The sequence below is a fragment of the Rutidosis leptorrhynchoides genome, chromosome 9 (genome assembly GCF_046630445.1).
Source record: "Rutidosis leptorrhynchoides isolate AG116_Rl617_1_P2 chromosome 9, CSIRO_AGI_Rlap_v1, whole genome shotgun sequence".
In the NCBI taxonomy this organism is placed as follows: Eukaryota; Viridiplantae; Streptophyta; class Magnoliopsida; order Asterales; family Asteraceae; genus Rutidosis; species Rutidosis leptorrhynchoides.
In genome coordinates, this window is record NC_092341.1 from 17,469,346 (window position 1) to 17,738,576 (window position 269,231).

General features: G+C 34.1%; 1 protein-coding gene and 1 pseudogene across 1 annotated transcript; one reads left to right on the forward strand and one right to left on the reverse strand.

Annotated features, from left to right (window-relative positions):
- Positions 1-32,971: 32,971 nt before the first annotated feature.
- LOC139867786 (protein NRT1/ PTR FAMILY 1.2-like) lies at positions 32,972-206,547 on the forward strand (annotated as a pseudogene).
- Positions 206,548-224,770: 18,223 nt separating this feature from the next.
- LOC139867455 (cytochrome c-type biogenesis CcmH-like mitochondrial protein) lies at positions 224,771-226,886 on the reverse strand. Its single transcript, XM_071855824.1, has 4 exons — positions 226,790-226,886; positions 226,323-226,502; positions 225,351-225,482; positions 224,771-225,246 (listed from the first exon to the last, which is right to left on the reverse strand). Exons 2-4 carry the CDS (start codon positions 226,464-226,466, stop codon positions 225,037-225,039), a joined length of 486 nt encoding a protein of 161 aa, XP_071711925.1. The 5' UTR covers positions 226,467-226,502; positions 226,790-226,886; the 3' UTR covers positions 224,771-225,036.
- Positions 226,887-269,231: the final 42,345 nt, after the last annotated feature.

Below are 269,231 nucleotides of genomic sequence, written 5' to 3' on the forward strand. Positions count from 1 at the left end.
TTGAAAACTCTTTATCTAACCATACAAGATGGAACTCGCCATTAGTTTAAGTCCCTTGGATTCTGATATGGAGTTTCACTTAAGCTCCGAAAGCAGTGTCACCAGAATGAATCAGCCATCCCCAATTCATCTGATGGGTTCGTAGTCTACTAAATCATTGGAGACAAGAAGAAGACGATCCCTTCCACCCACCTTATTGCCCTCTTGGCAAAGAACCAGAAGCATTTACCGGCGAACCTGCTCGACATACCATTTTCTCTCTCATTTTCAGAGTATCTTTTCATGATTATATACTATCTCAAATTCTAGATCTTATTCATCCGCTCGTTCCGACCGACAAACATCCCGGAGTAATAACAGAAGCCAACGAGCTTCGCGCCCGAGTTATAGCTTTGGAAAATATGGTGCAAAACGTACCAGCTTCAGCAACGTCACCAGCATTAACAGTACCATTACCACCAACAACAACATCCACACCGCACGTCTCGACATCACAATCTATACCCCGAACATCAACATCATACGCCCCATATATACCAAGAAGTAACAACAACAATGAACGATGAAGTATTGATCCATAACTTCATTGAAGAAATATTCTGCGAAGAATATGTGGTTCCTAATAGTTAACGATGAAGTATTGATCCATAACTTCATTGAAGAAATATTCTGCGAAGAATATGTGGTTCCTAATAATTTTAGAGATTACTTATTCTAGCTCAAACCGAAAATCTTATGAGTTTAATATCATATTAACTCATTAAATCCATGATTAAATCTGAAGAAAATATATATATGTATATATATTTTCATAAAGACTGTAATTAAAAGTTCTTTTGTACAACCTGTTAATGGTGAAAATATTTTAACGGGTAGGTAATACCCGAGGAATATTTAGATTTCACATTAATAAGTTACACTGTACATTCTTCAAATCCGATTCAACAATCATTTACTATCCTACTTACAACCACAGATATACGTATCCGTTCACAAAAGAATAACCATTTTCATTCAAATTTAATTTCATATTCGGATTTTGACCAATCAAAATCCAAGTCAAGATTTAACAGAAGACATCACTAATAGATTCCTACATCTTTCAAAGCCATACTTTGAATCCAAAACTGTGCCAGATCCATTGGCATGTTATTACCGAAAATAACTTTACAATACCTTTCCAAAATTAGCCAATTTTGTCATAGCCCCAACAAATCAACTTCGACTTTCATTCGGATTAACCTTATTATAACTTTGATATATAAGTTTGCCACTTGATTTCATCCTAAACAATCATTCGTATCTTGACGATTACCATCAGCGTTTAATCATCTAAAAACACAATTCTCTTGAAACCACCTCAGATTGATAACCGATGATTCAGATATGGTAGCATTAAATACAGAGGAAACAACAAAAGTGTAGATGGTCTAAATGGCCAAGAGTTTGATGATAAAAAATGGAGTATTAGGAACGCTCGATAGAAAATTTGGTACTGAAAAACGGATTGAGCTAACCATGAAGGAGACCAAGGACTAATACAAGGACCAAACCCTATATTCAAAGAATCTAGGTAATTCTGGATCTGATGAAATCTTTAGAGAATATCTTGCTCCGAAGTCATGTTAAAATCTTGCGAAAAAAATTTCTTCATCAACCTTCGAACTTAGAAATTCCAGAATATCATCATAAATATCTTCGATATTTCTGAGGATATTTTCATAAATATTCTTGTCCGAAATTATCTACCTCTTCGTGTTTTCTGTATTCCATTATATTGGAAACTTCTGTAAAATCTAAGTATAAATTATGAATGAATTATGGAGAAGTGTTGGGAATTGAAGCATGGGTTAGTATAATATAATGACGCCCGGCCAACGTGATTATATTACAGTAAGTCATGCTGAGTTTCTAATGAAACGTGATGATTCACAGATTATAACGTCATCATGTACTATGTTACACGACTCTTACATTCTATCTAATCTATAAACATATCAAGAACATATTTTCTTGATAGTTCTATCTTTTCTCTTGAATTCGGACAATTTAACCAATCAATATCGTGCTATTACAATCTCTCTCTTGAAACATTAGTCATGTTTATTCAAAACTTCGTACCTACGAATTCTGGACCATTATTCGTTTGACTTAAAGTCGGGAAGAGAAAACAAAAGGATGGAACTCCAAAATATAAAGGAAACGAAGGGAGTAGATTTATAGTGAAATATCCGACAAAGCAATCAAAACAGATTATCGCATTTGACCAAAGAAGATCTTAATTTCGTTATTCACCGAAGAATCAAATATTTTAGATTTCGAAGATTTTCTTTTAAATCCCTTGAATTCCGGAAATCAACCTTGTCTACGTTAAAAGATATGACGAAACTTTACCCTTCTCATTTCACTCTTTTGTGATAGCTTCACTCGTACTCTTCGAGTAATCGAATTATCTTATTCATATTACCCTATGGTGATAAAACTCTATTTATCGACTCATATTCGTCACGAAAACATTCTTTTTGTTATCCATGATCATTCCACTCAAATTTCGGGACGAAATTTCTTTAACGGGTAGGTACTGTGACGACCCGGAAAATTTTGACCAATTTTAAATCAAACTTTTGATACGATTTAATATCCTTGACACGATAAGCAAAGTCTGATAGGTTGAGTCTCAAAATTTTTGAACTGTTTATATGGATTCAGTTAACCTTCGACTATTCTCGACGATTCACCAACAATTATTTTTAAATAAACGTGTGTATATATATGAATTCTATACATAAATAGTATTGTAATTAATAGCAATTAAAGATACAATATATTAATTACTAAACAGGATAAAATTAATAAATTGTATTACGAGTTTGAATATAAATGTTATATTAATATTATATTCATTACTTTCATTATTATTATTATTAATATTAATATTAATAGTGTATCATTAATATTATTATATAAAATATATATACATATATATATAAATTTGATATATATACAAATTGTTATAGTATTGTTATTACTAATATTATTATTATCATTAATAATATTAGAATTAGTACAATTAGTATTATTATTAATATTAATATTAGTATTAGTAATATTATTATTCCAATATACAATATATAAATATGAAAATTTGATATGTATGATTTGTTATATTTATTAATTATTATTAAACTTATCCTTTTATTTATAAATCCTTAATAATATTATCTATTATTATTATTAATAATATTATATTATTAACGCTATTATTAACAATTATCAATATACTTGATATTAAGAATTTGTATTATTAATTTTAATATTATTTATAATATTAGAAGTAATTATTATTATTAATTTACTTTTATATTTATTTAATTACATAAAATATATAAAGAAATTAACAGATGGTACGATATTGTTACACATAACTATCATACTATATCTGATTTACAAAAATCGTACAATCAAGGATCCACTCACTGAACGCATCCAAATTCTGTTAGCTATCAACTTCCCCTTTTAATTTTCTAATATATTTCGGTACTGAGTGAATGATTCTTGTCGAGTTTGTTAAGCTACAAAACAAACGGGTCGTATCATCTTTACAGCTTCAAAAATTTGATTACAATACATAATGTTAACCATTACTGAAATTTGAATGGATGAGGAGAAGAATCAAACAAATGAATACAAAATTTATTACCTATCAATATCAGTAAATCGTACGAATCTGTTTCCAATCTCTTTCTACTTTTATTTCTTTGTTTCCTTCTTCATGAATTGATTCCATCTGTCGAACACACTTTCTTTATATAACATACGTTGGCCTCAAATTGTGGAGGAGGTTTTTCGATTTCTCCATCACCACCTTCAATCCATTATTTGTTAATTATTCGATTACAATACCCTAAATACCATAACATCACCTTAAACCATAAACCACAACACACCACTTGTAACCACCTTGCACCACCATTGGATCACCACTATTAGCCACCATCGCCAACCTCTCTCTTGTAACGACCCGACCAAAACCGTTATTGACGGCGCCGTTAACTTAGGTCCCGTTGCGTGGTCGTAGTCCCTATATGAGACTCGTTTGACCAAAATTATGTCGCATTCATTTGAAAGGCACAAGACTTGCAAGTTTAGTTTACAAAACCATTCGACAGCAAGTCTAAGTTTACAAAAGTCATAAAGTATAAATGAAATAACTTGCGACATAATATAAGTTGAAAAACACAGTTGCTATAAATAGCGTAAGTATATAAACAAAAGTTTGAATCCAAAAGTGCTATCCCTAGCGTATGTATGTATGTATGCTTGACCCCAAGCAAGAAATCAGAGTGTATGCATGTATGCTTGACCCCAAGCAAGTATGAATGTACGCGGAAGCATGTATCAAATAGCCATGTATGAACCTGAGAAACATATAGAAAACTGTCAACGAAAAACGTTGGTGAAATCATAGGTGTATTAGTAAACGTTATATTTTGAACCACAAGATTTAGTATTTCCATAAATTGATCATCCAAAAGTTGCATTCCAAAAGTTGGTTCGCGAGCACCCAATTATCAAAGCTTAACATTCCTTCCATTGTATACCCCATCACTTAGTGCTAGAACAAACACTGATTCTCGAAAATATATTTCATCCGTAGACGGTAGCGAACCGTCAAGGATGAGGGTTGTCAACCCATATGGCCATATAACATAAGTTCTCGCTTACACCCGGCAAGTGTAACTAATGATAATCGAATTGAGGATTTTCGTTCTAAACTCGCTGTAGAATGTTTGTTTTCCTTGTTCTTGTGTTCAAAGTATAAAAGTAAGTAGTACAAAATGTAACAAAGTATATGTTTCTCAGCCCACAATTTAAAAGTATAAAAAGTTGTTGAAAAGGTGGGACTATGATCTCACCTCGAGTGCACGAGTATAAAAGTACTTCACAAAGTAACGTATGCATGAAAGTTGCTTAGCCTTGACCTAAACAAGTAAGTTGTGTCAATTAACCGGTTACGACACAAGGTCGGGTGAAATGTGTTCAATTAGTCCTATGGCTCGTTACGACTCGATTAAGTATAGCATGTGAATCACGTTGTCAAGTTTCATACAAGAAACAAGTATAAAAGCATGTTAGAATGATTGTATAAAAGTTTGGTTAAGTTTGACTAAAAGTCAAACTTGGTCAAAGTCAACGAAAAAGTCAACACGTTCGGGTCGGGTCCCAAACTATTTTTCTAAGCTTAGAAGTCATATATGAGCATGTTGGCCAAGTTACATGTTAATCGGAGGTGCGTAGCATAGCAAACATTTTTGGTAAAAAGGGACAAATGGGACAGAAGCTGGACACGTTATACGCCGCGCCGCGGCCAGGCCTGTCGCGCCGCGACAAAAGCCGTGGCCTGGTCCCAGGCCTGTTTCACTTGTTCAAGGCTTGGAAATTTTCAAACAAACGCAAAACTCAAACCGTAAACAATTAGAAAGCGTATCTTATACCGTTGGAAAGCTCTTTTGACAAGGAACACAACTAAACATGTTTCATCAAAAAAAAACAACATTTTCCATAACCGATTTCTCGTCAAGTGATCGTTTAAAAGTCCATTTTCAAAGTTTCAAGTTCATCAATTGCATTTTAAGTTTCGGGAATCCAATTTACACATACGATATGCCGTTTCGAAGGTAATTAAGCATACATTACAACTAATCACTAACAATTAACATTCCATGGCATTCAAGCATCAAAAGTTCATGTCAAGAACTATCAAACCCTAGTCAAACATCACAAAATCAATATTCATGTTTTTGAAGTTTTCTTAATCAACCTACACATCCAAATGTGGCTAATGATACTAGTAACACAATTAAAACACGCACTTTAACAATCTAACAACATTAACTCATCCAAAATCAAGGATTAAGCACACCCATTTCAAGTTCATGCTAGTTACTCCAAAAAACAACAAATCGAGCAAACCAAACATATATTCATGTTAGACTTGAGCCACAGACACTAACTAACACCATTTCAAATCAAAAACACGAATTTAGAGAAATCTAGAGTTTTAGAAATGTTACCCAAACGAGATGAAGTTGGTATCAAATTGTAGAGGATGAAGAGAGGATTCCAAATATGTAATTTGTTTTGAAGTTTGCTTCCCGATCCGAATTTAGATGATGATTTATGTTTGTGTTCTTGAGAGAAAAAAAGAAAGAAAGAAAGAAGAAGAAATGGATGAATGAGGGGTGGAGGTGGTGAGTGGTTGACTAGTCAACTACTAGCCACCTCTTTGGTCAAGTGGCGGAACTAGTCCCTCAAGTTTCAGAGCGGGTGCGGGAATTAACCAAACGAATATTTTTAAAACGCAAGTTAACGAGAGATGTTATAATTAAATGACGGAATTATTATGAACGTTAGTCAACGGAAACTACGAATTTAAATACGAAAGATTATTATTAAAAAAAAAGACGGTGTTAAAAATAAATTTAACGGAAAAACGCGGGATGTTACATTATCCACACCTCAAAAGAAATTTCGTCCCGAAATTTAGTTGGAAGTAGTAGTTGTTGAATCTTACTCGAGATCTTGCGTTGTAAATTCTACGAATAAGTGAAGGTACGTCCTTGAGTATTTCCACGAATTTTGACGGTCGGGATCATATGTTGTTTTAAGGTTTGGCTTCCATGATTCATGGTTTCAACCGGTCCTCCTAGGAAGTGAGGGTTATCGTCGATAGTGAGTTCATCAAAGGAGATAACAAGTTCTTGTTTCGCAAAACACGTCTTTGAGTTGATACATCGAATGTAGGATAAACGGAGACCCAAAATGAGTCGGAAAAGTCTAAACGGCTAGCGACGGGTCCAAAACACCCCAAGAATTTAAAGGATCAAAATATCTCGGATTTAGCTTCCTACGTTTCCCGAAACGGATTGCACCTTTCCAAGGTGCGACTCTTAACGTGACACAGTTTCCCACGTGGAATTTGAAATGTTTACGTCAAAATCGGCGTAGCTCATTTGGCGACAACGAGTCGTGTTGGGTCTTTCTTGGATATGGATAAGTTTTCTCGGTCGCTCATGCATAATCCCGGTCCCGGTGAATTGGTCATCGTTTACTTGGTTCGACAAAAGGAGAATGACGTTTCCGGTCACATGTGGTTTCAAAAGGAGTGACGTTAAAACTCGAATGAAAATCATTGTAGTACGAGGATTCGGTTAAAGGAAAATACTTTTCTCAAGTAAGTTTGAAGTTGGTAATACAAACTTGTATTATGGTTTCCAAGGTTTAAATCGCATGTTTGTTCGGTCCGTCGGGTTGTGGATGGTACGCGGTACTCATGTCTAAACGCGGTCCCGAGGCTTTTTGTAAGTCTAGAAATGAAACGAGGATCTCGATCCGAAACGAGGTACATTTCCTTAAGGCATATCGAACAAGTTTGCTAGGAATGGAAAACGTTAGCTAGGAAAAGTTTCTCAAGAAAATTCGCGTCGCGGAAGATTCATCGGTTTCCAAAAACGTTCGTCGGAACTATTCACCCTCGAGGTGAATACTAGTATTACGTGGAGAGTCCCTCCCTCCATTGAAAGTTTAAAATAAAGATTTCCTGAACCGGAATTACGAGGGTGATGCAAGAGAAGTTTCCGCCCCGATGTGAGCATAACTAGTAAATTGTAGTTAGTCAACAAGACTGCGCGAGGACGAGCTAGTATACCCGTGTGACATACGGTTGAAGTCGAATGGAATCGGTAATTCATTCGGAAGCATAAATATAATTTGACAATAATTGAAGATGTGTCCCCGGTATGGTTGTTATAAATATTCTCGGAGTTTTCGGATGTCCAAACATGAAAAGATGAAGTCATGTACATGGCACATGGTGGTGTTTAGGTTGATCGAGTCTAACCACCATCACGCGTCACTAGAACTTTGGTATGTCTTACCGTAATATAACCACGTTGATCGAGTGTCGTTATATTACGCTAACTCATACCTCCATTCCCACATCACTCTATAGATTCAAGTTCGTGTCATCGCGAAAATCTAAAATAAACAAAATGTAACGACGTCTCAAACGTGACTCGTATTAAATCGAAAGAATTGGTGCAACTCTGAAGATGCGTTCCCCGAGGGAAGTGTATAGTTGATTGTTTACGTCAATGTGGTTCGAGTCAGACAATATGTATTTAGGTATGAAAAGAGTAACGAGTCATGATAACAAGTAGTACGCAACCGTAGCGATAAATAGTGATGACGATACTCATCTAGAGTAGTGACGGTGACTTTACAATACTCATGGATAGTAAGCTAAGACGGGGTGGATAACAACCAAAGAATTTGAGTTCCCGAGCTAGAGTAGCTAACGAAGTCGCGGTCATCCATACGCGTATGAATCTTGAATTCACGTGTTTTACCAAAAATTGGCGGAATACGAGTTCGTATGATGAAGGTTGGGTACCATTAAAAAGTTTGCCTAAGAATGATTCAAGTATAATGCACAAGTAGTCAAGTAAGTGCTATCTATAGCAATGTATGTCAGAATGCAAATGCTAACTATCCGGTTGTAGTCTAGACTCACTAATGCGTCCTAACGACTCTGTTAGACACACTAATGCACGTCCTAGTTCCCTACAACCAACGCTCTGATACCATCTGTAACGACCCGACCAAAACCGTTATTGACGGCGCCGTTAACTTAGGTCCCGTTGCGTGGTCGTAGTCCCTATATGAGACTCGTTTGACCAAAATTATGTCGCATTCATTTGAAAGGCACAAGACTTGCAAGTTTAGTTTACAAAACCATTCGACAGCAAGTCTAAGTTTACAAAAGTCATAAAGTATAAATGAAATAACTTGCGACATAATATAAGTTGAAAAACACAGTTGCTATAAATAGCGTAAGTATATAAACAAAAGTTTGAATCCAAAAGTGCTATCCCTAGCGTATGTATGTATGTATGCTTGACCCCAAGCAAGAAATCAGAGTGTATGCATGTATGCTTGACCCCAAGCAAGTATGAATGTACGCGGAAGCATGTATCAAATAGCCATGTATGAACCTGAGAAACATATAGAAAACCGTCAACGAAAAACGTTGGTGAAATCATAGGTGTATTAGTAAACGTTATATTTTGAACCACAAGATTTAGTATTTCCATAAATTGATCATCCAAAAGTTGCATTCCAAAAGTTGGTTCGCGAGCACCCAATTATCAAAGCTTAACATTCCTTCCATTGTATACCCCATCACTTAGTGCTAGAACAAACACTGATTCTCGAAAATATATTTCATCCGTAGACGGTAGCGAACCGTCAAGGATGAGGGTTGTCAACCCATATGGCCATATAACATAAGTTCTCGCTTACACCCGGCAAGTGTAACTAATGATAATCGAATTGAGGATTTTCGTTCTAAACTCGCTGTAGAATGTTTGTTTTCCTTGTTCTTGTGTTCAAAGTATAAAAGTAAGTAGTACAAAATGTAACAAAGTATATGTTTCTCAGCCCACAATTTAAAAGTATAAAAAGTTGTTGAAAAGGTGGGACTATGATCTCACCTCGAGTGCACGAGTATAAAAGTACTTCACAAAGTAACGTATGCATGAAAGTTGCTTAGCCTTGACCTAAACAAGTAAGTTGTGTCAATTAACCGGTTACGACACAAGGTCGGGTGAAATGTGTTCAATTAGTCCTATGGCTCGTTACGACTCGATTAAGTATAGCATGTGAATCACGTTGTCAAGTTTCATACAAGAAACAAGTATAAAAGCATGTTAGAATGATTGTATAAAAGTTTGGTTAAGTTTGACTAAAAGTCAAACTTGGTCAAAGTCAACGAAAAAGTCAACACGTTCGGGTCGGGTCCCAAACTATTTTTCTAAGCTTAGAAGTCATATATGAGCATGTTGGCCAAGTTACATGTTAATCGGAGGTGCGTAGCATAGCAAACATTTTTGGTAAAAAGGGACAAATGGGACAGAAGCTGGACACGTTATACGCCGCGCCGCGGCCAGGCCTGTCGCGCCGCGACAAAAGCCGTGGCCTGGTCCCAGGCCTGTTTCACTTGTTCAAGGCTTGGAAATTTTCAAACAAACGCAAAACTCAAACCGTAAACAATTAGAAAGCGTATCTTATACCGTTGGAAAGCTCTTTTGACAAGGAACACAACTAAACATGTTTCATCAAAAAAAAACAACATTTTCCATAACCGATTTCTCGTCAAGTGATCGTTTAAAAGTCCATTTTCAAAGTTTCAAGTTCATCAATTGCATTTTAAGTTTCGGGAATCCAATTTACACATACGATATGCCGTTTCGAAGGTAATTAAGCATACATTACAACTAATCACTAACAATTAACATTCCATGGCATTCAAGCATCAAAAGTTCATGTCAAGAACTATCAAACCCTAGTCAAACATCACAAAATCAATATTCATGTTTTTGAAGTTTTCTTAATCAACCTACACATCCAAATGTGGCTAATGATACTAGTAACACAATTAAAACACGCACTTTAACAATCTAACAACATTAACTCATCCAAAATCAAGGATTAAGCACACCCATTTCAAGTTCATGCTAGTTACTCCAAAAAACAACAAATCGAGCAAACCAAACATATATTCATGTTAGACTTGAGCCACAGACACTAACTAACACCATTTCAAATCAAAAACACGAATTTAGAGAAATCTAGAGTTTTAGAAATGTTACCCAAACGAGATGAAGTTGGTATCAAATTGTAGAGGATGAAGAGAGGATTCCAAATATGTAATTTGTTTTGAAGTTTGCTTCCCGATCCGAATTTAGATGATGATTTATGTTTGTGTTCTTGAGAGAAAAAAAGAAAGAAAGAAAGAAGAAGAAATGGATGAATGAGGGGTGGAGGTGGTGAGTGGTTGACTAGTCAACTACTAGCCACCTCTTTGGTCAAGTGGCGGAACTAGTCCCTCAAGTTTCAGAGCGGGTGCGGGAATTAACCAAACGAATATTTTTAAAACGCAAGTTAACGAGAGATGTTATAATTAAATGACGGAATTATTATGAACGTTAGTCAACGGAAACTACGAATTTAAATACGAAAGATTATTATTAAAAAAAAAGACGGTGTTAAAAATAAATTTAACGGAAAAACGCGGGATGTTACATCTCTTTTCTCTCCCTCTTCATTAGTGAACTACTGCTGCTATTGATGACCTTAAAAGAAACCCATTAAACATCCCCTTGTTTCTGCTATAGCACAACCGACCCACATAAAACCTTCATAAACCGCCACCATCATTGAGCTATCACCACCATGTCATCATCTTCAATCTTAAACCCTACACCGCTTTTAACTATCTTGTAACCTTTTTGATGTAACCCTAAATCTACATATATTTTTTTTTCTTCTCTTCAAAGTTATCAACTTGATAAACAAATTTCACCATTTGAACTGGAATGCATCCATGATTGTTGTACACTAGAGTCTTCATCCATATGTTGAAGCATTTGCTTTGAACTCACATATAGAGATGATGATATTGGTCTGTACCTCTCTCTTTACGATACCTGTTATATTTTTCTGACTCCCTAAAACAACAAACCTGATTTTGTATACTTTATACTTCGTGACTTTTAAAAAAAAAAAAAAAAAAAAAAAGAGACGTGACAATAATGAAGTTGATAGTGCTAAGCACAAAGATCCCTTTTATTCTTTTGATAATATTTTCAAAGAAATTCAGTGCAATTCACTTGCACTTTATTGAGTGAATAATTAAAGGCATTATGTCATTAGTGGGATCCAACTTTTAGTTTGGGGAGTTTAGTGGTTATTGGATGTTTGAATATTTAATACATGGCATAATCAATCATGGAGACAACAATTCGCTAGTGCTATTAGACTTAAGTAAGTGGCTGGCCGAAAGACGTTCACTCATATACAACTTTTAGTTTTTGAATATTATATATATTTATTTATCGCAAGTGGAGAATGCGCTTGTGAAGAAAAAAATACGTGGAAATAAATAGTGAATGAGTTGGATACCGACGTGTTTTTATTTATTTGTTGATTAGTACAACGGTTTGATTTATTTTGAATGAAGCCGTATGTCTAAATATTTCAGTTGGGCCATTATGATTAGTGATGTTGGGCCGAAAGAGATATGGAGTATTAACTTGCTATTCGATCCCTGGTTCTAATACATTTATGATATACAACGATGATGAAAGATGATAAATATGAGATAGATGATGTTATCTAGTGATGGGCGAGGATAATATAAGAGTAATGATGTAAATAGCGAGATAAATGGTGATCAAAGTTGCATAATTGATCGAGCAAAAAATGATCTTTATGATTACGATTATGATGATGAAGAATAATGGAAGTTGATAATGAGATTAGATGATTAAGATTATGATGGTGATGATTAGATATTAAGGTAATGATGATGATGATAGGTGAAGATGGTTATGGTTGTATGATGTTGATAATGATACGGTATAAGTGATGAGATAATTATATCACAAAAAACGATCGATGATTAGGAAGCGAGTAAGATGATTAGGATAAGGATATGGTGTTAATGATTAAGATAATATGATCATAATAATAATAGGATAGTGATGATGATCCATGATTATGATAATCGTAATGAGTCACAATGATGATGACGATCGGATAAGATATTGATGATCATTAATAATGATCGTGAGGTGATGATTTATATTGATGAACCGAAGACGTTTAGATTGATATCGGGTTAGCGGGACGTCGCGGGTTCAAACCCGGACTTGGGCATTTTTAAGGACTACTTCTATCAGGTAGTATTACTATTATCATTATTATTATTATTATTATTATTATTATTATTATTATTATTATTATTATTATTATTATTATTATTATTATTATTATTATTATTATTATTATTATTATTCTTTTTCTTAACATTATTCTTATTGGTATTGTTATTATTATTATAATTATTATTATTAGTCTAATTATTATTATCATACAAAAGGTACAACTTCTTATTTATTATTATTAATATTATTTTATCAAATAACTATTAGTTATATAAAACTATACTTAATACACATAATATAACTATATTTTTATTTATTTAAAGTACATAAAATGAATACATTTATGAAACATACAAATTATTAATATAAAACAATATCACTAATATATATATATATATATATATATATATATATATATATATATATATATATATATATATATATATATATATATATATATATATATATATATATATATATAATTTTGTTCGATTACAATCATGCGTGTTAATATATATATAAATGATATAGGTTCGTGAATCCGAGGCCAACTCTTACATTGTTCTATATCGTCGTATGCATATTTTTACTACAAAATATCGTATTGTGAGTTCATTTGATTCCCTTTTACTATTTACATTTTTGGGACTGAGAATACATGCGCTGCTTTTACAACTGCTTTATTAAATGCTTTTGAAATATATTTTGAACTGCGAATGCATGAAATATTTTTATAAATGTTTGACGAGATAGACACAAGCAAAACATTACTCGAATGAATTATTATGCAGACAGAAGTTCTGTGGATTATTATTGAATTAGTTGGACGTTATAATTACCACTAATTATTGGGAATATTTCCCCTGATTATTATTGCTTGGTAACCTAAGAATTAGAAACGGGTATGGCCCTAATTCACGCGAATCTTAAAGGTAGCTACCGGGTTTAACACCCCCAGTCAGAATGTTCACTAGACGGAAGAGCTAGTGGGCGTGGTGTTTAGTACTTTGAAGTTTATATATTTATACAGACGAGAGGTTCTGTTTTGGGGACATTATTTATGCGCATTATATGTTAAGGTCGGTTACCAAGCCAAGCTATCAAAGCAAAGTGAATGTTATGTATCGAGAGAATGATTTTTATACACAGGTTATGTGTATGTGATTTTGTACACGAGATATGTGTACGGTTACTAAGATTTATGAAAAATGATTTCGTACACGAGAAAGGTGTACTGTATTTAAAAGATATCGCATGTACATTACAGGTGGGTATAGGATTCGGGCCCATCTGTACCATGCAGCATTTAAATCTTGTGGTCTATCAAAAGTACTGAATTTTATTGTTTACGATAAACCTATGAGCTCACCAACCTTTTGGTTGACACTTTAAAGCATGTTTATTCTCAGGTATAAAAGAAACCTTCCGCTGTGCATTTGCTCATTTTAAAGATATTACGTGGAGTCGTTCATGGCATATAAAGGTCCGTAAATCGCAATGGTACCAGATGTTATTGTATTCATCCAAGAGAATTTGGACGGGGTATGACAAAAAATTTCGGGGAAAAAAAAAATTTTGAAATTTTTTTTTTTTGAAAAAAAAATTTGAATTTTTTTTCAATCACATGTGATTTTCGCGCCACATGACGCATTCTCATTGGTCCCTTGGATCTCAACTTAATTTATAGATTCAAATGAATATTCCTCCAATCTAGTCTATCTATCTATATCTATAGTTTCTATTATATTGCTAAAATGATAATGTCATAAAAAGGCTATTTTCTTTATAAAAGAAAATCAAAAAGGAAAAGAAAAAAATCTAAGCCTCTAACATGATGTCATTAATGTAATTAATTAATAATTAAAAAAATTTAACAATAAAAGAACGCAATCTCTTTCCCGTGTTTATATTGTATAACCCTAATTTACAATAAAATAAGCAATGCCCGAGGCTTTCTTCTCCCAAATTTCTCTCCTACTGCTTTCTTCTTCCTGTATCTTACAATTAGGTCTACAATTTTTTATTTTCAAATTGTCAATTCACTGTTAAGTTTAAATTATTGATTTTCATTATGTTCATGCCAATTTCATTGTAATGCATGTGCGCCCCTTTCTTTTATAATGTTTGAGAGCTTTTACCCAACTTTAGATGTTGATGGATAGTGGCGACAACCTCTTTGACATTAGAGTACGCTATGTTCTACCCGTAGACTGGAAATATAATAAAAGAAAATTTCAATTTTATTGGTAGATGTCAAGATGTGGGGTTCATGATCATATTTTCTAATTTTGATAATTTTGGTGATATGGATTTTATGCGAATGTGAAGTGTCACAACTAAAAAAATCTAAGGTCAATCAATATCGTAGTCAGTCTTTTGTTAAGTCTTCACTCATGGTTGACTATACATTGTTATTTCGAGCGTAGAGAATAAGAAGAGATTAGAGGTACTTACATATGATAGTGATATAAATGTTGGTAGTAACACATAATTTGATTTATAAGGAAATAGTACAAATGTATGACAATTAGTATTGCTAATTGTAGCTAACTAATATTTGTATTATGTTACTGTACTATTTTATTTTAAAATATTCTAAAAAATGCTCATAGTGCAATTCTTTAATTAGTTTTTTGACAAGTTTTTTTAAAAAAATCCGTGGTTCCACGGGTCATTTCACTAGTAATATAATAAAGGAGTATAATATAATATATGTCATTTCACTAGTAATATAATATGGGGGGTGATTCTCACACACACTTTTTTGATCCTCACACACCTATTTTAACCTTTTACTCTTGTAATAATACTCAATTGGTGTGTGAAGATCAAAAAAGCGTGTGTGAGAATCATCCCCCATATAATATAGGAGTATAATATAATATATGTTGTTTGGTAGTTAACAAGAATTGAGGGTTCGCGCGTTGCTGCTCTAAGGTTTATGCGATTTTAACGCTAGCTATCGATTTACACAGCACATTTTACCTGATGATTTTTGGGGCATGCAAACTACAACGAAAAATAATTATATCCTACGCAACCGGATATCATTTGTTGACATCCATACAACATAAACTATGGTACAAATCTCCATTGTATCTTATAGTTCAGCTTCAATAGGATTCTGACCCGACGATCTCATAACTGTTCCCAACTCTTTAGTAGTGATACAGACTAAACAATAAATATTTGATAAGTACCTAGACATAAATACTGAGATAAACTATATACCTTTATACAAATAACTTAACTGAAGGTGTCAATAGAAAACTATAAGATGGTGCAAACACATAAACACAAAACTCTAAACATGAAACTCTGATAATATAAATGAAAGTTGCAACTATTAGTTATCATACATCGTCGCTACAATTAATAAGCAGTCACACAGCTACATGCAATTGTAATGTACAAAAAATCAATTTAGTTTTCATCACTGCTACTTTTTACATAGCGTTATGTGAACCTAATCTAGAAATGTCCTTTATTTCGTACCTACACAGCCATAATTTAAATATAAAAAAAAACTGCTCCTTAAACATTCGCAAATGATGTACCCAAAAAATAAAATAAAAACGATAGAGAAGCTGGTAAGTAAAAATAAGGTAAAACAACTAAGAAATAGGAAACACTTACTACACAACGATGTAATCAAAATCTAAGGTAACCTGCGATTTCAAAAACAAAAGCATACATGTTAGCCGTCAAATACCAAAGGCAACACTCAATTATGCCACAACCAAAACAGCTTTGAAAAAACTAATAATGTTTCGTATATCGATTGCTACTAATGTTTTGTATATCGCAAACAAATCATGTTTCATATATTGAAATCAGGTTTCATATATCGATTGCTAACACTTTAACCTAATTGTACAACCATTTATAAAAGACACATAAGTCACAGTTTTTTAACACAGTAATTCTAAATTCTATGAGATCTTGACAGCTAAAACAAACAACATAAGTTTTAGAGTTACCTGTAGCAAATACTTTGACCAACCTCACATGTTGACCATCAGCTTGTGATGAACAAACATTTCAAAACTTTAAATGGGCATTCACCCCACAAAGTGCACTTTAACTCCACACAACTACAAAACAAAAGCAAAACAAAGAATTAGTTATAAAAAAATTCATAAAAAATTCATGATCAGAGTTACAATGTTAGAGTTTCGGTTAAGGGTGAAGCCAAACCCATTGAAACCCCATTGCCATAACCTGTCATATCTTCTCTTAATAGAAGACGTACAAATCTTTCCTTAATTTGTTGTTGTTGCATCATAAGACAAAAATAACCTCACATGCTTTAAGAATGCTCAGAATCAGACATGGCTGAACAGCATCTCAACTCTCTTTCTCGACACACACATACACACATAAAATGAAACTATGAATGAATGGACGAATGAGGGTTGTTGAATTGAAGCAAAATCAGAAATCACCGGCTGCGAGAAGGGTAACTACCCTCAGAAACCTCAAATTTCTTTTCGCTAGCCTCCTTCGATCCAAGTTGTTTTGTAAATTGTAACCTTAAAATGGAATGGACTGGTTCAGCTGAAATATGTGATCAAATGTTTAATTTCGTTAAATGGTAACTTGGTGGCTCAAATGAAGAGAATTTGCCTCAGATTCTGTAAATGATAACATGCCCATTTTGACACCTCTAACTATAGCATGAGAACATACCCTTTATTAGCTAGCCAATGAATCAAGGCAGTTGTGACACCTTTAGTCACAGAGAAAACAGGAAATAAACTATCATTTTTTACAGGACGAGGATCATCTTTTCCCAACACTACAGCTGCAGTATCAATTATCACTTTCCCGTCTTTGTACGCACAAACCTAACAAACACATATAACAAAATTTTTTCAATATATTTTCATGGCCTTTCTTTTGAAATTCTGTAAGTGTGCATTCATAGGTCCAAACCACAACCACGAACCACTAAAGCAATAATTAAAAACTGATGATTATATATGAACCTGGATGCCAATGATTAATCAACCAAGAAACGTCTTAATTTTTTCTCAACATCAGAGAGTATTGGACTGTCATACACCCAATTTGGATCAAAGCCTCGCTCATTTTGATGCTGCAAAAACAAAGAGTTAGATAGTAAAGAATATCATGTAGCTTACGTCATCTTCCTGAGCGTCAGTAGTTGAATTTTATAAGTTCCTACCTTAAAATAATCGCATGCCCAAAAAATAATAATAATAATAATAATAATAATAATAATAATAATAATAATAATAAAATAATAGACTTTAAAGAAAATGTCTATCTACATGTTTGTATTCTTATCAGACCACAATCATATGCTATTAATAAAAGGTTGACCCAAAATCTAACGTTGAACTGTATGATTTTTAGCAAATATGAAACAATAATTCACACTACATCCAAGTATGTCACAGGGAAAAAATGGAGATCTCGAAGGTAAGCAATAAAAACGCATTACCTGGCAGAGAATAATCGATGAACACTGAAACAATGATGACAAAATTAGGCAAAATTAAATAGCGATTAAAAAATTAGAGCCCTAATAACAGAAAAAAACACACTCACCAATTCAGTAATGACGGAAAGGGTTGATGCCCTTCGATATGATAGAGAATAACGCAAGAGACCTGAGATGGGAAATACAAACCAGTAAAATTGATAAATTAACAAAGCAAAAAGATAAATCGAATTGTAAACAAACATTCTAAAATGACAGTTAGTGATCACAAAATAGGAAACGTAGGACAACGGCAAATACACAATAACTTAAACGACAAAATGTGGTGATAAATTCTCAAAATACGGTGCAGAGTCAAAAGAATTAGTCCGAGCTTTCAGAATGATGAATATGAAAAGTGTAAGTGCACTAAAAAAATGTGATGATAGAATCTCAAATTACCATGAAACAGTAGAAAGGTCGAAGGGGGTAAAAAGCTTGAATAACAACCTACAAACAATAGCATTAGAATCAAAGTCTTTGTAATATTTTGCTACAAACCAAATTTAATTAACACGAAAACAACATTAATTCATAAAATACAACAACTATAATACTATTAGCACGCAAAAACAATATAAACCAAAATGACAATCGAAAGAGTTAGTTACCAAAAACGCCCTCAAAGCGCGATAATAACCTACAAACAACCAATGCACTGAAAACGATAAAACTTAAACAAAACCGAATTTGTAATTCTCAATTATAATAAGTTGAGACAATGGCCTCATGTCACACAAAATTGCCTCTGTAACAATAATACAAACTAATTATATAATAGAAGCATATATTCATCTCAATTTAATATATATTACTACATAATCGAATTGTAGTTGTTAATGTAATACTAATACTAACCGTTTGAAACAAACACAACCAAAAATAATTGATAGTGACAATACATCTGTACCTAATGTTATGTGACTCGCATCTAAACAACTAATACACATCCATAATTCATTATAGTTGAAGTCATACCTGAAACTAAAAGTTGAACGGAAAGGATCCGGTAGATCCAAAACAGACTTAAGCGAGTATGTATCCATAGTTTTTTGCAATTAAACTGTGGAAGGAACATCAGGTTTCCAATAGAGTGGTAAGTTAAACATTACAGTCAACAATAATTATGAAATATTAGCTTGAAATCAGAATTATATCCGTATTAAAAGCACTTGATAGATAGTCTCAAAGTATAGTAATGAATTTTACGCGGTTATTCAACTAAATAAACATCAAATTAAGTTTACTAAATTAACCTTATAGTTAACTTCCGGAAAAAATTCACAGTTATATTAGTAAGTGCACATTGATATGCACAATTAAGTAATAATGCAGATTATGGAACGATATACTCTGAAATTTAATCAAATAAAAAAAATTATAATAGTAATAATCTCAACTGTATCCAACTGATGATGTGCTAGAAACTTGTATGAAGAATCAGTAACATTAATCTCCTATAATATACTGTATATAATAACTTGATCTAGGATTTATAATTACAATAACGATAGCGATTCTAGGTTTTCGTGTAAACTGTACCGTGTAATTTCATAGTTGATAGATGCGAATATACAATATGGAGTATGATCTGTGCAAAACTGGAAGAGAATTAGAGCATTTGTGAAGAATTTACCTGAACGCGCACTCAAATATGTAGATCCCTAGGTTAACTGGCGTAATTTGAGAGCGACATGATTCGATCATGAAAATGTGTGTCTGAACGCTTATTGTTGTTGAGTGGTTTGGAGGGAACGGTAGCAAACTGTGCAAAGCGATACTGTATGAATCTTTTTATATTGAAATCCCTTAAAACTATATTAAACAAAAAAATGTAAACACAGAAACAGGTTATCACAAAGTAAGATTAAGAAAAGTACCTTTGAAATTGAAACCTGTACAGTGAAGTGGTTGATCATTATCTTCACCGTATGGAAAATCATCTTTATTCTTCTTTCAAGCACACAAACATTACCTATTAATGATAAAAAGACAAAAAGTCACCAAATTTACAAACTAAGATTCAAAATAATTACCCATCACTAATCTCACCGTAATAATAAACAGTAGAAGAGTTAACCTTCTTTTGTCTATTTTCTGAGGATGGAACCATTTTCGTACTGCACGCAATTTAGCCACCAACAATGGTCAGTCGCCTGAAACCCTAAATCCAAATCACCAACAATGGTCAGTCACCTGAAACCCCAAATCCAAATCACCAACAATGGTCAGTCGCCTGAAACCCCAAATCCAAATCGATTATCAAAAATTACCTGTGAATTACTTGTCTTTGCAACTAAAAATTTGAATGAAGGTGTTAGCGTTCAGTAATTCTCTGTCTCACATACATAAGGCTATATAGTAATATAAAATACATATAGCTACATGGATAAAGAAAATAGTATGAGTTCACGAACTGTTGAACAATAACATTTATCCAAATAAATGGAATTTGAAATATTTATATATAGGCAAATTCCATCTAAAACTCTAATAAATTTTCTCACAAAGCTATGAAAATACGCCTATTCAAAATTAATTAACTTCATCCAAAACATTAAAATTAACTCCTTGTTATAAAAGAATCAAGCTTTACAAACATATACCAAATTCGTAATATTAAAACCATGAATTTTGACACGTACGACCTATCTCGTAGAGCACAAATGATAGATCATTAAACTACTTATTCAGACATTTTATCGAACACATAGTAGTCATACAAACATATCGTCAAAATACAACCTTCAAATGGATTTAGATACTAAAATACAAAAAAACACCCACCTAAATCAGTTACTTTCAAAAAAGGAACAATAAATCCAGTTGCTAAATTATTTTTATTATTTAAAGAACAAAAACAAATTCATAAATCAAAACGATAGTAAAATTACTTGAAAAACAGAAGGTGGTAGCGCCGGGCAGGTTTACAGGCGGAGAGGATGACGATTGTATAATGATATTCCACAAATCAATAGCTACTTCACACTTCTTTTAGCCACCAACAATGGTCAGTCGCTTGAAACCCCAAATCCAAAGTATAAAAAATTACCTGTGAAAGTCAAATAGGTTTGGCTGTGGAATAGAAGCAGATGGGTACTAATGGTGGTGGAGGAGTGGAAAAACGTACCTGTAACTTGATGAAGAGTCTGGAACGAACGATTTAGGGTTAGGGTTGTTTACTCGCATCTCATCTTCTTGATTACTCCGTATCAGTTGTGAGAGAAATAGAGGAAGAAACAATTATGAGAGAAAATAAATTAAAAGAAGAAAGTATGAAGGAAAGAATTAGAGCAAGAAGATAAGGGATAAGGTATGGGAGGAGGTGAGGGAGAAGTATGGCTGAACAGGAGGAGATGTTGTTGTAAATCAAAGTGTGTGAAAATAGTGTGTGTAAAGTGTGTGCAAATCATGAGCAGTAAAAAAAAGCTGACGTGGACCAATGGGAGTGCAGGGATTTTGGCTGTTATTAGTATGTGTATAATTAGGTTGCTCCCAATGTTGCCATCCTGACCACCGCCCACCACCGCGCCCTCCTGGACGCCGATGGTAGCGGCCAGCCCAGGGGGCCGCCCTCGATCTCTCCCAGCCCATCGTGCTTCTGTTCGTGTTTTTTGGGAAGATTTGTGGACGAAAAAAGTGACCGTTGCACCCTTCCAACGGTCCATTTTTGGGCCGTTGGGAATTTTTTTTTTTTTTATTTCTCACCTCTATATATACATACATATACATTTCACAAAAATACATCTCAAACACATACACATTTCACTACAGCTTCATACATTCTACTCCAAAAATGAGTTCCAAAAAAAATTCAAATAAAGGAAAATCAAAACAACGCGCTCAAGGTCAAGAACGGGGTTCGGTCGAAAACGATATGTTGCAATCTTTAATAGATTGTACGCAACAAACAACCGGGTTTTATCAATTTGCAAACTCGAATCAATTTACGCCAATGTTTACAAACATTCTCAACCCGAACCTACCACTTAATCAACACTACTCACACTTCCCGAATCAACCTCAATCTCAAGTTTATACACACTTTGCGAACCAACCACAAACTCAAGTCTATACAAACTACCCGAACCAATCACAATCTCAACAACAAACACCTTATTATCCTAGGCTACGTGACGAGTCGGACGAGGAAGAAGTTCCCGAAACTCCTCTACAACCCGAGCCCGAAACCGAGCCCGAACCCGTAGCCGATCCAAAAGGAAAAAAAGTGAAGTGTCCAAAAGTGTCGTGGTCCGACTATGAAACTCGAATTTTAGCCGAGCGTTATGTGTACGTTTCCAAACATCCGGATGCGGGAAACGATCAAAACTTTAATTCAATTTGGGGTGAGGTGCGAAAACAATATAATTCGATCGTTCAGGAGAAAAGACGTGCGGATCAAATTAGTGGAAAGTGGGCTAAAATTCAAAGGGATGTGAAGATATTTATTGCAATTTATTCAAAGCTCGAGAAGATGTGGCAAAGTGGAGCAGCGGGGGAAGACATTATGAACGCGGCCCGAAAACAATTCAAAATTCAAACAAAGGGTCGACAATTCGCTTTTGAGGATGCGTGGCAAGTTTTAAGGAATTGCCCGAAGTTTTTAGAAGGTGAAGGTGTAGCGGCTACGAACAAACGAAAACAAGCCGATGATATACCGATGAATGTTCAAACCGAGGCAAGTTCCCACCCAAACACAAGCTCGAACCCCGACCCAACCCAATTTGAAAATTTACTTAAGGATCACGACCCAATCCGACGTCCCCCAAGTCGAGCTAAAAGTCAAAGGGATTCGTACTCATCCGATGCCGCAAGTCGTATGTCTTCCGATGAAGTACGTATGAAGATAGCTCAATCAACCGAAGCTTCTGTACAAGCGGCTGCTCGAACCATGGAAAAGCTTTGCGAAGAAAGCAAGACTAGAACAATGTTAAAAAGTTTAAAGCTACTTTCCAAACCGGTTTCACGTGACTTGCCTCCCGACGAATATGAAATGATGATGAATTATCGAGCAAGAATTAAGAAGAAATATGCTAAGGAATTGGCACGTCCCGACGATGACGAGTAGTTCGTTTAGTTTTTTAGTGTTTTATTTTAATAATTGTCGCATTTTTATTTATCGTCGTAGTGTTTTTTAGTTTTAATTATTTGTAATGTTTTTTTTATTTATCAATGAAATTTTAGTTTTATTTTATTACATATTTATTATTTATAATATATATATATATATATATAACTAAATTAATATTATTTTGGAAATAATAAAAAAATAAAAAAATAAAAAAAAAGGAAGGAAGAAGTGTCATGGTTGGGAGTGTTTAGTCCTGAGTTTAGTCCTGGGAAGTGTGACGACCCGAAAATTTTCGATCAAATTTAAACTTAATCTTTATATGGTTTCTACAAGATAAGTAAAGTCTATTAATCTGAGTCTCAAAATTTTTGAACTATTTACATGAAAACATTTAACCTTTGACCATCCCTGACGAATCACGAACAATGGTGTGTAAATATGTAAATATATATATAAAATTTGGTGTGTATAAGTTGGTATATTATTATTATTTTCTTTCTTCAAATCATTAATAATATTGTAACTAATATTAATATTAATATCATTTATAAGATTAGTATTATCATTTTTCTATTTAAATTTATTAACAGAAATTATTTAATTTATATATATTATTAGTATTATCAATTATGATTATTAATATTAAAAGTATTATTAAAATAATATTTATAATCATTAATTAATTGAAAAGATGTACGAATAGATGCTGAAACCGTTACATATCCACATCAACATTCTGTAAATTTTGTTGCTTTCTAGTATTATTAGATATCAGAATAAATTTACAAATCTGTTACAGTAATATCAGACTTTTTATATTTTTATTATATTTTTTTCTGTCCTTATGATAATTCCTGTCGATACACCTTCGCCTAATAAAAAAAAAAACAAATGATTTCTCAATGTATTAGGAAATCATTCAACTCGTCAATATCACTATCAACTGAAATCACAATCAACTGCCTTCATAAGAAAAAGAAATCAGAAAAGAAGAAAAACTATGAAATAAAACTCACGACCAAAATCATCCATTTGAACACTAATATCCCTCTTGATCATCTTCACGACACCACAACATCATCTCATTCGGTCTTCTTCAACTGCACCCACGAACACCATTATGTAATCATCAAAAACCTCCTACTCATATTACTAGCCTGCTCTAATGTTTGTTTTCAAACCACACACCATTATAATTAATTTTCTGTTTTCCTTGAACCGACATCATTCACCAACGCTACTAAGCCGCCACCTACTATCCTTGTTTTTATTGATCACCCACACAATCCACCACCTTTAAGTATCATATTTTCTTTATGTATACCATCGACCACAAAGACCTCAATCCGTATGATCACCATCGACAACCACCTTAAATTTTCTATAGCTACAAAACCGAAACCCATATGAGTGCCTCTACTATTCGATCCTCTTCAAATTCTACTACTCGAAACCTTTATATCTTATTCAAAACGCAAACCACCATTCTCTCTTTCTTGTCACCTCAACCATAACCGTATACTACTACCACCTATGCAATTATATTTTTTTTTACGAAAAAGGAAGGGTATTTATAAGAATGTGGGTCAAGCAAGTTAATATAAAGAGAAGGAGAATCATTGAGATAATTAATAGAGCAAATAAGATAGATAAAGAAGAAAGCTTTCGGTGCCCACATACCCACCTACACTAGCGTATGGATTTGATGATTTGAACTACATATTATCTTATTTAGGCCAAACACTTGGAGGTATTAGTGGATGTCCTTTTACATGTGCTGTATTTTTTATTGTGGCCAACCACCAATAACCCCACAAGTCATATTTAAATTGATACTTGTTAGCAAGTCTTTGAAAAACATGAACTTTAGACCAAACCACCAATATACAAACCTTTATACTGCTCGAAGATACTACAGCTGGAGCCTTTTTTTTCTGTTGCAAACCGACAACAAAATTTCTAACCACTAGGTAATTCTGTTTCTGTTTCGAGTAGCAAGAACATACACCCACTTGCAAACTTGATTATGGAATTATTAATACATGCGTTTAATTAAATACTCAAGTGGGACTAGTTGCATAGTGGCCGACTACAATAGTTTAGTGATGTTTAGTTATATTTTTTTTAATGATGGGGATATATCGAGTAGGATGACGAGGTTAAGAACAATGATGATGCTGAAGATGTTATGATAACGATTTCATGGTGATACAGATGGTATTACGATGATGTGATGTGACGATCGGTCCAAATCCATATGGACGAACACGTCATTCATTGATTTCATTGCGAGGTATTTAACCTCTATGATACGTTTTGTAAACATTGCATTCTTTTGAAAAGGCACACCATAAATGAATATTTAAATCAAAGGTTTTCGACATCTAATGATTTCTACATATAGACAATCACCATAAATAATAGTTTACAACAGTACTTCCATTGACAATGCAGTCAAAATAAGATACATGGTGATGATTTGGTGAATGCAACGTTTCCTTGAAAAAATATGTCATGCAAGACTCCATGCACATAGCTTGTCTAACATCTAAGCAAACAGCGGAAGACTTCTAGGAAACCTGAGAATAAACATGCTAACAAGTGTCAACACAAAGGTTGGTGAGTTCATAGTTTTAGTGTTTCGTATAATCTGTATATAAAAGTGGATCACAAGATTTCAGTTGTTTCATCCAGAAACGTTTATCAAAAGATTATATAAAAGTGGATCACAAGATTTCAGTTGTTTCATCCAGAAACGTTTATCAAAATATTCTACGAAATTGAGCACCCTGGTAACTAAACTTTAACGTATATATAATTTGTACCCTTTGTATAATCATCTTAATAATACACGCAAACCAACGTGTACGCTTCTCAAATAGCATACGTCCGTTAAAAGGCTAGCGCTCTAGCTCGGACGGGGATGTCAAGCCCTATGGATCCATATATAACTACTCGCGCCCACCAGTTCTTATAACCAGCAGTTACTAGTTACCAAAGCTAAGGGATTTTCGGTTCAAACTCGGTGTAGAATTTAGTATGTACTTGTATCCATTGCGTTTAAAATAAAGTGCATGTATTCTCAGCCCAAAAATATATATTGCAAAAGCAATTAAAAAGGGAGCAAATGAAACTCACGCATATAAATATTGTATATCAGTTAATAAAGCATTTGCATGTATTCTCAGCCCAAAAATGTAGAGAGTAAAAGGGATCTTATGAAACTCACACAAAATCAGTTTTAGTATTTGTATCCATTTAGTAAAATAGATATAAAATTATTGCATGTATTCTCAGCCCAAAAATGTAGAGAGTAAAAGGGATCTTATGAAACTCACACAAAATCAGTTTTAGTATTTGTATCCATTTAGTAAAACAGTTTATAAAACTGCGCATGTATTCTCAGCCCAAAAATATAATTTGAAAAAGGGATCATATGAAACTCACAGTTTAATATTGATATACAATATTGCTGGAAAGCACGTAGACGCATCGGAGATGATAAACACGAGGTTTAATTCACCAAAAATACCCCCGAACATTACCCATAATTTCCTTGGCAATAACCCATATTTTCCTTAGCTCTAGCTCGCTCGGAAACTCGTTTTGAAAATTACTTGGACAGTACTCCGTCGTAATATTTTATGTACATTATTATTTTTGTATCGCAAAAATAATAATACTAATAATAAGATTAATAAGATTAATAATAATCTTAATAATAATAATAATAATAATAATAATAATAATAATAATAATAAATATTATACGGAGTAATATATATTTGTGTATGTGTGTTTGATTTTTCATTCGAGCAAAACACCTGAATTTATAGTACCTGGCCTGGAATCTGGAGTCATGCGACTCGCATGGAAATGGCCTTCTGGCCATGCGACTCGCATGAGGACCAGAGACAGCTCACATTGTTTTGGCTCCTAGCTTGTCGACATAATATAAAATAAATATAAATATAATATATATAATTTAAATTAATTAATTATATATTATATTAAATTCACGTGCATAGTTGACTTGTAATTTTTGTTCCGATAAGTCGTACGTTGTCACTCGACTTATGTCCCGGTTCCGGTTTTTCGAACGCCCTTTCGTACGCTGAGAAAACTTGTACTTTACGTTTCGTGAATCGTACCTTTGTCAAAATATAGTCTTAAATCATCCATAAAATATACCACTGTAGCAATTCACTGTAGCAAAGTCAATTTCACTGTAGCAAATAGTGATTTTCAAAAACACTGTAGCATTTTGGGTACTGTAGCAATTTGAAAATACTTTATCAAATTAGTGTTTTACTGGTTCATCTTAAACGTTTTAGTTAACTTATCTAAATATCAATCAAATCAATAATCGAATGTTACTATCGTTTACTAAATAACTTGAAATCATATATATTTAATTAAATATATAAACCAATAAGTTTAATGTACGGTATTATGCAATTAAAACTTTGTTACGTTTTCAAGTTATAGTATATATATGTATCTATTTACATATAATTGTTCGCGAATCGTTGAGAAAATCGAAGGGTACTTGTATAGTTCAAAAATTTTGAGATTCAGTTTTACAGACTTTGTTTATCGTGTCGAAATCATTAATCCTTTAAAGATTAAGTTTAAATTTAGTCGCAAATTTTCGGGTCATTACATGTGATGATTAAGATGTTAATCGATGAAGATAGTTATATGATAGTATATTGATCATGATAATTATATGGATTAGGATATGAAGGATGAACCTTAGCTGCTCACGAATTGATATCTAAATCCATTGAAGTTCTGTTACAAATTCAATTAGGATTGGACTAGACTTAAGTAAAATGGGTTATACAAATTGGGCTAGGCTAAATTATCTATTGGGTTTGCTTGTTGGGCTTCTAATTAAGTTATTAGTTGGGCCGAGTATTGTTGTTGGGCCAAAGATGAAGAAGAGGGGAAAGCAGAAATACGTTTTTTTTTTATAAAAGTGGTATTCGATATTAAACAGAAAAGCAAATATGGTGTGACGGTTTGGAAACGTTTTGGGGTAGCGGGTGGTCGTGGGTTCGAGCCCCGTCGTGGGCAATTCTTTTTGGAAAAGCCTTAGAAAGGGTATATACACTATATTTTCATTATTATTATTATTATTATTATTATTATTATTATTATTATTATTATTATTATTATTATTATTATTATTATTATTATTATTATTATTATTATTATTATTATTATTATTATTGCCATGATAAGTGTTACTATTATTAGCATTATTATTATTATGATATTATTGTTAAAATAATTAACTATGATAATTATTATTACTCCTAATATTTAGAAATATCATTGTTTAAATCAAATAAAGAGTATTATCAAATTCGTTAACATTAGTATAAGTATCATAATCATAATTAGGATTATTGTATTATTATTATTATTATTATTATTATTATTATTATTATTATTATTATTATTATTATTGATATTATTAGTATTACAAATATTATTGTTACAAATATTATAATTTTCTTTATAAGTATTAGAAACATAAATTTTCATTAATACTGTTATAAGTAGGATTATTATAAATCTTGTCATTTTAGTGTTATTATTATTAATATGAGCATGATTAATATTAATATGAGTATCACTTTTGTAACTATTAGTATTATTAATCTTATAATTAGATAAAAGTATCATTATTAACAATATCATTACTATTATTAAAATTATCATTTTTAATAAAGTTATTATTAGTATTATTATTATTCTTAGTAAAACATTAATATCAAAACCATCATTTTTAAACAAATAAATATTGTGATTATAGAACATACTTATTACATATACTACAATTATATTAATAAGCCATATAACTATATATAAAGCATATTAACCTTATAAAAACTTATATATAACAAATTAGGTATTTTTCAGATATAAACATATTAATATAACTATATAAATAATAATCATTTTCAAATATATATATAAACAAAATATATAATATATATAAGGTTATAAGATATGAAATTGTTCGATTACAAGTATATATGTTAATGTATATATACGAATGATATAGGTTCGTGAATCCGAGGCCAACCCTGCATTGTTCAGTTGTTCAATATAGTCATATGTATTTTTACTACAAAATACATTAGGTGAGTTTTATTTGCTCCCTTTTTAAATGCTTTTGCAATATATATTTTTGGGACTGAGAATACATGCGCTATTTTTATAACTGTTTTACGAAATAGACACAAGTAATTGAAACTACATTATATGGTTGAATGATCGAAGCCGAATATGCCCCTTTTACTTGGTAACCTAAGAATTAGTAAACCAGTCTACTAATTGACGCGAATCCTAAAGATAGATCTATTGGGTCTAACAAACCCCATCCGTTGTAGCGGATGCTTTAGTACTTCGATGTTGTTTTATCACGTCCGAAGGAGTTCCCGGAATAATAGGGGATATTCTTATATGCATCTTGTTAATGTCGGTTACCAGGTGTTCACTATATGAATGATATTTTTGTCTCTATGCATGTGATGTATATTTATGAGAACTGGAAATGAAATTCTTGTGGTCTATTAAAATAATGAAAATGAATGATTATGATAAACTAAAGAACTCACCAACCTTTTGGTTGACACTTTAAAGCATGTTTATTCTCAGGTATTAAAGAAATCTTCCGCTGTGCATTTTGCTCATTTTAAAGATATTACTTGAAGTCATTCATGGTATATTTCAAAAGACGTTGCATTCAAGTCGTTGAGTTCAATAGAGATTATTATTAAGTAAATGACAGATTAGGTCATTTATAGTTGTATATTATGAAATGGTATGCATGCCTGTCAATTTTCGATGTAAAGATAGTTTATCTTTTAAAAACGAATGCAATATCTGAAAAATGTATCATATAGAGGTCAAATACATCGCTATGTAATCAACTATTGAGAATCGTTTATAATGTATATGAACGGGTCCTTTCAGGAAGGAAGTAGGAAAAAAGTGCTGATGTAGCGCTGATGTAGCGCTGAAGACTAACATGGAGGAGTGTCTCCATTGGGAGCACTCTTATTAGTATGTGTATAATTAGCTGGGGTTTTTTGACAACCAAAATTATGTAACATATTTAGCCCAATGGGCTTCACACCAAAAATACCAGATACGTAAACAAATGTGAAGGGTGTGTGCTCTGTTATTTTAGGGTTTCATCTACACATTTCTATAGGCCATCTATGTCCACACTTCATCACAACATGACCGACAAACCATTCTCAGCCACCTCCGAATCTGGTCACCATTCTTTACAAATCACATCCTCTTCACCGCCACTAGTACCATCGCCATCAACAAACACCACTTCTCTATCATCCACAATGACTGCAACACTACTTCTCTTCTCGCTTTCTCTCACCACCACCAGAATCACTTCCTCCACCGCAGACCGCCGTACAACCAACATACTAACAAATCCCTTAGATTTTTCAACTTGCTTTCAAAACGCATTGATTCTTTATGTTCAAGACTTCTTTCCTAACCTCGTGTCCTCTACAAAAAAATTTGTTTTCAGATCTGTTTTATTCTGGATACGGTAATGACTTGGCGGTAGTTGTGGCGGTCGACGGTGGTTCTGGTGGCGGTAGTCGTGCTGCTGACCCAACAATTGAAGAAGTGGATTAGGTTTGAAGTGTTTAAGTTTTTTAGTGACAAATCTTTTCAGATGCGTTAGTATTTTTTTGTAGATATGGAAAGCTTTTATGAATCCTGCTTTTTTTTCTAAGTGTTTTATTATATATGTTTATTGGGTGGTGGTGACCGGAGGCTCATGGTGGTGACCGGAGGTCGATGGTTGTTGTGGTTATCTATTTTTTCAAACTGACGGCGACCCACATCGGTGGTTGATGGTGGTGAATGGTGTGTGACAGCTGCGGTGACAGGAGGTTGATGGTTGCGTTTAACCTGGTTAACAAGATTAGTCGAGTGGTTAATGCGTTTTGAGTATGTATTTTCTAACCAGAGTTCGATTCTCATTAATACCAACATTTTTTAGTTTTACCATATGCACACTAAAATTATATTCTCTAAAGTCAAAACTACCGCATCATGGTTAACACAATTCAGTCAGATAGAGTTTCAGATTAACATTTTCTGTCTCGACTTACTAACACTTTTTTATTGCGGTGGTATTCAGAACAATACTTAGGAAAAACATCAATCCTATAATCTTCTGTCACTGTAGCTGTCTCAACCATTCTTGTTATTGTACATCATCCAACAAAAAAGCTCCCACAAACCCTAACCCTAACAAAAAAAAAAACACCCATTCCAACCACTCTAGATCTGCCGTTGCCACCACCATCACCAACTTACCACCACTTTGCCGCTGTCGTTGAAAATGACAATCTTTCCGCAGCTGACACCACCACCCTACCACATCGCCGCATCAGACCTGTGGTTACCTCTATTTTTCTGTTGTTTTATTTTGTTGTCTTCGGTTCTGTTGTCTGGCTAAAATAAGCATCAGCATAGCGCCGAATATAAAATCTTTGATGATCGTAATGTTGCACCTTTTTTCCTTTTTTTGCTGATCTTGGTTGCTAACGGCGTTAGTAGACGGTCTTTTTTAGGCGTTATGTTCATGTTAGCATCGTCATGTTAGCGGTAATGTTCCATCAGATTTTTTGGTTAACCATTTCCCAAATCGCCAGCATGTTCAGATAAGTTGGCCGGATCCCATTTTTTTTCTTCATATCTGATAATTGATTACATGGAAGTGATTTTAAATCTGGAATCATTGTTGTTAACCATAGCAAGAACATTCCCTACAAATATAATTTCAAATGTAGTTTGGAATTACTGATAAACCTATCTAATTTCAATCAGCTAAAACCAAATTTGCAAGTTTCTATTTGTATTTGTATTAATATGAATATATTTAAAATTTTGAAATTTTGACCTTTAACTTGAATATTTAAAAAGGTTGAATTGTAATTTGTTGAATTTTTCAAAATGAATTTGGTATTAATATATACACCAAATCAAACTAGATATGTTGGAATAGGTTAAAAAATATAACACATACATATTTTATATTTTTGTCATTTTAGGTTGTTGGATAATTTGCAAAAGGAAATGCAACAAAAAAACTTTAAAAGCGTTCCGAATTATATTTTTTGATATTTTGAAAACTGCTCTTTGCCTAACCCACTTCACGAGCCCTATATATTACGTTATAACGTCTTAAACACGCTTCATTTAAATTCGTGGAGAAGTTGTAAAAATAAAAACATATGGAGACGTTGAGGTGATAAAAGACAAGTGTTATTATGTTATCTACGACGGTGGTTTCTGTCTAAATCATGTACCAAAAAGAGGTAGTGAGTGAATTCAACTGTTATTAGATAATTAAAAGTAATATAAAATTTTACAAATAAATTTTTTTGATTACTTTCAATTATCTAATAACAGTTGAATTTACTAACTACCTTTTTGTTACATGATTTAGACAAAGACCATTGTCGTAGATATCATAATGACACTTATCTTTTATCACCTTGACGTCTCCATATGCTTCTATTTTTACAACTTCTCCACGATAGCCATTTAAATGGAGCGTATTTAAGATGTTACGACGTACTTTATGGGGCTCGTGAAGTGGGTTAGGCAAGGGGCATTTCTCAAAATCTAAGAAAATATAAATCGGGGAGTTTTTAAAGCTTGATTGTTGCATTTCCATTTGCAAATTATTCAGCAACCTAAAATGACAAAAACACATTTCAAATATGTATGTGTTCTATTTTTAACCTATTACATATCTAGTTGATTTGGTATATATCTCAATACCAAATTCATTATGAAAAATTCAACAAATTATAATTCAACCTTTTTAAATATACAATTTAAAGGTTAGAATTTGAAGGTTTTAAATATATTCATATTAATACAAACTTCTAAATTTAGTTTTAGCGAACCCCAATTCAGAGCAATTATATGAAATTGGATCGGTTTATCAATAATTTCAAGCTGCATTTGAAATTATATTTGTTATGGTTAACAACAATGGTTCTAGATTTAAAACCACCTCCATGTAAATTAATTAACTGAAACATGTAAAAAGTAACACATTCTCTGTTTGTTTTCTTGATATTTGCATTCATATTCATCTCAATGGAATTTGGTGGTGTAAGACCATGTTCATTAGCATTTGGTGCTGAACAAATTGACAATAAATAAAATCTCAATAATGAAAGAGCTTTATAAAGTTTTTTAGGGTGGTGTAAGACCATGTTGTTATCAACTGTTTTTATTCTTTGTTGCCTCTTCACTTTTTGTGAAAATGGAAGTTAAAAAAAGCTTGTTTACTAGCTTTTTGCAAGTGATTGTTGTTGCTTATAAGAACCAAAAACTACGGTTGCAATCACCAAATGCTGATGGGTGGCTTTATCATAAGGATTTACTTGATGCACTGCCCACAAATACACTAAGGTACCATTTTTGTTTTGATTGTTATACTTTATTATAAATAGATTGAAACTCTAAAGGTGAGTTGTTAATATAAACATTGTTGTAAAAGTTATTATAACAATCCCCGGCAGTGGCGCCAAAAAGTTGATGTGCTGAATCGTAACCTTTATTTATGAACGGATTTGAGTTATTTTGTTACACGAATTGTTTTATTGTATATATGGTGTTTTAATGAATTCAGGTTGATTTCACACATATATAGGCAACTATTCCTATCCGCGTAGTTTAGTTTTATAGGTAAATCCGGTTCGTTCCACAGGGAGAATGGAGTTCAAGAGATTAAATTACTGATAGTTAATCTAGTAGAAAAGGGGTTTGTTTTGGATTTTAATTAACTAAAACAATAATAATAATAATGGATTAAGAATTTAATATTATAACACATAAATACAATTTAAATAAAATTAACTAAAAATTACCAACTAATAAAAGTTACCAGATTTAAATTAATAAAAGGTGAATTAATGTAGTACTTACTATTATAAATATTATGACTTGAAATAAATTAATAGTAGTGTTAAAGTAATTAATTAAAAATTAAATTTAAATAAAAATCGAAACAGTACTGGTTTAAAGGATACGCGTTCCGCGTACATATATATGCGGTTCGCGTATGTATAAAAAGTAGTGACCAAACAGTACGTGAAACAATTTACTGGTTGTATGCATACGCGTTTCGCGTAATTGTATACGCGATACGCGTAAGGTGTAAAGGCAGTGACAAACAGTACATAAATAAGAACAGTGAAAATTGATTTTTAAAATAATTAAATGATAAAGGTAATAAATAATAATACATAATATGATTAAATGGTTGTCTTCACTTAAATATTTCACCACTAGGTCCACGGATTGTTTTAATTTTACGCTCGATTAAAATGTCTAAATAAATAAATTTTTATTTTTCTTTCGAAAATAAAAAGTTTTAACTAACTAAATCAAATCTAATTTTCATCAAATCTTATTTAGATAGTGTTATTAATCATAAGTATTCAAATTGAGACCTACCTAGTTTTGACTTTTGCCAAAACTCAAATTGCAACGGTTTTCCCTTTTTACAATTTCACTATTATAAAACTAATGATATCACCCGAACCACCGATCCTTATTCCTAAATTAGTGTTAATAACTTATTCATAGGTTCGTCTAAATCACTTTTGGTGTTAAAGCCTAATTTCTATTAATATAAATAACTTTCACTATTTATATCTAATAAATTAGGTGGCAAAGATTAAATATCTAATCCTATAACAATGGTTCTTTCTAGTAGGCCCAATATTAAAAATACTTAAGTTACATTTTAATTTTTATAAATAATAACAATTCATTTCACTAGGGCTCTACATATAAGCGAACACTATGGGAATTTACTAACTAATCATGATAATGGTACGGGAGTAAAAATAATAATACATAAACATAAACATAATAATAAGTAACAATAACAATAATAAAAATGAAAGTAACAAACTTACAAAAGGTCTTCAATTTAATGATTACAAATGGTAGAAAATGGAAATGAAAGCACCCGTACACACGAACAATACCACCCTTACAATGTTTGAATTAATTAAAAAAAATAAACATTACTTCGTATGAATTAAACAGAAAGAGTTGCAGTATGAGATGAGTATGAGATATAGATTTTGAGTAAGAATTCTATCTATCCTACTCCTACTCTATTCCTACTGCGTATCTTTTTTTTTTTTTTTTGTTTCACACTGTTACTTGTGTCCCTCCTTATATTAAATAGATATCAGCCTCCTCTCACATATTGATCTGTAATCCCATTTTTAAATTTAAAAGAGTGCTATTAGTGAGTGTAAAGAACTGATAAAGAATTATTATTATACATAAAGCATCAGCCGTCCCATGTGAATTGGATCTGAATCTGGCATCATACGTACGCGTTTCGTGTGATTTTTACACGTTCCTCGTAATCTTGTAAAACATTACGCGTTTCGCGTAAATGTGTACACGTTTTGCTTAAGCTTTCTTCATGAAATTTGTAGAGCTATGAGTTACGGACGTCTGGGCTTTGGATTCACCTTTTTTTTCGAGTCCGGATGATTAAGTTATGATTTTTTTCTCGTGCAGGCGCGTAGATTTCGTGATTTCAATCGTTTCAACTTGTAGTCTTGAGCACTATGTTGTAGTCTTTTGTTACTCATTAGAAATCTTCATTTTATCTTCATTTTGATCTTTATATCATTGAAAATCCATAATAGCATTTCATTCGAAGCTTTGGACATTTTAACCAATTACACACCGAAAACTACTCGAATACACATAAAAATCATAACATTTTGGATTGATATTGCGACAAAGTATATGTATATTTATAGCAATATCATATTACCCCACACTTGAATGTTGCTTGTCCTCAAGCAATAACATTTTTTAATAGACTCGGGATACTACATAATTTTTCATATCAGTCATTAATCACACACACACCACACGAAATGAAAACACACGCTTTATGAAGTGAATTGGAAACACCACACGATATTTATTGGATCACACACACCACACGGAATGAAAATCCTGGCAACAGAAACAAAGTTGAAATTCGTGATTAAAATCTCACAAAAACTTAAAAATTAGGATCCTTAGGGAAAATTGGACCTTGTGAAAACGTTTTATGATTTTTTAAAAGTCATGCTAGTTTTTACACTAGACACGTTTTCCGGTTTTAACCTCAAATTCCGGTTCAGGGTAACTGAAAACCGTAGTCTCAGTCGACGATTAGCAAGCTATCCGCCCCCATGATTGAAGTATCATGGAACTTGAAATCGAATGTCCTAAAAATGGTTTTACACAATATAGTTCATAAAATAGCATAAGTTTTAGAAGAAACTTATATCGTGTCCAAATATCATCGGTGAACCATGAGTTTGCACACCTCAATTTGTTATGGCATATGTATGTTGACCGCGGCCAAACATAGATGCGGTTGATCTTTACAGAGATCATCCATCTGGGGATTTGATTCATTAGTCTTAAAAGCTAATTTGCAATGTGCCCTCCATTGTATGAGACATATCCATCTCATGGTTAGGATTAGTCTGACCACCAAAAACCCTGTTTGATGCTGAGGTGAGGTGGATTTTCAGCCGATTATATGGATGACTTTTCAAGATTTTTCATCAACCTACAGCTGTTCTGGACTACATCTTCTAACATAAGTTAGCAAGTGTGTCATTTTGGAAGACTTTACTTCCTTGAAGGATGGACTTGATTCATCCTTTATTACTCGCATTAATGGGATATTCAGGTTTATACATTCCAAAGCAATGATATCTGCAATAAACTTCATAGAAACATGTGATAAATGGTTCTAAACATATGGGTTTATAAATTCTGTTATACTTGGTTGTCTTTTATAGGTTTTAATCAAATAAACTTATGTATTTTTAATGTATGGAGACAATAATTTCGGTTTTTGACACCTAATCTTTAATTGCTCATAATTACCTTAAAAATTGACTAGATATATTTGTTTAAAAATTTTCAAAATTTCTCGTAAAAACCACCAAGTTATAAGTTATCGAGAATTTATATATTCCCACCCCACACTTAAGATTATGTAATGCCCTCATTACATAAAATCAGATTAAATGTATAAATTTGAGAGGACAAAAACTGTAAAGTATTTAGAACTTCCTTTGTTAAGTAATTGGACATTGTAAAATGCTTATCGTATGAATATATCCAATCTCTTTATCACAATATAAATGTAGTGTTTCGTTATGTCGAATATCTCATCATCGTAAGTACCTGTCAACAAATATGTTAATCACACACAAGATGGGGTTGTACTTTATGTGACAACCCAGAAATTTCCAACCAAATTTAAACTTTAATTTTTATATGTTTCCGACACCGGAAATTTCCAACCAAATTTAAACTTTAATCTTTATATGTTTCCGACACGATAAGCAATATTTGTTAAGTTAAATTTCAAGAATTTTAAACTATGTTCATAAATTCATTTAACCTTGACCAAGTTCCAACGATTCACGAACCATTAAACGAATATGATTATATATGTATATGTGTATATATATTATAACTTGAAACGTAAACAAAATATTAGATTAAATACTTTATATGATTGTATCTGTTTCAAAATGTTTATCAATGGAATTAGAAGATAAGATCAAATGATTGAATTATCAGATATATTGAATTATGATTACAAGTCTCTGTTGAAAGGCCTACGTTGATTTGAGAAATCTTTCCATTTTAACAATATTCGGAAAATGGTAAAGTAATTTATAAATAAGAACAAATTGTCAATCATTGAGAACTAGACAAAGGATAGTGGAAGATTGAATCTCATAAAGACTCGATTGATCTATTTAGTTTCAAACGTACAAAAACGTTTTCAGTTTAAAAAGAACTTTATTATTAAAACGTATATAACTTTTATAAATATCTAGAACCACTTTTGACAACTCATTACTTAACTAGTATGATAAAGATAACGATATTTATATTTTATTTTATTAAATATATATAACGATTTAAATTAATATTATATATATTTATACGCGTATTATATGTACATAGTTTTATACTTTTACTATAATTAAACTTTACCTTTACTTTATTTTTACTTTACTTTAACTTTAATAATTCACTTTAATAATTCATACTTTAATAATTCACTTTAATAATTCATACTTTAATAATTCACTTTAATAATTCATACTTTAATAATTCATATTTTAATAATTCACTTTAATAATTCATACTTTAATAATTCACTATAATAATTCAAAAATCTATTATAAATAGAATTCAATAGGTTTCATTATTTCATTGAAACTTGAAAATATTTTTCTCTAAACTCTCTCAATCGATTTACATATATATATGTACTCCGTATTATTTCAAGATATTATTAGTATACATAAAATATTACGACGGAGTGCTGTCCGAGTGATTTCGAAATTGTTTTTCGAGTAGGATAGGATTAAGGAAATTATGGGTTATAGCTATGGAGGTGATTGAGTATGGTTCATGGGTATGCTCGTGAGGTCAATATAGTGTTTATCATTTACGTTGCGTCTACGTACCTTTCCTGCAATATTGAATCTCAATATTGATACGTGAGTACTTATAATTTAACTTTTACATACTAATAGTGTATCCCTGACTAGTGCTCGAGTATTTAGGATTATGCATGCTTGTACTTTTGATATTGCCCTTAGACAAGTTAGGTTGAATCTTGAATTAGTTACACTTGGGTTGAGATAAGGTATAAGATATGCATGTCCTTGGAAAGCTATCGAAAAATTAAGAACTTTTCCTTTAGATATCGAATGGTTTCGATGAACGGATTAGAAGTTATAATCAATTGAATTTTCGATATTTTTTTATTAAAAATGATTATTATTATCGTCGTTTTTATCGTCGTTCTAGTTTTATCTTATTATTATCATTATTATTATCTTTATCAATAAAAGGGATTTATCATTAAAAATTGTTATTTTTTTTTATTATTACTATCGTTATTATCGTTAAAGTTATAATTAGTATTATTATTATTATTATCCAATTATTATTATTATTATTATTATTATTATTATTATTATTATTATTATTAGTATTATTATTATTATTATCATTATTAATATATATATCATTATTTAAAAATGGTTATTGTTATTATTATTATTACTATATTATCATTAAGATCATTATTAGTATTATCGTTAATAATGTTATAGTAACTATCATTATTAATATTAGTGTAATTAAAACAAATATTTGTAACACCTAATTATTTTGATTACTATTATTATAATTATTATGAACACGATATAAAATACGATTAAAAGCTATTAAACGAAACGATTAGGAAATAATGAGTAAGAGTATCATGATGAAATTAAAATATTATAAGATATTGATTTAGATAAAATTATCGTTCTTATTATTTTTATCATTACTATTATTATTAAAAGTATCGTTAGTATTAAAACTATCATTTTAACAAAAATTATCATTTTAATAGAAATGTCATTGTTACTATAAAATATCATTATTATTATTATTATTTTAAATAGAATTATTATTTTAAAGATAATATTAAAAATTATCGTAAATATTAAAGTTATCATAATTAGAATTATCGTTTTATCATAATGTCATCTTAGTAATTATAAATATTGATATTTTTATAATAATAATTATTATTACAAAATAATACAACTTTTACTTACTATCATTATAGATATTATTTTATCAAATAAATATGTGATACAAACATATTTTACTACGTGTAATAACTTACTTTAATAATACCTATCATATTATCTTTATGATATTAAATGAACCCTATAAATTTTATTACTTAATATATATAAAAGTATATTTTATTATATAAATTTAATATAAAATTTTATTTATTAATAAATAAATTATATTATTTACTCTAATAAATCTTTTAAAAATATTTAAAAATATAAAAAGACGATATTTAAACTATATATTAATCATGTATAGATTTTTGGAAATTATTTTGAGTCAAATTTACTTTTGTTGACTTTTGCATATTAGTCTCGAGCATTAGGATTGTGGTACACTATGACTTGACCTAATTTGTTAGACAAATATTGACCAACACATAAATATATATAATTAATTTAGGTTCGTGAATCCGAGGCCAACCTTGCACTTGTTCAATGACGTTATATGTATTTTTACTACGAAATACAGTATGGTGAGTTTCATTTACCTTTTTACCCTTTATATTTTTGGGCTGAGAATACATGCGCAATTTTTATAAATATTTTTACGAAATAGACACAAGTAATCAAAACTACATTATATGGTTGAATTATCGAAATCGAATATGCCCCTTTTTTATTAAAGTCTGGTAATCTAAGAATTAGGGAACAGACACCCTAATTGACGCGAATCCTAAAGATAGATCTATTGGGCCTAACAAACCCCATCCAAAGTACCTGATGCTTTAGTACTTCGAAATTTATATCATGTCCGAAGGAGGATCCCGGAATGATAGGGGATATTCTTATATGTATCTAGTTAATTTCGGTTACCAGGTGTTCACCATATGAATGATTATTTTTGTCTCTATGCATGGGACGTATATTTATGAGAACTGGAAATGAAATTCTTGTGGTCTATTAAAATGATGGAAATAAATGATTACGATAAACTAATAAACTCACCAACCTTTTGGTTGACACTTTAAAGCATGTTTATTCTCAGGTGTTAAAGAAATCTTCCGCTGTGCATTTGCTCATTTTAAAGATATTACTTAGAGTCTTTCATAGCATATTTTGAAGAACGTTGCATTCGAGTCATTGAGTTCATCAAAGATTATTATTAAATCAATTTATAGTTGGATAGTGGATATTATGAAATGGTATGCATGCCTGTCAATTTTTGATGTAAAGAAAGTTTGTCTTTTAAAAACGAATGCAATGTTTGTAAAATGTATCATATAGAGGTCAAATACCTCGCAATATAATCAACTATTGTGAATTGTTTATAATGTATATGAACGGGTCCTTTCAGTTGGTATCAGATCGGTGGTCTTAGCGAACCAGGTCTGCATTAGTGTGTCTAACTGATAAGTCGATAGGATGCATTAGTGAGTCTGGACTTCGACCGTGTCTGCATGTCAAAAGTTTTGCTTATCATTTTGTGTCGAAAATTAACTACTTATCATCCTCAGGAAATTACCTGCTTATCATTTTTAGTCTAAGACACGTCTTGCTGCATTGATTGCATGAATAGTGTATAGACAAAAATTCATATCTTAGCATATCTGCTAAATCATATCTTATCGTATCTGTTACTTTAAACTTTGCCTGACATATCCCGCAAAGTCCTCCGTAATCTACGAAATCTTTTGATCTATATATATATATATATATATATATATATATATATATGTATATATATATATATATTCTATATAATTAGAATACCATCCGTTAGCCAAAATCATTTCATATCAAAAAAAAAAAAAATCCTTTATCCAATCGTATGAAATGGAATTCGTCATCAGTTTAAGTCACTCAGATTCCAAAATGGAATCCCATTCCAGCTCCGAAAGCAGTGTGACCGGAATAGATCAACCAATCAGTCATCACCTATTCTGGATGAATTGGGGATGAGTTCGTAGCCTCCTCAATCATTGGAGACAAGAAGAAGGTGATCCCTTCCATCCACCACATTGCCCTCTTGACGAAGAACCTGAAGCACTTACCGGCGAACCTGTCCGAAACACCATTTTCTCGCTCATTTCCAGAGTATCTCGTCACGATTATATATTACATCAAATTTTAGATTTTATTTATCCACTCGTCCGAACCGACAATCACCCCGGTGTAATAGAAGAAGTCAACGAGCTTCGCGCTCGGGTAGTGGCTTTGGAGAATATGGTGCAGAGATTACAAACACCAGCAGCAGCATCAGCAGCATAACCAGTACCACCATAATCAACGCCAACAGTACCATTACCACCTCCAACCACAATCGCGTCGTAAACCTCAACTTCACAATCTGTCCCACGAGCATCAACGTCATACGCACCATAGATACCAAGGAGTACCAACAACAATAACTGACGAAGTATTAATTCATAACTTCATTGGAGAAACATTCCGCGGCGATTATGTAATCTCTAAAGTCTTAGAGATTATCTAATCTAGACCTAACCATAAATCAGTTGAGCGAACCAAAATGATAGAAGGAAGAGTAGAAACCCTGACAAAAATGGTGTGTGATTAACAAGCTAAACTTGCTTTATCAACAGCATTAACAGTACCATCAGCGTTACCAGCATCATCAGTACAGTCAACATACGAATCAACAACACCGATAACATCACAAACTCCGTCAGTTCAAGAATCACTGTGGACATCATTACGAATCAATAACGTGTATATTGTATCAACGAGTTATGAAGAATTAACTCATTCCCTCTGAAGAAATTATATGTATACTATATATATATATATATATATATATATATATATATATATATATATATATATATATATATATATATATATATATATATATTTTGAAATAAATCTTTCCGTGCTAAGCTATTGTGTGTGAATCTTAACTACTCGGTTAATTCATATTACAAATATGCAATAATGTACGTCCTTCGGCCGCAACTTAACCAGCGTTAACTACAATCTCTGTCGCAATTCAACAAATTCCAATTCATAATAAATCAAGTATATATTTGATTTTACACTTTCGTCATCGATGTACCCGAAACTTTTCAGATAACATCATTCGTACTTTGCGAAATTCACAAGAATTCCACGAACCGAACACCATACATCAACAAATAACGAAGTATTGATTCATAATTTCAATGTCATTAAAGAAATACTGCGTAAAAGTTATGTACTTTTTAAAGCCTTTAGGGAATATTCAATTCTAGTTTCAACCGTAAATCAAATGAGTTTAATTTAACATTAACTCATTAAATCTATGTTACATTTGAAGAAAATATACATATATATATATTTTCATAAAGACTGTAATAAAATTCTTTTGTAAAAAATATTAATTGTGAAATTTTTTTTAACGCGTAGGTAATACCCGAGAGATATATAAATTCACAATTAATATGTTACATTCTTCGAATCTGATTAAGCAAATCATCCATTATACTCCCTACTTTCACAACAATATACATTCTTTTATAGAAATCAAAACAACCATACTCATTCAAAATTTAATTACATATTCTGATTTTGAAATCTCAAAATTCAACTTGAGATATGACCAAAATCATCACTCTTAGATCCTTACATCTTTCACAAGCTATATTTTGACTTCAAAACTGTGTTAGAATATCAAAAGTATGTTAACGATTACAATCTGTATTCAAACCCTTCGAAAATTTCTGAAGACACTTCGAATGATGAGCAATCGAGATGATGATCCAACCACATGTTACCCACAGTTATGTACCCGAAAAACTCTTGAAACCAAAGTAAAAGTTTAAACAACGTATCTGCGTCAGATTCTTTGGCATTTATTAGCAAAAATAACTTTGCGACTCCTATTCAAAGTAGCCAGTTTTGTCACAGCTCCAGCAAGTCAACTTTGACTTTTTAGTCAGACTAACCTTATTATAACCTTGAGATATACACCATCGTTACCAGGGAACCTTTTACATTCCACCACATTATTAGCAGATGTACCAACAACTTCATTACCCTTTGACTTTAGCCTCTCCAAAAAGTCATTATAATTATTCATTGAAACCCCATCATTTACTCATTCGCATCTTGTAATGAGAATTGCCATACGAATCATTGGGAATTAGCAATCAGTATTTTGAAATCTCGCAGCATGTCTACGCCAACAGTTATATGTGTATATATAACGTCTATCTTCTGGACTTAATTTGAATGTGAAGTTTCTGAAAAACACTCCGAACTACGAATTGGTTCTCCGAAAATGGAAAAAATGCTGATGAAGCAGCAAAAACTATAAACGACTTTAAACGGTAAAAGCTGGATGATAATGATGAAGTGTGCTGGCAAAGCGCAGAAAAAGAGAAGTTTTGGAACTGGAAAACGGATTGAGCAAAGTAGGAAGGAGGCTGGGGACAAATTACAAAGACTGAACCTGACTTCAAAGGATCCAAATGATTCAGTACCTGCTGAAGTCATTAACGAATACCTTGCTCCTGACTCTAAACCCCTGCGGACAATATTCTTCATCATCCTCTGATATTAGAAATTCTAAAATATCATCATATCTTTCATTATAAATATCCTCCATATTTCTGAAGATATTTTCTTAATTTTTCTTATTTGAACTCATTTACCTCTTCGCGCTATCTGTATTACATCATAAAAGAAACTATTTTAGTTTCTAAATTTTGAAACATTCAAGTTTAAAATAGGAATATTTTGAAGTAGTGTTGGGGAGTGAAGCATGAATTAGTATAATATAATGACACTTGATCAATGTGATTATATTACAGTAAGTCATGCTGAGTTTCTAAATGAAACATGATGATTCACAGATCCTAACATCATCATGTGCCATGTTATACGACTCTTGTATTCTATTTAACCTCTAAAATATCAAGAAAATATTTCTTGATGATTCGGCCTTTTCTAAGGTATTCTAGTAATTTGACAAGTCAAGATCGTGCCATCACAATTTCCTTCCTAGAACATTAACAATGTTCATTCCGAAATTCATATCTGTGAATTCTGGACCATTACAAGCGGTGCTTAATCGCAAGAAGAAGAAACGAAAGGAAAAAAACTCCGAAATAGAAATTGGGGTATAAATTGCAGCAAATAAAAGAGAGCATTAACTGTGAATGATAATGATTATAGAAGACAGAAGCAGAGACTTTGAAATATAAGGGAACATATAAAGCCCAACGACAAACCAGAAATTATAAACCATATATATCGATGCATATAGCAATATAAAGACACGGGAGAACTAGAAACACTATAAACCCAAGAGTATAGTAGAAGTAAATAGGTTCTTCCGGCGGTAGATGAAAAAGAAGAATGATCGATATGAAAGTTAGAAGTATATCGAGAATCAGAACTGGATGGAGCATATTGATGAATACTTTAAAATATGAGTTGAGGGGGAAAGAATAGAAGGTGATGAAACATGACTAGGAACTTAGAAATCAATAGATTTAACTCACACAATGGCGGAATAAGTGAATCAAACCCTCTAGTGAATAGGTTAAGTTTTTTTGATTAATTTAGTCAAACCACAACTAAATCAAGTGTGATTAGATCAACACCTAGAGCTATTATTCACTGCCTGGGTGATTTGGACTGAGAGAGAATTGGAGGAGCTCACTAGATCTGAGTGTGTGTAACAAATGAGAGGCTTAACCTAAAATGAAGAACATAAGACTTTATATACCCCTACTGTTGACTCGCCCATACGATTCATTCATCACACGTACGAGTTGGCTTCATCAGCCGTACGGGTGATCACTCACTCGTGTCTTCTCATTTAGGTTGTAATTGTGACTTAGCTCAGCATCAACCGTGCGTATGAGCCTGTCAGCCGTACTAGTGAGGCTTCACTCGTACGTCTGACTAAGTCTAACATAGTCAAACATCTAAATCTCGTTCCTGCAGTTCCTGTAACCACATATAAACACGGATAGGATAATAACGAGCAATTATGGTGGCCTGTAAACTATTGTACCTGCAATGGACGTGGGTAGATGTCTAGGGACTTGCATAAAATGCATCAACAGAAGGTGTGAGTTGTAAGGAAACGAAGGAGGTGAATTTATAAGAAAATCTCCGACAGAACAATTAAAATGGACGATCGTATTTAAAGCGGATCCTAATTCCCTTGATTACGGGAGAGTCAAATCTTATTAAGAAGATTTTCTTCAAATCCCTTGAAATCTGGGAATCAATCATATCTATGTCAAATGATAAGATGAATCTACACTTACTCATTTCACTCTTCTATTTTAGCTTCATTCGTACTCTTCATATAAATGGATTGTTTATCCAAATTATTCGCTGATGATAAAACTCTAATTTTCAGCCCGTATGCATCATGAAAACATACTTATTATCATTCACGACCCTTCTACTCAAATTTCGGGACGAAATTTCTTTAACGGGTAGGTACTGTGACAACCCGGAAATTTCCAACCAAATTTAAACTTTAATTTTTATATGTTTCCGACACCGGAAATTTCCAACCAAATTTAAACTTTAATCTTTATATGTTTCCGACACGATAAGCAATATTTGTTAAGTTAAATTTCAAGAATTTTAAACTATGTTCATAAATTCATTTAACCTCGACCAAGTTCCAACGATTCACGAACCATTAAACGAATATGATTATATATGTATATGTGTATATATATTATAACTTGAAACGTAAACAAAATATTAGATTAAATACTTTATATGATTGTATCTGTTTTAAAATGTTTATCAATGGAATTAGAAGATAAGATCAAATGATTGAATTATCAGATATATTGAATTATGATTACAAGTCTCTGTTGAAAGGCCCACGTTGATTTGAGAAATCTTTCCATTTTAACAATATTCGGAAAATGGTAAAGTAATTTATAAATAAGAACAAATTGTCAATCATTGAGAACTAGACAAAGGATAGTGGAAGATTGAATCTCATAAAGACTCGATTGATCTATTTAGTTTCAAACGTACAAAAACGTTTTCAGTTTAAAAAGAACTTTATTATTAAAACGTATATAACTTTTATAAATATCTAGAACCACTTTTGACAACTCATTACTTAACTAGTATGATAAAGATAACGATATTTATATTTTATTTTATTAAATATATATAACGATTTAAATTAATATTATATATATTTATACGCGTATTATATGTACATAGTTTTATATACTTTTACTATAATTAAACTTTACCTTTACTTTATTTTTACTTTACTTTAACTTTAATAATTCACTTTAATAATTCATACTTTAATAATTCACTTTAATAATTCATACTTTAATAATTCACTTTAATAATTCATACTTTAATAATTCATACTTTAATAATTCACTTTAATAATTCATACTTTAATAATTCACTATAATAATTCAAAAATCTATTATAAATATAATTCAATAGGTTTCATTATTTCATTGAAACTTGAAAATATTTTTCTCTAAACTCTCTCAATCAATTTACATATATATATGTACTCCGTATTATTTCAAGATATTATTAGTATACATAAAATATTACGACGGAGTGCTGTCCGAGTGATTTCGAAATTGTTTTTCGAGTAGGATAGGATTAAGGAAATTATGGGTTATAGCTATGGAGGTGATTGAGTATGGTTCATGGGTATGCTCGTGAGGTCAATATAGTGTTTATCATTTCCGTTGCGTCTATGTACCTTTCCTGCAATATTGAATCTCAATATTGATACGTGAGTACTCATAATTTAACTTTTACATACTAATAGTGTATCCCTGACTAGTGCTCGAGTATTTAGGATTATGCATGCTTGTACTTTTGATATTGCCCTTAGACAAGTTAGGTTGAATCTTGAATTAGTTACACTTGGGTTGAGATAAGGTATAAGATATGCATGTCCTTGAAAAGCTATCGAAAAATTAAGAACTTTTCCTTTAGATATCGAATGGTTTCGATGAACGGATTAGAAGTTATAATCAATTGAATTTTAGATATTTTTATTAAAAATGATTATTATTATCGTCGAATAAAGAGAGGGATGACTTCCTCTACTTTTCTGGGTGGAGAAATGACTTGTTTTTATTCTCGGATAAAGGAAGGATTGTCTACATCTCACCTCCCCCATACATCACTCAAGTGGTATTGGGTACTGTTGTTGCTGTTGTTGTGTGTTTTATCGTCGTTCTAGTTTTATCTTATTATTATCATTATTATTATCTTTATCAATAAAAGGGATTTATCATTAAAAATTGTTATTTTTTTTATTATTACTATCGTTATTATCATTAAAGTTATAATTAGTATTATTATTATTATTATCCAATTATTATTATTATTATTATTATTATTATTATTATTATTATTATTATTATTATTATTATTATTATTATTATTATTATTATTATTATTATTATTATTATCATTATTATTATATATATCATTATTTAAAAATGGTTATTGTTATTATTATTATTACTATATTATCATTAAGATCATTATTAGTATTATCGTTAATAATGTTATAGTAACTATCATTATTAATATTAGTGTAATTAAAACAAATATTTGTAACACCTAATTATTTTGATTACTATTATTATCATTATTATGAACACGATATAAAAGACGATTAAAAGCTATTAAACAAAACGATTAGGAAATAATGAGTAAGAGTATCATGATGAAATTAAAATATTATAAGATATTGATTTAGATAAAATTATCGTTCTTATTATTTTTATCATTACTATTATTATTAAAAGTATCGTTAGTATTAAAACTATCATTTTAACAAAAATTATCATTTTAATAGAAATATCATTGTTACTATAAAATATCATTATTATTATTATTTTAAATAGAATTATTATTTTAAAGATAATATTAAAAATTATCGTAAATATTAAAGTTATCATAATTAGAATTATCGTTTTATCATAATGTCATCTTAGTAATTATAAATATTGATATTTTTATAATAATAATTATTATTACAAAATAATACAACTTTTACTTACTATCATTATAGATATTATTTTATCAAATAAATATGTGATACAAACATATTTTACTACGTGTAATAACTTACTTTAATAATACCTATCATATTATCTTTATGATATTAAATGAACCCTATAAATTTTATTACTTAATATATATATAAGTATATTTTATTATATAAATTTAATATAAAATTTTATTTATTAATAAATAAATTATATTATTTACTCTAATAAATCTTTTAAAAATATTTAAAAATATAAAAAGACGATATTTAAACTATATATTAATCATGTATAGATTTTTAGAAATTATTTTGAGTCAAATTTACTTTTGTTGACTTTTGCATATTAGTCTCGAGCATTAGGATTGTGGTACACTATGACTTGACCTAATTTGTTAGACAAATATTGACCAACACATAAATATATATAATTAATTTAGGTTCGTGAATCCGAGGCCAACCTTGCACTTGTTCAATGACGTTATATGTATTTTTACTACGAAATACGGTATGGTAAGTTTCATTTACCTTTTTACCCTTTATATTTTTGGGCTGAGAATACATGCGCAATTTTTATAAATATTTTTACGAAATAGACACAAGTAATCAAAACTACATTATATGGTTGAATTATCGAAATCGAATATGCCCCTTTTTTATTAAAGTCTGGTAATCTAAGAATTAGGGAACAGACACCCTAATTGACGCGAATCCTAAAGATAGATCTATTGGGCCTAACAAACCCCATCCAAAGTACCGGATGCTTTAGTACTTCGAAATTTATATCATGTCCGAAGGAGGATCCCGGAATGATAGGGGATATTCTTATATGTATCTAGTTAATGTCGGTTACCAGGTGTTCACCATATGAATGATTATTTTTGTCTCTATGCATGGGACGTATATTTATGAGAACTGGAAATGAAATTCTTGTGGTCGATTAAAATGATGGAAATAAATGATTATGATAAACTAATGAACTCACCAACCTTTTGGTTGACACTTTAAAGCATGTTTATTCTCAGGTGTTAAAGAAATCTTCCGCTGTGCATTTGCTCATTTTAAAGATATTACTTAGAGTCTTTCATAGCATATTTTGAAGAACGTTGCATTCGAGTCATTGAGTTCATCAAAGATTATTATTAAATCAATTTATAGTTGGATAGTGGATATTATGAAATGGTATGCATGCCTGTCAATTTTCGATGTAAAGAAAGTTTGTCTTTTAAAAACGAATGCAATGTTTGTAAAATGTATCATATAGAGGTCAAATACCTCGCAATGAAATCAACTATTGTGAATCGTTTATAATGTATATGAACGGGTCCTTTCACTTTAGCAGTACAAAAATTTTACCCCACACTTAAAAAAAAATAAAGTAAAAGTAAATACTTAACACACACCTTAAAAATCATTTTTTACAAACAAGATAAAAATAAAAAAAAAATTTGTTTTAATACTAAAAACTAGAAAAACGGCCATACTGGGCCTCCTTGATTTTCCTCTTCCTGTTGCTGTTGCAGCCGCTGTTCATTTTGGCATTGGTGTTCATAAAAACGCCGATAAGCATCCTGACTTGCAGCTAGAGCGGCATTGGGGTCATAAGGTGGAGGGAGAGGATCACCGGGTGCTTGCCATGGGGTGTATGAAGGAAAGACTGAGGGTGCATAATCCTGTGGGTTAGCTGCGTATAGATATGCCTGATGATGTGCCCACTCAAGTTGTGCTCCCTGGCCCCTTTGATCATATCGGATGTTTTCTAAAATATTACCCTGAGCTAGTTGGGTATCCCTCATGTCCCCTAATTGCCGAGATAAACTAGTGTACTGGTTTTCTGATCTCTGTCCCCAATTTTCATATGAGTTCCTTACATCTAAACTCAATGAATTAAACGAATTTTGTAACATATCGAAATTAGAAGTACCTACATTAGACGAACTAGCCTGATCTGGCTGTCTTCGTCTTCTCCTAGTATCTCGCTCAGGTTCATCATCTTCCTCCATAGGAGCGGGAGCAACAACTTCTTGTCGTCTTAAACTACGTACCCCACCCCTCACTTGTATTGCTTTTGCCGTCTTATAAACCTCTAATCCTAGAACTCTAACACCTTGATCTACCGGTATGATTGGAGGTACGGATTCACTCGGATCTAGTCCGAACCAGTTTCCTAAACAAGTGATATAGTGACCCCCCGACATGTCACTTGATCCTCTAGCGCCTTTACCTACATGTCCCAAGAAGTAGGCAACTCCATATGGTATACTAACAAAAGTCTCCCTATCTCTGATCACATCTAAATACCAAAGGTCAATATAATTAATTTTATCTGTATTTCCAAATGCCCTTTGGTTTATTGTGTTCGCTATAAATTTATGAATTATTCTAAACCGAACATCAGTAATCTTTTGATATGATTCTTGTCCGGCCTCATATGTATTCCTACGAGTAAAGGATTGCCAAACTGCCCCAACATCAAAATTACCGGTATATCTAGCACCAGTAAAAATATACTCCATAAAACCGGGAGTCATCATCTCATCGAAGGTGTAAATCCCTAATGCGGTAGTCACGTTGCTTAGGGACATTCTTCTATCTACCCCACCCAGCCTAAATTGTAGAAAATTAGTATCATCGATATTTTCTGGGTGTATGTTCATCCTAACAGTAGAATAGAATTCTAAGCACCATTCTTTATATACAGGACTATTTAAACTGAACAACCTCTCAAAATCATTAAAAACCAAAGTTACCCCAAATTCATTTGTGAAACTTTGGTTTAAAATCTCCCTGATTTGTGTATCTAAGTTGACCGACGAACCTAAGGGAGCCCAATCTACAATGTAAACCGGAGAGGTGTTTCTATGGATCAGAGAAAGTAAGTCTTTAACCTTTTATGCCCGTTGAGGTACATCATTAGAGAATCTTAGGTTCGGGTGTTGGGTTTGGAGTTGTTGTTCCATTTGGGGCGTTACTTGTTCTTCTTCTTGTTGTTGGTTTACAGCCCTCACTCTAAATAATCCCTGCATAATATTTTAAAACAAGAAAATCGTCCCAATTCGGTGTGTTAATATTAGCAAAGAATCCATACTCAACATACAAGCTTGTTTTCAAATATCACCATATAATGTTGCAAAGTAGTCTGAAATCCAAACATACCATATAACAATTATAACCATCAAACATATCATATTATGTATATAATCTTAGTTTGATTATGTAAGCTTTTGTATCAACACCACAGGAACCAATAATTCAACAACAGTTAAAGTTTTAGTTCTAGAAATTAAAAAAAAAAAAAAAATCAAAATAGCCAATCAAGTTTCATAAGCAAAGTCTATTTCACAAGCGAAAACATACAATGAGCTAAACATATCTAATTCAATTCAATCACATTGCGTGCATTCTAGCTTCTAAATAATCCTTAGCATCATTACAACTCATACTTGATTCATGGCAATAACAAAAATTATCAAATATAAACTAAAATTAAAATCACAAGATCAAACAATCAAACTCATGTTTAAAGGTTCTAACTACTATCAAAACAGTTAAAAACATGTAATTACAACCAAAATAATACACTTCAACAGCAAATCCTCAATTTTTCCCAATTTGTACAAACCCTAATATTATAATAATCAATTAAACAACAAATTCTCATGGTAATTGAGTTTAATGTCATACTAACAACATACTTATAGCAATAATCAAGTAAAATTTCAACAATAACAAGCACAAAATTCGGATTAAAGCAAAAAAATAAATAATGAAAAACTTGAAGAACAAGTGGTAAAATGGGTTTAGGACCCTTACCAATCTATGCATGTTGAAAGATTGAAGAATTGGAGAAGATTGAGAGTGTTAATTTGATTTTTGAAAGTGATTTTTGTGGTTTTTGGGTACCTCTTTCGTTCACATCAAGCAGAGAAAATAAAAATAAAGTGTGAAGAAGAGGCTGAATTCGATCATATATATGTTCTGGTTTTGCACATTACGCATTCCGCGTAAGTCTACGCGTTTCGTGTAGATTGTGATTATACGCGTTTAGCGTGGAGTACTACACGTTTCGCGTAAGTGTTACGCCCCTTTTTTTTTCAACTTATAAATAAAAATTTTAAAATATCTTTTATAAATTTATATTTGTTGTAACGGAAATTTCGGTTGTTATGCCTAGTCTTTATCCGTTTATAAATTTTTAAATTCAATTTATAAAATTTAATTCATTAAAAGTTAAAGTTTTAATATTTTTCGAAAACAAAATTGAAATAAAACAAAACACTCTATTTATTTATTTATTTTTTCTTCAAAATTTTCAAATTTTTAATAAAATTAAAAGATTAATGCTTTAAAATTTTAAAACAAGTACATGAAAAATAAAAATTACATGAATTTAAAACACTCTATTTAATTTTTATATATATATATATACTTTCAAACCAACTAATTTTCAAACTTAAAACTTTGTTTCCTATCAACTAGGTAGAGATAATCTCGGTTGTTACACCTATCATTACCCACGACAAAGTTTACAAGTTATATATTTTTACGGTTATTGATAAAAAAGTATATTTTTAGTAGAAATAATTTTTCTTTTGTTTGTGTGGTTTACTATTTAAAAGATATCTTATGAATCCAACAAGAAATTTCGTGCAATTTGAAGAACGACAATTCAGTTGTTACACTTAACATTATCGTCTTCAATAAAAACAGGTTGAACTCAAGGTTCGTCAATTTTAAATAGTAGACCTTTTTAATAAAGACAAACAACAAGCAAATACAAACTAAAACACACCAAAACGTAAACACAAAAATGCACAAACACACAATTGGTGAGAAAAAGATTTTAGTTAGTGAAACCGCGTTGACTCACCTCGTAGTAGAGTCGTACCATTTCGCTCCCCATGGCTTCGTAGGGGTACCCTCGTTGGTTTAAGAGGTTTTCCTCTGAACATTTAAAAGGCCCTTCTCGGCACAAGGTTACGTACTCGTAATTAGAGTCCGTTTGGTTCTTTGGGCAATCTCCGTAATGAGTCGGTTTTTCACATTTTACACACTTGCTCAAATGACGCGCTCGACGCTTCTTACCTGATTTTGATTTGCCTTTTGCATAATTTTTCTCATTAAGTTCTTGTCTTATTTCTTTTCTCGCCTGATCGCATCTACTTTTTATATCTAATACCACATCCCTCGGTAAAATATTATCGCACATTAAAAGGAAGTGGTTGTAGACATATTGATTGCGCATCTTGAAAATAAACAATAAATAAAAACAAAAAGAAATTAAAAAGGTAGAATGGAGGGAGAAGACTAGTTCTTTAGGGTCTGCTAGGGAAAGACCGAACAAACCCCACTCTTAAAGATGGAAATAAAGATCGAGAATGGAGTTAAAAACCTTGAAGTTACCCTGAATTTTCTTGTCCTTAGGGTAGAAGGTGATTTCGTCTCTTTCCCTAGTGTTGATTCCGTCAAAGTATAACTTGAGTCGATGACCGTTCACCTTGAAAGTTCCACCGTCTTTGCTATGTAACTCTGCATATCCAGATGGAAAAACCTGTTTTATTATATATGGCCCAGTCCACCGGGATCTAAGTTTTCCAGGTGAAAACTTAAAACGTGATTGGAAAACTAATACTTTATCCCCTTGTTCGAATTCTTTCCTTTCTTTTAATCGTGCATCGTGCCATCTCTTAGTTTTCTCTTTGTATGTTTTAGAGTTTTCATATGCTTGTAGTCTTAATTCATCTAATTCATTAAATTGTAAGAATCGGTTTTCTCCGGCTTCCACAAGGTCGGTGTTACATTCTCTTAGAGCCCAATATGCCCTGTGTTCAACTTCGACAGGTAGATGACAGCCTTACCATAAATTAATCGAAAAGGTGTAGTACCAATGGGCGTTTTGAATGCAGTTCTAAATGCCCAAAGCGCATCATCTAACTTTCGATGCCAGATTTTAGGATTATTTTTAACCGTTCTTTCTAAAATCCGTTTAAGACCTCGATTTGTGTTTTCAACTTGGCCACTCGTTTGTGGGTGGTAAGAAGTTGAGAAACGATGGTTAACTCCGTACTTTTTAAGTACTTTCTCGAGTAATTGATTTGTAAAATGAGTTCCACGATCACTGATTAATGCTTTTGGAATCCCAAAATGTGAAAGTAGGTTTTTTAGGAAGTTCACAACAACACAGGCATCATTTGTGGGTAGAGCTTTTGCTTCGGCCTATTTAAAAATGTAGTCAACTGCCACAAGGATGTATTTGCATTTATTCGATGCGGGAAATGGACCCATGAAGTCAATACCCCAAATGTCAAATATTTCACATACAAGAATGCCTTTTTGTGGCATTTCGTCCCTTTTTGAGATGTTACCGGATCTTTGACATGCATCACATGTTTTAACCATGTGGTGTGCATCTTTGAAAATGGTTGGCCAATAAAAACCTGAGTCAAAAACCTTCTTAGCTATATAGCTAGGTCCGAAATGACCACCCGCTGGGCTTTGATGACAGTGCTCCAATATTTATTGAGCTTCTTTACCATATACGCATCGACGGATAACTTGATCCGCTCCTATTCGAAAAAGATTAGGGTTTTCCCAGAAGTAAAACTTTAAGTCAGCAAAGAATTTCTTCTTTTGCTGGTACGTTTGGTTTTTAATTAATACTCCTGCAGCGAGGTAGTTTGCAAAATCTGAAAACCATGGAACTTCAAATTCAGTTTCTATTCTCATTAGAAACTCATCGGGAAAAGTGTCATGAATAACTGACTCATCTAGTTTTTCTAGGTCGGGATTCTCAAGACGAGACAAGTGATCAGCGGCGAGATTTTCAGCACCCTTTTTATCCTTGATTTCAATATCAAATTCTTGTAAGAGAAGAATCCAACGTATCAATCTAGGTTTTGCATCTTGTTTCTTGAATAAGTACTTTAGGGCTGAATGATCGGTAAAAACAATCGTTTTGGATAACACAAGATATGATCTAAATTTATCAAAAGCAAATACAATTGCAAGGAGTTCTTTTTCGGCAGTTGTATAGTTGAATTGTGCTCCTGTTAGTGTTTTACTTGCATAATATATTGGTTGAAATTTGTTATCTTGGCGTTGTCCTAAACCGGCTCCTAGTGCGAAATCACTAGCATCACACATTAGTTCAAATGGTTTGGACCAATCGGGAGATACTATGATAGGTGCATTCGTAAGTTTATCTTTTAGAATGGAGAAAGCTTGTAAGCATTCGTCATTGAAGTCGAATGTACTGTCTTTCTCAAGAAGTTTAGTCATGGGTCGAGCGATTTTGAAAAAGTCCTTTATGAATCGTCGATAGAATCCCGCATGACCTAAGAAACTACGAATTCCTTTAACGTTAGTTGGAGGAGGAAGCTTTGAGATTACATCGATCTTAGCTTTGTCTACTTCCATTCCATCTCGAGAAATCTTGTGTCCTAAAACAATGCCTTCCTTCACCATGAAGTGACATTTTTCCCAATTTAAAACAAGATTTGATTCCTCACAACGAATTAACATTCGCTCGAGGTTTGAAAGGCATGAATCGAAGGAGTCTCCAAAAATAGAGAAATCGTCCATAAAGACTTCCATACTTCCTTCTATCCGAACGGCATTCGTCGGTATGCGAATGTACCAAATGGACAAGTAAAAGTTGTCTTGTCTTGGTCTTTTGGATCAATGGGAATTTGAAAATAACCGGAGAATCCATCAAGAAAACAGTAGTACTCTTTTCCCGCTAAACGTTCTAGCATTTGATCAATATAAGGAAGTGGGAAATGATCTTTCCTTGTGGCGTCGTTTAAACGACGGTAGTCTATACAGACTCTCCAACCAGTGACTGTTCTTGTAGGAACGAGTTCATTCTTATCATTAAGGATGACAGTTGTACCCCCTTTTTTAGGTACTACTTGAACAGGACTAACCCACGGGCTAACGGATATAGGGTATATTAACCCGGCATCAAGTAACTTGATAACCTCCTTCTTGACAACTTCTTTCATGTTAGGGTTTAACCTTCGTTGTCTTTGTACCACGGGTTTAAAATCTTCTTCCATTAGAATCTTATGAGTACAATAAGCGGGGTTAATACCTGGAATATCGGTTGTTTTCCAAGCAATTGCTTGCTTGTGAGTTTTTAGAACGGACATTAACCTACCCTTTTCGTCATCGGAGAGTTTTGATGAAATTATAACAGGTAATTGTGACGTACCTTGGAGATAAGCATACTCCAAATGTTCTGGGAGTTCTTTAAGTTCCAAGGTGGGTGGTTCTTCCAAGGAAGATTTTATTCGGAACCTGTTACCATCGGTAATTTCTTCAAAGGGTTCATCTTCCTTGGGAATTTCTTCCTCAACGCAATCTTCATCGATGACTACTTTCAACAATTCGTCAAGTTCAAGCTCTACATCAAATTCATTACTTTCACTCATTTGGGTGAAGTTCGAGGTGTCTACATTTAGTAATTCTTGCAATTCTTTTTCAACACAACAATCAACAATGTCTACCTTATAACATTCGTCATCGGAAGAGATAGGTTGTTTCATAGCTTTATCTATGTTTAAGGTAACTCTATCTTCCCCTACATCTAGACTAAGTTTTTATCTTTAACACGCACAATCGCGTCGGCGATATTTAGAAAAGTCAAACCGAAACTAGGGAATTACTAAATCAACAATGCCAACAAAATCAAACATCTATTCAAAATCTAGCATATAAGTAAAACCACTTGAGGAGTCACCTTCTCGTGTTGAATTCCTATATCCTCAAGAGGTTAACACTTGGAATACCTTGAAAAATGATCCATTTGGGCAGGATCCACCTAAGAGAATAAAATTTTTATTGCAAGCCGCACTTAGAGAAGAGTCGTGTGTTGACTCTCTGGTTGGGTATTCCTTTTTCAGAAAACTGAAAAAGGATTTATCTGATATATTATATACCACCCGAGATGTAAATGAGTGGCTCACTCTTCTAATTCGTAGAACTTTCTCCACTGATTTTACATGTCGTCCGATAAAAATAGAGAAATTTGACCTCGCTAGGCAATAAAGTGTGGGGTCGAGTCGAGAAAACGACTTGTTAAAATAAATCATTTTTTGTGTGCCTTCTATTCGTTATGTGCTTTATAAAATAAAAGTAAAAAAATAATATAGAGTGCATTTAATTCTTATTAATTTTGTGTGATTTTTTAAAAAAAAAATATTTAATTTTTTTTATACATTAAATTTTAAAAATGGAATTTAAAAATTTATAAACTGATAAAGATTAGGTATAACAAACCTAAATTTCCGTTACAACAAATATAAATTTATAAAAGATATATTAAAAATTTGATTACCTATAAGTTGAAAAAAAAAAAAGAAAAAAAAAAGAGGGGGCTAAAGCTTACGCGGGACGTGTGAGTTTCCACGCGAAACGCGTAAAATCAAAAACTACGCGATACGCGTAGAGATACGCGGAACGCGTAATTCCAAAAATCAGAACACTTATCTGATTGAGTACAGCATCCTCCTTCACACTTTATATTTATTTTTTATTTTTTCTGTTTGCTGTGAATGAAAGAGGTAACCAAAATCAACCAAAATCACTTCCAAAAACTAATTTAACACTCTCAATCTTCTCCAATTCTTCAATCTTTCAACATGCCTAGATTGGTAAGGGTCCTAAACTCATTTTACCACTTGTTCTTCAAGTTTTTCATTATTTATTTTTTAGCTTTAATCCGAATTTTGTGCTTGTTATTGTTGAAATTTACTTGATTATTGCTATAAGTATGTTGTTAGTATGATATTAAATCCGATTACCATGAGAATTTGTTGTTTAATTGATTATTATAAAATTAAGGTTTGTACAAATTGGGAAAAATTGAGGAATTGCTATTGAAGTGTATTATTTTGGTTGTAATTACATGTTTTTAACTGTTTTGATAGTAATTAGAACCGTTAAACATGAGTTTGATTGTTTGATCTTGTGATTTTAATTTTAGTTTAAATTTGATAATTTTTGTTATTGACATGAATCAAGTAAAATTGTAATGATGCTAAGAATTATTTAGAAGCTGGAATGCACGCAATGTGATTGAATTGAATTAGATATGCTTAGCTCATTGTATGTTTTCACTTGTGAAATAGACTTTGCTTATGGAATTTGATTGGTTATTTTGAATTTTTTGGTTTATTTTTGTTTGTTTTAATTTCTAGAACTAAAACTTTAACTGTTGTTGAACTATTGGTTCTTGTGGTGTTGATACAAGCTTATATAATCCAACTAAGATTATATACATAATATGATATGTTTAATGGTTATAATTGTTATATGGTATGTTTTGATTTCAGACTACTTTGCAACATTATATGGTGATATTTGAAAACAAGCTTGTATGTTGAGTATGGATTCTTTGCTAATATTAACACACCCAATTGGGACGATTTTCTTGTTTTAATGTTATGCAGGGATTATTTAGAATGAGGGCTGTAAATCAACAAGAAGAAGAAGAACAAGTAACGCCCCAAATGGAACAACAACTCCAAACCCAACACCCGAACCTGAGATTCCCTAATGATGTACCACAACGGGTACAAAAGGTTAAAGACTTACTTTCTCCGATCCATATAAACACCTCTCCGGTTTACATTGTAGATTGGGCTCCCTTAGGACCGCCGGTCAACTTAGATACACAAATCAGGGAGATTTTAAACCAAAGTTTCACAAACGAATTTGGGGTAACTTTGGTTTTTAATGATTTTGAGAGGTTGTTCAGTTTAAATAGTCATGTATATAAAGAATGGTGTTTAAAATTCTATTATACTGTTAGGATGAACATACACCCAGAAAATATCGATGATACTAATTTTCTACAATTTAGGCTGGGTGAGGTAGATAGAAGAATGTCCCTAAGCGACTTGACTACCGCATTAGGTATTTACACCGTCTGTGAGATGATGACTCCAGGTTTTAGGGAGTATATTTTTACTGGTGCTAGATATACCAGAAATTTTGATGCTGGGGCAGTTTGGCAATCCTTTACTCGTAGGAATTCATATGAGGCCGGGCAAGAATCATATCAAAAGATTACTGATGTTCGGTTTAGAATAATTCATAAATTTATAGCGAACACAATAAACCAAAGGGCATTTGAAAATACAGATAAAATTAATTATATTGACCTTTGGTATTTAGATGTGATCAGAGATAGGGAGACTTTTGTTAGTATACCCTATGGAGTTGCCTAATTCTTGGGACATGTAGGTAAAGGTGCTAGAGGATCAAGTGACATATCGGGGGGTCACTATATCACTTGTTTAGGAAACTGGTTCGGACTAGATCCGAGTAAATCCGTACCTCCAATCATACCGGTAGATCAAGGTGTTAGAGTTCTAGGATTAGAGGTGTATAAGACGGCAAAAGCAATGCAAGTGAGGGGTGGGGTACGTAGTTTAAGACGACAAGAAGTTGTTGCTCCCGCTCCTATGGAGGAAGATGATGAACCTGAGCGAGATACTAAGAGAAGACGGAGACAGCCAGATCAGGCTAGTTCGTCTAATGTAGGTACTTCTGATTTCGATATGTTACAAAATTCGTTTAATTCATTGAGTTTAGATGTAAGGAACTCATATGAAAATTGGGGACAGAGATCAGAAAACCAGTACACTAGTTTGTCTCGGCAATTAGGGGACATGAGGGATACCCAACTAGCTCAGGGTAATATTTTAGAAAACATCCGATATGATCAAAGGCATATCATCAGGCATATCTATGCACAGCTAACCCACATAATTACGCACCCTCAGTCTTTCCTTCATACACCCCATGGCAAGCACCCGGTGATCCTCTCCCTCCACCTTATGACCCCAATGCCGCTCTAGCTGCAAGTCAGGATGCTTATCGGCGTTTTTATGAACACCAACGCCAAAATGAACAGTGGCAGCAACAGCAACAGGAAGAGGAAAATCAAGGAGGCCCAGTATGGCCGTTTTTCTAGTTTTTAGTTTTAAAACAATTTTTTTATATTTATTTTTATCTTGTTTGTAAAAATGATTTTTAAGGTGTGTGTTAAGTATTTACTTTTACTTTTTTTTAAGTGTGGGGTAAAATTTTCGTACTACTAAAGTACAACCCCATCTTGTGTGTGATTAACATATTTGTTGACAGGTACTTACGATGATGAGATATTCGACATAACGAAACACTACATTTATATTGTGATAAAGGGATTGGATATATTCATACGATAAGCATTTTACAATGTCCAATTACTTAACAAAGGAAGTTCTAAATACTTTACACTTTTTGTCCTCTCAAATTTATACATTTAATCTGATTTTATGTAATGAGGGCATTACATAATCTTAAGTGTGGGGTGGGAATATATAAATTCTCGAGAACTTATAACTTGGTGGTTTTTACGAAAAATTTTGAAAATTTTTAAACAAATATATCTAGTCAATTTTTAAGGTAATTATGAGCAATTAAAGATTAGGTGTCAAAAACCGAAATTATTGTCTCCATACATTAAAAATACATAAGTTTATTTGATTAAAACCTATAAAAGAAAACCAAGTATAACAGAATTTATAAACTCATATGTTTAGAACCATTTATCACATGTTTCTATGAAGTTTATTGCAGATATCATTGCTTTGGAATGTATAAACCTGAATATCACATTAATGCGAGTAATAAAGGATGAATCAAGTCCATCCTTCAAGGAAGTAAAGTCTTCCAAAATGACACACTTGCTAACTTATGTTAGAAGATGTAGTCCAGAACAGCTGTAGATTGATGAAAAATCTTGAAAAGTCATCCCTATAATCGGCTGGAAATCCACCTCACCTCAGCATCAAACAGGGTTTTTGGTGGTCAGACTAATCCTAACCATGAGATGGATATGTCTCGTACAATGGGGGGCACATTGCAAATTAGCTTTTAAGACTAATGAATCTAATCCCCAGATGGATGATCTCTGTAAAGATCAACCGCATCTATGTTTGACCACGGTCAACATACATATGCCATAACAAATTGAGGTGTGCAAACTCATGGTTCACCGATGATATTTGGACACGATATAAGTTTCTTCTAAAACTTATGCTATTTTATGAACTATATTGTGTAAAACCATTTTTAGGACATTCGGTTTCAAGTTTCATGATACTTCAATCATGGGGGCGGATAGCTTGCTAATCGTCGACTGAGACTACGGTTTTCAGTTACCCTCAACCGGAATTTGAGGTTAAAACCGAAAAACGTGTCTAGTGTAAAAACTAGCATGACTTTTAAAAAATCATAAAACGTTTTCACAAGGTCCAATTTTCCCTAACGATCCAAATTTTTAAGTTTTTGTGAAATTTTAATCACGAATTTCAACTTTGTTTCTGTTGCCAGGATTTTCATTCCGTGTGGTGTGTGTGATCCAATAAATATCGTGTGGTGTTTCCAATTTACTTCATAAAGCGTGTGTTTTCATTTCGTGTGGTGTGTGTGTGATTAATGACTGATATGGAAAATTATGTAGTATCTCGAGTCTATTAAAAACTGTTATTGCTTGAGGACAAGCAACGTTCAAGTGTGGGGTAATTTGATATTGCTATAAATATACATATACTTTGTCGCAATATCAATCCAAAATGTTATGATTTTTATGTGTATTCGAGTAGTTTTCGGTGTGTAATTGGTTAAAATGTCCAAAGCTTCGAATGAAATGCTATTATGGATTTTCAATGATATAAAGATCAAAATGAAGATAAAATGAAGATTTCTAATGAATAACAAAAGATTACAACATAGTGCTCAAGACTACAAGTTGAAACGATTGAAATCACGAAATCTGCGCGCCTCCACGAGAAAAAAATCATAACTTAATCATCCGGACTCGAAAAAAAGGTGAATCCAAAGCCCATACGTCCGTAACTCATAGGTCTACAAATTTCATGAAGAAAGCTTACGCGAAACGTGTACACATTTACGCGAAACGCGTAATGTTTTACAAGATTACGAGGAACGTGTAAAAATCACACGAAACGCGTACGTATGATGCCAGATTCAGATCCAATTCACATGGGACGGCTGATGCTTATAATAATAATTCTTTATCAGTTCTTTACACTCAATAATAGCACTCTTTTAAATTTAAAAATGGGATTACAGATCAATATGTGAGAGGAGGCTGATATCTATTTTATATAAGGAGGGACACAAGTTATAGTGTGACACAAAAAAAAAAAAAAAAAGATACGCTGTAGGAATAGAGTAGGAGTAGGATAGATAGAATTCTTACTCAAAATCTATATCTCATACTCATCTCATACTGCAACTCTTTCTGTTTAATTCATACGAAGTAATGTTTATTTTTTTTTAATTAATTCAAACATTGTAAGGGTGGTATTGTTCGTGTAATTCAAACATTGTAAAGGTGATTGTTATACTTTATTTTTTTGGTACAGGTTGTGATGGGTTGGTTTTTGGCCACTTTTTGTCCATTTTTTAAATACATAACTAGCATGTCAAAGGCGATTACAAAATGTTATTTATTATTCTTAATTCATATATAATTAATTTGGAAGGTGTTATAAAAGTTAAATTGGATGTTAATTTTATTATTATTATAGATATTGCATAGTATATTTTTTTGAGTATAAATAGGTGTGTTGAGTTAGAGTTTATTGTATGTATTTTTTTTGGTTAACAAAAACACTCTCTCTCTAGATTCCAAATGCCACCAAACTCTCATTGTACATTTTTCTATAAATAAAAAATCAATTACTCATACCTTTTGTTCAACCTTTGTTTTCTCCGTTTTACAGTATCTCTATCTCTATATACCTTCTACAGTCAAGAACCACTAAAGGTAGTTATAAGCCTACTGAATTATAACACGTTATCAGCACGAAGTGCTCCTTATAATCAAGGTTTATCTAAGCAAGCACACGTCACTAATCAAGTTATATATGGTCGGTTATACCGCCTGAATTATATTTTCTGTAATCTGACTCTTATTAACTTCACTAACATTTATATTTATGTTAATAAGACCTCATGATTGTACGCAACACGTCATTTGACAACACGTTACTTTATGTACGCAACACGTCATTTGACAACACGGTACCATGGGTCGAGATTAATTCCGATCAATACGAATACGATGGGGTCTTTATATGTTATCTAACATTTATGATTACTTATGCAATTAATCATTATTTATTTCATGCATACTAATGTTTATTCTTAAAAGTAAATCTTAAAAGTTAAAATAAGAAAAAATAGTTTGTATTTTTATTAAAAGTAAATCTTAAAAGTTAAAATAAGAAAAAGTAGTTTGTATTTTTATTAAAAGTAAATCTTAAAAGTTAAACTAAGAAAAAGTAGTTTGTATTTTTATTTAAAGTAAATCTTAAAAGTTAAAATAAGAAAAGTAGTTTGTATTTTTATTAAAAGTAAATCTTAAAAGTTAAAATAAGAAAAGTAGTTTGTATTTTTATTAAAAGTAAATCTTAAAAGTTAAAATAAGAAAAAAGTAGTTTGTATTTTTATTAAAAGTAAATCTTAAAAGTTAAAATAAGAAAAAATAGTTTGTATTTTTATTAAAAGTAAATCTTAAAAGTTAAAATAAGAAAAAATAGTTTGTATTTTTATTAAAAGTAAATCTTAAAAGTTAAACTAAGAAAAAGTAGTTTGTATTTTTATTTAAAGTAAATCTTAAAAGTTAAAATAAGAAAAGTAGTTTGTATTTTTATTAAAAGTAAATCTTAAAAGTTAAAATAAGAAAAGTAGTTTGTATTTTTATTAAAAGTAAATCTTAAAAGTTAAAATAAGAAAAAGTAGTTTGTATTTTTATTAAAAGTAAATCTTAAAAGTTAAAATAAGGAGAAAAAAAATCTTGTCCTTTATATTACTCATACGCGTTTTGATATAGTGACTTTATTCGTTAACGTCAACTAACGACGTTACAACGGTCATATATACATAACGGTTGTTAACGTCAACTGACGACGTTACAACAACTATATTTTTCAAATATAAAATAAACATCTCCGTTTTCACATTTTCATAAATCAATCTTCATTTTTCAGATTACTACTCTCAAAAAGTTTTTGTAAAAATGATTCACACAAGGATGATTTTTCCTATTGTATTGGTCATATTTTTTTTTTCGAACAGCCATTTTATAAACAACCTCAACCTAGCAAGTCGCTAGAAGAGGCGCACAAAACAAAGATTTACAAAGGATTATGAAACCAAACGGTCCTAGATAAATTACATTTGCTTCTATATCTAATCCAAGAAAATGAAAAATTACATATAGAATCAAAAAGATCACATTTCTTCAATTTTTGAGTACCGAAAATCATCCCGTTTCTGAACCGCCACATAATCCACATATATGCTGCTCCAATGACGTACGCATGATCCACATATATGTTATTGGTCATATTAACTATCATTATTGTTGCTAATATACCACTGGGTGAACCTATATTCTATCCTGCCCTTGTGGTTTTATTATTTGTAATCATACCATTATTCTGTTGTTTGCTGCTTATGAATTTAAAATGATTCTAATTTCATTTTATTATTTGTCTATGAATAGAAGTTGATTATGATTATGATTTATGTTATTCATCTTTATGATAATAGAAAATGTCGAATTTGAAAAGGCTTAAATTTGCTCATTTAGAACAAGTGGGAACAACTACTTAACATGGGTTATGAATGTAGAAAAACATCTCGAATCAAACTGTAATTTAGAAACCCTGAATGAAAATAACAATTATTCCGAACAAGAGAAAGCAATAGTAAGTATTTTTCTTAGCAAACATATTGACGAGTCCTTAGAATCTACATATTATATGATCGAAAATCCAAGTGTATTATGGAAAATACTCAAAGATAGATACGATATTAATTATCAAAAAAAAAATAAAAAAAAAAAAAAAAAAAAAATAATAACAGTGATCCATGAAAGAATAAAATTAAAGATATTAGTAGACGCTCTTATAAGAATTCCGGAGATTCTTATTAATGATCTGGTAACGTGGATCACCAGTCTAGTATTTCTTGAATACATGAACATCTTGTTTAGCTCTACAAATAAGTCCCAAAAGAAAAGAAAACGAGAGTGAATCTGTTGACAAATCTTGATTAAATTAACCCTGAGCTACCTTGAGACTTGAATGGTTTGAATTTTCTAAGATGCCTAGTTTTTTATGTATCACTCATAAATAAATGGTTTTAGACCATAACGCATATGTTTTATTAAGTGTTATCTTTTATGTACTTCAGATTATAACTTGTTTGCAGGTAATATAATTTGATTATCTTGCTGAAATATAACTCATTATTTGCATATCTTATTTGAAGTTTTAGTATGAATCCTGCAGAAATACAACATCAATTAAATGGTAAAGACCTATGTATTGCAGATAGTAGTAACATACACACTATGATCAAATCTAAGAAATATTTCATTGATTTAAATCAAATGAATGAATTATAAATACTATATCAGCTCTTGCAAACTTGATATAAGAAACGAAAAAGGCAAAATTTCATATTACCAAATGGTACGAATTTTTTTGGTAAACAATGACTTGTTTTCTCCCAAATCAAAGAGAAATTTGTTAAGTTTCTCTGATATATATCATAATGGATATGATTATCAGTCAATGATAATCGAAAATGAGAAATATCTATGTAGCACCGAAAAGCGCATAGGATTAAAAGCGCATATGATAAAAAGCGCATATGATGAAAAGCGCAACGCATATGATTAAAAGCGCATATGATGAAAAGCGCATCGCATATAATTAAAAGCGCATATAATGAAAAGTGCATATGACGAAAAGCGCAGCACATATGATTAAAAGCGCATATGGTGAAAATGATATATGATGAAAAGCACATATGGTGATTAATGAAAATCACATATGGTGATTAATGAAAAGCACAAATAGTGATTAATGAAAAGCACATATAGTGATTAACGAAAAACACATATGGTGATTAATGAAAATCACATATGGCGATTAATGAAAATCACATATGGCGATTAATGAAAAGCACATTGAGAAATAATCACCAATGTTTCTTGAAAGAATTCAAGGGTATATATATGGACCAATTCATCCATCATGTGGACCATTTTTCTAATAGACGCATCTAACGCATGGTCTCATGTTTGTGTGTTATCAAGCCATAATATGGCATTTGCAAAGTTTCTTGCACAAATTATTAAATTAAGAACACATTATTCTGATTACACCATTAAAAGGATGAGACTTGATAATGCTGGTGAGTTAACATCTCAAGCTTTTAATGATTATTATATGTCTACAAGGATTATTGTTGAACATCCAGTTGCTCATGTGCATACACAAAATTGGTTTAGCTGAATCAATAGATAAACGCTTACAGCTAATAACTAGACAATTAGAAATGAGTACAAAACTCTCAATATTTATATGGGGACATGTAAATTTACATGATGTGACATTAATTCGCATTAAATCAAGTGCAAGTTATAAATATTCTCCATTACCAACTTAATTTTGGTGGAGACCAAATATTTTCCATCTTAGAACATTTGATTGTGCAGTGTATTTTTAATTGAACAACCACAACAAATGGTTCCTCAAAGAAGGATTGAAATATATGTTAGATATGAAACATCTTCAATCATAAGATATATTGAACCCATGACGGGTGATGTTTTTACAGCAAGTTTTGTCAATTGTCACTTTAATGAAACATTGTTCCCTATATTAGGGGGAGAAATGAAATATAAATAAAATGATGTTTCATGGTGTGAACATCAATTAAGGAATATTGATCATCGCACAAAAGAATGCGAAAAAAAAGTTCAAATATAATGCATATGCAAGAACTTGCAAATTAATTACTTTATGCATTTAAAGATACAAAAAATAAGTGACTAAATCATATATACCAGCAGTAAATGCTTCAGCTAGAATTGAAATTACAAAAGCTGGCAATAATGTCACTCATGAGTCTTTGCTACGGCAGAAACGTGGGAGACCAATTGGTTCCAAAGATAAAAATCCTCGAAAAAAAAATCAGCTGATAATGAGGTAAAAGAAAGTGTTCAACAAGAACCACAAATCAATACTCCTTCTGCAGAGGATATTGATAAATGTAAATACATAAATTGCAATAAATTATGCAATATTATGAAACTGAAATGAAATGAAAAATCTTGATGAGATATTTTCATATAATGTTACAATGACATCATGAATAAAGATGATGATCTGGAACCAAAATCTGTCATTGAATATCAAAATAGACATGATTGAGCTCAACAGAAAGGAGCAATACGAGCTGAATTAGAATCACTCAATAAAAGAAAAGTTTTCGGATCAATCGTTATCACTTTTAAAGATGTGAAACGTATGGGATATAAATGAATTTTTATCCGAAAAAGAAATGTGCAAATGAAGATACAAGGCAAAACTAGACTTGTAACTCAAAGTTTCCCACAAAGACCAAAAATGAATTATGAGGAAAACTTATTCTTATGTAATGGATACAATTACTTATTAGATACTTAATCAACCTGGTAGTTACTTAAATGCATCTCATGGATGTTGTTACTACTTATCTATATGGATCACTCGATAGTGATATATATGAATATACCTGAAGGGTTTAAGGTATCAGAAACATCTAACGCAAAACCTAAAGAAATGTATTCCATTGAATCACAAAGATTTTTATATGGGTTGATACAATAGTATAACGGATTAAGTGATTACTTGATAAGAAAAGTGTATACATATAAACTTATTTGCACATGTGTTTTAATTATGAAAACAATGACCAGATATATATCGTAGTTATTTATGTCAATGGTCTTAATATCATAGGTACCAAAAAAAAAGGAGATCCATGAAGCCATTCAACTTCTAAAGAAAGAATTTGAAATGAAAGATCTCGGAAAAACCAAGTATTGCCTTGGTTTACAAATTGAACATATTCCTAATGGTTTACTTGTACATCAAACAACATATACTGAAAAGATTTTAAAACGTTTTAATATGGACAAGGCAAAACCATTAAGTACTCCTATGGTTGTTAGATCACTTAATGTTGACACTGATCCATTTCTTCCCTGTGAAGATCATGAAGATATCCTAGGACCAGAAGTACCATATCTTAGTGCAATTGGAGCTCTTATGTATCTTACAAATTGTACAAGATCTGACATTTCTTTTGCAGTTAATTTGTTGGCTAGGTTCAGCTCAGCTCCTACCAAAAGACACTGGAATGGGATCAAACACATATTTCGATACCTTCGAGGAACTACTGATTTAGGATTATTTTATTCTAACGAATCGAAACAAGATTTGGTTGGTTATGCAGATGCAGGTTATTTATCTGATCCACATAAAGCTAAATCTCAAAATGGATATGTATTCCTAAATGGAGGTACCGCAATATCATGGCGTTCTAAAAAACAAACACTTGTTGCAACATCATCAAATCATGCCGAAGTGATTGCATTACATGAAGCTACTCGGGAATGTTTTTGGTTGAGATCAATGACACAACTCATTACTGATTCTTGTGGACTAGAACGCGATAAAAGTCCAACAACTATCTATGAAGATAATGTAGCTTGCATAACACAGATGAAAGAAGGGTATATCAAAAGTGACCGAACAAAACACATACCTCCTAGATTCTTCTCATACACTCAAAATCTCATTAAGGACAACCAGATTGAAATGAGATATGTTCAGTCAAGTAAAAACTCTGCTGGCCTTTTTACCAAAGCACTTCCAACTGCTATTTTCAGAACACACGTTCATAATATTGGCATGAGGCATGTTCAGAAGATGTAACAACTCAGGCGTTGCCTACTTGAGGGGGAGTTAACTCTATGCTGCACTCTTTTTCCCTTAGCTAAAGTTTTATCCCAATGGGTTTTCTTTAGCAAGGTTTTTAACGAGGCAGTACTAGTTATTCTCTAATAAAATTGTCATCCAAGGGGGAGTGTTATAAAAGTTAAATTGGATGGTAATTTTATTATTATTATAGATATTGCATAGTATATTTTTTTGAGTATAAATAGGTGTGTTGAGTTAGAGTTTATTGTATGTATTTTTTTTGGTTAACAAAAACACTCTCTCTCTCTAGATTCCAAATGCCACCAAACTCTCATTGTACATTTTTCTATAAATAAAAAATCAATTACTCATACCTTTTGTTCAACCTTTGTTTTCTCCGTTTTACAGTATCTCTATCTCTATATACCTTCTACAGTCAAGAACCACTAAAGGTAGTTATAAGCCTACTGAATTATAACAGAAGGGTCTATATTGAATACAATTTGGTTACTTTTGACCTGTTTACTGTTGAACTAATCCATCCGTTTGATTTGCTTGGTACATGTCAAAATGGGTTGGGTTGGTTAGCACAGAGCACTGGGCCCAATTTTGTTCATTTTATACAATTTAGATAAATAACTAGGGTGTCAAAATGGGTCGGGTTGGTTTACACCACTTGATTCAATTTGTGCAACTTTTGCTAAAGTTGGATGCTTTTTAATTGTTTATTTGGTTCTTGAACAAAGCCTGCATCATTCAGAACCCAAAAGATTTGACCTCGATAGAATTGCATTAGACCCATGGAGTTTATGTACAGTAGAACAACTCGAAGAACTAAAAGCACTAATCAGAGTTTTACCAATATGGTCAGCAGGAATCATCATGCTGATTAACGTTAGTCAATCTTCGTTAGCGTCAAAATTTAAAGGTAAACTGTTTCATATTGGTGTCATATTAAGAATGGGAATTGGGCTAGTTATTTCTACAATGGCGGTTGTGGTTTCTGCTATTGTTGAAATTGCTAGAAGAAAACAAGCAATTAAAAAAGGATTATTGAACATTCCACAAGGTATTGTTGCCATGTCAGCAATGTGGTTGGTCCCACAATACCGCTTACATGGATTCGCGGAAGTGTTTAGTGCAATTAGTCAAAATGAGTTTTACTATTCGGACGTTGAGGGATTTTCGTTGGCTTCTGATTTGGTGTTCATAGGTATGTGTTTGGTTTTTAGTATAACATTCTTACTTAAGCTTTCTTTTTTCTTCCTTGTTTATTCGTTTCCCCTGATGTGATATTTGTACTTGGTATTTACCACTGTTGTAAACAGTAAAAATCCCCATTCAATCCTATTAAGAAATCAGGCCTATCCGATTTTCCAATGGGTCAAAATTGGATATTGCCGTTCAAAGTGGGGAATTTAGTTAGTAGTCAAAATAGGTCAAAGTCAAAAGTTGGTCAACTTTTAAATATGAATTTGTAAATCAAGAATTAATTCAAGCTTGGTTTATGTTTATGGTTTCCATGTATATATTTTACACACAGCGTTTTGAAATTAATTAACTATTTTTCAATTTTATAAGAAGTCAAATCCATTTAATTTTCGATATGCTCTTTTTAATCCTTACAAGTTTCCGACCGATTAATTCCTAGTTAGCTATTTTTTACAACCTTGGTATTTACAGTTGCAGGATAAAGTTTGTTAATTTAACTGAAAACCATAATCGAATTCGGCTTGGTTTTCACTGGTTTGGTTTGGATTCGATTCGCCCTTTGGGTTGAACGGTGTCAAACCAAATATTATTGAATATCCTTCCCCTTGATACTTCAGGATATAGTTTGTTGATCAAAACTTGACTTATTTTTTGCCGAGCGCGAGGCGTCTATTGCGTGCTCTCTTTTCGAGATCGTGTTGAAAAGAGGGTGGGCCCAATTAGCTGAAAAAGCTTTAAACTTGTGCAAAATTAAGAGAAACGAATGAAGCAATTGCAATTGCAATTGCAATTGTCATGAATAGGATAGACGGAAAATCTAATTCTGGAATCTGGAGAAGGTAATGAATCTCTATACCTTGTATTACATGAATTAAATAAAGTAATTCTAAATTATAATGGACTTTCGTTGGCTTCTGATTTGGTGTTCATAGGTATGTGTTTGATAATATTTTTGGTAATTCAATCCAGGACCCAGGTGTTCTAAAAATAGTCAGCAATTTTTCAGTAATAATATGTTTTGTTGAATAAAATGATTCAGGAACTCTATTGTCAAAATCGGCCAACCTCGGTCAATGTCTGTCAAACTCGGTCAATACTTGGGGTTTCTCTGAAAATGGGTCAAAATTGGTCAAAGTCAAACTTGGTCAACATCGGAGTTCTCCCCGAGTTGCCGAGTTCTACTCTCTATAAATAACTACTCTCATGTACAACAAATTTTTTTTTTTTTTTTTTGTAAAAATTTAAATCTTTTGGATAGCCCTTCGGGCTATTAGTAGAATAATTCAAATATTTCTAAGTAGCAATAATTTGTAACCTTTTATTACTATTACGACATGCAATTTGTTAAATTGTCGGATATTTTTTTTCCATTTTTCTGTTTAAACATGAATTGAAGGGGAATGATTATGTTGGAAAGGACTGATTACCCATTTTCAAATTATTATGGTTTAGTCTAGATTTTTTATTGTTCTAAAGCTATAGGTGGCAAAATGGGTGGGTCAGTCATGATGTTTAATGCCTCAAAATGAATAATATTTATTATGGGTTGACCGTCCCGTACACTAGTAAAATGTGTAAAACACTATACAATTATGAAACAATAAACAAATTTTTTTCCGCACATTGTTAATTAGAATATTAAAATTTGGTAGTAAACCATTTTGGTCCCTAGATAGTCTGTTAAAATTGGTTTATCCTGAAATAATAATTTCAGGCGACGTTTAAGGAATGCATTGGTGGATGAAGCAATAGCAAGAAACCACAACACAACAGGGGAAGCCATTGAAGTTGGTAGCGCTGCAGGTGCATATCGAATCATCCTTACGCCTAAAACGTGCATTGCTTTTGACATGATGAGTATCAACTTTGCAGTTTTACATGTGCTTCCAAGAGTACTTCCATACCTTAAACTGTTGTTTTAAGAATGAAATGATTGTTGAAACACATCGTTACTGAGTACCGATTCTTTTTAAGGCTTTTTTGTTATTTTTTTGGTGAGATTTTGTTATCTGCAGTTGGCCAATCTGTTTACCTTTTGTAGTTTACAATACGATGAATACAAAACTGGGCCATGAAGCTTGTTAGTTATGTGCAGGTTTTTTTTTTTTTTTTGGTTAACGAGGGAACCCGCCCCGCAACACCCACATTGGAGCCCTACGGACCGGTAAACCCTCGGGTACCCGAGCCCCCAGGCTTACCCGGATCCCAGATGAAGCATCCTCAGGTGAGCTCCCTTTTTGAACGAAATGGCTTCGCCAAGATTCGAACCCGGGTGGCTCCCCTCACAGGAAGTCCTGGTGGCCATCCAAGCTATGCCTGGATGGTTAGTTATGTGCAGGGTTCCAATGTTCCGTGTCGTCCAATGGATTTAGGTTGGATAAAATGCCTGTTTCTTGCTAGTTTTTATATCAATAAATAATAATATCTCGTCTTTAAAAAAAAATACATGTAGATGGTGAAATCCACAAGACCTAAGTCAAACTAAGGCTAGCTTTCTGAAAAATTGATTAGACTTTACCATAGGTAATCTAGTCAATTTTTTGAACTGTAAATAACCTACTAATACAATCCAACTATGAAAGATTTTTTTTTTAAATATAAAAATTAACCTACCAGTAATAATGCGATGAGGTGATAGCAAGTAAAATCCCCTTCACAATGAGACACGGGATGATTTCAAACGAAACAAAACCTCCTGTAATAGAAGAATCCTACATTTAATACAATTTTGAAAGTTTCGTTTTGAATGACAAACATATAATTATTTTATTTTATTTTTTCTTGAAAGGCAACAAACATACAATTTAACATGCATACACTACTCACGGCTTGAACCCTAAAACTTATGGTTTAAAGGTTCCTTAAAACTGTTATAGACAAAAAGAGAGCCCTTTAATGCACTGAAAAAAAGAACCTAAGAGAAGAGCGTCTTCTATTAGCATTCTTCCCCCGTGCTTGCCACCGTCCGGCCCGCGTTAGAGGGAAAGAAAAATAGAGAGAGAAAGAGCAGATGGATTCTATCCCCTATATCGAACACTCATTCCTATCTATTAATAGAAAGATATTCATCAAATACTGGCATTTTCCTTTTTTAGAATTCCTCATATCCAAGACAGCTTATTACAAGCACCCCACCTCATGCGACTTATTGGGGGGCTGTTCGCCTTTTGAATCAAACAAAGTAAGAAGTAGGGGCTTCATAGCAACTTTCATTCCAAAGGAAAGCGAAGAACCCACTTTTAGTCAATAAGAGCCCTCGATACCATCACTGAAATTCAAACGCAAACTCATTTCTTAGTCACCGGGTTGAGCGCACCTTTGGTACTTTAGTACGGCGAGCTCTTTGATAGTGACTTCTTTCGGGGCGACGAAAGGCTACTTCAATCTAGAAAACAGCCGGAAACTCGAGAGGGTCACCTTTGGGAGCGTTCACCGGTAACCATCACGACAACATAAAAAGAAAGGAGCGAGGCTGACTGAATCCAATCCATAAATCCGGAAACGAAACTAAGTTCGTTTCCTTTCGTCAAGTAGGTAAAGTAGGCATACGAACCACTTTAGCTTTGACTTAGACTCTATTGGAACAAAGCGAAGAAAGAGGCGGAATGGAGAAAGGAAAGGGACAAGGGCGGTCTTGCTTGACGCGAAGGTTGCTGGTTCGGGGTTAGAGTACGGTACTAAAGGTCATCCGTGGAATAACTGAATAGATCGAGGTCAACGAAGTTAAAGAAAATAGTTTAAAGTTATCTACATTGTTTTGTACAAAGTTCAAGGACCATCGATTTTTTTTTTCTATTATCTTTTCTTAAATATAGCCCTTAGGGCTATCATTAGAAACTCCTTTTATAAAAAACTAATAATACAGTGTAAGTGCTTAAGAATGTTTTATGTTCGACTCCCTGTTTTCGATTCTGTTTAAGGTGATGGTCAAAAAGTCAAAACCTGTTGACAGTAATTAAACGGGATCGTGGACGTGGGTTAAAGATGGACCCCAAGTAACCTATAAAGAAAAATAAAATATTAAAAAATAATTACAGAGCACTTAATTATGTAGTAACGAGTTTTTTGTGCCCGCGCTTCGCTGCTGGTTGTTTTTTACGTTGTTGTTTCTTGCGTGGAATGATAGAGTGCATGCGAAACTATTAACATAGATGTAATGCGTAAGAAGTTATTGACATAGATGTCCAGTAGGTACATTAAAAGTTCGTTAGTTACATGGTTCTTGCATACGAAACTATAAATGACGAACGACCACGAAAAGCTCAAAACACCACGGCAACAAATGTCCGTACTAAAATGAAACAAAAATTAAATTAAATCAGTCATTTAAACAAAGCAAATAGAAAATTGATAATTCAAAAATGAAACCCAAATAATACTAATAGTTAAAGATCTCGCAAAATTATGATTAAGTTGTACCCCAAATGGTTGAAATACATTTGAGATTTTACATGGTTACTCATCTTCTCGGGTTGGTTCAATGGAGGCTAATCTCTCATTTCCATCTCAGTTTATTTTTCTCCTTGTATCGTTCGTGATCCTTTGTTTTGCTTTTATTATTGATTGTTAGTTTGTCACTATTTGTTTTATTATGTCCCGAGCTCAAGTACTGTTAAGTCTTTTTTGTGTAGTTAAGCTTGTAAGTCTTTTGTTTTTTGTTTGACAAAATTTCGTTCCTCGTCCCTTAACTTTACATCAACTTTGACTCCATGTCTTTTTTTTTCTTCTTTTTTGTGCATCCCTCGTTCCTAATGTATCAGAAATCTACATCCCTTGTCCTCCCGTCTATTTTCTGTCTATTTTGCCGTTACCCTCCTATCACATGTAGAGCATGTGGGGGTAAAAAGGTCATTAAACTACAGGGACGAGGAGCGTAATTATATCTTCTTCTTCGATATTCAATTTAGTCCCAAAATCATAAATCATCATCCTTTCATTCACCTCAGCTCAATAATCTCCAACTAAACAATCCCAAAATATACCATTGACCTTTTATCATCCTCATCCCCACCCACTTTCTTTTCTTCTTCTATTCTCCATGAAAACTTCCCAAAAACTGACACATCAATTTCATTATGATTAATACACTAAAGCTCAATAGTCACCCATTTTAAAACCAACCCACTTGACGGAGATGACGGTGGTCGATGAGTTTTGTCGACCAAAAACACAACTTTTTATCTTCTTTTTGCTTTGTTCATTTTTTCAAATGGGGAACCCTCTTTTTCTACTCACATAACACCCACTTCAAGCTTTTAGTACAAAGCTAATTTGGGGTTTAATGTTTTTAATAAGTTTTTTGATTTGCAAAAACAAAACAATTAGACTTATAGTTTTTCAATGGGTGGTGGTGTGGCCGTCTTCATCCACCATCGCCGGCGCCGTCACGAGTGATTTGACTAATAGATCCGGCGATGGTGTGACCGCAGATGCGCTGCCACCATTTTACTCTGTTACGTATTCCGGATCTGGTTCGTTAAACCTTTCCGGCAACAACATATGTTCGACGGTGACCTGAAATATTTCAGTGTTAATGGAGGGATGATAGGTTTCTTCTCCGATGATAATACTTCTCCAACTGTTTTAGATCCAGCCATCTGTTCAACGGACGGTTTCTACTCCGAAGGTTTCTGAATTTATGTTTATTAATTTATTTAGGGTGTTGATTAAAATGAGCACGTTTGTTTGATTTGTACATTTTCATTTACGGGTTTGTAATTTAACTTGTGAATATATGAATTAGCAGACACAACATCAGCTTCATTTTTTGGGTTATGACAAAAAATGAATTAACTTGTGATATTATTGATGTGCGAAACGTGGTATATGAATTGTTGTATAAAATAGTATGGAAAAATACCGATTAAAGATTGCTACACACTAACGGGCAGTGTACCCGATCGTGTAGTAGTATAGTAAATGGTAAAATCCGTGTATCGTTTCAAAGACAATATCTAAGTCAAATTAGGATTATAAACTAAATTGTGATTAACTAATAAAATTACAATTACAAGATATTTTGGTTTGCCCTTTTACAATGGACGAATCAAGTGATGAATAAGATTAAAAGACAATATTTTTGGTATTTTAAGTTTATGAAAATAAAAGATAGTTTTGATATCAAATTAAGGAAATATGTTCATCTAGACTTTTTACCCTTAATGTTGAATGTTATTTAGGATTAAGATCGGATTGATTGGTTATGCACGAGAACTAATTAATTGGTTCACCAAGAGTAGTCTTGCGCAAACACTCAACCGGGATTACACGACGCAAGTGATGTTCTTGTCATCTAAGACCTCCTATTTGTAATCAACTAATTCAACTAGTTTGAAGACTTGAAGAATGATCAAGTCAATGGTGTGTTGTACATGATCCACTCCTATATCAACTAAAGGTTTAACTTAGTTCATTCTGTTGGTCCGGTTAAATGCTCAATTCACCCAACCCAAATAATTAACTAAGTGTTATAATAAGATCCCTATAAACGTCACTAGATAAGGCAAATCACTAACACATGTTGACTAATGGAACTAGGTAGTTGAAAGTGTGTATAACAGAATCTAAGGAATTGGTCATTCTCCTAGATAATTACACATACTAATTAAGCTATTCCAAAGTATCTACAAGAGTCGTTCTTACATTCTTATGTAAATTAACCATTTGAACTCAACTTATCCCTTTTGGTAAAAGACGGATAAACACATGTCACTAGGTGTAAATCAATACATTAAATTAACAAGATGATGTTTCTTAATCAAATGAACATATCAACTAGTTGAATCGAAAGGATTAAACTTAACAAGAATGGTTCTTGTATTCAAACATCAAACTATCGTGCATAATGACAATCAATCAATAGTAAATATTCAACATTTCGGTTATTTATCTAGATGAACATAAAATGGACTAGCCAACAATCATGCTTGAAAACTTAAACAAAACAGTAACAAAGATAGAATTCATTGTAAATACAAGATTGACCTTTTAGGAGTAATCTTGGATGAAGCTCTTGAATGATCCTTGATTCTTCAATGATTTGAGTGCTTATATGCACTTTGATAAGCCCAAGAATTACTATGATTCGTATGTTTTTAGTCTCTGAACAGAAAGGAAACTGGTGCCCTAAGAAATGAAGCTGGAAATGGAATTAAATAAGCTGAACAGTTGTTGAAAAGTACTGTGCGCGGCGCGCACAGTAAGGGTGCGCTGAGCCCACTCTTCACCTACTCCACTTTTTCTTTACAGCTCGACATCGCACGTTCAAATCTGCTTTTCTGGTAAAAGTGCGCGGAGGGGTGCGCTGAGCGTAATACTGTGCGCGGCGCGCACTAGGCTTGGCGCACTTCGGTTTTGGCCAAGAAATCTTCTGATCAAAATTATGCATTGTGCGCTGTGCGCACCCTTCTGTCTTTGGATTTCTGGTCTTGGTTTCGATCTCTGAGTTGTATCATACATAATCTTCCATATTTCTTCAGGTTTACAATGATTCTAGACTATAATACAATAATATGAAATACAAACGGAATTACTATGTTTACATACTAAATAAACAACAATAGGACTGTAAGGCCCAAATATTTATTGTACATAATGTATTTATGGTGTACGATGCGTGTATGAAGTATACGAAACACGTACGTGTTGCTTGCTCGAACGTCGAAGGAAACTGGACGTTGTCTGAAGTGAAAAGGTGTGTACGTATCTTTTCAACCCCAAATAAAGTTTGAGCTGATGTTTCAAAGCCTTACCATTGGAAATAAAATCTTATTACGTTTCCAACGATATTTGATTCATCAAAAACGGAGCTACGGTCAAAAAGTTATGGCCAAAACAAGTTACTGGAAACTGACCTGAAGGTTGGAGCGGCGCTCCACCTTATGGAGCGGCGCTCCGATAGCGTCTGATGCAATTTTCAGCATTTTTAAAGTGTTTAAATAAGGGGTACTTTGTTCTTTTCACTTGAGGTCGGTTTGGGGTCATCAAAACTGATCCATTGATCATTTTGGATCACATTTCACTCATCAAACCCTCTCATCAAACCCTAGAGTGAGAAACCCATTTTAAGTGAGAGAAAGCTCCATTTGGAGAGAAAGAAGTTTGATTCGGGTCAAACCTCTAGTATTAAAGTTTTTCATCTCGTCAACGGCATCATTTTGGAGGTATTGGTAAGTTCAAACTCCGAATTACATTTGTTAGATTTGATATTCAAGTTAGGGTTTGAGTTTGATTTGTAGTGAAACCCTCTTAGATGATGAAATGGGTTTATGGTGACTAGTTATTCTTGTCACTTGGCGGGTTTTGGTTTGATTGACGATTTGGCCTTGATTAGGCTTTAATCTTGAGTTTAATCACTAGGTTTAGTGATTGTGGAAGTGTTGGAACTACTTTAGGTGAATTTGGGTTGACTAATTTTAACTAGAGTCAAAATTAGGGTTTGGTGATGATTATGACCCAATTTTCGATTTAATAAGGTTTATAAACTTGAAATGGATTAAAGTTGAAGCATAGAACCGAGTTAAATATGTTTTGGTGTCAAAACTTGCTAATGGCGTGATATTGACTTCTTATGGGTCAAATTAGGGTTTAAGTGTCATTTTGGGCAAGATAGGTGTTTAACACCTATGTTTGGGTTTGATTGGCATATTAAGACCATTCTCACTTGTGTTAGTGATTATTGGTTAGTTTGGGCGCGGTTTGTGCTTGGAAGTGCATTTGGGTCGAAATTGCACTAGTTGTCAATTTGGGTTGATTTGTATATCAACCCTAATTGTGTTACTTGTTATGTGATAAATGGAATAGGTACATTCCATCGGCGATTGCGGATTATTCGGTGGCATTCCTCAAGGCGACAAGGTGAGTGTTAATATCCTATGTGCATATGTATGTGTAGGATGGGTGCGGGTCGGGTGAAGTGGTTCTCGATTATAGAGCTCACTTCACATATAGGTGAATTTGATGGACTTGTGTATAGGTCTAATTAGCACGGATGTGCGTTTTGGTTGACCACCTTTGGCGAGGTACACGTTTTGTGTGTACATTATCACACGTGATTGTGAATTGGATAACCCCAATGGCGAAGGGTTGATATTGAATTGTGACGTGTTTATTTTTATGAATGGATATGTGTTGTCCAAGTTAGTGATATATGTGTTGTACGCTAACGGTTTTACGAATGGATATGTGTTGTCCAAGTTAGTGATATATGCGTTGTACGCTAACGGTTTCATGAACGGATATGTGTTGTCTAAGGGTTAGTGATATATGTGTTGTACACTAACGGTTGTTACGAACACCGATGGGAAATTCGAGTACCATTCCTTTGTGCGATTGGTTAACCTTGGGCGGTTTTACGCTCTGTTATATATATTAATGTATTGTCGTGATGTAGCTAACCCTCCGGGTGTAGCTTATTGGCGTTGTTCACATCGTCGTTGGTGACTTACTTTATGGTTGTTGTTACTAGCTTGTTGCTTAGTGATTATACGGTATGCTTAGCTTAGCTTGCCTTTATGCTTGGATGCTCCGGTATGCGGTATTTTATTATTTGTGTGGCATGTCCGTTTTATGCATATATATGTAGTATATTCTCACTCACTAAGAGTTAGCTTACCCTCTCGTTGTTTACATTTTTTTATAGATTTGCTTGGATGCGGTGGCTCGGGTAAGCGTGGGAACTAGTGGCTCGCGTAGTTGCTTTAGAAGGCTTGCTTTTGGATTAATTAGGATTGGATAGCGTATCCCCAATCTCCATGTTCGGCTCTTATTTTGTGTTTAAAATTGTGGAGTCGAAACTAGTATTTTGTACTTAAAGGAGTAATTTAGGTCGATGTGGGCCCCGCTTCGTAAAACTTATTTTATGAATGGAATGTGTTAGTTTTCCATATATGAGTACGTTGTGAAAAGCGTTTGGTCTAAATACGTCGGGAATTGGTCAAATATTTTCGTTAAGTTGGATTTTGGACAGGCCCAAATGGAGCGCCGCTCCAGGCCAAAACGGCGCGCCGCGCCATTATGCTGTACAAGATTTTTTTTTTAATTGATATTTCCACGTGATCGTTTGTATATCGGGTTGGGTTGTTACAAGTGGTATCAGAGCATGGTCTAAGGGATTTAGGTGACTTGAGATAGGTGCCTAGACTTAGACTTTTGTGTGTGCTTAATTTTGTTGCGGGACTTGTAGGAGTACGGGTCGGAATAGGTTATAGTTAGTGCCTTGTTTGTAAGTGGACTAACGTTTATATTAGTAATGCGGATATTATTAATATATTATTGTGTTGTGATAATAATTCTCGCGTATGTTGTTGTCGCGTAGAATTTGTTTGTGTTTGTTTATGACATCAAGCGAGGCGGTCGTTGTACTAACAAGTTGATACGGCGTGTATGCGTAATAAGGACTTGCAAACCTTATTAAGGGTGCAAATTATGTCTAACAAGTGATGTACGACGAGTGTTTAGCAAGATGGGACGGTGTTGTGCGTGTGGTCTATACGTTCGTGATCTAATCATTTGCATCCCTTAGAATGAAAACGGAAGATGGATGCGGAACGAGTGAGCCTATTCACGAAGGGAAGGATGAGTTAACTTTAAAGATTGAGGCCGTGTTTGGACAATATGTCTCGGTTTTCACCGGCAAAGTTAGAGAAGTAACCAAGGAGTTGGTCGAAGGACAAATGACGGAAATGGTCCGAGACCAAGTGACTTAAGTTGTAAAGGAAGAGTTTGAAAAGAGGTTTCCCAAACCTCGAGGTAGCGATGATGAAGATGTACTTGCAAGGTTAGGATTACATGGTGCTCATGGTAAGAGGGCACGAAGTACGCCTGAAGGCGTCGGGAATGTGAAGAAGAAGAGTAAGAAGGGTTACAAGCTCAAGTGCTTTAAGTGTGGGGAACGGGGTAATTTGGCACAAGATTATACGGTGGTGCCTTTAGGCTCAATCAGGTGTTTCATTTGCTGGATGGAGGGACACCGGAAATCAGAGTGTTCTGAATCGCATGACGACCGGGTTAGGAGGTTAGAGCACGAATACATGATGGGTAGTGGAGCACGGAAGCCTAACAGCGCTACATCAGGTACCTTTTGTACGAAATTATATGTTGTACGTTTGTAATAACATGCGGTATGTGCGTAAGTCTTAGCCAAACTTTATTCTCCGTTGGAGATAATTCGTAGCAAGCGGGCGGTTTACATTTATGGTTCCGTTTTTCTCTCAGTAGAGTGTATAAGTGGTGTGTTGTGCCTCGATCCTATGGTGCGAATCCTTGGGTGCTTAAGCATTTTGGTTGGTATCGGGTCGTTAAGCTCGTTTGAGTGAGACCCTTAAAGTCTCAATGGTGTTGTGCATGTTACTGATATGGGTGACGTTCCTAATGGAAGTACCCTATGGTGACGTTTGATTGTCGAGCGAAGGGCGTAAGACTTGGTGCAACCAAGCATTCCTTAGTATTTGGGAAATGTTTCTACCAAACCATGGAAATGGATTTTGGTGTTCGGTCGTTAAGCGCGTGTTCACTTTCGTGTTGAAGTTGATGAACCATGAGGTTCGTCGGGTGGATTGAAACTCTTGAAATCGAGTGTTGATCTCGATGCATGTTGGTAAAGGAGTCTACGTGACGCGACATTAGGTGCCTTTTTATACCTACTAGCGTGGTGTTCGACTCCGATTGTGTTACGGTTACATTGTACTTAGGGTACCGAAGTGAAACCCTTAGGTTCATGAGTGATCGGGTGAAATTCGACAAACTAAAGCAATTGGATGATTGCGAGTGTATAGTCGTGTAATTTGTGGTACACTTTTCGTTCGAAGTGTTTAAGGATAGGTTAGGATCCTTGGTATGCTCAAAGTTGGAGCAAGACATGGTGATGGGCCGTGTGAACCCAATTATTAGTAAAGTCTACCTTTGGTAGCATTGTACGAGTGTACGAGATGCGGTTATGGAACGTAATTCCAAGTGGGGGAGTTACACTCCCGCACGAGGAGGTTTTAGTGTGAGATTTCGGACAATGCTTATGGTAGATCCGAAATTTGTGTCGGGACCTAGATTTGGTCGATTTGTGGTAGAGTACAATTTCAGTTAAATTGTACCTATGATTTTGAATTTGAATTGTCACCAAGGTGGTAATGTGGTAAATCTTGTTGAGAGATAATGGACGGGTATGGCGAGCAAGGTGGAATCCCTCGGTTAAGGGATGTGCGTGGTGGATTCTCTTATAGAGAATTATTGTTTTGTGCCTATGTTCGATATAGGTGGTTCTTGCTCGATTGTGTGGATGGTTAGTGGTATCCGTTAGGGTTCACTATAGTGTAGCAGAGCGCGATGTTGCGCTACTCGTTGTTTGAGGCCAAAAGTGCGTATGTGATTGGTGATGCATGACTTTCGGGGTCCGCTGACTTCATCATGAGATCGTTGATTGGTGAAGCATGACTTTCGGGGTCCGCTGACTTCATCATGAGATCGTCGATTGGTGAAGCATGACTTTCGGGGTCCGCTGACTTCATCATGAGATCGTTGATTGGTGAAGCATGACTTTCGAGTTCCGCTGACTTCATCATGAGATCGTTGATTGGTGAAGCATGACTTTCGGGGTCCTCTGACTTCATCATGAGATCGTTGATTGGTGAAGCATGACTTTCGGGGTCCGCTGACTTCATCATGAGATCGTTGATTGGTGAAGCATGACTTTCGGGGTCCGCTGACTTCATCATGAGATCGTTGATTGGTGAAGCATGACTTTCGGGGTCCGCTGACTTCATCATGAGATCGTTGATTGGTGAAGCATGACCTTCGGGGTCCGTTGATTTCATCATGAGATCGTTGATTGGTGAAGCATGACCTTCAGGGTCCGCTGACTTCATCATGGGATCGTTGATTGGTGGAGCATGACCTTCGGGGTCCGCTGACTTTATCATGGGAGTAGTGATATATCGGTGAAGCATGACCGTTGACGGAGTCCGCTGACTTCATCCGGTGTTGAGTGATCTATCGGTTGTTTTATACACCGATGGTGGGGTCGTAAGGACCGTGTGGTGTGATCTATCGGTTGTTTTATACACCGATGGTGGGATCGTGAGGACCATGTTGTGTGATTAGTGATTGCGATAGCCGTGTTTCGCTCACATGTTGTTACGAGTGTGACAATAGTCGATTTTATACACCTTAGGATTAGCGTTGCCATAGTCGTTTTGGGCGCTTTTGGTTGTAGCCGTTGCTTATGATGTTAGGGTAGTGGCGTATTGGTTGTATTGCGCACTACACAGGATGTTTAGTGGTAAGTGTAATCCGTAAGGATTCATGTGGTTCGATCTTCAACGTTCGGATTGTTGACTTTAGGTTGAGACTTGGTCGTTTTTAGCGTTGTCCTTGGTAAAGGTACGCTAAGGAATTGATATCTCGGTACGAGATGGGTTGAGTTTTTCCCGATATGGGGACTTGAGCAGGTTTTAGCGCTAGGATTGTGGTTTTGATAAATTGCGGGTGACGATTTTAGTTGTTAAAGGTGATTCATTGGAAAGAATTGTCTAGGAAGGTTCGGATTGGGACTTATGATTGAGGACCGTTGAGTAGGTCCGGATTGGTTAAGTGGAGAAGATCACGAGGACGTGATTGAGTTTAAGTGGGGGAGAGTTGTAAGACCCAAATATTTATTGTACATAATGTATTTATGGTGTACGATGCGTGTATGAAGTATACGAAGCACGTACGTGTTGCTTGCTCGAACGTCGAAGGAAACTGGACATTGTCTGAAGTGACAAGGTGTGTACGTATCTTTTCAACCCCAAATAAAGTTTGAGCTGATGTTTCAAAGCCTTACCATTGGAAATAAAATCTTATTACGTTTCCAACGATATTTGATTCATCGAAAACGGAGCTACGGTCAAAAAGTTATGGCCAAAACAAGTTACTGGAAACTGACCTGAAGGTTGGAGAGGCGCTCCACCTTATGGAGCGGCGCTCCGATCGCGTCTGATGCAATTTTCAGCATTTTTAAAGTGTTTAAATGAGGGGTACTTTGATCTTTTCACTTGAGGTCGGTTTGGGGTCATCAAAACTGATCCATTGATCATTTTGGATCACATTTCACTCATCAAACCCTCTCATCAAACCCTAGAGAAGAAACCCATTTTAAGTGAGAGAAAACTCCATTTGGAGAAGAAGAAGTTTGATTCGGGTCAAACCTCAAGTATTAAAGTTGTTCATCTCGTCAACGGCATCATTTTGGCGGTATTGATAAGTTCAAAGTCCGAATTACATTTGTTAGATTTGATATTCAAGTTAGGGTTTGAGTTTGATTTGTAGTGAAACCCTCTTAGATGATGAAATGGGTTTATGGTGACTAGTTATTCTTGTCACTTGGCGGGTTTTGGTTTGGTTGACGATTTAGCATTGATTAGGCTTTAATCTTGAGTTTAATCACTAGGTTTAGTGATTGTGGAAGTGTTGGAACCACTTTAGGTGAATTTGGGTTGACTAATTTTGACTAGAGTCAAAATTAGGGTTTGGTGATGATTATGACCCAATTATCGATTTAATAAGGTTTATAAACTTGAAATGGATTAAGTTGAAGCATAGAACCGAGTTAAATATGTTTTGGTGTCAAAACTTGCTAATGGCGTGATATTGACTTCTTATGGGTCAAATTAGAGTTTAAGTGTCATTTTGGGCAAGATAGGTGTTTAACACCTATGTTTGGGTTTGATTGGCATATTAAGACCATTCTCACTTGTGTTAGTGATTATTGGTTAGTTTGGGCGCGGTTTGTGCTTGGAAGTGCATTTGGGTCGAAATTGCACTAGTTGTCAATTTGGGTTGATTTGTATATCCACCCTAATTGTGTTACTTGTTATGTGATAAATGGAATAGGTACATTCCATCGGCGATTGCGGATTATTCGGTGGCATTCCTCAAGGCGACAAGGTGAGTGTTAATATCCTATGTGCATATGTATGTGTAGGATGGGTGCGGGTCGGGTGAAGTGGTTCTCGGTTATAGAGCTCACTTCACATATAGGTGGATTTGATGGACTTGTGTATAGGTCCAATTAGCACGGATGTGCGTTTTGGTTGACCACCTTTGGCGAGGTACACGTTTTGTGTGTACATTATCACACGTGATTGTGAATTGGATAACCCCAATGGTGAAGGGTTGATATTGAATTGTGATGTGTTTATTTTTATGAATGGATATGTGTTATCCAAGTTAGTGATATATGTGTTGTACGTTAACGGTTTTACGAATGGATATGTGTTGTCCAAGTTAGTGATATATGTGTTGTACGCTAACGACTTTATGAATAGGTATGTGTTGTCCAAGTTAGTGATATATGCGTTGTACGCTAACGGTTTCATGAACGGATATGTGTTGTCCAAGGGTTAGTGATATATGTGTTGTACACTAACGGTTGTTACGAACACCGATGGGAAATTCGAGTACCATTCCTTTGTGCGATTGGTTAACCTTGGGCGGTTTTACGCTCTGTTATATATATTAATGTATTGTCGTGATGTAGCTAACCCTCCGGGTGTAGCTTATTGGCGTTGTTCACATCGTCGTTGGTGACTTACTTTATGGTTGTTGTTACTAGCTTATTGCCTAGTGATTATACGGTATGCTTAGCTTAGCTTGCCTTTATGCTTGGATGCTCCGGTATGCGGTATTTGATGATTTGTGTGGCGTGTCTATTTTATGCATATATATGTATGTAGTATATTCTCACTCACTAAGCGTTAGCTTACCCTCTCGTTGTTTACATTTTTTTATAGATTTGCTTGGATGCGGTGGCTCGGGTAAGCTTGGGAACTAGTGGCTCGCGTAGTTGCTTTAGAAGGCTTGATTTTGGATTAATTAGGATTGGGTAGCGTATCCCCAATCGCCATGCTCGGCTCTTATTTTGTGTTTAAAATTGTGGAGTCGAAACTGGTATTTTGTACTTAAAGGGGTAATTTAGGTCAATGTGGGGCCCGCTTCGTAAAACTTATTTTATGAATGGAATGTGTTAGTTTTCCATATATGATTATGTTGTGAAAAGCGTTTGGTCTAAATACGTCGGGAATTGGTCAAACATTTTCGCTAAGTTGGATTTTGGACAGGCCCAAATGGAGCGCCGCTCCAGGCCAAAACGGCGCGCCGCGCCATTATGTTGTACAAGATTTTTTTTTTAATTGATATTTCCACGTGATCGTTTGTATATCGGGTTGGGTTGTTACAAGGACGTGATATTACGACTAAAGATATGACTAATTTGAGTAATATCAAAATCCCCCATACTTAACTCTTGCTTGTCCTCAAGCAAGTCTTGTTCTAATCATTCGTATACAAAACACAAACATAAATGAATCACACGCATTATTTGAAGTACATATTACACGAATCACACGAATTACGCAAAACACACTCAAACTCACGCTATATGAAACCTATAAAACACAAATGGAATACACACTCACACTTTTATGAACACGTATTTATACAATTGGAATACACACTCGTCGAGGTACACACACAATTTATGAAACACACGCACACATTTGGATTATTTGGGAGAGACGAAATTTGGTGAAAGTTCTTTAAAAGTTTGGATCCTTAGGGAAAATTGGATCTTTGAGAAAATATTTTAGGGTTTTGAAAATGTCATTGCTAGTTTTTAAACTAGACACGTTTTTCGGTTTTAACCTCAAATTCTGGTTGAGGGTAACTAAAAACCGAAGTCTCAGTCAGCGATTAGCAAGCTATCCGCCCCCATTATTGTAGTATCAAGGAACTCTTAACCAGGCGCCCCCTGACGCGATATAAATATCGGTCTTGCATGTCAATTTGTACAATTTAGATCAAGGGTTAAAACTGCGAAGACTGAGCTATCGCGCGGGACAGATCCTGCTCCAGCTTATATACCGTAATCGGTTTTACACTGGACAGCTCCTTGGATTTACCCTACCAAGTTTATTTTCGGGTTTGAAAGTTCAAGACTTTCTCTTCCCACTGTACCTTATATCGTGAAATGATATTGGTATGAAATGACATAGTTTAGGAAGTTTGCTATATCAAGTAAGGCGACATTCGGAAGACTTTACTTCCTTCAAGGATGGACTAGATGCATCCTTTCCGTTTAGTGACTTTTATTTCTTTTATTTCCAAGCCAAAAGTACTTTAATCGTTTTAACTTTGCAAAACTTTGTGATAATAATTCGAAAAGATTAGTAACATCCCCCACACTTGGCTTTTTCGCTAATACTTTTAGTTCAAAAATTTAAAAATTTTCATAAAATGCGACAATAAGCCAAGTTGCATTGCATATCCGAGAGAATTACCCCCTCCCCCACACTTAAGATTAAGTAAGGCCCTCATTACTTAAAATCAGAAATAAATTAAAAATTCATGAGGGCATTAGTGTGAAAAGAGTTCGAAAAACCTTGGCATAAAGCCGGAGATCGTGAAATGTAGGTGAGCGATGGCGCTTAACTTAATGCCAGCATAAGAACATCGTTCATTCCTTGATCTCTATCACAAATTCCAAATAGATTGTACTTCGCTGAACTTAATGCCATCATCACTAAACCTTAACAATAAGAAATAAACAAACACACAAAATGAAATAGATAAAAGTGGTGTATGTAACACAACCACCACAAACGTCAATCGTACAACATAAATATTCTAATTATTACACACCATTATTTTAAAAGAAATCATTCTGAAAATTACCAAAATGTTACCAAATGTTACCAAATGTTACCAAATAGGGCACATGAGCCCTCTAATTGTCACCAAAGAAGTTACCAAAAGGCCAGCCGGAGTAGGTGCCCGAACCATCATTCCTAGGTCTTCCCTGCGGGTATTGCTCCTCAAAGCGTCTTTGTGCATCTTGCATGGCCGCTTGTTCCTCATATAACGGAGGACTCAGAATTCGGTTTAGGGTGTGGTAATAGGTCGGATGTTGGTAGGAGGTAGCATAATACACTTGGGGGTTTTGCATATATGAACCAACGTTATGGCGAAGCCAATCGCCCCTGTAATTCCCCCACCTTTGGTCATACCTTACAGCCCTATTATGCTTGCACTGCTCTTCATGATATTGGTTGAATTGTTGCCTTTGTTGCTCATATTGGTCATCCCTGTTTTGATAACCTACCCTCATATCATGAAAACCAGAAATTACTTCCTCCAACTCTTCTTCCCTTGACCTTTGTGTCCGCCTACGCCTTTGCATTTGAGCTTGTGGTAACTCTTCTTCAGTTTCAGGTTCTTCCATGCGAACCTCTTCCTCCACATCATCTCTTCCAACACCGCTACCACCCGCTTCATGATCATGGGCACGTGGTGGTTCGTTTACCCTCGAAACAAATGGAATAAGCCTTTGATGATTATTATAGCTCAAAAATTCTGCATTCAAATAATAAGTCTTGTTTAAAGGCTTCATTGTTGTACTGTTTGGAATCAACCGAGATAAATCAACACCAAAATGCCTAGTAATCTGGGTGATGTATTGCCCACCAACAATCTGATTCAACCCTCTATCTCCCCTTGAATTATCAAGATAACCCGCCAACGTAGATGGAATGTCGACACTGCTTTGGTTGTAGATTTTGTCAACAAGAAAAACATCGAGACGTGTTACCTTATTTGTGCCATGTTTTCTTGCATTAAACGTACATGTAACTAGCCAATGAAGCATTCTTTTATCTCTATCATTTATATCGGTAAAATTGCTTCAGCTAGAGGAGAATTGAGTGTCGCTCATATCGTTCCAAAACGGGCGTGGATCATAAGAATCGTCATAATACTCGGATGACCGCAAATAAGCATTGAGTTGGTCATCATCAAGTTCGATATACAGCCCGAATATTCGAGCAAGATCAATTTGACTAAGTGCCCGATCGATCCCACCTAAACGAAATCTCATGAAGTTTTGATTTGTCGGGTCCATAATGAGATCAAAACGTAAAGATGCTATGAACTCTTTGCATAATTGCGGGTATATGACATCATTGAACCACTTAATTCTTCACCATGCCCTGATTGTTATTAACCTGCCCGTTACAATCTGGTATTTTACCTCCAACATTCTAGACACTCGATCATATTCCCGTGCTTCTACCAATGGAGCCGGGTCAAAATACCACGTGGCATCACATGATTTGTCGGCCACCCAATTATATGCACTTGCGTAATCCGGATGGTTTCGGACATAGGCTAATCAAATCCTTGGATCATTTTGATCCAGTGATTCTTCGGGTGAAGGTTGTCGTTCATTTGGTGGAGAATTTTGTTCATCTGAAGAATCTTGTTCTTCACGGTACCGGTGTGAAGGTTCTTCTTGTCGTTGATTTCCCCTTGATCTAAAGTTGTACTGCACACATAAGACATACACCAAAACAAAAGAGGCACATAGAAAATAGTATGCATTAGTGTGAGTTTATCATAAATCAAGTGTATGTTCAAAAATACATATAGCACATAATTATGTTAATCATTCATGTAAACATTTTCTCAAAAGATCCAAGATTAACATAACTAGTCTAGCGTTTTAGAAACCAAATTTGAACATGAACCTCATATCATTCTCATCCCTTTCACATTAGACACAAAGTAATGAAAACTTAACAATTTTCAAGAATTTATATCAATTAAGAATCAAAACATGTTAGATTTCCAAAACATGAACCATGTCATGCTCAAAATGTGATACATACTTATGAAGTACACAAATTATCTCAAACATTCACAAACACTTAGCTAGGAACCAAATTCAACCAAATTCAAAGCCAAAATTCGGATTTAAATTCTACATAAACCCTAGAATCGTGAATATACCCTAAAAACACAATGTAATATGATCTCAAGGCATACAAGGCAATTATAACAACCTAAAGCATGTTAATGTTTATAACAATTATCAATTCAAGAAAATCCACATAAATTTCTTAAACAATCCGAAAAATTAAGCATGAAATCAAATTATTGGAAAGAAAATTAAGTGGAATCATATGAACATACCCTAGGCATCTTGATTTAGGCTTTGATTTGAGAAGAATTGGTTAAAATTTGAAGAATTGAAATTAGGGTTTGGAGTGTTTTAGTGAAAGAGAGCAAATAGATCTGCAATTTTTGGGTAAGGAATGAATGAAATCGAGTGTGTGGTGTTAAAGAGGAGATAAAATCGTGGACCCCACAAAAATTTGAAACAGATCCGAGCTAAATGGGAGAGTGCGCCGAGCGCACACTTATGGGTGCGCGACGCGCACAAGTGTTCCATGTTGAAAATCCTTCTGACCAAAATTCTACTAAGTGCGCTGAGCGCACATATGAGGGGTGCGCTGCACGCACAGTTGTTTTTTCAGGTATTTTCGCGTTTGGTCAGTACAGGGAGGTTGGTAACAGACAAAAATTAAAATCACTCAAAATCATTAAAAATCACGCAATCCTAATCCTAACATTTGTGAAGGTGTAAAAGCGAGTCGCTTCACCCGACTCTCCCCCAAACTTTAGGTAGCTTTGGGGTTAAAAATGAGTTTTACCTCATCTTCAATGTTCATGGGTCCATCAACATATAGTTTAACCCTGTATCCGTTTACTTTAAACGTATCACCCTTTGCATTCATTAATTCCACCGTTCCATATGGAAAAACCTTGTTAACAACAAATGGTCCCATCCATCGGGACTTGAGTTTTCCAGGGAAAAGTTTAAATCGTGAGTTGAATAACAAAACACGATCACCCTCTTTAAAATCTTTCGGATTCTTAAGACGGTTATCGTGCCAAACTTTGGTCTTTTCCTTGTATATGAGTGAGTTTTCATAGGCGTTATGTCTCAACTCATCCAACTCATTTAGTTAGTTTAAACGAAGGTTTCCCGCGTCTTCAAGATCGAGATTACAAGTCTTAAGAGACCAATGTGATTTGTGCTCTATATCCAAAGAGAGATGGCATGCTTTCCCATAGACTAGGTGTGGTTCCAATAGGAGTTTTGTAGGCGGTTCTAAATGCCCACAAAGCATCGTCAAGCTTCGTTGATCACACCTTAGGATTCAATCTAACTGTTTTCTCAAGGATCCTTTTAAGTGCCCGATTCGTATTTTCAACTTGCCCACTTATTTGTGGGTGATAAGATGTAGAAATTTTATGGGTTATCCCATAGCGTTTCAACACCTTTTCTAATTGGGTGTTGCAAAAATGGGTACCACGATCACTAATTAAAGCCTTCGGGGTACCGAACCGGGCAAAAAGCTCTTTAAGAAAAGTTACAACAACTCGTGCATCGTTTGTGGGGAGAGCCTTAGCCTCCGCCCATTTTGATACGTAGTCAACGGCAACGAGTATGTATTGGTTGGAATGAGATTTTGGGAATGGTCCCATGAAATCAATGCCCCAAATATCGAAAACCTCACAAACTTGGATTATGTTTTGAGGCATTTCGTCTCTTTGACTAATCTTTCCTGCCCTATGGCAAGAATTGCATGATTTACATATTTGGTGGGCATCTTTAAAGATGGTAGGCCAACAAAAACCGGCCTCGTACACTTTTCTCCCCGTGATTTGGGGTCTGAAATGTCCACCAGTGGGACCAAGATGACATTGGAGAAGAATTTGGTTGCATTCTTCCCCGGAGACACATCGACGGATTATCCCATCGGGACACCGTTTAAAGAGATATGGGTTTTTCCAAAAATAGTATTTCAAGTCACTGAAAAATTTCTTTCGTTTTTGATGTGACATACCGGTTTCTACGAATCCACCCGCAAGATAGTTGGCTATATCTACAAACCAAGGATCATCAATTTTCTCAATTCTCATGAGATTTTCATCAGGAAAATTATCTTGAATAACGGTCTCATGGAGAACCTCAAGATTTGGGTTCTCAAGGCGAGAGAGGTGATCGGCTGCTAGGTTTTCGGCCCCCTTTTTGTCTTTAATATCAATGTCGAATTCCTGCAAAAGCAAGACCCAACGTATTAATCGGGGTTTAGCATCTTGCTTAGTAAGCAAGTACTTTAAGGCCGAGTGGTCCGTGTAGACAACCGTCTTTGCTAGTACCAAGTAAGATCAGAATTTGTCAAATGAAAAAACAATTGCCAGGAGTTCCTTCTCGGTGGTAGTGTAATTAAGTTGGGCTCCTTGCAATGTTTTACTAGCATAATAAATGGGCTGAAAATGTTTTTCAATTCTTTGCCCCAAGACGGCACCAATAGCAAAGTCACTCGCATCACACATAAGTTCGAATGGAAGTGACCAATTCGGTGATATGAGAATGGGTGATTGTGTGAGCTTTACTTTAAGAAGATTAAAGGCGTTTAGACACTCGTCCGTAAAGACAAATGGAGCATCTTTCTCTAAAAGTTTGTTCATAGGCGTTGCAATTTTAGAAAAATCTTTAATGAATCGACGGTAAAAACCGGCGTGCCCGAGAAAACTTCTTACACCTTTCACATTCGACGGTGGTGGTAATTTGGCTATGACTTCCACTTTAGCTCTATCCACCTCCAATCCCGCACAAGAAATTTTATGACCTAATACAATGCCCTCTCTTACCATAAAGTGGCATTTTTCCCAGTTAAGTACAAGATTAGATTCTTCACACCTAATCAACATACGCTCAAGATTATTAAGACATGAGTCAAAAGAATCACCGAAGACTGAAAAGTCATCCATGAATACTTCCATAAAGTCTTCAATCATATCATGAAAAATAGCTACCATACACCTTTGAAAGGTAACAGGAGCATTGCATAAGCCAAAGGGCATACGTCGATAAGAGAAAGTACCATAATGGCATGTAAAGGTGGTTTTCTCTTGGTCCTCAGATGCTATAGGGATTTTGAAATATCCCGAGAAACCATCAAGAAAACAATAAAAGTTCTTTCCTACTAACCTTTCCAACATTTGATCAATGTAAGGAATGGGAAAATGGTCTTTTCGGGTAGCATCATTAAATTTTCTATAATCAGTACATACCCTCCAACCCGTGACAGTCCTAGTGGAAATTAATTGGTCGTTTTTGTTGGTGATAACGGTCATGCCACCCTTTTTGGGCACACATTGGACCGGACTCACCCAAGGACTATCCGAAATTGGGTAAATAAGACCCGCATCAAGGAGTTTGACAATCTCCTTTTTAACAACTTCTTGCATATTAGGGTTCAGTCGCCCTTGTCTTTGTACACATGGCTTATAGTTATCTTCCATTAATATCTTATGTGTACAATAAGAGGGACTTATACCCTTGATGTCATGAATTTTCCATGCTAGAGCCGGTTTATAGGCTTTTAACATGGAAACAAGTTTAGACTTCTCACTTACAGAGAGTTCGGATGAAATGATAACAGGGAGAGTATAATCCTCTTGAAGGTAAGCATATTCCAAGTGACTTGGAAGTGGCTTTAGTTCCAAAACGGGAGGTTCTTCAATCAATGTTTTACATCGGTACTCATTTTTTAAATCCAACTTTCTGTATTCTTCATCATTTGGCTCATAACCGTTAGCCATCAAGGTGGTCAACATCTCCACTTCTTCCACCATGTTCTCTTCATCACCTTCTGCCAAGATGCATTCTCCCAAACCTTGCAATTCTGGAAATTCCTGCAACAACTCTGAATATGTGTCTACGGTTTGCAAATAATAACATTTATCATCAGTAGACTCGGGGTATTGCAAGGCATGGTCAACGAAAAAGGTAACCTTAATATCCTCAATGCTAAGGGTCAATTTCTGCCCATGAACATCTATCATAGCTCTAGCAGTATTGAGGAAAGGTCGACCCAATATAAGAGGCACACGTGTATCCTCTTCCATGTCCAAAATTACAAAATCGGCCTGAAATACTAGGGTACCCACTTTTACTAACATATTCTCTAAAATTCCACGAGGGAATTTAACAGAGCGGTCCGCTAGTTGAATTGCCATTCGGGTTTGTTTTAGTACCTCGGGGTCTAGCTTAACATACAATGAATAAGGCATTAAATTTATGCTAGCCCCTAAATCCGCTAATGCTTTAATACATTCCAAATATCCTAGGAGACATGGTATGGTAAAACTCCCAGGATCTGCTAACTTCTTTGGTATTTTGTTCATCAAAATTGAGGAACAATTAGCATTCATGGTGACTGATGAAAGTTCCTCCATTTTCTTCTGATTAGTAAGTAAGTCTTTTAAGAACTTAGCATACTTGGGCATACCTGAAATCACATCAATGAAAGGCATATTTATGTTAATTTGTTTAAACATATCTAAAAATTTTGACCTTTTGGCTTCGAGCCTTTCTTGTTGTTGTTTCCTTGGGTATGGGAGCGGTGGTTGATATGGCTTCACTACGGGTTTCTCACGTTCTTCCTTCTCAACCACTTGTTCCGGCTCCTTAACCAGTTCATCATTTTTGTCCAACGGAACACTGAAATCAGAATCTTCGAGCATTCTTGGAGCTTCGTATGCTAGACCACTCCGTGTGGTGATAACATTGGCGTGCTCATTTCGGGGGTTCTTATTAGTATCGCCCGGTAAACTCCCTGGTTTTCTTTCACTAAGTAAACTAGCTAAACCATTCATTTGCTTCTCCAAATTCTGAATTGAGGCTTGTTGGTTTCTAAACTGATGTTCATTTTTCTCGTTCATTTGGTTTATGTTTGTAACAAGCTGAGTTTGTGATGCAATCAACTTTTCCAACATACTCTCCAAATTTGACTTTTTCTCTTCCTGTTGGGGTTTTTGATAAAAATCCAGAGTTTGTTGTTGGAACCTACTACTTGACCCTTGTTGGTAATTGGAATTTTGACCTTGAGGGTTATATGGGTTGTTGAAGTTTCGGTTAAACTGGGCTTTTCCTTGAAATTGATTATTATTTCTTTGGCTTATGAAAGCCACTTCTTCTTTCTGAGCCATTGTTAAACCGGCATCACAATCTTTTCCTAAATGGAGATCACCACATTATTCACAACTCACCTTCATACTATGAATTTCCTTGGTGATCTTATCCATATTTCGAGCAACACCATCTATTTTCACACTTAGGGAACTAAGGTGATCATAAGCACCGGTGCTTTGGACTTGAGCATTATGAGTAATTGGCCGTTCTTGATGCCACTCATGAGAATAATCGGCTTGCTTCTCGATTATCTCATAAGCCTCTTGCTCGGTTTTGTCCATGAGTGAACCTCCGGCCGTTTGATTAATGGAAATTCGGGTTGCAACATCACAACCTTTGTAAAAGATTTGAACTTGTTGGAAGGTATCCAAACCATGGTTTGGACAACCTCTTAGCATTTTGGAAAATTGATTCCATGCTTCATACAAGGTTTCCATCGGCTTTTGACAGAATTGGGTAATTTCTTGTTGGAGTCTCGCGGACTTAGAAGCTGGAAAATATTTCTTAAGAAATTTTTCCAACATACCATCTCAAGTTTCTATCGTAGCCTCGGCCAATGAATCTAACCAACTTCGTGCTTCCCCGTGGAGTGTCCATGGGAAAAGTCTTAAAAATATGGCCTGATCAGTGTCCGGTTTAAGTTTGAATAGAAGACATATCTCTTGAAAAAGATGAATATATTCGTTTGCATCTTCACTCGGGCCACCACCAAATTGACATCTGTTGTTAATCATTTGGAGAATAGGTCCTTATATTTCAAATTTTTCTTCACCTGTGGGCGGAGTAAATGCTCTTCGTTGTCCGGTTCGGGTTGCCTTCATCTTGGCCGCCATTGATTGTCTTGGTACCACCTGTCTTGCCTCTCCTTCCATTTCAAAATTTGGAGGATGAACAGTTTCAATAAATTTAGAGTATCTTGGCTTAGTTGTACTTGATTCTGAATCAAAAGTTTCTTGCTTTGATGAAGATTCAAAAAGTTCAAGTACTTCTTTTGGGATCCTACCAAGCTTTCTATCAGGTTTCATAAGCGGTGTAAGTAATGGAGAATCTGAACTTCGGGTATGTGGCATATGCAACCTAAAATCTGTCAATCACACAACTAACAAAACTATTAAATGCACCGATTCTACAAAATTAAATCAAAGACTATTAATAATTTAAAAAGAATTAAGAAACTACTTAATCACAAATTAGTTAATAATTCTATTTTGACACAAAACTGTCCCCGGCAGCGGCGCCAAAAACTTGACGTGCAAAACGTGGTATATGAATTGTTGTATGAAATAGTATGGAAAAATACCGATTAAAGATTGCTACACACTAACAGGCAGTGTACCCGATCGTGTAGTAGTATAGTAAATGGTAAAATCCGTGTATCGTTCCAAAGACAATATCTAAGTCAAATTAGGATTATAACTAAATTGTGATTAACTAATAAAATTACAATTACAAGATATTTTGGTTTGCCCTTTTACGATGGGCGAATCAAGTGATGAATAAGATTAAAAGACAATATTTTTGGTATTTTAAGTTTATGAAAATAAAAGATAGTTTTGATATCAAATTAAGAAAATATGATCATCTAGACTTTTTACCCTTAATGTTGAATGTTATTTAGGATTAAGATCGGATTGATTGGTTATGCACGAGAACTAATTAATTGGTTCACCAAGAGTAGTCTTGCGCAAACACTCAAACGGGATTACACGACGCAAGTGATGTTCTTGTCATCTAAGACCTCCAATTTGTAATCAACTAATTCAACTAGTTTGAAGACTTGAAGAATGATCAAGTCAATGGTGTGTTGTACATGATCCACTCCTATATTAACTAAAGGTTTAACTTAGTTCATTCCCTTGGTCCAGTTAAATGCTCAATTCACCCAACCCAAATAATTAACTAAGTGTTATAATAAGATCCCTATAAACGTCACTAGATAAGGCAAATCACTAACACATGTTGACTAATGGAACTAGGTAGTTGAAAGTGTGTATAACAGATTCTAAGGAATTGGTCATTCTCTTAGATAATTACACATACTAATTAAGCTATTCCAAAGTATCTACAAGAGTCGTTCTTACATTCTTATGTAACAAAGATAGAATTCATTGTAAATACAAGATTGACCTTTTAGGAGTAATCTTGGATGAAGCTCTTGAATGATCCTTTATTCTTCAATGATTTGAGTGCTTAGATGCACTTTGATAAGCCCAAGAATTACTATGATTCGTATGTTTTTAGTCTCTGAACAGAAATGAAACTGGTGCCCTAAGAAATGAAGCTGGAAATGGAATTAAATAAGCTGAACAGTTGTTGAAAAGTAATGTGCGCGGCGCGCACAGTAAGGGTGCGCTGAGCCCACTCTTCACCTGCTCCACTTTTTCTTTACAGCTCGACATCACACGTTCAAATCTGCTTTTCTGGTAAAAGTGCGCGGAGGGGTGCGCTGAGCGCACTACTGTGCGCGGCGCGCACTAGGCTTGGCGCACTTCGGTTTTGGCCAAGAAATCTTCTGATCAAAATTATGCATTGTGCGCTGAGCGCACCCTTTGTGGTGCGATGAGCGCACCCTTCTGTCTTTGGATTTCTGGTCTTGGTTTCGAACTCTGAGCTGTATCATACATAATCTTTCATATTTCTTCAAGTTTACAATGATTCTAGACTATATTACAATAATATGAAATACAAACGGAATTACTATGTTTACATACGAAATAAACAACAATAGGACGTGATATTATGACTAAAGATATGACTAATTTGAGTAATATCAATTATCATGTGTTTCTTGTGAATTTAGGGTTTATGATTTATGATTTTGGGACTAAATTGAATATTGAAGAAGAAGACATAATATACTCTTCGTCCCTGTAGTTTAATGACCTTTTTACCCCCATATGCTCTGCACGTGATAGGATGGTAATGGCAAAATAGACAAAAATAGACGGGAGGATGAGGGATGTAGATTTATGATACATTAGGGACGAGGGATGCACAAAAAAAGAAAAAGGACAGGGAGTCAAAGTTGATGTAAAGTTCGAGGACGAGGAATGAAATTTTATCTTTTTGTTTTTTGTTTTTTGTTTGAATGTATGTATGCATTCACTTATAAAAGTTCTTTAGTTTTTATAATAAGTAAAACCATAAGTTAAAAAGTGTAACGGGCAAATCAAAACTAATTAAATGATCCGTCACTTTTTTACAGGCACTTGTCATATGACTTGGACTAATGTATTCACCACCATAGCTAAAGGTTTGAGTTACTTGCTGGAAACATGCAACAATTTAGCAGGCTTTATCAGCAATTCTTTTGCACGCCTTTACCTCACACTCTAAGAGCACTGGGTGTGGTGACGCGTCAGTTCAGTGTTAGTTCAGTGTCTTGCTGATGACTGGACACTGACTTAACTAACACTGAAAACTGACACTGGTGAAAAAACAGGGGAATTGGGAAGAATGTCAGTTCAGTGTCAGTTCAGTGTTTTGAAAAGAGAAAATATTGTATTTTATTATTTTTTAAATTATTTTAATTATTTGATAAAATATAAATGATAAATAAAATAAAACTTGCACAATTATTAAAAGGCCTAGTTTATTGAAATTAAGAACCCTAGTACAACAAATACGATCGTTTAGAGACAAATACAATTATTGAAACATAAATAACAATAATTCAAACACAAATACGATTCTTCATTCTTCATCATCGAAGTCGGAGTATGAGTCTTCCAAAGCCATTTCTCGACGAATCCTCTGCTTCTTTTTCTCGATTGCCCTCCTATCATGTTCATTCAAATTCTCCGTATCAATAGCCAAAATCCTCAACTGCGACTCCATCTTCATTTGAGAGTAGTACGATTTCTTTTCTCGAGACACATCTTCAAAGTGTTCCTTCATGGACGCGTGTAAAGACTCACGGGATGATGCAGCTGAATCACTTGAGGTCTTCCTTGATTTTCTTGAGTCAGTCTTCCTTGGTTTGCCGGGTGGACGTGGCAGTCGATCTCTGCCAAATAGCTCCTCATTTGGGTTTGTTTCAACTTCTTCATCTCGGTTCAAGTCAAAATCAGTTTCTGATAATGCTAAAAATGAACATATATTTAATAGCATTATCCCTCAAGAAAGACAAGCTTTTAGTTGCAATTGTTCTATTTACAAGTGATATTCGTTTAAATAATAAAAGGTGAAGACAAAAGACAGATTCGGCGAATTGAAGACGCAAACGACCAAAAAGCTCAAAAGTACAAAGTACAATCTAAGAGGTTCAAATTATTGATAAGAAACATCTAAAAGTTACAAGAGTACGAGCCGCTAAACGCAAAGTACAAGATATTAAATAGTACGAAAGGACGTTCGAAAATCCGGAACCGAGACATGAACCAACTTTCAGCACGCGACGCAACAGACCTAAAATTACGAGTCAACTATGCACAAGAATATAATATAATATATATAATTATTTAAAATTATATATAATATATTATAATTAATATATTAATCGAGCAGCCCACGTTTTTGGAAGGATATGTGTCCAGTGAAAGGCGGCCATCCGACCGCATGGCCAAGAAGCACAAACTCCATGCGGTCGCATGGAGTACTGTAGCAGCTGAGGTTCTATAAATGAAACGTTTTCGGGCAAAAAATATACACCTTTTATCTATCTCTCACTCTCAATTTATATTTATATTTATATTTTAATTATAATTTTAATTTTAAGTTAATAATAATAAGGTTATAGTGGCGAATGTTTTAAGTTTGTAAGTCAAAATTCTGTCCGTGTAACGCTATGCTATTAATACTCATTGTAAGTTATGTTCAACCTTTTTAAATTAACGTCTCGTAGCTAAGTTATTATTATGCTTATTTAAATCGAAGTAATCGTGATGTTGGGTGTGACAACCCGGAATTTTTTGACCAAATTTAAACTTTATCTTTAAATGATTTAACGTTTCCGACACGATAAGCAAAGTCTGAAAAACCGAATCTCAAAATTTTTGAACTATTCAAGTACCCTTCGGTTGTTCTCAACGATTCGCGAACCATTATATGTAAATAGATACATATATATACTATAACTTGAAAACGTAACAAAGTTTTAATTGCATGATACCGTACATTAAACTTATTGGTTTATATATCTATTTGAATATATATGATTTCAAGTTATTTAGTAAATGATAGTAACATTTGATTATTGATTCGATTGATATTTAGATAAGTTAACTAAAACGTTTAAGATGAACCAGTAAAACACTAATTTACTACAGTATTTTCGAATTACTACAGTACCCGAAAAGCTACAGTATTTTCGAAAATCACTATTTGCTACAGTAACTTTGCTACAATAAAACACTATTTCAAAATGAAAATGTATATATGTATATGTATATACTACGAGACGATGATTTATCGAAGTAAATGACTAAAACACTCGAAAGTTTAAGATATACTTTGAGTGGTGTAGTTTATGGATAATTTAAGGCTATATTTTGACAAATGTATGTGTCACGAAACGTAAAATGAAAGTTTTCTAAGCGTACGAAAATGCGTTCGAGAAACCGGAACCGGGACATGAGTCGAGTGATAACGTACGAGTCATCGGAACAAAAATTACAAGTCAACTATGCACGTGAATTTAATATAATATATAATTAATTATATAAATTAAATATATTATATATATAATAAATTAATATGTCGACGAACTAGATTACAAATCAGATGTGAGCTGGAATCCTAGGCCATGCGATCGCATGGCCATAACACACAGAAACCATGCGATCGCATGGGGTCTGAAATCTGGCCACATCTATAAATTCGAACGTTTTCAGATTTCTGATTCATTCTTCATTCCTCAGTATTATTATTTATATTATTATTATTATTATTATTATTATTATTATTATTATTATTATTATTATTAAGATTAATATTATTATTAATCTTATTATTATTAATATTATTAATTAGTATTATACATAAAATACTACGACGAGGTTATGAGCGTGTCACTTTCAAAATGGTTTTCAAGCGGGATAGAGCTAAGAAAATTATGGGTTATTGCCAAGGAGGTTATGGGTAATGTTCGGGTGTATATTTGTGAATTAAGCCTAGTGTTTATCATCTTCATTGCGTCTACGTACTTTCCTGCAATATTAAATCACAATATTGATACGTTGAGATCTACGGTTATTTGGTAATCCGAGTTTCGATCACATTTTGGTGAACGACTTTATATGCTGCTAATGTGAGTTTCATTTGCTCCCCTTTTAAATGATTTTGCAATATATATTTTTGGGCTGAGAATACATGCACTTTATTTTAAAAACAATTGACACAAGTACATACTAAATTCTATACTGAGTTTGAACCGAAAATCCCTTAGCTTTGGTAACTAGTAACTGCCGGTTATAAGAACTGGTGGGCGCGAGTAGTAGTATATGGATCCATAGGACTTGATATCCCCGTCCGAGCTAGAGCGCTAGCCTTTTATCAGACGTATGCTATTTGAGAAGCGTACACGTTGATTTACGTGTATTATTAAGATGATTATACAAAGGGTACAAATTATATATACGTTAAGTTTAGTTACCAGGGTGCTCAATTTTGTAGAATATTTTGATAAACGTTTCTGGGTGAAACAACTGAAATCTTGTGGTCCACCTTTATGTACAGATTATGCAAAACATTAAAACTATGAACTCACTAACCTTTGTGTTGACACTTGTTAGCATGTTTATTCTCAGGTTCCCTAGAAGTCTTCCGCTGTTTGCTTATATGTTAGACAAGCTATGTGCATGGAGTCTTACATGGCATATTTTTCAAGGAAACGTTGCATTCACCAAATCATCACCATGTATCTTATTTTGACTGCATTGTCAACGGAAGTACTGTTGTAAACTATTATTTATGGAGATTGTCTATATGTAGAAATCATCAGATGTTGAAAACCTTTGATTTAAATATTCATTTATGGTGTGCCTTTTTAAAAGAATGCAATGTTTACAAAACGTATCATATAGAGGTCAAATACCTCGCAATGAAATCAATGAATGACGTGTTCGTCCATATGGATTTGGAGCGATCGTCACAGTTGGTATCAGAGCGTTGGTCCTAGCGAACCAGATCTTGCATGAATGTGTCTAACTGATAGTTGTTAAGATACATTAGTAAGTCTGGACTTCGACCGTGTCTGCATGTCAAAAGTTTTGCTTATCATTTCTTGTTGGAAATTACATGCTTATCATTCCTAGTCTAGACACGTTTTACTGCATTGATTGCATGAATAGTGTATAGACAAAATTCATATCTTAGCGTATCTATTATTGTAAACTTTTCCTGACAGCTTTCGAAAGTTCCTCCATAATTTACGGATCCATTGTATTATATATAGGTATTCTATGTAATTAGAATATCATCCGATATCCAAAAATCATTTCATATCAAAAATCCTTTATCCAAACTGTGTAAGATGAATTCCGCATCTAGTTCGAATTCCTCAGATTCCGACAGCTATTCCGATATGGATTTCCACTCGAGCTCCGAAAGCAGCGTAACCGGAATGAATCAACCAATTAGCCATCATCTATTCTGGATGAATTGGGGATGGGTTCGTAATCTACTTAATCAGTGGAAACGGGAAGAAGGCGATCCCTTCCATCCACCACATTCACCTCTTGGTGAAGAACCTGAAGCACTTACCGGCGAACCCGTTCGTAACACCATTTTCACCCTCATTTCCAGAACAGCTCGCAACGACTACGTAATATCCAATATTCTAAATCTTATTCATCCGCTTGTCCGAACCGCCAATCATCCCAGTATAATAGAAGAAGTCAACGAGCTTCGCGTTCGGGTAGTGGCTTTGGAGAATACGGTGCAAGGATTACAAACACCAGCAGCAGCACCAGCAGCATAGCCAGTACCACCATCATCAACACCAACAGTATCATTACCACCACTAACAACAACATCCCCATCACATGCCTTAACATCACAATCTGTACCTCGGATATCAAAATCATACGCACCATAGATACCAAGTAGTATCAACAACAACAAACGATGAAGTATGGAATCATAACTTCATCGGAGAAACATTCTACAGCGATTATGTAATTTCTAAAGTTTAGAGATTATCTATTCTAGCCTTAACCATAAATCAGATAGAGTAGAAACCCTGATCGGAATGGTGTATGATTTACAAGCTAGAATTGTTATATCACAACATCAACAGTACCGTCAGCATCATCAGCACCGTCAGTACCGTCTACATCATCAGCACCAGCAGCATCTGCTACATCACAAGCTCCGCCAGTTCAAGAAAGTACTGTGGATATCATTACGAGTCAACAACGAGTATATTGTATCAATGAGTTATGAAGTATTAACTCAATTCCTCTAAAGAATTTATATGTATATCTTATATATATAAATTTTAAAACCATCATAAATCTTTTAGCACTAAGCTATTATGTATGAATTGAAAAAGGGGTAAATATTACTCGGTTAATTCATATTACTAATATGCTATAATTTACATCTTTCGTTAACGACTTAACCCTCGTTAACTACAATCTCTGTTTCAACTCAATAAATCCCATTTCATAATAAACCAAGTGTATTATTCAATTACATAATTGATTTTACATTTTCATTTTTGATGTACTCGAAACTTTCCAGAAAACATCATCTGTGCCTTGTAAGGTTCACAAAAATTCCATGAGCGTCAACATCCTTCACCGAGGAATAAGAATAAATAATGAAGTATCGATTACATTAGCGAAATACTCCGCAAAGATTATGTAATCCTTAATGTTTTAGAGATTTATCATTTCTAAGTCAAGCCAAAAAACAAATGAGCTTAATATGATATTAACTCATTAAATCTGTATTACATCTGAAGAAAATATACATACATATATTTTCATAAAGACTGTAATGAAAATTCTTTGGTACAAAATATTACTTATGAAATCTTTAATGGGTAGGTAATACCCGAGAAATATTTAAGTTCACAATTAATATGTTACACAGTACATCATTCGATTATTCAATAATCATTAACTACACTACTTTCACAACGCTATACGTTCGTTCATAGAAATCTGAACAACCATTCTTATTCAAATTCAATTACATATTCTGAGAGAACAGAATCCAGGCCAAGATTTAACAAGTGACATCATTATTAGATCTCTACATCTTTCAAAGCTATACTTTGACTTCAAAACTGTGCAAGATCCTTTAGCGTTGTTTTTACCGAAAATAATCTTGCAATCCCTTTTCAAAGTTTCCAGTTTTTTCACACTTCCAACCAGTCAACTTCGAATTTTCAGATTAACCTTATTGTAACATTGACATATACGTTTTTGTTACCGGGGAACCTTTTATGTTCCACCACATTAGCAGTAAATTTACCAACAACTTCATTGATCCTTGACCTTCCAAAAAAATCATTATACTCACTGAAACCTTATCATGTGCTCATCCATATCTTGTAACAATAATTTCCATACTAACTACCGGGAATTAGCAATCAATATTTTGAATCTCGCAGCAATTCTACGCCAACAGTTATATATATACATATAATATCTATCTTCTAGACTTACATACTTCGAATGTGAAGTTTCTGAAAAACACCCCAAACTACGAAACTAGTTCTCCGAATTTTGGAAAAATGCTGATAAAGCAGCAAAAACTGTAAACGACTTTAACAGTCAAAAATTTGATGATAAAGAGTAATGTGTTGGAAAAGCACAGAAAAAGAGAAAGTTTGGTACTGAAAAACGGATTGAGCAAATCATGAAGGAGACTGTGGATAAATCACAAAGACCGAACTTGCCTTCAAAGAATACAAATGATTCAGTGTCTACTGAAATCCTTAGCAAATACCTTGCTCCTTACTCTAAAACCTTTGCGGACAATATTCTTCATCATCATCTTATCTTAAATATTCTAAGATATCATCGTATCTTCCATTATAAATATCCTCCATATTTCTGAAGATATTTTTTTTCATAACCATTTTTATCTGAAATCATTCATCTCTTCGCAATATCTGTATTACATCATAAAAGAAACTATTTTAGTTTCTAAATTCTGAAACCTTCAAGTTTAAAATATGAATGTTTTGAAGTAGTGTTGGGAACTGAAGCATGAATTAGTATAATATAATGACATTTGATCAACGTGATTATATTACAGTAAGTCATGCTGAGTTTCTAATGGAACGTGATAAGGGTTCACATATTCCACCCTCATCATGAACCATGTTACATAACTATTTCATTCTATATAATCTCTAAATATATCAAGAAAATATATTTCTTGATGATTCGGTCATTTCCGGGTATTCTGGTAATTTAACAAGTCAGATTGTGCCATTACCATTTCTTTCTTAGAACATTAATTATGTTCATTCTGAAATTCATACCTATGAATTCTGGACCATTATTCGCTTGACTTAAAGTCGGGAAGGGAAAACGAAAGCATGAAGCTCCGAAATATAATGGAAAATATAAAGCCCAAAAACAACCCCAAAATTACAAACCGTGTATATCAATGCGTATAGCAATATAAAAACACGGGAGAATGAAAAACAATATAACCCCAAGGTAATAGTAGAAGAAAATAACCTCCTCTGGTGGCAGATGAAAAAGAAGAATGAATGATATGATAGCCAAGAAAATATCAAGAATCAGAACTGGATGAAGCATTTTCACAAATCTTTTGTAAGTATGAAATAAGAAAGAAGATTATAGGAGTGGTGAAAATAAATGAAACGGAAGAGGTCAATTTATAGAAAAATATCAGACATAGCAATCGAGGCAGATTACGCATTTAATCAAAGGAAATCCTAATTTCCTTAAATTCCGAAGAATCAAATCTTATTTAAATTATGAAGATTTTCTATTCCTTAAATTCCAGAAATCAATCGTTACTACATCAAGAGATATGATGTTATGCGAGGTGTATATGAAATAGTTATAATTTTTACAAGAAAATACTATTAAATACGATACAATTTTACACAAGATATTTATTTATTTATAGAATGGATATACCTAAACCTTGCTATAACACTTATAGGCAGTGTACATAATCGTACAGTAGTGTAGTTTTTAGTAAGTCCGGTTCGTTCCACAGAGAGACTTTTAAACAAGCTTAACGCTATATATTTAAAAACTATATTTGTAAAAATACAAAAATATATAAGTAATATTATTATTATAAAAAGGGGGTTTTTTACCGTTTAATGACCGGTTTGTCGATTTTAAAACTTTAGTCGCAGTTAAAACCTAATGTAAAATATAAAAAAAATAAATATAACTTAATTTAAAGCGTAAAGTAAATAACGATAATGAAATTGCGATAAATAAAAGTGCGATAAAATAAAATTGCGATAATTAAAAGTGCAATTAAATACAATGATAATAAATAAAAGTGCGATAATTAGAAGTGCAATTAAATATGAAATAAAAGAATTATGCTTATTTAAACTTCCATAATCATGATGTTTGACGTGTTGATTTTTAATTTATTCCCATGGGTTAATTGTCCTTTGTCCTGGATTATTTAATATGTCCGTCTAGTTTTTGTCCATAACAGTCCATCGGTCATAAATTTAAAGTGCGAGTGTCCTCGTCAAATTATCCTTATATCCGTAGTCAAATATTCCAACTAATTTGGGACTTAAAATGTAACAAGGTTTTAATACTTTGTTTAATAATGACACCAGGATATCGACTGCGTGTAACCCAAGGTTTTAATACTTTGTTAACAATTACGCCAAGTGTCCTTGTACATAATTTCACCCCTGTTTTAATAAGTCTATTAACTATTAATCCATTCCCGTATCCGGTTAAATGAACGATTATTCGTACATATAAATATCCCGCCCATCGTGTCCGATCGAGTGTATATGGTTATTTATAGGTACGTCCAATTGTAAATCTTTATATTAAATTAACAAACTATCATTTAGTTAAACAAATATAAAGCCCATTAATAGCCCATAATCTAATTTCTGCAAGTGTCGTTCTTTTGTCCAAACCCCAATTATGGTACAAAGCCCAATTACCCAATTTTAAATATTTTAGCCCAACATCATGATTACTTCATCTTAAATAAGCATAATAATAAATTAGCTACGAGACATTAAATTAAAAATAACATTAACCATAACTTACAGTGATTAAAAATAGCGTAGCGTTACACGGACAGAATTTCGACTTACACCCTTACAACATTCGCTAACATACCCTTATTATTAGAATTTAAAATTAAAATTAAAATTATAATATAAATATATATATATTTATGTATGATAGATAGAGAGATAGGATGGATTTATGTTTCGTGCAAAGCCTGCTTTTTATAGGCATGTGGCCAGAATTTCAGGGCCATGCGATCGCATGGCAAATATGCCTACAGGCCATGTGATCGCATGGTGGTAGGTATCAGCTCAAAATTCTTTGTTTTCTTGTTTGTTGACGTTTATAATATATAATATAATATATAAATAATTTATATAATTATTTAAATATTATATTATATTCTTGTGCATAGTTGACTCATAATTTTTAGTCCGTTGCGTCGAGCGTTGAGAGTTGACTTTGGTCCCGGTTCTGGTTTTTCGAACGTCCTTGCGTACAATTTAATATCTTGTATTTTGCGTTTCGCATCTTGTACTCTTGTAATTTTGAGATGTTTCTTATCAATAATTTGAACCTCTTTGATTGTACTTTGTACTTTTGAGCTTTTTGGTCATTTGCGTCTTCAATTCGTCGAATCTGTCTTTTGTCTTCACCTTTTATTATTTAAACGAATATCACTTGTAAATAGAACAATTACAACTAAAAGCTTGTCTTTCTTGAGGGATAATGCTATGAAATATATGTTCGTTTTTAGCATTATCAAATATTCCCACACTTGAGCGTTGCTTGTCCTCAAGCAATATAGTCTTTAAATAAAAATACTAGAATCACTTATTTATTCTTCACACTTTGTACATCAGTGATTTCTATACGGCGGTATAAACAATGGTAGTAACGATGTGGTTTACAGTCCCACATGACTATGAAAATTTAGATCCGTTAAGGAAATTGGATCTTTATGAAAACATTTGATCTTTTGAAAATTAAATCTAGCTTTTACCCTAGATAAGTTTTCCGGAATAACCCTTCACCGGTGTTTGCAAATTGTTTTTGTGGGTTTGGTGGGTTTCAGATTTGAAAATTTTAGCTCAAAACTTGTGATTTTGTGTCACCCACTTGCTAACCTTGTATTGGGAAAGCAACACGTCCAGTATACTTGCTCCGTATATTACCTTTCGATAAACTACCGTCCGGTTGTAAAGGAAAGCGTTGAACAAGCAACTGTTAAGGCAATGTCCCCTGACATGCTTTTAATTATGGTCTATAACGTGTCGGATGCAATTACTATCCTTGGTAGGAGCAATAGTAAAGCTCACCCTATAATTTTTCGGTCTGGCGCAAGGTCCTGTGTTTGACCATGCTATGCAACCACCGTTCTTACGGTTGACACCCGATTTGGTTCAGGTGACCTAATGAATTCCAGGTGTATTCCTAGGATTTTACGTTCAATAGTAATGAAAGCATTGAAAATGGGTTTTCAGAAAACAAATCGGTTTGTAATTTTGATCAAAATATTTTCTCGTTCAAGCTCGAGTTTAGATATCATTGAATTCCATGAGTTTGTAATTCTCAATCTTTAAGGTCAATCTCAAGAATTGAGTAATATCAGTCTTAAAAGCTGATTTTTGATCTTTAAGGAGATTATCCTTTCTGGGGATCTGATTCATTAGTCTTATCCAGCTAATTTGCACGGCGTCCTCCCCATTTTACGAGACAGATCCTCTCATGGTTAGGATAAGTCTGACCACTTGGCGACCCTGTTTGATGCTGAGGTCCGTGGATTTCCTGCTGATTTTAGAGATGACTTTTCTAGATTTTTTGTCAACCTACAGCTGGTCTGGACGACAACTTCATGACCTAAATCAAGAAGCGCGTTTCTTTTTCGGAAGACTTTACTTCCTTTTAATGATGGAATTGATTCATCGTGTAGATCCATCTTTCTTTTAAATGTATTACAGTAAATTGGGTAAAACTGATTAGTTTAGTCCAAAGCAAAAGTATTTTCAATTATTTGTTACAAAAAATATGTGATATATGTTCAAAATAACTTGGTAATTTTTCCCACATTTGGCTTTTATTTTCCTTTCTTTGCCTTTTGATTGTCCTCTATTCCATTTTAAATGAATTCTAACATTTTAGGTTGTTTCTCAATTTATGTCCTTTCCGAGGTAACAATAATTTCGGTGTTTAACACCTAGTTTTATTGTTCATAAATATGTATAAACATGATTTTGAGTTCATTTAATTGAAAATTTTAAAAAAATTTACTAGAATTGGGTAGTCAGTATATATGACTAGGGCTGTTCTTTATTATCAAAGAGCACTAGATTCTAATATAACTACTGCTTTACTAGTATTTTTAATGGTAACCAAGTGTATAAGTTAAAAATTTTAAAAATCCGAAAGAATTTAACCCCTTCCCACACTTAAGATCTTGCAATGCCCTCATTTGCAAGAAATCAGTAACAATTTAAATTATTGAGGGTGATTAGCGTAGAAAAATGATTAAATTTTACCAAAGTTTCCAAACATATTGGCGGTTTTTTTTTTTTTGGCATACTTTAATTCAATAAGATTAAAAATAATGATAATAAAAGTTCTCGTCCCTCCCTTGGGTAAAGCAATTTCGATTCAACGACCTAGTCTTCAACTCACGACGAATTTTAAAAATCATATTTTTAACTTATCGAAATAAAGTAAATTTTTGTTTTTAAATTCACACCAAACTTAATTTAAAATGCATAAAATTAAAAATTCATATTATTAAAAATTCACACCAAACTTAAATTATATTTTTGTTTTTATACAACAAACTTATATTAAAAATATTAATTTTTCAAATATTTACAAACTTAGATATATTGATTTTAAAAAATTTACAATAATAATTTAATATTTAAATATTAATTTTAAAAACAGGGTAAAAATAAAATTAAAAATCTTTTTGGTCTTTTATCCCACTTTAATCAATCAAATATTATCAAAAATATACGCCCCTCTTTTCGGTAAAGTAATTTCGGCTATATTACCTAGTTTTACTCCTGACGAATTTTTGAAATATTTTGGGTTGATTGATTAAAGATATTTATACCTTAAGAATAAATTTCGCAGTGATGTAGTAAATTTTTATATGATATCAATAATTTCGGTCGCAAAACCTAATTTTATTGAGTACCAATTTAATACTTTATAGCAAACGATTTAGCGTTTATTATCTAAAGGTTCAAAGCAATCAAAATAAAAATAAAAATTGTACATACTTACCTGTGAAATAGAATTCTTAGTGACCTGCTTTAGCCCACTCATAAGATAGTCGGACTAATTGGTTTTCCATAGCTACATAGGCGTAACCTCGAGCATTCAACATTTTTTCTTCGAAACATATGAACTGTCCATCTCTGCATAAAGTAACGAATTTGGTATTGGAATATGTCTGATTCGTCGAGCATTTTCCTTCGTGTGACCATTTTCCGTATTTGTGACATCTTTCAAGGTGTCGTGCTCTTCTTTTCGCTGCGGATTTTGATTTTCCTTTACCAAAATGTAACTTATTATTTTCGTTCCTGGATTCTTTTCTTACTTCGTCCAATTTACCTCTGATTAATGATACTATTTCACTTGGAAGGGTGTCATTATTAAGTTTAGTGATCAAAGCGTGTAGCATTAGACCATGGTTTAGTTCACAGGAAGTCTTCATCTCGTAAAACCTAAAATAAAAATAAAAATTCAGAATGGGGGGAGAAGACTAGTTCTTTAGGGTCTGCTAGGGAAAGACCATTCGGATTCCATTCTCGAGAACTACACGAAAACAGAATATCTAACTCTAACAGAAATACATATGACCCTAAAAAGATTCGAACCTCCCCACACTTAGTTAGCTGTGGTGTTGAAATTGTGATTAACTTCGTTGTCGACTTCCATTGGACTATCTATGTAATGTTTAACTCTGTGACCATTAACCTTAAATTCAATCCCATTTGAATTTATTAATTCTACTGTTCCGTATGGGAAAACTCTTTTGACTATGAATGGTCCAGACCATCTTGATTTTAATTTTCCAGGAAATAACTTGAATCGTGAATTGAAAAGAAGAACTTTGTCTCCTTCTTTAAATTCTTTTGAACTTCTGATTCTTTTATCATGCCATTTCTTTGTTCTTTCCTTATAGATTAACGAATTTTCGTATGCTTCATGTCTTAATTCTTCTAATTCATTTAGTTGACTTAACCGTAGACGTCCAGCTTCATGTAAATCAAGATTACATGTCTTCAAAGCCCAAAATGCTTTGTGTTCAATTTCTACTGGAAGATGACATGCTTTTCCGTAAACGAGTTTAAAAGGTGTGGTACCAATTGGAGTTTTGTAGGCTGTTCTAAAAGCCCAGAGTGCATCCTCCAATTTCATGGACCATTCCTTCGGATTTGATCCTACGGTTTTCTCTAGAATACGTTTCAAAGCTCGGTTGGTATTTTCAACTTGTCCACTTGTTTGTGGATGATATGCAGTGGAGATTTTATGAGTTACTCCATATCTTTTAAGAACTTTCTCAAGTTGATTATTACAAAAATGAGTACCCCGATCACTTATTAAAGCTTTCGGTGTTCCAAACCTTGCAAAAAGACGTTTTAAAAAGTTGACTACAACTCGTGCATCGTTAGTTGGGAGAGCTTGTGCTTCCGCCCATTTAGATACATAATCAATGGCAACGAGAATGTAGAGATTATTATGAGATTTTGGAAATGGACCCATAAAGTCAATACCCCAAATGTCAAATACTTCACATACTTGAATGACATTTTGTGGCATTTCATCACGTTGACTTATTTTTCCGGCCCTTTGACAAGCATCACAGGATTTGCAAAGAAGGTGTGCGTCTTTGAAAATTGTAGGCCAATAGAATCCAGCATCATAAACTTTTCTTGCCGTGAGTTGTGGCCCATAATGCCCTCCTGTTGGTCCTGTGTGACAATGGTTTAAGATTTGACTAGCTTCATCTCCGAATACACATCGGCGTATTATTCCATCGGGACAACTTTTAAACAGATGTGGATCTTCCCAGAAATAGTGTTTTATATCACTAAAGAATTTCTTTCGTTTTTGGTACGATAATCCTTTTTCAAAGAATCCACATACTAAGTAGTTTGCATAGTCTGCAAACCATGGAATTTCATTATAATATATCTTCAATAGATATTCATCAGAAAAGTTGTCTTGTATGGCCGATTCATTTAGAACTTGTAATTCGGGATTTTCAAGACGAGAAAGATGATCAGCGGTGAGATTTTTTTCTCTCTTTTTATCTCAGATTTCAATATCGAACTCTTGTAAGAGTAAGATCTAACTGATTAATCTTGGTTTAGCATCTTGTTTCGAAAATAGGTATCTAAGAGCAGAATGGTCGGTATAGACCACCGTTTTAGCTAGAACAGAATATGATCGAAATTTGTCAAAAGCAAAGACAATGGCAAGGAGTTCTTTTTCAGTAGTTGTGTAATTCGTTTGTGCTCCTTGTAACATCTTACTAGCATAATAAATAGGTTGAAATCGTTTTTCAATCCTTTGTCCTAAAACGGCTCCCATTGCAAAATCACTTGCATCGCACATTATTTCGAATGGTAGATTCCAATTTGGAGTTATCATGACCGGCGCATTAGTGAGTTTTTCTTTAAGTATATTAAAAGATTTGATACATTCATCTGAAAAGATGAATGGAGCATCCTTTTCTAGGAGTTTATTCATAGGAGTGCCAATTTTAGAAAAATCTTTTATGAAACGTCGGTAAAAACCGGCATGCCCTAGAAAACTCCTAACTCCTCTAACATTGGTGGGATGTGGAAGTTTAGCAATTACATATACTTTAGCTCTATCCACTTCAATTCCTTCCTTTGAAATTTTATGACCAAGAACGATGCCTTCTTTAACCATGAAATGGCATTTCTCCCAATTAAGAACTAGATTTGATTGTTCGCATCTAATAAGCATTCATTCAAGATTAACTAGACATGTTTCAAAAGTATCACCGAAGACTGAAAAGTCATTCATGAAAACTTCCATGCATTATTCTATCATGTCGTGAAAAATCGCCATCATGCACCTTTGAAAGGTCGCAGGGGCGTTGCAAAGTCCAAATGGCATGCGTTTGTAAGCAAAAGTACCATAAGGGCACGTGAATGTGGTTTTCTCTTGGTCCTCGGGTGCTATTGGAATTTGAAAATATCCGGAAAAACCATCAAGAAAACAATAGTAACTATTTCCGGCATATCTTTCCAACATTTGATCAATAAAAGGTAAGGGAAAGTGATCTTTTCTGGTGGTGTCATTTAATTTTCTATAATCAATACAAACACGCCATCCTATTACAGTCCTAGTAGGAATAAGCTCATTTTTCTCATTTGTGATGACAGTCATGCCACCCTTCTTAGGTACGCATTGAACTTGGCTTACCCATGGACTATCAGAGATTGGATAAATTAAACATGCATCAAGCAGTTTAATTATTTCTTTCTTAACAACATCTTGCATATTAAGATTTAGTCTTCGTTGGCGTTGCACATACGTTTTATGACCTTCTTCCATAAGGATTTTATGTGTGCAATACGAAGGACTTATTCCTTTAATATCATGAATTTTCCATGTAATAGCTGGTTTATGAGCTTTTAGCACAGAAATGAGTTGATATTTTTCATTTTCAGTAAGAGAAGACGATATTATTACAGGTAATTCAGACTCACCATGTAAATAAGCGTATTCCAAATGGTTTGGAAGTGGCTTTAACTCTAATGTCGGTGGTTCTTCTATCGATGATTTGTTTCGATATCTGTCTTTTTCTTTTAGCATTTGAATTTCTTCTGTTGTTGGTTCATATCCATTAGCCATAAGTGTAGCTATCATTTCAGTTTCATCAATTGGTTCAGTTCCTTCTCCTAAAGAACATTCTCCTGTTCCTTGTAATTCTGGAAATTCTTCTAACAATTCTGCATCTGATTCTATAGTTTAAATATAATAACATGTATCATCTGCAGATTACGGTTGTTGCATGGCTCTATCAACTGAAAAGGTAACACTCTCGTCCTCTATGCTTAGGGTCAGTTTCTTGCCAAACACGTCTATTATTGCTTTAGCCGTGTTTAAGAATGGTCTTCCTAATATGAGAGGTACTCGAGAATCTTCTTCCATGTCCAGAATAACAAAATCTACTAGAAATACTAAAGTTCCAACTTTAACTAGCATATTCTCCATTATCCCTCTAGGATATTTTACTGGTCTATCGGCTAGTTGTATGCTTATTCGTGTTGGTTTCAATTCTCCAAGGTCTAGTTTAGCGTATAATGAATATGGCATTAAATTTATACTAGCACCTAAGTCTGCCAATGCTTCTATTGAACTAAGACTACCCAGAAAACATGGAATTGTGAAACTTCCTGGATCTGAAAGTTTTTCCGGTATCTTATTCAACAGCACTGCAGAACAATTAGCATTCATAGTAACAGCAGAGAGTTCTTTCATTTTCTTTCTATTTGTGATTAGATCTTTCAGAAATTTAGCATATCTAGGCATTCCTGAAATCACATCAATGAAAGGAAGATTTACATTTATTTGTTTAAACATATCCAAGAATTTGGATTGCTCGGCTTCAAGTCTCTCTTTTCTCATTTTACTCGGGTAAGGAAGTGGTGGTTGGTATGGTTTAACATAAAGTTTAGCCTTAACTGTGTTATCTTCATTAACCTTTTCAACTACCGGTTCTTTTTCCTTATCTTGATCAGATTGTGGTTCTTATGGAGTAGGAATTGCTTCATCAGAAATTACAGGTATTTCAGGTGGTTTAAGTGTAATACCACTTCTTGTGGTAATGGCTTTAGCTGTTTCATTCCGGGGGTTAGCATTTGTATCACTAGGTAGACTTTCCGGTTTTCTTTCCACTATCAACCTTGCTAGGTTACTTACTTCTTGTTCCAAATTTTGAATAGAAGCTTGTTGATTTCTAAATGATTGAGCATTTTATTCATTCATTTGTTTCTGAGATGTGAAAAATTGAGTTTGAGATTCAACTAGCTTCGACATCATATCTTCTAAATTTGGCTTTTTATCATCGGTTTGTGGTGGTTTGTTTTGAAAATTAGGTCTTTGCTGGTTGTAAGTATTATTGGATACTTGTTGATTACTAGGACCTTGTTGGTTGTTGTATGGAACATTTCGGTTATAATTATGGTTTTGATTGTAGTTTGGTCTTGGCGGTTGATAATTATTCTGATAATTATTTCCAGGCCTTTGGTTTATGTATGAAACATTCTCTCTTTGTTCTATTGTTAGTTCAATACTGAGACAATCTTTTGTCAAATGTGGTCCTCCACACTTCTCACAACTAATTCGTATTGAGTGAATATCCTTTGTCATCTTTTCCATTCGTCTCTCGACAGCATCTATCTTTGCGGAAATGGAATCTAAGTCATGGCTAGAATCGGCTCTAGCTGCTTTAGATGATCTAACGATATCTTTTTCTTGGTGCCACTCATGTGAGTGGGAAGCAGTGTTATCAATAATTTTATAAGCGTCAGTTGCTGTTTTCTTCATAATAGAACCACCAGCTGCTATATCTATGTCTTTTCGTGTAGTGATGTCGCATCCTTGGTAGAATATTTGTACTATTTGACAAGTGTCTAAACCATGTTGCGGACATCCTCTCAACAATTTTCCAAATCTGGTCCAAGCCTCATATAAAGTTTCATTTGGCTTTTGTGTGAACGTCACAATTTCTCCTTGAAGTCTCACGGCTTTAGATGCCGAAAAGAATTGTTTAAGAAATTTTTCAACTAAAACGTCCCATGTATCAATCGCCCCTTCAGGTAACGATTCTAACCAATCTTTGGCTTCTCCCTTTAAAGTCCAGGGAAATAACATGAGATATATCTGTTCATCCTCCACTTCTCGGATTTTAAATAGAGTGCAGATCCTATTAAATGTACGAAGATGTTCGTTTGGATCTTCCTTCGGTGCACCACTAAATTGACATTGATTAGTTACCATGTGTAGGATTTGTCCTTTGATTTCATAATCTGGCGCATTAATGTCTGGTTGAGTAATTGCGTGACCTTGGCCAGTGCGTTTAGCTCTCATTCGGTCTTCCATACTTAGAGGTTCCAGATTTTCCATGATTGAATTTGTTGAATCTGAATCACTATAGGATTCTGATTTAATGGTAGGTTCCTCAACAATCTCTGTTTGAATGATTGGTGGTTTCGGAGGAAAGATTAATGGTTCAGGATCTATGAATTGTCCCTGAAGATCCTCCGGATTCTCAATTGTGAGGTCGGGTTCAAAAAATGGATTATCGGAAATTTGAATTAGAGTACTTGGTCGACTGGATGACGATTCTAAAGAAAAATCAACGGCGACAATATTTGCTAGATGTCTTGATCGAGTTACAGGTGGTGAACGTACAAAAGGTGGTGAACGTTTTGCTCGGTGCATTCACTGAATATCCTATTAGTTATAAAAATAAGAAAAATTATATAAGTTATCAAATTAATAGACTTTTCTGATTTTGCCCACGTTTTGAATAGCCAAAAGATGCAGCAGAGGGGCAGGATTCGTTTGGTCTCAATATAATTGAGTACTGTTTGGCTCCAATAACCCGGTCCACGTACAAATCCAACTATTACTACGAACCAGAAAATTTTGATGTCTATCAATTTAACCACTTAAAATAATTTTTCGTAATTTAAAGAAATTTTAGAGAAGAAATAGAAAAAAAAATCTAAGTCCTAAAACTAGAATGTCGAGAAATAAGAAAGAAAAAGAGCGCGTCGAAAAACGTCGAAAAATAAAAAGTCGAAAAATAAAAATAAGAATGTTGCGCGTCGAAACTTAAAAAGGAACTAAAAACTAAAAATTAAAAGTTGCGTCTAAAAATATTAAAGCTTAAAAGAAATTCTATATCCCAAATGACAATAACTTAAAAAGGTACTAAAAACTTAGAACAGCGTCGCAAAATTCTAAAGCACTTAAATCTTAGTCTAAAGAAAAAGCACTTAAGAGATTTTACGGCAAAGCCTAAAAATCTAGAAGTAAAAATAACTATGGCAAAAACTATGACTTAAAACTAAATACGAGCGAAAAATACAAATATTACGCTAAAACAAATTAAAAGTTACAAAATATAAAAATAATCTTAAAGTTGTAAAAAGTACAATTTTTATAAAAATATTATTTTTATATTATTTATTTTATAAAAGTATTAATTTTATAATTTAATTAAACTAATTAAACTTAAAATACAAATTAAATAAAAACTAAATTAACTAATTAAATAATCTAACCCTAATTAGGGTTTAAATTAAATAATAATAATAATAATAATAATAATAATTACTCCGTAATGATTGCAGAGGAAAGTCAATTAGGGCGTGTCAGACATGGCCATGCGATCGCATGGTCCTCGCTTTAAAAATCCATGCGATCGCATGGATAAAGATTTCGGGCCAGGGTTGGGCTGTAACAGTAATCGGGCCGAATGTTTTTTTTCTTTATTTTTTCTGCTTTGCTGATTTATATATTTATAAAAAGTATTTAAATAAAACTTATATTTTTAAAAACTAAAATAAAAATAAAGAAACTTTATAAAACTTATATATATATATATTTAACAAACTATTAAAAATATATAATTTTTGTTTTTCTTTTTATATTTTCGAATATATTATTTATTTATTTTTTTTAAACGTATTTTTACAAAAACGTATTTTTATAAAAGTAAACTAAAAATTAATAAAAATCTTTTTTTTATATATATTAGCGTTGCGCTTCCGGCGTTTATCTGAAATCATTCATCTCTTCGCGCTATCCGTATTACATCATAAAAGAAACTATTTTAGTTTCTAAATTCTGAAACCTTCAAGTTTAAAATATGAATGTTTTGAAGTAGTGTTTGGAACTGAATCATGAATTAGTATAATATAATGACACTTGATCAATGTGATTATATTACAGTAAGTCATGCTGAGTTTCTAATGGAACGTGATAAAGGTTCACAGATCTCACCCTCATTATGAACCATGTTACATAACTATTTCATTCTATATAATCTCTAAATATATCAAGAAAATATATTTCTTGATGATTCGGTCTTTTCCGGGTATTCTGGTAATTTGACAAGTCAGATTGTGCCATTACCATTTCTTTCATAGAACATTAATTATGTTCATTCCGAAATTCATACCTATGAATTCTAGACCATTATTCGCTTGACTTAAAGTCGGGAAGGGAAAACGAAAGCATGAAGCTCCGAAATATAATGGAAAATATAAAGCCCGAAAATAACCCCAACAGTACAAACCGTGTATATCAATGCGTATAGCAATATAAAGACACGGGAGAATGAAAAACAATATAACCCCAAGATAATAGTAGAAGAAAATAACCTCCTCTAGTAGCAGATGAAAAAGAAGAATGAATGATATGATATGATAGCCAAGAAAATATCAAGAATCAGAACTGGATGAAGCATTTTCACAAATCTTTTGTAAGTATGAAATAAGAAAGAAGATTATAGGAGTGGTGAAAATAAATGAAACGGAAGAGGTCAATTTATAGAAAAATATCAGACATAGCAATCGAGGTAGATTACGCATTTAATCAAAGGAAATCCTAATTTCCTTAAATTCCGAAGAATCAAATCTTATTTAAATTATGAAGATTTTCTATTCCTTAAATTCCAGAAATCAATCGTTACTACATCAAGAGATATGATGTTATGCGAGGTGTATATGAAATAGTTATAATTTTTACAAGAAAATACTATTAAATACGATACAATTTTACACAAGATATTTATTTATTTATAGAATGGATATACCTAAACCTTGCTACAACACTTATAGGCATTGTACCTAATCGTACAGTAGTGTAGTTTTTAGTAAGTCCGGTTAGTTCCACAGGGAGACTTTTAAACAAGCTTAACGCTATATATTTAAAAACTATATTTGTAAAAATACAAAAATATATAAGTAATATTATTATAATAAAAAGGGGGTTTTTTACCGTTTAATGACCGGTTTGTCGATTTTAAAACTTTAGTCGCAGTTAAAGCCTAATGTAAAATATAAAAAAAATAAATATAACTTAATTTAAAGCGTAAAGTAAATAACGATAATGAAATTGCGATAAATAAAAGTGCGATAAAATAAAATTTTGATAATTAAAAGTGCAATTAAATACAATGACAATAAATAAAAGTGCGATAATTAGAAGTGCAATTAAATATGAAATAAAAGAATTATGCTTATTTAAACTTCGATAATCATGATGTTTGACGTGTTGATTTTTAGTTTATTCCCATGGGTTAATTGTCCTTTGTCCTGGATTATTTAATATGTCCGTCTGGTTTTTGTCCATAACAGTCCATCGGTCATAAATTTAAAGTGCGAGTGTCCTCGTCAAATTATCCTTATATCCGAAGTCAAATATTCCAACTTATTGGGGACTTAAACTGTAGCAAGGTTTTAATACTTTGTTTAATAATTACACCAGGATATCGACTGCGTGTAACCCAAGGTTTTAATACTTTGTTAACAATTACGCCAAGTGTCCTTGTACATAATTTTACCCCTGTTTTAATAAGTCTATTAACTATTAATCCATTCCCGTGTCCGGTTAAATGAACGATTATTCGTACATATAAATATCTCGTCCATCGTGTCTGATCGAGTGTATATGGTTATTTATAGGTACGTCCAATTGTAAATCTTTATATTAAATTAACAAACTATCATTTAGTTAAACAAATATAAAGCCCATTAATAGCCCTTAATCTAATTTCCACAAGTGTCGTTCTTTTTTCCAAACCCCAATTATGGTACAAAGCCCAATTACCCAATTTTAAATATTTTAGCCCAACATCATGATTACTTCGTCCTAAATAAGCATAATAATAACTTAGCTACGAGACATTAAATTAAAAGTAACATTAACCATAACTTACAGTGATTAAAAATAGCGTAGCGTTACACGGACAGAATTTCGACTTACACCCTTACAACATTCGCTAACATACCCTTATTATTAGAATTTAAAATTAAAATTAAAATTAAAATATAAATAAATATATATTTACGTATGATAGATAGAGAGATAGGATGGATTTATGTTTCGTGCAAAGCCTGCTTTTTATAGGCATGTGGCCAGAATTTCAGGGCCATGCGATCGCATGGCAAATATGCCTACAGGCCATGCGATCGCATGGTGGTAGGTATCATCTCAAAATTCTTTGTTTTCTTGTTTGTCGACGTTTATAATATATAATATAATATATAAATAATTTATATAATTATTTAAATATTATATTATATTCTTGTGCATAGTTGACTCATAATTTTTAGTCCGTTGCGTCGAGCGTTGAGAGTTGACTTTGGTCCCGATTCTGGTTTTTCGAACGTCCTTGCGTACAATTTAATATCTTGTACTTTGCATTTCGCGTCTTGTACTCTTGTAATTTTGAGACGTTTCTTATCAATAATTGGAACCTCTTTGATTGTACTTTTTACTTTTGAGCTTTTTGGTCGTTTGCGTCTTCAATTCATCGAATCTGTCTTTTGTCTTTACCTTTTATTATTTAAACGAATATCACTTGTAAATAGAACAATTGCAACTAAAAGCTTGTCTTTCTTGAGGGATAATGCTATGAAATATATGTTCGTTTTTAGCGTTCTCAAGATAAGACGAATCTCTATTCTCCATTTCACTCTATTACGATAACTTCTCTCATACGCTTCGAGTAAAAAGATTATTTTATCCGTATTATTCAATGGTGATAAAATTCTATTTACCAACTCATATTCGTCATGAAAACATTTTTATTATTAGCCATGACGACCTCACTCAAATTTCGGGACGAAATTTCTTTAACGGGTAGGTACTGTGACAACCCGGAAATTTTTGACCAAATTTAAACTTTATCTTTAAATGATTTAACGTTTCTGACACGATAAGCAAAGTCTGTAAAATCGAATCTCAAAATTTTTGAACTATTCAAGTACCCTTCGGTTGTTCTCAACGATTCGCGAACCATTATATGTAAATAGATACATATACATATACTATAACTTGAAAACGTAACAAAGTTTTAATTGCATGATACCGTACATTAAACTTATTGGTTTATATATCTATTTGAATATATATGATTTCAAGTTATTTAGTAAACGATAGTAACATTTGATTATTGATTCGATTGATATTTAGATGAGTTAACTAAAATGTTTAAGATGAACCAGTAAAACACTAATTTGCTACAGTATTTTCGAATTACTACAGTACCCGAAAAGCTACAGTGTTTTCGAAAATCACTATTTGCTACAGTAAAAAAAACTTTGCTAGAGTAACTTTGCTACAGTAAAACACTATTTCAAAATGAAAATGTATATATGTATATGTATATATTACAAGACGATGATTTATAGAAGTAAATGACCAAAACACTCGAAAGTTTAAGATATACTTTGAGTGGTGTAGTTTATGGATAATTTAAGGCTATATTTTGACAAATGTACGTGTCACGAAACGTAAAATGCAAGTTTTCTAAGCGTACGAAAATGCGTTCGAGAAACCGGAACCGGAACATGAGTCGAGTGATAACGTACGAGTCATCGGAACAAAAATTACAAGTCAACTATGCACGTGAATTTAATATAATATATAATTAATTATATAAATTAAATATATTATATTTATAATAAATTAATATGTCGACGAACTAGATTACAAATCAGATGTGAGCTGGAATCCTAGGCCATGTGATCGCATGGCCATAACACACAGAAACCATGCGATCGCATGGGGTCTGAAATCTGGCCACATCTATAAATTCGAACGTTTTCAGATTTCTGATTCATTCTTCATTCCTCCGTATTATTATTTACATTTATATTATTATTATTATTATTATTATTATTATTATTATTATTATTATTATTATTATTATTATTATTATTATTATTATTATTATTATTATTATTATTATTATTATTATTATTATTAAGATTAATATTATTATTAATCTTATTATTATTAATATTATTAATTAGTATTATACATAAAATACTACGACGAGGTTATGAGCGTGTCACTTTCAAAATGGTTTTCAAGCGGGATAGAGCTAAGGAAATTATGGGTTATTGCCAAGGAGGTTATGGGTAATGTTCGGGTGTATATTTGTGAATTAAACCTAGTGTTTATCATCTTCGTTGCGTGTACGTACTTTCCTGTAATATTAAATCACAATATTGATACGTTGAGATCTACGGTTATTTGGTAATCCGAGTTTCGATCACATTTTGGTGAACGACTTTATATGCTGCTAATGTGAGTTTCATTTGCTCCCTATTTAAATGATTTTGCAATATATATTTTTGGGCTGAGAATACATGCACTTTATTTTAAAAACAATTGACACAAGTACATACTAAATTCTATACTGAGTTTGAACCGAAAATCCCTTAGCTTTGGTAACTAGTAACTACCAGTTATAAGAACTAGTGGGCTGATAATGCTAAAAACGAACATATATTTCATAGCATTATCCCTCAAGAAAGACAAGCTTTTAGTTGCAATTGTTCTATTTACAAGTAATATTCGTTTAAATAATAAAAGGTGAAGACAAAAGACAGATTTGACGAATTGAAGATGCAAATGACCAAAAAGCTCAAAAGTACAAAGTACAATCAAAGTGGTTCAAATTATTGATGAGAAACGTCTCGAAATTACAAGAGTACAAGACGCAAAACGCAAAATACAAGATATTAAATTGTACGCAAGGACGTTCGAAAATCCGGAACCGGGACTAGAGTCAACTCTCAACGCTCGACGCAATGGACTAAAAATTACAAGTCAACTATGCACATGAATATAATATAATATTTAAATAATTCTTAAAATTATTTATATATTATATATTATATTTAAAATCGTCGGCAAAGCTAGGAAACAAATCATGTGAGCTGGAAAAAGTGGCCATGCGATCGCATGGCCTGAAGGCCTAAATCCCATGCGATCGCATGGCAGTAGGTAGCTGGCCACATGCCTATAAATTCGCAGTTTTGGTTGATCATATATCCATCTTTCATCTATCTCTCACTCGTATATATATATATATATATATATATATATATATATATATATATATATATATATATATATATATATATATATATATATATATATATATATATATGATAATGCTAAAAATGAACATATATTTCATAGCATTATTCCTCAAGAAAGACAAGCTTTTAGTTACAATTGTTTTATTTACAAGTGATATTCGTTTAAATAATAAAAGGTGAAGACAAAAGACAGATTCGACGAATTGAAGATGCAAACGACCAAAAAGCTCAAAAGTACAAAAGACAACTAAAGAGGTTCCAATTATTGATAAGAAACGTCTCGAAATTACAAGAGTACAAGATTCAAAACGCAAAGTACAAGATATTAAATTGTACGCAAGGATGTTCGAAAATCCGGAACCGGGACCAGAGTCAACTCTCAACGCTCGACGCAACTGACTAAAAATTACAAGTTAACTATGTATATAAATATAATATAATATAATATATAATTAGTTATATTAATTATATATATATTATATTTATAAAATAAATCGTCGGCAAACAAAGAGCCAAATGTGGGTGAGCTGTAAAAACAAACTCCGCGACTCGCGGAGTTTGAAGAAGGAATGGGCCGCGAGTCGCGGAGCCCCAAAAACTGAAACTCCCTATAAAAGCAAACGAATTCTGATCGCAAAAACATATAATATATATCCATCTCTCTATCTATATACGTAATATTTATATTTATAATTTATATTTTAATTTTAATTTTAATCCTAATAATAAGGGTATGTTAGCGAATGTTGTAAGGGTGTAAGTCGAAATTCTGTCCGTGTAACGCTACGCTATTTTTAATCATTGTAAGTTATGTTCAACCTTTTTAATTTAATGTCTCGTAGCTAAGTTATTATTATGCTTATTTATACCGAAGTAATCATGATGTTGGGCTAATTACTAAAATTGGGTAATTGGGCTTTGTACCATAATTGGGGTTTGGATAAAAGAACGACACTTGTGAAAATTAGACTATGGGCTATTAATGGGTTTTATATTAACTAAACAATACCTTGTTAATTTAATATACAAACTTATAATTCGACGTATTTATATATAACCACATACGCTTGACTGGGTACGGTGGGCGGGATATCTATAAATACCAATAATTATTCATTTTATCGGATACGGAACTGGATTAATAGTTAATAGACTTGTTGAAACAGGGGTGAATTACATTCAAGGATAATTGGTGTAATTGTTAACAAAGTAGTAAAACCTTGGTTTACACGCAGTCGATAACCTGGTGTATTCATTAAACAAAGTATTAAAACCTTGTTACAATTCGAATCCCCAATTAGTTGGAATATTTGACTTCGGGAATAAGAATAATTTGACGAAGGCTTTCGCTCTTTATATTTATGACTGATGGACTATTATGGACAAAATCCGTATGGACATATTAAATAATCCAGGACAAAGGACAATTAACCCATGGGCATAAAACTAAAATCAACACGTCAAACATCATGATTTCGGAAGTTTAAATAAGCATAATTCTTTTATTTCATATTTAATTTCCTTTATTTTATATTTAATTTCACTTCTAATTATAGCACTTTTATTTATTGTTATTATATTTAATTGCACTTTTAATTATCGTACTTTTTAATTATCGTAAGTTTATTTTATCGCACTTTTATTATTCGCAATTTCATTATCGTTATTTACTTTACGCTTTAAATTAAGTCTTGTATTTATTTATTATTTTACATTTAGTTTTAACTGCGACTAAAGTTTTAAAATCGACAAACCGGTCATTAAACGGTAAAAACCCCCTTTATAATAATAATATTACTTATATATATATTTGTATTTTTATAAATTTAAACTAATATAGCGTTAAGCTTTGTGAAAAAGATTCCCTGTGGAACGAACAGGACTTACTAAAAACTACACTACTGTACGATTAGGTACACTGCCTATAAGTGTTGTAGCAAGGTTTAAGTATATCCATTCTATAAATAAATAAATATCTTGTGTAAAATTGTATCGTATTTAATAGTATTTTCTTGTAAAAATTAATAGTATTTTATACCTCCAGCTTTAACAATCAATATATATATATATATATATATATATATATATATATATATATATATATATATATATATATATTATAATTTTAATTTTAATTTTAAATTCTAATAATAAGGGTATGTTAGCGAATGTTGTAAGGGTGTAAGTCGAAATTCTGTCCGTGTAACGCTACGCTATTTTTAATCATTGTAAGTTATGTTCAATCTTTTTAATTTAATGTCTCGTAGCTAAGTTATTATTATGCTTATTTAATGCCGAAGTGATCGTGATGTTGGGCTAAAATATTAAAATTGGGTAATTGGGCTTTGGACCATAATTGGGGTTTGGATAAAAGAACGACACTTGTAGAAATTAGACTATGGGCTATTAATGGGTTTTATATTAACTAAATGATACCTCGTTAGTTTGATATATAGACTTATAATTTGACGTATTTATGTATAATCACATACGCTTGACTGGGCACGGTGGGCGGGATATCTATAAATACCAATAATTGTTCATTTTACCGGATACAGAACTGGATTAATAGTTAATAGACTTGTTGAAACAGGGGTGGATTACATTCAAGGGTAATTGGTGTAATTGTTAACAAAGTAGTAAAACCTTGGACTACACGCAGTCGATAACCTGGTGTATTCATTAAACAAAGTATTAAGACCTTGTTACAATTCGAATCCCCAATTAGTTGAAATATTTGACTTCGGGAATAAGAATAATTTGACGAAGACTTTCGCACTTTATGATTATGACTGATTGACTATTATGGACAAATCCGTATGGACATATCAAATAATCTAGGACAAAGGACAATTAACCCATGGTAATAAAACTAAAATCAACACGTCAAACATCATGATTACGGAAGTTTAAATAAGCATAATTTATATATTTCATATATAATTGCACTTTTAATTATCGCACTTTTATTTATTGTCATTGTATTTAATTGCATTTTTAATTATCGTACTTTTTAATTATCGCAATTTTATTTTATCGTATTTTTATTTATCGCAATTTCATTATCGTTATTTATTTTACGCTTTAATTTAAGTTATTTTTAATATTTTACATTAGGTTTTAACTGCGACTAAAGTTTTAAAAATCAACAAACCGGTCATTAAACGATAAAACCCCCTTTTATAATAATAATACTATTTATATATATTTTTGTATTTTTACAATTATAAGTTAAAAATATAGCGTTAAGCTTTGTAACGACCCGGAAATTTCCGACCAAATTTAAACTCTAATCTCTATATGGTTCCGACACGATAAGCAAAAACCCTAAAGTTGACCCGCACTTTTTCGATCGTTCTATACTTATAAGATTAATATTTACATAAATTAAACCTTACCAACATGATAAGCAATCCAAATTGTTGAGACTTATGTTTTCGAAAAGAGTTTTACACAACGTTTGACCGTCTAGTTTGACCGATGATATCACGAACTATATAACATATGATAATTATACGTTTGTGTATATATATGTATATATACATATTTAACATGGTTTATGGATGTTTTAATATCTCATTTTGTATTAATAACAATAATTTATAAGTATATTTTGAAACTACTAACTTAAGTTTTCAAAACAATAACCATACATAACGTTATTTGATATAAATACTTATGACTTATAATGTTTATACATATAACGCATAAGTAATGTATTTAATCACTTTTAAGGACTTAAATACATAAAACAATATAAGTATATTCACAAAAGATAGCTATATTTGAATCCTCTTTCCGTTTTCTCAAAGATTTCTACACGTATATTTAGGGTATATGTACCCGTATCATACGCAGCTTCTAGATGTATTTACTATTGGTATATACCAATAAAAATCTGCTCCTTAGCAGCCTTAAATGATTAAGAAACATGTGGAACCAACCATTTGTCAAGTAGCATGAATTATTTAGCAAGAAAACAAAGTTAGGTATCATTTTTTTTCTTTATATACTAAAAACGTTTTTATGCATGCACACCATTTCTTCACCCCATTTTCTCATACTTACACTCCCATTTCTCTCTCAAAATACTCTTAACTTCATACTTGATCATCTACAAGCATTTTCCCCATCATTTAGCTTCAAAAACCTTACTTAATCACCATAAGAAAACCATACAAAAACACTTCAAGAAATCCTTCCAAGAACACAAACTTACTTCCAATCTTTCATCCACTTCCATCACCCTTTTGGTTCTAGGTTCTTACTCCTCTTTTACAGCAACCTTGTCCAAGGAACTTGAGGTAGTAACTATTTTCATAACCTTATTCGATTCATATATATATAGCTATCTTATTTTGTGGTATAAAATTTTAACAACAAGAACATAGTTTGAAAGTTTTCAAACTTGTTTGCAAACTAAATAGATCCTTCTAACTTAACTTTTAAAATACTTCAAGACCTGTAATATAACTTAAATATATGCTAATTTAACAAGGTAAAACTTGGTTTTTCAAAGAATACCTTAAAAACTATTTTTACGACGTCGGAGTGCAACCGGGGACTGTTTTGGGTTGGATAATTAAAAACCATCTTAAACTTTGAATTGGAGGTTTATTTTCTGGAAAAATGATTTTTACTATAAATATGTTAACACATAAAAATTTCATGATTTAATTCAAAGTATAGGTATTTTTAGAAAAATGGTCATTAAATGATATTTTTGTAACAAAAATGTTTAACTTCATAAGTTTCACTAAAGTTTCACCTATGCCGTGTGATTTTGAATAAAAACTAAGGTATTTACAGTTCATAGTCTTAAAGAGGGACTCGATCCAAGGAGATGGCAAGTTGAATCAACAAAAACAGAGTTGTAACGAAGAAACTATGACCGAAACAAAATCGGATATCCAAGACTAGTTTAGCCACGAAAATAATTGGGAGAAATTAAATAAATCACATCTTTCTAAGATAACATGATATTTTATATATATGTACTCATAATTCAATTTTATATGGTTCAGGATCACCCGTAAACAATACGAGAAGATTAATCATAAGATCCCATGATTGTACGCAACACGTCATTTGACAACACCGGTACTTTATGTACGCAACACGTCATTTGACAACACCGGTACCGTGGGTCAAGATTAATCTCGACCAATACATATACGATGGGGGTTTTATTCATTTCATTGGGGGTTTATTAAACACCTAAAAATGAACCATTAAAATTGAATTACTAACATCGGACTGCTAACTACGGACTAAGGAATTATTAAAAGTATTAAAAGTATATATATGTGACGATTGTTTAAAAATGAAAATATATTGATATATTTTATATGGATAGGTTCGTGATATCAACCGGAAGACCAAGTCAAAATATTTATATCTTCAAGATAACAGTGAGTATATAGTCCCACTTTTAAACTCTAAATATTTCGGGATGAGAATACATGTATTTTATGTTTTACGATATGGACACAAGTAACTGAAAAATATATTCTACGTTGAGTTGTACCACTGGCATACTTCCCTGTAGCTTGGTAACTAATATTTACAGCGGTATTGTAAACGCGAATCCTGTTGATAGATCTATCGGGCCTGACAACCCCAACCGGACTGGACGACCAGTATTCAACGGTTGCACAGTACTTCGTTTTGTGACTACACTTGGTACGGTGTAGTAAGATTTCATATTAAAGGGAATATGCGACGTGATTGAATGTTAAGTATGGTTACCAAGTGCTCAACCACTTAGAATATTTTTATGAAAATGTTTATATATGAAATCTTGTGGTCTCTATATATATATATATATCGCTGCCGGCATTAAACCTATATCTCACCAACTTTATGTTGACATTTTAAAGCATGTTATTCTCAGGTATGAATTAAGTCTTCCGCTGTGCATTAGCTCGTACTAAGGATACTACTTGAGGCTATTAAGGACTTATATCATAAGGCGTTGCATTCGAGTCATTGAAGTTCATAGAGACTATTATTAAGTAAATGGCGGTTTAGGTCATTTGAATATTATGAAATGTCAGGCGATTATGTCAATTCTGGATGTAACTATAGATTGCCTTTTAAGAATAAATGCAACGTTTGTAAGATGTATCATATAGAGGGCAAGTACCTCGCAATGTTATCAACTATTGTAATTCGTTTGTAATCAATATGGACAACGTCCGGATGATTAGTTTCGGATCCTTTCAGTTGGTATCAGAGCGTTGGTCTTAGCGAACTAGGCCTTGCATTAGTGTGTCTAACTAGTAGTTGTTAGGATACATTAAGTGAGTCTGGACTTTGACCGTGTCTGCCTGTCAAAAGTTTTGCTTATCAATCCTAGTCGGAAATCATCTGCTTATCATCCTTAGGGAACTGCCTGCTTATCATTCTTAAGTCTAGACACGTCTTACTGCATTTAGTGCATCGATAGTGTATAGACAAAATTCATATCCTAGCGTATCTGTTACTATAGACATTGCCTGACGTATTTCAAAGATTCTCCGTAATTCATGGGATTTTGATATTATATATACATATGTAAATTATGTATTGAAGAGTACCAAACCCAACTCCTATAATCTATTCCAAACCAAAAATTCATTTCTCCGACCATACAAGATGGATTCTTCATCCAGCTCAAATTCCTCCGACTTCGATAGCTTCGCCGATATGGATTTCCATTCGAGCTCCGAGAACAGCGTTACCGGAATGGATCAACCAATTTCCCATCATCTATTCTGGATGAATTGGGGATGGGTTCGTAATATACTAAATTTCTGGAGGCAAGAAGAAGGTGATCCATTCCATCCACCAAATTGTCCTCTTAACGATGAACCTGAAGCACTTACCGGCGAACCTATTCGAAACACCATTTTCTCGCTCATTTCTAGAGTATCTCGTCATGACTACATACTATCCCATATTTCAAATCTTGTTCATTCGCTCGTTCAAACTGTCAATCATCCCGGTATAATAGAAGAAGTCAACGAGCTTCGCGCTCGGGTAGTGGCTTTAGAAAATACGGTGCGAAGGTTACAAACACCAGCAGCAGCACCAGCAGCATAATCTGTATCACTATCAACAACGCCGACAGTACTCTTGTCACCCCCAAAATCTCAACATCACAAACTGTATCTCGGATATCAACATCACATACCTCAAAAACCTCATCGGAACTTCGAGTATGATCTTCGTTCTATATATCGTTCTACATCGATTATCTTCGCTTTACGTATCGTTTTACCTCATTTATCTTCGTTCGACCTGGCGATTATGTAATCTCTAATGCTTTAGAAGTTATGTAATCTAGTATTAACGATAAATCAAATGAGTTTAATTACTTCATTGACTCATTGAATCTATGATTACATCTGAAGAAAATATATATGCAAGTATATTTTTATAAAGATTGTAATTAAAAATTCTTTCGTACAAACTGTTAATAATGAAAATATTTTAACGGGTGGGTAGTACCCGAGGAATATTTAGAATTCACATTAATAAGTTACGTTGTACATTCTCTAAATCTGATTCAACGGTCATTTACTATCCTACTTACAACTACCGATATACGTATCCGTTCACCACAGAATAACCATTTCTATTCAAATTTCATATTTGGATTTTGATCTATCAGAATCCAACAAGTGGCATAATGAAGAAAACATTGGACAAAAATAAAAAGTGTTAGAAACAAACGAATTAATTAATTGAAATTGTGATAGGATTTCACGCTAACTGTTCCGGCTAACTGTTCCCAGTTAACTGATTAACATTTAATTTATCGCAATTTACATTCTCGCAATTTTATTTATCATCATTTAATTTCTGTTATTTACTTTTACGCACTTTAAATAACGGGACACGTATGCAAGGTTTCGACTTATCATATCGACCCATCTATATATATATATCGGAACAACCGTAGACACTCTATATGTGAAGGCGGGAGTTGGCTATACAGGGTCGGAGTTGATTTCAAAATATATATATACTTTGAGTTGTGATCGACACCGAGACCGGTATACGGGTCACGATACGTATTATTTAATTCGAATATTATATATTAAATTATATATGAATCATTGAACCATCGGACTATTGGACTGCTAACTTTGGACAATTAAAATGAATTAAATTAAAATATTGATTATAATATATGAAACTAAATAATTCTTCAAGTTTGCCATTTGATTTCATCCTAAACCTCATTTGTACTTCGACAATTATAATCCTCGTTCAAATCTTTCATGATTCTTGAAAACACTTCAATCGAGAAGTTGAACCAGCCGCACCTCGTTTACGGAAGAAAGATTTATGCATACAGTTATACACCTGAAACTTTCAAAACCGAAGTTATCGTTAAAACTTATCCGCGTCAAATTCCTTATCATTCATTGGCAAAAACAACCTTACATTTCTCTTTTCAATATAAGTCAATTTTGTCACAGCTCCACTTTGATTTCTCAGTAGGACCACTCTTATTATAACCTCGATATATATACCTTGTCCTTTCACCATTGTTACCGGAGAACCTTTCATATTCCACGACATCATGTACCAGCAGCTTGTCATCTTTTTGGCAGAATCCGCAATTAGTATTTTAAAAATCTCGCAAAACTTCTCAGTCATACCTATAACGTCTATTCCTAAGGATTTCATACTCCGAAGGTGAAGTTTCTGAAAAACACCCTGAATTATGAAGTAGTTCTTTAAATGCTGATGAAGCAGCGAAAATTGTAAACGATTTTAAACAGTCAAAAGTTTGATGATGAAGCACAGTGTGTCGATAAAACTCAGAGAAAGAGAAGAGTTGGAACCGGAAAACGGTTTGAGCAAAGTATGAAAGAGGTTGTGGATAAATAACAAGAACTGAATCTGCTTTCAAAGGATTCAAACGATTCAGTGTCTGCTGAAACCATTAGTAAAAACCCTACCCCTTATTCTAAACCTCTCCCGATGATATTCTTCATCATCATCTTATCTTAGATATTATAAGATATCTTCATATCTTCCGTTATACATATTCTCCATATTTCTGGAGATATTTTCACAACTATTCTTATCTGAGAATATTTATCTCTCCGTAATATCTGCATTACAACATAAAAGAAACTGTGTCAATTTCTAAATTTTGAAACCTCCAAGTTTAAAATATGAATGTTTTAAAGTAGTGTTGGGAACTGATGCATGAATTAGTATAATATAATGAAACTTGATCAACTTCATTATATTACAGTAAGTCATGTTAAGTTTCTAATGGAATGTGATGATTCACAGTACCGTCATCATGTGCCATGTTACACGGCTCTTACCTTCTATCAAGTCTCCAAACATATTAGAACGTATCACCTTGATAGTTCTATTTTTTCAGAATATTCGAGTAATTTAACGAATCAAGATCATGCCATTACAATTTCATTCTAAAACCAATAGCTAGGTTCATTCCAAATTTCCTACCTACGAATTTCGGACCATTGTTCGCTTGGCTCGAGGACGGGAAGAAGAAATGAAGGGACAAAACCTCAGAATAGAAATAGGAACATAAACTACAGCAAATAAGAGAGAGCATTAACTGTGGATGACAATGATTTTAAGGGACGGGAGTAGGAACATCGAAATATAAGGGAAGGTATAAAACCTAACAACAACCCCGAAACTACAAACCGTGCATATCAATACGTATTGCAACGTAAAGGCACGGGAGAATTAAAAACATTATAATTCCAAGGAAAGGATAAAAGAGAATAGATTCTTCTGGTGATAGATGAAAAAGAAGAATGAAAGATATGAAAGTTAGAAATATAACAAGGGTTAGAATGGGATGGAGCATATTAGCGAATGTCTTAAAGTAGGAACTAAAGAGAAAGAATAGAAGATGTGGGAAGAAAGAAAGGGAAGGAGGTAAATTTATAGTGAAATATTCGACAAAGAAATCAAAACAGATTGCCGCGTTAAATCAAAGAAGATCCTGATCGCCGCAAAACTAAATCTTATTACATAAGATTTTCTTTAAAACCCTTAAATCCCGGAAATCGATCATAATCACGTCATCGGTTACAACAATTCTATATTTACTCAATTCACTCTTTTGTGATAGCTTCGCTCGTGCGTCTCACATAACCAAATCGTTTTATCTAAATCTTTCAATAATGATAAAATTTCATTATTACCTCATATTCGTCATGAAAACATTCCTATTGTTATTTATGACAACCTCTACCAAATTTCGAGGACGAAATTTCTTTAACGGATGGGTACTGTAACGACCCGGAAATTTCCGACCAAATTTAAACTCTAATCTCTATATGGTTCCGACACGATAAGCAAAAACCCTAAAGTTGACCCGCACTTTTTCGATCGTTCTATACTTATAAGATTAATATTTACATAAATTAAACCTTACCAACATGATAAGCAATCCAAATTGTTGAGACTTATGTTTTCGAAAAGAGTTTTACACAACGTTTGACCGTCTAGTTTGACCGATGATATCACGAACTATATAACATATGATAATTATACGTTTGTGTATATATATGTATATATACATATTTAACATGGTTTATGGATGTTTTAATATCTCATTTTGTATTAATAACAATAATTTATAAGTATATTTTGAAACTACTAACTTAAGTTTTCAAAACAATAACCATACATAACGTTATTTGATATAAATACTTATGACTTATAATGTTTATACATATAACGTATAAGTAATGTATTTAATCACTTTTAAGGACTTAAATACATAAAACAATATAAGTATATTCACAAAAGATAGCTATATTTGAATCCTCTTTCCGTTTTCTCAAAGATTTCTACACGTATATTTAGGGTATATGTACCCGTATCATACGCAGCTTCTAGATGTATTTACTATTGGTATATACCAATAAAAATCTGCTCCTTAGCAGCCTTAAATGATTAAGAAACATGTGGAACCAACCATTTGTCAAGTAGCATGAATTATTTAGCAAGAAAACAAAGTTAGGTATCATTTTTTTTCTTTATATACTAAAAACGTTTTTATGCATGCACACCATTTCTTCACCCCATTTTCTCATACTTACACTCCCATTTCTCTCTCAAAATACTCTTAAATTCATACTTGATCATCTACAAGCATTTTCCCCATCATTTAGCTTCAAAAACCTTACTTAATCACCATAAGAAAACCATACAAAAACACTTCAAGAAATCCTTCCAAGAACACAAACTTACTTCCAATCTTTCATCCACTTCCATCACCCTTTTGGTTCTAGGTTCTTACTCCTCTTTTACAGCAACCTTGTCCAAGGAACTTGAGGTAGTAACTATTTTCATAACCTTATTCGATTCATATATATATAGCTATCTTATTTTGTGGTATAAAATTTTAACAACAAGAACATAGTTTGAAAGTTTTCAAACTTGTTTGCAAACTAAATAGATCCTTCTAACTTAACTTTTAAAATACTTCAAGACCTGTAATATAACTTAAATATATGCTAATTTAACAAGGTAAAACTTGGTTTTTCAAAGAATACCTTAAAAACTATTTTTACGACGTCGGAGTGCAACCGGGGACTGTTTTGGGTTGGATAATTAAAAACCATCTTAAACTTTGAATTGGAGGTTTATTTTCTGGAAAAATGATTTTTACTATAAATATGTTAACACATAAAAATTTCATGATTTAATTCAAAGTATAGGTATTTTTAGAAAAATGGTCATTAAATGATATTTTTGTAACAAAAATGTTTAACTTCATAAGTTTCACTAAAGTTTCACCTATGCCGTGTGATTTTGAATACAAACTAAGGTATTTACAGTTCATAGTCTTAAAGAGGGACTCGATCCAAGGAGATGGCAAGTTGAATCAACAAAAACAGAGTTGTAACGAAGAAACTATGACCGAAACAAAATCAGATATCCAAGACTAGTTTAGCCACGAAAATAATTGGGAGAAATTAAATAAATCACATCTTTCTAAGATAACATGATATTTTATATATATGTACTCATAATTCAATTTTATATGGTTCAGGATCACCCGTAAACAATACGAGAAGATTAATCATAAGATCCCATGATTGTACGCAACACGTCATTTGACAACACCGGTACTTTATGTACGCAACACGTCATTTGACAACACCGGTACCGTGGGTCAAGATTAATCTCGACCAATACATATACGATGGGGGTTTTATTCATTTCATTGGGGGTTTATTAAACACCTAAAAATGAACCATTAAAATTGAATTACTAACATCGGACTGCTAACTACGGACTAAGGAATTATTAAAAGTATTAAAAGTATAACAAGTATATATATGTGACGATTGTTTAAAAATGAAAATATATTGATATATTTTATATGGATAGGTTCGTGATATCAACCGGAAGACCAAGTCAAAATATTTATATCTTCAAGACAACAGTGAGTATATAGTCCCACTTTTAAACTCTAAATATTTCGGGATGAGAATACATGTATTTTATGTTTTACGATATGGACACAAGTAACTGAAAAATATATTCTACGTTGAGTTGTACCACTGGCATACTTCCCTGTAGCTTGGTAACTAATATTTACAGCGGTATTGTAAACGCGAATCCTGTTGATAGATCTATCGGGCCTGACAACCCCAACCGGACTGGACGACCAGTATTCAACGGTTGCACAGTACTTCGTTTTGTGACTACACTTGGTACGGTGTAGTAAGATTTCATATTAAAGGGAATATGCGACGTGATTGAATGTTAAGTATGGTTACCAAGTGCTCAACCACTTAGAATATTTTTATGAAAATGTTTATATATGAAATCTTGTGGTCTCTATATATATATATATATCGCTGCCGGCATTAAACCTATATCTCACCAACTTTATGTTGACATTTTAAAGCATGTTATTCTCAGGTATGAATTAAGTCTTCCGCTGTGCATTAGCTCGTACTAAGGATACTACTTGAGGCTATTAAGGACTTATATCATAAGGCGTTGCATTCGAGTCATTGAAGTTCATAGAGACTATTATTAAGTAAATGGCGGTTTAGGTCATTTGAATATTATGAAATGTCAGGCGATTATGTCAATTCTGGATGTAACTATAGATTGCCTTTTAAGAATAAATGCAACGTTTGTAAGATGTATCATATAGAGGGCAAGTACCTCGCAATGTTATCAACTATTGTAATTCGTTTGTAATCAATATGGACAACGTCCGGATGATTAGTTTCGGATCCTTTCAAGCTTGGCTAAAGATCCCTGTGGAATGAACTGGACTTACTAAAAACTACACTACTGTACGATTAGGTACACTGCCTATAAGTGTTGTAGCAAGGTTTAGGTATATCCACTCTATAAATAAATAAATCATTTGTGTAAAATTGTATCGTATTTAATAGTATTTCCTTGTAAAAATTAATAGTATTTTATACCCCTTCGCTTTAACATCATGGGCACGAGTAGTAGTATATGGATACATAGGGCTTGATATCCCCGTCCGAGCTAGAGCGCTAGCCTTTTATCTGACGTATGCTATTTGAGAAGCGTACACGTTGATTTGCGTGTATTATTAAGATGATTATACAAAGGGTACAAATTATATATACGTTAAGTTTAGTTACCAGGGTGCTCAATTTTGTAGAATATTTTGATAAACGTTTCTGGGTGAAACAACTGAAATCTTGTGATCCACCTTTATGTACAGATTATGCAAAACATTAAAACTATGAACTCACCAACCTTTGTGTTGACACTTGTTAGCATGTTTATTCTCAGGTTCCCTAGAAGTCTTCCGCTGTTTGCTTATATATTAGACAAACTATGTGCATGGAGTCTTACATGGCATATTTTTCAAGGAAACGTTGCATTCACCAAATCATCACCATGTATCTTATTTTGACTGCATTATCAACGGAAGTACTGTTGTAAACTATTATTTATGGTGATTGTCTATATGTAGAAATCATCAGATGTCGAAAACCTTTGATTTAAATATTCATTTATGGTGTGCCTTTTCAAAAGAATGCAATGTTTACAAAACGTATCATATAGAGGTCAAATACCTCGCAATGAAATTGATGAATGACGTGTTCGTCCATATGGATTTGGAGCGATCGTCACATTGGGCTAAATATTAAAGACGGGGTAATTGGGTTTTGGACCATAATTGGGGTTTGGACAAAAGAACGACACTTGTAGAAATTGGACTATGGACTATTAATGGACTTTATATTTGTTTAATTGAATGATAGTTCGTTAATTTAATATAGAGATTTACAATTGGACGTACCTATAAATAACCACATACACTCGATCGGACACGATGGGCGGGATATTTATAAATACTAATAATCGTTCATTTGACCGGACACGGGAATGGATTAATAGTTAATGGACTCATTAAAACATGGGTGGATTATGTACAAGGACACTTGGCGTAATTATTAACAAAGTATTAAAACCTTGGGTTACATGCAGTCAATATCCTGGTGTAATTATTAAACAAAGTATTAAGACCTTGTTACAGTTTAAGTCCCCAATTAGTTGGAATATTTGACTTCGGGTATAAGGATAATTTGACAAGGACACTCGCACTTTATATTTATGACTGATGGACGGTTATAGACAAAAACCGTATGGACATATTGAATAATCCATGAAAAAGGACAATTAACCCATGGTAATAAATTAAAATCAACACGTCGAACATCATAATTACGGAAGTTTAAATAAGCATAATTCCTTTATTTTATATCTCATCGCACTTTTATTTACTGTCATTTTATTTATCGCACTTTTAATAATCGCAATTTTATTTATCGTCATTTTATTTATCACACTTTAAATTATCACACTTTTATTTATCGTTATTTACTTTACGCTTTAAATTAAGTTATATTTACTTTTAATATTTTACATTAGGTTTTAATTGCGACTTAAGTTTTTAAAATCGACAAACCGGTCATTAAACGGTAAAAAACCCCTTTTATAAAAATAATACTACTTATATATATATTACAATTATAGGTTAAAATAATTATAGCGTTAAACTTGTTTGCTGTATCCCTGTGGAACGGACCGGACTTACTAAAAACTACACTACTGTACGATTAGGTACACTGCCTATAGTGTTGTAGCAAGGTTTAGGTATATCCACTCTATAAATAAATAAATCACTTGTGTAAAATTGTATCGTATTTAATAGTATTTCGCAATAAAAATATAAATATTTCGTATACGCTGCTGCACACATCAAGTATTTTTGGCGCCGCTGCCGGGGAACGCCGAAGCGAAACGCTATTATAAAAAAAAATTATTAAGCTTTAATTCATTTGTATAAAAATACGTTTTATATAATACAATCAAAAATATAAAAGAAAAAGAAAAATATATATCTATATTTTTAAGTTTAGTTAAATTTAAAAAGTTTATATTTCTATTCATTGTGAAAAGTTATAAAAACTAATAAGTAAATTTTTCTTATTTATAAGTTTTATATAAATAATTTACAAAAATATATAACAGAAAAAATATATATATATATATACGGGCCGAACACTGTAGCAGCCCAACAATCTGGCCTGGTATCCAAAGCCATGCGATCGCATGGAATGGAAACATAAACCTCATGCGATCGCATGAGGTGATTTGACAGCCCTGATCCTGGTACGAACGAAATAGGGTTAAGTTTAATATATAATTAATTATAATTAGGGTTTTAATTTAATATTAGTTAGTTTTAGTTTTAATTAATTTGTATTTTAAGTTTTAATTAGTTTTAAACTTAATACTTTTATAAAATAATAATATAAAAATAAGTAATTTTATTACTTTTTATATCTTTTTATAAATTGTATATTTTAATCCTTTAATTTGTAATTTATATATTTATCGTTCGTAATTAGTTTTAAACTTAGTATTTTGCCGTAGTTATTTTATATTTCTAGATTCTTAGGCTTTGCCGTAAAATTCCTTAAGTGCTTTTTCTTTAGACTAAGATTTAGGTGCTTTAGATTTTTACGACGTCGCTTATCGCCTTAATATATTTTAGTACTTTTTAAGTTATTGCCATTTTGGATATAGAATTCCTTTAAGCTTTAATACCTTTAGACGTAAGTTTTAATTCTTAGTTTTTAAACTTTTAAGTTTCGACGCTGCATTTTATTATTTTTCGACTTTTATTTTTCGACGCTTATTTTTCGACCTTTTATTTTTCGACGTTTTTCGACGCGCTCTTTTTCTTTCTTATTTCTCGACAGCTCTAATTTTTAGTACATAGATTTTATTTTCTCTAAAATTTCAAAACGAAAAATTATTTTAAGCGGTTAAATTGATAGACATCCAAAATTTTCTGGTTTTTAGTAATAGTTGGATTTGTTAGTGGCGAGTTGTGGGCTTCCGATTTAAAGGGTCCTGGCTACCTGCTGCATCTATTGGCTATTCGAAACGTGAGCAAAATCAGAAAAGTCTATTAATTTGATAGCTTATATAATTTTTATTTTTTTATAACTAATAGGATATTCAGTGAATGCACCGAGCAAAACGTTCACCACCTTTCATACGTTCACCACCTGTAACTCGATCAAGACATCTAGCCAATATTGTCGCCGTTGATTTTTCTTTATAATCGTCATCTAGTCGACCAAGTACTCCAATTCAAATTTCCGATAATCCATTTTTTGAACCCGACCTCACAATTGAGAATCCGGAGGATATTCAGGGACAATTCAGAGATCCTGAACCACTAATCATTCCTCCTGAACCACAAATCACTCATCCAGAGATTGTCGAGGAAGAAACCATCAAATCAGAATCCTCTAGTGATTCAGATTCAACGATTTCAATCATGGAAAATTTGGAACCTCTAAGTATGAAAGACTGAATGAGGGCTAAATGCACTGGCCAAGGTCACGCAATTACTCAATCAGACATTAATGCGCCAGATTATGAAATCAAAGGACAAATCCTACACATGGTAACTAATCAATGCCAATTTAGTGGTGCATCGAAGGAAGATCCAAATGAACATCTTTGAACCTTTAATAGGATCTGTACTCTGTTTAAAATAAGAGAAGTTGTGGATGAACAGATCTATCTCATGTTATTTTCCTGGACTTTAAAGGGAGAAGCCAAAGATTGGTTAGAATCGTTACCTGAAGGGGCGATTGATACATGGGATGTTTTAGTTGAAAATTTTCTTAAACAATTCTTTCCGGCATCTAAAGCCGTAAGACTTCAAGGAGAAATTGTTACGTTCACACAAAAGCCAAATGAAACTATGTATGAGGCGTGGACAAGATTTGGAAAGTTATTAAGAGGATGTCCGCAACATGGTTTAGACACTTATCAAATAGTACAAATATTCTACCAAGGATGCGACATCACTACAAGAAAAGACATCGATATAGCAGCTGGTGGTTCCATTATGAAAAAAACCGCAACTGAAGCTTACAAAATTATTGATAACACTGCTTCCCACTCACATGAGTGGTATCAAGAAAAAGATATCGCTAGATCATCTAGAGCAGCTAGAGCCGATTCTAGCCATGACTTTGATTCCATTTCCGCAAAGATAGATGCTGTCGAAAGACGAATGGAAAATATGACTAAAGATATTCATGCTATACGAATTAGTTGTGAGCAGTGTGGAGGACCACATTTGACAAAAGATTGTCTCAGTATTGAACAAACAATGGAACAAAGAGAGAATGTTTCATACATGAACCAAAGGCCTGGAAATAATTATCAGAATAATTATCAACCGCCAAGACCAAACTACAATCAAAATCAGAATTATAACCGAAATGTTCCATACAACAATCAACAAGGTCCTAGTAATCAACAAGTATCCAACAATCCTTACAATCAGCAAAGACCTATTTTTCAAAATAAACCACCACAAACCGATGATAAAAAGCCAAATTTAGAAGATATGATGTCGAAGCTAGTTGAATCTCAAACGCAGTTTTTCACATCTCAGAAACAAATGAATGAACAAAATGCTCAAGCATTTAGAAATCAATAAGCTTCTATCAAAATCTGGAACAAGATGTAAGTAACCTAGCAAGGTTGATAGGTGAAAGAAAACCAGAGAGTCTACCTAGCAATACAAATGCTAACCCCCGGAATGAAACAGCTAAAGCTATTACCACGAGAAGTGGTATTACACTTAAACCACCTAAAATGCCTGTAAATTCTGATGATTCTATTCCCACTCCACAGGCACCACAGCCTGAACAAGAAAAGGAAACATAACCGATAGTTGAAAAGGTAAATGAAGATAACATAGTTAAGGCTAAGCCTTATGTTAAACCATATCAACCACCACTTCCTTACTCGAGTAAAATGAGAAAAGAAAGACTTGAAGCCGAGCAATCCAAATTCTTGGATATGTTTAAACAAATAAATGTTAATCTTCTATCTTCCTTTCATTGATATGATATTAGGAATGCCAAGATATGCTAAATTCTTGAAAGATCTAATCACAAATAGAAAGAAAATGGAAAAACTTTCGGCTGTTACTATGAATGCTAATTGTTCTGCAGTGCTGTTGAATAAGATACCAGAAAAATTATCAGATCCAGGAAGTTTCACAATTCCATATTTTCTGGGTAGTCTTATTTCAATAGAAGCATTGGCAGACTTAGGTGCTAGTATAAATTTAATGTCGTATTCACTATACGCTAAACTAGACCTTGGAGAATTGAAACCAACACGAATAAGCATACAACTAGCAGATCGATCAGTAAAATATCCTAGAGGGATAATGGAGAACATGCTAGTTAAAGTTGGTACTTTAGTATTTCCAGTAGATTTTATTATTCTGGACATGGAAGAAGACTCTCGAGTTCCTCTCATATTAGGAAGACCATTCTTAAACATGGCTAAAGCAATAATAGACGTGTTTGGTAAGAAACTGACCCTAAGTATTGATATTGCTCAAATTAGACATATCTTTAGCCGCAATATCAAGTTCTATCATTGTTTATTTCGTGTGTAAACATAGTATTTTCGTTTGTATTCCATTTTATTGTAAAATAGTTAGAATCATTATGTAATTGAAGAAATATGGAAGATTATGGATGATACTACTCAGAGATCGAAAACAAGTCAAAAAGTCGATGAATAGTAGAGTGCGCCAAGGAGTGCGCCACGGGTGTGCGCTCAGCTCACTCGTCCAAATTTTGATCAGAGAATTCTGGGATCGAAAACAAGTCAAAAAGCATGAGTAGTAGAGTGCGCCAAGGAGTGCGCTCAGCGCACTTTCTCCGCGCACTCTGACGTGTAAAGCAGATCTGAACGTGCAACTCGAGCTGTAAAGTGGAATTGTGGTAGGTGAACAGTGCGCGCCGCGCACGTGCTTTTGTGCGCTCGGTGCACCCTACTTTCCAGCTACTGTTCAACCTTTTTAAACCCCTTTCCAGCTTCATTCTTGAGACACCACTACACTGTCATTTTCAGAGGCAGAGGTTACGATTCAAGGTGATTCTTGGAGTAATCCAGGATCACCTAATCCATCATTTCAATCCGAAATCAAGAATCATCAGGATCATCATCCAAGATTGCTTCAAGAGGTCGATTCTTATTAGTTCAATGAATTCTATCTTTATTTCCAGTTTGTTATTGTCTTTAAATATGATTGTTAGCTAGTTCTTTTTATGCTTGTCTAGATTAATAATCGAGATGTTGATTGTTTATCTTTGTTGATTGATTGTTCTTATGCATGATAGTTTGATGTTTGAATACAAGAACCATTCTTGTTGAGTTTAATCTTTTCGATTCAATTAGTTAGTATACTTGTTCAACAAAGAAACACCATCTTGTTGATTTAGTATATTGATTTGCACCTAGTGACAAGTGTTTGCCCGTCTTTTACCAAAAGGGGTAAGTTGCGTTCAAACGATTAATCTATATAGGAATGTAAGAACGACTCTTGTAGATACTTTCGGATAGCTTAATTGATATGTGTAGTTGTCTAGGAGAACGATCAATTCCCTAGAATCTGTTATACATATTTTCATTACTTAATTCCATATAACTAATAGGTGTTAGTAATTTGCCTTATCTAGTGACATTTATAAGGATCCTATTGCTACATTAAATTGATTACTTGGGTTGGGTAAATTGGGCATTTAACAGGACCAAGGGAATGAACTAAGCTAAACCATTAGTTGACATAGGAGTGGATCATGATCAACACATCATTGGCATGATCATCATTCAAGTCTTTAGGCTAGTTGAATTAATTGATTACAAATAGGAGGTCTTAGATGACAAGAACATCACTTGCGTCGTGTAATCCCGTTTGAGTGTTTGCACAAGACTACTCTTGGTAAACCAATTAATTAGTTCTCGTGCATAACCAATCAATCCGATCTTAATCCTAAATAACAATCAACATTAAGGGTAAAAAGTCTAGATGATCATATTTCTTTAATTTGATATCAAAACTATCTTTTTGTTTTCATAAACTTAAAAGACCAAAAATATTGTCCTTTAAACTTATTCCTTTATTGATTTGTCCATCGTTAAACGGCAACCCAATATCTTGTATTTGTTTGATTTCATCTTATCTAGTTAAAACTCAATTTAGTTTATGCAATCTTAACTTGCACATATAACTGTCCTTGGAACGATACACGGATTTTACCATTATCTATACTACTACACGATCGGGTACACTGCCCGTTAGTGTGTGTAATCTTTAAAACCGGTATTTTCCATACAACAATTCATATACCACGTTTCGCACATCAAGTTTTTGGCGCCACTGCCGGGGACAGTTGTGTCAAGATAAGAATTGTTTACTAAGTTGTGATTATTTTTTTATTTTATTATTATTATTATTATTATTTTTTCTGTTTAGTATCGGTGCTTTTATTCTTTTCTAGTTTTTGTCAGTTGCAGGATGATGCTTAATTACTTGATTAGCAAATTGGAGGATGAAACTAACGAGCTTGTTAGAAGAGATGAAGAACGTGGCCTCTCAAACAGATTAGAAGATATGATGAATGAGCTTATTGCCTCTCAAACAGAACTTATTTCTGCTCAAACACAAAGTAGTGAGAGGTATGCACAAATGTTTGGAGATCAAGAAATCTTCTTTCAGAACATAGGGAAACAAATAAGCAACATATCACAGATGTTGGTTCACCTTCCGAGTGGGCAAGAGTGTGCTGATATTGGAGATGAGTCGATAATAAATGAAGTTGATCATGAGCCAATCCCAATAGACACACTTTATGAGTTAATGACGGAATTCCCAGAATTGCAGGATTTGCATTCCCGTTCATTTGGTGATGAAGAAGAGGTTGCTATGATTGATGAAAAAGCATTGTTAACCGTTCTCATGGCTAATGGCTATGAGCCTACAACTGAAGAATTAAAGGAATTGAAGCTGGAAATTGAGCCCCGCTCTATAGTTGAGATTCACAGCAGGTCCACGCTTATTCCAGAGGATGTCAATTTGGGGGAGACAATCTTTAAAGACCCATTTGACCAAGATCCACCAATAAGAATAAAAGTTTTACTAAAATCCGCACTTGGAGAGGAGTCGTATGTTAACCCTCCGGTTAGGTCATCCTTTTTCGGGAAACTAAAAAAGGATTTATCACATATAATATACACCACCCTCACTATTCTGATTCGTGGAACTTTTTCCACCGACTTCACGTCTCGTCCGATAAAATGTGGAGGAGTTTAACCCCACTAGGCATTAAATTCTGTGGTCCAGTCGAGTGCATGACTCGTTAATAAAAGTGTACAATGTTTTTCAAAGGTTTTAGTGACACTAGCATTAAAATTCAGCAAGGTACCTATCAAATTAGAATTTGTGTGATGAAGATCAAGGAATGAAGGATGCGCCATCACTCACCTATATTCCACGATCTCTAGTTTTTGAACCTAGGTTTTTCGAACTCCTTTTTCTCAATATTATCCTCTCGAATTTAAATTTTACTGATTTTAAGTAATGAGGGCATTACTTAATCTTAAGTGTGGGGGATGGTATAAATTCTCGCGGGTATTCAAACAGTATTCAACTTGGCTCATTTTCATAATTTAATGGGAAATTTTAAAAATTTTTGAAATAAAAGTCTTAACGAAAAAGCCAATTGTGGGGGATTTTACTAATCTTTTTGAATTACTATCACCAAATTTTGCTAAGAAAAATATTTAAAATACTTTTGGCTTGAAAGGAAAAAGAATAATGTCACTAAACTTAAAGGATGTATCTAGTCCATCCTTGAAGGAAGTAAAGTCTTCCGAATGTTACCTTACTTGATATAGCAAACTTCCTAAACTATGTCATTTCATACCAATATCATTTCACGATATAAAGGTAAAGTGGGAAGGGAAAGTCTTGAACTTTCAAACCCGAAAATAAACTTGGTAGGGTAAATCCAAGTCGCTATCCAGTGTAAGACCGATTACGGTGAATAAGCTGGAGCAGGATCTGTCCCACGCGATAGCTTAGTCTTCGCAGTTTTAACCCTTGAATTAAAATGTACAAATTGTCATGAAAGACCGATATTAATATCGCGTCAGGGGGCGCCCGGTTAAGAGTTCCATGATACTACAATCATGAGGGCGGATAGCTTGCTAATCGCCGACTGAGACTTCGGTTTTCAGTTAGCCTCAACCGGAATTTGAGGTTAAAACCGGAAAACGTGTCTAGTTTAAAACTAGCATTGACATTTTCAAAAAAAAAAAAAAAACTTAAAACGTTTTCTCAAGATCCACTTTTCCCTAAGGATCCAAATTTTTAAGAACTTTCACAAAAGTTCGTTTCTCCCAAAAATCCAAATGTGTGCGTTTGATTCATAAATTGTGTGTGTACCTCAATGTGAGAGTATTCCATTTGTGTATTATGTGTTTCATATAGCGTGAGTTTGGTGTTCCAAAAGAACGTGTGTGTTTCGTGTACTTCGTGTGACTAGTGTAAACTTGTGTACTATATCGTGTGAGTATGATTCCTATTATTGTGTTCTCCAATAAATTTGTGTGTATTCTATTTTGTGCTCTGTATTAGTATTTTTGAAACAAGACTTGCTTGAGGACAGGCAAGAGTTAAGTGTGGGGGATTTGATATTGCTCAAATTAGACATATCTTTAGTCGCAATATCAAGTTCTATCGTTGTTTATTTCGTGTGTAAACACAGTATTTTCTTTTGTATTCCATTTTATTGTAAAATAGTTAGAATCATTGTGTAATTGAAGAAATATGGAAAATTTTGGATGATACTACTCAGAGATCGAAAACAAGTACAAAAGTCGATGAATAGTAAAGTGCGCCAAGGAGTGCGCCACGGGTGTGCGTTCAGCTCACTCGTCCAAATTTTGATCAGAGAATTCTGGGATCGAAAACAAGTCAAAAAGCATGAATAGTAGAGTGCACCAAGGAGTGCGCTCAGCGCACTTTCTCCGCGCACTCTGACGTGTAAAGCAGATCTGAACGTGTAACTCGAGTTGTAAAGTGGAATTGTGGTAGGTGAACAGTGCGCGCCGCGCACGTGCTTTTGTGTGCTCGGCGCACCCTACTTTCCAGCTACTGTTCAACCTTTTTAAACCCCTTTCCAGCTTCATTCTTGAGACACCACTAAACAATCATTTTCAGAGGCAGAGGTTACGATTCAAGGTGATCCTTGGAGTAATCCAGGATCACCTAATCCATCATTTCAATCCGGAATCAAGAATCATCAGGATCATCATCCAAGATTGCTTCAAGAGGTCGATTCTTGTTAGTTCAATGAATTCTATCTTTGTTTCCAGTTTGTTATTGTCTTTAAATATGATTGTTAGCTAGTTCTTTTTATGCTTGTCTAGATTAATAATCGAGATGTTGATTGTTTATCTTTGTTGATTGATTGTTCTTATGTATGATAGTTTGATGTTTGAATACAAGAACCATTCTTGTTAAGTTTAATCTTTTCGATTCAATTAGTTAGTATACTTGTTCAACTAAGAAACACCATCTTGTTGATTTAGTATATTGATTTGCACCTAGTGACAAGTGTTTGCCCGTCTTTTACCAAAAGGGGTAAGTTGCGTTCAAACGATTAATCTATATAGGAATGTAAGAATGACTCTTGTAGATACTTTCGGATAGCTTAATTGATATGTGTAGTTGTCTAGGAGAACGATCAATTCCCTAGAATCTGTTATACATATTTTCATTACTTAATTCCATATAACTAATAGGTGTTAGTAATTTGCCTTATCTAGTGACATTTATAAGGATCCTGTTGCTACATTAAATTGATTACTTGGGTTGGGTAAATTGGGCATTTAACCGGACCAAGGGAATGAACTAAGCTAAACCATTAGCTGACATAGGAGTGGATCATGATCAACACATCATTGGCATGATCATCATTCAAGTCTTTAGGCTAGTTGAATTAATTGATTACAAATAGGAGGTCTTAGATGACAAGAACATCACTAGCGTCGTGTAATCCCGTTTGAGTGTTTGCACAAGACTACTCTTGGTAAACCAATTAATTAGTTCTCGTGCATAACCAATCAATCCGAACTTAATCCTAAATAACAATCAACATTAAGGGTAAAAAGTCTAGATGAGCATATTTCTTTAATTTGATATCAAAACTATCTTTTTGTTTTCATAAACTTAAAAGACCAAAAATATTGTCCTTTAAACTTATTCCTTTATTGATTTTTCCATCGTTAAACGGCAACCCAATATCTTGTATTTGTTTGATTTCATTTTATCTAGTTAAAACTCAATTTAGTTTATGCAATCTTAACCTGCACATATAACTGTCCTTGGAACGATACACTGATTTTACGATTATCTATACTACTACACGATCGGGTACACTGCCCGTTAGTGTGTGTAATCTTTAAAACCGGTATTTTTCATACAACAATTCATATACCACGTTTCGCACATCAAGTATAGAGGACGAGAGTGTTACCTTTTCTGTAGATAGAGCCATGCAACAACCGCAATCTACAGATGATACATGTTATTACATTCAAACAATAGATTCACATGCAGAATTGTTAGAAGAATTACAAGGAACATGAGAATGTTCTTTAGGAGAAGGAACTGAACCAATTGATGAAGCTGAAATGTTAGCCGCACTTATGGCTAATGAATATGAACCAACAACAGAAGAACTTCAAATGTTAAAAGAAGAAGACAGATATCGATATAAATCATCGATAGAAGAACCACCGACATTAGAGTTAAAGCCACTTCCAAACCATTTGGAATACGCTTATTTACATGGTGAATCTGAATTACCTGTAATAATATCATCTTCTCTTACGAAAAATGAAAAATCTCAACTCATTTCTGTGCTAAAAGCTCATAAACCAACTATTGCATGGAAGATTCATGACATTAAAGGAATAAGTCCTTCGTATTGCACACATAAAATCCTTATGGAAGAATGTCATAAAACGTATGTGCAACGCCAACGAAGACTGAATCCTAATATGCAAGATGTTGTTAAGAAATAAATTATTAAACTGCTTGACGCATGTTTAATTTATCCAATCTCTGATAGTCCATGGGTAATCTCAGTTCAATGCGTACCTAAGAAGGGTGGCATGACTATCATCACAAATGAAAAAAATGAGCTTATTCCTACTAGGACTGTAATAGGATGGTGTGTTTGTATTGATTATAGAAAATTAAATGACGCCACCAGAAAAGATCACTTTCCCTCACTTTTCATTGATCAAATGTTGGAAAGATTAGCCGGAAATAGTTACTATTGTTTTCTTGATGGTTTTTCCGGATATTGTCAAATTCCAATAGCACCCGAGGATCAAGAGAAAACCACCTTCACGTGCCCTTATGGTACTTTTGCTTACAAACGCATGCCATTTGGACTTTGTAACGCCCTGTAACCTTTCAAAGGTGCATGATGGCGATTTTTCACGACATGATAGAAGAATGCATGGAAGTTTTCATGGATGACTTTTCAGTCTTCGGTGATACTTTTGAAACATGTCTAGTTAATCTTGAACGAATGCTTATTAGATGCGAGCAATCAAATCTAGTACTTAATTGGGAGAAATGCCATTTCATGGTTAAAGAGGGCATCGTTCTTGGTCATAAAATTTCAAAGGAAAGAATTGAAGTGGATAGAGCTAAAGTAGATGTAATTGCAAAACTTTCACATCCCACCAATGTTAGAGGAGTTAGGAGTTTTCTAGGGCATGCCGGTTTTTACCGACGTTTCATAAAAGATTTTTCTAAAATTGCCACTCATATGAATAAACTCCTAGAAAAGAATGCTCCATTCATCTTTTCAGATGAATGCATCAAATCTTTTAATATTTTTAAAGAAAAACTCACTAATGCGCCGATCATGATAACTCCAAATTGGAATCTACCATTTGAACTTATGTGCGATGCAAGTGATTTTGCAATGGGAGCCGTTTTAGGACAAAGGATTGAAAAACGATTTCAACCTATTTATTACGCTAGTAAGACGTTACAAGGAGCACAAACGAATTACATAACTACTGAAAAAGAACTCCTTGCTATTGTCTTTACTTTTGACAAATTTCGTTCATATCTCGTTCTAGCTAAAACGGTGGTCTATACTGACCATTCTGCTCTTAGATACTTATTTTCAAAACAAGATGCCAAACCAAGATTAATTCGTTGGATCTTACTCTTACAAGAGTTCGATATTGAGATCCGAGACAAAAAGGGAGCAGAAAATCTCGCCGCTGATCATCTTTCTCGTCTTGAAAATCCCGAATTAGAAGTTCTAAATGAATCGGCCATACAAGATAACTTTCTTGATGAATATCTATTGAGAATCGATTATAATGAAATTCCATGGTTTGCAGATTATGCAAACTACTTAGTATGTGAATTCCTTGAAAAAGGGTTGTCGTACCAAAAACGAAAGAAATTCTTTAGTGATATAAAACACTATTTCTGGGAAGATCCACATTTGTTTAAAAATTGTCCCGATGGAATAATCCGCTGATGTGTATTCGAAGATGAAGCTAGTCAAATCTTAAACCATTGTCACCTTCTAGTAGAAATTGAGCACAAAGCATTTTGGGCTTTGAAGACATGTAATCTTTATTTGCATGAAACTGGACGTCTACGATTAAGTCAATTAAACGAATTAGAAGAATTAAGACATGAAGCATATGAAAATTTGTTAATCTATAAGGAGAAAATGAAGAAATGGCATGATAAAAGAATCAGAAGTTCAAAAGAATTTAAGAAAGGAGACCGAGTTCTTCTTTTCAATTCACGATTCAAGCTATTTCCTGGAAAATTGAAATCAAAATGGTCTGGACCATTCATAGTCAAAAGAGTTTTCCCATACGGAACAGTAGAGTTAATAAATTCAAATGGGATTGAATTTAAGGTTAATGGTCACAGAGTTAAACATTACATAGATAATCCAATGGAAGTTGAAGATGAAGTTAATCATAATTTCGACACCACAGCTAACTAAGTGTGGGAAGATTTGAATTTTTTTAAGGGTAATATGTATTTCTGTTAGAGTTAGATATTCTGTTTTTGTGTAGTTCTCGAGAATGGAATCCGCATGGTCTTTTCCTAGCAGACCCTAAAGAACTAGTCTTATCCCTCCATTCTGAATTTTTATTTCTTTTAGGTTTTACTAGATGATGAATTCCTTTGATCTAAACCATGGTCTACTACTACACGCTATGATTACTAAACGTAATAATAACATCTTTCCGAGTGAACTGGTATCATTCATAAGAGGCAAAATGGACGAAGTGAGGAAAGAACTCAGGAAAGATCATCATAAGATACATTTTGGTAAAGGAAAATCAAAATCCACAACAAAAAGAAGAGCACGACACCTAGAAATATGTCATAAATGCGGAAAATGGTCACACGAAGGTAAATGTTCTAACAATCAAACATATTCAAATACCGAATTTGTTACTCTATGCAGAGAAGGACCATTTATATGTTTAGAAGAAACATTATTGAAGATTCGAGGTTACGCTTATGTAGCTATGGAAAACCAAATCACACGACTCTCCTATGAGTCAGCTAAAGTAGGTCTCTGAGAATTCTATCTCACAGGTAAGTATGTACAGTTTTTATTTTTATTTATTTATTGCTTTTAACCTTTTGAAAATAAACGCTGAATCGTTCGCTATAAAGTATTAAATTGATATTCAATAAAATTAGGTATGCGAAACCGAAATTATTGATATCATACAAAAATTTATTACATCACTGCAAAATTTACCGTTTATTCTTAAGGTATAAATATCTTTAATCAATCAATCCAAAAATATTTTAAAAATTCGTCAGGAGTAAAATTAGGTAATTTTGCCGAAATTACTTTACCCAAAAGAGGGGCGTATATTTTTGATAATATTTGATTGATTAAAGTGGGATAAAAGACCAAAAAAGATTTTTAATTTTAATTTTTACCTTATTTTTAAAATTAATATATAAATATTAAATTATTAATGTAAATTTATAAAATCAATATATTTAAGTTTTTAAATATTTTAAAATTTTTTAATATAAGTTTGTAAAATTAATGTATAAAAATATTAATGATATTTATATGAATTTTTTTAATTATAAGCATTTTAAATTTAAGTTTGGTGTGAATTTAAAAATAAAAATTTACTTTATTTCATTAAGTTAAAAATTTGATATTTAAAATTCGTCGTGAGTTGAAGACTAGGTCGTTGAACCGAAATTGCTTTACCCGAGGGCGGGACGAGAAATTTTATTATCATTATTTTTAATCTTATTGAATTAAAGTATGCCAAAAACATTAAAAAACCCAAAAATCTTTGCTTTTAAAACGACGCTTAAAAAGTGACAAATTTTAAAATTTTGTCGAGAGACGGACTAGGACAACGATCCGAAACGTCCTTATTCTTAAAAGAAACAAATTTTTAAAATTTATTAATTTATGTTTTATTAGTTAAAGGTTTTTATATATATAAAAAAAAAGAAAAGAAATAACCCCATGCGATCGCATGGGGTTTGTACTAGAAATCCATGCGGTCGCATGTCATCAAAAAGCTGGAGAGATTATTAAGTTCCAGTCGACTGCTCTGTTTCTCTCACAAATAACACACATATACACGAACATATACACAAAAATACCCCTAAAATCACCAATTTTTTACCAAATTCAACCAAATTTCTCACAATATTCCGCTACAATCATGCCTTTTCTCAGATGGGGAAGCCAAAAAGTAAATATTTCACCCCTAAAACTCTTTAAAATTGAATTTTAGTATATTCTTGAGCTAAATTTTACCTAATTTAATTTTGTTAATTTCTAGTGTAATTAGAGTTAAATTGTTAGTATATTATGTATGTATAACCTAGATTGATGCTATTTAACATGATTTGAAGCCAAAAACTTCAAATTTTTTAGAAATCTAGGGTTTGTGTTCTTGAGCAATTTGGGACTTTTTGATATAAACAGGTTATGGCCGATTTTTGTCATGAATTATTGCTAAATTAAGTAGTATAACATGTTTAGGTAGCTAAATGATCCAAACTTTGATCCTAAACATGATTTTGAGAATTAAAGTGGACTTTTTAAGTCTAAAATTCATTAACTTGATTAATTTGATATAAATGCCATTTGAAACTTGTTTAATTGCTAGGAATGATTATTTTGACATGATATTTGAGTTGAATGCTTATGAACTTTGTAAACATTTTCATATATGCTTATTTGAAAAAGTGTAGAATTGATAAAAATATGAAAATAAGCATGAGTTTAATATGGATTAAACATGTCATTGTAATTGTTTCAAGTTGTTATTTTGCTAACACTAATGCATATTTGGATGCACAAATTTTGTGTTTAATGTGTTTTGCAGAGAAATACCGATACGGACGGTGCATCATCATCCAGACAACCTGAAAACGAACCATAGCCAGAAATGCAATAAGAGCCACAATATGAACCAGAACCTGAACAGGAACAACAACAAGAACAACAATATCATAATGATCAACATGTACCATACTATGAGCCGGATCCACAATTTTTTATTGCCTACGTTGTAATTCCCGCTCACCATATAGTAGAACACCCAACAATTCATGAAGAACAGTTGCATCCCAATTTAAGAATTGATAGAAGTTGGAGAGATTACCCGACGTACCAAAGTAACAAATATAAACTGGTAACGAAAAATGTGGAAGTACCGAGGGTAATCGATTGGGAGCCTTTGGAAAGGGTCCACCTAGCTAACCCAGTTAGGCAGCATCTAATCCAAAGGTATGACAGCTCTTCTTTTCCCGGTTGGGAACGTTTATTTACTACTCGTAGGCCTGTATATAAAGAGTGGTGTGTTGAGCTTATGAGTACTATCGCTTTTAATAAGGATGTAGATAGGTTAGATGATAAGAGTTTTCTTAGATTTTTACTTGGCCGTAGGATGTACAGAATGTCCATGCTGGACATGGCCAGGGCTTTACAGATTTACACTCCCGCTGAATTACTATTACCTGATTGTACAAATTTGATTTATCATGGTGAGAGGGTAGATAGGAATTTTGATGCGCACGCCGTCTGGAGGCGAAGACACTCCTATTTAGATATTAACAAAGCAGAGCTTCATATTATACATAGATTTTTAGCTAATTCGATTACACAAAGAGGTAACAACAAGGAGAAGATGACCCTACACGATTTATTTTACCTTAAGTGTATTCGAGATACTAGAGGCTTTGTTAATATTCCCTACTGTGTTGGTTTTTATCTGTCTAAAATGGTGGAAAGAATACAGGACGGGGGAATAATAGGAGGAGGTATTTTTGTTACTCTCATTGGAGAGTATTTAGGTGTAGATAGGGAACAAGGGGGTCCACTGATGGTGTGTAGGGAACAGGATGAGACTTTAGGATTGCAGTTCTATCAAGGTGCAAAGGTATTAAAGAGCAGACGCAATCGGACAGTACCATATCAGGCCCTCATCCACAGGTAGAGAGAGGTTCAGATGAGGAAATGGAGGAAGCGAATGACATTAGGGATGTCATTAGGGAGGTTGTTACTGATGTTTACCAGCGTATAGATGAGGTAGAAATGACAAACGAGGCTAGACATAGTCAGTACGAGCAGTGGTACGCCGAGAATGTGTACGAGCTTTCCAGGCAACGACAGCATGATAGATGGCACTATCATCAGCATCAGATCATGAGCCAGCTATCACCTCAGGTACCAAATAACTACGTACGGACCCGACCTGCTTACTATCCGCCACACCAGCCCGATATGCGACCACCATTTACTCTCTACGGCCCCAACCAAGCCTATCAGTACACCTATAACCAACCGTGGAACCCAACCGACTACATGAACTGGAACCCCTATCCAGATTGAAACAGTTCCCGTTGGTGATTTTTATCTTTTATTATTTTTATTTACTTATGTTTAAAACATATAATATTGTGATACTTTTATGTAATTTTTAACATTTTTATTATGTTGTACTAATATTTCATATTTGATTTGAAAGTGGGATGTTAAGTCCCATTTTAAATTATCATGTATGTTATTATTTGTATGTATGTATATTGTCAATTGTACACAACAGGGTAAAATAGCAAACTTTCAAAGACTAGCATTAAGTTCAGCAAAAACTACTAATTTTGACGACAAAACGAAAAACAAATGTGATGTAACAACAAGACGGAATGAACAAATGATGTGCACCATTTATCATTCAACAAACAAACGCCAATAGGTTTGGAAACTCCGGTAAAATTTAATCATTTTTCTACGCTAATCACCCTCAATAATTTAAATTGTATTGATTTCTTGCAAATGAGGGCATTGCAAGATCTTAAGTGTGGGAAGAGGTTAAATTCTTTCGAATTTTTAAAATTTTAAATTTAAACACTTGGTTACCATTAAAAATACTAGTAACGCAGTAGTTGTATTAGAATCTAGTGCTCTCTGATAATAAAGAACTGCCCTAGTCTTATATACTGACTACCCAATTCTAGTAAAAAATTTCAAAATTTTCAACTAAATGAACTCAAAATCATGATATTTATAAACGATAAAACTAGGTGTTAACACCGAAATTATTGTTACCTCAGAAAGGACATAAATTGAGAAACAACCCAAAATGTTAGAATTAATTTAAAATGGAATAGAGGAAAATAAAAAGGCAAAGAAAGGAAAATAAAAGCCAAGTGTGGGAAAAATTTACCAAGTTATTTAGAACATATATCACATACTTTTATACAAATAGTTGAAGATACTTTTATTTTGAACGATATTAATCAATTTTACCCAGTTTATGGTAATATAAATGGAATTTTAAAGGAAGTAAAGTCTTCCGAGAGAAAAAGACACGCGCTTCTTGATTTAGGTCAGGAAGTTATCATCCAGACCAGTTGTAGAGTCTACGAAAAACCTTGAAAAGTTTTCTCGAAAATTAGCTGGAAATCCACGGACCTCAGCATCAAACAGGGTCGCCAAGTGGTCAGACTTATCCTAACCATGAGAGGATCTGTCTCGTACAATGGGGGCACCATGCAAATTAGCTTATAAGACTAATGAATCAGATCCCCAGAAAGGATAATCTCCTTAAAGATCAAAAATCAGCTTTTAACACTGATATTACTCAATCCTTGAGATTGACCTTAAAGATTGAGAATTCAAACTCATGGAATTCAATGATATCTAAACTCGAGTTTAAACGAGAAAATATTTTGATCAAATTAAAACCGATTTGTTTTCTGAAAACCCATTTTCAATGCGTTCATTACCATTGAGCGTAAAATCCTAAGAATTCACCGAAATTCATTAGGTCACCTGAACCAAATCGGGTGTCAACCGTAAGAACGGTGGTTGCATAGCATGGTCGAAGATAGGACCTTGTGCCAGACGAAAAAAATTATAGGGTGATCTTTACTATTGCTCCTACAAAGGATAGTAATTGCATCCAACACGTTATAAACCATAATCAAAAGCATGTCACGGGACAGCCTTAACAGTTGCTTGTTCAATGCTTTCCTTTACAACCAGACGAAAGTTTATCGAAAGGTAATATACAGAGCAAGTATACTGGACGTGTTGCTTTCCTAATACAAGGTTAGCAAGTGGGTGACACAAAACCACAAGTTTTGAGCTAAAATTTTCAAATCTGAAACCCACCAAACCCACAAAAACATTTTGCAAACACCGGTGAAAGGTTATTCCGAAAAACTTATCTAGGGTAAAAGCTAGATTGAATTTTCAAAAAGATCAAATGTTTTCATAAAGATCCAATTTCTTTAAAGGATCCAAATTTTCATAGTCATGTGGGACTGTAAACCACAATGTTACTACCGTTGTTCATACCGCTGTATAAAAATCACTGATGAACAAAGTGTGAAGAATAAAGAAGTGATTCTAGTATTTTTTTTTTTTTTTATTTCAAGACTATATTGCTTGAGGACAAGCAATGCTCAAGTGTGAGAATATTTGATAATGCTAAAAACGAACATATATTTCATAGCATTATCCCTCAAGAAAGACAAGCTTTTAGTTGCAATTGTTCTATTTACAAGTGATATTCGTTTAAATAATAAAAGGTGAAGACAAAAGACAGATTCGACGAATTGAAGATGCAAATGACCAAAAAGCTCAAAAGTACAAAGTACAATCCAAGAGGTTCAAATTAATGATAAGAAACGTCTAAAAGTTACAAGAGTACGAGCCGCTAAACGCAAAGTACAAGATATTAAATAGTACGAAAGGACGTTCGAAAATTCGGAACCGAGACATGATCCAACTTTCAGCGCGTGACACAACGGACCTAAAATTACGAGTCAACTATGCACAAGAATATAATATAATATATATATAATTATTTAAAATTATATATAATATATTATAATTAATATATTAATCAAGCAGCCCACGTTTTTGGAAGGATATGTATCCAGTGAAAGGCGGCCATGCGACCGCATGGTCAGGAAGCACAAACTCCATGCGGTCGCATGGAGTACTGTAGCAGCTGAGGTTCTATAAATGAAACGTTTTCTGGCCGAAAATATACACCTTTTATCTATCTCTCACTCTCAATTTATATTTATATTTATATTTTAATTATAATTTTAATTTTAAGTTAATAATAATAAGGTTATAGTGGCGAATGTTTTAAGTTTGTAAGTCGAAATTCTGTCCGTGTAACGCTACGCTATTAATACTCATTGTAAGTTATGTTCAACCTTTTTAAATTAATGTCTCGTAGCTAAGTTATTATTATGCTTATTTACATCGAAGTAATCGTGATGTTGGGCTAAATATTAAAGACGGGGTTATTATGCTTATTTAGTGCTACGCTATTATGCTTATTTATCGTCATTTTATTTATCGCACTTTAAATTATCGCACTTTTATTTATCGTTATTTACTTTACGCTTTAAATTAAGTTATATTTATTTTTAATATTTTACATTAGGTTTTAATTGCGACTTAAGTTTTTAAAATCGACAAACCGGTCATTAAACGGTAAAAACCCCCTTTTATAATAATAATACTACTTATATATATATATATATATATATATATATATATATATATATATATATATATATATATATATATACACACAATTATAGGTTAAAATAATTATAGCGTTAAACTTGTTTGCTGTATCCCTGTGGAACGACTCGGACTTACTAAAAACTACACTACTGTACGATTAGGTACACTGCCTATAGTGTTGTAGCAAGGTTTAGGTATATCCACTCTATAAATAAATAAATCACTTGTGTAAAATTGTATCGTATTTAATAGTATTTCGCAATAAAAATATAACTATTTCGTATACGCTGCTGCACACATCAAGTATTTTTGGCGCCGCTGCCGGGGAACGCCGAAGCGAAACGCTATTATAAAAAAAATATATATTTTTTTATTAAGCTTAATTCATTTGTATAAAAATACGTTTTATATAATATAATCAAAAATATAAAAGAAAAAGAAAAATATATATCTATATTTTTAAGTTTAGTTAAATTTAAAAAGATTATATTTCAATTCACTGTGAAAAGTTATAAAAACTAATAAGTAAATTTTTCTTATTTATAAGTTTTATATAAATATTTTACAAAAATATAAAACAGAAATATATATATATATATATATATATATATATATATATATATATATATATATATATATATATATATATATATATATATATATACGGGCCGAACACTATAGTAGCCCAACAATCTGGCCTGGTATCCGAAGCCATGCGATCGCATGGAATGGAAACGTAAACCTCATGTTTCCCCAGCTTGGATTGCGAGGACACAATCCGGTTCAAGTGGGGGAGAGTTGTAAGATCATGTTTCCCCAGTTGATCGGGACGCCGTCCAGAATGATGGGACGCCGTCCCAATGTGAAGGGCTGGACGCAGTCGTGGCGGGCCTTTACTTCACTTTTACCTACCTTAACTTCATCCACTTCAAGTTTAGAGAGAGAGAGAGTTTCCTTGTGAGAGAAAGCTCAAATCGAGGAGGAAGAAGGTTGTTTCGGGTCAAAGTGCGTGTTTTAAAGTTGTCCATCTATTCCCTAGCCACGTTGTGATTGTGGTGGTAAGTTCTAAACCTAATTCCTCTACTAAATTAGTGATAAGGGTTAGGGTTTGGGTTAGTGATGAACATAGAACCCTTTTGTTAGTGAATTGGGGGTTTTGGGTGAGTTTGGGACATGAGGACTCAAAGGATGACTAACTTAGGGTTTTGAAATGTTAAATGTGTTTTCGAGTCTTAAATTGGTTAGTAATTACTAGCACACCTTGTGATTAAGTATATGGGTGTTATTTGGGTTATGGGTGACCCAAATGGGAGTGTTAACCTTGAAATGGGTTAAATGAGTCTTGAGTGACCTAAGTTGTAAAATGAGCGTGTGGATGTGATAACCTTGAACTATTAAGTGGGTTAAGACCATTTTGGGCTAGTGTTAGGGTTTTTGGCGAAGTTGACCTAATTTGGGGTTAAGAGTGCAAATGGGTCGAGATTTGCACTATGGGTCAAAATGTTGCTAAGAAGGTGAGTGAGTTGGTTGACCAACTTGATTATGTGATTGATTATATGCGTAATGTATTAGGTACGTTATATTGAAGGTCGCAAGCTTGATCTCTCATTCACCGAAGGCGTTAAGGTGAGTGGAATAATTATATATATGCGTATATAGTGTATTTGCTTGCGGGCTTATGGTTAGTGCTATCCGAGCGTGTGGATTCACTATAGTGTTATCTGGGCGTGTGGATTCACTACTCTTTTGTGCGATGGAGACCACATGTGCATGAAGGGTTGTTCGGTAAGTGCGGACGTCCACCTAGGGGGTTAGTTATACTAACGGTCATTGTGCGAGTACCGTTCCCTTGTGTGCGCTATGGTTAACCATGGTTATGTGTAGTAGTTTGTGTTAGCATATCGAATTGTGTACTATATGCTTTTGGTAATGCTAGCTCATTGAGATTGCGGATATCTAGTTTTGCATTGTGATTGAATAGTTGCTAAATTGCTAGCTCGTATATGATATTGTGTAAGTGTTTGCAGGTGAATAGATTATATATGTATATGTATAATTATTGCATTCACTAAGCTTTAGCTTACCCTCTCGTTGTTTACCTTTTTAGGCTCGGGCTTGGATAAGGGCAAAGGTATTTGGTTGGATTAGTGGTCCTCCATTTGTTTCGGTTGGGGGATGCTTTTAGAAGTTTATGGCTTTTGAAGTTCGAGCAAGTTTTGGGTAGTTTAATCCCAAACCCCATGATCTAGATGTCGTTTGGAAGTTAAACTCTTTGGTCAAAACTTGTAATTTTGAACGAAATTCGTAAGACGGGCCGTTGTGGGCCCGGTATTGTAAAACTTGTTTTTCGTCATGGAATTCCTTTAGTTTTATATATATTGACGTGTTGTAAAGGTGGTTTCGTTTAAAAGTGTAGGGAAGCGGGTTTTCCGCTCATGTAAGTTGGACCCGGGGAGCAGAATTATTCAGTTCATTGGGACACCGTCCCAAAAGGCTCGACGCCGTCCTGACCTTCAGATCTGGACGTCGTCCAGAATGCTGGACGCCGTCCAGATGTACTGCATCAAAAAAAAATTGTGTGTTTTTGGGTCAACGATGTCGGGTCGTTACAAGTGATATCAGAGCATGGTCTAAGGGATTTAGGCGACTTGAGATAGGTGCCTAGACTTAGACTTTATTGTGAATGCGCTTTATGCGGGACTTGTAGGAGGCGGGTCGGACCGGGGATTGGTTAGTGCCTAGGATTAGGTTAACTAACTATGCACTAATTGTTTTGTGTTGTGTTTGGCAATCATCAAGCGAGTTAGATGTTGTACTAGCGAGTTAATGCGACGTGCTCTCGTAACAATGATTAGCTACCATTGTTACGGGTTCAAATCGTGTCAAACAAGCGATGTACGACGATTGTTGAGCAAGATGGGGCAGTGTTACCTTGTGTTATGTCCTTTTGTTTCATTGTTTAACCGATTTCCGTTTTATAGTATGAAGATGAGAAATGGACCCGAGAACCATGAAGGAGGTACGAGCGAGGACCTCGAGTTTACGGCCAAGGTTGAGGACATTATTAAAAAGCAAAGGGCGGAATTTCTTGAGGATGTCCGAAAGGTTTTCCAAGAATCTATTGATGGGCAAGTAACCGAGTTAATAAATGAGCGAATGAATGCCGTAATTGAAGAGGCATTGGAAGCTAGAAACATTCATCCTCGGGGCGAGGGGGTGATGGTAGTGGTGGGCATGGAAGGCGAGACTTCCATTACAAAAATTTCAAGGATGCTCAACCTCCTATGTTTAATGGAGTAAGGGATCCATTGAAAAGCACATGTTAGATCTCCGACATCGAGGGGGCTTTTCGTACCGCGGAGTGTCCTCCCGAGAAGAAAACGAGATACGGTTCTAGTGTGTTGCGTGAAGAGGCAAAGTTATGGTGGGACGATAAGATTAAGTTGTATGGTGAAGAGCAATGTATGGGCTTGTCGTGGGATGAATTTAAAAAGGAGTTCTTTGATGAATATCGGACTCCATCTGATCTTAACAAAATCCGAGATGAGTTGCGCGATTTGCGACAAGGTTCGATGGACTTGGTCACTCTCAAGTCTACCTTCTTGTCAAAGACTCGTTTTTGTCCGGAGTATGTAGGTGATGACCGAATGTTGATGCTAGATTTTTATCGTACACTAAGCGACGAGTTGAAGCGTAAGATTAGTCCGGGAATGGCTAAGTCTTTTGATGAATTGTTTGAGTTAGCCCGGGGTTTCGAGCCGGAAGTTCCAAAGAGAAGCGATTTCTCTTTTTCTAAAAGAAAGATTGAAGGTTCAAGCCATTCAAATTTTTCAAGCAAGAAGAATAAGAAGGGTTCCGAGAGCGTTAATAGTGTGAAGAATGGTGGTTTTAAAGAATTTAACCCTCGGCGTTATAATTGTGGGCAATACGGACATCTATCCCGTGATTGCACGAACCCGGCGACAACTAAAATCACTTGCTTTAATTGTAATAAAGAAGGATACAGGAAGTCGGAGTGTCCTGATTTGCGTACCGATCAAGTTAAAAGGCTAGAGAAGGCGGCGGGAACTGCGAGGGGATGAAATTATTTGATGACTAATGAGGAGGCCAAACAATCCAATGAAGTTGCCTCAGGTACTTTCATGGTTAACTCTAATCCGGCAAGAATCCTATTTGATAGCGGTGCAAACTTTTTGTTTGTGTCTCCGCGTTTTGTGTCTAAGCTTAACAAATCGCTAGCTAATTTAAGTCACCCGGTAGAGGTTGAAATAGTGGATGGTAAGACGGCACTATGGGTTGATGTGTGTAATGATTGTAATGTTGTGTTTGGTACCGAAGCGTTTAAAATTGATCTTATCCCGATGACTTTGGGTGAATTTGATATTGTTGTGGGTATGGATTGGCTCGATCGTTATAGAGCCGATATTGCATGCCATGAAAAGTCTATTCGTTTAAAGACCCCAAGTGGGGGGGAGTTAATTATTCATGGCGAGAAACGAAGAAGACTTGTGCCATTATGCACTTATGAACGGGCACGTCGTTTTTTTACTAGTAGTGGCATGGATTTTCTTGCCCATGTAGTTGATACTCGTGAAGAGCCACCATCCATTCGTGAAATTCCGGTGGTTAATGAATTCGAAGACGTTTTTTTGGACGAATTATCGGGTGTTCCGGCGGAAAGACAAGTTGAATTTCGCATTGAGTTGGTTCCGGGTGCTACTCCCATTGCTAAAACTCCTTATCGTTTAGCACCAACAAAAATGCAAGAGTTGTTAAATCAAACCCAAGAGTTGCTTGAAAAGGGTTTTATCCAACCGAGTACTTCGCCATGGGGCGCTCCGATTTTATTCATGAAGAAGAAAGATGGTAGTATGCGGATGTGTATCAATTATCGGGAGTTGAACAAAGTGACGATCAAGAATCGTTATCCATTGCCTCGGATTGACGATTTGTTTGATCAACTCCAAGGCGCAACTTACTTTTTTAATATCGATTTACGGTCCGGCTATCACCAAATGCGGGTCAGTGAGGAAGATATTGAGAAAACGGCCTTTCGAACGCATTATGGGCATTTTGAGTCTGTAGTTATGCATTTTGGTTTTACGAATGCACCGACGGCATTCATGGATCTTATGAACCGAGTGTGCCAACCTATGTTGGACAAGTCGGTGATTGTGTTCATTGACGACATACTTGTCTATTCGAAGAGTATGAATGAACATGAACATCATTTGCGTAGTGTGTTGAAGACGTTGCGGAAGGAGAAGTTATATGCAAAATTCTCCAAATGTGAATTTTGGCTAAGGGAAGTTCAATTCCTTGGCCATATTGTGAACAAGGATGATATTCAAGTAGATCCGGGGAAGATTGAGACGGTGAAGAGTTGGGGACGACCGACTACGCCTACGGAAATCCGAAGTTTTCTCGTATTGGCCGGTTATTATCGTCGGTTTATCCAAGACTTTTCTTAAATCGCTTCTCCTTTGACGAAGTTGATGAGAAAGAACGCGAGATTTAATTGGGAGAACGAGCAAGAAATTGCTTTTCAGTTGTTAAAAGAAAAGTTATGCCAAGCTCCGGTGTTAGTGTTGCCAGAAGGTGTAGAAGACATGACGGTTTATTGTGATGCGTCTTTAAATGGGCTCGGGTGTGTTCTAATGCAAAGAGGTAAAGTCATCGCTTATGCCTCTCGATAATTAAAAGAACACGAAACAAGATATCCGACTCATGATCTCGAGTTGGCGGCGGTTGTTCATGCATTGAAAATTTGGCGCCACTATTTGTATGGTGTCAAGTGTACGATATATTCGAATAACAAGAGTTTGAAACATCTTTTTGATTAAAGAGATTTGAATTATCATCAACGTAGATGGATGGATGTGGTGAAAGACTATGATTGTGAAATCTTATATCATCCGGGCAAGGCGAATGTGGTCGCGGATGCATTAAGTCGGAAGAGTCAACATCCGGCAATACGAGTAGGATCGTTACGCATAATTATTACTAACGATTTTCTTGTAAAGCTGGGTGAGATACAAATTGAAGCTTTTGTTAACAACAAACATGAGGAACTGATGCGCGAGCGGAGGTGTACGAAATAATATTATATTTTACTACGAAATACGAAACAATTTTACACAAGTTATTTATTTATTTATAGAGTGGATATACCTAAACCTTGCTACAACACTTTATAGGTAGTGAACCTAATCGTACAGTAGTGTAGTTTTTAGTAAGTCTGGTTCGTTCTACAGGGAGCTAGCCAAGTTTAACGCTATATTTTTTTATAACTATATTTATGTAAAATATATATAATTATATATAGTAATATTATTATAAAAGGGGGTTTTACCGTTTAATGACCGGTTTGTCAATTTTAAATAAAGCGTAAAGATAAATGACGATAATATAAATGACAGAATTTAAATTGCGATAAAGAAAATTGCAGTAATTAAAATGACAGTAAATAAAGGTACGATGAAATATGAAATAAAAGTATTATGCTTATTTAAACTTTCGTAATCATGATGTTTGACGTTTTGATTTTAATTAATTATTACCCGGGTTAATTGTCCTTTGTCCTGGTTTATTTGATACCTATCTGGTTTTTGTACATAATAGTCCATCGGTCATAATTATAAAATGCTCGTCAAATTAACCTTATTCCCGAAGTCAAATATTCCAACTAATTAGGGATTCGAACTGTAACAAGGTTTTAATACTTTGTTAATAATTACACCAGGTTATCGACTGCGTGTAATCCAAGGTTTTAATACTTTGTTAACAATTACACCAATTATCCTTGTATGTAATCCACCTCTGTTTTAATGAGATATGAATATTAATTTACCCACTTGATCAGAATGAATAATTAATTACCCAACCCGAATAATTAATTAAATGATCGTAAAAGATGTCGTATAAACGTCACTAAATAGAACATACATAATCATTTTAATAATTATTAGATTAACTAATTTGAAGATAGGTTTGACATATTCTAATGAGTTGTCATTCTATTAGACAATACCCCCTATCTATTAATAGTCAATAGTCCAATGTCCACAAGTGTCGGTCTTTTGTCCAAAATCTAATAACCCCGTCTTAATATTTAGTCTAACATCACGATTACTTCGGCTCAAATAAGCATAATAATAACTTAGTTACGAGACATTAATTTAAAAGGGAAGAACATAGCTTACAGTGATTATTTATCGCGTAGCGTTACACGGACAGAATTTCGACTTACACACTTACAACATTCGCTAACATAACCTTATTATTATTAAACTTTAATATTAAAATTATAATATAAATATAAATATATATTTTGAGAGTAAGAGATAGAAAAAGATGTGATAAATTCGTCCGAAAAATGCTGAATTTATAGAATGTGGCCTGCTACAGTAACTCATGCGGTCACATGAGATTTGTGCCTTCTGGCCATGCGATCGCATGGCTGTCATTTCCTGGCCACATACTTTTTGGCTCCTAGCTTGTCGACATATTTATTTAATATGTATAATATATATATATAATTTTATATAATTATATATATATATATATATATATATATATATATATATATATATATATATATTATATTATATTCATGTGCATAGTTGATTTGTAATTTTAGCTCCGTTGCGTCGCGCGTTGATAGTTGGCTCAGGTCCCGGTTCCGGATTTTTGAACGTCCTTTCGTACGATTTAATATCTTGTACTTTGCGTTTTGCGTCTTGTACTCTTGTAACTTTTGAGACGTTTCTTATCAATAATTTGAACCACTTGGATTGTACTTTGTACTTTTGAGCTTTTTGGTCATTTGCATCTTCAAATCGTCGTCTTCTTTTGTCTTCGCACTTATTTATTTAAACGATTATTACATAAAAATAGAACAATAGTAACTAAAAGCTTTACATATTGGAAGGATATTGTGCCTAAATATATGTTCATTTGGAGCACTATCAAATATCCCCACACTTGAACGTTGCTTGTCCTCAAGCAATACATAACTTAAAATAAAATCACACTTCACTCGAATCACTTTTTTATTCTCACACTTTATACATCAGTGATTTTGATATAGCGGTATAAACAATGATAGTAACGATGTGGTTTACAGTCCCACATGACTATGAAAATTTAGATCCTTTAAGGAAATTGGATCTTTTTGAAAATATTTGATTTTTTGAAAATTTAATCTAGTTTTTACCCTAGATAAGTTTTCCGGAATAACCCTTCACCGGTGTTTACAAAATATTTTTGTGGGTTGCGTGGGTTTCAGATTTGAAAATTTTAGCTCAAAACTTGCAGTTTTGTGTCACCCACTTGCTAACCTTGTATTGGGAAAGCAACACGTCCAGTTTACTTGCTCCGTATATTACCTTTCGGTAAACTACCGTCCGGTTGTAAAGGAAAGCGTTGAACAAGCAACTGTTAAGGCAATGTCCCGTGACATGCTTTTGATTATGGTCTATATCGTGTCGGATGCAATTACTATCCTTTGTAGGAGCAATAGTAAAGATCACCCTATAGTTTTTCGGTCTGGCACAAGGTCCTGTCTTCGACCATGCTATGCAATCACCGTTCTTACGGTTGACACCCGATTTGGTTCAGGTGACCTAATGAATTCCAGGTAAATTCCTAGGATTTTACGTTCAATGGTAATGAACGCATTGAAAATGGATTTTCAGAAAACAAATCAGTTTTAATTTGATCAAAATATTTTCTCGTTCAAGCTCGAGTTTAGATATCATTGAATTCCATGAGTTTGTAATTCTTAATCTTTAAAGTCAATCTCAAGGATTGAGTAATAGCATGCTTAAAAGCTGATTTTTAATCTTTAAGGAGATTATCCTTTCTGGGGGTCTGATTCATTAGTCTTATCAAGCTAATTTGCTCGGCGCCCTCCCCATTTTACGAGACAGATCCTCTCATGGTTAGGATAAGTCTGACCACTTGGCGACCCTGTTTGATGCTGAGGTCCGTGGATTTCCAGCTGATTTTCGAGATGACTTTTCTAGATTTTTCGTCAACCTACAGCTGGTCTGGACGACAACTTCCTGACCTAAATCAAGAAGCGCGTGTCTTTCTCCGAAGACTTTACTTCCTTTTAATGATGGAATTGATTCATCGTGTAGATCCATCTTTTCATTTAAATATATTACAATAAATCGGGTAAAACTGATTAGTTTAATCCAAAGCAAAAGTACCTGCAATATTCTTGTACAAATATGTGGTATGTGTTTTAAAGAAATTAGTAAATTCTTCCCACACTTAGCTTTTATTTATTTTTTTCTTTGCCTTTTTATTCTCCTCTATTCCATTTTAAATGAATTCTAACGTTTTGGGTTGTTTCTCCATTTATGTTCTCTCTGAGGTAACAATAATTTCGGTATTACAACCTAGCTTTATCATTCATAAATATGTATAAACATGATTGTGAATTCATTTAGTTGAAAATTTTTCAAATTTTCACAAAATTTGGCAATTAAAATAAGTGTAAACCCGAGAGAATTTATAACCCTTCCCTACACTTGAGATCATGCAATGCCCTCATTTGCATGTAATCAGACTATAATTATAAATTCATGAGGGTGATTAGTGTAGAAAAGTGATTAAAAATACTCAGTTTGTAATTACCAAGCTCGTCGAATGATAGATGGCGTGCCTCATCGTTCATTCCTTTTGTTGTAATTTATAATATGTTTTGCGTCTTATCGTCAAAATTAGTAGCTTTTGTTGAACTTAGTCTTTGAAAGTGCGCTGTTTTACCCTGTTTTGTACATGAGATAAATTACAAACATATATATATATATATATATATATATATATATATATATATATATATATATATATATATATATATATATATATATATATATATATATATATATATATATATATATATATATATATATATATATATATATATTTGATAAAACCTTTATTTATTAAAACAATTTAAATGAATAATTTTTTAAAATTTTGTTTCCTTTTACTTTAGGTAGTTTCGGTATGTTTACCTAGTTCGTCCCTCGACAAAATTTAAAATTTATCGTTAAAGCGATTGTTTTAAAAGCAAAGATTTTTGAGTTTTTTTAATTTTTTTGGTATACTTTAGATCAATAATATTAAAAATAATGATAACAAAATTTTTTGCCCCGCCCTCGGGTAAAGGAATTTCGGTTCTATGACCTAGTCTTCAACTTACGATGAATTTTAGAAATCATTTTTTAAACTTAATGAAATAAAGTAATTTTTGTTTTTAAATTCACACAAAACTTCAATTTAAAAATGCATATTAATTTCAAACAAAACCTACAAAACAAAAATTCAGAATGGGGGGAGAAAACTAGTTCTTTAGTGTATGCTAGTGGAAAAGACCAATCGAATTCCATTCTCGGAACTACACGAGAACAGAACAACTAACTCTAAACAGCGTTTTCTTTTTAAAACATTTGAATCTCCCTACACTTAGGTAGCTGTGGTGTCGAAATTGTGATTAACTTCATTGTCAATTTCTCTTGGACCATAATCAACTTGCATATCTGTGACTTTTGCTTTAAGCCATTGGTCAGATTCCTGTGTAATATCCATAAATTCAACTAGTTTCGCCTTTTCATTAGGCGATAGATTGGATACTAACCGGTTACATAACTTAAAGTTCCCTTTGGTTCTAGCATCGCGAATGAAAGGACCCGTTCATATACATTATAAACGATTCACAATAGTTAATTACATTGCGAGGTATTTGACCTTTATATGATACATTTTACAAATATTGCATTCGTTTTTAAAAGACAAACTTTCTTTACATAGAAAATTGACAGGCATGCATACCATTTCATAATATCCACTATCCAACTATAAATTGATTTAATAATAATCTTTGATAAACTCAATGACTCGAATGCAACGTTCTTCGAAATATGCTACGAAAGACTCCAAGTAATATCTTTAAAATGAGCAAATGCACAGCGGAAGATTTCTTTAACACCTGAGAATAAACATGCTTTAAAGTGTCAACCAAAAGGTTGGTGAGTTCATTAGTTTATCATAATCATTTATTTCTATCATTTTAATAGACCACAAGAATTTCATTTCCAGTTCTCATAAATATACGTCACATGCATAGAGACAAAAATAATCATTCATATAGTGAACACCTGGTAACCGACATTAACTAGATACATATAAGAATATCCCCTATCATTCCGGGATCCTCCTTCGGACATGATATAAATTTCGAAGTACTAAAGTATCCGGTACTTTGGATGGGGTTTGTTAGGCCCAATAGATCTATCTTTAGGATTCGCGTCAATTAGGGTGTCTGTTCCCTAATTCTTAGATTACCAGACTAAAAAGGGGCATATTCGGTTTAATAATCCAGCCATAGAATGTAGTTTCGATCACTTGTGTCTATTTCGTAAAGCATTTATAAAAGCAGCGCATGTATTCTCAGTCCCAAAAATATATATTGGAATAGCATTTAAAAAGGGAGCAAATGAAACTCACGCATATAATTATTGTAAAATAGTTAATAAAACATTTGCATGTATTCTCAGCCTCAAAAAATGTAAAGAGTAAAAGGGGAGCAAATGAAACTCACGCATATAAATATTATAAAACAGTTAATAAAGCATTTGCATGTATTCTCAGCCCAAAAATGTAAAGAGTAAAAGGGATCAAATGAAACTCACCATACTGTATTTCGTAGTAAAAATACATATAACGTCATTGAACAAGTGCAAGGTTGGCCTCGGATTCACGAACCTAAATTAATTATATATATTTATGTGTTGGTCAATATTTGTTTAACAAATTAGGTCAAGTCATAGTGTACCACAACCTTAATGCTCGAGACTAATATGCAAAAGTCAACAAAAGTAAATTTGACTCAAAATAATTTCCAAAAATCTATACATGATTAATATATAGTTTAAATATCGTCGTTTATATTTTTAAATATTTTTAAAAGATTTATTAGAGTAAATAATATAATTTATTTATTAATAAATAAAATTTTATATTAAATTTATATAATAAAATATACTTTTATATATATTAAGTAATAAAATTTATAGGGTTCATTTAATATCATAAAGATAATATGATAGGTATTATTAAAGTAAGTTATTACACGTAGTAAAATATGTTTGTATCACATTTTTATTTGATAAAATAATATCTATAATGATAGTAAGTAAAAGTTGTATTATTTTGTAATAATAATTATTATTATAAAAATATCAATATTTATAATTACTAAGATGACATTATGATAAAACGATAATTCTAATTATGATAACTTTAATATTTACGATAATTTTTAATATTATCTTTAAAATAATAATTCTAATTAAAATAATAATAATAATGATATTTTATAGTAACAATGACATTTCTATTAAAATGATAATTTTTGTTAAAATGATAGTTTTAATAGTAACGATACTTTTAATAATAATAGTAATGATAAAAATAATAAGAACTATAATTTTATCTAAATCAATATCTTATAATATTTTAATTTCATCATGATACTCTTACTCATTATTTCCTAATCGTTTTGTTTAATAGCTTTTAATCGTCTTTTATATCATGTTCATAATAATGATAATAATAGTAATCAAAATAATTAGGTGTTACAAATATTTGTTTTAATTACACTAATATTAATAATGATAGTTACTATAACATTATTAACGATAATACTAATAATTATCTTAATGATAATATAGTAATAATAATAATAACAATAACAGTAACCATTTTTAAATAATGATATATATATTAATAATGATAATAATAATAATAATAATACTAATAATAATAATAATAATTGGATAATAATAATAATACTAATTATAACTTTAACGATAATAACGATAGTAATAATAAAAAAAATAACAATTTTTAATGATAAATCCCTTTTATTGATAAAGATAATAATAATGATAATAATAAGATAAAACTAGAACGGCGATAAAAACGACGATAATAATAATCATTTTTAATAAAAATATCAAAAATTCAATTGATTATAACTTCTAATCCGTTCATCGAAACCATTCGATATCTAAAGGAAAAGTTCTTAATTTTTCGCTAGCTTTCCAAGGACATGCATATCTTATACCTTATCTCAACCGCAAGTGTAACTAATTCAAGATTCAACCTAACCTGTCTAAGGGCAATATCAAAAGTACAAGCATGCATAATCCTAAATACTTGAGCACTAGTCAGGGATACACTATTAGTATGTAAAAGTTAAATTATGAGTACTCACGTATCAATATTGAGATTCAATATTCCAGGAAAGGTACGTAGACGCAACGGAAATGATAAACACTATATTGACCTCACGAGCATACCCATGAACCATACTCAATCACCTCCATAGCTATAACCCATAATTTCCTTAATCCTATCCTACTCGAAAAACAATTTCGAAATCACTCGAACAGCACTCCGTTGTAATATTTTATGTATACTAATAATATCTTGAAACAATACGGAGTAAATATATATATGTAAATCGATTGAGAGAGTTTAGAGAAAAATATTTTCAAGTTTCTATGAAATAATGAAACCTATTGAATTCTATTTATAATAGATTTTTGAATTATTAAAGTGAATTATTAACGTATGAATTATTAAAGTGAATTATTAAAGTATGAATTATTAAAGTGAATTATTAAAGTATGAATTATTAAAGTGAATTATTAAAGTATGAATTATTAAAGTAAATTATTAAAGTTAAAGTAAAGTAAAAAATAAAGTAAAGGTAAAGTTTAAGTATATTAAAAGTATAAAACTATGTACGTATAATACGCGTATAAATATATATAATATTAATTTAAATCGTTATATATATTTAATAAAATAAAATATAAATGTCGTTATCTTTATCATACTAGTTAAGTAATGAGTTGTCAAAAGTGGTTCGAGATATTTATAAAAGTTATATACGTTTTAATAATAAAGTTCTTTTTAAACTGAAAACATTTTTGTACGTTTGAAACTAAATAGATCAATCGAGTCTTTATGAGATTCAATCTTCCACTATCCTTTGTCTAGTTCTCAATGATTGACAATTTGTTCTTATTTATAAATCACTTTACCATTTTCCGAATATTGTTAAAATGGAAAGATTTCTCAAATCAACGTGGGCCTTTCAACAGAGACTTGTAATCATAATTCAATATATCTGATAATTCAATCATTTGATCTTATCTTCTAATTCCATTGATAAACATTTTGAAACAGATACAATCATATAAAGTATTTAATCTAATATTTTGTTTACGTTTCAAGTTATAATATATATACACATATACATATATAATCATATTCGTTTAATGGTTCGTGAATCGTTGGAACTTGGTCGAGGTTGAATGAATGTATGAACATAGTTTAAAATTCTTGAAATTTAACTTAACAAATATTGCTTATCGTGTCAGAAACATATAAAGATTAAAGTTTAAATTTGGTTGGAAATTTTCGGGTTGTCACAGTACCTACCCGTTAAAGAAATTTCGTCCCGAAATTTGAGTGGAAAGGTCATGAATGATAATAAGTATGTTTTCATGATGCATACGGGATGAAAATTAGAGTTTTATCATCAGCGAATAATTTGAATAAACAATCCATTTATATGAAGAGTACGAATGAAGCTAACATAGAAGAGTGAAATGAGTAAGTGTAGATTCATCTTATCATTTGACGTAGATATGATTGATTCCCAGATTTCAAGGAATTTGAAGAAAATCTTCTTAATAAGATTTGACTCTCCGGTAATCAAGGGAATTAGGATCCGCTTTAAATGCGATCGTCCATTTTAATTGTTCTATCAAAGATTTTCTTATAAATTCACCTCCTTCGTTTCCTTATAACTCAAACCTTCTGTTGATGCATTTTATGCAAGTCCCTAGACATCTACCCACGTCCATTGCAGGTACAACAATTTACAGGCCACCATGATTGCTTGTTATCATCCTATCCGTGTTTGTATGTGGTTACAGGAACTGCAGGAACAAGATTTAGATGTTTGACTATGTTAGACCTAGTCAGACGTACGAGTGAAGCCTCACTAGTACAGCTGACAGGCTCATACGCACGGTTGATGCTGAGATAAGTCACAATTACAACCTAAATGAGAAGACACGGGTGAGTGATCACCCGTACGGCTGATGAAGCCAACTCGTACGTGTGATGAATGAATCGTATGGGTGAGTCAACAGCAGGGGTATATAAAGTCTTATGTTTTTCATTTTAGGTTAAGCCTCTCATTTGTTACACACACTCAGATCTAGTGAGTTCCTCCGATTTTCTCTCAGCCCAAATCACCTAGGTGGTGAATAATAGCTCTAGGTGTTGATCTAATCATACTTAATTTAGTTGTGGTTTGACTAAATTAATCCCAAAAAGCTTAACCTATTCACTAGAGGGTTTGATTCGCTTATTCCGCCATTGTGTGAGTTAAATATGTTGATTTCTAAGTTCCTAGTCATGTTTCATCACCTTCTATTCTTTCCCTCTCAACTCATATTTTAAAGTATTCATCAATATGCTCCATCCAGTTCTGATTCTCGATATACTTCTAACTTTCATATCGGTCATTCTTCTTTTTCATCTACCGCCTGAAGAATCTATTTACTTCTACTATACACTTGGTTTTATAGTGTTTCTAGTTCTCCCGTGTCTTTATATTGCTATATGCATCGATATATATGGTTTATAATTTCTGGTTTGTCGTTGGGCTTTATATCTTCCCTTATATTTCAAAGTCTTTGCTTCTGTCTTCTATAATCATTGTCATCCACAGTTAATGCTCTCTTTTATTTGCTGCAATTTATACCCCAATTTCTATTTTGAAGTTTTGTCCTTTCGTTTCTTCTTCTTGTGATTAAGCACCGCTTGTAATGGTCCAGAATTTGCAGATATGAACTTCGGAATGAACATTGTTAATATTCTAGGAAGAAAATTGTGATGGCATGATCTTGACTTGTCAAATTACCAGAATACCTTGGAAAAGGCCGAATCATCAAGAAATATTTTCTTGATATTTTAGAGGTTAAATAGAATACAAGAGTCGTATAACATGGCACATGATGATGTTATGATCTGTGAATCATCACGTTCCATTTAGAAACTCATCAAGACTTACTGTAATATAATCACATTGATCAAGTGCCATTATATTATACTAATTCATGCTTCAGTTCCCAACACTACTTCAAAATATTCCTATTTTAAACTTGAATGTTTCAGAATTTAGAAACTAAAATAGTTTCTTTTATGATGTAATACAGATAGCGCGAAGAGGTAAATGATTTCAAATAAGAAAAATTAAGAAAATATCTTCAGAAATATGGAGGATATTTATAATGAAAGATATGATGATATTTTAGAATTTCTAATATCAGAGGATGATGAGGGATATTGTCCGCAGGGGTTTAGAGTCAGAAGCAAAGTATTCGTTAATGACTTCAGCAGGTACTGAATCATTTGGATCCTTTGAAGTCAGGTTCAGTCTTTGTAATTTGTCCACAGCCTCCTTCTTACTTTACTCAATCCGTTTTCCAGTTCCAAAACTTCTCTTTTTCTGCGCTTTGCCAGCACACTTCATCATTATCTTCCAGCTTTTACCATTTACAGTCGTTTATAGTTTTTGCTGCTTCATCAGCATTTTTTTTTCCATTCTCGGAGAACCAATTCGTAGTTCGGAGTGTTTTTCAGAAACTTCACATTCAAATTAAGTCCAGAAAATAGACGTTATATATACACATATAACTGTTGGCGTAGACATGCTGCGAGATTTCAAAATACTTGTGACGATCGCTCCAAATCCATATGGACAATACGTCATTCATTGATTTCATTGCTAGGTATTTGACCTCTATATGATACGTTTTGTAAACATTGCATTCTTTTAAAAAGGCACACCATAAATGAATATTTAAATCAAAGGTTTTCGACATCTGATAATTTCTACATATATACAATCACTGTAAATAATAGTTTACAATAGTACTTCCGTTGACAATGCAGTCAAAATAAGATACATGGTGATGATTTGGTGAATGCAACGTTTCCTTGAAAAATATGCCATGTATGACTCCATGCACATAGCTTGTCTAACATATAAGCAAACAGCGGAAGACTTCTAGGGAACCTGAGAATAAACATGCTAACAAGTGTCAACACAAAGGTTGGTGAGTTCATAGTTTTAGTGTTTCGCATAATCTGTATATAAAAGTGGATCACAAGATTTCAGTTGTTTCATCCAGAAACGTTTATCAATAGATTATATAAAAGTGGATCACAAGATTTCGGTTGTTTCATCCAGAAACGTTTATCAAAATATTCTACGAAATTGAGCACCCTGGTAACTAAACTTTAACGTATATATAATTTGTACCCTTTGTATAATCATCTTAATAATACACGCAAACCAACGTGTACGCTTCTCAAATAGCATACGTCCGTTAAAAGGCTAGTGCTCTAGCTCGAACGGGGATATCAAGCCCTATGGATCCATATACAACTACTCGCGCCCACCGGTTCTTATAACCGGCAGTTACTAGTTACCAAAGCTAAGGGATTTTCGGTTCAAACTCTGTGTAGAATTTAGTATGTACTTGTATCCATTGCGTTTAAAATAAAGTGCATGTATTCTCAGCCCAAAAATATATAATGCAAAAGCAATTAAAAAATGATCAATGAAACCCACGCATATAAATATTGTAAAACAGTTAATAAAGCATTTGCATGTATTCTCAGCCCAAAAATGCAATGAGTAAAAAGGGAGCAAATGAAACTCACGCATGTAAATATTGTAAAATAGTTAATAAAGCATTTGTATGTATTCTCAGCCCAAAAACGTAAAGAGTAAAAGGGGCAAATGAAACTCACGCATATATATATTGTTAATCAGTTAATAAAGGATTTGCATGTATTCTCAGCCCAAAAATGTAGAGAGTAAAAGGGATCATATGAAACTCACCTTAGCATCACATAAAGTTGTTCATCGTAATGTGACCGAAACTCGGAATATCAAATAATCGTAGATCTCAACGTATCAATATTGAGATTCAATATTGTAGGAAAGTACGTAGACCTAATGGAGATGATAAACACTAGGTTTGACTCGCGAATATACCCCCGAACATTTCCCATAACCGCCTTGGCAATAACCCATAATTTCCTTAACTCTATCCCGCTTGAAAACCATTTTAAAAGTGACACGCTCATGACTTCGTCGTAGTATTTTATGCATAATACTAATTAGTAATACTAATAATAATAAGATTAATAATAATAATAATCTTAATAATAATAATAATAATAATAATAATAATAATAATAAATATTTACGGAGTAAAATGAATATATAAGTGTGTAAAACTGAGCTGAAATCGATCGAATTTATAGAGAGTGCCTGACCCAGACTGCCATGCGATCGCATGGCCTTCATGACCATTTCCCATGCGATCGCATGGGAAGATTCTCCAGCTCACAACTTGTTTGTAATCTAGTTCGTCGACATAATAAAATATAAATATAATATATATAATATAAATAATTAATTATATAATATATTATATTTACGTGTATAATTAACTTGTAATTTTGGTACCGATGATTCGTACGTTGTCACTGGACTTATGTCCCGGTTTCGATTTTTCGAATGTCCCTTCGTATGCTGAGAAAACTTGTAATTTACATTTTGGGACACATACCTTTGTCAAAATATAATCTTAAATTATCCCTAAATTATATCACTCAAAGTGTATCTTAAAATTTCGAGTGTTTTGGTCATTTACTTCTATAAATTATTGTCTCGTAGTATATACATATACATATATACATTTTCATTTTTAAAATAGTGTTTACTGTAGCAATTCACTGTAGCAAAGTAAATTTTACAGTAGTAAATAGTGATTTTTGAAAACACTGTAGCTTTTCGGGTACTGTAGCAATTCGAAAATACTGTAGCATATTAGTGTTTTACTGGTTCATCTTAAACGTTTTAGTTAACTTATCTAAATATTAATCAGATAATCAAACCAATAAGGTTAATGCACAGTATCATTTTCATAACACTTTGTTACGTTTTCAAGTTATAGTATATGTATCTATTTACATATAATTGTTCGCGAATCGTTGAGAACAATCGAAGGGTAATTGAATAGTTCAAAATTTTGAGATTCAACTTCATGAACTTTGCTTATCGTGTCAGAAATATTAAAGATTAAGTTTAAATTTGGTCAGAAATTTCCGGGTTATCACAATACTGATTGCTAATTTCCAATGATTCGTATGGCAATTCTCATTACAAGATGCGAATGAGTAAATGATGGGGTTTCAATGAATAATTATAATGACTTTTTGGAAAGGCTAAAGTCAAAGGGTAATGAAGTTGTTGGTACATCTGCTAATAATGTGGTGGAATGTAAAAGGTTCCCTGATAACGATGGTGTATATCTCAAGGTTATAATAAGGTTAGTCTGACTGAAAAGTCGAAGTTGACTTGCTGGAGCTGTGACAAAACTGGCTACTTTGAATAGGAGTTGCAAAGTTATTTTTGCTAATAAATGCCAAAGAATCTGACGCGGATACGTTGTTTAAACTTTTACTTTGGTTTCAAGAGTTTTTCGGGTACATAACTGTGGGTAACATGTGGTTGGATCATCATCTCGATTGCTCATCATTCGAAGTGTCTTCAGAAATTTTTGAAGGGTTTGAACACAGATTGTAATCGTTAACATACATTTGATGTTCTAACACAGTTTTGAAGTCAAAATATAGCTTGTGAAAGATGTAAGGATCTAAGAGTGATGATTTTGGTCATATCTCAAGTTGAATTTTGAGATTTCAAAATCAGAATATGTAATTAAATTTTGAATGAGTATGGTTGTTTTGATTTCTATAAAAGAATGTATATTGTTGTGAAAGTAGGGAGTATAATGGATGATTTGCTGAATCATATTCGAAGAATGTAGGGTATTACCTACCCATTAAAAAAAATTCACAATTAATATTTTGTACAAAAGAATTTTATTACAGTCTTTATAAAAATATATATAGGTATGTTTTCTTCAGATGTAACATAGATTTAATGAGTTAATGTTAAATTAAACTCATTTGATTTACGATTGAAACTAGAATTGAATAATCCCTAAAGGCTTTAAAAAGTACATAACTTTTACGCAGTATTTCTTTAATGACATTGAAATTATGAATCAATACTTCGTTATTTGTTGATGTATGATGTTCGGTTCGTGGAATTCTTGTGAATTTTGCAAAGTACGAATGATGTTATCTGAAAAGTTTCGGGTACATCGATGATGAAAGTGTAAAATCAAATATATACTTGATTTATTATGAATTGTAATTTGTTGAATTGCGACAGAGATTGTAGTTAACGCTGGTTAAGTTGCGGCCGAAGGACGTACATTATTGCATATTTGTAATATGAATTAACCGAGTAGTTAAGATTCACACACAATAGCTTAGCAAGGAAAGATTTATTTATATATATATATATGTATATATGTATATGTATATATATATATATATGTATATATATATGTATATATATATATATGTATATATATATATATATATATAATATAATATACATATAATTTCTTCAGAGGGAATGAGTTAATTCTTCATAACTCGTTGATACAACATACACGTTATTGATTCGTAATGATGTCCACAGTGATTCTTGAACTGACGGAGTTTGTGATGTTATCGGTGTTGTTGATTCGGATGTTGACTGTACTGACGATGCTGGTAACGCTGATGGTACTGTTGATGCTGTTGGTAAAGCAAGTTTAGCTTGTTAATCGCACACCATTTTTATCAGGGTTTCTACTCTTCCATCTATCATTTTGGTTCGCTTAACTGATTTATGGTTAGGGCTAGATTAGATAATCTCTAAGACTTTATAGATTACAAAATCTTCGCGGAATGTTTGTCCAATGAAGTTATGAATTAATACTTCGTCAGTTATTGTTGTTGGTACTCCTTGGTATTTATGGTGCGTATGACGTTGATGCTCGTGGGACAGATTGTGAAGTTGAGGTTTACAACGTGGTTGTGGTTGGAGGTGGTAATGGTACTGTTGGCGGTGATGATGGTGGTACTGGCTATGCTGCTGATGCTGCTGCTGGTGTTTGTAATCTCTGCACCATATTCTCCAAAGCCACTACCCGAGCGCGAAGCTCGTTGACTTCTTCTATTACACCGGGGTGATTGTCGGTTCGGACGAGCGGATAAATAAAATCTAAAATTTGATGTAATATATAATCGTGACGAGATACTCTGGAAATGAGCGAGAAAATGGTGTTTCGGACAGGTTCGCCGGTAAGTGCTTCAGGTTCTTCTTCAAGAGGGCAATGTGGTGGATGGAAGGGATCACCTTCTTCTTGTCTCCAATGATTGAGGAGGCTACGAACCCATCCCCAATTCATCCAGAATAGGTGATGACTGATTGGTTGATCCATTCCAGTCACACTGCTTTCGGAGCTGGAGTGGGATTCCATTTCGGAATCCGAGTGACTTGAACTAATGACGAATTTCATTTCGTACGATTGAATAAAGAATTTTTTCGATATGAAATGAGTTTCCGGCTATCGGATGGTATTCTAATTATATAGAATATCCATATATATAGAACAAAAGATTTCATAGTTTACGGAGGAATTTACGGAATATTTCAGACAAAGTTTACAGTAATAGATACGATAAGATATGATTTAGCAGATACGCTAAGATATGAATTTTGTCTATACACTATTCATGTAGTCAATGCAGTAAAACGTGTCTAGACTAAGAATAATGAGCAGGTATTTTCCTAAGGATGATAAATAGATGATTTTCGACAAAAATGATAAGCAAAACTTTTGACATGCAGACACGGTCGAAGTCCAGACTCACTAATGCATCCTAACGACTATCAGTTAGACACACTAATGCAAGACCTGGTTCGCTAAGACCACCGCTCTGATACCAACTGAAAGGACCCATTCATATACATTATAAACGATTCACAATAGTTGATTACATTGCGAGGTATTTGACCACTATATGATACATTTTACAAATATTGCATTCGTTTTTAAAAGGCAAACTTTCTTTACATCGAAAATTGACAGGCATTCATACCATTTCATAATATCCACTATCCAACTATAAATTGATTTAATAATAATCTTTGATGAACTCAATGACTCGAATGCAACGTTCTTCGAAATATGCTACGAAAGACTCCAAGTAATATCTTTAAAATGAGCAAATGTATAGTGGAAGATTTCTTTAACACCTGAGAATAAACATGCTTTAAAGTGTCAACTAAAAGGTTGGTGAGTTCATTAGTTTATCATAATCATTTATTTCCATCATTTTAATAGACCACAAGAATTTCATTTTCAGTTCTCATAAATATACGTCCCATGCATAGAGACAAAAATAATCATTCATATGGTGAACATCTGGTAACCGACATTAACTAGATACATATAAGAATATCCCCTATCATTCCGGGATCCTCCTTCGGACATGATATAAATTTCGAAGTACTAAAGCATCTGGTACTTTGGATGGGGTTTGTTAGGCCCAATAGATCTATCTTTAGGATTCGCGTCAATTAGGGTGTCTGTTCCCTAATTCTTAGATTACCAGACTAAAAAGGGGCATATTCGGTTTAATAATCCAGCCATAGAATGTAGTTTCGATCACTTGTGTCTATTTCGTAAAGCATTTATAAAAGCAGCGCATATATTCTCAGTCCTAAAAATATATATTGCAATAGCATTTAAAAATGGAGCAAATGAAACTCACGCATATAATTATTGTAAAACAGTTAATAAAACATTTGCATGTATTCTCAGCCTCAAAAAATGTAAAGAGTAAAAGGGGAGCAAATGAAACTCACGCATATAAATATTGTAAAACAGTTAATAAAGCATTTGCATGTATTCTCAGCCCAAAAATGTAAAGAGTAAAAGGGATCAAATGAAACTCACCATACTGTATTTCGTAGTAAAAATACATATAACGTCATTGAACAAGTGCAAGGTTGGCCTCGGATTCACGAACCTAAATTAATTATATATATTTATGTGTTGGTCAATATTTGTCTAACAAATTAGGTCAAGTCATAGTGTACCACAATCCTAATGCTCGAGACTAATATGCAAAAGTCAACAAAAGTAAATTTGACTCAAAATAATTTTCAAAAATCTATACATGATTAATATATAGTTTAAATATCGTCATTTTATATTTTTAAATATTTTTAAAAGATTTATTAGAGTAAATAATATAATTTATTTATTAATAAATAAAATTTTATATTAAATTTATATAATAAAATATACTTTTACATATATTAATTAATAAAATTTATAGGGTTCATTTAATATCATAAAGATAATATGATAGGTATTATTAAAGTAAGTTATTACACGTAGTAAAATATGTTTGTATCACATTTTTATTTGATAAAATAATATCTATAATGATAGTAAGTAAAAGTTGTATTATTTTGTAATAATAATTATTATTATAAAAATATCAATATTTATTATGACATTTCTATTAAAATGATAATTTTTGTTAAAATGATAGTTTTAATACTAACGATACTTTTAATAATAATAGTAATGATAAAAATAATAAGAACTATAATTTTATCTAAATCAATATCTTATAATATTTTAATTTCATCATGATACTCTTACTCATTATTTCCTAATCGTTTCGTTTAATAGCTTTTAATCATCTTTTATATCGTGTTCATAATAATGATAATAATAGTAATCAAAATAATTAGGTGTTACAAATATTTGTTTTAATTACACTAATATTAATAATGATATTTACTATAACATTATTAACGATAATACTAATAATTATCCTAATGATAATATAGTAATAATAATAATAACAATAACAATAACCATTTTTAAATAATGATATATATATATTAATAATGATAATAATAATAATAATAATAATAATAATAATAATATACTACTAATAATAATAATAATAATTGGATAATAATAATACTAATTATAACTTTAACGATAATAACGATAGTAATAAAAATTTAGAAATAAAAATAACTACGACAAAATACTAAGTTTAAAACTAAGTACGAACGATAAAAATACAAATATTACGAATAAGAAGATATAAAATATAAAAAACAAAACTTAAAGTTGTAAAAATACAATTTTTATAAAAATATTATTTTTATATTATTATTTTATAAAATTATTAAGTTTATAATTAATTAAAACTAATTAAAACTTAAAAATACAAAAATAGATAAACTAAAACTAATTAATATAAAATATAAACCCCAATTAGGGTTTAATAATAATAATAATTAATAATACCCGTAATTAATGTTGTACGATGTTCCATCCTTGCGTGTCAGATAGTCTCATGCGATCGCATGAGATATAGTCGCCTAGTTCATGCGGTCGCATGGGCCCGAATTCCAGATCAAATGTTGGGCTGCTACAGTGTAGCCCGAATACTTTTTACTTTTTTTTTCTTTCTGTTTTTATATTTATATAAAGTATTTATATAAATTAAATAAAACTTATATTTAAAAACTTAAAATAGAAATAAAAATACTTTATAATTTTATATATTTTGAACAACTCTTAAAAATATATATATTTTGTTTTTCTTTTTATATTTTTGTATTTTTAATGTTTAAAACGTATTTTTACAAAAAGAAATTAAAACTTAATAAAAATCTTTTTTTTTATAGAGTTTCGTTTCGGCGTCCCCGGCAGCGGCGCCAAAAACTTGATGTGCGAGCAGAGGTGTACGAAATAATATTATATTTTACTATGAAATACGATACAATTTTACACAAGTTATTTATTTATTTATAGAGTGGATATACCTAAACCTTGCTACAACACTTATAGGCAGTGTACCTAATCGTACAGTAGTGTAGTTTTTAGTAAGCCCGGTTCGTTCCACAGGGAGCTAGCCAAGTTTAACGCTATATTTTTTTACAACTATATTTATGTAAAATATATATAATTATATATAGTAATATTATTATAAAAGGGGGTTTTACCGTTTAATGACCGGTTTGTCGATTTTAAATAAAGCGTAAAGATAAATGACGATAATATAAATGACAGAATTTAAATTGCGATAAAGTAAATTGCAGTAATTAAAATGACAGTAAATAAAGGTACGATGAAATATGAAATAAAAGTATTATGCTTATTTAAACTTTCGTAATCATGATGTTTGACGTTTTGATTTTAATTAATTGTTACCCGGGTTAATTGTCCTTTGTCCTGGTTTATTTGATACCTATCTGGTTTTTGTCCATAATAGTCCATCGGTCATAATTATAAAATGCTCGTCAAATTAACCTTATTCCCGAAGTCAAATATTCCAACTAATTAGGGATTCGAACTGTAACAAGGTTTTAATACTTTGTTAATAATTACACCAGGTTATCGACTACGTGTAATCCAAGGTTTTAATACTTTGTTAACAATTACACCAATTATTCTTGTATGTAATCCACCCCTTTTTAATGAGATATGAATATTAATTTACCCACTTGATCAGAATGAATAATCAATTACCCAACCCGAATAATTAATTAAATGATCGTAAAAGATGTCGTATAAATGTCACTAAATAGAACATACATAATCATTTTAATAATTATTAGATTAACTAATTTGAAGATAGTTTCGACAGATTCTAATGAGTTGTCATTCGATTAGACAATACCCCCTATCTATTAATAGTCAGTAGTCCAATGTCCACAAGTGTCGGTCTTTTGTCCAAACCTTAATTATGGTACAAAATCTAATAACCCCGTCTTAATATTTAGTCTAACATCACGATTACTTCGGCTCAAATAAGCATAATAATAACTTAGTTACGAGACATTAATTTAAAAGCGAAGAACATAGCTTACAGTGATTATTTATCGCATAGCGTTACACGGACAGAATTTCGACTTACACACTTACAACATTCGCTAACATAACCTTATTATTATTAAACTTTAATTTTAAAATTATAATATAAATATAAATATATATTTTGAGAGGAAGAGATAGAAAAAGATGTGATAAATTCGTCCGAAAAATGCTGAATTTATAGAATGTGGCCTGCTACCGTAACTCATGCGGTCGCATGAGATTTGTGCCTTCTGGCCATGCGATCGCATGGCTGTCATTTCCTGGTTACATACTTTTTGGCTCCTAGCTTGTCGACATATTTATTTAATATATATAATATATATAATTTTATATAATTATATATATATATATATATATATATATATATATATATATATATATATATATATTATATTATATTCATGTGCATAGTTGATTTGTAATTTTAGCTCCGTTGCGTCGCGCGTTGATAGTTAGCTCAGGTCCCGGTTTCGGATTTTCGAACGTCCTTTTGTACGATTTAATATCTTGTACTTTGCATTTTGCGTCTTGTACTCTTGTAACTTTTGAGACATTTCTTATCAATAATTTGAACCATTTGGATTGTACTTTGTACTTTTGAGCTTTTTGGTCGTTTGCGTCTTCAAATCATCGTTTTCTTCTTTTATCTTCGCACTTATTTATTTAAACGATTATTACATAAAAATAGAACAATAGTAACTAAAAGCTTTACATATTGGAAGGATATTGTGCCTAAATATATGTTCATTTGGAGCACTATCAAATATCCCCACACTTAAACGTTGCTTGTCCTCAAGCAATACAGAACTTAAAATAAAATCACACTTCACTCGAAACACTTTTTTATTCTCACACTTTATACATCAGTGATTTTGATATAGCGGTATAAACAATGATAGTAACGATGTGGTTTACAGTCCCATATGACTATGAAAATTTAGATCCTTTAAGGAAATTGGATCTTTATGAAAATATTTGATCTTTTGAAAATTCAATCTAGTTTTTACCGTAGATAAGTTTTCCGGAATAACCCTTCACCGGTGTTTGCAAAATATTTTTGTGGGTTGCGTGGGTTTCAGATTTGAAAATTTAAGCTCAAAACTTGCAGTTTTGTGTCACCCACTTGCTAACCTTGTATTGAAAAAGCAACACGTCCAGTTTACTTGCTCCGTATATTACCTTTCGGTAAACTACCGTCCGGTTGTAAAGGAAAGCGTTAAACAAGCAACTGTTAAGGCAATGTCCCGTGACATTCTTTTGATTATGGTCTATATCGTGTCGGATGCAATTACTATCCTTTGTAGGAGCAATAGTAAAGATCACCCTACAATTTTTCAGTCTGACACAAGGTCCTGTCTTCGACCATGCTATGCAACCACCGTTCTTACGGTTGACACTCGATTTGGTTCAGGTGACCTAATGAATTCCAGGTAAATTCCTAGGATTTTACGTTCAATGGTAATGAACGCATTGAAAATGAGTTTTCAAAAAACAAATCAGTTTTAATTTGATCAAAATATTTTCTCGTTCAAGCTCGAGTTTAGATATCATCGAATTCCATGAGTTTGTAATTCTCAATCTTTGAAGTCAATCTCAAGGATTGAGTAATATCAGGCTTAAAAGCTGATTTTTAATCTTTAAGGAGATTATCCTTTCTGGGGGTCTGATTCATTAGTCTTATCAAGCTAATTTGCAAGGCGCCCTCCCCATTTTACGAGACAGATTCTCTCATGGTTAGGATAAGTCTGACCACTTGGCGACCCTGTTTGATGCTGAGGTCCGTGGATTTCCAGCTGATTTTCGAGATGACTCTTCTATATTTTTCGTTAACCTACAGCTGGTCTGGACGACAACTTCCTGACCTAAATCAAGAATCGCGTGTCTTTCTCGGAAGACTTTACTTCCTTTTAATGATGGAATTGATTCATCGTGTAGATCCATCTTTTCATTCAAATATATTACAATAAATCGGGTAAAACTGATTAGTTTAGTCCAAAGCAAAAGTACCTGCAATATTCTTGTACAAATATGTGGTATGTGTTTTAAAGAAATTAGTAAATTCTTCCCACACTTAGCTTTTATTTATTTTTTTTCTTTGCCTTTTTATTCTCATCTATTCCATTTTAAATGAATTCTAACGTTTTGGGTTGTTTCTCCATTTATGTTCTCTCTGAGGTAACAATAATTTCGGTATTATAACCTAGTTTTATCGTTCATAAATATGTATAAACATGATTTTGAATTAATTTAGTTGAAAATTTTTCAAATTGTCACAAAATTTGGCAATTAAACTAAGTGTAAACCCGAGAGAATTTATAACCCTTCCCCACACTTGAGATCATGCAATGCCTTCATTTGCATGAAATCAGACTATAATTATAAATTTATGAGGGTGATTAGTGTAGAAAAGTGATTAAAAATACTCAGTTTGTAATTACCAAGCTCGTCGAATGATATATGACGCGCCTCATCGTTCATTCCTTTTGTTGTAATTTCACATATGTTTTGCGTCTTATCGTCAAAATTAGTAGCTTTTGTTGAACTTAGTCTTTGAAAGTGCGCTGTTTTACCCTGTTTTATACACGAGATAAATTACAAACATATATATATATATATATATATATATACAAAACATATATATATATATATATATATATACATATATATATATATATATATATATATATATATATATACACAAAACATATATATGTATATATATATATATATATGTTTTGTATATATATATATATATATATATATATATATATATAGCGCATGTACAAACTGAGTATTTTTAATCACTTTTCTACACTAATCACCCTCATAAATTTATAATTATAGTCTGATTTCATGCAAATGAAGGCATTGCATGATTTCATGCTATGTTTGTAATTTATCTCATGTACAAAACAGGGTAAAACAGCGCACTTTCAAAGACTAAGTTCAACAAAAGCTACTAATTTTGACGATAAGACGCAAAACATATGTGAAATTACAACAAAAGGAATAAAAGTGCTACCTCCGTCCAGCAATATTTTATGCGAAGACATTCAATAGGAAGAAAGGGAGGGTGGAGGTCTGGGCGGATCCTGAACGGGTTGCTGCCATCGTCGCCCAGGTGGTATGATGGCTAGGCGGCTCTACAGACTCTACTCTTGGGAGCACTCTTATAGAGTTATATTGCTACCTCCGTCCAGCAATATTTTATGCGAAGACATTCAATAGGATGAAAGGGAGGGTGGAGGCCTGGGCGGATCCTGAACGGGTTGCTGCCATCGTCGCCCAGGTGGTATGATGGCTAGGCGGCTCTGCAGACTCTACTCTTGGGAGCACTCTTATAGAGTTATTATAACATACTCGTCCCACATCGGTGGGAGAGGAAAACAAAGCACTCCTTATAAGGGTGTGGATACCTCTTCTGGTATGACGCGTTTTGAGGGTGTTTACCCGAGAAGCAAATCCGTGAAGTTGAAGTGCGATCCAGGGTTGTACTCGTGCGCGGGTAGCCCGTCGGTGATCGGCTTGTGTCCAAAGCGGACAATATCATACTACGGGCTGATAGTGATGTTACTTATGGTATTAGAGCTGGGGCCCGCATCGATGTGCACTGCGGAGACGCAGTGTCCCGAAGGGGAGAGAGTTGTAACAGACTCGTCCCACATCGGTGGGAGAGGAAAGCAAAGCACTCCTTATAAGGGTGTGGATATCTCTTCTGGTATGACGCGTTTTGAGGGTGTTTACCCGAGAAGCAAATCCGTGAGGTTGAAGTGCGATCCGGGGTTGTACTCGTGCGCGGGTAGCCCGTCGGTGATCGGCTTGTGTCCAAAGCGGATAATATCATACTACGGGCTGATGGTGATGTTACTTATGGTATCAGAGCTGGGGCCCGCATCGATGTGCACTGCGGGGACGCAGTGTCCCGAAGGGGGGGAGAGTTGTAACAGACTCGTCCCACATCGGTGGGAGAGGAAAACAAAGCACTCCTTATAAGGGTGTGGATACCTCTTCTGGTATGACGCGTTTTGAGGGTGTTTACCCGAGAAGCAAATCCGTGAGGTTGAAGTGCGATCCGGGGTTGTACTCGTGCGCGGGTAGCCCGTCGATGATCGGCTTGTGTCCAAAGCGGACAATATCATACTACGGGCTGATGGTGATGTTACTTGTAACACCCTAGCTTAACATGACCACAATATTGTCCGCTTTGCCCGCAGGCGCACGGCTTTTTCTTAGCGACCACACACGAGAAGCACTTTCCCAGGAGGTCACCCATCCTGGTAGTGCTCTCACCCGAGCACGCTTAACTGTAGCGTACTCACACATCTGCTCTGCCTGTGGTCCCAAAACGCGTTGTGTCATTTAAGCGTGGGTATTACCTTATAATCCCATGATCACTCATGTCCGTGGGCGATGTGGGATTTGCCTAGGGTGTTACATTCACCCCCCCTTAGGGACTCATCGTCCTCGATGAGGTTTGCCCCACCACCCCCAACATCACATGAGTGGCTCTGATACCATTCTGTAACACCCCAGCTTAACATGACCACAATATTGTCCGCTTTGCCCGCAGGCGCACGGCTTTTTCTTGGCAACCACACACGAGAAGCACTTTCCCAGGAGGTCACCCATCCTGGTAGTTCTCTCGCCCGAGCACGCTTAACTGCAGCGTACTCACACATCTGCTCTGCCTGTGGTCCCAAAACGCGTTGTGTCATTTAAGCGTGGGTATTACCTTATAATTCCATTATCACTCATGTCCGTGGGTGATGTGGGATTTGCCTAGGGTGTTACAGTTATATTTGATAAAACCTTTATTTATTAAAACAACTTAAATGAATAATTTTTTAAAATTTTGTTTCCTTTTACTTTAGGTAGTTTCGGTATGTTTACCTAGTCCGTCCCTCGACAAAATTTAAAATTTGTCGTTAAAGCGATTGTTTTAAAAGCAAAGATTTTTGGGTTTTTTTAATTTTTTTGGTATACTTTAGATCAATAATATTAAAAATAATGATAACAAAATTTTTCGCCCCGCCCTCGGGTAAAGCAATTTTGGTTCTATGACCTAGTCTTCAACTTACGATGAATTTTAGAAATTATTTTTTAAACTTAATGAAATAAAGTAATTTTTGTTTTTAAATTCACACAAAACTTCAATTTAAAAATGCATATTAATTTCAAACAAAACCTACAAAACAAAAATTCAGAATGAGGGGGAGAAAACTAGTTCTTTAGTGTATGCTAGTGGAAAAGACCAATCGAATTCCATTCTCGGAACTACACGAGAATAGAATAACTAACTCTAAACAGCCTTTTCTTTTTAGAACATTTGAATCTCCCCACACTTAGGTAGCTGTGGTGTCGAAATTGTGATTAACTTCATTGTCAATTTCTCTTGGACCATAAACAACTTGCATATCTGTGACTTTTACTTTAAGTCATTGGTCGGATTCCTGTGTAATATCCATAAATTCAACTAGTTTCGCCTTTTCATTAGGTGATAGATTGGATACTAACCGGTTACATAACTTAAAGTTCCCCTTGGTTCTAGCATCGCGAATCCGTTTAATAAGTTTCTTCATTGAACTGTTAATAATAGTGTCATTTAATTTTGCATCAACAACGGGGTTCTTTGTTATCAGGTCATCATTAGGTGTTACTTCATCTTCCACACACTTAGGCGTTTTATTATTGTTAAGCACTACCGTTGGAGTTGGTAAAACAATATGCTTCTCATCGATCATTTTTATTGGTTCAACGGTTTTGGTTGGTGGAGATTTAGACTTTCGAATCACAAAGGTGATCTATTTTTCATCATTACTAAGTGTCATTCTACCCTCTCTTACATCAAATAACGTCCCGGTGGACGCTAAGAATGGTCGACCTAAAATTAGAGGAATGTTTGAGTCCTCTTCTATGTCAATGACAATAAATTCGACTAGAAAGGTTAAATTACCTACTTGAATGGGTAGGTTATCAGCAATTCCAACTGGGTGCTTAATGATTTGATCAAAGAGTCGAACACTCATCTCTGTTGGACTTAACTCACCTAATCCTAATCTCTTATATAATGAAAGAGGCATAACACTCACACTCGCACCTAAATCTGCTAGTGCATCATACATGACACAATCACTAAGTAGACAAGGAACAATAAATTCACCCGGATCACCCAACCTGGGTGGAGGTTTCGGTGGAACTGTCTTCGCCGGGTTTACTTTTACGGTTTTTGTTTCTTGCACTTTCTTATTCTTCTTCTTCTTTCCAGAGGTATCACAAACTTTATTACCTATAACTTGCTCATACTCAACTCCTTTTCTTGGAAACGGGATGGGTGGTCTGTATGGTGCCACCACTGGCTTTACATACTCGGGTGGTGGTGGTGTTGTAACTTATTCATTGTTACTCACATCTAAAACCTTCCCATCTTCTGATGCTGTTTTTTCAGAATTCGTTGATACTATATTAACATTCTCATTTCGAGGATTTACTTCAGTATCACTCGGTAGTTTTCCTTGTTCCCTCTTACTCATCATGCTAGCAAGAGTACCTACGTGTTTTTCTAGATTCAAAATGGAAGCTTGTTGAGTTTTTAATGACTGATCAAACCTCTCATTTATTTGGGTTTGAGATGTAATAAATTGTGTTTGAGATTCCATTAGCTTTGCCATCATTTCTTCCAGATTTGGCTTTTTCTCTTCGATTTGTTGTGGTGGTTTATACATGCTAGGTCTTTGTTGATTGAAAGTGTTATTTTGAGTTGGTTACTTATTCGGACCTTGTTGGTTATACGAGTTATTATTGGGTCCATTTGGATTGTAAAGAATGTTTTGATTTCGATTGAAGTTTGGCCTTGGCGGTTGATAATTATTTTGATAATTATTTCCCGACCTTTGGTTAATTAAGGAAACATTCTCTCGTTGTTCCATGGCTTGCTCAATGTGACAATCTTTCATTAAGTGTGGTTCACCGCATTGCTCACAACTGATTCGTATTGCGTGAATATCTTTATTCATTTTTTCCATTCGTCTCTCGAAAGCATCTATTTTTGCGGAAACGGAATCAAAGTCATGGCTAGAATCAGCTCTAGCCGCTTTAGATGAATGAAAGATATCTTTTTCTTGGTGCCACTCATGTGAGTGGGAGGCTGTGTTATCAATAATTTTGTGAGCTTCAGTTGCGGTTTTCTTCATAATAGAACCACCAGCTGCTATGTCGATGTCTTTTCGTGTAGTAATGTCGCATCCTTGGTAGAATATTTGTACTATTTGATAAGTGTCTAAACCATGTTAAGGACATCCTCTCAACAACTTTCCAAATCTTGTCCACGCCTCATATAGAGTTTCATTTGGATTTTGCGTGAATGTAACAATTTCTCCTTGAAGTCTTACGGCTTTAGATGCCGGAAAGAATTGTTTAAGAAATTTCTCAATGTCAATCGCCCCTTCAGGTAACGATTCTAACCAATCTTTGACTTCTCCCTTTAAAGTCCATGGAAACAACATGAGATAGATCTGTTCATCCTCAACTTCTCTGATTTTGAATAGAGTACAGATCCTATTAAAGGTTCGAAGATGTTCATTTGGATCTTCCTTTGGCGTACCACTATATTGTCATTGATTAGTTACCATGTGTATAATTTGTCCCTTGATTTCATAATCTGGCGCATTAATATCTGGCTTAATAATGGCGTGACCTTGGCCCGTGCGTGTGACTCTCATTCGGTCTTCCATACTTAGAGGTTCCGTTACTTCCATAATTGAATTTGTTGAATCTGAATCACTAGAGGATTCTGATTTAATGGTTTCTTCCTCGACAATCTCTGGATGAGTAATTTGTGGTTCCGGAGGAATTATTAGTGGTTCAGGATCTCTGAATTGTCCTTGAATATCCTCCGGATTCTCAATTGTGAGGTTGGGTTCAAAAAATGGATTATCGGAAATTTGAATTGGAGTACGTGGTCGACTGGATGACGATTCTAAAGAAAAATCAACGGCGACAATGTTGGCTAGATGTCTTGATCGAGTTACAGGTGGTGAACGTATGAAAGGTGGTGAACGTTTTGCTCGGTGCATTCACTGAATATCCTATTAGTTATAAATATAAAAATTATATAAGTTATCAAATTAATAGACTTTTCTGATTTTGCCCATGTTTCGAATAGCTAATAGATGCAGCAGGTAGCAAGGACCCTTTAAATCGGAAGCCCACAACTCGCCACTAACAAATCCAACTATTACTACGAACCAGAAAATTTTGGATGTCTATCAATTTAACCACTTAAAATAATTTTTCATTTTGAAATTTTAGAGATAAAAATCTATGTCCTAAAAACTAGAGCGCCGAGAAATAAGAAAGAAAAATAGTGCGTCGAAAAATGTCGAAAAATAAAAGGTCGAAAAATAAAAATAAGAAAGAAAAATGTCGAAACTTAAAAGTCTAAAAACTAAATCTAAAAAGTTGCGTCTAAAGGCATTAAAGTTTAAAAGGAATTCTATATCCAAAACGGCAATAACTTAAAAAGTACTAAAATCTTAAAACGGCGTCGCAAAATTCTAAATCACCTAAATCTTAGTCTAAAGAAAAAGCACTTAAAGGATTTTACGGCAAAGCCTAAAAATCTAGAAATAAAAATAACTACGGTAAAATACTAAGTTTAAAACTAAGTACGAACGATAAAAATACAAATATTACGAATAAAAAGATATAAAATATAAAAAATAAAACTTAAAGTTGTAAAAATACAATTTATATAAAAATATTATTTTTATATTATTATTTTATAAAAGTATTAAGTTTATAATTAATTAAAACTAATTAAAACTTAAAAATACAAAAATAAATAAACTAAAACCAATTAATATAAAATATAAACCCTAATTAGGGTTTAATAATAATAATAATTAAAAATACCCGTAATTAATGTTGTACGATGTTCCATCCTTGCATGTCAGATAGTCTCATGCGATCGCATGAGATATAGTCGCCTGGTTCATGCGGTCGCATGGGCCCGAATTCCAGATCAAATGTTGGGCTGTTACAGTGTAGCCCGAATACTTTTTACTTTTTTTTTCTTTCTGTTTTTATATTTATATAAAGTATTTATATAAATTAAATAAAACTTATATTTAAAAACTTAAAATAGAAATAAAAATACTTTATAATTTTATATATTTTGAACAACTCTTAAAAATATATATATTTTGTTTTTCTTTTTATATTTTTGTATTTTTAATATTTAAAACGTATTTTTACAAAAAGAAATTAAAACTTAATAAAAATCTTTTTTTATAGCGTTTCGCTTCGGCGTCCCGGCAGCGGCGCCAAAATCTTGATGTGCGAGCGGAGGTGTATGAAATAATATTATATTTTACTACGAAATACGATACAATTTTACACAAGTTATTTATTTATTTATAGAGTGGATATACCTAAACCTTGCTACAACACTTATAGGCAGTGTACCTAATCGTACAGTAGTGTAGTTTTTAGTAAGTCCGGTTCGTTCCACAGGGAGCTAGCCAAGTTTAACGCTATATTTTTTTACAACTATATTTATGTAAAATATATATAATTATATATAGTAATATTATTATAAAAGGGGGTTTTACCGTTTAATGACCGGTTTGTCGATTTTAAATAAAGCGTAAAGATAAATGATGATAATATAAATGACAGAATTTAAATTGCGATAAAGTAAACTGCAGTAATTAAAATGACAGTAAATAAAGGTACGGTGAAATATGAAATAAAAGTATTATGCTTATTTAAACTTTCGTAATCATGATGTTTGACGTTTTGATTTTAATTATTTGTTACCCGGGTTAATTGTCCTTTGTCCTGGTTTATTTGATACCTATCTGGTTTTTATCCATAATAGTCCATCGGTCATAATTATAAAATGCTCGTCAAATTAACCTTATTCCCGAAGTCAAATATTCCAACTAATTAGGGATTCGAACTGTAACAAAGTTTTAATACTTTGTTAATAATTACACCAGGTTATCGACTGCGTGTAATCCAAGGTTTTAATACTTTATTAACAATTACACCAATTATCCTTGTATGTAATCCACCCCTGTTTTAATGAGATATGAATATTAATTTACCCACTTGATCAGAATGAATAATCAATTACCCAACCCGAATAATTAATTAAATGATCGTAAATGATGTCGTATAAACGTCACTAAATAGAACATACATAATCATTTTAATAATTATTAGATTAACTAATTTGAAGATAGGTTCGACAGATTCTAATGAGTTGTCATTCGATTTTACAATACCCCCTATCTATTAATAGTCAATAGTCCAATGTCCACAAGTGTCGGTCTTTTGTCCAAACCTTAATTATGGTACAAAATCTAATAACCCCGTCTTAATATTTAGTCTAACATCACGATTACTTCGACTCAAATAAGCATAATAATAACTTAGTTACGAGACATTAATTTAAAAGGGAAGAACATAGCTTACAGTGATTATTTATCGCGTAGCGTTACACGGACAGAATTTCGACTTACACACTTACAATATTCGCTAACATAACCTTATTATTATTAAACTTTAATATTAAAAATTATAATATAAATATAAATATATATTTTGAGAGTAAGAGATAGAAAAAGATGTGATAAATTCGTCCGAAAAATGCTGAATTTATAGAATGTGGCCTGCTACAGTAACTCATGCGGTCGCATGAGATTTGTGCCTTCTGGCCATGCGATCACATGGCCGTCATTTCCTGGTCACATACTTTTTGGCTCCTAGCTTGTCGACATATTTATTTAATATATATAATATATATATATATATATATATATATATATATATATATATATATATATAATTTTATATAATTATATATATATTATATTATATTCATGTGCATAGTTGATTTGTAATTTTAGCTCCGTTGCGTCGCGCGTTGATAGTTGGCTCAGGTCCTGGTTTCGGATTTTCGAACGTCCTTTCGTACGATTTAATATCTTGTACTTTGCGTTTTGCGTCTTGTATTCTTGTAACTTTTGAGACGTTTCTTATCAAAATTTGAACCACTTGGATTGTACTTTGTACTTTTGAGCTTTTTGGTCGTTTGCGTCTTCAAATCATCATTTTCTTCTTTTGTCTTCGCACTTATTTATTTAAATGATTATTACATAAAAATAGAACAATAGTAACTAAAAGCTTTACATATTGGAAGGATATTGTGCCTAAATTTATCCTTTACGGCAAGAACCCAATTTGATACGATTTGGGTGATAGTTGATCGTTTGACGAAGAGTGCTTTGTTTCTTCCCATTCAGGAAATGATATCGTCAGAGACTTTGGCTAAGTTGTTCATCAAAGAAGTGATGTCGAGACACGGGGTTCCTATATCTATTATTTCGGATCGGGATACTCGTTTCACATCTCAGTTTTGGGAAAATTTCCATGTAGATATGGGCACACAATTGAGATTGAGCACGGCGTACCATCCTCAAACGAACGGTCAAATCGAACGTACGAACCAAATGTTGGAGGATATGTTACGAGCATGTATTATTGATTTCGGTGGTAGTTGGGACGAGCACTTGCCTTTGGTGGAATTCTCGTACAATAATAATTATCATACTAGTATCGGGATGCCACCTTACGAGATGCTTTATGGACGGAGGTGTCGAACTCCAATTTGTTGGGGTGAAGTGGGTCAAAGGGGAGATTTGGTTTTAGAGACGAATAGTAAGATTGATATGATTCGGGATCATTTGAAAAAGGCCCAGGATAGACAAAAGTCGTATGCCGACAAACGAAGGCGACCGATTGAATTTCAAGAAGGTGACATGGTGATGCTTAAAGTTTCGCCATGAAAAGGTGTTATTCGGTTCCGAAAGCGGGGAAAGTTAGCGCCACGATTTATTGGCCCTTTTAAGATCTTGGATCTTGTTGGTGAGGTCGCGTATAGACTTGAGTTACCAGAAGAGTTTGCGGGGATTCATAACACATTCCATGTTTCCCATCTCCGTAAGTGTCTTGCGGATGACACGGCGTGGGTACCATTGGACGAGATTTCCTTGAACAACAAGTTAGAGTATGTCGAGGAACCAATGGCCATTCTTGATGAAAAAGTGAAAATGTTGAGAAATAAAGCGGTGCGAACTTTTAAAGTTCAATGGCGACGTAGTAAGGGTTCCGAGTTCACGTGGAAATCTGAAGAGTTTGTTTTGGTGTATCTACCTGCTTGTCATGCAGCTTGGATTGCGAGGACGCAATCCAGTTCAAGTGGGGGAGAGTTGTAAGATCATGTTTCCCCAGTTGATCGGGACACCGTCCAGAATGATGGGATGCCGTCCCAATGTGAAGGGCTGGACGCCGTCCAGACAATTGGACGCCGTCCAAATGGTCTGGCAGGCCAGCTGTCTATTTTATGATATTTAAAAGGGGTAAATGGGTAATTTCACTTGGGGAAAGACTTTAAGGCTCCAAGGGTCAGTTGGTGGGTGCCTTAACTTCACTTTTACCTACCTTATCTTCATCCACTTCAAGTTTAAAGAGAGAGAGAGTTTCCTTGTGAGAGAAAGCTCAAATCGAGGAGGAAGAAGGTTGTTTCGGGTCAAAGTGAGTGTTTTAAAGTTGTTCATCTACTCCCTAGCCACGTTATGATTGTGATGGTAAGTTCTAAACCTAATTCCTTTACTAAATTAGTGATAAGGGTTAGGGTTTGGGTTAGTGATGAACATAGAACCCTTTTGTTAGTGAATTGGGGGTTTTGGGTGAGTTTGGGACATGAGGACTCAAAGGATGACTAACCTAGGGTTTTGAAATGTTAAATGTGTTTTTGAGTCTTAAATTGGTTAGTAATTACTAGAACACCTTGTGATTAAGTATATGGGTGTTATTTGGGTTGTGGGTAACCTAAATGGGGGTGTTAACCTTGAAATGGGTCAAATGAGTCTTGAGTGACCTAAGTTGTAAAATGAGCGTGTGGATGCGATAACCTTGCGCTATTAAGTGGGTTAAGACCATTTTGGTCTAGTGTTAGGGTTTTTGGCGAAGTTGACCTAATTTGGGGTTAAGAGTGCAAATGGGTCGAGATTTGCACTATGGGTCAAAATGTTGCTAAGATGGTGAGTGAGTTGGTTGACCAACTTGATTGTGTGAATGATTATATGCGTAATGTATTAGGTACGCTATATTGAAGGTCGCAAGCTTGATCTCTCATTCACCGAAGGCGTTAAGGTGAGTGGAATAATTATATATATGCGTATATAGTGTATTTGCTTGCGGGCTTGTGGTTAGTGCTATCCGGGCGTGTGGATTCACTATAGTGTTATCCGGGCGTGTGGATTCACTACTCTTTTGTGCGATGGAGACCACATGTGCGTGAAGGGTGGTTCGGTAAGTGCGGACGTCCACCTAGGGGGTTAGTTATACTAACGGTCATCGTGCGAGTACCAACGGTCATTGTGCGAGTACCGTTCCCTTGTGTGCGTTATGGTTAACCATGGTTATGTGTAGTAGTTTGTGTTAGCATATCGAATTGTGTACTATATGCTTTTGGTAATGCTAGCTCATTGAGATTGCGGATATTTAGTTTTGCATTATGATTGCATAGTTGCTAAATTACTAGCTCGTATACGGTATTGTGTAAGTGTTTGCAGGTGAATAGATTATATATGTATATGTATAATTATTGCATTCACTAAGCTTTAGCTTACCCTCTCGTTGTTTACCTTTTTAGGCTCGGGCTTGGATAAGGGCAAAGGTATTCGGTTGGATTAGTGGTCCTCCGTTTGTTTCGGTTGGGGGACGCTTTTGGAAGTTTATGGCTTTTGAAGTTCGATCAAGTTTTGGGTAGTTTAATCCCAAACCCCATGATCTAGATGTCGTTTGGAAGTTAAACTCTTTGGTCGAAACTTGTAGTTTTGAACGAAATTCGTAAGACGGGCCGTTGTGGGCCCGATATTGTAAAACTTGTTTTTCGTCATGGAATTCCTTTAGTTTTATATATATTGACGTGTTGTAAATGTGGTTTCGTTTAAAAGTGTCGGGAAGCGGGTTTTCCGCTCATGTAAGTTGGACCCGGGGAGCAGAATTATTCAGTTCATTGGGATGCCGTCCCAAAAGGCTGGACGCCGTCCTGGCCTTCAGATCTGGACGCCGTCCAGATGTACTGCATCAATTTTTTTTGTTTGTTTGTGTTTTTGGGTCAACGATGTTGGGTCGTTACAAAGTCCCATGCCTTATAACTTGGAAAACTCTTCCACATCTCGAACCTAAACTGATCGTCACACCTAGTGCGAAAAATGTTATCATTTTCCCTGCTCCTCCACGCTGCCTTCAAACGGTTCACAATACCATTATACTTATTGCAATCATTATTCAACTTGGTCCACTTCGAAGACAATGCATCTTTCGTACGAACACATGGTGGATTACGTTTGTTGTATTCTTCGACAATTTGGTACCAAAAGGTTTTCCCTATACGTACAAACGTTGTCAGCGTACATATATAATAAATATATAATATACGCATACATATATAATAAATATAAACGCATACAAATATAATAAATATATACGCATACATATATAATAATAAATATAAACACCAATATATATACAATAAATAATGCGTGTATATATATATATATATATATATATATATATATATATATATATATATATATATATATATATATATATATATATATATATATATATATATATATATATAATGTGTATATACCGGTCATTGCGCATCCTACAATCGAGTTCTCGGAAACATGTATCCAACATTGAGCCAAACGTAATTCGTCATCGGCATCCCACGTGGTTTGGTTGTGGCTCGAACCTTCTTCGTGCCTCGGCTTCTTTCCTTTTCTTTGCTTTGGCTTTTTTTGAGACGTAAGGGACGGCACTTCATCGGATTGATTGTTTGATAGATTATTTGAGTAATGTTGTGAGTCGCTTCTTCCTTGAGTGTTGAGAGCTTTCCAAGCCAAAAATTCGCGGTACTCATCTTGAGTTTGTGGCACTTGAGTTTGATTAATCTAACCATATTGATTACCAAACGAACCATATTGAGTACCACTTTCATTTTGCGTATTAACCCAAGCATTCGGATTACTTCAATTCCAAATTTGGCCAAACGCATTGTTTGGATTCAAAGGGTGTTGTGGGTGATTGGTGTTGTTTGGATTCATATTGTGGAGTGTATGTTTTATTTGAAAGAGATTGTGTGTATAATGAAATGGGGTTAAGGTGTGTATATATAGTGTTAAAAATGTATTTGAAAAAAAGGGAAAGCAGCAAACAACGGTCGAATTATTCAAAATTGGGTCCCGCTAACGGCTAGCAAGTCGACGTCTTGGGCTCGACTTCGGAGGTGAAGACGCCGAACCAACGCCAACGAGGTATGGTAGTGGCGGCGACGCTGGTAATCTGATTTGACAAACCGTGTGCTCTAAACAGGTAACCTAAATTTAAATTTAAATTTTAATATAAATAGAGATAGAGATTTAAATTTTAATATAAATAGAGATAGAGATAGAGATATCAACCTCTATCCATCTACCTACCACATTGCATTTCACATTGTAACCCTAATAACACTAATCCCGCCGCTTCATGCAACTTTCTCTCATCCCTACAAACCCTAGAAATCTCAAAACTCCCAAAACTCTCACATTCTTCCACTCCCAATTCCAGGCGACCCTCTGCTACCGCCGACCATTTTCTTTCGCCAGTCTCCTACACAAATTGCCACCCTCATTAATCACCTCAAACCGCCGCTACATTCTCTTTTTCCGATCACCCCACACTCATATCTGTTATTATATGGTGTTGCTGGAGGTCTACAAAGGTTGCTTGTGGTGGTTTCAGGAGGTTGCAAGTGGTGTTGTGTATAAATAATATAAAATAAAAATGTAGACGTTCGTGGTTGTGGTGGTTGACAGAGATTAACAGTGGTGATGTTAACCCATTCTTCAAATGTTCTTCATCAACCTTTAAAAAAATGGACAACCTTTTCGTTTATTTATTTTTAATTATCACTATTATTGTTACTATTCTATACTGTATATAATATAATAAATTAATAAGTTGGGACCTTAAACCCTAGTTTTATTGTTTTTTTTGCAGGTTTATCAAGATCAATCATTTCTTCATCTTCAACAGATTACTGCCGCTATTAGGGTTAGTTTTGTTTCAACTATAATCATACAATGTTTATATTGATGCTTAAACCCAGGGGTGGGCATAATATCCGAATCCGCAATCCGAATTATCCGAAAATTCGATCCGAAAATTCTCGATGGAAAAACATTGTCGTTTCTTGATATATTTTAATTTATTTATAAAAATTACTCCATATAATATATGATTGATTGAATGTGAAACTTTTAAACTGTGATATTTTCATATTGTTTTATCTAGCTCATTCTATTAATGGGTTTTTGTTAATTACTGGTACTGTTTAAATGGTAACATTTGGATTGAAAGAATATGATTTATTGATGTTTTAGGGCTTTTATCAAATTGAAGTTACTTAGGTGTGCTAAGTCAAATGCAACTTGAAATTACAGATAAACTAATCCAATTTCAAATTAATTGCTCTGGGTTTAGCTAAAACCAAATTTGCAAGTTTGTATTAATATAAATATATTTAAAACCTTGAAATTATGACCTTTAAGTTGTATATTTAAAAAGGTTGAATTGTAATTTGTTGAATTTTTCATTATGAATTTGGTATTGAGATATACACCAAATCAACTAGATATGTTGAAATAGGTTAAAAATAGAACGCATACATATTTGACATGTGAATTTGTCATTTTAGGTTTCTGAATAATTTGCAAATGGAAATGCAATAAGAAAGCTTTAAAAGCGCCCCGATTTATATTTTCTGGGATTTTAAGAACTGCTACTTGCCTAACCCACTTCACGAGCCCCATAACGTACGTCATAATATATTAAACACGCTCCGTTTAAATGGCTATCGTGGAGAAGTTGTAAAAATAGAAACATATGGAGACGTCAAGGTGATATAAGATAAGTGTCATTATGATATCTACGACGGTGATCTCTTTTTGAATCATGTACCAAAAAGATATAATGAGTGAATTCAACAATTATTAGATAATTGAAAGTAATCTAAAAATTTTACAAATAAAAATTGATACTATAGCTAAGTTTTTAACTGTTTGACCTTTTTTCCTTCTCATTATTGTTATTATTATATTTTATTATTATTATATTTTATTTTTGATATCTTTTTTTCTTTATGATTTTAGACATCAAAGAAGGCGCTTATAAGAAGTTGATTCTGAGATATTAGTGTGGGTTGCTTAATAGAAATCACAGAATCGGACAGACGAGGTGAATTTGTTAATAATAACAGGAGACAGAGAGTTCTCTCACTTTCTAAATCACCCATATATGGCCATACACAACATGATAGCATCTCAGTCCAACATCAACGAAATTATGAGTAGCGTGGCGAGTATACGTTTAAATTGGTTCGATATGGTAAACCCTTTAAGGGACCAACTGAAAGTGAAACAAAAACTCAAAGTTCCAATCAAGATTACACGGATGAAGAAAAAATAAATGAGGTTTTAGCCCGTCTCAAGTTCCTTGAACTAGCAAAGATGATGCCAACAATGGAAGATATCAAATATTGTATGAAGTATGCTGGGACTGAGGCGCAGACGTGTAATGTACCTAAGGTTTTAAATGACGGAGTAAAGAAAGAAAGGATAGTTGATTTTGGTGAAGGAATTCACAGAGGGGCTTTACAACATTCGTGATTATCCGTTTGCCCCATGGGGATGACCCGAACGTGTATGAGCGTCATCTTTGAGAGACTTTAGAAAATCTTCTATCATCGGATGAGGGTTAAAGTTTGTTTACAACATCTGAAAACACTAGAACCTAAACCCTAAACTCTAAATAGGGCTAAATTTTGAAAAAAGACCTTCACATAAGATGTAAAATTTTTTTAGCCCGATTTAGAGTTTAGGTCTAGTGTTTTCAGATGTTGTAAACATATTTCGACCCTCCTCCGATGATAGAAAATTTTCTAGAGTCTCAAATATAACGCTCATATTTGGGTTATCACGTTAGGGTTATCCCCATGGGGCAAACGGATGGCCACAAATGTTGTAAAGCACCTCCCAAAATTCCTTCATCACAATCAACTATCCTTTTTTTCTTTAGTCCGTTGTCTAAAACGTTAGGTACATTTTCTCGTCGGCACCTCCGATCAGTTCCAACATATTTCATACAATATTTGATAGCTTTCACTGTTGCATCATCTTCTCTAGTTCAAGGAACTTGAGACAGGCTAAAACCTCATTTATTTTTTCTTCATTAGTGTAATCTTGATTGAAACTTTGAGTGTTTGCTTGACTTACATTTGTTTTTTCCTTTAAAGGGTTTACCATATCGAACCAATTAAAACGCATACTCGCTACACTACTCATAGCTGTACTGATGTTGGACTGAGATTCTATCATTATGTTGTGTCTGGCCATATATGGCTGATTTAGAAAGTGAGAAAAATCTCCGTCTCCCATTATTATTAACAAATTTACCCCGTCTGTCCGATTATGTGATTTCCATTCAGCAGCTCACACTAATATATGAGCGCCTTCTTTGATGCTTGAAATCATAAAAAGAAAAAAATATTAAAAATATAATAATAATTAAATATAATGAGAAGGAAAACGGGTCAAACAGTTAAAGTATTAATTTTTGTTTGTAAATTTTTTAGATTAATTTCAATTATCTAATAACAGTTGAATTTACTCATTACCTTTTTTTGGTACATTATTTAAAAAGAGACTACTATCGTAGATATCGGAATGACACTTATCTTTTATCACATTGACGTCATATGCTTCTATTTTTACAACTTCTTCATGATAGCCCGTCGGCTTCCTAATTGCGTTTACCGGTATTGTTTATAGTCAAGATTATGCTGGTTGGAAAGTTGGATTTGGTGTTCGTGCAATTCTTATGTTGTTATCAATTGTTTTGTTGTTTGTCGCTTCTTCACTTTATGTGAAAATGGAAGTTAAAAAAAAAGCTTATTTACTAGCTTTTTGCAAGTGATTGTTGTTGCTTATAAGAATCGAAAACTATCGTTGCAATCACCAAATGCTGATGGGTGGCTTTATCATAAGGATTCACTTGATCCACTGCCTACAAATAGACTAAGGTACCTGTTACTTTATTATAAATAGATTGAAACCCTAGAGGTGAGAAGGTGAATGGGTTGGGTAACGGGTCAAAACACATACAATAAATTTTTTTGGTAATTGGTACAGGTTGTGATGGGTTGGTTTTAACCACTTTTTGTCCATCTTTTAAATACATAACTAGCATGTCAAAGGTGATTACAGAATGTTATTTATTATTCTTAATTCATATTCATATATGATTAATTTGAAAGGGTCTATATTGAAACCAGACTTTTGACCCATTTGACCTGCTTACTGTTGAACTCCATCCTTTTGACTTGCTTGCTACATGTCAAAATGGGTCGGGTTGGTTTTTGTTTTTTTTAATGTTTATGTATACAATGTAAATAAATAACTAGGGTGTCAAAATGGGTCTGGTTGGTTTACACCACTTCTGATTCAATTTGTGCAACTTTTGCTAAAGTTGGATGCTTTTTAATGGTTTATTAGGTTCTTGAACAAAGCCTGCATCATTCAGAACCCAAAAGATTTGACCTCGGATGGAATTGCATTAGACCCATGGAGTTTATGTACAATAGAACAAATCGAAGAACTAAAAGCACTAATCTAAGTTTTATCAATATGGTCATCAGGAATCATGATGCTGATTAACGTAAGTCAATTTTCGTTAGCGTCAAAATTTAAAGGTAAACTGTTTCATATTGGTGTCAAATTAAGAATGGGAATTGGGCTAGTTATTTCTACTATGGCGGTTGTGGTTTCTGCTATTGTTGAAAATGCTAGAAGAAAACAAGCAATTAAAAAAGGATTGTTGAACAATCCACAAGGTGTTGTTGCCATGTTAGCAATGTGGTTGGTCCCACAATATTGCTTACATGGATTAGCTGAAAGCGTTTGGTGCAACTAGTCAAAATGAGTTTTACTATTCGGAGTTTCCTAAAATTATGTCGAGCACTGCAGCTTCACCTTTCTTGTTAGGAATGGCGGTTGCTAATTTATTGGCTAGTCTTATTTTAAGTACGAATGATTGTTGATTGAAGAACCGAGCACAAAGATTAACGTGATACTGCAAGCATTACTATTGCATAACTCATGGCACTATCACGCCAGATACAACAAGCATTTGAAGCCTACCATGAGTTATATCTAGCTCTGCCGACTGTTTTCACTTGGTGAAAATTTGAAGAACCGAGCACAAAGATTAACGTGATACTGCAAGCTTATATTTGTCCGCTGGACGTCGAGGGACTTTCGTTGGCTTCTGATTTGGTGTTCATAACTCAGGTGTGTGTTTGGTTTTTAGTATAACATTCTTACTTAAGCTTTCTTTTTTTCCTTGTTTATTCGTTTCCCCTGATGTGATATTTGTACTTGGTATTTACCACTGTTGTAAACAGTAAAAATCCTCATTCAATCCTATTAAGGAATCAGGTCGATCCGATTTTCCAATGGGTCGAAATTGGATATTGCTGTTCAAAGTGGGGAATTTAGTTAGTAGTCAAAATAGGTCAAAGTCAAAAGTTGGTCAACTTTTAAATCTGAATTTTTAAATCAAGAATTCAAGCCTGGTTTATGTTTATGGTTTTCTTGTATATATTTTACACACAGCGTTTTGAAATTAATTAACTATTTTTTCAAGTTTTTTCAAAGAAGTCAAATCCATTTAATTTTCGATTTGCTCTTTTTAATCCTTACAAGTTTCCGACCGATTAATTCCTAGTTAGCTATTTTTTACAACCTTGGTATTTACAGTTGCAGGACTGATTACCCATTTCCGTATGTGCGTTAAGGTTTAGTCCAGATTTTTATTGCTCTAATGTTATAGGTGGCAACATGGGTGGGTCGGTCAGGTTGTTTAATGCCTCAAAATGAATAATATTTATTATGGGTTGACCGTCCCAATACACTAGTAAAATGCGTAAAACACTACAAATTATGAAACAATAAACAAATTTTTATCTACACTTTGTTAATCAGAATATTAAATTTTAGTAGTAAATCATTTTGGTCCCTAGATAGTGTGTTAAATTTGATTTATCCTGAAATAATAATTTCAGACTTTTGAGGATGCATTGGTGGATGAAGCAATAGCAAGAAACCACAGATTCAGTCAGAAGATACCCTAAAATTTTATTTGATAGAAGTAACATGCATAACACGTGCATTGCTTTTGACATGATGAGTATCAACTTTGCAGATTTACATGTGCTTCCAAGTTTAAGAATGAAATGATTGTTGATGAATCTGATGATGTTGAGGATGCTGTTACGTTAGCTGCTTGAAACACATCGTTATTGAGTACCGATTATTTTGAAGGCTTTTGTTATATTTTTTTTATGTGAGATTTTGTTATGTGCAGTTAGCCAATTTGTTTATCTTTCAAGTTTACAGTATGATGAATACAAAACTGAGCCATGAAGCTTGTTTGTTATTATCCCTTGCCTTGTTATCAAACTAAATTCTCATTCACTTTGTATCTATGGCTAATAAATTTATGCAATTTGTTATTAAAGGTCAGAACTTTGTATTATTTCATGCAAGTATTATCAAAAACTACCATGGTGACAAACACCTTTTGTTTCTCTCCCGCAAGTTACTTCATTTTAAAATTCAAATAAGTCGCTTTAAATTGAAATTTTGATTCAACTTATTTTTACTTTTATTTTGTATATGAAGATGAATGAAATCTTCACCAAAGAGTGAAAACATAGATACTTCATACTTGAAACATAACTAATGTAAAATCTATGTATTAGAGTGTAACAGAAATCACACATTGAGCTTAACATAATTGCAATAAGATTGGAACCATTCTGATCAAAAGTACATAACAATTAAATCTTCACCAGAGAGTGAAAACATAGGTTCTTGTTTCCCTTTTTCTCGATCTAATATCTAGTTTTTTTTTTTTTTGTGTGGCACAAAACAAGAAATTGAACATAAGAATTATCATCCAACAAGATGATAAAGAAACAATACAGAATGAGTGCACATGGATATGCCTATGCCACATGAATACGCAGGATTAGCCTATACAACCCAAAAGGAGAAACAAACAAATGCAATTACAAACCAAAATATCAAACTTAAACTAATTTTAGGAACAACAGATCCCGTTCATTAGCATATTGAATCTCCAAAATCATACACCTTCAAGCAATAAACGAGGGTTGGAAAACCATACATGCGCTTGACTTGAGTGAATGAGTTTAAAAGAAACGGCTCAAAGAAAAACTTTGCATTTGATGTGAAGAACCGTAGCCGAAGTGCAAGAAAAAGTACCTTCAAACATTCGATTATTCCTCAACAACCAAATCTCCAACATAGTACACGGGCCATTTAATCGCCAGAATTTGTGATCTCGAATGCACATGCCTGAGTACCAATCGTATGAAAATTGCATCACCGTAGTGTAAGGGTGCAAACCAAAGTCCCACATCGGTCATGGGATAAAACAAATGTATGTATATAAGTCTAAGGGGAAGTCCCTCTATTACCAATTGGTTTTAGAAAAGGATGGACTCTTGGGCTTATATTACAGGACATTGTGTTTGGGCTACACGATCCTTACAAGTGGTATCAGAGCCAGGTTATAGCCCGATGTGGTGAACAACGCAGTGGTGGCGCACCCCTAAGCGCACAGTGCGACATGGCACACCCCTCAGTTTGCCAACGATAATGGAGCCATGGTGCCTTATATCGAAAGTCTTCCTTCCCAAGGCGTGGAAGTGCGGCGTTTCCCGATGGTGAAAGAAAAAGTGAAAGAAAGAGATCGGCGGTATAAGAGGCGTGTCCCGGTAGTGAAAGAAAAGAGACCGGTGATATAAGATGACGGGAGTATCGTTGAAGGGGAGGCTCGGTGATGTGGTCTTCGGTTTGAGGGGAGGATTGTTGGGGTGCAAACCTATCCCACATAGGAGGGAGACAAAAACAAATGTATGTATATAAGTCTAAGGGGAAGTCCCTCTAATACCAATTGGTTTTAGAAAAGGATGGATGTAACGACCCGACTTTTTCGACTTGCTTTTATGCCTTGTATTTTAGCGAAACTGCGTATTTGTGCGTACTGTGTTACTTTATTACTCCGGAACCTTGGCACACGTGTTTTATATTCATATTTACTTTAAAACGTGCCTTGGTGTATGTAGAATGCTTAACTTGTCCATTGGATGCTTTATAACCGTTAGTGTTATTTACCGTTACGATTAAAACGCGGACTGCGCGCACGTTTGACTTTTGTCAGAATCGGAACTTTTGGACTGCGAAATATTAATTATTATTTTCTAATAATAATTACCTGGGCTTTTGGAAGCTTAATATTATTTATTTAATTGCTAAAGCCCAATAGTTAGCTTTTTTGGACTTTTTACCTTGTTGGGCTCAAGCCCACCCTACTCTAGCTAGAGACCCAATTAATTAGCCCAAGTTTATTTACTAGTGGCCCATAATATTAAATAAATAATAAATAAATTAATTAATGAGTCATGCTAGCATAATGGATAAGGATTATCAACTTTGTTACTTAAGATTCTAGCAAAAGGACATACTTTAGACACCATTAGCCAAAAAGCAAGATTTTGTCCCCCCTCCCCCTCTAAAATTCGTCCACCACCACCACCATATGGCTTGCCACCTCATCAATCCATGTGAATCTCTAATGCTTATAAATACTAGCCTTTAGCCTCTCATTTTCACACTTGATCATTTTGGTTTTTCACACATTTGTTCTTTCTCTCTTTCTTTCCTTTCTAGCATTACTTGTAAGTCTTCTTTTCCTTCTTCTTTTCCTTTTCAAATTCATGATCATCATCATCATTTTATGGAGATCAAAGTTCCTTTAGCTTTGATCTTACTTATATCTTGTTGATTCAAGCATGAATCTTTCAAGAACATGGAAGATTCAAGCTTTTTATCTTGAATCTTCATAACTTTTATAGATCTACTTCTTTTATACTTTAATCTTTCTAATTTATGATAAAGATTCAAACTTTTGTTTGTAATCTTCATGCATCTTCAAGATCCAAGCTTTATGCTTCAAGATATTCAAGAACAATCAAGATGCAAGCTTTCTAGCTTGAATCTTCATATCTTTTTGTTAGATCTAAGTTCTTTTTGCTTTGATCATGTTGTTTTGTGAAAAAGATTCAAACTTGTGTTTGTTATCTTCATGTATCTTCAAGATCCAAGCTTTATGCTTCAAGATCTTCAAGAACACTTAAAGGTTCAAGCTTTCTAGCTTTGTAACCTTGTAACTTGTGTGAAATGGATCCAAGCTCTCTAGCTTAGGGTTCCATCACCTCATTTGACTTAGATTGTGTTCATACTTGTTGAATTGATGTAAAGTTTGTAGCTTTAGTTGTTATTGTGAATTGAAATTGTGTTAAGACTAAGGTTATGATGTAACCTTGGTTCATCATCCATCTAAGACTCATGAATGAGTTGTATTCTTACTTGGTCTTAACATATTGTGTATTGATGGTGAATCTTGGTCAAAAGTGATGCTAAACCATCAACGAGTTGTACACTTGAAGCTACAAGCATCAAGGATGAGAACCGTGATGAGCATCGAGCACCAAGAACCCCATCGGAGCACTTGTCCACTGATTTTCGTATCTGATCAGACCACCTGGGCTACTGGAAAGTTGATTTTCAGTTAGTTCGGTTCGATTAGATGATTTTCCATTTAGGCCTCGTCTTAATACGAGTTACGGTTTAGGAGTTATGGCCCTCCGAGAGTCACTACACCCTATTAACGTTGTGCTGAAATTTCTGACCTACTCGCACTTAAACTGTCGCCACGGTCAAACGAAGACGAGTTAGGTTCTGAAAATTGGTCAGCTGTTAGGGGACTCATATACGGAGCCATAGCCACTGACCATGCGTCTTTTAGATTTAAGTATAGGTCGTAGCAGCTGACCAAAGTCAGCCTATTGTTTCGATCTCTATTCTCATCAAACTTACATAGCTTTTATGATGATGAATGATGATGGTGATGACACTTAAACTTATTTTATGCACTATTAGAACTTATTAAGACAACCTACTGACCTAGTAACCTTTGATTTAGGTTGACGACCTTTCAGACCGACTACTTGCGTACTTTCATTACCGACTTTACCGCTTTTATCACTGTGAGTTATAGCATCCCTTTTTACTACTTTTACTATTTTTGGGACTGAGAATACATGCGCTTTTTACGTTTTACCTACTAGGCATGAGTACTTAAACTTTGTATGTATGTGGGTTATATAACGGCATAAACATTCCCTTTAGCACGGTAACATTTAGTCATTGGTTTTTGAACTGGTGAACGCGAATCTTAGATATGGATCTATAGGGTTTGACATCCCCACTCGGGCTAGTCGCGCTAGCATTTAACGGGTGTTTAATACTTCGTGAACATACGCACTCGCCAAGTGTACTTTCAGGGGGTTATAAACGTTAAGTTTAGTTTCCGGGTGCCCACGGTTATGCATATACTTTTCATACTGTTTTGATACGCTGTTTGCAGCACTGAAATCTCGTGGCCTATCTTATGTTAATGTTACAACTTAAACTATAGCTCACCAACATTCGTGTTGACTTTTAAGCGTGTATTTCTCAGGTGCCTAGAGGTTTATTGCTTCCGCTGTTACACTTGCTGTCATGCTGTCATTGAATTGCTGTTATGGACCTACTGTACTAGTTATCCGCTGCACTACTAGAGATGTCTCAAATTATGAAACTTATGTTTTGCATTCGTAAACTTATGTTATTTTGGAACAATGGTTTGTAATAAGTCTTATGACATGTCATCTTTGTAAAACGTTATCTTTTTAATGAATGCAAATCGGTTTTCAAACAGCATATAGTGTTTGACCTTGTGATGATCCTGTTGATTGACGAACCGTGCACGATGGTTTTGTACGGGGCGTCACAGTTGGTATCAGAGCATTGTTTATAGGGAATTAGGTTGCATTAGTGAGTCTAGACCAACCTGAGTAGGATTCACTAATAGGACTAATCTACAACTAGCTTGCTTACCTGCTTCTGCGAAGTTTACTGCATGCTTTTGCTTACTTTCTGCTGTATGAATTTTCTACATGCTATTGCTTATCCTTATTGCCATGCGAACTTGCTGTATGCTTATTCCTGCTTTTTCATAATTACTATCTGCTTTCACATGTTATTTCTATTTAGTAATGTTGTTATTGCCATGATAGGTTGCTATAGTGCCTAATACTTGCTTGCTTATGACTTACTGACATGGAAAATTTATTTTCCTTGTTCAGATGTCGGACATTCCACCTGTCATCGTTTTGGACAGTGACTCAGACCTATCAGCCACCCCACCTGCCACCGTTACCGATGCTCAGATTCCATTGACGACACCCGCTAGTGACCTTGGTGCTTCATCTTCCGGAACCAGCAGTCATGCACCTGCCAAAGTAGCTACTTCTGACGGACATATGGACCCTCCGGAGATTCCAGCCTCACTTGCCCCAAGACCCTCGGAGCCACAGCCCCGCATCGGTGGTGTTGTGATTCCCGCAGAGTTTGGGGAAGGGCCATTCCGTAACCATATGCGCATGCCGTGCCGACGTGCTCCAGATGGACGTTTAGTGCCGATTCCACCATTCAGATACAAACAGATGATGGCCGCACATGGACGACCAGTTCAGCTACCCGTGTCACCACCACATGATTCTGATGATCCTTCATCCGATGACTCCTCTACAGATGACTCCAGTGACTCCGACGAAGAGAACCTTGATGACGCACTTATACAGGCACCCTCCACCCCGCCGAAGAAGCGGTACCGTCCTGATGGCACCGTCATTCCAGGGGTGAATGGTGGTCGTGCTTTCACTGACGCTTTTGGTCGGTGTCAGAGGGTTACTGCCCATAAGCGGCTTATGCCGTACCCTGCCGACCCACTCATACGTAAGGCACCTTGTTACGTGTTGACTATTTCTGGAACCGGAATGTCTGCTCCTCGTTTCGTGAGGTCTGCACCACCAGCACCATCTGCACCAGCAGCACCACCTGCACCAGCAGCACCGCCTGCTCTGCCAGCCCCTCCCTCTGTCAAGGAACTGGCAAGGGAGGTGGAGATCCTTCGTGCTCGGGTGACTGAGCTCGAGGAGCAGATGTCCCATGTGCTGGGCATCCTTTACCCACCATCACCATAGAGCTTTGTAGTAGGTTTCATTTTGTAATCTCGTTTGTAGCTCCATGTTTTCCTTATGTAATGTACGAACTTATGTATGCAACTCCTTATTAATGGAACTTTGTATTGTTAAATTCTTGCACAGTGTTCTATTTACGTTACTCTATGTTGGTTTTGCGGTATTTATACCTGGTTGCGTTACTATATTGGCATGCGTTGTGTTGTTTCCCTGTTTACTATATACGGTATTATTGTATGTTGTATGCTGGATTTTGACTTGAGTCAAAATTTCTGTTTCGAAGGGCAATGGCAAACATACGAACAACACCCACAGCAGCTCAAATCGAAGAGATGATTAATGAACGAGTCGTCGCAGCCTTGGCGGAAATGAACCCTCAACCTGAACCACCGCCGGTTATCCAACCTGTTCGAAAAGAGTGCACCTACAAGGAATTCCAGAGCTGTAAACCACATAACTTCAGCGGAACTGAGGGGCCTGTTGGTCTCAAAAGATGGTTTGAAAAGCTTGAATCAGTATTCTGAGTCAGCAACTGTTCCGAGTCTAACAAAACCAAATTTGCTTCCTGCACGCTATCTGATGGCGCCCTCACGTGGTGGAACACCATGGCTCAGGCACAAGGTATTGATGAGGCGTATGCTACGCCATGGGAGGAGTTCAAATCGGCTATGATTGATGAGTATTGTCCGAGAACCGAGATACAAAAGATGGAAATAGAGTTTATGCAATTGAAAGCTGTTGGCAACGATCTCGATGGTTACAATCGGAGGTTTCTGTAGTTAGCTCTTATGTGTCCTACCATGGTCACCCCGGAATTCAAGCGTATGGAGAGATACTTTTGGGGACTCCCTAAGTCCATTAAGGGTAATGTCACCTCGTCCAAGCCACCGAATGTTCCCGAAGCAATGCGCATGGCGCATACACTCATGAATCAGATTCTCATCGATGAACCGGAGAAGTCCAAGTCTGAAGCGGGTAGTGGTGAGAAGCGTAAGTGGGATAATAACAAGGGAAGAACCTATGATCAAACCCCTGCCAAGAGGCACAAAAACGGTGGAAACCCCAACCCATGCACAAGTTCAACCCCAAACTACAAGCGCACTCTACCGCAGTGCAAGAGGTGTACAAACACCACACTGGGTACTGTAATACGGTCTGTGAAAAGTGCAACCGGATCGGACATGTTGGTAAGAACTGCAAGATTCCCGTCCCAGCTGCAAGGACAAACCCGAATGGGCCAAGGAAATGCTATGAGTGTGGACAGCAGGGCTACTTTAGGAATGATTGCCCCAATAAGAAGAAGGACGGCGGATCACCGCGTGGTATAGCTTTTAATGTTAATGCAAGGGATGCACGCGAGAACCCCGAGTTGGTGACAGGTATATTCACTATCAACAATCTTTTAGCTTCTGTCCTATTTGATACTGGTGCCGATAGAAGTTATGTATGTAGACACTTTTGCGATAAGATAAATTGGTCATTAGTTCCTTTAAAAGAAAGTATGCTTGTCGAGGTAGCCAACAGTAAACTTGAAAAGGTTGACCAAATTGGCCGATGAGCTATTATTAATATAGTTGGTGTGGATTTCGAAATTGACTTGATACCTATCAAACTGGGAAGTTTTGACGTGATCGTCGGTATGGATTGGTTGACCAAGGTAAGGGCTGATATTATTTGTGGAGATAAAGCTCTTCGTATACCACAAGGAGACGGTGAGCCACTGACTATTTACGGAGAGAGGTGTAACTCGAAGCTGAACCTCATTAGTTGTATGAAAGCGCAGAAGATTATGAAGAAATGACGACTTGCCGTTTTAGCACACGTGAAGGCCTTAGAATCAGAGGAGAAGAGTGTGAATGATGTGCGAATCGTGAATGAATTCCCCGACGTCTTTCTGGAAGAACTTCCTGGATTACCGCCACCAAGAGCAGTGGAGTTCCAGATCGATCTAGTGCCGGGAGCTACACCCGTAGCTCGTGCGCCTTATCGTCTGGCACCTTCAGAACTGCAAGAATTGCAGATTCAACTGCAGGAATTGCTCGACCGAGGGTTTATCCAACCGAGCTCGTCGCCTTAGGGTGCACCTGTTTTATTCGTGAAGAAGAAGGACGGATCTTTCCGCATATGTATCGACTACCGCGAACTCAACAAGTTGACGATTAAGAACCGATATCCTCTTCCCCGAATTGACGATCTTTTTGATCAGCTACAAGGATCGAGCGTTTATTCTAAGATCGATTTGCGATCCGGTTATCACCAATTGAGGGTGAAGGAGAGTGATGTGATGAAGACTGCGTTTAGAACACGCTATGGTCATTACGAGTTTCTCGTGATGCCATTCGGTTTAACCAACGCACCCACTGTGTTCATGGACCTCATGAATCGTGTCTGCAAGCCTTATCTGGATAAATTCGTTATCGTCTTCATAGATGATATCCTCATCTACTCCAAGAGCGAAGAAGAACATGAACAACATCTTCGGTTAGTGCTCGAACTCTTGAGACAAGAGCAGCTTTATGCCAAATTCTCCAAGTGTGAATTTTGGTTGAAGGAAGTCCAATTTCTGGGTCATATTGTGAGTGATCAAGGTATCAAAGTTGACCTCGCCAAGATTGAAGCTATCAACAAGTGGGAGACACCCACTACTCTGACTCACATCCGCCAATTTCTAGGTCTTGCCGGTTATTACCGAAGGTTCATTAAAGGTTTCTCTTTGATTTCGAGTCCTTTGACTGCGTTAACTCATAAAGGGAATAAGTTTGTTTGGGAAAAAGAGCAAGAAGCAGCATTTCAAACCCTGAAGCAGAAGTTAACCACCGCACCTATCCTATATCTTCCTGAAGGCAGTGACGACTTCGTTGTGTACTGTGATGCTTCGAGGAATGGTTTTGGATGTGTGCTGATGCAAAGAATGAATGTTATTGCCTATGCATCTCGTCAACTGAAGGTCCACGAGCGAAACTACACTACTCATGATCTCGAACTTGGAGCCGTTGTCTTCGCATTGAAGCTGTGGAGACACTATCTTTATGGAACAAAGAGTACTATCTTTACCGATCACATGAGTCTCCAGCACATCTTTGATCAGAAGCAGCTTAACATGAGACAGCGTCGATGGATTGAGACGCTAAATGACTACGATTGTGAACTCCATTACCATCCTGGCAAGGCCAATATTGTAGCCGACGCTCTGAGCCGGAAGGAGAGGACGGTACCTCTTCGCGTTCGGGCTCTGAACATCACCATCCATTCGAATCTTCACAGTCATATTCAAGTAGCCCAAGAAGAGGCTCTCAAGGAGGAGAACATATCTCGTGAATACCTGAACATTCTCGTCTCTAAATTCGAGGTTAAGGAGTCTGGACTCTGATGTTATGCCGGAAGAATTTGGGTACCTCGTTACGGAGATCTACGGAACCTTATACTTGATGAAGCCCACAAGTCGAGATATTCGATTCATCCAGGAGCCGGAAAAATGTACCACGATCTTAAGGAACAATATTGGTGGCCAAATCTTAAGAAGGATGTTGCAACTTATGTTGGAAGGTGTTTGACTTGTTCGAAGGTTAAAGCTGAACATCAGAGGCCATCTGGATTACTTCAACAACCAGAAATCCCACAATGGAAATGGGAAGCAATTACAATGGATTTTGTAACGACCCTACTTTTTCCGTTAATTATTTAACGACCGTTAACTGTTATTCGTGCCACGTCATTTCTATGACCTATATTATTATTTTTGTAATAATATATTAATTATTATGTGTTATATGAATATTTGTATTCATATCTTTAATTTTACATTTCTACGTGTCGCGGATTTCTATCCGGCGAATATTCTCGATTTTCAAACCAACGGTCGAGTTTTTGGGATTTAAAAACCTAATAATTTTAAATATGATATTTTAAGATCATGTTATTATATAGAGTATTTATATTTATTTTTTCGTCGCGCGTTTGTTATCTTTCCGAATAATTAATCGCGTAGTAGCGTTTTCGCGTTTCGGGCTTCGATCGGGCGTTCGGGCTAAAAGCAATTACCCAAATTATGAAGTTGGCCCACCATGGGGCCCACCCCATGCCAAATTCGGCCGAACCCTTGTAGAGGGGGGGAGCCTTGCTTTTTTTTTTTGTCATTCCACATTTACACTTCAAAATTTATTTCCATTTCATTAAACCTAACAACTTTCTCTCAAAGTTTTCTTCTCCTCTTCTCCCTTTTGTGGCCGCCACTTTCACATCACCATTATCATCAATTGATCATCTTCTAGTACTTGGGTCAAGGGGCTTTTTGCATAATCGGATTCATCTCTTCAATCTCTACGCGTACATATTCATCAATTCTTGAATTGGGTATAAACCCTAACCCTAGATTTTCAATTTTTCAATTATTTTTCTGTTATTACAAGTTATATTGATGGTATGATGATTATATGTTATTGTATTGATGATTGTATGCATAGAAATGCTCAAATATATATGTTTTCGGTTTGATTGAATTGGGACAGCAGCGTATTCGTTCATTTCTGGTTATGTAACTGATATAAAAGTGAAATTAAAGTATCTATATGAGTTCCTCTCATCAAGACATTAATTTTAGACTCCGGATTCATGTCGTTTCGATTCCCGGAGCCCTAAATATGATCAAAGTAGTATTTTGTTAAGATTGAAATGTGATTTTGGTATGAACCAGGTTTGGTCCGACTTTGTGACCATATTTGGTGACTTTAGGGTGTTTTAATGTGTTAGGACTGATGGTGGGGAGAACTTTCATGTTCGGGTCATCTCAATCCGAGCCACGAATCACCCGTTACGTCTAAAACACGTTTTTGATTGAATTGAAGTTCCAAGTAGTGTAAGGGCTGTACATCACGACTTGTGGACTGTTCTTGGGGTGTTATTGAGTGTATCAAAGTGTCGGGTGGTTTGCTTAGGCGGAGATATATGTAAGGCTCGCCGAAAATCGACACCCGGGGCTCAGGATACGACCCGATGAACTTTTGATTTAAAACTTGTGACAAATTATTAAACTTATGATATAAATAATGGATTTCATTATCATTTAATTACTTATGATAAAAAAATAATTATTATTATTTAAGACTTATGATATATATTTATTATATCATTTAATTAATACTTATGATTTAATTAACATTTTAATAATACTTTTATTATTAATGGAAAATACTTATGATAAGTATTAAACTTATATTATGAGATTACTATTATAAGACTTATAATAAGGATTAATTAATTATTTAATTATTATAAGGCTTAGTTATTATTTAATTATAATTTAATTATTAAATATTTATGATTTAATAATTATAATTAGAAAGTTATGATATGATTAATAATTCATTATTAATTAATAATACTTATGATATGATTTAAAATTTATTATTAATTAATAATATTTATATTATGACTAATATTTAATTAATTAATTAAATACTTATGTTATATTAAATATATCATTTAAACTTATATTAACTTTAATAATTCATTTTAATTTAATTAAACTTATGTTATGACATAATTAGACATATTTAACTTTAATAAACGTTATAACTTATATTATTATTATAACTTACACTTTTAAAATTTACATTGACCATGTTTGACCAAGGTTGACTTTTGAGTTGACTTTCGGTTGACTTTGACTTTCAGTTGACTTTTGTTGACTTTCTAATTAAGGAAACTTTCCTAACTTATAAACTTTCTTAAAATAGCAACTTTCTAAATTTGGAAACTTTTCAAAAATAGAAACTTTCCAAAAATAGAAACTTTTCAAAAATAGAAACTTTTCAAAAATAGAAAATTTCCAAAAATGGAAACCTGCTAAAAATAGAAACTTTCTAAAAATAGAAAGTGTGTGTCCGTAAGCTGTTCCGATCAAACCGATGCATATTGAGTATTGTTCTATGACTACTTGCAACATGTACAATAGCTATCATACTAAGACTTGACCTAAGTTAGTTATTTATATCGACCTGCTTTATTTATAGGTCGACGTTGTGATCATTCCTGATCACTGTACTACATTTGCTGTTCGCTTAATTGTGTTGGTTACTTCGTTACTATTAAGGTGAGTTATAGTCCCATTTTTCTATTTTTAATCTTTGGGATGAGAATACATGCAATTTATTTTATATTTTGGACAAGTGGAAGTTGGTTTAAATTATTCATTGTGAGTTGAACAAAAATATTCCCTAGTCTGGTAACTGTAATCACTGGTTTCTACTGGTGAACGCGAATCCTACGGATAGATCTATCAGGTTTGACAACCCCATTTCGAGCTAGTCGCGCTAGCAATTTATAATCGGAATGTTTAGTACTTCGTATTTTGTTGTAGATACACTTGTTCAGTGTATATTATTTATTGTGTTTGGCAAGGGTAAATAAAGGGTTAAGTGGTTACCAGGTGGCTCACGGAAAATGGAATAATGTTTTATTATATGTTTTCTAACATATAATTTTGTGGTCCAAAAAGGAGTTTTTATGTTTTCAAACATAAATTTTTATGATTTAAATTAAATATTGTTTGTAATATTAAACCTATAATTCACTTAACATTTTTGTTGACAGTTACTCGCATGTTTTATTCTCAGGTTCATGATTGATTGCTTCCGCTGTGCTTAGAGAGTCTGCATATTTATGATGGCAGCTTTTGTTAAACATTAACTTGCATTCTATTTTGATACATTTAATAGTGGATGTTGTTGACTTTGTTTAGGTCAACTTTTGGTTAAGTAATAATGTATGATTTTTCTAAACTTACATATTTTGATAGGTTTCCTTTATAGGAAATCATTTTTAAATAAAGAATGCAAGGTTATTTATTAAATTCATATAGAGTTAAGATCAAGCTGTGGGACCAAGATAACGATGGTCGTCAAGTGTACTTTGACGGGTCGTTAAAGATTTCATCACGAAGCTACCAAAGACGGTGGGCGGATACGATACAATCTGAGTTATCGTTGACCGTCTTACCAAATCTGCTCATTTTCTAGCGATGAAAGAAACAGATACAATGGAGAGACTTGCTCAACTGTACATCAAAGAGGTGGTATCTCGTCATGGTGTGCCCTTATCAATCATCTCAGATCGCGATCCCCGTTTTGCTTCCAGATTCTGGCGTTCTTTGCAAGAAGCCTTGGGAACTCGTCTCGACATGAGCACCGTATATCACCCCCAGACCGACGGTCAGAGCGAACGAACGATTCAGACTTTAGAGGACATGTTACGTGCCTGTGTTATTGACTTCGAAAAGTCTTGGGAAAGGCATTTGCCGCTGGCCGAATTCTCTTACAACAACAGTTATTATTCAAGTATTAAAGCCGCACCTTTTGAAGCGTTGTATGGCCGCAAGTGCCGTTCTCCTATTTGTTGGACCGAGTTAGGCGAAGTGCAAATCACCGGACCCGAGATAGTCCATGAAACGACAGAGAAGATTTCTCAGATTCAGGCGAGACTTAAGACTGCCTGTGATCGCCAAAAGAGTTATACTGATCTTAAACGTAAAGACTTCGAATTTAACGTAGGTGACCATGTGATGTTGAAGGTTGCACCTTGGAAAGGTGTAATTCGTTTTGGGAAACGTGGAAAGTTGAACCCGCGATACATCGGACCCTTTGAAATTTTGGAACGTGTCGGACCGGTTGCTTACCGTTTGGATCTTCCGACTCAGTTGAGTGCTGTTCATCCTACCTTCCATGTATCAAATTTGAAGAAGTGTCTTGCTCCACTGGAACTTATCATACCATCGGAAGAACTTACCATTGATGACCAACTCCACTTCGTGGAAGAACCTGTCGAAATTATGGACCGTGAGGTCAAAACCTTAAAACGCAACAAGATTCCAATTGTCCGAGTTCGATGGAATGCCAAGCGTGGACCTGAGTTTACCTGGGAACGAGAGGATCAAATGATGTAGAAGTACCCTCACCTTTTCCCGACTCCAACACCTGCCTCAGCTTAAATTTCGGGACGAAATTTCCAATAACAGGTGGGTAATGTAACGACCCGACTTTTTCGACTTGCTTTTATGCCTTGTATTTTAGCGAAACTGCGTATTTGTGCGTACTGTGTTACTTTATTACTCCGGAACCTTGGCACACGTGTTTTATATTCATATTTACTTTAAAATGTGCCTTGGTGTATGTAGAATGCTTAACTTGTCCATTGGATGCTTTATAACCGTTAGTGTTATTTACCGTTACGATTAAAACGCGGACTGCGCGCACGTTTGACTTTTGTCGGAACCGGAACTTTTGGATGCTTAATTTTATTTATTTAATTGCTAAAGCCCAATAGTTAGTCTTTTTGGACTTTTTACCTTGTTGGGCTCAAGCCCACCCTACTCTAGCTAGAGACCCAATTAATTAGCCCAAGTTTATTTACTAGTGGCCCATAATATTAAATAAATAATAAATTAATTAATTAATGAGTCATGCTAGCATAATGGATAAGGATTATCAACTTTGTTACTTAAGATTCTAGCAAAAGGACATACTTTAGACACCATTAGCCAAAAAGCAAGATTTTGTCCCCCCTCCCCCTCTAAAATTCGTCCACCACCACTACCATATGGCTTGCCACCTCATCAATCCATGTGAATCTCTAATGCTTATAAATACTAGCCTTTAGCCTCTCATTTTCACACTTGATCATTTTGGTTTTTCACACACTTGTTCTTTCTCTCTTTCTTTCCTTTCTAGCATTACTTGTAAGTCTTCTTTTCCTTCTTCTTTTCCTTTTCAAATTCATGATCATCATCATCATTTTATGGAGATCAAAGTTCCTTTAGCTTTGATCTTACTTATATCTTGTTGATTCAAGCATGAATCTTTCAAGAACATGGAAGATTCAAGCTTTTTAGCTTGAATCTTCATAACTTTTGTAGATCTACTTCTTTTATACTTTAATCTTTCTAATTTATGATAAAGATTCAAACTTTTTTTTGTAATCTTCATGCATCTTCAAGATCCAAGCTTTATGCTTCAATATCTTCAAGAACAATCAAGATGCAAGCTTTATAGCTTGAATCTTCATATCTTTTTGTTAGATCTAAGTTCTTTTTGCTTTGATCATGTTGTTTTGTGAAAAAGATTCAAACTTGTGTTTGTTATCTTCATGTATCTTCAAGATCCAAGCTTTATGCTTCAAGATCTTCAAGAACACTTAAAGGTTCAAGCTTTCTAGCTTTGTAACCTTGTAACTTGTGTGAAATGGATCCAAGCTCTCTAGCTTAGGGTTCCATCACCTCATTTGACTTAGATTGTGTTCATACTTGTTGAATTGATGTAAATTTTGTAGCTTTAGTTGTTATTGTGAATTGAAATTGTGTTAAGACTAAGGTTATGATGTAACATTGGTTCATCATCCATCTAAGACTCATGAATGAGATGTATTCTTACTTGGTCTTAACATATTGTGTATTGATGGTGAATCTTGGTCAAAAATGATGCTAAACTATCAACGAGTTGTACACTTGAAGCTACAAGCATCAAGGATGAGAACCGTGATGAGCATCGAGCACCAAGAACCCCACCGGAGCACTTGTCCACTGATTTTCATATCTGATCAGACCACCTGGGCTACTGGAAAGTTGATTTTCAGTTAGTTCGGTTCGAGCAGATGATTTTCCGTTTAGGCCTCGTCTTAATACGAGTTACGGTTTAGGAGTTATGGCCCTCCGAGAGTCACTACACCCTATTAACGTTGTGCTGAAATTTCTGACCTACTCGCACTTAAACCGTCGCCACGGTCAAACGAAGACGAGTTAGGTTCTGAAAATTGGTCAGCTATTAGGGGACTCATATATGGAGCCATATCCACTGACCATGCGTCTTTTCGATTTACGTATAGGTCGTAGCAGCTGACCAAAGTCATCCTATTGTTTCGATCTCTATTCTCGTCAAACTTACTTAGCTTTTATGATGATGAATGATGATGATGATGACACTTAAACTTATTTTATGCACTATTAGAACTTATTAAGACAACCTACTGACCTAGTAACCTTTGATTTAGGTTGACGACCTTTCGGACCGACTTACTACTTGCGTACTTTCATTACCGACTTTACCGCTTTTATCACTGTGAGTTATAGCATCCCTTTTTACTACTTTTACTATTTTTGGGACTGAGAATACATGCGCTTTTTACGTTTTACCTACTAGGCACGAGTACTTAAACTTTGTATGTATGTGGGTTATATAACGGCATAAACATTCCCTTTAGCACGGTAACGTTTAGTCATTGGTTTTTGAACCGGTGAACGCGAATCTTAGATATGGATCCATAGGGTTTGACATCCCCACTCGGGCTAGTCGCGCTAGCATTTAACGGGTGTTTAATACTTCGTGAACATACGCACTCGCCAAGTGTACTTTCAGGGGGTTATAAACGTTAAGTTTAGTTACCGGGTGCCCACGGTTATGCATATACTTTTCATACTGTTTTGATACGCTGTTTGCAGCACTAAAATCTCGTGGCCTATCTTATGTTACTGTTACAACTTAAACTATAGCTCACCAACATTCGTGTTGACTTTTAAGCGTGTATTTCTCAGGTGCCTAGAGGTTTATTGCTTCCGCTGTTACACTTGCTGTCATGCTGGCATTGAATTGCTGTTATGGACCTACTGTACTAGTTATCCGCTGCATTACTAGAGATGTCTCAAATTATGAAACGTATGTTTTGCATTCGTAAACTTATGTTATTTTGGAACAATGGTTTGTAATAAGTCTTATGACATGTCATCTTTGTAAAACGTTATCTTTTTAATGAATGCAAATCGGTTTTCAAACAGCATATAGTGTTTGACCTTGTGATGATCCTGTTGATTGACGAACCGTACACGATGGTTTTGTACGGGGCGTCACAATGGACTCTTGGGCTTATATTGCAGGACATTGTGTTTGGGCTATGCGATCTTACAAATGACATCAGAGCTAGGCTATAGCCCGATGTGGTGAACAACGCAGTGGTGGCGTAAGCGCACGGTGCGACATGGCACACCCCTCAGTTTGCCAACGATAATGAAGCCATGGTGCCTTATATCGAAAGTCTTCCTTCCCAAGGCGTGGAAGTGCGGCGTGTCCCGATGGTGAAAGAAAAAGTGAAAGAAAGAGATCGGCGGTATAAGAGACGTGTCCCGGTAGTGAAAGAAAAGAGACCAGTGATATAAGATGGCGGGAGTATCGTTGAAGGGGAGGCTCGGTGATGTGGTCTTCGGTTTGAGGGGAGGATTGTTGGGATGCAAACCTATCCCACAGAGGAGGAAAACAAAAACAAATGTATGTATATAAGTCTAAGGGGAAGTCCCTCTAGTACCAATTAGTTTTAGAAAATGATGGACTCTTGGGCTTATATTGCAGGACATTGTGTTTGGGCTATACGATCCTTACAAGTGGTATCAGAGCTGGGCCAAAGCCCCGATGTGGTGGACGGCGCAGTAGGGCGCACCCCTGAGCGCACGCAGCGACGTGGCGCACCCCTCGGTCATGAGCAGCGATGAGTGGACCCAGCTCTCGTTCGAGGGGACCCTGGTAAGATGAGTTGATCCTAGAAGCCTTGTATCGAAATCTCCCTGCCCTACCCACCAGGTTGAGAGTTCCGAGTTGGCGGCGGTAAAGGTTGGATCCGGACTATCGTTGGAGGGGAGGCCTAGATGGACTTAGGTTTGAGGGGAGGTTTGTAAGGGTGCAAACCAAAGTCCCACATCGGTCATGGGATAAAACTAATGTATGTATATAAGTCTAAGGAGAAGTCCCTCTATTACCAATTGGTTTTAGAAAATGATGGACTCTTGGGCTTATATTACAGGACATTGTGTTTGGGCTATGCGATCCTTACACGTAGCATAAGAATGACGCATTGAAAGTTCAAAGTTCCACCATCGAAAGAGCTCGGCCCAAAGCATGAACAATCTATGGCAATGATTCAACAAACGTTGAACCGATTCAACATAAGTTGCATGTACATAGCTTACACACATCATCCCTTCATAAAGAGATTAAACTCATTTGATCAAGACCTTGACCGCACACTTAGTTATTTTTGGAGTTTTTGAAGTGCTAGGGTCAACGCTAACGGATGGATTTTCAAAATCTTCGTTATCTTCAATTATGCAACCCATTTGATCAACAGTTGCTGCTGCATATTTCTGTTTCCTCAGAGTTTTAACTTAATTTTTCTGATTCAATTTCTCATCTCTCTCTTCTTCTAAGGTTTTCTGTTTGCGACCTTAAGGTTTTTAGAAATCTTTATTTACAGTTCATACCCTGCTCACGGCTTGAACCCTAAAACTTATGGTTGAAAGGTTCCTTAAAACTGTAATAGAAAAAATTATGATCTTAAAACTGTCATAGAAGAATCCTACATTTAACACGATTGTTGAATGAAACTATTCAGTGAAGACTATGTGACCAATCTATACATTAAACAAATTGATTCATATATCATCAATGTACAACAGTACCATTTTATTATCATATAGATTATTAGTTGTTCTTTTACCAAATATAAGATAAGATTCTAAAATCTCTACAAAAATAAACTTCCACTGTTCCACAACACCTTGTATTGTATATTTGTATATGTATACTCAATGAGTTACACATTTGCATATTACCTAACCCAACCCATGATTATAACTACTTATAACCATATTTATCCAGATGAGATTATTTATAATGAAATTTAAGTACTCAATAAGGCAGTTACATGAACACAAACCCGAACAAATACATCAAACTCACTTTAGATGAGATACAAAATAATCAACAAGATCATTACACAAATAGATTAATATCATTCTTACTCTCTTTGAAACCACTGTTTCCACCATGGGGATGAAGGAAAAATTCCTTGAGACGGTGGTGGTGTAAGGATCTCGATCATGGTTTCCTTTTCTTTACGAGTTAATGGGACACCTCTCGTAAGGTTCATCGCAAGTAAATGGACGTTAGTCCTTTGCCTGTGTCTGCCATATGCCCATATTCCTCCAGCTGTCGCAGCAATCAGAAGCTGTTAAAAGAATCACAAATATTAATTAATATTAATAGTTAAAACAAAAATCATTAATAATATAGATTAATGAAATGTAGCTTTGAAAAGGCAATTAAACTGACCGGTGACAACCACAAGCCTGCAGTCTGCCAATCGAACTTTGGAGTGTAAAGTATTGTCTCCCCGTATTCCTCTCCAAGCTTCTTATAGATATCTTTGTCACTTTTGCCAGATCTTATTTCATCACGAATAAGCTACAATAGAAGGTAAAGATAATGAGTCTGTAAGCATGTATTTGTGTAAGATCAACTAAGCAGCATAACAATCATATGGTGAAATCCACTTTCTTCCGTTTGAATTGTATCAACAATTCATCTTATACTAGGAATTGGGTTGTATAGAAAAGAATTCTCAGACAAATTAAACATAAATATTTAGTGTTAAACGAATAATCCAAAAGGGGTCAACTTTTTAAACTTTAAAGGGTAGCCCATGTGGTCAACCAGGGTTGGAGCCAATTTCTTTTGAACCGACTCAACTAGATCTCTTTTGTTGTAACTATAGTTCAAGGTTGCAAAAATCGCTACTCATGGAGTACTCGGTCGGGACTTTTTGTGGGAGTAATCGGTAAATCGGGAAGTAATCGGTGAGTAATTGGATTAGACTTATTATACATTTTTATCTGATAAATTTCAAAATTATATGTGTAAATATACAAAAAAATCCATAAACATAAACGTTAACATAATTGTCTAGAAACATAAACATAATCTTAATTTGTTCAACAACACTAAAAATTCTTTATTTAGATTAATATTAAAATGTTGACCGATTTTGACTGAATAAATCCGAATTTGACCAACTAAATTTGATTTTGAGCCATTGATAGAAATTGATAAATTAATTACTTGGATTTTGGAAAATCGGGGAGTAATTGGCATTAATCGAGGAGTTTTACAGCACTGCTATAGTGGTAATATTACTATGATTTACAAACCCACTAATAATTATAATTTTAATTATGAAACCGTTCAAAGCTAGTTCAACTTTTGCCACCCAAATAATAAGTCAAGAAAAATAAAACAAGTTCACACCTTTCTGAGGAGAACAGCAATATCAGCTTGAGATTCTTCAATGGACTGACTACCACATTCTAAACAACGGACATTGTGACTTATGTTTCTTGCTCGAGCATCCACAATCTGTTGTTTCTTCACCGGATCCTCTTCGTTTTCCATTCTATATAACTTCCTTAGTTCACTCAAATATCAAAATTACAAAAACACTCGATATTCTTAGTACAACTTTCAATGGGGCATTTGGTCGAACAGTTGACGTGCATATGAATTCCATTCCACAAAACAACAAATTAACAAAATTACATGAAAGATAACGGCTATGCACAACACCCATAACAAAATTCTGTAGATGTGTATATGTAGATATACACCCATTTTTAAAATTGTTTATTGATCACAATGCAAAGCAGTAATGCCAAATATACGAATAAATATATAAAATGAAGAAATATAATGAGTAGGCTTACAGATAAAGACGTTACCTTTATGTTAAACGATTTCCGATTGCAACACCGAATTCAATGGACTCTCATTCAACAGTGATTCGAGGTTTTACATATGAATGAAATGTTAAATTCAAAAGATCGATTTCGTTCATATTCAAAGTTTAGGATTTTGTTGTTAAATTGTTAAATTTCCATATTTGGTCCTTGACATTTTCAAGTTTTTTCATTTTAATCCGGTTAGTTCGAATACTATTTATACTATGTGAACTAAACTTTTTTTTTTTTTCCGAACAGGGTATATGTGAACTAAATTTGAAAATAACAATTCTCAAGCTTGATTCCTTCTTCCGAAAATCAATAATCTCCTTGATTGCGTGATCTAAATAACAACTTGTTATCTATGTACGAGTCTCATCGAGTATCATGTATCTCTTGTTGAATTCGTTTCCTTTTAGAAAACATTTTACGTTTTTTATAAAAGTCTTCTTTATTTCCGTCGAGAAAAAAAATTGGATGCTTCAAAGAAATGAGAAAATTTGGTTTAAACTTTGCCGTTTCCTCTCATTTAAATTTAACAAACTCTTGATTGACTTTTTCCGAACTAAATAACAAAAATCCTAGAAATATGATTTTCTTCTGAAAGTCTGGAAAATTCATTGTAGCTTTAACTAATCCAGAGGCACTAGATTTTCAAAGATTTGGATATTTAGAAAATTTTAAACTAAATTTCGGACTTTGACTCGTCAAATTCAAATCAAACTTGTTTTTCCCAACGATATATAAGGTACTTATTTCCCCAGATCAAGCTTAAATCTTTCTTATATCAAGCTTGAACATGTATCAAGTAAACATAGTTCAAATTTAACGTAACATCAACATGTCAAAACAACTGTATTAAGAAAGAAAATCATGATGATTATAATTAGCAAATAACTAGACGTTTCTAATAGAAATAATTACATTACCTGAAACTATTCAATCAACGGAAACAAGAATTAGAAGAACAAACTGTGTATTTCCTTACAGGGAAACCGGATATTTTTTAACGAACAAGTAAAGAAATGAATGTCTTTTCTACATTTAGGATCATTTTAATGATGAATTACTAGTGTACATTTTTAAGCTTGAAAAAATGATGACATCTTTAAACTCTGCAACACAATTACAACATGGGATATAAAAATCAAGAGAGATATATAAATCCAGAAATAGAATAGGAAATTTAAAAAAAGTTAGTCATGAATCATATGATGTATAGCAAGATTAACAAGCGAACCTGTTCTAGTCAACATTAATCGATGAACCCTTTTGGATCTGCAAGGATGTACAATTAACCCATTATATCAGATTGAATCACTACATTTTGTTTAGTATAGTTATAATTATTTATGATTACTCATTTACAGTTTCATATCTGCTTTTGTAGGATATATAGTACCTTATTTACAAGCATGTTTACTTGTTCTATGTACACTTCCTTCAAGTCCACTATATCAGCACAAAGTTCTTCAAGCTACACAAAACAAAACTTGTTTTTATTTTTTTGTATTGCCAATAGTTAAAATCGCAAAGCTTTATTTGTAGTGGTAGCAATTTTGGCCCATTTAAGGAATTTGTTGAATTGGTTGTGTTTCATGTAAAATTGTTCAAATTAATCTAAGTGTAGGGACAAATGGGTCGATCAGGCATTCACACAACTTTCCAAATCATTTTTTTAAAAGATTTAGACAATGAATGTCAAAATATTGTATTTGCAATCGTTATTAACACAATATTTATAAAAAAAACAAAAGTGTAAAATGACAAAAAAAAGTGCTTAATGATCAACACAGACATGGGTCGACCCGTACTGGGAAGCGAACCGTTTGACTCGTAGTATTACTGTTCATCTCGTTCACCCATCAACTCTAGTGCAGCAGAGTGCCTTACTTTTAGTGCTTCAAGCTCTGCCTTAATGCTAGGCAGAAGAGCAACTCATGGTCGTAGTTTTTCACACTTCAACAATAATAGGTAAACTGTTAGAAACAAAAAAAATAATCACAAGACATGAGTCAATCTGGGTTATGATTTACATATTTCCCTAGTCATTTTAACCAACTCCTCATATAGAAAACTCCTCATATAGAGAGTCACGAAATCGACCATGGATGCCTAGAACAATTTACAAAGCAAAAAAACCTAGAGTTAGACCCAAAGACGAGGACTGAGGACCTAACTTCAACCCATTTACTAATAAATGGGTCAATCTGGGTTATGATTTCTTTAACGGGTCAAGTAGGTATAGGAAAAAGCTTAAAAAGAAACAGGTCAAACTGGAACAATCCACTTTTCTCAATTATTCTACAAAAACTAATGAATTATTATTGAATTGTACATGCTTTCTAATTATATCTGAAACACTAATTATCAAAAGGAAAGAACTTGGACAAACTGTGACGATCGCTCCAAATCCACTTTGGACGAATACATCATTCATTGATTTCATAGTGAGGTTTTGACCTCTATATGATACGTTTTGTAAACATTGCATTCTTTTAAAAAGGCACACCATAAATGAATATATAAATCCAAGGTTTTCGACTTCTGATGATTTCTATGTATAGACAATTACCGTATATAATAGTTTACAATACTACATCCGTTGACAATGTAGTGACCCGAACTTTTCCATGTTTATATATATTAATTGAGATTGATATTTACATGATTAAATGTTTCCAACATGTTAAGCAATCAAACTTGTTAAGACTTGATTAATTGAAATATGTTTCATATAGACAATTGACCACCCAAGTTGACCGGTGATTCACGAACGTTAAAACTTGTAAAAACTATATGATGACATATATATGGATATATATATAGTTAACATGATACTATGATAAGTAAACATATCATTAAGTATATTAACAATGAACTACATATGTAAAAACAAGACTACTAACTTAATGATTTTTAAACGAGACATATATGTAACGATTATCGTTGTAAAGACATTTAATGTATATATATATCATATTAAGAGATATTCATACATGATAATATCATGATAATATAATAATTTAAAATCTCATTTGATATTATAAACATTGGGTTAACAACATTTAACAAGATCGTTAACCTAAAGGTTTCAAAACAACACTTACATGTAACGACTAACGATGACTTAACGACTCAGTTAAAATGTATATACATGTAGTGTTTTAATATGTATTTATACACTTTTTAAAGACTTCAATACACTTATCAAAATACTTCTACTTAACAAAAATGCTTACAATTACATCCTCGTTCAGTTTCATCAACAATTCTACTCGTATGCACCCGTATTCGTACTCGTACAATACACAGCTTTTAGATGTATGTACTATTGGTATATACACTCCAATGATCAGCTCTTAGCAGCCCATGTGAGTCACCTAACACATGTGGGAACCATCATTTGACAACTAGCATGAAATATCTCATAAAATTACAAAAATATGAGTAATCATTCATGACTTATTTACATGAAAACAAAATTACATATCCTTTATATCTAATCCATACACCAATGACTAAAAACACCTACAAACACTTTCATTCTTCAATTTTCTTCATCTAATTGATCTCTCTCAAGTTCTATCTTCAAGTTCTAAGTGTTCTTCATAAATTCTACAAGTTCTAGTTACATAAAATCAAGAATACTTTCAAGTTTGCTAGCTCACTTCCAATCTTGTAAGGTGATCATCCAACCTCAAGAAACCTTTGTTTCTTACAGTAGGTTATCATTCTAATACAAGGTAATAATCATATTCAAACTTTGGTTCAATTTCTATAACTATAACAATCTTATTTCAAGTGATGATCTTACTTGAACTTGTTTTCGTGTCATGATTCTGCTTCAAGAACTTCGAGCCATCCAAGGATCCGTTGAAGCTAGATCCATTTTTCTCTTTTCCAGTAGGTTTATCCAAGGAACTTAAGGTAGTAATGATGTTCATAACATCATTCGATTCATATATATAAAACTATCTTATTCGAAGGTTTAAACTCGTAATCACTAGAACATAGTTTAGTTAATTCTAAACTTGTTCGCAAACAAAAGTTAATCCTTCTAACTTGAATTTTAAAATCAACTAAACACATGTTCTATATCTATATGATATGCTAACTTAATGATTTAAAACCTGGAAACACGAAAAACACCGTAAAACCGGATTTACGCCGTCGTAGTAACACCGCGGGCTGTTTTGGGTTAGTTAATTAAAAACTATGATAAACTTTGATTTAAAAGTTGTTATTCTGAGAAAATGATTTTTATTATGAACATGAAACTATATCCAAAAATTATGGTTAAACTCAAAGTGGAAGTATGTTTTCTAAAATGGTCATCTAGACGTCGTTCTTTCGACTGAAATGACTACCTTTACAAAAACGACTTGTAACTTATTTTTCCAACTATAAACCTATACTTTTTCTGTTTAGATTCATAAAATAGAGTTCAATATGAAACTATAGCAATTTGATTCACTCAAAACGGATTTAAAATGAAGGAGTTATGGCTAAAACAAGATTGGATAATTTTTCTCATTTTAGCTACGTGAAAATTGGTAACAAATCTATTCCAACCATAACTTAATCAACTTGTATTGTATACTATGTAATCTTGAGATACCATAGACACGTATACAATGTTTCGACCTATCATGTCGACACATCTATATATATTTCGGAACAACCATAGACACTCTATATGTGAATGTTGGAGTTAGCTATACAGGGTTGAGGTTGATTCCAAAATATATATAGTTTGAGTTGTGATCAATACTGAGATACGTATACACTGGGTCGTGGATTGATTCAAGATAATATTTATCGATTTATTTCTGTACATCTAACTGTGGACAACTAGTTGTAGGTTACTAACGAGGACAGCTGACTTAATAAACTTAAAACATCAAAATATATTAAAAGTGTTGTAAATATATTTTGAACATACTTTAATATACATGTATATATTGTTATAGGTTCGTGAATCAACAGTGGCCAAGTCTTACTTCTCGACGAAGTAAAAATCTGTGAAAGTGAGTTATAGTCCCACTTTTAAAATCTAATATTTTTGGGATGAGAATACATGCAGGTTTTATAAATGATTTACAAAAATAGACACAAGTACGTGAAACTACATTCTATGGTTGAATTATCGAAATCGAATATGCCCCTTTTTATTAAGTCTGGTAATCTAAGAATTAGGGAACAGACACCTTAATTGACGCGAATCCTAAAGATAGATCTATTGGGCCTAACAAACCCCATCCAAAGTACCGGATGCTTTAGTACTTCGAAATTTATATCATATCCGAAGGGTGTCCCGGAATGATGGGGATATTCTTATATATGCATCTTGTTAATGTCGGTTACCAGGTGTTCACCATATGAATGATTTTTATCTCTATGTATGGGATGTGTATTGAAATATGAAATCTTGTGGTCTATTGTTACGATTTGATATATATAGGTTAAACCTATAACTCACCAACATTTTTGTTGACGTTTAAAGCATGTTTATTCTCAGGTGAATATTAAGAGCTTCCGCTGTTGCATACTAAAATAAGGACAAGATTTGGAGTCCATGTTTGTATGATATTGTGTAAAAACTGCATTCAAGAAACTGATTTCGATGTAACATATTTGTATTGTAAACCATTATGTAATGGTCGTGTGTAAACAGGATATTTTAGATTATCATTATTTGATAATCTACGTAAAGCTTTTTAAACCTTTATTTATGAAATAAAGGTTATGGTTTGTTTTAAAAATGAATGCAGTCTTTGAAAAACGTCTCATATAGAGGTCAAAACCTCGCAACGAAATCAATTAATATGGAATATTTTTAATCAATAAGCACAGGACATTTCAGACAATGCAGTCAAAATAAGATACACGGTGATGATTTTGCGAATGCAAAGTTTTCTTGAATAAAGCATGTATGACTCCATGCACATAGCTTGTATAACGTATAAGCGAACAGCGGAAGACTTCTAGAAACCTGAGAATAAACATGCTAACAAGTGTCAACACAAAGGTTGGTGAGTTCATAGTTTTAGTGTTTCGCATAATCTGTATATAAAAGTAGATCACAAGATTTCAGTTGTTTCATCCAGAAACGTTTATCAATAGATTCTACATAACAGAGCACCCTGGTAACTAAGCTTTAACGTTATAATAAGTACCCCTGTTTTAACATACATGCAACCAACATGTACAATACACGCAAACCAACGTGTACTAAACTCAAATAGTATACGTCTATTTTATAGTTTAGGCTAGGGTATCTATACCTGGAACAGACGGGGATGTCAAGCCCTATGGATCCATATACTACTACTCGCGCCCATCAGTTCTTATAACTGGCAGTTACTAGTTACCAAAGCTAAGGGATTTTCGGTTCAAACTCGGTGTAGAATTTAGTATGTACTTGTGTCCATTGCGTTTAAAATAAATTGCATGTATTCTCAGCCCAAAAATATATTGCAAAAGCAATTAAAAAGGGAGCAAATGAAACTCACCTTAGCAGCATATAAAGTTGTTCACCAAAATATGACCGTAACTCGGATTACCAAATAACCGTAGATCTCAACCTAGAGAACATATGTTGGTCAATAAATGTCTATTAAGCTAGGTCAGGTCATAGTGTATCACAATCCTAATGCTCGAGATTGACATACAAAAGTTATCCAAAGTCGTTTCAAAAAGTCAATTTTGACAATAGTTCAACAAAACGAGACGTGCCTTATATTAGGATTCATTTACTCGGTTGGTAATATTCAAAAATCCAATTTATCAATCTTATAAACAAGTTATTTAAATATTAATTGCAGATTCATAAGCAATTCCAATTAACGTCAATTATAATTCAGTTGATCATATCTTTTAATCCGTTCATCGCAACTATTTGATATCTAAATGAAAAGTTATTGATTTTTCGACAGCTTCCCAAAAACATGTATATCATATACCTTTACCAGTAATATATGTATTTAATTCGTGATTCATTATAAACTGTTTAGCGACGAAATTTAGCATACAAGCATGTATAAATATATATACTCGAGCACTAGACATGGATACACAATTATTATATAAAAGATAAAATATGAGTGCTTACGTATCAATATTGAGATTCAATATTGCAGGAAAGTACGTAGACGCAACATAGATGATAAACACTAGGTTTGATTTGCCAATAATACCCACGTACATTACCCATAACTTCCATAGCTATAACCCATAATTTCCTTAGCTCTATCCCGCTTGAAAACCCATTTTTGAAAGTGACATGCTCATGACCTCGTCGTAGTATTTTATGTATAATACTAATTAATAATATTACTACTAATAATATTAAGATTTAAGATTAATAATAATATTAATCTTATTAATAATAATAATAATAATAATAATAATAATAATAATAATAATAATAATAATAATAATAATAATAATAATTAATAATAATAATAATAATAATAATAATAATAATAATAATAATATAATAGAGAAAGAGATCGAGATAGATGGATAATTGAATCAGAAAAACTGAAACGTTCGATATTTAAAGGACCTGGCTCACCTAACATGCCCATGCGATCGCATGGGTCTGAAGGCTTATGGCCATGCGATCGCATGGCCTTCAGTTCCAGCTCACAAACCTTTTTGTCCTACGCTTGTCGACATATTTTTATATTAATATAATATATATAATATATTTAATTTATATAATTAATTATATATTATATTATATTCACGTGTACAGTTGATTTGTAATTTTTGTTCCGATGACTCGTACGTTATCACCCGACTCATGTCCCGGTTCCGATTTCTTAAACGCATTTTCGTACGCTTAGAAAATTAGCACTTTACGTTTCGTGACTCGTACCTTTGTCAATAATTAGACTTAATCATTGATAAACTATGTCACTCGAAGTGTAGCTTTAATCAATTAAGTGTTTTGGTTATTTGCTTCTATAAATCATCATCTCGTAGTATATACTTATACATAAATACATTTTCATTTTGAAATAGTGTTTACTGTAGCAAAGTTTTTCACTGTAGCAAATAGTGATTTTCGAAAACACTGTAGCTTTTCGGGTACTGTAGCAATTCAAAAATACTGTAGCAAATTAGTGTTTTACTGGTTCATCTTAAACGTTTTAGTTAACTTTATCTAAATTTCAATCGAATCAATACTCGAATGTTACTATCGTTTACTAAATAACTTGAAATCATATATATATGCACATTAAGTTATATATATATATATATATATATATATTGTTCGTGAATCTTCGAGAACAGTCAAAGAATAATTGATTACATGAATATAGTTCCAAAACTTTCGTGACTCAACATTACAGACTTTGCTTATCGTGTCAGAAACGTTATAGATTAAGTTTAAATTTGGTCAGAAATTTTCGGGTCATCACAGTACCTACCCGTTAAAGAAATTTCGTCCCGAAATTTGAGTGAGGTCGTCATGGCTAATAATAAAAATATTTTCATGACGAATATGAGTTGATAAATAGAATTTTATCACAGTTGAATAATACGGACAAAACAATCCGATTACTCGAAGCGTATGAGGGAAGTTATCGTAATAGAGTGAAATGGAGAATATAGATTCGTTTTAACTCTTGACGTAGTAACGATTGATTTTCGGAATTTAAGGAATAGAAAATCTTCATAATCTAAATAAGATTTGATTCTTCGGTAATTGCGGAAATTAGTATTTCCTTTGATTAAATGCGTAATCTGCCTCTATTGCTATGTCTGATATTTCGCTGTAAATTAACCACTTCCGTTTCATTATTTTCACCACTCCTAAATCTTCTTCCTTATTTCATACTTTCAAAAGATTGTGAAATGCTTCATCCAGTTCTAATTCTTGATATACTCCTAACTTTCATATCTGTCATTCTTCTTTTTCATCTACCACCAGAGGAAGTTATTACCTTGGGGTTATAGTTTTTTTCATTCTCCCCTGTCTTTATATTGCTATACGCATTGATATACACGGTTTGTAATTTCGGGTTTGTTATCGGGTTTATATTCTCCTTTATATTTCTGAGCTTCATGCTTTCGTTTTCTCTTCCCGACTTCAAGTCAAGCGAGTAATGGTCCAGAATTCGTAGGTATGGATCTTGAAATGAACATAGTTAATGTTCTAAGAAAAAAATTGTAATGGCACGATCTTGATTTGTCAAATTACCAGAATATCTAGAAAAGACCGAATCATCAAGAAATATATTTTCTTGATATATTTAGAGAGTATATAGAATGAAAGAGTTATGTAACATGGTTCATGATGAGGGTATGATCTATGAACTTTTATCACGTTCCATTAGAAACTCAACATGACTTACTGTAATATAATCACGTTGATCAAGTGTAATTATATTATGCTAACTCATGCTTCAATTCCTAACATTACTCCAAAACATACATTTTTCGAATTTTTCAGATTTTAAAAACTAAAATAGTTTCTTTTATGATGTAACACAGATAGCGTGAAGAGATGAATGATTTCAGATAAGAATAGTTATGAAAATATCTTCAGAAATATGGAGGATATTTATAATGGAAGATACGATGATATCTTAGAATTTCTAATATCAGAGGATGATGTGAAAAATATGTCTGTGAAGGTTTAGAATAAGAAGTAAGGTTCTTACTAATGGTTTCAGCAGACACTGAATCATTTGAATTCTTTGAAGGTAGATTTCGTCCTTGTGATTTATCTACAGCTTCCTTCATACTTTGCTCAACCCGTTTTCCAGTTCCAAACCTTCTCTTTTTCTGTGCTTTTCCAACACACTACTCTTTATCATCAAACTTTCGACTGTTAAAGTCGTTTACAGTTTTTGCTGCTTCATCAGCATTTTTTCAAAATTCGGAGGACTAGTTTCACAGTTTGGGGTGTTTTTCAGAAACTTCACATTCGAAGTATGTAAGTCTAGAAGATAGACATTATATGTTTATATATAACTGTTGGCGTAGAATTGCTGCGAAATTCAAAATACTGATTGCTAATTCCCGGTAGTTGGTATGACAATTATTGTTACAGGATGTGGATGAGTACATGATAGGGATTCAATGAACAATTATAATGGTTTTTTGGAGAGACTTTAAGTCACAGATTAATGAATTTGCTGGTACATTTACTGTTAATGTGGTGGAACATGAAAGGTTCCCCAGTAACAAAAACGTATATGCCAAAGTTACAAGTCTGAAAGGTCGTCGTTGACTGGTTGAACGGTTGATAATACTGGATACTTTGAAAAGGAATTGCAAGGTTATTTTCGGTAAAAACAATGCTAATGGATCTTGCACAGATTTAAAGTCAAAGTATAGCTTTGAAAGATATAGAGATCTAAGAATGATGTCACCGGTTCAGAGTTATGACTTGTATTCTGATCCGTCAATATTAGAATATGTAATTGAATTTGTATGAAAACGATTGTATATCGTTGTGAGCATTGTTAATAATTTTTGAATCAAAGTTGAAGAATGTACAGTGTAACATATTAATTGCGAACTTATATATTTCCCGGGTATTACCTGTCACGACCCTACTTTTTCCGTTATCTTTTTCCGTTAATTATTTAACGACCGTTAACTGTTAGTGTGCCACGTCATTTCCATGACCTATATTATTATTTTTGTAATAATATATATATAATAATTATTATGTGTTATGTGGATATATGTATTCATATTTTAAATTATACGTTTCTACGTTCCGCGGATTTCCATCCGGCGAATCTTTTCGGTTTTTAAACCAACGGTCGAGCTTTTGGGATTTTTAAATCCTAAATATTTTAAATATGATATTTTAAGGTCATATTATTATTAGGTGTATTTATATTTATTTTTCGTCGCGCGTTTGTTATCTTTCCGGATTTTTAATCGCGTAAGCGTGTTTTCGCGTTTCGGGCTTCGTTCGGGATTTCGGGCCTTAAGGATTTCATCTTTTAGCAAGACGGGCTAGTGGGGCCCACTCCCCACCTCCCATTCGGCCGAAACCAAGGGGAGGGGGTATCCCCCTTTTGTTTCCTTTTTCCCATTTATTTTATTTCATAATTTATTTTTATCACCTAAACCTAATCCTAAATTTTAGACTTCTCCCTCTCTTTCTCTCTTGCTAGTCGACACCACCACCACCATTCATCATCTTCATCAACCAAAATTAAAGCTTGGATCAAGAAACAATTAATACCAACGCGTTCCTCTCTTCGTTCTCTACGCGATCATACTCGTTGATTTTCGATTTGGGTATAAACCCTAACCCTAGCTTTTTGATTTTTCAATTATATTACTGATTTTATATGTTATATGATTAGTATGATATGTATAAGTTGTTGTGATGTTGTTTGAATGCGTAGAATTACTCGTTTGTACATGATTTCGGTTTGTAAATTTTGGACAGCAGTTTGATTCGTATATTCTGACTATATAACTGATATGAATGTTAAAATAAAGTACATAAATGAGTTCCTCTCATCAAGACATTAATTTTAGACTCCGGATTCATGTCGTTTCGTTTCCCGGAGCCCTAGATACGCTTAATTTGGTTTTTGTTAAAGATTGAAAGGTGTTCTTGGCATGAACAAGGTTGGGTCCGACTTTGTGACCATCCTTGGTGTCTTTAGGGTGTGTTATTTGGTTAGGACTGATGGTGGGACGAATTTTTATGTTCGGGTCACCTAAATCCGAGCCACGGTTCACCCGTTGTGCCCGAATTACCGTTTTGAGTAAATTGATTTCCCAAATGTTGTCATGGCTGATATCCACGACCTAGGGACTGTTCTTGGAGTGTTCTTGAGTTCATAATTGTGTCGGGTGGTTTGAGTAGGTGAAGTTGCATATGTGGCTTGCCCGAAACCGACACCCGGGGCTCAAGATACGACCCGGCGAACTTTTAAACTTAAAACTTATGGTTAATGATTAAACTTATGATAAAATTTATGGAATTCATTATTAATTAATTTCTTATGATAAAAGAAGTAATTATTATTATTTAAAACATATGATATAAATATTTATTATATCATTTAATTATTAATTATAATTTAATTAACATTTTAATTAAACTTATGATTAGTAATACTTTTATTATTAAAGGAAAATACTTATGATAAGTATTAAATTTGTTTTTGAGAAATTATTAAAAGACTTATAATAAATATTAAATAATTATTTAATTATTATAAGACTTAATTATTATTTAATTATGACTTAATTATTATTTAATTATGACTTAATTATTAAATACTTATGATTTAATAATTTTAATTAGAAACTTATGATATGATTAATAATTCATTATTAATTAATAATACCTATGATATGATTTAAAATTCATTATAAATTAATAATATTTATATTATGATTGATATTTAATTAATTAATTAAATACTTATGTTATACTAATTATAACATTTCAACTTATATTAACTTTAATAATTCATTTTTATTTAATTAAACTTATGTTAAGACTTTATTATACACATTTGACTTTAAATAACATTATAACCTATGTTATTATTATAACTTACACTTTTAAAATTAATGTTGACTATGTTTGACCAAGGTTGACTTTTGAGTTGACTTTCGGTTGACTTTGACTTTCAGTTGACTTATGTTGACTTTCTAAATAAGGAAACTTTCCTAACTTCAAAACTTTCTAAAAATAGAACTTTCTAAATTTGGAAACTTTCCAAAAATAGAAACTTTCCAAAAATAGAAACTTTCCAAAAATAGAAACTTTCCAAAAATAGAAACTTTCCAAAAATGGAAACCTGCTAAAAATAGAAACTTTCTAAAAATAGAAAGTGTGTGTCCTTATGCTGTTCCAATCAAACCGATGCTTGCTGAGTAATGTTCTATGCCTACTTGCAACATGTACAATAGCTATCATACTAAGACTTGGCCTAAGTTAGTTATTTATTTCGACCTGCTTTATATATAGGTCGGCGTTGTGATCTTTCTTGATCACTTTACTTTACTTGTTGTTCGCTTGTTTGTGAGATTCCTTCAGTTGCTATTTAAGGTGAGTTATAGTCCCGTTTTTACATACTTTTCAAAGTATATTTTTGGGATGTGATTACATGCAGATTTTTATTTACGTTTAGACACAAGTAACAGTTAAATTTAATTATTCATTGTGAGTTGGACAAAAATATTCCCTAGTCTGGTAACTGTAATCATTGGTTTCTACCGGTGAACGCGAATCCTACGGATAGATCTATCGGGTTTGACAACCCCATTTCGAGCTAGTCGCGCTAGCAATTTATAATCGGAATGTTTAGTACTTCGTAATTTGTTGTAGATACACTGTCCAAGTGTATATTTTTATTGTGATTGGCAAGGGTAAATAAAGGGTTAAGTGGTTACCAGGTGGCTCATTGATAATGGAATAATGTTTAATGTTTTCTAACATTTTTAAATCTTGTGGTCTAAAGTTTACTTATTTAATTAAACCTATAATTCACTCAACCTTTGTGTTGACAGTTTACTTGCATGTTTTCACAGGTACTTGAGTTATTTGATGCTTCCGCTGTCGTTAGAAGAGTCTGCATGCATTTGGGCAGATTTTATGAAACTATTTATGAAACTTAAGTTTGCATTCTATTTTGGATAATTTAAATTGTGGGTTGTTGGCAATGTTTTGTGTCAACTTTTGGTTTAATATTATGGTTGGTTGGTTTTCAAACTACTTAATTTGGTTTGTTTCCTTTTTGGGTAACATTTTGAAATAAAAGAATGCAACTTTGTTTATTTAATTCATTTAAGTCCGATCAAGCTATGGGACCAACTGACGGATCCGTTAAGTGTTTTGACGGGGTCGTCACATGTGGTGTCAGAGCTTTGGTTGTAGGGAACTAGGCGGTCTTAATGTGGTCAACCCGTGGTTATTAGGGTGCATTAGAGTCTAGTCTACAGCCCGACCTTTTTGCTATAGCATTATTATGCATTTCATTTCGTATAAGTTATATTATTAGCTTTCATATCTTTTGGTATATGGTTTGCGGTTTTGCTGTTTGCAGATGTCGACCTCGAGCGATAACTCTGTTGCTGCTCCTGCTCCTCCGTCTCCTGCTAGACGTCGTGCTAATCAACCGGAGATCGATGATCCTGTTCATTACTATTTTTCTACCATTACTCATATGAACCGGGCTTATAATGAGGTGACACGTATTAACGCCCTTAGTGATTGTTTGCGCACCTTGCCACATAATGAAGTTATGGACGAGATCCGTGCCGACATGGGTAACTTTATCACTTTCAAGCATAGGGTTGAGGATGCGAACCGCAAGCGTGATCGAGAAGTTAATGCTAAGTTCGAGGCTCTCGAGAGCACTGTTCATGTGTTGAAGGAAGAGTTGGATGATGTGAAAGGGAAGTTGCGTAAGTATGAGGATCCTGCTGAGACTCATGCTGGACCAGCTTATCACACCCGCTCTAAGCGAATGTGATGTGATTATTCATATTGATTATCTATTTCATCAGACTTAATGTCCTATTTATACATACATTTTGGGTTATGTACGGCGTTTTGCCGAGGATTTTATTAAGATCTTGTTATGGGATATTTTTCATTATGTATGGATGGTTATTTTTATGACATCTATTATCATTATCATGTTTTATTTCTGATGTTGTGGCTCTTGGCATGTTATATTATGCGTAATATATGTTCATGTATGTAGGTGCTATGTATGTTGTATGATGTTATCATAAAATATGTATGCATGTGATGGTTATTTCTATAACAATCATAACTGTCATGTTATTACTCATAGTGTTAGTTGACTAATATCTTAATGGTTAGTCTTTTCGTGTTTTGATCTATTCCTTTATGACACTAGTATTATTTTTGGTACTAACGGATGTGTTATTCTATTTTGAAGATCATGCCTCCAAGAGAGTCCACTGAAGCGCGTATGCAACGCCTGATCAATGAAGGAATTGCTGCTGCTATGGCAGCAAATGCTAATGTTAACGCCAATGTGAACAACAATGTGGGATGCTCCCACAAAACTTTTATGGCTGGTCGACCCCAAGAATTCAGTGGTACGGAAGGACCAATAGGGCTTACTCGTTGGTTCGAGAAAATCGAATCTATTTTCAGGGTCAGTCGGGTCCGTGAAGAGGACAAGGTTAGTTTCGCTAGTTGCACTCTCAAGGATAGTGCCTTGACATGGTGGAACAATCTGGTTAGTAGTTTGGGAAGCGATGTAGCTTATGGTTTGGCCTGGAATGATTTTAAGGAAAGATTGATCACCCGCTATAGACCTCGGGGTGAGCTTAAGAAGCTAGAGGTTGAGCTCAAGAATTTGAAAATGCATGGCACCGAGTTAGATGCCTATGAACGAAGGTTTTTCGAGTTAACTTTGCTGTGTCCTAGGGTTTATGCGGATGAGGACCGCAAAATTGAGGCTTACATTGATGGTTTGTCCGAGAAGATTGAACACGGGGTTGAGTCCAGTGAACCCCAGACTATTGAGGCAGCTATGTCTATGGCCCACAAACTTAATGACAAGGTGTTGAGAAGAAGCAAGACTACAGTTGTCGAAAGTAGTGAGGAGGTTGTCAAGAAGGCTGATAATGGGAAACGAAAGTGGGATAACAACCGCAATCAAAACCAAAATCAGCAGAAGAAACAGGATACCTCAGGTGCTAACAACAGGAATCAGCGTGTGTGTCCTCGTTGCTATAAAGTTCATGATGGTTACTGCACAGTTACTTGTAAGAGGTGCTCTAAGCAAGGGCACATTGCTAAAGATTGTACAGTGCTTTTGCCGGGGTCTGCTACTCCCGCGACTGGTGGTAATAATAATAATATTGGTAATAGAGGTGGTAACGGTAACGGTATTGGGAAATCGAATAATGGAGGTAATCCGAGGGTTTGTTATGAGTGTGGGAAGCCGGGGCATTTCCGAGATGCTTGTCCCAACAAGAAGACTGCAGAGACTGCACGCGGCCGAGCGTTCAACATTAATGCTAAGGATGCGGAGGAAGATCCTAAGCTTGTTACTGGTACGTTCTCAGTCAACGATTTATCAGTTTATGTGTTATTTGATTCAGGGGCTGATTTAAGTTTCGTGTCGAGTAAATTAAGTCCGAGAATCAAAACGCCGTTAGCTCTCTTAGACAATACTTATGTTATTGAAGTAGCTAATGGTAAGGAACTTACTGCTAAGACTGTACATCGTAAGTGTAACATTAATCTGGGTGGTAGGGATTTCGAGATAGATTTGATACCGATTGAACTTGGTAGTTTTGATATTGTTATTGGTATGGATTGGTTGTCCGCGAACCGTGCCGAGATCGTCTGTTATGATAAGGCTGTTCGTATTACTGATGCGATTGGAGAGCCACTGATGGTCTTTGGAGATAAGAAATGCACACAGTTAAACCTTATTAGCTGTATGAAAGTTCGTAAACATCTCCGCAAGGGCTGTCATGCTATCCTTGCTCATGTCGTTGATCCTAGTAAGGAAGTAAAGAACGTTGATGACGTTCATATAGTTAGGGATTTTCCCGAGGTGTTTCCCGATGACTTACCTGGCCTTCCGCCGCAACGCGCGGTAGAATTCCAAATTGATCTTGTTCCTGGCGCTGCTCCTGTAGCACGTGCTCCTTATCGTCTTGCGCCTTCTGAACTTCAAGAATTGTCAAGTCAACTCCGTGAGTTGATAGACAAAGGTTTTATACGTCCTAGTTCGTCCCCTTGGGGAGCTCCTGTTCTGTTTGTTAAGAAGAAGGATGGTTCTTTTCGTTTATGCATTGATTATCGTGAACTGAATAAGCTCACTGTTAAAAATCGTTATCCTCTTCCGAGAATTGATGATCTGTTCGATCAGCTTCAGGGTTCTTCTGTTTATTCAAAAATTGATCTTCGTTCTGGCTATCATCAGTTGCGTGTTAAAGAATCTGATGTTTCAAAAACTGCTTTTCGCACCCGTTACGGTCACTTTGAATTTCTTGTTATGCCGTTCGGATTGACAAATGCACCTGCTGTGTTCATGGACCTCATGAATCGTGTGTGTAGACCCTATCTGGACAAGTTCGTTATTGTTTTCATCGACGACATTCTTATCTATTCTAAGAGTGATGAAGAGCACGAAGAACACTTGAGGTTAGTACTTGATTTGTTAAAGAAAGAAGAGTTGTACGCTAAGTTCTCTAAGTGTGCTTTTTGGTTAAGAGAAGTTCAGTTCCTTGGTCACATTGTTAGCAAACAAGGAATACAAGTTGATCCTGCTAAAATTGAGGCGATTGAAAAGTGGGAAACCCCGAAAACTCCTACTCAAATTCGTCAGTTCTTAGGATTGGCAGGTTACTATCGAAGGTTCATCCAGGATTTCTCTCGTATAGCGAAACCTCTGACTGCTTTAACGCATAAAGGGAAAAAGTATGAGTGGAAGGATGAACAGGAGAATGCTTTTCAGATTTTGAAGAAGAAACTGACTACCGCTCCGATATTGTCTCTACCGGAGGGTAATGATGATTTTGTTGTTTATTGTGACGCATCACGACAAGGCTATGGTTTCGTTTTGATGCAACGAAAGAAGGTTATTGCGTACGCATCACGTCAGTTGAAGATTCACGAGCAGAACTATACAACTCATGATTTAGAGTTGGGGGCCGTTGTTTTTGCACTTAAGATTTGGAGACATTATTTGTATGGGGTCAAGAGTACTGTGTACACAGATCATAAAAGTCTTCAACATATCCTCGATCAGAAACAGTTGAACATGAGACAACGAAGATGGATTGAGACGTTGAATGATTACGATTGTGACCTTTTGTATCACCCGGGTAAGGCCAATGTTGTGGCTGATGCATTGAGTCGTAAAGAAAGGACTGAACCTCGCAGGGTTAGGGCCTTGAATATGACAGTTAGATCAAACCTCGCAAGGCAGATTCTTGAGGCACAACAAGAAGCCTTAAAGGAAGGGAATTTTGTGAAAGAGAACGTAAGAGGTATGGCTAAGAAATTTGAGATTCGAGCAGATGGTACTAGGTACTTTGTAGGACGTCTTTGGGTTCCGAAGTTTGGTGAACTGCGACAACTTGTTTTGGATGAGGCTCATAAGACTAGGTACTCTATTCATCCTGGTTCAGGGAAGATGTACCATGATCTTAAGGAGCTGTATTGGTGGCCAAATTTGAAAGGTGATGTGGCTACGTATGTGGCTAAGTGTTTGACCTGTTCTAAGGTTAAAGCTGAACATCAAAAACCGTCCGGATTGTTGGTACAACCAGAAATTCCCGAGTGGAAGTGGGAAGGTATCACTATGGATTTTATCACTAAGTTACCAAGAGTTTCGGGTGGCTACGATGCGATTTGGGTGATTGTAGATCGACTCACTAAGTCGGCTCACTTTTTGCCGATTAGGGAAACCGATTCCATGGAGAAACTCACCCGTTTGTATTTGAAAGAGATTGTTTCGAGGCATGGTGTTCCCGTTTCTATAATTTCCGACAGAGATAGTAGATTTGTATCGAGATTTTGGCAATCGTTGCAAGAAGCCTTGGGCACTAGATTGGATATGAGCACCGCTTATCATCCTCAAACGGATGGTCAAAGTGAGAGGACCATTCAGACATTAGAAGATATGTTGCGAGCTTGTGTGATTGATTTTGGAAATGGGTGGGATAGGTATTTGCCGTTAGCTGAGTTTTCTTATAACAACAGCTACCACGCAAGTATTAAAGCCGCACCGTTTGAAGCTTTGTACGGTAGGAAATGTAGATCTCCTATTTGTTGGAATGAGGTTGGGGATGCTCAACTTACAGGTCCAGAGATTATTCACGAGACTACTGAGAAGATTGTTCAAATTAAAGAAAGGTTGAGAACTGCTAGAAGTCGGCAAAAGAGTTATGCCGACAAAGGAAGGAAAGATGTTGAATTTCAAGTTGGTGATCGTGTTATGTTAAAAGTTTCGCCTTGGAAGGGTGTTATTCGTTTTGGTAAAAGAGGGAAGTTAAGTCCTCGTTTTGTGGGACCGTTTGAGATCATTGAAAGAGTTGGACCGGTGGCTTATCGTTTGAAGTTGCCACAAGAACTCAGTGCTGTTCACGATGTTTTCCATATTTCGAACTTAAAGAAGTGTTTGGCTGAATTTGATCAGACTATTCCTTTGGAGGAACTTCAAGTTGACAAGCAATTGCATTTTATTGAGGAGCCAGTTGAGATTATGGACCGAGAGGTTAAGACTCTTAAACAGAGCAGAATTCCTATTGTTCGGGTCCGATGGAACGCTAGACGCGGTCCCGAGTTCACTTGGGAGCGTGAAGACCAAATGAAGCAGAAGTATCCGCATTTGTTCTCAGATGCCGAGTCAACCCCTGCGCCTGCATAAATTTCGGGACGAAATTTCCGTAACGGGGAGGTACTGTCACGACCCTACTTTTTCCGTTATCTTTTTCCGTTAATTATTTAACGACCGTTAACTGTTAGTGTGCCACGTCATTTCCATGACCTATATTATTATTTTTGTAATAATATATATATAATAATTATTATGTGTTATGTGGATATATGTATTCATATTTTAAATTATACGTTTCTACGTTCCGCGGATTTTCATCAGGCGAATCTTTTCGGTTTTTAAACCAACGGTCGAGCTTTTGGGATTTTTAAATCCTAAATATTTTAAATATGATATTTTAAGGTCATATTATTATTAGGTGTATTTATATTTATTTTTCGTCGCGCGTTTGTTATCTTTCCGGATTTTTAATCGCGTAAGCGTGTTTTCGCGTTTCGGGCTTCGTTCGGGATTTCGGGCCTTAAGGATTTCATCTTTTAGCAAGACGGGCTAGTGGGGCCCACTCCCCACCTCCCATTCGGCCGAAACCAAGGGGAGGGGGTATCCCCCTTTTGTTTCCTTTTTCCCATTTATTTTATTTCATAATTTATTTTTATCACCTAAACCTAATCCTAAATTTTAGACTTCTCCCTCTCTTTCTCTCTTGCTAGTCGACACCACCACCACCATTCATCATCTTCATCAACCAAAATTAAAGCTTGGATCAAGAAACAATTAATACCAACGCGTTCCTCTCTTCGTTCTCTACGCGATCATACTCGTTGATTTTCGATTTGGGTATAAACCCTAACCCTAGCTTTTTGATTTTTCAATTATATTACTGATTTTATATGTTATATGATTAGTATGATATGTATAAGTTGTTGTGATGTTGTTTGAATGCGTAGAATTACTCGTTTGTACATGATTTCGGTTTGTAAATTTTGGACAGCAGTTTGATTCGTATATTCTGACTATATAACTGATATGAATGTTAAAATAAAGTACATAAATGAGTTCCTCTCATCAAGACATTAATTTTAGACTCCGGATTCATGTCGTTTCGTTTCCCGGAGCCCTAGATACGCTTAATTTGGTTTTTGTTAAAGATTGAAAGGTGTTCTTGGCATGAACAAGGTTGGGTCCGACTTTGTGACCATCCTTGGTGTCTTTAGGGTGTGTTATTTGGTTAGGACTGATGGTGGGACGAATTTTTATGTTCGGGTCACCTAAATCCGAGCCACGGTTCACCCGTTGTGCCCGAATTACCGTTTTGAGTAAATTGATTTCCCAAATGTTGTCATGGCTGATATCTACGACCTAGGGACTGTTCTTGGAGTGTTCTTGAGTTCATAATTGTGTCGGGTGGTTTGAGTAGGTGAAGTTGCATATGTGGCTTGCCCGAAACCGACACCCGGGGCTCAAGATACGACCCGGCGAACTTTTAAACTTAAAACTTATGGTTAATGATTAAACTTATGATAAAATTTATGGAATTCATTATTAATTAATTTCTTATGATAAAAGAAGTAATTATTATTATTTAAAACATATGATATAAATATTTATTATATCATTTAATTATTAATTATAATTTAATTAACATTTTAATTAAACTTATGATTAGTAATACTTTTATTATTAAAGGAAAATACTTATGATAAGTATTAAATTTGTTTTTGAGAAATTATTAAAAGACTTATAATAAATATTAAATAATTATTTAATTATTATAAGACTTAATTATTATTTAATTATGACTTAATTATTATTTAATTATGACTTAATTATTAAATACTTATGATTTAATAATTTTAATTAGAAACTTATGATATGATTAATAATTCATTATTAATTAATAATACCTATGATATGATTTAAAATTCATTATAAATTAATAATATTTATATTATGATTGATATTTAATTAATTAATTAAATACTTATGTTATACTAATTATAACATTTCAACTTATATTAACTTTAATAATTCATTTTTATTTAATTAAACTTATGTTAAGACTTTATTATACACATTTGACTTTAAATAACATTATAACCTATGTTATTATTATAACTTACACTTTTAAAATTAATGTTGACTATGTTTGACCAAGCTTGACTTTTGAGTTGACTTTCGGTTGACTTTGACTTTCAGTTGACTTCTGTTGACTTTCTAAATAAGGAAACTTTCCTAACTTCAAAACTTTCTAAAAATAGAACTTTCTAAATTTGGAAACTTTCCAAAAATAGAAACTTTCCAAAAATAGAAACTTTCCAAAAATAGAAACTTTCCAAAAATAGAAACTTTCCAAAAATGGAAACCTGCTAAAAATAGAAACTTTCTAAAAATAGAAAGTGTGTGTCCTTATGCTGTTCCAATCAAACCGATGCTTGCTGAGTAATGTTCTATGCCTACTTGCAACATGTACAATAGCTATCATACTAAGACTTGGCCTAAGTTAGTTATTTATTTCGACCTGCTTTATATATAGGTCGGCGTTGTGATCTTTCTTGATCACTTTACTTTACTTGTTGTTCGCTTGTTTGTGAGATTCCTTCAGTTGCTATTTAAGGTGAGTTATAGTCCCGTTTTTACATACTTTTCAAAGTATATTTTTGGGATGTGATTACATGCAGATTTTTATTTACGTTTAGACACAAGTAACAGTTAAATTTAATTATTCATTGTGAGTTGGACAAAAATATTCCCTAGTCTGGTAACTGTAATCATTGGTTTCTACCGGTGAACGCGAATCCTACGGATAGATCTATCGGGTTTGACAACCCCATTTCGAGCTAGTCGCGCTAGCAATTTATAATCGGAATGTTTAGTACTTCGTAATTTGTTGTAGATACACTGTCCAAGTGTATATTTTTATTGTGATTGGCAAGGGTAAATAAAGGGTTAAGTGGTTACCAGGTGGCTCATTGATAATGGAATAATGTTTAATGTTTTCTAACATTTTTAAATCTTGTGGTCTAAAGTTTACTTATTTAATTAAACCTATAATTCACTCAACCTTTGTGTTGACAGTTTACTTGCATGTTTTCACAGGTACTTGAGTTATTTGATGCTTCCGCTGTCGTTAGAAGAGTCTGCATGCATTTGGGCAGATTTTATGAAACTATTTATGAAACTTAAGTTTGCATTCTATTTTGGATAATTTAAATTGTGGATTGTTGGCAATGTTTTGTGTCAACTTTTGGTTTAATATTATGGTTGGTTGGTTTTCAAACTACTTAATTTGGTTTGTTTCCTTTTTGGGTAACATTTTGAAATAAAAGAATGCAACTTTGTTTATTTAATTCATTTAAGTCCGATCAAGCTATGGGACCAACTGACGGATCCGTTAAGTGTTTTGACGGGGTCGTCACATTACCTACCCGTTAAAGATTTCACAATTAATGCTTTGTACAAAAGAATTTTTATTACCGTCTTTATGAAAATATATATATGTATATTTTCTTCAGATGTAACACAGATTTAATGAGTTAATATCATATTAAGCTCATTTAATTTTTGGCCGGATTATAAATGAATAATCTCTAAAACATCAAAGATTTCATAATATTCGTGGAGTATTTTACTAATGTAATCAATACTTCGTTATTCAGTTTTATTGATATTTCCTCAGTGAATCATGTTGGTGCTTATGGAACTCTTGCTAACTTCGCAAGGTAAAAATGATGTTTTCTGGAAAGTTTCGAGTATATCGAAAATGAAAATGTAAAATCAATTATGTAATTGAATAATACACTTGGTTTATTATGAAATGGAATTCATTAAGTTGAAATAGAGATTGTAGTTACCAATGATTAAGTTGTTAAGGAAGGATGTACATCATTGCATATTAGTAATATGAACTAACCGAGTAGTACCTACCAGTTAAGATTCACACGTAATAGCTTAGTACGAAAAGATTTATTTTGTTTTCAAAATTCATATATATTAAATATACATAAAATTTCTTCAGGGGAAATGGGTTAATACTTCATCGGTTATTGTTGCTGGTATTTCTTGGTAACTACGGTGTGTATGACGTTGATGCTCGTGGAACAGATTGTGAAGTTGAGGTTTGCGATGCGAATATTGTTGGTGGTGGTAATGGTACCGTTGGTGTTGTTGTCGGTGGTATTGTTGATGCCGGTGATGCTGTTGGTGCTTGTAACCTTTGCACCATATTCTCCAAAGCCACTACCCGAGCGCGAAGCTCGTTGACTTCTTCTACTACACCGGGATGATTGGCGGTTCGGACGAGCGGATGAATAAGATCCAGAATTTGAGATAGTATATTATCGTGACGAGATACTCTAGAAATGAGAGAGAAAATGGTGTATCGAATAGATTCGCCGGTAAGTGCTTCAGGTTCTTCGCCAAGAGGGCAATGTGGTGGATGGAAGGGATCGCCTTCTTCTTGTCTCCAATAATTAAGTAGGCTACGAACCCATCCCCAATTCATCCAGAATAGATGATAGCTAATTGGTTGATCGATTCCGGTTACACTGTCTTCGGAATTCAGGTGAATATCCATATCGGAATAGCTGTCAGAGTTTAAGAAATTTGAACTAGATACGGGATCCATCTTGTATAATTAGGGAGATGATTTTTGATATGAATTAGATTATAGAATTTAGTTTGGTATTCTTCAATATATAATTTACATATGTATATATAATACCAAATTCCATAAATCACGGAGAAATTTTCGAAAGATGTCAGGAAAATTTTACAGTAACAGATACGCTAAGATATGAATTTTGTCTATACACTATTCATGCAATGTAAGACCCGAAAATTTTTCCTTGTAAATATGTGTGAATAAGTTATTCAAGTTGTGGGGTTTACGTTGTATATAATTAAAAGACAAAAGAAGCTGAACTGGGCATTTGACGCGCCGCGCGGCCCTATGGCGCGCCGCGCCACTACGGGCTGACAGATTCCTTTCTTTTTTTAAATTAGATATTTTGAGGGCAATTTGGTAAAATTACTTAAGGGCCGACTTAAAGGCTTTGGATCAGTTTTTGGAGTGCCATTTACTCCATTTCCATCTACCTTATCCTCATCCATTCAATTCTAGAGAGAGAGTGTTAACCTAGTGTGAGAAAACTCATTTTTGGAGAAGAAGAAGGTGGGATCTTGCTCAAGCTCAAGCATTAAACTTGTTCATCTACTTCCTAGCTACATTTTGAGTGTAGTGGTATGCTCTAAACTTGATTTCCTAATTTAATTTTGTGTAAGGGTTAGGGTTAGGGTTAATGGTGAACCTAAAACCCACTTTGTTAGTAAATTGGGTGTTTTAGGTGAATTAGGGTTATGTTGACTCAAAGATGACTAACTAGGATTTTTCAAGTATTAATTGTTGTTAACAAACCTTAATTAGTTAGTAAATTGCTAGAACACCAATATTTATGTAAATGGGTGTTGTGTGGGTTAGTGGATGACCCGAAATGGGTGTGTTGACCTTAAATGGGTCAAATGGGTCAAATGGACCTAAGTTAGTAAATGTTTGTGATTAATGCATAAACATAGTGTTAAAAGATGTTTTAAGACCTAACTTGGCTAATGTTAGGGTTTTGGCAAAAGAGGACCCAATTATGGGTTAGGTGTCCAAATGGGTCAAAATGACATAGTAGTGGTAAGTGTTGTGAGTTTGACCAACTTGAATGGTTGATTGATTGTATGTGCGTGATAATAGGTGCGTTACCTTGAAGATTCAAGCTTGATTTTATTGATTCACCGAAGGCGTAACGTGAGTGGAATAATTATGCGTGTATGTATATAATGTATTTATTTGTGTAGAATGGATGTGGCATTGTCGCGTTGTTAAGACACCACGTTCTATGTAACGAGTAGTATTGTCGCGTTGTTAAGACACTACTCATTGTTTGATTGACATGTGGCATTGTCGCGTTGTCTAAGGCACCACATTGTCATGGGAGTGGATGTCGCGTTGTTTAAGACACCACTCATCGTTTTGATTGGCATGTAGATTCGTCGCGTTGTTCAAGACACCACATTGTCATGGGGGTGAGTGAGTCGCGTTGTTTAAGACATCACCCGGGGATTAGTGATTACGCGTCGTTTAAGTAACACTAACGGATGTTACGAACTCCAACGGCCTTTTAAGTACCGTTCCCTTGCTCGATTGCTTAACCAGGTTATAAGAATGTTGTGTTAGCATATTTAATTATGAACTATATGCTATTGGTATTGCTAGCTCCTTATGAATTTGCGGTTATTGGTATATGCTTAATGTTTTGCATGGTTGTCGAATTGCTAGCTCGTGTGCGATAATGTGTAAGTGATGCAAGTAAGTAGATTATATATGTATGTGTATAATTATTGCATTCACTAAGCTTTGCTTACCCTCTCGTTATTTACTATTTTTATAGGTTCGGTTGTGGACAAGGGTAAGGGCATTATCATGGAATAGAGATCCCGCTTTGTTGATTAGGGGACGCTTTTTGGGAGTATTAGTTCTTGGAGGTTGACCGAGACTTGGGTAGTTTAATCCCAAACGCCATGCTCGTAGTGTAGTTTGGTACTTAAACTTTTTGGCGGTCGAAACTCATATTTTGTATTAAACTCGAAAATCGGCCAATGTGGGCCCCATCATGAAAACTTGTTTTTATGTTTGAATCGTGTTAGTTATACATATTTGAAAATGTTGGTGAAAGCGTTCGGTCTAATTATGACGGGAAGTAGTCGATCTTTTTCGCGTTTAAAACTTTTTTGGACAGACCAGTTTGGCGCGCCGCGCGGCCATCTGGCGCACCGCGCCACATGCTGAACAGGAAATATTTTTTTATTTTTTATTTTAACGCGGGTTGTTCGTGGTTTGGTTTGGGTTGTTACATGCAATCAATGCAGTAAAATGTGTCTAGACTAAGAATGATAATCAGGTAATTTTCGACAAAAAATGATAAGCAAAACTTTTGACATGCAGACACGGTCAAAGTCCAGACTTACTAATGCATCCTAACAACTATCAGTTAGACACACTCATGCAAGACCTGGTTCGCTAGGACCAACGCTCTGATACCAACTGTGACGATCGCTCCAAATCCACTTTGGACGAATACATCATTCATTGATTTCATAGTGAGGTTTTTACCTCTATATGATACGTTTTGTAAACATTGCATTCTTTTAAAAATACACACCATAAATGAATATATAAATCCAAGGTTTTTGACGTCTGATGATTTCTATGTATAGACAATTACCGTATATAATAGTTTACAATACTACATCCGTTGACAATGCAGTTAAAATAAGATACACGGTGATAATTTTGTGAATGAAAAGTTTTCTTGAATAAAGCATGTATGACTCCACGCACATAGCTTGTATAATGTATAAGCGAACAGCGGAAGACTTCTAGAAACCTGAGAATAAACATGCTAACAAGTGTCAACACAAAGGTTGGTGAGTTCATAGTTTTAGTGTTTCGCATATGATGTGGTGAGAAGTGTCGTATAAATTGTCGTATAAAATAATATGGAAAAATACCGATTAAAGATTTCTACACACTAACGGGCAGTGTACCCGGTCGTGTAGTAGTATAGTAACTGGTTTAGTTCCGTGTATCGTTCCAAGGACAGTTGTATTAGCCAAACTAGAATTATAAACTATATTATGATTAACTAAGTAAATGAAACTTAAAGGTACAAGTTTTATGTTTTGGTGGCCATTTAACGATTTAGCCAAATCAGAGAAGGTTAAATGTAAAAATAATATTTTTGGTCTTTTAAATTTATAAGATGAAAATAAATGCAAAGAAAGCAAGTAAGATAGTTTTGATTTAAATCAAAGAGATGAAATGTTCATCTAGATATTTTACCCTCGGTATTGGATGCAAGTTTTGATATTAAGGCCTGATTGAATAATTATGTGTGTAAGTTATCTAATAGGTTCACTAAGAGTTCTCTTGAATAAACACGCAAACACAATCACAAGATCAAGGGTTCCCTTTTCACTATGGTTCTTGTATTTGTAATCAAATAACTATTATAAGCATGCTAATCACCTAAATCGACCCGCCAAGAGTTCTCTTTAGCGAGTACTCAAACTAGAATTACTAAGTGAGGGTTCCCTATTACTTAGACCTTTTCGTTTGTGACTAGTTGATTAGCTAGATCAAAGACTTGAATAACAATTGTCTTTGCGTTCGCTCTACAAAATTCATTCATATTTTGTTTAACCATTTTAATCTAGTTTACCCCCTTGGTCCGGTTTAGTAAACAATCAATCTAAGACAAGTTGATTGTAAATCAATATGATACATCAACAAGAGTTCTCTTTATCAACAACATATCAATTAACTAGATACAAATGATTTTAACAGCAATAAGCATGGTTCTTAATTCAAGCTTGAATCTATCACACATAATACATTCAATCAATAAGATTACATCCAATACCTTGGTTATTAATCTAGACAAACATTATAGAAACTAGCCAACAATCATGGTAACAGACAACATAACAATCAGATTAACAACTGAAATCATTGTTTTAGAACAAGGAATAACCTACAAGAACAAGGAGTTCTTGGATGATGAAGGTTTTGATCTTTGATGTCTTGATGTTGAGCCTCTTCCAAGAGCTTAGAGTTCTCCAATTTTGCTCCTAAAAATCGTCTCTGTACTCTCTGGTTCGTAAGTTATGAAACAGTCCCTCAAAACAGTAGTTTTAAAGTGGAGAAAGTAGGTAAAAAGCACAAAAGTCGGCTGAAACCTACTACGGGACGGCGTCCAAAAAGGCTGGACGGCGTCCCGTCCTTAAGAGCTAGACGGCGTCTTCAAATCCAGGACGGCGTCCTGTTTTAAGAGGCTGGACGGCGTCCTATAACCCCGGACGGCGTCCAGATATGCTGAAATCCACTGTTTCGCTTTCTTTTCAATCCTCTTTTATTTGGACGAAGCCTAACACCTTGGAAGCTTTGTTTTACCATTTTAGAGCACTAAATAGACCTTAAGTCGTATCGGGATCAACCAATGTCATAAATCATCAAAACTCTTTGTAAATCACTCTTCCGATACAAATTTGCGCATCTTGGATTATCACTTGTAGAAACGCCTTCATTATCCTCGATTCTAGAGCATTTTACACGATATTGCGATAGATATATATGATGTTATTGAGCAATATCAAAACACCCCACACTTAAACCTTGCTTGTCCTCAAGCAATTCTTACTTTACAAAGTAGAACAATATCAAACATAATCACACAATATAGATTACAAACGTTACATGAATCACTCGAAGCACACGAAACACACACGTTGATATGAAACACAACTCACGCTATATACACAATGGAAACACACGCTTTAAGTATAGTACACTTTTATTGAAATCACACGCACGCTATATACACAATGGAAACACACACACACACATTTTTGGGAGATTAGAGCCAAGTATCCGAAAAATTTGACCCTAGGGAAATCAGGATCTTATGAAAACGTTTTATGATTTTGAAAATATCATGCTAGTTTTTAATACTATGCACATTTTCCGATTTTGATCGGATTTTCTGAATTTTTAAAAATGAGTGCGGGTTTCCCACTATTGGTTAAGCCAATCCCTCCCACGGTACCTAACATTACGAGATGTCGGTAGAAAATAATGTGCTTTAGGAGGATACACATTACGTCCGGACATCATTGACAATTATGAGGTAATCATCTAATCCGTTAAATCAATCATGAAGATTGAGGTTTATCAGTCTTAAAAGCTGATATTTTACCTTTCTGGAGGTTATCCTTCCGGGGATCTGATAAATCACTAACATTTTATGTATACATGGTGCCCCCCCGTTTTACTAGTTAATCTCCCTCATTGAGATAAACTTTGACTACCAGTTTCCATGTTTGACGTTGAGGCCTGGTAGATTTCCAGTTGATGTTAGTAATAACTTTTCAAGAGTTTTTGTCACCCTACAACTGGTCTAGACTACATCTTCTGAATTGAATCAGTAAGTGTGTCATTCGGAAGACTTTACTTCCTTGAGGATGGAAAAGATACATCCTATTGGTCATATCAAGTGGTCGGACGCAACATTATCCTTGTTAGGAGAAACAATGAGGACCGTCCTTAGGGTTTTCGATCTGGCGCGAGATCCGGTTTCCGACCACGCTATACAATCACCGCTCTCTCACGGTTTACACTCGTTTTGGTACCAGTGACCTACAAGTTAGCTTACTAAACTAGTAGGATTTTCATTCAAATAATTGAATGATAGTGCAACTTCAAAGACTATTAATAATTTAAAATGTAAACCAACATTTATTTTCTAGATTTTAAGATCATAATGCGTATAACATGGTTTTTGGACTTTTAATCATTTTTAAGGCTACTTGAAAATTTTAAAATTTTTATAATAAACGCCTTAATTTTAGTGAAACGAGTTCCCGATAAATTTCTATTCCCCACCCCACACTTGAGATCATGCAAGGCCCTCATTGCATGAAATCATAAAAAGGATTAAATTTAGAGGGTAAAGCGATAGGGTGATTGTAGAAATTTTCAATTTTTAACCTGCAAATCGTGGAACATGTAAACAGATGCCGCTGAACTTACTGCCAGCATAAGAGCATCGTCCATTCCGCGATTATCATCATACACACATCATAATATCAAATGTCGCTGAACTTAATGCCAGTCTTTGAAGTTCAATCATGCTGCACAAATTAACAAACCACACAATTTATAATAAAAAGAACGGTGTTTTTACAACCACAACCGTTCATAAATCCACACAATTAGCCAGTTATTACAAACCAAATATTGTCTAAAATCACACCATACAAATTAAATTGTCTCAAAACAAAGTACAAAATGATCAAAGGCACACAGGCCTAGTTATCAAACGGCCAAAAATAATTACCCGAACCGTCTCTGTACGGGCATCCCTGTGGATATTCCCGCTCAAATCTGTTCCGAGCATCCTGCAACGCAGCGGTAAAGTTATAAATCGGATGAGGGGGAGGTGGATGTTCAGGATCCGTGTAGTATTGGGGTGTCAGACGTGTCGTTCCATAGTACTGCTCGGGGTTGGAATAAAACAACTCTGAGTTATGGTTATTCCAATCAATACCATAACTGTTCCATCCCGTATTGTGTACTTGAGCAATCTGGCGTTGCTCCATTCGTTGCTGACTATCCCACATTTGGTTGTTGTGCGTCCTTTGTTCGTTCGGGCTCAACCTCATGTTATTAACACTACCAACCAAACTGTCCCAACTTGATTGGGACGGATGCCACGGAACCTGATCACCAACGTTAGTCTGTGCCTCCATTTCCGCCTCTTCTTCCTGCTGCTGTTCTTGCTGCACGCCACTGCCACTTGCGCCACCTGCGCCACCTGCCTCAAAAGGTACCAAATGCCCATTTCTATCTTTCATAAGAATTTCAGCATTAATATAAGAAACCTTTTTTAATGGTTTCATGACGTTCGTACACTCCTGTAATCTGCTGAAATCTATGTTAAAATGTCGAGCAATTCGGGTGATGTAGTGGCCTCCCAGAAGTGGCTTCTGTTGCCGTGTATCGGTAGCAATGGCCAGGAAATAATTACCGATCAACCCAGGAATGTCGGTATAGCAACCCCGCTTTATTTGGTCCATAATCCATAAATCCAACATTTTCACTTTCTCGTGACCCTCAACCCTAGCATTAAAAGTGCATGCGATAAGTCTATGAAGCAGTTTATCATCCCGGGCTGCGATTTCGTTGTACCTGTGCCTGCTTGATCTAAACTGTGCAGCCGCATTCGGCCTACAAATCCTTCGCCAATAAGAAACATCACTAAATTCATGCCGGCCAACATAATCGGAGGCCCGCAAGTATTCACCTAACTGGGTATCGGTGAGTTCCTCAAAAATACCCAAAACTCGGCATAGCTCAAAACTACTTATACCTCTGTACTCACCCCCTAAACAAAATCGAAGAAAGTCATTTGACAAATAATCGCTGACATTGTTAAACCGCACAGTTAAGTAGAATTCTTTAAGCAGCACCGGATAAATTGGTTCGTTGATGCTGAAAACTTGCTCCCAAGCGTGGGTGACTACTCTACCGTAGGGGATGGCGAGTAAGTTAGAAACATGGCGGCGCATACCCGCCTCTTCCAATGGGCCCCAGATAAAATACCAAGTGGCATTAATAGGCCTACGGTTTATCGTCTCAAATGTTTCTGTGTAGTCTTCATCGTTTTGAACCTGTGTCAACCAAACTCGAGGATCATTTCGATCCTCCTCTTCTTCTTCTCCTGACGATGATGATGAATGATGTTGCTGTTGTGGTGGTGGTTGTCGTGGTGGAGCCAAACCTGCTGTCCTTCCTCTCTTTGCCGGTCCTCCTCGGCTTGAATGTCCCTGCAAAACATTAACACCAGACCAAAAGAACATAGAAACCGTTGTGTTAATGTTAGCTAAAACATAACCGAGTAGCAAGAGAAGTTAATCATTCCATTTCAAGTTCATAAGTATTATGACTCATTTAAGTAAAAGCGTATGTTCACAATTTTAAACCAAAGTCAACTATAGTCAACATATACCCGTTAATAACTTTTCAAAAATGAAAATCACAACTTCACAATGTAGCATCAACTTATGACTCAAGGATTCAAGCATGTTGTGTTATAGGTCATAACATTTAAATTTGCATTCTAATGATATTCATCACAAATCATAACACATTTTTCGCAATTTTAGTTCAAATGACCTATTATAACATCATACATTATGGCATTCCATTCCATCAATTTACTTCAACAGGCCCATACAAATGAAAATCAAGCATACATACTTCATAAGTTCATTACAATTCAACAATATGCTAAAAAATTCAAGAACATTCAAAAATGACCCGGCCAATTTGACATCAATATCACCAACACAATTAAATACTTCACAAGATTCATTAACATCATACACAAACTCAACATCATGAACTAATCACCCTAAATTCGGATTCAAATTCTACAAACCCTAAAATCATGAACAAACCCTTAAAAGCATGTAATCTTTGCAAAATAAACACATTATGGGCAATTAAACTACTAAGGCATGTTAATCTTAACAATAATCATGCAAATCAAACACCTCACACTTATCCTTCACCAATTTATAGATATAAACATACAATTCAAGTAATTGATAAAGAAAAGTGTAAAAATGGAGTATCCATACCCTAGAAAACATGATTTGAAGTTTGGATTTGAAGAAGAAATCGCGAAATTGAGGTAGAAATTAGGGTTTTTGGAGAGTGTTTCGTGTTTGGCAGAGAGAAATGGATAAAAATGTTTTTTTGTGGTTAAGAAATGGGTTGGATAGGTATTTAAAACGTATTTTTTTTCTGAGTCAGTCACTCTAGACGGCGTCCAGAAAGGAGGACGGCGTCCAAGGTTTCATTTGGGGACGGCGTCTAGCAAAAGAGGACGGCGTCCAGGACTTTAAATGGGGACGGCGTCCAGGTCTTTAAATGGGGACGGCGTCCAGGAAAATGGGACGGCGTCCCATTGCACTAAAACTCACTGACCTATTTTTTTGAGTCGCGCGTGTTTAAAGGCCAAACGTAAATCATTTCGTACCAAACTAAAATTTATCGTGCACACATTTCAAACCTATTTACAATTGTGAACCATTTTTTAACGAGTCGTTCACCAAACTCGTCCCCATTTTGATTTATGCTTTGTTCTTGAAGTTGAGGCTAACCTCATCCTCAATTTCTAGGGGGCCATCAACATAGTGTTTGACTCGGTGGCCATTCACTTTAAAAGTATCACCCTTCCAGTTCACCATTTCAATTGTACCATAAGGGTACACCTTTCTTACCACAAATGGTCTCGTCCATCGGAACTTAAGCTTTCCTGGTGATAACTTGAAACGGGAATTGTAAACAAGGACACGATCTCCTTCCATGAATTCTTTTGGATGTTTCAATCTTTTGTCGTGCCATTGTTTGGTTTTTTCTTTGTAAATTAGAGAGTTGTCATAGTCTTCGAGCCTCAACTCGTCTAATTCGTTTAGTTGGGTCAAACGTAACCGACCCGCTTCTTGGTAATCCAAATTGCATGCCCTTAGCGCCCAATGAGCTTTGTGTTCAATCTCCAACGGGAGATGGCATGCTTTTCCGTATACCATACGGAAAGGAGTTGTTCCAATTGGTGTTTTGTAGGCCGTGCGAAAGGCCCACAATGCATCGTTTAACTTGATTGACCACTCTTTTGGATTTGCACCAACGGTCTTTTCAAGTATGCGTTTTAATGACCGGTTGGTGTTTTCTACTTGCCCACTTGTCTGGGGATGATAGGATGTTGAAATTTTATGGATTACTCCATATCTCTTCAACACCTTTTCCAATTGCTTATTGCAAAAGTGGGTGCCCCGGTCACTTATAAGAGCTTTTGGCGTGCCAAACCTAGAGAAAAGTTCCATCAAAAAGTTTACCACAACTCGGCCATCATTTGTTGGTAGAGGTTTTGCCTCCGCCCATTTGGAAACATAATCTATGACAACAAGTATGTATATGTAAGAATGAGATTTTGGAAAGGGCCCCATAAAGTCAATTCCCCAAACATCGAACACCTCGCATACTTGGATGCTTTGTTGAGGCATTTCATCCCGTTTAGTGATTTGACCGGCCCGATGGCACGCGTCACAAGCCTTACAAACAGTGTAGGCATCTTTGAATATTGTAGGCCAATAGAAACCGACCTCGTAAACTTTCCTCCCCGTGATTTGGGGACCAAAGTGCCCACCTGTTGGACCAAGGTGACAGTCAAGCAGAATTTCGGTGCATTCTTTCCCCGAAACACACCGACGAATAATTCCATCCGCACATCGCCTAAATAGATAAGGGTCTTCCCAAAAATAGTATTTTAGGTCACTAAAGAATTTCTTTCTTTTCTGATGTGACCAACCGGTTTCTAGGAATCCACCCGCAAGATAGTTGGCTATGTCTACAAACCATGGATCATCAATTTTCTCAATCTTCATGAGATTTTCGTCTGGAAAGTTATCTTGGATAACAGTCTCATGGAGAACCCCAAGATTCGGGTTCTCAAGTCGAGAAAGGTGATCGGCAGCTAGGTTTTCGGCCCCCTTTTTGTCTTTAATATCGATGTCGAATTCTTGCAAAAGCAAGACCCAACGTATTAACCGGGGTTTAGCATCTTTCTTAGCAAGCAAGTACTTCAATGCCGAGTGGTCTGTATAGACAACCGTCTTTGCTAGTACCAAATAGGATCGAAATTTATCAAACGAAAAGACGATTGCCAGGAGTTCCTTCTCGGTGGTAGTGTAATTAAGTTGGGCTCCTTGCAATGTCTTGCTAGCATAATAAATGGGCTTGAAATGTTTTTCAATTCTTTGTCCCAAGATGGCACCAATAGCAAAGTCACTAGCGTCACACATAAGTTCGAATGGTATTGACCAATTCGGTGATATGAGAATGGGTGATTGTGTGAGCTTTGCTTTAAGTAGGTTAAAGGCGGTAAGACACTCGTCCGTAAAGACATATGGAGCATCTTTCTCAAGAAGTTTGTTCATGGGGGTTGCAATTTTGGAAAAATCTTTAATGAACCGCCGGTAAAAACCGGCGTGCCCCAAAAAACTTCTTACGCCTTTTACATTTGACGGTGGTGGTAATTTGGCTATGACTTCCACTTTAGCTCTATCCACCTCCAGACCTGCACAAGAAATTTTATGACCCAATACAATGCCCTCTTTTACCATAAAATGGCATTTTTCCCAGTTTAGCACAAGATTTGATTCTTCACACCTAATCAACATACGCTCAAGATTATGAAGACATGAGTCAAAAGAATCACTGAAGACTGAAAAGTCATCCATGAATACTTCCATAAAGTCTTCAATCATATCATGAAAAATAGCTACCATACACCTTTGAAAGGTAGCAGGAGCATTGCATAAGCCAAAGGGCATACGTCGATAGGAGAAAGTACCATAAGGGCATGTAAAGGTCGTTTTCTCTTGGTCCTCTGGTGCTATAGGGATTTGGAAATATCCCGAGAAACCGTCAAGAAAACAATAAAAGTTCTTTCCTGCTAACCTTTCCAACATTTGATCAATGTAAGGAAGAGGAAAATGGTCTTTTCGGGTAGCATCATTTAATTTTCTGTAATCAATACATACCCTCCAACCCGTGATAGTCCTGGTAGAAATTAATTGGTCGTCTTCATTTGTGACAACGGTCATGCCACCCTTTTTGGGCACGCATTGGACCGGACTCACCCAAGGGCTATCCGAAATTGGATAAATGAGACCTGCATCTAGGAGTTTGACAATCTCCTTTTTAACAACTTCTTGCATATCAGGGTTGAGTCGCCTTTGTCTTTGTACACATGGCTTATAGTTATCTTCCATTAATATCTTATGCGTACAATAAGAGGGACTTATACCCTTGATGTCATGAATTTTCCATGCTAGAGCCGTTTAATGGGCTTTTAACATGGAAACAAGTTTAGACTTCTCACTTACAGAGAGTTCGGATGAAATGATAACCGGGAGAGTAGAACCTTCTTGTAGGTAAGCATATTCCAAGTGTTTTGGAAGTGGCTTGAGTTCTAAAATGGGAGGTTCTTCAATCGATGTTTTACATCGGTACTCATTTCCTAAATCCAACTTTCTGTATTCTTCATCATTTGGCTCATAACCGTTAGCCATCAAGGTGGTCAACATCTCCACTTCTTCCAACATATTCTCTTCATCACCTTTCGCAAAAATGCATTCTCCCGTACCTTGCAATTCTGGAAATTCCTGCAACAACTCCGAATATGTGTCTATGGTTTGCACATAATAACATTGATCATCAGTAGACTCGGGGTATTGTAGGGCATGGTCAACGGAAAAGGTAACCTTCATATCCTCAATACTAAGGGTCAATTTCTGCCCATGAACATCTATCATAGCTCTAGCGGTATTGAGGAAAGGTCGACCTAATATAAGAGGCACACGTGTGTCCTCCTCCATGTCCAAAATTACAAAGTCAGCCGGAAATACTAGGGTACCTACTTTTACCAACATATTCTCTAAAATTCCACGAGGGAATTTAACAGAGCGGTCCGCTAGTTGAATTGCCATTCGGGTTGGTTTTAGTACCCCGGGGTTTAGCTTAACATATAATGAATAAGGCATTAAATTTATGCTAGCCCCTAAATCCGCTAATGCTTTAATGCATTCCAAATCTCCCAGGAGACATGGTATGGTAAAACTTCCAGGATCTGCTAATTTCTTTGGTATTTTGTTCATCAAAATTGCTGAACAATTAGCATTCATGGTGACGGATGAAAGTTCCTCCATTTTCTTCCGATTAGTAAGTAAGTCTTTTAAGAACTTAGCATACTTGGGCATACCTGAGATTACATCAATGAAAGGCATATTTATGTTAATTTGTTTAAACATATCTAGGAATTTTGACCTTTCGGCCTCTAGCCTTTCTTGTTGTTGTTTTCTTGGGTATGGGAGCGGTGGTTGATATGGTTTCACTACGGGTTTTTCCCGTTCTTCCTTTTCAACCACTTTTTCCGGCTCCTTAACTGGTTCATTATTTCGGTTCAATGGAACACTAAAATCAGAATTTTCGGGCATTTTTGGAGCATCGTATGCTAAACCACTCCGTGTGGTGATAACATTGGCGTGCTCATTTCGAGGGTTCTTATTTGTATCGCCCGGTAAACTACCTGGTTTTCTCTCACTAAGTAAATTAGCTAAACCACTCATTTGTTTCTCCAAATTCTGAATTGAGGCTTGTTGATTTAGAAACTGGTGTTCGTTTTTCTCGTTGGTTTGGTTTATATTTGTGACAAGCTGAGTTTGTGATGAAATCAACTTTTCCAACATACTCTCCAAATTTGACTTTTTTTCTTCCTGTTGGGGTTTTTGATAAAAACCCGGAGTTTGTTGTTGGAACCCACTACTTGACCCTTATTGGTAATTGGAATTTTGACCTTGAGGGTTGTAGGGGTTGTTAAAGTTCCGGTTAAATTGGGCTCTTCCTTGAAATTGATTGTTATTTCTTTGGCTTATGAAAGCCACTTCTTCTTTTTGAGCCATTGTTAAACCAGCATCACAATCTTTTCCTAAATGAAGACCACCACAGTATTCACAACCTACTTTCATACTATGAATTTCCTTGGTGATTTTATCCATGGTTCGAGCAACACCGTCTATTTTAACACTTAGGGAACTAAGGTCATCATAGGCACCGGCGCTTTGGACTTGAGCATTATGAGTAATTGGGCATTCTTGATGCCACTCATGAGAATAATCGGCTAGCTTCTCGATTATTTCATAAGCCTCTTGCTCGGTTTTGTCCATAAGAGAACCACCGGCCGCTTGGTCAATTGAAATTCGGGTTGCTACATCACAACCTTTGTAAAAGATTTGGACCTTTTGAAAGGTATCCAAACCATGGTTTGGACAACCTCTTAGCATTTTGGAAAATCGATTCCATGCTTCATACAGGGTTTCCATCGGCTTTTGACAGAATTGGGTAATTTCGTGTTGGAGTCTCGCGGACTTGGATGCTGGAAAATATTTCTTAAGAAATTTTTCCAACATACCATCCCACGTTTCTATCGTAGCCTTGGCCAATGAATCTAACCAACTTCGTGCTTCCCCTTGGAGTGTCCAAGGGAAAAGTCTTAATAATATGGCCTGGTCAGTTTCTGGTTTAAGTTTAAAAAGAAGACATATCTCTTGAAAGAGACGAATATGTTCGTTTGCATCTTCATTCGGACCACCACCAAATTGACACCTGTTATTAATCATTTGAAGAATTGGTCCTTTTATTTCAAAAGTTACCTCACCAGTAGGTGGAGTAATAGCACTACCTTGTCCGGTCCGGGTTGCTTTCATCTTTGCTGCCATTGATTGTCGTGGTACCAACGGTCTTTCTCCTTCCATTTCAAAATTTGGGGGTTGAACGGGTTTACCAAAGTCTGAATATCGAGGCTTGGTCGTACTTGATTCTGAATCAAAGGTTTCTTGCTTTGATGAAGATTCAAAAATTTCAAGTACTTCTTTTGAAATCCTACCAAGCTTTCTATCAGGTTCTGTAAACGGTGTAAGTAATGGAGATTCTGAACTTCGAGTATGTGGCATATGCGACCTATAAACGGTCAATCACACAACTAACAAAAACTATTAAACATACCGATTCTACAAAATTAAAATCAAAGACTATTAATAATTTAAAAATAATTAAGAAACTACTTAATCACAAATCAGTTAATAATTCTATTTTGACACAAAACTGTCCCCGGCAGCGGCGCCAAAAACTTGATGTGGTGAGAAGTGTCGTATAAATTGTCGTATAAAATAATATGGAAAAATACCGATTAAAGATTTCTACACACTAACGGGCAGTGTACCCGATCGTGTAGTAGTATAGTAACTGGTTTAGTTCCGTGTATCGTTCCAAGGACAGTTGTATTAGCCAAACTAGAATTAGAAACTATATTATGATTAACTAAGTAAATGAAACTTAAAGGTACAAGTTTTTTGTTTTGGTGGCCATTTAACGATTTAGCCAAATCAGAGAAGGTTAAATGTAAAAACAATATTTTTGGTCTTTTAAATTTATAAGATGAAAATAAATGCAAAGAAAGCAAGTAAGATAGTTTTGATTTAAATCAAAGAGATGAAATGCTCATCTAGATATTTTACCCTCGGTATTGGATGTAAGTTTTGATATTAAGGCCTGATTGAATAATTATGTGTGTAAGTTATCTAATAGGTTCACTAAGAGTTCTCTTGAATAAACATGCAAACACAATCACAAGATCAAGGGTTCCCTTTTCACTATGGTTCTTGTATTTGTAATCAAATAACTATTATAAGCATGCTAATCACCTAAATCGACCCGCCAAGAGTTCTCTTTAGCGAGTACTCAAACTAGAATTACTAAGTGAGGGTTCCCTATTACTTAGACCTTTTCGTTTGTGACTAGTTGATTAGCTAGATCAAAGACTTGAATAACAATTGTCTTTGCGTTCGCTCTACACAATTCATTCCTATTTTGTTTAACCATTTTAATCTAGTTTGCCCCCTTGGTCCGGTTTAGTAAACAATCAATCTAAGACAAGTTGATTGTAAATCAATATGATACATCAACAAGAGTTCTCTTTATCAACAACATATTAATTAACTAGATACAAATGATTTTAACAGCAATAAGCATGGTTCTTAATTCAAGCTTTAATCTATCACACATAATACATTCAATCAATAAGATTACATCCAATACCTTGGTTATTAATCTAGACAAACATTATATAAACTAGCCAACAATCATGGTAACAGACAACATAACAATCAGATTAACAACTGAAATCATTGTTTTAGAACAAGGAATAACCTACAAGAACAAGGAGTTCTTGGATGATGAAGGTTTTGATCTTTGATGTCTTGATGTTGAGCCTCTTCCAAGAGCTTGGAGTTCTCCAATTTTGCTCCTAAAAATCGTCTCTGTACTCTCTGGTTCGTAAGTTATGAAACAGTCCCTCAAAACAGTAGTTTTAAAGTGGAAAAAGTAGGTAAAAAGCACAAAAGTCGGCTGAAACCTACTACGGGACGGCGTCCAAAAAGGCTGGACGGCGTCCCGTCCTTAAGAGCTAGACGGCGTCTTCAAATCCAGGACGGCGTCCTGTTTCAAGAGGCTGGACGACGTCCTATAACCCCGGACGGCGTCCAGATATGCTGAAATCCACTGTTTCGCTTTCTTTTCAATCCTCTTTTATTTGGACGAAGCCTAACACCTTGGAAGCTTTGTTTTACCATTTTAGAGCACTAAATAGACCTTAAGTCGTATCGGGATCAACCAATGTCATAAATCATCAAAACTCTTTGTAAATCACTCTTCCGATAAAAATTTGCGCATCTTGGATTATCACTTGTAGAAACGCCTTCATTATCCTCGATTCTAGAGCATTTTACACGATATTGCGATAGATATATATGATGTTATTGAGCAATATCAGCATAATCTGTATATAAAAGTGGATCACAAGATTTCAGTTGTTTCATCCAGAAACGTTTATCAATGGATTCTACATAACAGAGCACCCTGGTAACTAAGCTTTAACGTTATAATAAGTACCCCTGTTTTAACATACATGCAACCAACATGTACAATACACGCAAACCAACGTGTACTAAACTAAAATAGCATACGTCTGTTTTATAGTTCAGGCTAGGGTTTTTATACCTGGAACAGACAGGGATGTCAAGCCCTATGGATCCATATACTACTACTCGCGCCCACCAGTTCTTATAACTGACAGTTACTAGTTACCAAAGCTAAGGGATTTTCGGTTCAAACTCGGTGTAGAATTTAGTATGTACTTGTGTCCATTGCGTTTAAAATAAATTGCATGTATTCTCAGCCCAAAAATATATTGCAAAAGCAATTAAAAAGGGAGCAAATGAAACTCACCTTAGCAGCATATAAAGTTGTTCACCAAAATGTGACCGTAACTCGGATTACCAAATAACCGTAGATCTCAACCTAGAGAACATATGTTGGTCAATAAATGTCTATTAAGCTAGGTCAGGTCATAGTGTATCACAATCCTAATGCTCGAGATTGACATATAAAAGTTATCCAAAGTCGTTTCAAAAAGTCAATTTTGACAATAGTTCAACAAAACGAGACGTGCCTTATATTAGGATTCATTTACTCGGTTGGTAATATTCAAAAATCCAATTTATCAATCTTATAAACAAGTTGTTTAAATATTAATTGCAGATTCATAAGCAATTCCAATTAACGTCAATTATAATTCAGTTGATCATATCTTTTAATCCGTTCATCGCAACTATTTGATATCTAAATGAAAAGTTATTGATTTTTCGACAGCTTCCCAAAAACATGTATATCATATACCTTTACCAGTAATATATGTATTTAATTCGTGATTCATTATAAACTGTTTAGCGACAAAATTTAGCATACAAGCATGTATAAATATATATACTCGAGCACTAGACATGGATACACAATTATTATATAAAAGATAAAATATGAGTGCTTACGTATCAATATTGAGATTCAATATTGTAGGAAAGTACGTAGACGCAACATATATGATAAACACTAGGTTTGATTTGCCAATAATACCCACGTACATTACCCATAACTTCCATAGCTATAACCCATAATTTCCTTAGCTCTATCCCGCTTGAAAACCCATTTTTGAAAGTGACATGCTCATGACCTCGTCGTAGTATTTTATGTATAATACTAATTAATAATATTACTACTAATAATATTAAGATTTAAGATTAATAATAATATTAATCTTATTATTATTAATAATAATAATAATAATAATAATAATAATAATAATAATAATAATAATAATAATAATAATAATAATAATAATAATAATAATAATAATATAATAGAGAAAGAGATCGAGATAGATGGATAATTGAATCAGAAAAACTGAAACGTTCGATATTTAAAGGACTTGGCTCACCTAACATGCCCATGCGATCGCATGGGTCTGAAGGCTTATGGCCATGCGATCGCATGGCCTTCAGTTCCAGCTCACAAACCTTTTTGTCCTACGCTTGTCGACATATTTTTATATTAATATAATATATTTAATTTATATAATTAATTATATATTATATTATATTCACGTGTACAGTTGATTTGTAATTTTTGTTCCGATGACTCGTACGTTATCACCCGACTCATGTCCCGGTTCCGGTTTCTCAAACGCATTTTCGTACGCTTAGAAAATTAGCACTTTACGTTTCGTGACTCGTACCTTTGTCAATAATTAGACTTAATCATTGATAAACTATGTCACTCGAAGTGTAGCTTTAATCAATTAAGTGTTTTGGTTATTTGCTTCTATAAATCATCATCTCGTAGTATATACATATACATATATACATTTTCATTTTGAAATAGTGTTTAATGTAGCAAAGTTACTGCAGCAAAGTTTTTTACTGTAGCAAATAGTGATTTTCGAAAACATTGTAGCCTTTCGGGTACTGTAGCAATTCAAAAATACTGTAGCAAATTAGTGTTTTACTGGTTCATCTTAAACGTTTTAGTTAACTTTATC

Coding starts and splice junctions, on each gene's coding strand:
- LOC139867455 (XM_071855824.1), bottom strand. CDS start 226,466: ATGGAAAACGAAGAGGATCCGGTGAAGAAACAACAGATTGTGGATGCT. Junction 225,483..226,322: donor TTGCTGTTCTCCTCAGAAAG/GTGTGAACTTGT, acceptor CTTCTATTGTAG/CTTATTCGTGATGAAATAAG. Junction 225,247..225,350: donor CAGGCTTGTGGTTGTCACCG/GTCAGTTTAATT, acceptor TTCTTTTAACAG/CTTCTGATTGCTGCGACAGC.